The 288,358-nt window shown below is 40.8% G+C and overlaps 1 long non-coding RNA gene across 6 annotated transcripts; it reads left to right on the forward strand.

Moving 5' to 3' along the window:
- The first annotated feature begins 32,879 nt into the window (after nt 1-32,879).
- Nucleotides 32,880-180,708, forward strand: LOC144382845 (uncharacterized). 6 transcript variants are annotated; one of them, XR_013450276.1, is made up of 3 exons: nt 32,880-32,955; nt 176,443-176,631; nt 179,594-180,708. It is a non-coding gene; the product is annotated as an uncharacterized LOC144382845 (long non-coding RNA). The 6 variants fall into 6 exon arrangements; XR_013450273.1 differs by lacking the exon at nt 32,880-32,955 and adding an exon at nt 45,454-45,493; XR_013450277.1 differs by lacking the exon at nt 32,880-32,955 and adding an exon at nt 45,536-45,697.
- The last annotated feature ends 107,650 nt before the right edge of the window (nt 180,709-288,358 follow it).

Consider the following 288,358-nt stretch of genomic DNA (forward strand, 5'->3'; position numbering starts at 1 on the left):
ATTTACACAGATAGAGCTAGAGTTCGGTTGAAGGCGATGGAGTTTTCATTTGTTCCTAAACCATCTTGCGTCTTAGTCTTTATTTTGACAAGAGGAAAGTTGGGGCCACTTGTGGAGGATTTAAGTGGGGATTTGAATTACCTGGTGGGGATACAGCCATCTTTATTATTACATCACATTAGTCCCCATGAAGAAATCAGAAATAGGCTGGCTGCGTATTGAAATCTTACAATGTGGTAAAGAGCAGCATTTTGTAATTGTACGATAGGGGCGATTTACTATCAAGTAATCTTATTTTTGCTCTTGCCCGATATAAAACCAAAGGATGTTTTAAAAAGAAAGAAAAAGTTAGTGAAAGGCAGTTCTGAAAGGCTGTTGTAACCCTATACACGCGGGATGACCCAGAGCCGACATCTTCATGTGTGACATTGAGGGTCACAGGGTCACCCCGAGGATTAAGTGTCCCCAGCTGCAAAAGTGCTGGCTGAAGGCAAAGTAGACGTGGAGGGGGCTCTGGCGTAGGGAAGCGATTGATGTGACCCACAGCGGAGACCTGCCACAGAGAAGAGAACTAAAGCTATTACCCAGAGTTTCCTTCCTTATTGTATCATGTCAGTGTTTTAACTTCCTTTTCAATCTCTTTCCACCAAGTTTACACATGCATTAATGTTGTCGGACTTTGTCACTGCTTGGTGGTTTGCAAAATAGCAGAACAAGCTTGCTAGAGAATGCAAACCAAAGGAAAGGGTGTCAGTCGGGGGTCTTGGGGCTGGAGCTTGGATAGAGTGGAGAGATTTTAATGGCTTGCTCTGGGTAGTAGGGTGATTTCGGCGGTACGAAGGCAGACTGTTTTTATGTGAGGCAGAAGACTTTTGCATCATATACGTTGTTTTGCTTTTGGTTTTGAAATGCAGGTTTGGGAATTGGCGAGGTGGGAAGTGGTAGACAAGTGTCTCTTGTTTTGGCTACTTTTGACTGTATGAGGCTTTTGGTTCATTTGTTTTATTTTGTTTTTGTAAGAGCCTTATTTTTTGAAAGAATGTCTGCCCTGGGTATCTGGTGGGACATCAAGTATGTCTCAGAAAGCGGAATAGTCAGGTGCTCTTAGAAGTCATGGCGGGGGGAGAGTGGGCAGATAATGGAGGGTTAGCTAAGAAGACACTTGGCACCGGGCTTTTGAATCTTGGGAGGACAGTTGGGGATTTCAGAGCTTTGAGGTGACAGTAGAGGAGACCAGATGACACCTGTGTCCTTGGTACGTGTCTAGTACCAGTGATGGGGCCTAACCCAAGCTCATGCTGTGCTTGGAGCTCACCTGTCTTTTTTAGGCCCAGTCTCCCTTGGTTCAGCCCTCTTGCCGAGTCTGGTTATCTGGCCTTCGCATGCATTTTGGGAGTTGCCCCAAAGCCTTCCAAATGAATTCCTTTCTACTTGAGCTAGCAAAGTTCTTTTGCTGTGGCTTGTGGCCATACATTCCAGCAAATAACCTTTCTTTCTACACTCATCCTTCCACCGTTCCCGCCTCGATTTCCAAACTTGATTCTCTCGTCTGAGCCTGGAAATCTTTCCCTTCCTGCCTTTTCAGGAATTTTCTCACTTTGGATGTCCTCCTTCCCATACGTTTCTGGCAGCAAAGATACACTAACCAACACCAACCCACCAGCCCCTTCCTCTGACTTCTGCTGCAGGGCGCTCTTTTGTCTCACCCTTGGCCCCTTTGGCTTCATGTCTCTGTCTTGGTTACTTCCTCCTCCTTGTTTACACCCCTGCCAGGGCCTCTTCTTCCTCGTTCATAAGCTTTCTTATTCATCACACTCTGTAACACCTAAGACACCTGCTGCAAGTGTGAGGATTTTGGCTTAACTGCCGCTGTGCCCCGAGGATCGGTCCAGGCCTTGCTGCTCTTGTCTCTCTTCAAACACTATGTAGAAGTACCCATGCAGTCTCCCCAGGATGCCTCTTCATCCCAGGACCCAACCTGTCTCCTGTGTGTTTCGACATAGGCACCTTCCTTTCTACAAACTTTGCTTGTTTCATTGTTACCCCCATCCCTCCAGACTGAAACCTTAGAAAATCCTCTGATCCTTTGCTGTCTAATACCCACCAAGTTCCATCCTCAACCTGTCGTAATTCTGCTCCTTCCTTTCCATCCCTCTAGTACTTCCTGCATTCAGATGATCTTCACCTGATATCAGGGTCATTTCAGAGATAGTTTTCTTTCTTCTAATGACCTTTGCTCTCATCTTTCTCATACCCATCCAGTAAAGATTAGTGATCAAAAATATAATGAGCATAATATGAATATTTAAAATTTGGTCCTCCTTCGGCTTGAGGTAAACATTGTCCTTTTTCAAGTTATTATCGTGTTGTTTTCAGCATGAATTACTTTTTTTTTTTTTTTTGGTTTTTTTTTTTTTAATTTTTTTTATTTTTATGTTAATCCCCATACATTACCTCATTAGTTTTAGATATAGTGTTCCATGATTCATTGTTTGTGCATAACACCCAGTGCTCCATGCAGAACGTGCCCTCCTCTGTACCCATCACCAGGCTAACCCATCCTCCCAACCCCCTCCCCTCTAGAACCCTCAGTTTGTTGTTCAGAGTCCATTGTCTCTCACGGTTCTTCTCCCCCTCTGATTTCCCCCCCTTCATTCTTCCCCTCCTGCTACATTCTTCTTCTTCTTTTTTTCTTTCTTAACATATATTGCATTATTTGTTTCAGAGGTGCAGATCTGAGATTCAACAGTCTTGCACAATTCACAGCTCAGCATGAATTACTTTAGTTGAGATGCTGATCACTGAGCATCCAATGTGAATTGATTGTCTGTCTGATACGACTGACAAGGTGTAGTGGAGGGATTTTTTGGAAGATAAGGAGGTCAACATTTTGTACTACAAAGGTCTTTGTCTTAGAGTCAATGGCTAAGATATTCTCTTTATAATTATAAAGCAATTAGATTTTAGAACTGGGTAGAACCTTTAAAAATTATTTAGATCAACTCCTTCAACCGAAATGTAGAGAGGTGAAGTCATTGGTCGGAGACAGAGCTCAAGTCTAATTCCCCACCACTCAAATCCCAAAACTCACATTTCCTTTTCTTTTTTTTTTTCAAATTGTGGTAAAAAACACATGACATGAAATCTACCCTTTTAATTCCTTTTAAGTTTGGTAGTTTTGTATTATTAACTAAATTCACATAGTTGAGCAAGAGATTGCTAGAAATTTTAATCTTGCAAATCTGAAACTCTATACCCAGGCAATAACCACCCATTCCTTTCACTCCTCAGCCCGTGGCAGCCACGGGTCCACTTTCTGTTTGTAGGAGTTGGACTGCTTTATTTTTTATTTTATTTTTTCACCAACTTTAGAGATCTCATATAAGAGGCATCAGACAATATCTGGTGTGTGTGTGTGTGTGTGTGTGTGTGTGTGTGTGTGTGTAAGACTGGCCTATTTTACATAGGATACTATCCTTAAGGTTCATCCATATTGTAGCGTGTGACCGAATTTCCTTCTCTTTTAAGAATAATGTTACGTTTTCTTTACTCATTCATACCATATTCTCTGAGCCCATCCATCCATCCGTTGGTGGACATTTGGATGGCGTTCTCTCGTGGGCTACTAATAGTGCTCTATGAAACTAGAAGTGCAGGTACCCCTTTCAGATCCTGATTTCAGTTTTGGGCGATACATATTCAGAAGTGGGATTACCGGATCATATGGTATCTCTCTTTTTAATTTTTGGAGGAGCCTCCACACTGTTTTCCACAGCAGCTATGCTGTTTCACATTCCCACCCAACAGCGCCTCAATTTCTTCACATCCCTCCACAGCGCTGCCCGATACAGCGAAGTCTTTTGTGACAAGAAGGGTCAGCTGAGGCGGCAACCTTCGTAGTTGTCTTCTTTGAAGAAATTGCCACAGCTTTCTATCAACCACCACCCTGATCAGTCAGCAAATACTGAAGCAAGACCCTTCCATCAGCTAAAAGATTACAACGTGCTCAAAGCTCAGACGACGGTTAGCATTTATTAGCAAGAAAATATTTTTTAATTCAACATGGTTTAATTTTTATTTTTTTAGAGATAATGCTATTGTACACTTACTAGATGACAGTGTAGTGTAATAAACATAACTTTTGTGTGCACTGGGAAACCAGAAAAAAAATGACTTCCAGAAAAATATTAATTATTGAATTATTTGCTTTATGGTGGCATTTGCATTATTGTGGTGGCCTGGAACTAAATCTGCACGATCTCTGAGATCTGCCTGTACTAAATAAACGGATATGAATTTATGCAGTAACACACACACACACACACTTTAGATTGTATAGACCCAAGTGTGCTGGTCCTTCTCCAAGTTATTGCCGTGCACTTCCCTGGCCTGCGCTCCCCCGCCCTCTGGTGGCTGTCATGTGTACCTGCAGCAAATCTTTGTCTTCCTTGAGGACAGCCACCCACTTGCACCCCCCTTCTCCCTCCAGGCAGTCCCAGGGCTGGGAAGAGCTTCCCCTGTTGTTAGCATCTGGGAGTCTCCCCCTGCTTTTTCCTCACTTTCTGGACAACTCTCCTTTTGTGTGTATATGAGTTAGGTATATTATACAAATTGTGTGAGCATGGTTTCTTTCTTTCTTTAAATTTTTTTTTAAATTTTGCAGCTTTGTTTACTGTTATATTATCCTCTGTTCCTGACATACAGACTCAGGGTGCCTTGTAATCGGCATGGTGGGCTGTGTGTGTGTGTGTTTTCTTGCCATCAAGGGAAAACCTTCATTTTCACTGCATAAAATTTAGAAACGTCTAAAGAGCAAACAATATCTTAAACAAAAGAAAAACGTTTACAAAAGTTAACAAGGGGAGAAAAAATTGTAAACTTTAAACTACGATAAGTTAATTTATGAATTTAAAGCTAGTCTAATCAAAATATTATGAAGTTGGAATAGGGGATTTTTTTTCCCAATTTTTTTAAAGCAAAATTTATTCAGATATTTATTAAATTACTTGTACAGACTTCTAATACATGCTCGTGAGTATCAAAATGGCATAGAAAAATGCTCATGCCATAGAAAAATGTTATTTTAAATGTTTGTATCCCTGCCAAATTTCAATAGTTGTTAAAGTAATTGTGGATCTTTAATTTAAATCAAAATACAATACTTAATATTATCTAATTCTAGAGGGTCTGATGATGTGAAAACAATATATTGGTAAGAATTATAGGAAATGACACTTTACTGGAGAAATACTATCTGAAAAGTATAATGCTAAATCTACTTGAATAAAAGCAATTGTAATATCAATTAAATAGCACTATCTAAACCAAAAAGAGATAAGTGAAAACTACTTCAAAGACAGAAAACACATGCAGATGTTATGCCGTGGTTGTGGGAGTTCAAGACCGGGTTGCGGTGAGCTCAGTCAAACCTGCGGGTGTCCCTGGATGCGTGAGCCCTCGCGGCCTGGCTCTTCTCCTTCCTGGGGGTGCTGAGGATCCAGGGGGTCCCCTGACACTTCTGGGCCTCCGTGGGCTGCCTGTGGGGGAGCAGGAGCAAAACGGCCACTTGGGAAAGGCGGGAAGTTGAACTCCGCTTTGGCCAACATTTGCCTGATGTGATCATTTTCTTTCCTTAGCTCCTTGACTTTTCGCTCGGTGAGCACAGCTGCCATCCAGCTCTCCTGGACTTTATTCGCATAGAAGAGGATGTCCTTTAGATAGTGCGAGGTGCTCTCCTCCAGTTCTCTGCGGGTGTCTTCGGCCATCTTCTTGTAGAAGTTGCGAATCTGAGTTGCGGACTCGATGTTTCCACACGTGTAGGAAAGACTCTTCTCAATGTCTGAGCACTGCGCTTCCTTCTCCAATGATTTTCTCTCAAGTTCCCTGGTGTATTCTTGATATAATTGAGGCAGAAGTTGAAGCTTCCGTTTCAACTGCTGAATCTCACTTTGAAGCTGTGAATTTTCCGTCTGCAAAGAGGCTTCCTTGGCTCGAAGATCTGTTATTTGTCCCATAAGCTCATCATTGATTCGCTTTTCTTCCCACAGTTGTCTGGCTAGTTCCTCATTTTTCTCTTCAGCACTTTGAAGGAACACATTGGAATCAGCATCGTCAGTGACACCCTTCAGATCACCCTCTGACCGATGGATGGGGTGATTGTCCTTTTCTGCTTCCCTCTTTTGCTTGACTTCCCAGTTGACGTGACCCAAGAGATCTCCAAGGAGACCAGGCCAGGGGATGGCCTTCAGAAGGTTTTCACCCAGTGGTATTAACTGGCTGACTTTATCTTTCAGAGCCCGCTGCATTCCTGCGTTCGACTGCTCTAGCCTTTCTTTCTCCTGCTCCGTTTCCTGGAGTCTCTGCTTCCATCTCGCGATTTCTTGGGCGAGCAGTTCTGGACTCTCTAGAACGTCAGTGTTTCCATTCAAATCGTCCATTATTTTCTTCCAAAGTTGTTTTCCATTCTTCTCTGACATTCTTAAGATGGGTCTATCACCAGTCACTTGGGAAAGTTTAGGAGGCTGGGTCTTCTGCGCCATTTTCAGAAAGTCGATGGTGTTCTGAAGTGCCAGCCTACAGCGGTTAGTACTTACTGCTGAGAAGCATAAGGTTTGTAATGTGGGAAGACTGGCCTCCACCCCGGGCAGCCCTAGGGCATCATCAGCTTGTGTCATTGGTCCCATATTCCCACTACCTTTTCCACAGACTTTAGCGTGGGCCAAACACCTTTTGCCTAGCACCTTCACACTTCTCCAAATGTGTCGTTTCTTCGCTGTCAAAACCAGTATTACAATATATGCCAGCATGTCCCAGGGAAACTCATGGAGAACTGAAACATGTCTCCAGCTTTCAGAAATCACTAGCAGGGCACCCCACAGGGGCTCTAGGACCAACTGGAAAGTGGATCTGATGGCAGGCAGCAGGCCCTCCATGGCTGTGTAGGGCTCCACAGCTCTGCCTCCAAGGGCCAGTGTTCTATGGGTCTCAACTGAGGCTCAGAACCCGGGGGGGGGGGGTGCTCTGTCTCTAAGGTAAACATGTGCCTGGCAACAGAGCAGATCAGTTGGGGTGGGGAAGGGGGAGGCCAGCCAGCTTCTAGAAGACAGTTTCCCCCTAACTTTGCCCTCAAATAGAAAGTGATCTCACTTCACTGAGTTCCCCCCCAACCTTTATTGAGATACAATTCACATATCATACAAATCATCCATTTTAAGTGTACAAGTCCACGAATTTTTAGCATATATAAAGAATTATATAACCATCACAATAAGCTTATTTTAGAACAGTTCCATTACTGTAAAAAAAAGACCTTGCCAAACCTGTCATTTCTATCCTCTTTGCCCCCTTAGGCTGTCAGTAGGAAATCTAAAAATTTCTGGGCTTGACAAGTACCCTTAGGGCAAACCTTTCTTCCCAGTTGATGTACCTATCCACGTAAGCAGTTTCTCTGTCATATTGGCTTAGCAATTCCTCCCTGTCTTGGTCAGCTCTCTCATGTTTTAAAGACTTAAAAAAAGATTACTTTTTCAGGTTCTTTCACGTGTTTGCAAGTGGAGCGTGTCTCTGAGTGCTCAGGTGCACAGAAAGTCTCCCCTGGGTGCCTTATTTGCCCCACAGCTTGGATTTGAGATTTAGGATTAGTCTCCCAGATGAATAAGCATCACTGAGCAGGGCTGGGTCCTGGAACAGGCCTGGCGGTTTGCCATGAGCTTGTGGTACTCAGTTCTGCTGCTTTTGTATGTGAAGCCACCTTCACTGGAAATGCCTTCCAGTTTGCTGACGGTATCAGATTTTTATGGCCCACGGAAGTCACGGAAATTTCTCCTCTGACTGGTATAATTGCTGAAGACGCTGGCTGGCCATTCCCCAGAGAAAGAGGTCTGATGATTGAGGTGTCCTGTTTTAGAAATGGAATGTTGGGTTTGCATCTTCTGATAGGCTGACTCTTCCAAACTTGGGAATATTTACTCTATTTCCCAAAATAAACACCATCCATACCGGTTCCCCAAAAAACTAAAATAGAGAAGCATAGTTTCAAAGATCTTTCTGTTCAAAAGACCTCTTCAGACGTACACACAAGACACTATAGAATTGAACTCATAGAGGTCCTCTTCTTATCTTATTGCCCTGGATAAGACAGTCATAACATCTAGACTTAGTGTCTTCATTGGTTAGTTTTATATATACGGTTCTTCTTGAAGGTGAGCAAGTGGGGTTTGTCTGTCTTTCTCACTGCTGGTCCCCCACAGAGCCTAGCACAGAGCCTGTACAACTGTACTAAGGTTCACGATTCAAAAAGGAACCATGTGAATAATGAATCCAAGAATTCAGACCACAGATTTGGAACAAAGCGTATGAGTTTCAGAGAAGTAGACATTTTAGAAGAAAACTGTCCTTTTAACCCTAGATGCATTGTGAAACCATGTTTCTTTCCAAGGTCTTAGAGAAAAAGAAAGCCCTGAGTGTATTCCACTGCAAATGAGCAGGAAACAGCGTGAGTACTTAATGTGCTCAAAGTGACCACCTCTGTTTGAGAGCTAGCCAGGGATTCTTGAGAGTAGCCGATTTTCCTCATGAAAACTATGGGATTGGGGCACCTGGGTGGCTCAGATGGTTAAGCGTCTGTCTTCGGCTCGGGTCGTGATCCCAGAGTCCTGGGATCGAGCCCCGCATCGGGCTCCCTGCTCGGCGGAGAGCCTGCTTCTCCCTCTCCCTCTGCCTGCTTCTTCCCCTGCTTGTACACTCTCTCTCTCTGTCAAAAATAAATAAAATCTTTAAAAAAAAAAAAGAAAGAAAACTATGGGATTATGGGCAAAATAACAAAATGGGGGTCATCAGAATCCTGAGAACGACCGGATGGTAGGACAGATCTGCGTTCACATCTCTGCTGTGTCCCTGTGGACTCATCCTATTTTTTCCAGCCTTTCTTTCCGCCTCTGTGGGATGGATGTCTTAGATTTATTGTAAGATGATGGGGCACTTCAGCACCATGCCTGGCATATGGGACAAGTTCCATGTATGTTGGGTTTTGTTCATTTCTGTTCCAGGATTTGAAAAAATAGCCATGAGAATACTTCTCTGGCTTTTTAAGGATTGAAAAAAAAAAAAAAAACACACATAAAATAGGTAAGCTATTTTACCATAAGTTGATGTTGATCGTAAGACAAAACTAGATTGGAAAAAAAAAATCTTCAACTAAAAGGGGCTTGTTGTTTGTCTGCAAGCACAGCCATATGCAAGAAATAGGGGCCAGAATCAAATTAGAAGAAAAAAGTGGGAGGGATTCATTCACACACAGTCTCTATAACTTATTTAAAGTAAACCTCTAAGACAGTGCTTCTCAAACTTGACTTTGTATCATGGGAGGCCTTGTTAAAACACAGATTCTTGTCAACTCCCTCCATCCCCCCAGCCCTGCCATTTCTGATTCTACAGTATAGGGTGGGTCCTAGGAATTTTCATTTCAAATAAGAGGATAGTAATATTCTAATGCTGGTCCTGGGACCACACTTTGAGAACCATTGCCATGGAGGTGATTCTCAACCTTGGTTGTACCTTGAGATCACCTGGGGAGCTTTACAAAATACCCATGCCTGGGCTCAACCCAAACATCAGTTGAGAAGTTCTGATTTCACTGCTTCTGGGTGGAGTCTGGATGTCAGGAGTTTTAAAAGCTTTTAATGTGCAAAAGTTAAAAATAATTTCCCTGTCCGTTCTGGTATATTTTAGAAAAGAATCATTCAATTATTCATTCATTCAATAAATATCAGTCGAGTATCTACTATAACCTGGGCTCTGTTCGAGGTGCTAGGGATATGGATAGAAATCGGACGGACAGAGGAAGACTGCCACATTGATAACTCATGAGGTGACTGGCATACCAATGAACATATTTACAGAGAGCTGTTAAGAGCTGTAAGTGGGGGCACCTGGGTGGCTCAGTTGGTTAAGCAACTGCCTTCGGCTCCCATCATGATCCCGGGGCCTTGGGATCAAGCCCCATGTTGGGGCTTCTCCCTCTGCCTGTGTTCTTTCTCTCTCTGGCAAATAAATAAATAAAATTAAAAAAAAAAAAAAAAGCTATAGGTGGAGGGCAATGAGGTTTTAAGTGAGCAAAGACTTCATTAAGGAACTCTGAACTTAGTTTTGAAGAATGAGCCTTTTTTATGGGCAGAGACTGAGGGGAAGAAGATTTTGGGGAGAGGTCTGGGACTGGGAGTGGACACAGGATGTGTTCCCAGGTTCTCAGGGAGCTGGAGCCTGGTTAGGTGGTATGCAAGGAGGTGGGAGAAGTTGTCTAGACTCAGGGGAAGTGTTTCAAGATTCTGGGAGGAGAGTGATACAAGTGGGTTTGATCACTAGCTACATTGAGAGATAGAAGACCTACCTGAGAAATGTTCTTTAGATAGAATAATCTCTATCATTTTTTAAAGATTTTATTTATTTATTTATTTATTTATTTATTTATTTATTTATTTTAGATTGAGAGAGAGAGCACGTGGGGGAGGAGGAGGGACAGGGACAAGCTCAGATGCAGGGCTCGATCCCAGACTGAGATCATGATCTGAGCCGAAACCAAGAGTCGGATGCTGAACCCACTGAGCCACCCAGGCGCCCCTGGAATAATCTCTATCTTGAGGTTATATCTAGGATATGCTCCACACATATACAATCAAGACACCCAAACATCACAGAATAACAGGAAACTAAGACACCAGCTTCCTTCTCGTTAGGTAACTCCCACATTTCTGATGATTTTGCGGGGGGAAAAGAAGGATGCATTCGTTTTCATTGCAAGCCTACCTCTTTTGGACTTTGGAAATATGGGTAGAAAAAGAGTTAATGCGGAGAAAGAAGAGACCAGACAGGAGAAAAAGGGAACGGAAAAGACTCCGAGGTTTGGAACAGCACAGAAGGGTGAATAAAAATGGAAGCTGTGGAAACATGTTTCTCACCTGCCCCCTTCTGCTCCTCCCCTGAAACCCCGCCTAGGAGGCCAAAGGCCATATCCGGTGGCCTGCACTGCCTCCTGCAGGTAAAGTCCTGAATCACCGCCGGTATTTCATGCTGAGCTTTGGAGAAAGCAAGATGTCACCAGAATACCCCTGGGCTACCATCAGGCTGCCCAAAAGCTGGGCCAGCAGGTAACTATTCTGTTCCTTACATTTCAGACTGGCTGACTTTTAAAGGATCATTCTTCATGAATATTAAAAGGTACTTTTTTCTTCTCTGTTTTTACATCTCTGAAGTCCAAGCATGTCTTGGAATTAATCGTCAGTTTAATCCACAGACTGTTTTCCCCACTGTGATACACAAAGGAGCATCTTACAATTGATATCATCTTATACTTGGAGAAATATGGCAATATTTATTTTGCGTACATCAGACGTACGGCCTGATGGACAAGGCATGACTTTTGGAACGTGAAAGATCTACTGTCACCTTGAATCTCTAATACCACTTCTTTCTTATATTCTGGATCTCCATTATTTACTAGTTACTTGATTTTTGGCAAGTGAATTATCTGAGTCTCGATTTCTTCATCCTGTGTATCTTCATCCTATGTATCTTCTATGGTTTTGTCAGAGTTAAGTGATACTCTATATAAAGTCCTTGAATGGCTCCCACCTAGCCTATTAAAGCACTCAGTAATTAAGTCTTAAGCAGAAACCACTATCTTTGCCCACTGTAATTCAAAACCTCCCGTCACCAAACTGTGTTTTCCTTTGTGCCCTTAAAACTAGGCAGCTCGGCTTCTGCTTTATTTTGATGAACCTGGAAGTGCAGAGCCCAGCCTTCTAAGTAAAGCTTTTCCAGTGCTTAAGGCAGTCGAACCTAAATGAAACCGAAAAATGACAAGGAAAACAGGTAATGCTATCTATTGCTGCCCGCTGGATTCCATTTGTAGCTCTCCCTAGCAATCACAGGATAAAAGAAAGCCCCGTGTTGAAGGGCAGGGCATAAGCAGCTGGGTCTTGAAGCCTCAGTTAGCTCTGCAGGGAGGCAGCTCTGAGGAGCACCCCGATGGGCATAGAGCTTATAAAGATGTCTTGGAGCAGGCTTTCATGTTTGCCAAGTGGCTAACCCTTCAGCCCCCTAATATCCCTTCTTTCTTAAATGATATGAAATTGTACAGTCCAAGTTCTTAGCACAAGTCCCAAGGAGAGGGAAGCAGCAAGAAAAGGGGAAGAAATCAAAGCTTTTCATGGTGCCCGCCCTGTGCTCTCTCTTCTTGGTAAAACCATTGCATTTCTGGGGGTTGCGTTGGGAGGAGGAGCTGAAGGGGGAGAAATGGAGATTTTTTTTAAAGGTTGATTTGTTTGTTTTAGAGAGACAGAGAGAGAGAGTGCAAGAGAGAACAAGCAGGGAGAGAGGCAGAGGGAGAGAACCTCAAGTAGACTCCCTGCTGAGCTCAGAGCCTGACATGGGGCTTGATTCCAGGGTCATGAGCTGAAACCAAGAGCCAAACACTTAACTGACTGAACCACCCAGGAACCCCTAGATGGGAATCTTGAAATACTCCTCCTGCCTGGGTCCCCCTCCCGCTGTCCCTCTGTCCCTATTCCTAGCCATTGTTCAATTTTATCTTCACAGCTCTCCTACATAGGTTGTAAGCTCAGTTGATACCTTGGGGTCCCTGATGGATTAAGAATCTTGCAGGTATGTGATAAAGTTTGAATGCAGGTTGATGTGACATCCACCTGTGGGTTTTGTTTTGTTTTTTCCTGGAGAGCGCCCTGCCTCACCACATTCCCTACCCCAAGTAGAAACCACACCTGCATCCATACCCACCTTCCCAGTAGGCATTTTTGCAGAGAGAGTGTTTATATTACTCATATATTAAGTCTGTTAACATCTGCTCATTTGTTTATGCCCCAGAACAGCTTATAGAGAGAAAACCATTGGGCCCATTTAAAAATGAGAAACTAGACCCCAAAGAAGGGAAGTCACTGGTCCCAGGTTAGAGACAGACTCTACACAGGGAAGCTCACATCCGAGCCCAGATTTGACAATGACAAGCCACATGTGTTGCCAATAAGGCACAAAATCCTAATTTTTATACTTAAAAAAGATGAAAACGTATATTTTCTAGGAATAGCCTATTTTGGTGACCAAAATGGCCCATGTTTCGAGGCTTCCTTAAGTTCCATAATAAACAAGGATGGTGTGGTGAGTGGGGACAGATGGTGACAAGTATGTATTGAACGTTAGAGTCTCTTTTCACCTACTTTCATGTATGTTAGCGATTTAATTACATCTCTCCAAAAGTTTCCTTCACCTGTATAAAAAGTTATAAAAACTTTAATTAAGCACTCGGTGAGCATTCGAGGGGACATCTGATAGCTCTCTGTGGTCTTGTGTAACTCTATTGTCCCACCTGCTATGATAATGAAATCGTAGGAACAGCAGGAAATGTATGCAATATACTACCCTGGCCAGGCTGCCATGTCATCAGAAGAGGGAAGGGAGGCAGGTCAGGGCAGTGTGGCTGGAGGTGTTTATGACGGGGGCAAGTCACATGCTCACACTGCCGAAAATGCGGACATGTGCAGAGTGAGATTGCATAGATGACCTCCTACTACCACGTGCTTCAGGGGAGAGGCGCACAGTGCCATGGAGGGGCTGGAAGGAGACTTAGCGGTCAGAGACCTGACATGGAACTCCAGGGCTGCCTCTCACTGGGATCAGGACGTTGGATATGCCGCCTTCTGTGCCTCTTTCCGCTCGTGGGTGAAACCAGGCTCATGGTTCCAACCTTGCAGGTCGGTCCTGAGGGTGAAGTGAGTTAATACTGGAGCAAGCTAGAGCAGATATTCTTCAGCACAATCCCAAGTGTCATCCCTACTACGGAGAAGAAGAAATAGAGGCCCAGAGAGAAGGAGAGGTCCCTGCAGGAGGCCACACAACCTCTGACGATTGGAGCCAAAATTCGAACCTGGATGTGGATGACCTAATGTTCATATGCTTTCCCCGTTCCATTCCTGTTTGACATACCCCAGCAATCATTTGATGTTCTTTCCTCTCCTGGAACATTCTTTTTTTTTTCTAAGGTTGCATTCATTCATTCATTCAGTCGTTTAAAGAGCATGCATGCCAGCGAGCAGGAGGGGGAGAGGCAGAGGGAGAGAGAGAATCCCAAGCAAACTCCACACTGAGCATGAAGCCCGAGGCTGGGCTCGATCTCACGACCCTGAGATCCTGATATGAGCTGAAATCAAGAGTCGGATGCTTAACCGACTGAGCCACCCAGGTCCCTCTTTCCTGGAACATTCTGACTCACAACGAGGTTTTCTGAGCAGACTTCTCCCTTGGGATGTGGCAAGTGGCCTTTAATGGTCACATCCCCAGGTATAATGTCCATTGCAAGTGAGTATGTTGGCTTTTGAGTTTACATTTTCAGCCTCTCTTGAGAACGGCCAAGTGTGAAAGACATCTCCAGCCTCTGCGTCTCCAGTAAGGCTTATAGTCTCCTATGCTTGAACCAAAACACGGAAGGCTCTTCTGAGGGGACCCACACCCTGTACGTTTCAGGTGTCAGAAATGACAACAGCACTTCGTGCATCCACAGTTATCCCACCGGCATTTAACAGACAGAAATGAGTTAGAGACGACGGCAGGAGATGGCTGTTTCTTTTTGTTTGAGAAATATCCTTTTGTTTGCATTACAATAGATGAATCTTCAGGACATGTGGGTGGCTCAGTCGGTTAAGCGTCTGCCTTCAGCTCAGGACATGATCCCAGGGTCCTGGGATCGAGCCCCGCATCGGCCTCCTTGCTCAGCGGGGAGCCTCCTTCTCCCTCTCCCTCTGCCTGCCACTCCCCCTGCTTGTGCTCTATCTCCCTCTTTCTCTCTCTGTCAAATAAATAAATAAAATCCTTTAAAAAAAGAATAGATGAATCTTCTTAAGTCTGAGCTAAAATTAAGGCAAGCTATGCAAATTCTTTGTTGAAGAAGGCAGGGTAATATACATAAATAATGTAAATATATTTAGGTAATGATTTCTGTTGTCCAGCATCATGTCATTTATTGATCCAATGATGGGTACACATGTATTTTATATATGTTTGTATGGTATCATAATGTTTTATATACAGTTAACCATTGAACAACACAGGTTTGAATTGTGAGGGTCCACTTCCATGTGGATCTTTTTCGATAACTATAGGACTGTAAATATACTACAAATATATTTTCCCTTCCTTATAAGTTTGAAATAACATTCTCTTTAGCTAATTTCATTGTAAGAATACAGTATATAATATCTGCAATATTATATATTGCATATATACAATATGCTTGAATCGACTGTTTATACTATTGGTAAGTCTTCTGATCAACAGTAGTGTATTTGCAGTTAAGTTTCTGGGGAGTCAAACGTTATTCATGGATTTTCTTTAAAATGTATTTATTTATTTGAAAGAGAGAGAGACGTACTGTGAGGTGGGGGAGGGGCAGAGGGAGATGGAAAAATCCCAAGCAGACTCTGCGCTGACCGTGGATCCCATCGTGGGGCTCAATCCCAGGACCATGAGCTCATGATCTGAGCCAAACCAAGAGTCCATTGCTCGACCAACTCTACCCTTCCCCCCAAGGCGCCCCTGTACGGGGATTTTTGTGCAGGTGTCAGCACCCCTAAATCCTGTGTTACTCAAGGGCCAACTGTATATGTACACATACGTATAGAAGTCTGTGGACACACATACACACACGCGCCCAGGGCAAAAGGCCACAGTTAGGCACAGCTGAGGCTTTTTACCGGACTTACAGCAGAAAATCAGACCCAAACCAAATTGCTCTGAGCCTTCTTTTTTCACGGACTCTGTAAGATCCTGGAAAGGAGCCTCAGAGATTTCTGTAGTAAAGATGAGCAGAGTGGCAGATCTTTGGAATAAGACGTGCTGAGATCTGGGGCCGCTTGCGCAGCATGGGTGGGGGACCGGAGGGGCTGTGCTCCTGGATATGGAGATGCCTGATGCTCCCGGATACGGAGATGCCCAGTGCTCCCAGATACGGAGATCCCCGGTGCTCCCTGATATGGAGATGCCCGATGCTCCCAGATACGGAGATGCCCGGTGCTCCCAGATATGGAGATGCCCAGTGCTCCCTGATACGGAGATGCCCGATGCTCCCAGATACGGAGATGCCCGGTGCTCCCTGATATGGAGATGCCCGATGATCCCGGATACGGAGATGCCTGATGCTCCCAGATACGGAGATGCCCGGTGCTCCCAGATGTGGAGATGCCCGGTGCTTCCTGATATGGAGATGCCTGGTGCTACCAGATATGGAGATGCCTGGTGCTCCCAGATATGTAGATGCTCAATGCTCCCAGATACAGAGATGCCCGGTGGTCCCTGATATGGAGACGCCTGGCACTCCCACATATGGAGATGCTCGATGCTCCCAGATACGGAGATGCTTAGTGCTCCCAGATACGGAGATGCCCGGTGCTCCCCGATATGGAGATGCCCAGTACTCCCCGATATGGAGATGCCCGGTGCTCCCAGATATGGAGATGCTCAATGCTTCCAGATACGGAGATGCCCGGTGCTCCCTGATATGGAGATGCACGAGGCTCCCCGATATGGAGATGCCCGGCCGTGCTGAGTGGGGCAGTGGCTCTGTGCTTCCAAGGCTGGAACTTCCAGGAGCAGAGGCATAGCTCACTCCGGGAGCCCCAGCGGGAGGTGGACACCGCTCCGCTTCTACTCTCCTAGCCCCAGGGGGAGACTGCGTCATCCCCTCTTTGACAAATGGGGACTCCAAAAGTGGTACCTGAGTCACAGAACGTTGGCATAGAAACATAACAAAGCACTCGAGGAGCACTATGGCCAGAGGGAGGAAGACTAGGGAAAACGTCAAGAACGCAAGTAGACAATGAATTTCAGATAAAGACTTAAATTAAAGATAGATTCAGGACTTAAATGATCTACTCAGCAAATTTACGGGAAAGCTACCAGAACTTCATCTCTAGCCCCTGACTTGAACTAAAGCCTCTCACTGGCATGGGTCGCTTCTGATGCCCCAGGAAGTGCCGAGCCCCGTGTCCGTGGGCTCAAAGTTCTCAAAAATTTGCAAAACAAAGTTAATTTATTTAATTTATTTATTTTTAAGATTTCACTTACTTATCTGACAGAGACAGAGAAAGAGTAGCAGGCAGAAGGAGAGGGAGAAGCAGACTCCCCACTGAGCAGAGAGCCGGAGGTGGGGCTCGATCCCAGGACCCTGGGATCATGACTTGAGCGAAGGCAGATGACCAAAGGACTGAGCCACCCAGGTGCCCCAAAACAAAATTATTTTAAGCACCAACAGGTAAGACCGCTGTCTCTTCTCCCCTAGAGCAATAGGCTTTCCTTGTGGGCCCAGGACTGAGAGATCCCGGGACATGGGACTTTCAGTGCTAAAATCGGCCAAGTCCCGGGCAAACTGGGATGAGTCGGTTATCCCACTTTCCATTCTTCCTTTCCTACATCTCTGTCATCAGATGGCACTGGAAAAAATACAGAGTCTATGAGATCTGGCAGAGGGGAGATTGAATAAGGGATGCATTTAGTTTTGGCCTGGTGGGGTAGATGCCTGTGGTTGGCGATCATTCTGCGTTAAGTTATGGATAAGTGTTGCAGTGTAAGATCAGCGTCCAGGGTGCTAGCACTGACCCACTCAGCATTCTCTGACCCATCACAGCGCCCCACTCAGCATTCTCTCACCAAGACACAGAACCTCAGCTCACGCCACATTATGACCATGTCCTACTGCGCCCGGCACCTGGAGAACAGGTGTAGTGGGGGAGAACAAGGTTTGGAGAGTACAGGGCCAGAAATCAATGTGTGGAAAGCCTTCCAATGATCGAATATATACAATTGATGATAGAAGATGGAATTCTCATTGGTATTTAGTCAAAATGGAAGTTCTCCCCTCTCAAGAATCAACTCGAGAATGCAGTGTTATACCAATACAAAGGCATCATGGATTTTTTCTTTTTGGGAATTGAGTGAAGTGTTGTTTTTCAGATTTCCTATTTGAAAGGTTTTAAAATGAATGTGTTGGTGTCTGAATTCGTATGTGTGATACATCCCAATTATCAAGAACAAAACAATTTTTGATCAACTCTACTAAAGGAAAGGATAACTTTTCTTGTTATTTTCTCTATGGAAAATATACAATTGCAATTATGTAGTGAGGTGATCAAAGAATATGAAGCCAAAAAATGTAGGAAAATAAAAACACTACTACAGACATGTATTAAGCGGTCATTTCATAAAAAATATTATGCCATCTTTCTGGATTAGGGGGATAGTTGAGATATTTGTCAACATATTAAATTTTTTTTCTGTTGTGATTTCTTTTCACACTTTGGACAAATACTCACTTTTGTACCAAATTTTGTGTTTATGTTTGCATTTTTCATAAAAGGTCTTTTAATAAATAAAATTACATGAATTTATTCCTCAGCCCTGGATCTTTCTCTGAAAGAAATGTATAAAAATCCTACAAGAACAGATAGGAGTCTATATGCATTTAAAGTGATGGGGTCCTTAGGCAATGTGGAATCCTATAAAGCATTAAAAAAAAGATAAGCAAATTTCACTGTATAAATAGCATGGTAAAAGATGACTTCAGTAAAGTCAATAGAAAATTATAAATTTTGAAAAATATGTTTGCAACCGGGATAGCACAGAGTGTTAACATCGAAACTGTATAAGGAGATCTTAAAACCAATAAGAAGAGAATGCACAAACCATTTGAGAAAAAATAACATAAGATGTGAAGAGGCAGCATTTATTTTAAGCACATGTATTAGGCCAGAAAGCACATTGTAGCAGTTAATTTAGCTTTAATATTACACAGACCCAGAAGTCTGATAACAATTAAGTCAGAGAATGGGAGCATAATAACCAGAAGAACCCATTCACATGGGAACATGAAACACATCTAAATAACTCATGGGCCAAAGAATCCATCATGGAAATTAAGCAATTCTTGAGAATTGGACAATAGTAAGAATACCTCATATCAAAATTTGTGGGCGGGGCGGGGGGGCTCCTGGGTGGTTCAGTTGGTTAACCCTCTGACTCTTGGTTTTGGCTCGGGTCATGATCTCAGGATCCTGGGAAAAGTTGTGGGAATGTCCCTAAAGCTAGAGCCTTAAATCTTTATGTTGGGAAAGAAGGTTAAATGAGCTAAGTGTCCACCTCCAAGAAAATTCTTAATAAGGATACGGTACCCGAAGAGGTCAGAAGGAAGAAAAAATACAGAAGCACAAGTTAATAAAATAGAACACAAAGAAAATCACTCAAAAAAAAAAAGGAAAATGCTTCCTTTGCTTTAATTAATAAAATGGAAAATTCTGATGTGGTTGAGCAAGAAAAGAAAGAAAAGGCTTTAATAAATATTAGGAAATAAAAGGATCACGATTGGAGATACAGTGTAGATAATGGTAAAAGAAAATCATGAATGAATTTACACCAACTAATTAAAAACTGAGATATATGGATCATTTTCTAGAAATTATTTAGTTCTGATTATATTTATCTAATTTTCTAATTGCACAAGTAACTTAACAAAAATTGTATTTCAAGAAGAACCAGAAACCAGAATTGATGTTTAACCATTACAATATTTTTTAAAATCAGTAAATGACAGTCTATTTCCTGAATTGACTCTGGGTCAGATGTTTTAGGAGCTAATTTTTGCAAAAATGAAGAAATACATTATCTGCATTTATACATAATATTTCAGAAAGTAGAAGAAATGAAGTGAGCCTCCTTAACTCCCTTTCTGAAGTTAATAATGACTTTGACACCAGACTGAAAAAGAACAGCACAAAATGTATTATGCAATCTCTCTCATGAAAGTAAACTCAAAAATCCTGAATAAATAGTAGCAAACAGAAGTTACCACTTGATTATTTTTAAAACCATTATGATCAAGGTTGATTTATCATGAGACTTCCTGGATGATTTAAGACGAGAAAAAACCATAAATGCAATTCATCACACAAACTAATTTAAAGGATAAGAACTTTCTAAAGTGCCCAAATGGACATAAAACAAGAATTTATTAAAATCCAGTATCCATCTAAGATTTGCATATACACATATGCACACACAAAGCATAGAAAGCTAAACCTTAACTTATAAATATTATCTCATTCAACACTACAAACTACTTTATGTTTAATAGTGAAATGTAGAGCCATTATTTTGCAAGTCAGGAACAATCAAAGATGAGTCCAGTGCAGTAGGAAAAGGTAGAAACAGCTCTAAAAAAGGATGAGCTAGCTTCTATGGAGGGAAAACAGATTTTATTGAATGATGCAGAGTAAAGAAATTAAGCAAGCTCTTGGATTGGAAGACATGCTTTCATAAAGATGCCAATTATTTTCAAATTAGTATATAAATTTCATGCAATTCTAATCAAAATCCAATGGGTTTTTGGTAGAACTAAAATGCTCATTCTACAATCTATATGGGAAACATAAGGCAAAAAAAAAAACCCTGGAAACAAACAAACAAAAAAACCCCACATAATTCTGAATTAGAACAAGGTAAAGAGACTCACCCTACCAGATATTCATATTTATTATAAAGTAATACCAATTAAGAGAGTGTGTATCAGTGCATGGTAGAAAAAAAGCAAGTTCAGGAAAGATAATGTACCTGACACTATTTATGTCAAGCGTCAAACATACAAAAATAATATGATTTATGCACATGGAAGAAAATGTGCAATGAAAACATAAAAATATTAATAAAAGTGTAAGTTATCAGAGGCACCTGGGTGGCTCAGTCAGTTAAGCTTCTGACTTCAGTTCAAATAATGATCTCAGGATCCTGGGATCAATGGAGCCCTGTGTTGGGCTCCCTGCTCAGCGGCGAGTCTGCTTCTCTCTCTCCCTCTGCCTCTCCCCCCGCTTGTGTGTGCTCGCACTCTCTCTCTCTCTCAAATGGATAAATAAAATCTTTTTAAAAAAAGAAAGTGTCAATTTTCAAATTTCAGATTTGTAGTTCCTTTAAATGGGAAGAGAGAGGTACAAACCCACAGAGGCTATAGGTACAATTGTAATGTTTTATTTAAAAAAAAAAATTTCTAAAGCAGAGATTCCCAATTTTCTTGGTTCATAGCACCTTTATTATCTCCATTCTTTTGTGATGCTACCCAAGCTGAAAGAAACATCTAAAGGTTCCCTTTATTAAGTATTTAGAGTCCAAAAATTTTGATAGTAATGGTTGTGAGGTGTCCAATGTCCCCATGTGTCCCTTGAAAACTAAAAACATACGATGGCATTCCTACGAGTTCCCTGTGGCACACAGTTTGGGAACCACAGATTTTTAAAACAGATCTTGAAAATAATCTAAATTCAACCAAGCTAGTTGATAGATCCATGAAAGTTTGTTGTATTTTCTCTCTACTTTGATGAATTGGGCTGAGTGCTTTGCACAAGTCATTCCATTTTGTCCTCACAAAGGATCCTGTGTTCTCTTCCTGTGTGAGAAGAAACAGAGGTATAATAAGTTGGAGAGAATTCGCTGTCACACACTTGTAAGTGCTGAGGCCTAGACTGAAGCCAGTCCTCTCTGATTGAAGGCCACCGAGTCATGCGTTAATGGGACAGACCACTACTGAACATATGTTTCAGGTACTAAACCCTGTCAGCCAAGGGAGAGTGGACATAGCCATTGTCCTTGCACATGTGGTGGGAGACAAACAGGGAAGGAGTGTAAGCACCGGGGAAAACGTGTGCTCAACCCAGTAGTGAGCAGTCAGAAGTCAGGAGGGGCTTGTGGTTGAGTTTGTGCTGAGGCTTGCAAGATAAATACACATTTGTTTATGGGGATCCACCAAAGTACAAAGACAGAGAGATAAGGAACCCTGTGGTCATTTTAAAAAGCAATGGGTTATGCCCCAATGGCCAGGGCAAATATTAAATTATTTGTAAGGACTGCACCGTGATCTTACCCCCCTCCCTTGGCCCCCAAATTGTTAGTGACTTTGACTACTCAGAGTCCAATTCCATTTTATTTCTATCACATCTTCCCATTCCTCCCAAACAACATAAAAGCTTTACACTAAAGATACATCTTTTACATGTCGAGTGTCAGCTTACTCATTTCTGTATTTCCTAAGACCTCAGCCTATGTCCTGAATATGTTCTAAAGGAAATAGCAATTTTGAATATTTTTTGAAATCTGGATTGTTTGGGCTCACAAGTATTAAGCTGAAGGAAAAAGGAAAGGCTCAGTGGGTTTTCATATATGCTCTAGCTGTCCTATGAATCCCCTGGGTCTTAGGAATTTACAGAAAGTTACAAGAGTCCCTGCCATCTTGATGTCAACTTCTAATGTTCCAATTGCAAAAGCAAGTGAATGTTCTGAGCAGTCCTGGCTTCAGAGGTCCCTGGGAAATAGAATTCCATTTACACAGCAAGGCTCTGGGTCAAAAATCTGCCTGGGTTAAGTGGTGACTTTCTCTCCTTTGAAATTCATTTGAGTTCTGTTTCCTGCCTGTGTACTCCTCCCCTTCTTGTGATGACAAACCTTGGCTTACCTTTAGTCTGGGTTTTCTAGGTCTCAACACCAAACTTTAAACTGCTTGTTTTGGGGTGCCTGGGTGACTCAGTCGTTAAGCGTCTGCCTTCTGCTCAGGTCATGATCCCAGGGTCCTGGGATCGAGCCCCGCATCGGGCTCCCTGCTCGGCGGGAAGCCTGCTTCTCCCTCTCCCTCTCCCCCTCCTTGTGTTCCCTCCCTCGCTGTGTCTCTCTCTGTCAAATAAATAAAATCTTTAAAAAAAAAATAAAATAAACTGCTTGTTTCTCCTTTTGCTCATGCGGACCATACCACATATTCATTTCCCATTGCTCCTCATACTTGCCTTGTTCCATAACTCAACCTAATTTTTGACCTCCAGCCCTTTGACCAAAGATCTAGTTGACCTTTGACATCTCCATTCTCTGCAAGATACAGTCTGTTTTTCACCTCCTTGTTCCGTGTTCCAATCTGCGTATCATCTGCCCTATGCATCTCCAGGTGGTCTCCTAGAAAATAAATGGAGAACAGAACATGATGAACCTATGAAATCAAATAATCCAGAGACCATACTCTGCTCCCAGGAGATCAGATATGCCCACACTTTGTGGTCTTGGAAAAGGTCATCGCAACTCAATTTCTCTGGTGGGATCCTTTAGAAGGTCCCTGGAACAGACATGACTACTGTCCAGATAGCAGAACAGAGGAGCTCCAAGAACAATTTTAGCCACTGCAAAATTTAGAGTGCAGGGCATCGAAATACTCCAAGTGACTCAGTGGAGAGAACCCCAAAATAGGAGTTGTGGGCTCTGGTGAGACAGTGTAAGGGTGTACCTCTGAAGAGTGCAACTCAGGAACCCCCAGCCCAGTAGCTCTATCTTAGAGTCCCCCAGTGTGGCTGCACACCAGCCTCCTGTAAGAGGCTAGGACACACGGTGCACTCTGGGCACAGGATGAACTCTTCTGGATACCTCTGCCATGGGGAATGTCCCCAGTGAGTTTACCCAGGTTTCACACTGGGCCTGGCCCTCTTTAGCATAAGGGAATTTACCTGCTGCATTCTGTGTTCAGCCTTATTAGGAATGTTGGCTTATGTCTCTGCTTTTCCTCTACAGCCTCCCCATAGAGCAAGAGTCAAGGACCATACCATGCACTTCTAACAGGGCGGGCCCTGTGACTTCCATTCTCCTTAACTTGAACTCATGGGGCATCCTACAAAAATGACTCCTCCTTGCCTCTCTTCTGACCCTCACTGAAAACCCTTCTGCCAAGATCACCCCGTGATTGGCAAGTCAAAATATTCTTTTCCGTTTATACCATACTTGCTTTTGTTTAGTTTGATTTCACTTCTTCAATTTTTAAAATTATGTACTCTACTATATTTAGCAATGATATACTTATTGTTATATATTTATTATCTATGGAGGCACAGATCAGCATTTCTCAGTGGATACATGACAATTCCAACACCCCAAAGAATACCCCTGTTCTGCCTCTTTGTGTTCAGACTCTCCCCACCTTTAACCCTTGGCAACCACTGATCAGGTCTCTGTTCTTATATTTTTCACTTTTCCAGAATGTCATATAAATGGAATCATACAATATGTAATCTTTTAAGACTACATTCTTTCACTCAGTCAAAAGGGTGAACATGATTCTCAATCAGGACATTCAGCCATGTCTGCAGACATTTTTAATTGTTATGAGTTGGAAAGGGAAAATGTTACTGCCTCCTATGTATAGGGGTGGGATTGCCAGCAATGTGCTTGAAAAGCCTACAACACACCAGATAGGCCCATAGCAAATCATCCAGCCTCCAGAAAAGTCAAGAGCCATGATTTTGAGAAAACTTGACTTAGTACAGTTCCCTTAAGATTTATTTATATGGTCACATGTATCGAGAGTTCGTTCTTATTGAGTCCTGAGTTGTAGTCCATTGTGTGGATGTAACACAGATTGCTTATCCTTTCATCCTCTGAAAGACATGGGGGTTGTTTCCAGGGATGGGCAACAATGACTAATACTGCTACAAATATTCATGGAGAGGTTTTATTTTTTGGTTTTTATTTAAATTCCAGTTAGTTAACATACATGGATAGTTTTTGATTTAACATAAGTTTCATTTTTCTGGGATGCATATCCAGAAGTGGGTTGTCTGGGTCACCTGGTAAGTGTATGGTAACATTTTAGAAACTAACAAAGGTTTCAGGAATGGCTAAACCAATTTGCATTTCCATCAGCAATGCTTGTGCTTTCCTGCTGTTCTGCCTTCTCAATAACACTTTAACCATACTTTGCTTTATGCCAGCATTTGACACTGTAAATTAAGAAATAGAACATTACCCGGGCAGCTTTGACTTTGGCTCAAGTCATGATCTCAGGGCCGTGAGATCAGGGTCTTGAGATCAAGTCCCGTTTCAGGCTCTGTGCTCAGCAGGGAGTCTGCTGGAGATTCTCTCTCGCCCTCTCCCTCTGCCCCTCTCCCCACTCTAAAATAAATCTTTAAAAAAAAAGAAATAGAACATTGCCAACAACCCAGATCCTCCTTGGGCTCCCTTCCTATTACCACCCACTGCTCAAAGGTTAACACCATTCTAACATCCAACAGCAGAGATTCAGTTTCAATGTTTTGAACTTTATATCACTGAAATCATTGAACACACACTCTTCAATGTCTGGCTTTTATCTCTCAATATTTTGTGTATGGGACTTATCCCTATTGTTACGTGTAGTTGTGATTGTTTATACTCTTGATTACATAATGCCCTCTTGTGTGATTTATATTCTATTCCAGATGAATGTTTGCTTTTCTTTTTACTGAGGTTTAATTTGTAGTCAATAAAATGTACCGATTTTAAGTGTGCAGTTCAACAATTTATGAAAATACATATACTCATGTGAACATCAACTTCATCTAAATACAGGACATTTCATCACACCAAAAATATTTTCTCGTTCCCCTTTGCCCACATTCCCCTGTGGTACCCCCGTGCCCAGCGGCACATCGATCCACTTCTGTCACATTGCTGGGTCTTGTCTAGAGTTTCATGTAAATGGAAATATAGAGTATGCCATCTTTTTTTGTCTGACTTCTCCAGCTCAGCATAACATTTTTGAAGTCCATCTATGTTGTTGTATGTTATTATATGGTGTTGTATGTATGGTGTTGTACGTATATTGTATGTATGTTGTTGTATGTATGTATCAGTACTCTGTGTTATTTTATGGTCAAAGGACACTCCAATCCATATACCACAATTTTTTATCTCTTCACTTCCTGTTGGACATCTTTGCTATTCCAGCTTTGGGTTATTTTGAATAAGGCTGTTATGAAAAACCATATACAAGTCTTTATGTGGACACCCATTTTTATTTTCTTGGGTAAAAAAATAGGTGTGAGACTCCTGTGTCCTTGGTTATATCTACATTTAACTTTATAAAAATAACATGTCAAAGTGAATTCCAGATGGATTGTGCCATGTTGCATTCCCAGCAGCAGTAAATAAGAGTTTTAACCGCTTCAACATCCTCACCAACAACTTTTGGCAAGACTTTGCTTTGTTTCATTTTTAATTTTGCCATTCTAGTTGGTGCGTAGTTGTATCTCATTGTGGTTATAGCTCATACTGGAGTGTTCTGTCAGGTTATTCAAGTCTTCCTTCTCTTCACTGATTTTGTCTCCTTATTCTATACATTACTGGGAAAGGAGCTAAAATCTCTAACTATAGTTTTACACAATGCCTGTTTCTCCTTTCAGTTGTATAAGGCTTTATTTCATGTATTTTGAGGCTCTCTATTAGGTACTTACACATTTAAGATTATTATGTCCTCTTGATATCTTGGCTTCTTTATCATTATATAATGTTTTTCTTTATTCCTGGTCATTATCTCTTCCTGAAGTTTTCATCCGAATTTATATAGTCACTTCAACTTTTTTTTTATCCCATTCGCATTCATTTTACTTTATTCTTTTTTTAAAATTTTTTATTGTTATGTTAATCGCCATACATTACATCATTAGTTTTTGATGGAGTGTTCCATGATTCATTGTTTGTGCATAACACCCAGTGCTCCATGCAGAAAGTGCCCTCTTTAATACCCATCACCAGGCTAACCCATCCGCCCACCCCCTTTCCCTCTAGAACCCTCAGTCACATTCGTTTTACTTTAATTCAGCATGGATTTAACAAATACTAGTTGATTGTCTGTGCATCAGACACTATTGTAGGCATGGGGATAACATTAGTGAACAAAACAAAGACTTTTGGCCTTACAGGGCTTATGCCCTGTGGGGAGAGACAAACAATAAACAATCATCATAATAAATGAGCAAATAGTATGTTAGATGGTGATCAGCCCTATAGAAAATAACAATAGAGTAGGGTAAATGAATTGAGAATATAACTGTGGAGAGGGGGAGATGGTGGTTAGGTTTCCACTTTTTAACAAAGGGGTGTCCAGAGTTGTCTTCACTGAGATGATATTTGGGAGAAGATTTCAAAGGAGTGAGATGGTTGGCCATGGGGATTTTCATGATGAGACTTCTAGGCAGGGGACACAATGAGTGTAAAGGCCCTATGGCAGGAACGTGCAACTTTCTTTTGATTAGTGTTTGCGTGCTGTATGTCTTACTGCGTTCCTTGATTTCTAACATATGTCTATCTTTACCTGTAAAGCGTATTTATTTTAAAGAGTACATAGTTAAATCATGCTTATTAATTCAGTCTGACAATATCTACCTTTTATTTGAGGTATTTAAGACATCTCCATTTAATGCAGTTATTAAGTGTTTGGGTTCAATCTGCCATCTTGTTACCTGTTTTATATTTCTTACAGCTGTTCTTTGTTCCCTTTCTATTTTCTCATGCATTCCTTTGAGTTAATTTACTATTTGTCATGTCTCCTTTTTACCTTCATTATTGGTTTATTAGTAATTCCTCTTTGTTTTATAGTTTAGTGATTAAAGTTTAAAATGTGCATCTTTATCTTATACTCTATCTTCTCATAATAGTATATAACATCTCTTATGATGTAAGAACTTACATGAAGATATTTCCATTTCCTCTCATCCTTTGTGCTATTGTTGTCAGGCATTTTACTTTTGCATATATTAAAAATGAAAGACACTTTATTATTTTAGTTTTAGACAATCAATCATTTATTAGAGATATGCTGTTGCCCCAGCACCATTTATTGACAAGATCATCCTTACCACCCCGGGAAATGCATAGGTACGGTGCTGCAGGAGTAGGCACAAAGCATGAGGATCTGTGTATCACAGATTCAGGTCCACCAGAGAACATCCACTTGCAGGAGAAACACTAAATGGCTTGGTTGACAGGATGATTTATTCGATAGCTATAAACCAGCCTCTATCCTCAGCTGTTCTAATGTATGCATAATGGGGCCATGAATTGAGTAGTCATAATGATAGACTATGCATGAGCCCAGAGGTATGGGTTTCATCTTACCAAGACTGATCTAGCTATTGAATGTTTGGCCTGGTGGCCGCAGCAATAAACATTTAGCCCTTAATGTAACTCCATCCCTTAAAGAGACCACCCATCTTCTTAGCGGCAAGATGATTACACCAGTCTATCTACATCCTGAAAATAAGAATTTTCTTGATTAGAACTGTCTTGTACATTGGGTATGGGTTCACTTTTCTTGTCCAGAGGCTCACAGACTATTTATTTAACCACCGCCATGGGATCATGCAATGACATTGTCCCAGACCAAGTGGCCCACTTTATAGCACAGAGAACTACAATGGACATATAACCACAGGATCCACTGGTCATATTATATAACACATCATCTCGAAGCTGTTAGCCTGAATATTGACAGATAATGTGTAACAAGTTTATGGTACTATCCATCACCAACAACTTAAACCAATGACTGTTGTATGGTAATTATTTTTCCTCCCCAACAATTTTAGGTTCTACAGATCTAGAAGGCTTGTATCCCAGAGAAGGAATGATTTAACGGTAAGAATTCCATTAATACAGAGCTATAACTGCTGCATGGTCATATTGGGATTCTCACACCGGTAGACTAGGCAAAGAAATAAATTACTCTACTGGTGGGGTAATATCCTCATCATCATGAAAAATGGGATTGCTCTACATAATATAGGAAGAGAGGAATGCATTTGGAGCCCAAGAGATCTTGGGGCCTCCATATCCAGGTTTGACTACAAAAAAGCAATTAGCCTAACTGCACTCTGATAAAAGCACAGACCCAGGGTCTAAAGCCCCTCAAGGATAAAGGGATCATCTCAACAAACAAACCATCTAGACCAGCAGAAGTGGTAATAGTGAGTAGAATCTAGAAGAGTTAGTAGAAGACTGTAAATTATGATGTTCTGATCAACTACAGCAGTGGGAGCTATGGCTCATCCTACAAACTCCTCTATTTTAATGTTTTCCTTTTTCTCTTCCCAACACCTTTAAAAAGCTATAATAGGATAGAGTGAAATTAATGTGATGTAAGTGGATCAGACTAGTGTAAGGAATGGACTCTATGGACATGTCCATACTCCACCCAGATCCCCATAATTCTCCTTTATTATTTATGGGTCCCCCTCCCTGGTTTTGTTACTCTTTTGTTTCTAAGAACCCGTTCTTGCAATTCTCTTGAGAAGACTACCTTCAGACTTCTGGATCCCCTTTGTCCCATAAGTAGAGAGCCAAAAGTGCCTGGGAGTTTATATCCCCAAAGGAGCCCTTAGCTAAAAACTGATTCATGTGGGACTTTGGAAGCCCAGTTCCCTTTCCACAACCTGTAAGAAACCCCATGGCATAATTTCCACTCCTGAGCATCCCTGCAAAGTTAAGCTGAAGCTGGAACTTTGTCTGAAAGATGCCCCTGCTTGATTTCTTTCCCTTCTGCTTTCTTTACATTTTTATTCCTGGGAACACTAAATCAGGGGTGTCCTTAAGCCAGTTCATACCAGAAAACAGCAAGTCACATAAGCCAATTGTTAAATTTTCAGGAATTTTGTAGGTGTGTTTGGAAACACAAACATAATAAAAAATCTAGAAGGCTACATATATGTCCAGAGCTGGACACGTGCTCAGAAAAGAATGAGAAGACTCCAAGCTTTCAACTCTGGCTGACTGTCAGGTTCCATCAAGCAGGAAGTAAAGGCTGAGGTAGAATTGTAAATGGCCTGGCTTAGCATTGTGAAGAAGTGCCCTAATACAAAGATAATCTGCAAAGACCAAAATAGTAATGTTTTTCCTTATTTATTTGGCCCAGGGGTGGGTGGTGGTGGCTCCATGTTTTTAAGAAAATCTCTAAAAATCACTAGTTCACCATTAAGAGACTTGAGTGACCACACATAGCAAATAATCCAGTCTCAAAAAATAGTTTAGAAAAGCCACTAAGCAATTACAACTCACAAGAAGCAGCAACAATAAAACCTGGGGGAGCGGGGAGGATCTGGTTTCCAGAATTACTGTATTATGACTCTCAAAATGTTCAGTCTTTAACAAAAAGGTACTATGCATGCAAAGAAATAAAGTGTGGCCCATTTACAAGGAAAAATATTCATAGAACTCTCCCTGACAAAAGCTGGATATTGGACTTACTAGATCAGACCTAAGGAGATAAGGGGCACCATAAAGTGTTACAACATACACTTAAAGGGAGTCCCAGAAGAGGAGAGAAAGAAATATAAAGTATATTTGAAGAAATAATGGCCCCAAATTTCTCCAGTAGGATGAATGACATGAATCTACACATCCAGGAATCTCAATAACCTCTAAGCAAGATAAACTGAAAGAGATCCACACTGAGACACATTATAATCAAACTGTCAGAAATCAAAGACAGAGAGAATCTTCAAAGAAGTAAAATAGATAAAATTCACCATGTGCAAGGGATCTTCAATACAATTAACAGTCAATTTCTCATCAAAAACCATGGAAGTCAGAAGGCAGTGCAATGACATATTAAAGTGATGGAAGAAAGAATGAAAAAACACCTTTCAGTGAATAATTGTATATACAGCAAAACCATTCTTCCAAAATGAGGAAGATATTAATAAATTTTCAGATAAACTAAAGCTGAAGGAGTTCATCACTTTTATAGTCCTGCCCTACAAGAAATGCTAAAGGGAATTCTTTAAGCGAAAATGAAAGGACCCTAGACAGTAACTTGAAGCCATATGAAAAAATAAGAAAATAAAAAACACAGGTAAACGTAACTACATAGGTAAATGTAACACCTAGCATTATATTTGACGTGTTACTCATTTTTATGCCTATATTATTCAAACTGAACATGCATGAAACAATTATAAATCTATGTTAATGGGCACACAATATATAGCAATGTAATTTGTAAAAAATAACAATATAAGGGGGGGCAGAGTTGTATAGGTGTAGAGTTTTTGCATATCATTTAAGTTGGTATTCATTCAAACTAGATTGTTATAAATTTAAGATGTTAATTGTAATACCCAGGGTAAACACTAAGAAATAACTGAAATATATACAGAATAGGAAATGAGAAAGGAATAAAAAGATATAATAGGAAAAAATCAATCAAACACAAAAGGTGGTAACAGTGAAAATGAGGGAAAAAAAGATAAAATAATATAATTCGTATAATGAGAGAAGTCAGTTCTTTCTTATCGGTAACTACTTTAAATGTACACATATGGAACTCACCAATCAAAAATTGGCAGAAAGAATTTTGAAAAAACACATAAACTAACTGTTGTCTATAAGAGATGCAAATAAGTTTAAAGTGAAATTGTTTTAAAATATATTCCATGCAGGGGTGCCTGGGTAGCTCAGTCAGTTAAGTGTCAGCCTTCAGGCTCAGATCATGATCTCAGGGTCCTGGGATCCAGCCCCACATTGGGGTCCCAGTTCAGTGGGAAGTCTGCTTCTCCCTCTCCCTCTACCCCTCTGCCCTGCTCATGCACTCTCTCTCTCTCTCAAATAAATAAATAAAATCTTTGAAATATATATGTATATTCCATGCAAAGAGTAAATGAGAGCTGGGGTAGCTATATTAATATCAGACAAAATAGACTTTGTAAAAAGTTATTACAAGAAACAAAGGATATGGGGCTCCTGGGTGGTTCTGTCAGTTAAGCATCCCACTCTTGATTTTGGCTCAGGTTATAATCTCAGGGTCGTGAGATCTAGCCCCATGTGGGGTTCCTCACTGAGCAGCTTAAGACTCTCTCTCTCCCTCTCCTTCTTCCCCTCCTGCCCCACTTGCACATGCAGACACTCTCTCTCTAAAAAAATAAAAAAAATAAAAATAAATAAAGTATCTAAAAAAAAAAACAGAAACAAAGGACATTATTGACAAAAGGGTTATTCCATCAAGAATATATAATGATTATAAACATATATGTATCTTTCTACAGAGCCTCAAAATATATAAAGGAATATTGAGTCTTCCAATTCATGAATATAAAATATCTCTCCATTTGATTAGATATTGATTTATTTCATCAGAGCTTTGTAGTTTTCCACATGTAGATCCTGTTTAGATTCATATAAGTATTCCATTTTTTGATGCTACTTTCAATAATATTTTTTTTAATTTTAAATTCCAATTGTTCATTACTGGCATACAGGAAAGCAATTGACTTTAGTATATTAGCCTTGTTTCACGTGCCATACTTGCTTACTATTGCCAAGAGTTATTTTGTAGATTCCTTGGGATTTTCTACATGAACTACTAGGTCATCTATGAATAAAGATTCTATTTCTTCCTTTTCAATCTACACACCTGTTTTTTTTTTGTTTTGTTTTTTTTTTTTTTGTCTTATTGCACTAGTTGAGACCACTACTACAATGTATAATAGGAATGGTGAGAAAAGACCATCCTTGCATTGATTCCAAACTCAGGGGGAAAGCATCCATTTTTTCTCCATTTAATATAATGTTAGCTGCAGGGTTTTCATAGACAATCTTCATCAGGTTGATAAAGTTTCCCTCTACTTCTAGTTTGCTTAGAGTTATTATCAAAAATGGTTGTTGGATTTTGTCAAATACTCTTTCTACATCCGTTGACATGATCATATGATTTCTCTTCGTTAGGCTGTTGATATGATGGATTACATTGATTGGTTTTTTATTGTGAAATCAGCCTTTCATAACTGCAATAAACCCTACTTGTTTGTGGTGTATAAATATTTTTACCCATTGTTGGATTTGATTTGCTAATGATTAGTTTAGAATTTTGCATCCGTGCTCATGAGAGTTATCAGTCTGTATTTTCCCTTTCTTGTAATATCTATCTGGTTTTATTATTAAAGTTCTTCCTTTTTTTTCTTTCTCCCTCTCTCCCTTCTTTGCATCCTTCCCTAAGGGCTCCTTCTCAGAGACGTCTGCATCTGGCTGCTAGCTCAACTGTACTGCACTGTTATACTGAAGCTCTGTCAGTGTGGTAGCAACGTATGGGCAAGGGAAAGCATTTTATAATCTTATGGGTTATTTTCAGCCTTTTAGTGGACCTGTTTATCTGGGCTATGGATGTTCACAAGTGTTTCTTCAGAGGTATAATTCCCCCTTCCCCTTCCACGTGGCTTTGGCGAAACAGAAAGGCAAGTGGGAGTTGAAATGGGAAAAATTATTTTCTCCATCTGAGATAAGGCAAGATGGATATAGTTTTTCTGCTCCTTGGAAGGCAGTGCTATGTTATAGAGCCCTCTTGGGGAATATGTCACAATAAAGAATCTTCCCCTTCCCCTTCCAAAGTCACAAAAGGGACTTTGTGACTGTGAGAATCTGATGGAGTTCCTAGAGGTAAACCTTAGGGTTTCTGCAAGACTGAAGCAGCCAGGAGTTTTCCCTCTCACACCAGTCCACACTCAGCTTCCAGCAATTCATCAAAATTACCATGATGTGTTCCTACCAGGTTATGACTCCAGCAGGTCTGCTCCAGGTGTGTATACCTCAGCTGTGACTCCCTGCATTGGCTTTTCTCCCCAGTTTTGGAATGGCAGCTTGTCCTTTGATCTCTGTTCTCTGAGGAGCCCAAGAAGAGTCATTGCTTTTGGTTTTGTTCAGTTTTTTCTGTTGTAAAGATGAGAGTGACATCTTCCAAGCTGTTTACATGTCAGAACTGAAACCAGAATTTATGTTTTTATTTTCATTCAGTTCAAAAGACTTTCTAAAATCCCTTTAATTTTTCTTTGTTCTGTGGTTTATAAAGAAGTGTGCCATTTCATTTCCAAATATTTGGGGTTCTTTTAGTTTTTTTTTTCCTGTAAGCTAATTAAATTCTATTGTGATCAAAAAACATACTTTGCACATCTTGAACCATTTCAAATATATTGAGACTTATTTTATGGCACAGAGTATGGTATATGTTGGTACATTGTGCATATGCAGTTGAAAACAATGTGAATTCGGCTGTTTTTGGGTTGCAATATTTTATAAATTAGGTCAATTAGATCAGAATGGTTGATAATATTATTCAAGTCATCTGTAGCCTTATTGATTTTCTGCCTACTTGTCCAGTCAATTAGAGAGAGACTAATTATGGAATTGTCTGTTTCTCCTTGCAGTTCTATCAGTTTTTGCTTTATGTATTTTAAAGCTTCATTAGTAAGTGTGTAAGTATTTTGGGTTGTTATACCTTCTTGATGAATTGGCTTCCTTATTATTACAGAAAAACTTTTATTTCTGGTAATATTTTTGCTTTGAAATTTAGTTTGTCTTATATTAATATAACCACTTCAGCATTATCTGTAAAAAAAAAAGATTTTATTTATTTATTTGAGAGACAGAGAGAGAGGGAGCACAAGCAGGGGGGAGGGGTAGAGGGAGAGGGAGAAGCAGACTCCCCGCTGAGCAGGGAACCTGACACAGGGCTCAATCTCAGGACATTGGGATCATGACCTGAACTGAAGGCAGACACCTAACTGACTGAGCCACCCAGGTGCCCCAACAGCATTATCTTGATTAAGCTTAGCATGAAATGTCTTTTTCCAACATTTTAACCTATTTGTGTCTTTATACTACTCTACATACTTTAAAGTAAGTTTCTGATGAGAAGCATATTTGGGTCTTGCTTTATTTATCCAATCTGACAATTTCTGATCTGTAATTGAGGTATTTACACATTTCACCTGTAATATAATTATTAATATGGTGGGCAGAAATCTACCACCTTGCTATTTGTTTTTTAATTGTCTTGGCTATGATTCATTTCCTTTTTCCTCTTTTCCTGCTTTCTTTTGGATTAAATGAATATTTTTTATGATTCCATTTTCTCTCCTTTTTTGGCTTTATTAGCTATAACCCTTTGTTATTTTAGTGGTTGCTTTATGATTTAGAGTATATCTATAGTATTTTTAATAAGTTTATTTTTTAAAATAATCTCTACCCCCAACATGGGGCTCACACTTATGACCCAGAGATCAAGAGTTGCATGCTCTACAGATGAGCCAGCCAAGGACCCCTATCGTATACATTTTTATTTAATCACAGTCTCATGTCAAGTGATGTTATATGCATTCATGTGTAGTGTAAGAAACTAACAACAATATACTTCCATTTCCCCACCCTTAGCCTTTTTGGTTTGTTTATATGCATTGTAAATCTACATATGTTATCAACTTCCCTACTACATTGTTTAAGCAGTCTACTACCTTATAGAAAATGAAATATTTTTTAAAATCCTATGTATTTACACTTATACCTTAGTCAATTTAGGCTGATAGAACCAACTACCATAGACTGGGTGACTTACAAACAATAGAAATGTATTTCTCAGTCTGGAGGCTGGAAGTCTGAGATCAGGGTGCCAGCATGGTTGGGTTTTGGTAAGAACATTCTTCTGGGTTGCAGATAGCTGAATTCTCCTTTCTCTTCACATGGCAGAAAAAGAGCAAGCTATTTTCCTGGCCTATTCTTATAAGGGCACTAATCCCATTGATAAGGGTTTCATTCTCCTGACTTAATCACCACCAAAGGGTCCCACCTCCAAATATCATCACATTGGGATTTGATATCAATAAATGAATTTTAGGGGGTACATATTCAATCCATATCATTCAGACAACATTTCTGATTTTTTATTTTTATAGATTGATATTTCTTTGATATTTTTTCCCCTCTGCCTGAAGAATGTCCTTTAACATTCCCTATAGTGCAGGTATTCTTGTGAGGAAATTTTTCAGATTTTGTATTTCTGGAAAAATCTTTTTTTACATTTGATGCCTCCATTATATTTCTATTGGATAGTGCTGTGTTCGATATATGTCCCATATCTTTTTTTTTCCCTTGTTTTTCACCTTTTTTTTTTCTTTTGGTCTCTCAATCTTGATATTTTTTACTGATCTGTTTTTCCATCTATTAATCATCTGTTCTGCTTTGTCTAATCTTCTATTAAACCAATAAGTTAAATTTTACTGTCAGATATAACATTTTTGTCAGTTTTAGAAATTTACTTTAGATTCCTATTCTCTGATGAAATTTTCCATCTTTTCTTCATTTTAAAGAGCACTTTAATCATAAGTTATTTAAAATCAATTATCTGGGCGTGCCTGGGTGGCTCAGTCAGTTAAGTGTCTGACCCTTGATAGGCTCAGGTCATGATCTCAAGGTTCTGAGATCCAGCCCCACGTTGGGCTCTGTGTTCAGCATGGAGTCTGCTTAAGATTTCCATCATCTCCCTCTGCCCCTCCCCCTCTGCTCACATACACTCGACATCTCTTAAAAACAAAAAAATCAATGATCTGGAACTCCTTGGTTGTGTTTCTATGTTCTTTATAAAAAATATGATTTTGTATGTCTTTTGGTCATTTAGTCCTGTTTTAATTGTCCTAGTAATTTTTAATGGATACATGACACTGTAGATGACACAATACAGAGGCTCTTGATGATGTCATTTTCCTCCACAGCAAGAGAGAGATTTTCTTCCAGGGACCATATAGGGACAGTGGATCACCATAATCTAGTTGCTGTTTAATTTTAGAGTTTTGGGGTTGGTGTATTTCAGTTTTGAGATTATTCCTAAGCCATGGTTAATCTTCTAGAGTGTGGTCTTTCTTCCAAGTCTGTGCTTTTATTCCTAGTTCATGGTCCTTTGGGAATCTCAACTGGAAGTCTAGGCTATATTCTAAAGCTCCTCCAACTTGTTAGGAATTGAAATCCAACCATAGTCTCCCCAGCAACAAGCAGCTGCTAAGATTTCTGCTATACTATTTGGCTTCCGAGATGTTGTAGTTGGCTGGACTTTTGGACTCTTGCCCTGACACATTTAGCATAGGAATTAACCAAGGATTTCGATGGGAATTAGAGATTTGGGGGACTCCTCTGTATTTCCCTATTCTCTGGGATTTTGTCCCTCAAATCCCAACCAATGTGGCAGTGTGGCATTCTGCCAACTGTATCTTTACTCCAATAAGTGAACCACTTTCTGCTTGGCCTCTATTTCCTCTACAGAAAATAGGAAAATGTCTTCATGGGAAAAGCCAGGATAAATGCGGAGCCTTCTGTGTGCTTCTCTCTTCTAAAGGATCACAGTCATCCAAGTCTCATCTCGGTTAGTTATTCTTCAATGAGTTGCAAGAGTCATCTCATACGTAGTTGTCAGTGGGAGGTTTAGTTTTATTCAGTCTAATCCACGTGTCCCAGAACCAGATATCTGCAATGCTCATTATGTTTTACCTGGTAATTTGAAGTGTCTTATATTGGAAACTGTTTCTCTGAAATTCTAGTTTGCCATATTGCCTCCAAAAGACTTACATCTGTAATAAACCATGGTACCTTAAGAGATCCATTTATAAAAATTAATGTGCAATCCATCTTTTCCTCTTAAATTTCTAAACTATATTTAATCTCCACTGCCAGGTACTTGATCTATTTAGTTGAATTTGAGTCACACATGTTTTCCTTTAATAGCCTATAATTTTTAGGAAATCAGAACAAGGACAAAAGAGTGTCATGTGGCACAGTGAAACCTGAGATTAGAGTCAAACCGGACTGATGATGTGGCCATTTGCACTTTTTTAGCTAAAATTTCCTCATTTGTGGGGTGCTTGTTTGGCTTAGTTGGTAGAACGTGTGACTCTTGATCTCAGGGTCCTGAGTTCAAGTCCCACATTGAGGATAGAGCTTACTGAAAAAAATAAAATAAGGGGCACCTGGGTGGCCTCAGTCCATTAAGCATCCAACTCTTGGTTTCAGCCCAGGCACGATCTCATGGTCCTGAGATCGAGCCCCATGTTGGGCTCTGTGCTCAGCATGGAGTGTGCTTGTCTTTCTCCCTCTGCTCCTCCCCCCACTCATGCTCTCTCTCTGTTTCTCTTTCCCTCTCTCTTAAATAAATAAACAAAGAAAGAAATAAAATCTTTTAAAAAGAATAACAAATAAAATTTCCTCATTTGTCAAACTTTTATTTACCTTTCCTTAATTATAGTTTCCTCATTTGTAAAATGAAAATAACACTTAATCTCTTTATGTGTTCTTGTCATGGACAGGCACTAAGATGTTTACAATAGCATTGTCCATTGGGGCACAAATGTTTAAAACACAGTAAAGGCAAATTTTTTCATTTAAAAATTGTAAAACCCTTTCAGTAGGGTTCTGGCTGAATAAATTATGGTGTATCCACACCATGAACTAGTGTGCAGTCATTAAAAAGAGTAGCGAGGCCACTTGACTTCAGAGACTTATTCTGAGATATTAAATGAGAAAAGAAAGATGCAGACACATGAATATAATTTTGAACTATGTAATTGTGTGTACACATATCTACACATATCTATATATTCCATTGAAGAAAACCACTGAAATGCATATATTATGTTAACATGGGCTTCTGGATAAGGGAAGGTGGGAAGGGGAATAGGGTTGACACAGAAGAAAGAGAAAAAGAGAAGAAAAGGAAAAATGGGCAAATAAAAGTTTATTTCAAGAAATGCATGTATGCCATGATCACTTTTATATATTTTTTAAAATTTTATTTCTATTTGTTTATAGGAATAAGTTAATTTTTAAGTGCTGACTTTTCAACTTTAAAGTGTAAATTTAGTATCATGAATATAAGTTCTTTAATAAAACACTTAAGTCATGAAAGGCAGTTAGAGTTGAAGGGGTAGATCCTTAGCTTGAAGATCTTCCAAGTGCAAATTATCACATTTACTAACAAAACAATCTTGATGCCTGTGCCAAGATCTCCTGCTAGGCCTAGTAGACATCCTAGCTTGACAGCATCTGGCTTTTATTTCTGGTATTTGTTATATTCATTTTAATGCTAAGGTCCTCCATATGCATTTTCATAATACAAAGGCTGATAATTCATGCCATGTATCTCTTTATGAAATAAATTGAATGAATAATTGAAATTTATTCCTTGGTTCCAAATAAAAGGTTAGCAACAAAAATAAACTTTCCGAGAGTGAATGTTCAGTGTGTGGACGTAAGTATAAATTTAGTTGAATCACTAAATTGCACTTCCATGAAATTGTACTAACATGCCCTTACTTGCCTAGCTATTCCTAGTTCTTTTCTCACCCTCACAATGTTTTGCAAGTTTCAAATCGTCGTTCAGATGAATAATATTCACAAAAGGACATATCTGCCACTGAACTTTTGGAATTTCTAGATTGCCTAGTCAGTCGACGGTTTTGTGTAAAAGACCAGGTGTGAGCGGGGAATGATGTTCATGCCCTAGAGGTCAGGCTATCAGCCCTACCCTGCCAGCCTTGAGGGAAGATACCACACAACTTACACACCTAACCTATATTACATTTATTTGTGCTATTTATAAATGTCAGTAGGGACCTAAGTCCATGCTGGAATTTGCTAAATGGCATTTGACCTCTTGATCCAAAGTGAATGACTAAAGATTTGGTATTATGTGCCAAAAGGCTAAAGATGTATGACGGAATAATATGTGAGCTATTAAGGGAACTGATTAATCACAATTGTTAATAATTACCAAACACTTATTATGCATTAGTTGCTCTTGGTGAAAAGCCCTGTGTATAAGAATGGACTTAATCCTCAAAGCCCTCCTAGGAAGTAGGAAGCATTATCCTTCTTCTTTTACAGGTGGGGAAACCGAGGCACTGGGAAATTAGGTAAATTCCCACTGATAGAATGCAGAACTAAGATGGAACAGAGTTATTTGAGATCCACATGACATCCTCTCAACCCCTATCTTATATCTGTTTAAACCCGGAGTGCCCAGAATGTGTGCTCTTCTCTTCTGTGCAGAAATTAGGCCCCTGTTTCCTTGTGCAGTGACCAGCACATGGAGAGTCTCGGCTTCTGTGGTAACAGGTCAAGAATTCAAGGATGAGACACAGATTTGAAGGTCCACGTTATGATAGAACTGGGTTGTCATTACCTGGCTTTCATTCCTTCTTTATGTAAAGAGAGTTTGGGGTCGGGGGTGGGCACGTGGTGAAGGGGGACAAAGGATAGGATGGAAGAGGGATGTAGGGAGAGTGAGCTGTACACCGAAATTTGCTCTCAGCGCCTGGCAGCTCAGGGGCAAGAGAGAAATAAAGAAGATCCTCTGGGAACTTACATGTGTTAACAGTGAGACAGACAGACACACTGCGTCCCAGATGGAGTAGGAAAACAGAAGTCTCTGAGACACTAGGAGGACCCCTGGGAATGTGGACAGCAACTGAAGTGGCAGGTGGGGCATAACATACAGGCAGTAACATGGATCCTAGAAGGCCCACCCTCAACACCTGATAGATCTCATTTGGATCTCTTGGCTCAGAATGTATTCCAAGAATATCTTCCCATGAAACTTCCAGAGTGGCAGCAAGGAGCTAGCCTGCTAGTGGGACATGCTGGCAACAAGAACAAAGTGTTCCTCTTTTCCCTGCCCTGCCACTGTGACTCCAATCAAGAGTCAGCAGGAGAACAGAGGCAAAGCTTCCGATGAAATTTTGAGCCCGACTGTGAGTGATTGATAATCCTGAATTAACCCCAAATTGCTACCTGTAATAGAGAATATTTGGAAGGTGACGAAAGAAGCAGTCCAACTCACCACAGCGACTCCAAGTAACCCTATTCACAGTATCCCTCCTACAGTTTTAATATCTCCAGCCTCGCCCTCACTTTCGTACAGTAAGGCTCCTTAAGTAGAGCTCCTATGTTCTTTTAACTCTTTGAAACAAATTGGTGAGCTCAGATAATTTCAGCTGTATTTACTACCGAATTAGGAAAGAATTCAGTAAGGTCCCTTTCCAGCGCTACATTCTTGGATTCTGAGAGATTTTTTAAAAGCGCATGCATGCGTGTTTGTATGTGTATGTGGGAGTTGGGGGGGGTAATCATAAAATCTATTGCTTTGACAACTTTCCTCCGACTATATGAATTATATGAAATATTTTTCAGCCTCAAAGCTAGGAAAAAAATACTATCTAGAAACCGATAAACTTTCTCCTAATAGTCAATAGTTTACGTGAAATATTTGACATTAAATAATAAGAGGTCCTCAATCAAGAAAAATGGGGGGGAGTGTTCTAGAACTGCTGCACACTACCTCTCTTAGAGAATGTCTGTAACATATAATTACATTCTCCAAGGTGCTGATAGTGGTTTGATTTGGATAGTTGATGGCTTAGGAAGGAGTCCACCAAACAATGCCACAGACTATAAACCACAGCTCCTAAAAACATCAGTTGTACTAAGGAGAGCTAATAAACTGTTTTGCTCAATGATCCATCCCGTTTCATGCCAACTCGTTGATCTTTGTAATCAAATACCATTCAGGTTAGTCTGGCCTCAGCTGGAAGCTTAGGAGTAAATTAATATGTCATGGACTGAGTTCTTAACAGTGATGGACTTACGAATACAGACTTCAGCTAGTATCTATTTTCTAAACAGTTTAGAGAGTGATGATGAAATATATAGCAGCTTCCCCCAAAGGGAGGTGTTCTGATAATTCTGGAAACTATGTTAAGAACAACATGGAAGGGGATGAAGATGAAACTATTGGGGATTGGTGGGAAAAATATATACCCCCTAACAATTTAAAGGTTGATGCTTATAGGGTGCAGAAGGGTCTGTTATAGATACTGTGTAGGGAGATTTTTAAAAATAAAGAGTAGACCAGAAACATGTATGCAAGTGAAAAGCACTATATCTAGGAAACTGTGCGGGGAGTGGGGAGAAGGTCGTTATGGACATAGTCCGTTTCAAACCTTTTCCACTATGGACATTGGGTTCAAGAAGGTCAAGCATATAATAGTTCGTCTCTTTCTATTTCCCTTAAAACAAAAAGTCAAGCAGGATCTCAAATCATCTACAATGTCATCTATGTGGTTTATTGGTGTTATTGGAACAACATAAACTGGAACATTGCACGTAGGAGGGATATATTATCAACAACATATCCATAACACCTAGGACTGCCTAAAACCATGAATGCATATTTCCCATTGTCTTTTCTCTTGTCTTGAAACTTCCTTGTTAGAAGTTCACTGAGACTGAGTGCATGCTTTTTCTGAGGCAAGAGGTTATTAAAATGTGCAAAGTAAAAAGATAAGCACTAATCACTCCAACTAAGAAGAAGATGGGGAGCATCCTGAGAACAATTGGAAATGAGTTTGAAAAAGGAAAATATATCATGGTAGATGCCTTTTCCCCCCAGATAACACCTATTTATTTAATTATTTATTTTCAAATATTTTATTTATTTATTTGTCAAAGAGAGAGAGAGCACCAGCAGGGAGAGTGGCAGGCAGAGGAAGAAGTAGGGAGAGGGAGAAGCAGGCTCTCGACTGAACAAGGAGCCTGATGCGGGACTAGATCCCAGGGTCCTGAGATCACCACCGAGCTGGTGGCTTAACTGATTGAGCCACCCAGGTGCTCCAAATTACACCTCTTGATTCAATCCAGTGCTTGGTAGAATGACGGACAATTTTGAACAACTGCAGTGAAGCCTCTGTCTTTAAAAAAAAAAAAACCCTGTGTCATGTAGCTTGTCTTTAATGTGGAACAGGGCAAAATCGCTTCCTAGTCTAATTGCCCAATTACAATTTAGTGTAAAGCCCCAAATCTGACAAAGATCACCATTTTGCAGTATCATAGGTTTTGTTAACAGATGAGAAAAATGTCTTTCTCTGGAAAGGGAGGAGTGGTATATTCTCATTTCGTAACATATATTTCCTCATAGAATTTAAGGACTATACTCAACTTATGTATTAAATTCAGTTGGTAAAAATTCATTGATAGTCCATTACTATTGGTGAACTGCAGTGTAGGGACTTCAGGAAATCCTCCCAAACCCCTGCTTGCTGGATACTTCTCTCCCCTCCCTCTTTTCAACTTCATCAAAAGTGATTCATTATAAGCAGACATATTTCTCTTCCAGCTAATCCCAAATGGTTGGAGTAAAGAGCTTGACACCAATTTTAAGCTTTTCTTTTTTTCCTCCCCTAATCATTTATTGTGGAAGAAAAATAGCCCTAAAAAGATGGATTTTTTACTGCATCCTCAATAAATCCTACATGTATTTCTCTTATTCTCTGTCCACTGCAAACATGCCTCTATCAAGATTAATACTAAATTCAGCCCAAGGCTGAGCACTGGATTTGAGCAATGACAAATTCGTCACATTTCCCCACAGATCTTTTACTTTGTCTGCTAAGTTGTGAATTTCAGGCTTGCCCTCAAAATAGACACAGTGGAAAAGCATTCCTATCACTGACTGTAAGTCATTATTTTTGAACCCTGACACATTGATACATCTCAGCTTTTTGATGTGTTATTTGATGTTTCATCCAGCTACTTTTTGAACTTTCTACAAATTTAGATCATTCATAGTTGAAGTCCAATCTTGTGTCTTGAGAGGAGAATAGAGAAGGATATAAGTGTTTTAGGTCAGTTGTCCCCAGATTTTGCATTGTTATCAGTAAAATATATTTTTTAAAAATTAGAAGATGAAAATGAGATGCAAACTCAAATGTGTCAAGTACAGACGTGCACTCACATAAAAAAAAAAAAAAAATCTCTGCCAGCTACTGTTTCTTCAATTTCAGGATAAAAATCTCAGGATGAAAAACAGTTTTTTAAAATGAATAGTTTGCTTTATGTGAATTTTCTTATTTTGTTGGAGATTTATCATGTATGTACCACTGTCTGCAGCTTTGCTTTTGGGACAATGGCATCAGGCAAAAAAAAAAAAAAAAGAAAAAGAAACTTCTGTCCACACAGTTCTAAAATGGGGATCAGCTGACCCGGCCTGTGGTCTCAGCAATTTTTTTGATAAATAAATAACAATTCTATGGGATTGTCATTTGGGTCAGGAGAATCATTTTCCTTTCAGAAGCTCATGAGTTCATTTATATTGAAAGATCATCATAGAGATCAAATGAGACTGTGAGGCATGTAACTGATTAAAGGGACAGACTTACTAATAAGTATATACCGCTTGACTACGAGCCAGAAATTGGAGATGAAAACGGTTTTCAACTAAATTCTGATCATTGCCATCCAGGGTGCATAGAATTATTCTGGACATTTTAATTTATACATATTTTACTAAGTTAATCATGAACCCAAAACACTGAATCACAGAGAAGCCCATTATAAGAAACGTTCTGCCTCATTCCAGGTACAAAAATCACATTCACCTTTTGGGATTCACACTTTGCTTTTGAAAAGATAATTTTCTTCATTCTTAGAATCCTCACTATGACCTTGATTTTTTTTAAGATTTTATTTATTTGAAAGGGAGAGCATGAGCAGCGGCAAGGAGCAGAGGTAGAGGGAGAGGGAGAAGCAGACTCCTCACTTAGTAGGGAGCCCCAATGTGGGGCTCGATGCCAGGACCCTGAGATCATGACATGAGTTGAAAGCAGATGCTTAACCGACTTAGCCACCCAAGCACCGCATGACCTTGATTTAGAAGGCTATTTTTAGGTGCCGAAGATTTCTTGGAGACTCTCTGTACTATTCTGTACTTGGACTATTTGAGTGAGGCCAAAGGCTGCCCTAAGAAAGTAACCATAACGTGTTGATCACATTTTATTCAAATTAAATGAATTCTGTAAACAGGTCCTAAACGTGAATCAGTGTGGGGGACACCTTCCCTCGTTTTTCATTCTATCTGTTCTGTTTGGAGAGAACAGCTTCCCTTGTTCTATGCCCTTTTATTTGAGAAATTGTCTCAAATTCTTCTCCACTCAGGGATTTGAGTTTTCTTTTTGGGTTTCATTACCTGTGTCTCCGTCACGCCTCAGCATAAAGCCATGTGTGGTCCACTGAGTGGTCAGGCTAGCCCTGGGACACTCTCCCTGATTGTGCTAGTCTAGAAAGACTACAACCCCTCAGGTGCATAACTGGGCATCTACGAAGTCAGAATTTAATCTCCGAGTTTTTTAGAACTAATTTTAATTAATTAGTTAGAATGCATGGGCCTCGTTGGACCTTCTAAACAATGACCAGATATTGTCCATGGTAATTTATGGTGGGGATGGAGAGGGATACCTCGAGTGACTCCAGATACTGGAAGGTTATGCAAGTGCATTAAGTGGTGGAAATGCCATGTAATACCATTGGAGGATGGGGGGGTCAGGGCGTATGCATGCCCGTTCCATTTCTAAATGGAATGTTTTAAATATTCCAACTGCTAATTTTTGATCCTGGTTAATTGTGATCTACCCCCCATACACACAGAGAGTCCCTAAATCCCCCCTTTTCCCATTGCACTTAACATTTTGTAATACACTCTATGGTGTCTCTATTTTAGCTGTTTCTTTCTTGAGTCTCCCCTCACCCCTTAGCCATATAATTAAACTACATGAGGGAAGGGATTTTTGCTTGTTTTATTCACTTCTGAATCCCCATTGCCTATGTAAGTGCCAGACATGCAGCATGCATTCAAATATTTACGAATGGAGAGCTTAATTCTCTCCCCCATCACTATACAGATAATCAGCTTTTAACGTGAGATTTCATGTTTGTGTTTTCAGCTTGCAGGGCACTTAGGATCTCATTGGAAAATGTTCAGGTGAGGATCAAGACAGATATGGCCCATATCTGGAAGAGGATTTCCATCTAGCAATGCTGTGATGCAAACAATCATTGTGTTCTTCCCAACTGAGATCTGTTCTCTTCACTGCATGTCAGGCAGACCATATGAACACCAATTAGAGTTTGCAATAGAAAGGAACACTTTTGTCATTCCTGAGCTCAGGCCACTTCAGTATTCCATGTAAGTATACTATATTGCTGTATAACATATTTTAAATTAAGATATTTGGCATTCTCGATGTAACCCACGGCGACCATAGTGGCCAATTCCCCAAAATGCTTGAGACTCACAAGGGTGTCCTATTGACAAAAGATGGAAAACAGATGGAAAAACAGACTTGCAGAAACGGTAAAGTATTTCTCACCAATAGACTCGGTAAGCAGCCTTTGCTGGCTCAGGCACCAGCATCTAGAATATAATGATAAGTCGGCTCCACACACAGCAGGTCCCACAAACTAGGGGTCTTTGGATTCACCTGTACACATATATGTTAATTTGGCCAAAAAAATGTTGGCCTCATTACACTCACGTCGACATGTCAAAAATCTACTGAATTCAAGTCAAAATCTGGGTTACTGGCAGCTCTTGGACAATTAGGAGGCCTGGCAATATTGGGCAGGCATTCCCACAATTCCATTAGTGATAAATCTTGTGCAATTCATCCTGGCCGCGCCACTACTGAATCTTTTTTTTTTTTTTTTTTTTCCATTTTGTTCTCACAACGATATCGCCTGCTGCCTGGTCTATATTTTTAGAGTGTGATGTTGACTCTATTCTTAATTTCTGCTGAAGTTCCAATTACATGCTTATTAAATTACTTCGGTAGAGCGTGCAACTCTTGATCTCAGGGTTGTGAGTTCGAGCCCCACGCTGGGTGTAGAGATCACTTCAAAATAAAATCTTTAAAAAAAAAATGAACACATATTTAAGGGGTGCCTGGGTGGCTCAGACGGTTAAGCATCTGCCTTCGGCTCAGGTCATGATCCCAGGGTCCTGGGATCGAGCCCCCCGCGTGGGGCTCCTTGCTCAGTTGGGAGCGTGCTTCTCCTTCTCCCTCTGCCCCGCTCCCCTGTTTGTGCGCGTGCTCTCTCTCTCTCAAATAAATAAATCTTTTTTTTTTTTAAAAGAGTAAATCAGGATGTGGTAAGGACAGAATGGTTGAACAAACTATTAATTTACAGCAGCAGGATCCAGGCACCAATTCTACGGACCGGACGGTAGGGTCCCAGAGCCATGTACCTCCTTCACTGAGAAGTTGCCACCACCCCTCTGTGGGAAGGAGGGTATCTCAGCTTGGAATCTGTCGCTCTCCTTCTTTCACTGTTTTGCTCTGATGATTCCTAACTTGGGCCCCACATATTCCACGTCCCGTACCGCCGTCTTTGGAGTGCTCCTGCACTTAATCGGGACCGTTGACACTAAACTGTGGCAGAAAGAGAGGGGTCTCTACAAATGCAACAGAAGTTGTATATATTGGTACAGAGATCGCTGCACTCCATTTCCACAGCTCTCGCTGTCTGCGCTGAACTGCCCCTCCTGCAGGAGCTTCTGTCTTCTAGAGTAAAACTTGCAGGATGTGTGATGCAGGTACTTGTCACTCTGGAAAAGCATCTTTTTGCTTTGTGTTCTCCTGGCCTTGGATCTCTTTCTGTGCCACTCTGTGCTGCACCAAGTCAGGGAAAAAGCAGTTTCCGGGCTGATGGCAACCCCCCCCGAAATACAAAAATCAAAGATTTTGATAATTTTTATCTCACAAGTAAATTTTTGTCTCCTTCATCCAGATCCCAGAAGATTTTTTGTGTTTTGTTTTTTTGTTTTTTGTTTTTGTTTCAGATCCCATAAGGCTTGGCTGTTCACCCGTATCGGTCTGCTGTGTGTAGGCTGCGCTTAGTGATCCTAAAGAACATAGTGCCATGAGCCCGTTTTTCTATGATCCACGTGGATGTATGAACACGGGCATCCCCAATGCGGTGGTGTGACCCACACATGCCTCGTCTTTCAGAGACCTTCTGAACTCACAAGGGAAATAGATGATTGCTGGGTGGGATGGAACCAGTATGAGCAAAAGGAGAAACAAGCAGTTTATTTTATTTTTTTTTAAAGATTTTATTTATTTGACGGAGAGAGACACAGCGAGAGAGGGAACACCAGGAGGGGGAGAGGGAGAGGGAGAAGCAGGCTTCCCGCCGAGCAGGGAGTCCGATGCGGGGCTCAATCCCAGGACCCTGGGATCATGACCTGAGCCGAAGGCAGACGCTTAACGACTGAGTCACCCAGGCACCCCAAAACAAGCAGTTTAAAGTTTGGTATTGAGACCTAGAAAACCCAGACTAAAGGTAAGCCAAGGTTTGTCATCACAAGAAGGGGAGAACTACACAGGCAGGAAACAGAACTCAAATGAATTTCAAAGGAGAGAAAGTCACCACTTAACCCAGGCAGATTTTTGACCCAGAGCCTTGCTGTGTAAATGGAATTCTATTTCCCAGGGACCTCTGAAGCCAGGACTGCTCAGAACATTCACTTGCTTTTGCAATTGGAACATTAGAAGTTTACATCAAGATGGCAGGGACTCTTGTACCTTTCTGTAAATTCCTAAGACCCAGGGGATTCATAGGACAGCTAAAGCATATATGAAAACCCACTGAGCCTTTCCTTTTTCCTTCAGCTTAATACTTGTGAGCCCAAACAATCCAGATTTCAAAAACATATTCAAAATTACTATTTCCTTTAGAACATATTCAGGACATAGGCTGAGGTCTTAGGAAATACAGAAATGAGTAAGCTGTCACTCGACATGTAAAAGATGTATCTTTAGTGTAAAGCTTTTATTGTTGGTTTGGGAGGAATGGGAAGATATGATAGAAATAAAATGGAATTGGACTCTGAGTAGTCAAAGTCACTAACACTTTGGGTGCCAAGGGAGGGGGGTAAGAGCACGGTGCAGTCCTTACAAATAATTTAATATTTGCCCTGGCCATTGGGGCATAACCCATTGCTTTTTAAGAGGACCACAGGGTTCCTTATCTCTCTGTCTTTGTACTTTGGTGGATCCCCATAAACAAATGTGTATTTATCTTGCAAGCCTCAGCACAAACTCAACCCCAAACCCCTCCTGACGTCTGACTGCTCACTACTGGGTTGAGCACACGTTTTCCCTGGTGCTTAACACTCCTTCCCTGTTCGTCTCCCACCACATGTGCAAGGACAATGGCTACGTCCACTCTCCCTTGGCTGACAGGGTTTAGTACCTGAAACACATGTTCAGTAGTGGTCTGTCCCATTAACGCATGACCCGGTGGCCTTCAATCAGAGAGGACTGGCTTCAGTCTAGGCCTCAGCACTTACAAGTGTGTGACAGCGAATTTTCTCCAACTTATTAAACCTCTGTTTCCTCTCACACAGAAAGAGAACACAGGATCCTTTGTGAGGACAAAATGGAATGACTTGGGCAAAGCACTCAGCCCAATTCATCAAAGTAGAGAGAAAATACAACAAACTTTCTTGGATCTATCAACTAGCTTGGTTGAATTTAGATTATTTTCAAGATCTGTTTTAAAAATCTGTGGTTCCCAAACTGTGTGCCACAGGGAACTCATAGGAATGCCATCGTATGTTTTTAGTTTTCAAGGGACACATGGGGACATTGGACACCTCACAACCATTACTATCAAAATTTTTGGACTCTAAATACTTAATAAAGGGAACCTTTAGACATTTCTTTCAGCTTGGGTAGCATCACAAAAGAATGGAGATAATAAAGGTGCTATGAACCAAGAAAATTGGGAATCTCTGCTTTAGAAATTTTTTTTTTAAATAAAACATTACAATTGTAGCTATAGCCTCTGTGGGTTTGTACCTCTCTCTTCCCATTTAAAGGAACTACAAATCTGAAATTTGAAAATTGACACTTTCTTTTTTTAAAAAGATTTTATTTATCCATTTGAGAGAGAGAGAGAGAGTGCGAGCACACACAAGCGGGGGGAGAGGCAGAGGGAGAGAGAGAAGCAGACTCGCCGCTGAGCAGGGAGCCCAACACAGGGCTCCATTGATCCCAGGATCCTGAGATCATTATTTGAACTGAAGGCAGAAGCTTAACTGACTGAGCCACGATAACTGACACTTTTATTAATATTTTTATGTTTTCATTGTACATTTTCTTCCATGTGCATAAATCATATTATTTTTGTATGTTTGGCGCTTGACATAAATAGTGTCAGGTACATTATCTTTCCTGAACTTGCTTTTTTTCTACCATGCACTGATACACACTCTCTTAATTGGTATTACTTTATAATAAATATGAATATCTGGTAGGGTGAGTCTCTCTACCTTGTTCTAATTCAGAATTATGTGGGGTTTTTTTTGTTTGTTTGTTTTCAGGGGTTCTTTTTTGCCTTATGCTTCCCATATACATTGTAGAATGAGCATTTTGAGTTCTACCAAAAACCGATTGGATTTTGATTAGAATTGCATGAAATTTATATACTAATTTGAAAATAATTGGCATCTTTATGAAAGCATGTCTTCCAATCCAAGAGCTTGCTTAATCCTTTACTCTGCATCATTCAATAAAATCTGTTTTTCCTCCATAGAAACTAGCTCATCATTTTTTAGAGCTGTTTCTACCTTTTCCTACTGCACTGGACTCATCTTTGCCTTGTTCCTGACTTGCAAAATAATGGCTGTACATTTCACTATTAAACATAAAGTAGTTTGTAGTGTTGAATGAGATAATATTTATAAGTTAAGGTTTAGCTTTCTATGCTTTGTGTGTGCATATGTGTATATGCAAATCTTAGATGGATACTGGATTTTAATAAATTCTTGTTTTATGTCCATTTGGGTACTTTAGAAAGTTCTTATCCTTTAAATTAGTTTGTGTGATGAATTGCATTTATCGTTTTTTCTCGTCTTAAATCATCCAGGAAGTCTCATGATAAATCAACCTTGTTCATAATGGTTTTAAAAATAATCAAGTGGTAACTTCTGTTTGCTAATATTTATTCAGGATTTTTGAGTTTACTTTCATGAGAGAGATTGCATAATACATTTTGTGCTCTTCTTTTTCAGTCTGGTGTCAAAGTCATTATTAACTTCAGAAAGGGAGTTAAGGAGGCTCACTTCATTTCTTCTACTTTCTGAAATATGATGTATAAATGCGGATAATGTATTTCTTCATTTTTGCAAAAATTAGCTCCTAAGACATCTGACCCGAGTCAATTCAGGAAATAGACTGTCATTTACTGATTCTAAAAAAATATTGTAATGGTTAAACATCAATTCTGGTTTCTGGTTCTTCTTGAAATACAATTTCTGTTAAGTTACTTGTGCAATTAGAAAATTAGATAAATATAATCAGAACTAAATAATTTCTAGAAAATGATCCATATATCTCTGTTTTTAATTAGTTGGTGTAAATTCATTCATGATTTCCTCTTACCATTATCTACACTGTATCTCTAATCGTGACCCTTTTAGTTCCTAATATTTATTAATGCCTTTTCTTTCTTTTCTTGCTCAACCACATCAGAATTTTCCATTTTATTAATTAAAGCAAAGGAAGCATTTTCCTTTTTTTTGAGTGATTTTCTTTGTGTTCTATTTTATTAACTTGTGCTTATGTATTTTTTCTTCCTTCTGACCTCTTCGGGTACCGTATCCTTATTAAGAATTTTCTTGGAGATGGACACTTAGTTCATTTAACCTTCTTTCCCAATATAAAGATTTAAGGCTCTAGCTTTAGGGACATTCCCACAACTTTTCCCAGGATCCTGAGATCATGACCCGAGCCAAAACCAAGAGTCAGAGGGTTAACCAACTGAACCACCCAGGAGCCCCCCTGCCCCGCCCACAAATTTTGATATGAGGTATTCTTACTATTGTCCAATTCTCAAGAATTGCTTAATTTCCATGATGGATTCTTTGGCCCATGAGTTATTTAGATGTGTTTCATGTTCCCATGGGAATGGGTTCTTCTGTTATTATGCTCCCATTCTCTAACTTAATTGTTATCAGACCTCTGGGTCTGTATAATATTAAAGCTAAATTAACTGCTACAATGTGCTTTCTGGCCTAATACATGTGCTTAAAAGAAATGCTGCCTCTTCACATCTTAGGTTATTTTTTCTCAAATGGTTTGTGCATTCTCGTCTTGTTGGTTTTAAGATCTCCTTATACAGTTTAGATGATAAGACTCTGTGCTATCTGGGTTGCAAACATATTTTTTAAAATTTATAATTTTCTATTGACTTTACTGAAGTCATCTTTTACCATGCTATTTATAGAGTGAAATTTGCTTATCTTTTTTTTAATGCTTTGTAGGATTCCACATTGCCTGAGGACCCCACCACTTTAAATGCATATAGACTCCTATCTGTTCTTGTAGGATTTTTATACATTTCTTTCAGAGAAAGATCCAGGGCTGAGGAATAAATTCATGTAAGTTTATTTATTAAAAGACCTTTTATGAAAAATGCAAACATAAACACAAAATTTGATACAAAAGTGAGTATTTGTCCAAAGTGTGAAAAGAAATCACAACAGAAAAAAAATTTAATATGTTGACAAATATCTCAACTATGCCCCTAATCCAGAAAGATGGCATAATATTTTTTATGAAATGACCGCTTAATACATGTCTGTAGTAGTGTTTTTATTTTCCTACATTTTTTGGCTTCATATTCTTTGATCACCTCACTATATAATTGCAATTGTATATTTTCCATAGAGAAATTAACAAGAAAAGTTACCCTTTCCTTTAGTAGACTTGATCAAAAATTGTTTTGTTCTTGATAATTGGGATGTATCACACATATGAATTCAGACACCAACACATTCATTATAAAACCTTTCAAATAGGAAATCTGAAAAACAACACTTCACTCAATTCCCAAAAAGAAAAAATCCATGATGCCTTTGTTTTGGTATAACACTGCATTCTGGAGTTGATTCTTGAGAGGGGAGAACTTCCATTTTGACTAAATACCAATGAGAATTCCATCTTCTATCATCAATTGTATATATTTGATCATTGGAAGGCTTTCCACACATTGATTTCTGGCCCTGTACTCTCCAAACCTTGTTCTCCCCCACTACACCTGTTCTCCAGGTGCCGGGCGCAGTAGGACATGGTCATAATGTGGCGTGAGCTGAGGTTCTGTGTCTTGGTGAGAGAATGCTGAGTGGGGCGCTGTGATGGGTCAGAGAATGCTGAGTGGGTCAGTGCTAGCACCCTGGACGCTGATCTACACTGCAACACTTATCCATAACTTAACGCAAAATGATCGCCAACCACAGGCATCTACCCCACCAGGCCAAAACTAAATGCATCCCTTATTCAATCTCCCCTCTGCCAGATCCCATAGGCTCTGTATTTTTTCCAGTGCCATCTGATGACAGAGATGTAGGAAGGGAAGAATGGAAAGTGGGATAACTGACTCATCCCAGTTTGCCCTGGAGTTGGCCAATATTAGCACTGAAAGTCCCATGTCCCGGGATCTCTCAGTCCTGGGCCCACAAGGAAAACCTATTGCTCTAGGGGAGAAGAGACAGCGGTCTTAGCTGTTGGTGCTTAAAATAATTTTGTTTTGGGGCACCTGGGTGGCTCAGTCCTTTGGGCGTCTGCCTTCGTTCAGGTCATGATCCCAGGGTCCTGGGATTGAGGCCCACCTCCGGCTCTCTGCTCAGTGGGGAGTCTGCTTCTCCCTCTCCTTCTGCCTGCTACTCTTTCTCTGTCTCTGTCAGATAAGTAAATGAAATCTTAAAAATAAATAAGTTAAATAAAGTAACTTTGTTTTCCAAATTTTTGAGAACTTTGAGCCCATGGACACGGGCCTCTGCACTTCCTGGGGCATCAGAAGCGACCCAGGCCAGTGAGAGGCTTTAGTTCAAGTCAGGGGCTAGAGATGAAGTTCTGGTAGCTTTCCAGTAAATTTGCTGAGTAGATCATTTAAGTCCTGAATCTATCTTTAATTTAAGTCTTTATCTGAAATTCATTGTTTACTTGCGTTCTTGACGTTTTCCCTAGTCTTCCTCCCTCTGGCCATAGTGCTCCTTGAGTGCTTTGTTATGTTTCTATGCCAACGTTCTGTGACTCAGGTACCACTTTTGGAGTCCCCATTTGTCAGAGGGGATGACGCAGTCTCCCGCTGGGGCTAGGAGAGTAGAAGCGGAGCGGTGTCCACCTCCCGCTGGGGCTCCCGGAGTGAGCTATGCCTCTGCTCCTGGAAGTCCCAAGCTTTGAAGCACAGAGCCACTGCCCCACTCAGCACGGCCGGGCATCTCCATATCGGGGAGCCGCGTGCATCTCCATATCAGGGAGCACCGGGCATCTCCGTATCTGGGAGCATCGAACATCTCCGTATTTGGGAGCACCAGGCATCTCCATATCTGGGAGCAGCAGACACCTCCGTATCTGGGAGCACCGAACATCTCCATATCTGGGAGCACCGGGCATCTCCATATTGGGGATGACCGAGCATCTCCATATCGGGGAGTACCGGGCATCTCCGTATCTGGGAGCACTAAGCATCTCAGTATCTGGGAGCATCGAGCATCTCCATATCTGTGAGCACCAGGCATCTCCATATCTGGAAGCATTGAGCATCTCCATATCTGGGAGTACCGGGCATCTCCTTATCTGGGAGCACTGGGCATCTCCATATCGGGGAGCACCGGGCATCTCCATATCTGGGAGCACTAAGCATCTCAGTATCTGGGAGCATCGAGCATTTCCATATCTGGGAGCAGCAGGCATCTCCATACCGGGAGCACCGGGCATCTCCGTATCTGGGAGCACCGGGCATCTCCGTATCTGGGAGCACCAAGCATCTCCGTGTCTGGGAGCATTGAGCATCTCCATATCTGGGAGCACCAGGCATCTCCATATCTGGGAGCACCAGGCATCTCCATTTGGGGAGCACCGGGCATCTCCATATCGGGGAGCACCGGGCATCTCCGTACCTGGGAGCACCAGGCATCTCTGTACCTGGGAGCACCAGGCATCTCTGTACCTGGGAGCATCGGGCATCTCCGTATCTGGGAGCACCGGGCATCTCCGTATCTGGGAACACCGAGCATCTCCGTATCTGGGAACACCGAGCATCTCCATATCTGGGAGCACTGGGCATCTCCATATCGGAGAGCACGGGGCATCTCTATATCTGGGAGCATCGAGCATCTCCATATCTGGGAGCACCAGGCATCTCCATATCAGGGAGCACCGGGCATCTCCATATCTCGGAGCACCGGGCATCTCCGTATCTGGGAGCATCAGGCATCTCCATATCCGGGAGCATCAGGCATCTCCCTATCAGGGAGCACCAGGCATGTCCATATCTGCGAGCACCGGGCATCTCCGTATCTGGGAGCATTGAGCATCTCCGTATCTGGGAGCATTGAGCATCTCCGTATCTGGGAGCATTGAGCATTTCCATATCTGGGAGCACCGGGCATCTCTGTATCTGAGAGCATCGGGCATCTCCGTATCCGGGAGCATCAGGCATCTCCATATCCAGGAGCACAGCCCCTCCGGTCCCCCACCCATGCTGCGCAAGCGGCCCCAGATCTCAGCACATCTTATTCCAAAGATCTGCCACTCTGCTCATCTTTACTACAGAAATCTCTGAGGCTATTTTCCAGGATCTTACAGAGTCCGTGAAAAAAGAAGGCTCAGAGCAATTTGGTTTGGGTCTGATTTTCTGCTGTAAGTCTGGTAAAAAGCCTCAGCTGTGCCTAACTGTGGCCTTTTGCCCTGGGCGCGTGTGTGTATGTGTGTCCACAGACTTCTATACGTACGTGTGTACATATACAGTTGGCCCTTGAATAACACAGGATTTAGGGGTGCTGACACCTGCACAAAAATCCCCGTACAGGGGCGCCTTGGGGGGAAGGGTAGAGTTGGTCGAGCAATGGGCTCTTGGTTTGGCTCAGATCATGAGCTCATGGTCCTGGGGGTGGTTTTCTACTTGGGGTCGGGAATGTGGTGAGGCGGGGCGCTCTCCAGGAAAAAACAAAACAAAACCCACAGGTGGATGTCACATCAACCTGGATTCAAACTTTATCACATACCTGCAAGATTCTTAATCCATCAGGGACCCCAAGGTATCAACTGAGCTTACAAGCTATGCAGGAGAGCTGTGAAGATAAAAGTGAACAATGGCTAGGAATAGGGACAGAGGGACAGCGGGAGGGGGACCCAGGCAGGAGGAGTATTTCAAGATTCCCATCTAGGGGTTCCTGGGTGGTTCAGTCAGTTAAGTGTTTGGCTCTTGGTTTCAGCTCATGACCCTGGAATCAAGCCCCATGTCAGGCTCTGAGCTCAGCAGGGAGTCTACTTGAGGTTCTCTCCCTCTGCCTCTCTCCCTGCTTGTTCTCTCTTGCACTCTCTCGCTCTGTCTCTCTAAAACAAACAAATCAACCTTTAAAAAAAATCTCCATTTCTCCCCCTTCAGCTCCTCCTCCCAACGCAACCCCCAGAAATGCAATGGTTTTACCAAGAAGAGAGAGTACAGGGCGGGCACCATGAAAAGCTTTGATTTCTTCCCCTTTTCTTGCTGCTTCCCTCTCCTTGGGACTTGTGCTAAGAACCTGGACTGTACAATTTCATATCATTTAAGAAAGAAGGGATATTAGGGGGCTGAAGGGGCAGCCGCTTGGCAAACATGAAAGCCTGCTCCAAGACATCTTTATAAGCTCTATGCCCATCGGGGTGCTCCTCAGAGCTGCCTCCCTGCAGAGCTAACTGAGGCTTCAAGACCCAGCTGCTTACGCCCTGCCCTTCAACACGGGGCTTTCTTTTATCCTGTGATTGCTAGGGAGAGCTACAAACGGAATCCAGCGGGCAGCGATAGATAGCATTACCTGTTTTCCTTGTCATTTTTCGGTTTCATTTAGGTTCGACTGCCTTAAGCACTGGAAAAGCTTTACTTAGAAGGCTGGGCTCTGCACTTCCAGGTTCATCAAAATAAAGCAGAAGCCGAGCTGCCTAGTTTTAAGGGCACAAAGGAAAACACAGTTTGGTGATGGGAGGTTTTGAATTACAATGGGCAAAGATAGTGGCTTCTGCTTAAGACTTAATTACTGAGTGCTTTAATAGGCTAGGTGGGAGCCATTCAAGGACTTTATATAGAGTATCACTTAACTCTGACAAAACCATACAAGATACATAGGATGAAGATACACAGCATGAAGAAATTGAGACTCAGATAATTAACTTGCCAAAAATCAAGTAACTAGTAAATAATGGAGATCCAGAATATAAGAAAGAAGGGGTATTAGAGATTCAAGGTGACAGTAGATCTTTCACGTTCCAAAAGTCATGCCTTATCCATCAGGCCGCGCCTCTGATGTACGCAAAATAAATATTGCCATATTTCTCCAAGTATAAGATGATATAGTATAAGATGATATCAATTGTAAGATGCTCCTTTGTGTATCACAGTGGGGAAAACAGTCTGTGGATTAAACTGACGATTAATTCCAAGACATGCTTGGACTTCAGAGATGTAAAAACAGAGAAGAAAAAAGTACCTTTTAATATTCATGAAGAATGATCCTTGAAAAGTCAGCCAGTCTGAAATGTAAGGAACAGAATAGTTACCTGCTGGCCCAGCTTGAGGGCAGCCTGATGGCAGCCCAGGGGTATTCTGGTGACATCTTGCTTTCTCCAAAGCTCAGCATAAAATTCCGGCGGTGATTCAGGACTTTACCTGCAGGTGGCAGTGCAGGCCACCGGATATGGCCTTTGGCCTCCTAGGGCGGGGTTTCAGGGGAGGAGCAGAAGGGGGCAGGTGAAAAACCTGTTTCCACAGCTTCCATTTTTATTCACCCTTCTGTGCTGTTCCAAACCTCGGAGTCTTTTCTGTTCCCTTTTTCTCCTGTCTGGTCTCTTCTTTCTCCGCATTAACTCTTTTTCTACCCATATTTCCAAAGTCCAAAGAGGTAGGCTTGCAATGAAAATGAATGTATCCTTCTTTTCCCCCCGCAAAATCAGATCAGAAATGTGGGAGTTAGCTAACGAGAAGGAAGCTGGTGTCTTAGTTTCCTGTTATTCTGTGATGTTTGGGTGTCTTGATTGTATATGCCTGGAGCATATCCTAGATATAACCTCAAGATAGAGATTATTCCAGGGGCGCCTGGGTGGCTCGGTGGGTTCAGCATCCGACTCTTGGTTTCAGCTCAGATCATGATCTCAGTCTGGGATCGAGCCCTGCATCTGAGCTTGTCCCTCTCCCTCCTCCTCCCCACGTGCTCTCTCTCTCAATCTAAAATAAATAAATAAATAAATAAATAAATAAAATCTTTAAAAAATGGTAGAGATTTTTCTATCTAAAGAACATTTCTCAGGTAGGTCTCCCTTCTCTCGATGTAGCCAGTGATCAAACCCAGTTGTATCACTCTTCTCCCAGAATCTTGAAACACTTCCCTGATTCTAGACAACTTCTCCCAGCTCCTTGCATACCACCTAAGCAGGCTCCAGCTCCCTGAGAACACCTGTGAACACATCCTGTGTCCACTCCCAGTCCCAGACCTCTCCCCAAAATCTTCTTCCCCTCAGTCTCTGCCCATAAAAAAAGCTCATTCTTCAAAACTAAGTTCAGAGTTCCTTAATGAAGTCTTTGCTCACTTAAACCTCATTGCCCTCCACCTATAGCTTTTTTTTTTTTTTAAGACTTTATTTATTTATTTGACAGAGAGAGAGAACAAAGGCAGAGGGAGAAGCCCCAACATGGGGCTTGATCCCAGGACCCCGGATCATGATGGGAGCCGAAGGCAGTTGCTTAACCAACTGAGCCACCCAGGTGCCCCCACTTACAGCTCTTAACAGCTCTCTGTAAATATGTTCATTGTATGCCAGTCACCTCATGAGTTATCAATGTGGCAGTCTTCCTCTGTCCGTCCGATTTATATCCATATCCCTAGCACCTCGCACAGAGCTCAGGTTATAGTAGATACTCGACTGATATTTATTGAATGAATGAATAATTGAATGATTCTTTTCTAAAATATACCAGAACGGACAGGGAAATTATTTTTAACATTTTGCACATTAAAAGCTTTTAAAACTCCTGACATCCAGACTCCACCCAGAACCAGTGAAATCAGAACTTCTCAACTGATGTTTGGGTTGAGCCCAGGCATCGGTATTTTGTAAAGCTCCCCAGGTGATCTCAAGGTACAACCAAGGTTGAGAATCACCTCCATGGCAATGGTTCTCAAAGTGTGGTCCCAGGACCAGCATTAGAATATTACTCTCATCTTATTTGAAATGAAAATTCCTAGGACCCACCCTATACTGTAGAGTCAGAAATGGCAGGGCTGGGGGGATGGAGGGAGTTGACAACAATCCGTGTTTTAACAAGGCCTCCCATGATACAAAGTCAAGTTTGAGAAGCACTGTCTTAGAAGTTTACTTTAAATAAGTTATAGAGACTGTGTGTGAATGAATCCCTCCCACCATTTTCTTCTAATTTGATTCTGGCCCCTATTTCTTGCATATGGCTGTGCTTGCAGAAAAACAACAAGCCCTTTTTAGTTGAAGATTTTTTTTTTTTTTAATCTAGTTGGTCTTACGATCAACATCAACTTATGGTAAAATAGCTTACCTATTTTATGTGGTTTTTTTTTTTTTTTTTTTTTCCAATCCTTAAAAAAACCAGAGAAGTATTCTCGTGGTTTTTTTTCAAATCATGGAAGAGAAATGAACAAAACCCAACATACATGGAACTTGTCCCATATGCCAGGCATGGTGCTGAAGTGCCCCATCATCTTACAATAAATCTAAGACATCCATCCCACAGAGGAGGAAAGAAAGGCTGGAAAAAATAGGATGAGTCCACAGGGACACAGCAGAGATGTGAACCCAGATCTGTGCTACCATCCGGTCGTTCTCAGGATTCTCATGACCCCCATTTTGTTATTTTGCCCATAATCCCATAGTTTTCATGAGGAAAATCGGCTGCTCTCAAGAATCCCTGGCTAGCTCTCGAACAGAGGTGGTCACTTTGAGCACATTAAGTACTCACGCTGTTTCCTGCTCATTTGCAGTGGAATACACTCAGGGCTTTCTTTTTCTCTAAGACCTTGGAAAGAAACATGGTTTCACAATGCATCTAGGGTTAAAAGCACAGTTTTCTTCTAAAATGTCTACTTCTCTGAAACTCATACGCTTTGTTCCAAATCTGTGGTCTGAATTCTTGGATTCATTATTCACATGCTTCCTTTTTGAATCGTGAACCTTAGTAAAGTTGTACAGGCTCTGTGCTAGGCTCTGTGGGGGACCAGCAGTGAAAAAGACAGACAAACCCCACTTGCTCACCTTCAAGAAGAACGGTATATATAAAACTAACCAATGAAGACACTAAGTCTAGATGTTATGACTGTATTATCCAGGGCAATAAGATAAGAGGACCTCTATGAGTTCAATTCTATAGTGTCTTGTGTGTACGTCTTAAGAGGTCTTTTGAACAGAAAGATCTTTGAACCTATGCTTCTCTATTTTAGTTTTTTGGGGAACCGGTATGGATGGTGTTTATTTTGGGAAATAGAGTAAATATTCCCAAGTTTGGAAGAGTCAGCCTATCAGAAGATGCAAACCCAACATTCCATTTCTAAAACAGGACACCTCAATCATCAGACCTCTTTCTCTGGGGAATGGCCAGCCAGCGTCTTCAGCAATTATACCAGTCAGAGGAGAAATTTCCGTGACTTCCGTGGGCCATAAAAATCTGATACCATCAGCAAACTGGAAGGCATTTCCAGTGAAGGTGGCTTCACATACAAAAGCAGCAGAACTGAGTACCACAAGCTCATGGCAAACCGCCAGGCCTGTTCCAGGACCCAGCCCTGCTCAGTGATGCCTATTCATCTGGGAGATGAATCCTAAATCTCAAATCCAAGCTGTGGGGCAAATAAGGCACCCAGGGGAGACTTTCTGTGCACCTGAGCACTCAGAGACACGCTCCACTTGCAAACACGTGAAAGAACCTGAAAAAGTAATCTTTTTTTAAGTCTTTAAAACATGAGAGAGCTTATCAAGACAGGGAGGAATTGCTAAGCCAATATGACAGAGAAACTGCTTACGTGGATAGGTCCATCAACTAGGAAGAAAGGTTTGCCCTAAGGGTACTTGTCAAGCCCAGAAATTTTTAGATTTCCTTCTGACAGCCTAAGGGGGCAAAGGGGATAGAAATGACAGGTTTGGCAAGGTCTTTTTTTTACAGTAATGGGACTTTTCTAAAATAAGCTTATTGTGATGGTTATATAATTCTTTATATATGCTAAAAATTCGTGGACTTGTACACTTAATAAGGATGAATTGTATGGTATGTGAATTGTATCTCAATAAAGGTTGTGGGGGGAACTCAGTGAAGTGAGATCACTTTCTATTTGAGGGCAAAGTTAGGGGGAAACTGTCTTCTAGAAGCTGGCTGGCCTCCCCCTTCCCCACCCCAACTGATCTGCTCTGGTTGCCAGGCACATGTTTACCTTAGAGACAGAGCACCCCCCCCCCCCCAGGGTTCTGAGCCTTCAGTTGAGACCCATAGAACACTGGCCCTTGGAGGCAGAGCTGTGGAGCCCTACACAGCCATGGAGGGTCTGCTGCCTGCCATCAGATCCACTTTCCAGTTGGTCCTAGAGCCCCTGTGGGGTGCCCTGCTTGTGATTTCTGAAAGCTGGAGACATATTTCAGTTCTCCATGAGTTTCCCTGGGAGATCCTGGCATATATTGTAATACTGGTTTTGACAGCGAAGAAACGACACATTTGGAGAAGTGTGAAGGTGCTCGGCAAAAGGTGTTTGGCCCACGCTAAAGTCTGTGGAAAAGGTAGTGGGAATATGGGACCAATGACACAAGCTGATGATGCCCTAGGGCTGCCCGGGGTGGAGGCCAGTCTTCCCACATTACAAACCTTATGCTTCTCAGCAGTAAGTACTAACCGCTGTAGGCTGGCACTTCAGAACACCATCGACTTTCTGAAAATGGCGCAGAAGACCCAGCCTCCTAAACTTTCCCAAGTGACTGGTGATAGACCCATCTTAAGAACGTCAGAGAAGAATGGAAAACAACTTTGGAAGAAAATAATGGAGGATTTGAATGGAAACACTGACATTCTAGAGAGTCCAGAACTGCTAGCCCAAGAAATCGCGAGATGGAAGCAGAGACTCCAGGAAACGGAGCAGGAGAAAGAAAGGCTAGAGCAGTCGAACACAGGACTGCAGCGGGCTCTGAAAGATAAAGTCAGCCAGTTAATACCACTGGGTGAAAACCTTCTGAAGGCCATCCCCTGGCCTTGTTTCCTTGGAGATCTCTTGGGTCACGTCAACTGGGAAGTCAAGCAAAAGAGGGAAGCAGAAAATGACAATCAGCCCATCCATCGGTCAGAGGGTGATCTGAAGGGTGTCACTGACGATGCTGATTCCAATGTGTCCCTTCAAAGTGCTGAAGAGAAAAATGAGGAACTAGCCAGACAACTGTGGGAAGAAAAGCGAATCAATGAAGAGCTTATGGGACAAATCACAGATCTTCGAGCCAAGGAAGCCTCTTTGCAGACGGAAAATTCACAGCTTCAAAGTGAGATTCAGCAGTTGAAACGGAAACTTCAAATTCTGCCTCAATTATATCAAGAATACACCAGGGAACTTGAGAGAAAATCATTGGAGAAGGAAGTGCAGTGCTCAGACATCGAGAAGAGTCTTTCCTACACGTGTGGAAACATCGAGTCCGCAACTCAGATTCGCAACTTATACAAGAAGATGGCCGAAGACACCCGCAGAGAACTGGAGGAGAACACCTCGCACTGTCTAAAGGACATCCTCTTCTATGCGAATAAAGTCCAGGAGAGCTGGATGGCAGCTGTGCTCACCGAGCGAAAAGTCAAGGAGCTAAGGAAAGAAAATAATCACATCAGGCAAATGTTGGCCAAAGCGGAGTTCAACTTCCCGCCTTTCCCAAGTGGCCGTTTTGCTCCTGCTCCCCCACAGGCAGCCCACGGAGGCCCAGACGTGTCAGGGGGCCCCCTGGATCCTCAGCACCCCCAGGAAGGAGAAGAGCCAGGCCGCGAGGGCCCACGCATCCAGGGACACCCGCATGTTTGACTGAGCTCACCGAAACGCGGTCCTGAACGCCCACAACCACGGCATAACACCTGCATGTGTTTTCTGTCTTTAAAGTAGTTTTCACTTATCTCTTTTTGGTTTAGATACTGCTATTTAATTGATATTACAATTGCTTTTATTCAAGTAGATTTAGCATTATAGTTTTCAGATACTATTTCTCCAGTCAAGTGTCATTTCCTATAATTCTTACCAATATATTGTTTTCACATCACCAGACCCTCTAGAATTAGATAATATTAAGTATTGTATTTTGATTTAAATTAAAGATCCACAATTACTTTAACAACTATTGAAATTTGGCATGGGTACAAACATTTAAAATAACATTTTTCTATGGCATGAGCATTTTTGTATGCCATTTTGATACTCACGAGCATGTATTAGAAGTCTGTACGAGTAATTTAATATATATCTGAATAAATTTTGATTTAAAAAAATTGGAAAAAAAATCCCCTATTCCAACTTCATAATATTTTGATTAGACTAGCTTTAAATTCATAAATTAACTTATCGTAGTTTAAGGTTTACAATTTTTTTCTCCTCTTGTTAACTTTTTTAAACGTTTTTCTTTTGTTTAAGATATTGTTTGCTCTTTAGACGTTTCTAAATTTTATGCAGTGAAAACGAAGGTTTTCCCTTGATGGCAAGCAAACACACACACACACACCCCACCATGCCGATTACAAGGCACGCTGAGTCGGTATGTCAGGAACAGAGGATAATATAACAGTAAAGAAAGCTGCAAAATTTTAAAAAAATTTTAAAGAAAGAAAGAAAGAAACCATGCTCCCACAATTTGTATAATATACCTAACTCATATACACACAAAAGGAGAGTTGCCCAGAAAGTGAGGAAAAAGCAGGGGGAGACTCCCAGATGCTAACAACAGGGGAAGCTCTTCCCAGCCCTGGGACTGCCTGGAGGGAGAAGGGGGGTGCAAGTGGGGGGCTGTCTTCAAGGAAGACAAAGATTTGCTGCAGGTACACATGACAGCCACCAGAGGGCGGGGGAGCGCAGGCCAGGGGAGTGCAGGGCAATAACTTGAAGAAGGACCGGCGCACTTGGGTCTATACTATCTAAAGTGTGTGTGTGTGTGTGTGTTACTGCATTAATTCATATCCCTTTATTTAGTACAGGCAGATCTCAGAGATCGTGCAGATTTAGTTCCAGGCCACCACAATAATGCAAATGCCACCATAAAGCAAATAATTCAATAATTAATATTTTTCTGGAAGTCATTTTTTTTCTGGTTTCCCAGTGCACACAAAAGTTATGTTTGTTACACTACACTGTCATCTAGTAAGTGTACAATAGCATTATCTCTAAAAAAATAAAAATTAAACCATGTTGAATTAAAAAATATTTTCTTGCTAATAAATGCTAACCGTCGTCTGAGCTTTTAGCACGTTGTAATCTTTCAGCTGATGGGAGGGTCTTGCTTCAGTATTTGCTGACTGATCAGGGTGGTGGTTGATAGAAAGCTGTGGCAATTTCTTCAAAGAAGACAACTACGAAGGTTGCCGCCTCAGCTGACCCTTCTTGTCACAAAAGACTTCGCTGTATCGGGCAGCGCTGTGGAGGGATGTGAAGAAATTGAGGCGCTGTTGGGTGGGAATGTGAAACAGCATAGCTGCTGTGGAAAACAGTTTGGAGGCTCCTCCAAAAATTAAAAAGAGAGATACCATATGATCCGGTAATCCCACTTCTGAATATGTATCGCCCAAAACTGAAATCAGGATCTGAAAGGGGTACCTGCACTTCGAGTTTCATAGAGCACTATTCTTAGTAGCCCACGAGAGAAAGCCATCCAAATGTCCACCAACGGATGGATGGATGGGCTCAGAGAATATGGTATGAATGAGTAAAGAAAATGTAACATTATTCTTAAAAGAGAAGGAAATTCGGTCACACGCTACAATATGGATGAACCTTAAGGATAGTATCCTATGTAAAATAAGCCAGTCATACACACACACACACACACACACACACCAGATATTGTCTGATGCCTCTTATATGAGATCTCTAAAGTTGGTGAAAAATAAAATAAAAAATAAAGCAGTCCAACTCCTACAAACAGAAAGTGGACCCGTGGCTGCCACGGGCTGAGGAGTAAAAGGAATGGGTGGTTATTGCCTGGGTGTAGAGTTTCAGATTTGCAAGATTAAAATTTCTAGCAATCTCTTGCTCAACTATGTGAATTTAGTTAATAATACAAAACTACCAAACTTAAAAAGAATTAAAAGGGTAGATTTCATGTCATGTGTTTTTTACCACAATTTGAAAAAAAAAAAAGAAAAGGAAATGTGAGATTTGGGATTTGAGTGGTGGGGAATTAGACTTGATCTCTGTCTCTGACCAATGACTTCACCTGTCTACGTTTCGGTTGAAGGAGTTGATCTAAATAATTTTTAAAGGTTCTACCCAGTTCTAAAATCTAATTGCTTTATAATTATAAAGAGAATATCTTAGTCATTGACTCTAAGACAAAGTCCTTTATAGTACAAAATGTTGACCTCCTTATCTTCCAAAAAATCCCTCTACTACACCTTGTCAATCGTATCAGACAGACAATCAATTCACATTGGATGCTCAGTGGTCAGCATCTCACTAAAGTAATTCATGCTGAAAACAACATGATAAGAACTTGAAAAAGGACAATGTTTACCTCAAGCCGAAGGAGGACCAAATTTTAAATATTCATATTATGCTCATTATATTTTTGATCACTAATCTTTACTGGATGTGTATGAGAAAGATGAGAGCAAAGGTCATTAGAAGAAAGAAAACTATCTCTGAAATGACCCTGATATCAGGTGAAGATCATCTGAATGCAGGAAGTACTAGAGGGATGGAAAGGAAGGAGCAGAATTACGACAGGTTGAGGATGGAACTTGGTGGGTATTAGACAGCAAAGGATCAGAGGATTTTCTAAGGTTTCAGTCTGGAGGGATGGGGGTAACAATGAAACAAGCAATGTTTGTAGAAAGGAAGGTACCTATGTCGAAACACACAGGAGAGAGATTGGGTCCTGGGATGAAGAGGCATCCTGGGGAGACTGCATGGGTACTTTTACATAGTGTTTGAAGAGAGACAAGAGCAGCAAGGCCTGGACCGATCCTTGGGGCACAGCGGCAGTTAAGCCAAAATCCTCACACTTGCAGCAGGTGTCTTAGGTGTTACAGAGATTAATGAATAAGAAAGCTTATGAACGAGGAAGAAGAGGCCCTGGCAGGGGTGTAAACAGGGAGGAGGAAGTAACCAAGACAGAGAAATGAAGCCAAAGGGGCCAAGGGTGAGACAAAAGAGCGCCCTGCAGCAGAAGTCAGAGGAAGGGCCTGGTGGGGAGGTGTTGGTTAGTGTATCTTTGCTGCCAGAAAGGTATGGGAAGGAGGACATCCAAAGTGAGAAAATTCCTGAAAAGGCAGGAAGGGAAAGATTTCCAGGCTCAGATGAGAGAATCAAGTTTGGAAATCGAGGCGGGAACGGTGGAAGGATGAGTGTAGAAAGAAAGGTTATTTGCTGGAATGTATGGCCACAAGCCACAGCAAAAGAACTTTGCTAGCTCAAGTAGAAAGGAATTCATTTGGAAGGCTTTGGGGCAACTCCCAAACTGCATACGAAGGCCAGACAACCAGACTCGGCAGGGCTGAACCAAGGGAGACTGGGCGTAAAAAAGACAGGTGAGCTCCAAGCACAGCATGAGCTTGGGTTAGGCCCCATCACTGGTACTAGACACGTACCAAGGACACAGGTGTCATCTGGTCTCCTCTACTGTCACCTCAAAGCTCTGAAATCCCCAACTGTCCTCCCAAGATTCAAAAGTCCGGGCCAAGTGTCTTCTTAGCTAACCCTCCATTATCTGCCCACTCTCCCCCCGCCATGAATTCTAAGAGCACCTCACTATCCCGCTTTCTGAGACATACTTGATGTCCCACCAGATACCCAGGGCAGACATTCTTTCCAAAAATAAGGCTCTTACAAAAACAAAATTAAACAAATGAACCAAAAGCCTCATACAGTCAAAAGCAGCCAAAACAAGAGACACTTGTCTACCACTTCCCACCTCGCCAATTCCCAGACCTGCATTTCAAATCCAAAAGCAAAACAACATATATGATGCAAAAGTCTTCTGCCTCACATAAAAACAGTCTGCCTTCGTACTGCCGAAAACACTCTACTTCCCAGAGCAAGCCATTAAAATCTCTCCACTCTATCCAAGCTCCAGCCCCAAGACCCCCGACTGACACCCTTTCCTTTGGTTTGCATTCTCTAGCAAGCTTGTTCTGGTATTTTGCAAACCACAAAGCAGTGACAAAGTCAGACAACACTAATGCATGTGTAAACTTGGTGGAACGAGTTTTAAAAGGATGTTAAAACACTGACATGATACAATAAGGCAGGAAACTCTGGGTAATGGCTTTAGTTCTCTTCTCTGTGGCAGGTCTCCGCTGTGGGTAACATCAACGGCTTCCCTACGCCAGAGCCCCCTCCACGTCTACTTTGCCTTCAGCCAGCACTTTTGCAGCTGGGGACACTTAATCCTTGGGGTGAGCCTGTGACCCTCAATGTCACACATGGAGATGTCGGCTCTGGGTCATCCTGCGTGTATAGGGTTACAACAGCCTTTCAGAACTGCCTTTCACTAACTTTTTCTTTCTTTTTAAAACATCCTTTGGTTTTATATCGGGCAAGAGCAAAAATAAGATTACTTGATAGTAAATCGCCCCTACCGTACAATTACAAAATGCTGCTCTTTACCACATTGTAAGATTTCAATACGCAGCCAGCCTATTTCTGATTTCTTCATGGGGACTAATGCGATATAATAACAAAGATGGCTGTATCCCCACCAGGTAATTCAAATCCCCACTTAAATCCTCCACAAGTGGCCCCAACTTTTCTCTTGTCCAAATAAAGACTAAGACGCAAGATGGTTTAAGAACAAATGAAAACTCCATCGCCTTCAACCGAACTCTAGCTCTATCTGTGTAAATAGTAAGCAGTATTTCCCTCTGATTAAACCATCTTTCATTTAAAGAACTATTTCACACTTGAAATTCTCACGCCATATGCAACTGTTATGGGATAAACTGCGTTCCTCCAAAATTTATGTTGATGTGCTAACCCCAGGTAACTCAGAATGTGAATGTATTTGAAGATAGGGCCTTTTAAAGAGTGATTAAGCTAAAAGGAGACAATTAGGGTGAGCCTAATCCAATCTGACTGATGTCCCAATACGAAAAGGAAATTTGGACCACAAAGGGACACCAGGGACATATACACAGAGAAAGAAGGCAGCCATTTGTACGCCAAGGAGCAAAGCCCCAGAAGAAACCAAAGCTACCTCTACCTTGATCTTGGATTTCCAGGCTCCAGAACTGTAGGAAAATACATTTCTGTTGTTTAGCCCCCAGTCTGTGGTACTTTGTTATGGCAGTCCTAGCAAACTCATACAGCAACCCGTTCAAAGAGACCAACTGGATTATTAGTAAAGAAAACAATGTATGAATTGCCATCTACTTTCATCGGTGTTTTAAATACTTTTCCCATGTCATGAGGGGATGGATTTTGTAATTCCCAGTAGGAAAACATACTTGAAAATCTCCGCTCTTCTCGGTCTTGCCTTCTTAATCCACATGAACATCAAAATGTGTAGCCTCTGAAGAAACAACTCTGTTGTGAATATGATCTTCGAGGTGGGGATTTCTCACTGCCCACATTTAGATTAGAGTCCTACCAGATACAATCGCTCTTAGATGCTGGACAGCATATGCTGGGTTGCAGGGCGATGTAATAATTTCACCGGTTCTTTTCCATGTTGAATGGCGTATTTCAGAAGCACTGCGGTGGAGGTATGTTAGCAATGTCGCTGTGTCTGTCTGAACGAGCAAGAGTAATTTAAATAGGACAAGTTCAGTGGCTACAGTCACCTGGGATCTCGGCCCATGGAGTTAAAGGAGTTTTCGCTGTCTGTAAATGCAGAGGATCAAAAGCTCCAACTCTTCTCTGCTCCTAGGGAATCACAACAGGACTCCTTGTGCCCTCCCTCCAGAGCTGGTCACGTGGTCAGTCCAGTCCAGCTCTGTTTGGAGGACTCAAAGCTCATCCTGGGGGTACGAACCCCTTGAATGCCCAAGGAAAAGTTTGTGAGATCTGCTAACGGTGACATAAAAACTTGACAATGAGCATCCCTCACATTTTCCTTCATTGGTGCTTCTTTTAATTTCTGGGCCAAAAAAAAAAACTGAAGTGGGAAAACAATTGAGATGTAAATATATAGATCTAGACCTTCCAGGAGGTGAAATCCACATCATGGTTAAGGTAAAATTTAATCCACCATCCAAGTGGCCGATGTTTAGTGTGTGCCATAAGGAAGCATATGCACTTTGCTGCATGGCCTTGAGAAAATGGCATTCCTTTTACTGTTCGTGCAAATCATCTTTGTTATTAATTTGCTCAGTTCGGTTTCTTCCTATCATATAATTGTCATGATAGTTTACAGAAAACATATCCCCTTTTTATAGTGGCTTGTGTAGAGAGACCACACTTAGTGACCTACTCCTAGCCCTGCCACTTAACTAACTACATGTTTTCCTGCAGTTGGTAAGAAAAGAAAAAAAAACAAAGAAAAAAAAGACAGTGGTTGGTGGGGTTTCAGTTCCTTGAACAAGGGAGTGGCCCCAACAGAAAAGGAGTCTACATTCTAATAGCTCAGAAGGAAGACCTATTATAAAATCTTTCTTTGGAAACCAAAACCAACATTTAACTGTCTTATTAATAATAAGCCTATGTAACATTATTTCAAATACCCACACATGTATTTAACACAAGCTAATTAGCTGGATATGTTCCCAGGTAGTAAGTTGCTCAAAGTTACATTTTCATAAATATTATAGTTTTCAAGGGTGAGAATTTTTATGGACAAAATGAACATCTGGTAAGAGTTGCTTTTAAAAAGTTAAAATTGTTGGAGAAATGGTAGGGTAAATCTTAGAGCCTCAGTCCCCCATTTATCAGTTAATTAAAGCAGACCCAAATTTACTTTTTTAGGTGAAGCTTTACCTTTCTCAAGAATACTTCGTCATCATCGGTATTTTGATGTCTGCTGATGTGAATTCCATCCAATGAGCTTGTTGCTTAAGCTTTCCCCCCAGATTAAACCAGACCAAGAGAGCATTCCATACGGTACAGCACTGCCGTGGCCCCACACGGAATCACTTTGTTGGATTGTTCTCTTGCGTGCTGCCATTGGCCCTAGTTTGGAGCATCTTGGAATCAGTCTTGAGAAATGTGTTGTTGAAATTGCACTTGGAATGTTGGCCAGGGTTATTGTTCTTAAAATCCTGGGGCTTGTTTTAAGATGATCCAAGGTAGAAGTTGTCGGTCATGACGGGTATGCAAACCTAGGCTTTTCCACATGATTGGTTTGTTGGCATCCCCTGAATTCTGTAGAGAGCACAAGTGAACTGGTTTTCCTAATTTGACTACTAGAATGCTCAGAGAGGTCTACCTCTGCAGTGCTTTTTTGTACATTGTATAACAAAGTTATATTTTTCTACCTTTACTGTTGTAAATCTGAGATGACACTGAAAGAATTTTCAGGACTGGAATATTGGAATAATAATTTTCTGTGCAATTAGACGGGCATTCATTGACACATTCACCCACATAACTACAACATATATTGAGTAGCTACGATGAGGGCCACAGACTAGCATGCCTATAGGGGCCAGGCTGGTAAAATAAATGTGTGACTGGCCACAAACAAAGAAACAGAGACTCCCACAAACTGCCCACCTAAAGGAATTCATTTATTAACTCTGTGCTGGCCGGATAAGGCAGGTGGCTAGAAGTCAGGTGGCTATTCCTACCCCCTGGCCAACAATGTGTCAAGCCCTAAAGTATACACTATGGCTATACATAAATAAGATATGAGGCTCCTGCCCCCCAGGGGCTTCACAGTTTGTTGAAGGGGGAAAACATGGAAACAAATGAGCACAATAGCATGTCAGAAGTAGTAGGAGCACCTGCAGGGTCCAGCAAGTAAAGTACAGAGTCAGGTGCAGGATTCCAGGTAGAAAATATACAAGGGAATTAGCAAACACAATGACTCCGTGCAACCCCAACTGCTGAGAGAGGAGATCCTCAGGATTGAGTCTTAGCGCACACCACTGCAAGGAACACACACTCAACCGGCAGGAGATCAATTCAGAAAATGAAGCCAGACCCGTCTAGCAATATTTCCGTGATTGTTTACTCGAGTAATCAGAAAATTAAAATATAGATACATGGAAAGAAATAACACTTACTCGAGGACATTAACCAGTTTTGGACTTGACGTCTCCAGCCTATATTTGTGAGTGCTGGGACATATAATTTGAATAAGTTTTCACTCATCGAGCCTCCAATTACTGGCTGGAATGATGACCTACAAAGAAAATACAGAATCACTACTTAATGGATTGAAAAGTAGTCAGGAAATACATGGGGCTTTATTAAGTGCATAATAATATTTTCAAGCTGACTTGGTAAATGATGACCTGCATTACTGATTTTTTAGTTTCATATTTATAATGACTATTGTTGTATCTTCCTGAGAGACTCTGGGCCCAAAATAGAGAAAAAAATAGTAAGAAATCTGGGATGCCTGGGTGGCTCAGTCGGTTGAGCGTCTGCCTTTGGCTCAGGTCATGACCCTGGGGACCTGAGATCAAGTTCCACATTGGGCTCCTTGCTCAGTGGGGAGTCTGCTTCTCCCTCTGCCTGCCACTCCCCCTGCTTGTGCTCTTATCTCTGTGGAAATAAATAAATAAAATCTTTTTAAAGAATAATAATAAATTTCACATTAATACTAAATGAATTCCTTAATTTCCAGTATAAATGTGCTCTTTTTTTTTCTATGTTTAAAATTTTATACATTCTGTTAAGGGCTTATTCTTTAAAAAAATAAGTTGGCTTGGTAGTTTGAACTTCCTATTAGGCTTATTTTAAAATGAAGAATGGGAAGGATAAAAACCAATTCAGTGAAATGCAAAATGTATTTTAGATCATAAAGGAAAGAGAGTTTCACAGCTGATTCTCTCAATGTCAGACAAATTTGGTTGTAGTTTTGAACTTTTATAATGACCTTTGCACCCACCCTCCAAATGAGTTTGTGACCTATCTCCTTATTCTTGATGGATTTTGGTGAAACTGGACCCGACTTGATGAATTTGCAAAATGGAATTTCGCTTTAGTAACTCTCATTTGAAAATCCCAGCCTTAGATATCGAACTGAGTATGCTTTACCACACACATTCAGGGGTAAAATATGTTCAGGAATTCCGTAAAACTAAGGCAGGAATCCAAGCTATATGCCCACACAGTAGATTAAAACATTCTGGGCCTTGGTTAAGTTTTGTGTCCATAATGTCTCATTTCTTACAGGCTCTTTCTTCCCCAGCAATAAAAACTAATCACTTCTCTTAAGAACCAAGCAAAGCCTAACATCATGTTATTTCACCTGAAGAAACTGTATTTTAGTATATGGCATAAATGTCAATTTTGTTAAATGAAAGAGAATTGCAAATTGAGTCAGAAGGAGTAGGCTCAGAGGACCAGCATTTAAAATGCGGGGCCTGGGTGGCTGGGTGGGTTAAGCATCTGACTCTTGGTTTTGGCTCAGGTCATGATCTCAGGATTGGGAGATCGAGCCCAAGTCGGGGTCCCTGCTCAACGCAGTCTGCTTGAGATTCTCTCTCTCCCTCGCCCTCTGCGCCTCCCCCCCACTTGTGTGCACGCTCTCTCTCTCAAGTAAAATAAATAAATAAAATCTTTAAAATGCATGTAGGGTCATTGTGCTGTTTCCTGCTCATGTTTTGTACAGCTCTGAAGTGCACATTTGAGCAAGGTGTGCTCAAGGAGGCTTGTGTCCCCAACAAGCTGGAAACTTCCACGGTCACTTAATGATGAAACATGGCAGCGGAAAAAAGGACGGAATTAGCAGCACCATGAAAAGTGTTATTAGACTCTAAAGGGCGGAAATTAAAATTGAGAAAGCGAGTGATCAATGAACAGTATGGAGAAGCAAGCTAGAATTTAAACTGGCAAGGAAAAACTACTAGAAACCATCAGGGAAAGAAAATCAAAGTGTGAAGATAAATAATATAGACAATAAGTCAAAGGGGCGCAATATAATCAAAGTTCATACTACGTGTAGGTGTAATGTAAGTCAGATGAGAAAATGGATTTTTCTTCTTTGTGATCACACCTCTCTCGAGGTGTACCTGTCATTGCAGCTTTTTGAAATACAGAAGTACTCTGCCTAATGAAGAGTCTACCATTGCGCTCTATCTGACTATTATTCTCTGAGAATAAGAAAGCTAATTATCTCATGCCTTTAAATTTAACGCAGGTAGATACCACATGCTCAATGTGACTAAGGAAATTATAATGAAAAAAGAGTTATTTGCAAGAACTAATGTTTTGTGTTAATATGCAGTATCTCTATAACATGAGTCCAAAACAGAAGTTATGGTGATCTGCCTAGAAGAGTAGTATTTATTCCATCATTATCTTTTCTCTTGTTTTCTCATGCTACATTCTGCTCACGGTTTCCTATACGTGCCCTTTAGTTTCCCATCAGTCTTCTGACTAATTCTTTCACTCCAAGTGCCTAGATTCATTGTCAGCAAAATGTAGTCAAATTCTATCCCTTCAAGGCCCAAAATACTGTCTCCTCCTGAAAGAAGCCCCTCTTTTCTCAACCAGAAACAATGCCTCCTCCCAAGAACTCTCATAGCAATATCCTTGCCAATCTTATAAAGCTTTAATGAAGAACAATTGCTTTCATCTTTATGGTAACAGTTATTTGGGGTACCTGTCTTATCTTTCATACATTCATTTGTTTTGCAAATGTTTCTGGAAAACCTTCTCCATTCAAGGATAGACTCTAGAATGTAAGATTTTTGATTTTAGATTCATGCATACTCAACATGTTAATTACCTATTGATAGGTGACAAATTACTTAAAAACTGAATGGCTCAAAGCAACAAGCATTTACGATCTCAGAGATTCTATGGGGCAGGAATCCTGGTGTGGCTAGGATGGATGTTTCTGGCTTAACATCTCTCATGACGTTGCAGTCATCTCAAGGCTCAAATGGGGCTGGAGAATCTGCTTCAAAACTCACTCAAACAGTTGTTGGCAGACCATCATTCCTCACCATATGGGCTATTCCATAGGTGGCCTATGGGTCCCCATGTCATGGCCACTGGTGATCAAAGAGAGAAAGAAAGAGACCAAGATGGAGCCACCATATTTTTGTGACTTCATCTTGGCAATGACATCTGATCACTTCTGCCATATTCTCTTTTATTAGATGCAAACCAATAAATTCATCACATATGCAGGGAGAGGGTATGACACAAGAACATGAACACCAGGAGGCCAGGATTATAAACTTAGAGACCTCTTACCATGCCTAATTACCACACACAATAAGTGTGTGATGAATAATCTGTTTAGGATTCTTGAACCTGTGAGTTTATGGTTTTCATTGAATTTGGTTATGATAAAAAAAAATTTCAAACATCCTTTCTTCAAATATTTTATGACCCCATTTTTTTCATTTTGAAAACTGTATGTATATACACTTAATATACTCATATATAATACACGTATATAATAATACACACACATATATATGTGAGGCCACTTAATGTTGTCCCAGAGCTCACAAATGCTCTGCTCATTTTTTCTCCATCTTTAGGCTTCCATTTTCTGTGTGTTTCATTCTATATGGCTAGGTTAATTAATTTTTCCCTGCAATATCTTACCTGCTCTTAATCCTATCCAATGTGTTTTTCAACAGACATTTTATTTTTCATTTTGAAAATTTTGATTTTGGTTCTTTGTATATCTTTTATTTTTCCTATCTGCTCATTCTCTCTTCCACTTTGTTAAAAGTAGAGAGTATATTGATAATACTGTTTATCTTTCTTGTCTACTAATTCTTATCATTTGTTTTGCTTCCGGGTTTTTTTCTATTTATGAATTTTTTCTACTTGCCGTGGGTCTTTTTTCCTGTTTCCCTGCCTGCCTTGTCAATCTCGATTAAATGCCATGCAGTGTGAATTTTATGTTGCTTAGTGCTGAATTTTTTAAATGAATATTCCTTTAAGTATCTGGGGGCTTTTTTTTTTTTTTTCTGGAATGCGGATTAAGTTTGCTTGGAAATAGTTTGATTCTCTTGAGGGTTGTTTTTAAGCTTTGTTGGGTGGATATGGAACAATCTCTCATCTGGGGTTAAATATCGAGGTATAGGTGACCTTTAATAACATTTACATATTAAATTATGCAATTTAATAATTTTTGACATATTTGTACAATGTTCTTATTTAATTGTTGACCTATAATAAAATGTACGTGTTAACGTATACCGTTATTAAAGTTTTGAATTCTTTATACATCCACGAAACCATCACCACAATCAAGACAGTGAACATATCCATCTTCCAAAGTTTCCATGTGCCCCTTGGCAATCCCTTCCTTGCTTTCTATGACTGTAGATTAACTCACATTTTCTAGAGTTTATATAAATGAAGTCTACAGAAGATATTCTATGTTTATCTGGCTTCTTTCACTCAGGATAATTAGTTCTCAATTCATACGCTATGTTGTAGTGTATACCAACAGCTCATTCAGTTATATTGCTGAGTTGTTTCCATTGTGTGGATATACCATAATGTGTCTCTATATTCACTTGGTGATGAACAATTGGATTCTTTCCAATTTATAGCAATTATAAATAAGGCTGCTGTGAATATTTGTATACAAGTATTTGAAAGAACATAGGCTTTCTTTTCTCTTGAGTAAATAGCTAGGAGTAGAATGGATCATATGGTACATGGATGTTTAATTTTTAAAGTCACTTCCAATGATTTTCCAAAGTGGATGTACCATTTTACATTTCCAATAGCAGTATAGGAGGGTTCCAATTTCTCCACCCACTTGCCAGTACTTTGTATGGTTTTTAATTTTAGCCATTCTAAAAGGTATGTAGTGATATCTCCTTGTGGTTTTAATTGGCATTTTTAAATGACTTGTCAAAATCTAGCATGTTTGTATGTACTAATTTGCCATCAATATATCTGCTATGGTAAAATATTTGATCAGACTTTCTGCTCATTTTTAAAATTGTGCTGTTTCTTGTTGAGTTTTGAGTATTCTTTACCTATCCTAGATTCCAATCCTTTATCGGAGCTAAACTTTGCAAATATTCTCCTAGTCTATGGATTATATTTTTATCCACCCAACAGTGTTGTTTGAAGAGCAGACATTTAAAAAGTGTTGAAGTATATTTTAAAAAAATATTTGATTATAACTATGCTTTGAAGTTGGATCTAAAACAATTTTTTTTTTGCCTAATTCAAAGTTTACATTGTTAAATCTATTGACATGAAGTTATTTAGAAAATTACCTTGGGGGTGCCTCAATTGGTCAGTCTGTTAAGAGATGGATGTTGATTTTGGCTCGGGTCATGATATCAGGGTCACGAGATTGAGCCCCACGTCAGGCTCCGTGCTCAGTGCGGAGTTTGCTTGGGATTTTCTCTCGCCCTCTGCCCCTCCCCCCACTCTCTCTCTTTCTCTCTCTTTCAAATAAATCAAATCTAAAAAAAAGAAAAAGAAAAAAGTCCACAAAATTCCCTTGAGGTTCACTAATAGCTATAGAATCAGCTTTAATGTAATCTGTCCCATTAGCAATTTGGGTCTTCTTTTCTTTCCTTCACATCAAGCCTGGCTAGTTTGTCAATATTACATATTATCAGTCTTCTCAAATAATTTTAGTTTCATTTATTATCTCTAGTAATATTTTTTTTTGGTTTTCTGTTTCATTGATTTCCATTTCTATTTGCTTTCTTCTTCTTTGGATCAAATGTGCCTTTCCTTTTATTTTCTAGATTCTTAAGGTAGAAACATAGGCCATTAACGTAAGACATGTGTTCTGTTTAATAGAATTGTTTCGTGGTACAAGTATCAACCTGGTGTTATTTTACAGTATTCAACCAATTTTAACATGCTGTGTTTTTATTTTCTTTTTCCATTCAACATATTTCCTAATTCTCCTTTTTGATTGCTTCTTTGATAAATGGATTGCCTAAATATATGTTACTTAGTTTCTGTACTTCATAAGTTTTCAAGCAATCTTTCTGGTTTTGAATTGTAATTAAATTCTAACTTTATCCTAGAACATATTTTGCATGAATTGAATCTTTCAAAATTTATTGAGATTTGTTTTCTGGTCCAAATTATAACTTTATAAAAATGTTCCATGTGTGGTTGAGAAGAACGTGTAGTCTGATGTTTTGGAGTGGATTGTTCTATATATGTAACATAAGTCAGGTTTGTTGATAATTTTGTTCAATTTTTCTATATCCTGCCTGAATTTTATGTCTGCTCACTCTATCAATTATTGAGGGAGGGGGATACAAATCTCTGATTCTCTTTGTGAATTTGTTTGTTTTTGCACTTTCAGTGGATTTTAGCTTTGTGAATTTTAAAACTCTCTTAGGTCATGAACATTTTTGGTTGTTTTGTCTTCTTAAAGGACATTTTTACCACCATAAAATTACCTTATTTATCTCTTCTAATATTCTTGGAAATTTACTTTGTGGGATACTGATATACCCACTCTGCTTGGTTTTTCTGTTTTTTTGTTTTGTTTTGTGTTTTAGTGTTAACATAGCATATTTTTTCATCCTTATTTTTAATCTATTTGCATTGTTATAGAGATCATTTCTGCTAGGCAACAAGAATATCGGTATTGCTTTTTTATCCAATCTGACATTTTGCTTCTTAATTGGAATGTTTGGGCTCTTTACTTTTAATGTAATCAATGATATCATTAGGTTTAACTCTGTTTTCTTGTTGTTTGTTCCCTATTTGTCTCATTTGTTTTTTGTTCCCTTTTTCTGTTGTTCTATCTTGTTTGGAATTAATTAAATATAATTTTGGGATTCCATTTTATCTCCTTTTTGGCTCATTAGCTGAACCACTTGTTTGGTTATTTTAGTCATTGCTTTAGGGTTTGCCCTACATTTATCACAATCTCCCTTCAAGGGACATCATACCACCATGTAGGGTATAAAGCCTGTAATGGTATGAAACGCTTGCATTTCTCACCTCCTGACTTTTGTGCAACTGTCTACATTTTCCTTAATAATTAGATTGAGCAAAGGCAAAGTTAAGAAGAAAGAAAGAGAGAGAGAGAGAGAAAGGGAGAAGAGAAGGGAATAAAGGAAAAACGGAAGGAAGAAAGAAAAGGCAGAAAGAGAGAGAGAGAACAAAACAGCTTTAATCTCTTCATGGCAATTCCAAAACCCAAGAAGTTCTGAAAACCAGAGGCTTTCATGACATGTTTTACAGCAATACCTGACCTAATCTGAATTGATTTGGTGGCAAAGCCTGACCCAAAGTGGCATGAGGCTGCTTGGAGTCTTCATGACTCTTCGTGTAATTATTCACAGATTTTGCTACAGAAAGCTGCGTGGGAAGAGTGAGCGCAGCAGGCCTGAGACTGCTCCACCTTAAAAAGGCCTCTGCATGATTGGCTCCTGACTGGCATCTGGAAACTTGCATTTTGGGAGGGTTGCCACCATCCCTGACTCATAAGAGCGGCTTACTATGCTCAGCTGTTCATAGAAACAATGTGGCTTATGTTGAAAACCTATTTCTCCTTATGGGAGTCTTGAATTTTGGTCTGTGCAAGGTGAAGGGTGTTTATGTGTCGAGTCCCCAATAAAAACCCTGGGCGCTGAATGTCCAATGAGCTTCCGTGGTAGATGCCATGTCACATGTGTTGTCACATATGTAGCTGGAGAGATCAAGTGTATCCTGTGTGATCCCCCTGGGAGAAGGCTCTGGAAGCTTATGCCTGGTTTCCTCTGGACTTTGTCCCTTGAGCTTTTTATCTTTGCTGATTCTGCTTTGTGTCCTTTTGTTATAATAACTCATAGCTATGAGCATGACTATATACTGACTTCTGCGAGTCCTTCTAGCAAATCACCAGGTCTGGGGATGGTCTTGGGAACCCCTGACAATGAAGTGAATGTGACTGATTGTAGGGCACTACTCAGGAATTCACTGGGATTGTTACATAGCATACGCTATGTGTCCTGTATAACTTATCTAATATTTCCAAAGTTCTGATTTCTTTTTTTTTTCTCTAAAGTGTGTATGACCTGTGATTTTGGATAAAAGATTGTGTAACTGTATCCACAAACACACATATGGTAAAATATAAATAGTTTGCATGTATAACTCGTCGGGAAGTTCTTATGAACTACTGATCTTTGCCAGATAAGATCAATCATGATGCCTTAGACTAAGATGATAATGACGGAAGGTGCTAGTAATAATAATAATAATAATAATAATAATAATAATAGCTAACAGTCTTGAGTTCTCATGCCTAGTATCAGACACTATTTGCAACCTGTACAATAACTCAGCAAAATACGTATTATTAGTATTCCCCTTTTTGTTGTTGTTGAAAATAAACTATGTCTCAAAGAGGTTGTGCCATGTGACCAACAACGTAAAGTTCACAAGGGTGGGAGACAGGGACTTCAGCCCAAGTGTATGTGGATGGATGCCTGCGCCCCAATCACAATGCCACAGGGAGTGACTCTGCTCAGCACAGAGCTCATTTCTCTATTTTCTTTCATTAGGGCTTTTCCCCTCACTCACAGATTCACTTCTGGGATTTTCAAGAGTCTGTGCCTCAGGCTTGTTGACAGAATTACAGGCAGACTATTTGCTTCCCTCAGTGAGTGCTGCTAGTTGGCAGCAGAAAATGTGCTTTTGTGTTCCCTCGCTGGGCTTTTGTTCCTTTACCACGTAATCACTACCATATGTTGACTCTCATTCACACAAGTGACCTTGTATTTTATTAAGTAATATCCTGAGTGCAGACAAAAGCAAACTTTATCAATCCTACTAAAATCCAAAAAAAAAAAAAAATGCACAGAGGAGAGGAGGAAAAATAGGGAGTCCGAATGGAAGCTAGAACCCAGGTCACAAACAAGGCTAAGACCAGGCAGGCCAGAGAGAAAGGTTTAAGATTTGGCTGACTTCCACATGGCATATCCTTAACGCTCCAGGCTCATGGCTCTCCGAGAAAGCTACACTTGGGAGGACATTTGTAGCTGGTAGAAAAATGTAACAAGGGATCTACAGGGAAAGGCTCACAGCTGAAGAGACCCTGAACTAAGAATCAAGAGATCTAGGTCCTATCAGTGGTGCTTCTCCTTCCTTGGGGTGTGACGTTGGGCATGTCACTCAGCTTTCCTGAGCCTCAGTTGTCGCTGGCCACAAAATGCATTGTTCAGCGTCACCCCTGAAGTCCCCTTCAACGTAAAAATTCACTGATCATCATCACCAAATAAACATTCTGGGTCAAAATAGGTTTCACAAGAGGTATCTGAAGAAAGAAAAAAAAAAAAAGTCTATGTTGTCAGTTAAACATTCTCCTTAAAGGACTATTATGCTTAAAGTCAATATCTGTAGTGGAGTTTCAAGAGGCCTTCCTATCCTCATTCTCTGACCCGTATGCTTAATCTCAAAATGTCCTCTAATCTCTCTGAGGTTTCAGAAGGTCTGAGAGAACAATGCCAGAGACTTAATGTTCTTTTTTTTTTTTTTAAGATTTTATTTATTTATTTTTTTGAGAGAGAGAGAGAGAGCCAGCACACAAGTGGGGGGAGGGGCACAGGTAGAGGGACAAGCCGACTCCACGCTGAGGGAAGACTCCCCATGCAGGGGCTCAATCTCATGACCCTGAGATCATGACCTGAAAATCAAGAGTCGGATGCTTGATCGCCTGAACCATCCAGGCTTAATGTTCTAGGATGCAGCAAGTTCAACCTGAATACATTGAATTTCAACTTTCTTCCTTCAGGAATAGATTCTTTTGTCCCTACTAAGGAGGTTTTGAGCAACATTTCAATGTTTAAGACTGCCCACTGCTTTTTGTTTAACGGTGGCGCTAGGGATTATCTCAAAAGACACAGGAGACAATAAAAAAAAGCGCTGGACTTGGAGGAAAAGGACAGGCCTTGGGATCTAGATCACTGCTCCCTAACTGTGTGACATGGACGTGCTCAGTTGAGGTCAGGAGAAGGGACGGTTCTGCTTCTCACTGAGCTGTAGAGATGAAGGAAATGGCATGCCTCAAGGGGCCCATGTGTACATGCAGCCCGCAGAGTGGGTCCCGAGACGTTCAACACAAATGTCTCTGAGCAAGTGCTACTCGGGAAGATCTGTGCGAGAAGGTATTACCACTGTGTTCAGTTGTTTGTCCAGAAGGGGATGTGTTCTAGTTTGGACGCTGTGATGGTTAAGTTTATGAGTGACCTTGACGGGCCACAGGATTCAACATTATTTCTGGGTGTGTTTGATGTTTGATTAAACATTATTTCTGGGTGTGCCTGTGAAGATGTTTCCAGAAGAGATTAACATTTGAAAAGGTGAACTGACTAAAGCAAATGGCCCTGTGCAGTGTGGGTAGGCATCATTCAACCCAAACTCTTAAATGTCTGAATCTCTCTGTCTGACAGTTGAAGCTGAGATATCTTCCTGCCCTCAGTGCTCCTGGTTCTCAGACCTTCACACCTGACCCAGAATCTATACCACCAACACTCAGGCCTTTGAACTATTCCATGAGCCAATTCCTTACAATAAATCATTATCTATCTATCTATCTATCTATCTATCTATCTATCTATCTATCTATCTTTCTATCTATCTATCTATCTCCTATTGGTTTTGTTTCTCTGGAGAACCTTGACTAATACAGGCACCAAGAAGGAAGTTAAAGTTTATAACTTCAGAATAATAGACCAAGTAATGATTTAAGGAGTTGTTAATAATGGTGATATTAATAAACAGTAGGTTAAATGTATTGAATGCTTAGAGTGTATACTTTGGTGCTTAGTACTCTGGCTACATTAATTCTTGGAACATACCATAATAGTATTTGTACTAAGCAGATGAGAAAATTGAGGTCCCAAGGAGTTGAACCTACTCAAGACCACTCACCAGTGAGTGGCTAAGCTATACTTTGAACCAGAGTCCAATTCTAGAGTCCATTTTTTTTTAAAGATTTTATTTATTTATGTATTAGAGAGCGAGAGAGAGAGAAACACCATGAGAGGGGAGAAGGTCAGAGGGAGAAGCAGGCTCGCCGCTGAGCTGGGAGCCCGATGTGGGACTCCATCCCAGGACTCCAGGATCATGACCTGAGCTGAAGGCAGTCGCTTAACCAACTGAGCCACCCAGGTGCCCTCTAGAGTCCATTTTTATATACAAAGCAAGCAGTCAACATCATAGCAGGAATAGCTTTGGGAGACAATCATCTATAGAAATTTATACATTAAAAACTTGATATTTAGGGCGCCTGGGTGGCTCAGTTGGTTGGGCGACTGCCTTCGGCTCAGGTCATGATCCTGGAGTCCCTGGATCGAGTCCTGCATCAGGCTCCCTGCTCGGCGGGGAATCTGCTTCTCCCTCTCACCCTCCCCCCTCTCATGTGCTCTCTCTCATTCTCTCTCTCTCAAATAAAAAAATAAAATCTTTAAAAAAAAAAAAAAACTTGATATTTAGAACTTTGGGGCACCTGGTTTGCTCAGTTGTTTAAGCATCTGATTTGATCTCAGCTCAGGTCTTGATCTCATGAGTTGGAGCCGCACATTGAGCTCCAGGCTGGGCGTGGAGACTACTTAAAAAAAAAATCCTAAAATTTTGAGCATTGAGAAATTAAAAACACAAGAAACAACAAATGTTGACAAGGATGTAGAGAAAAAGGAACTCTCGTGCTCTGTTGGTGGGAATGAAAACTGGTGTAGCCACTGTAAAAAGCAGTATGAAATTTACTCAAAAATTTAAAACTCTAACTATCCTATGATCCAGTGATGACACTACTGGGTATTTACCCCAAAAATACAAAAACACTAATTCGAAAGGATAGATGCACCCCTGTGTTTATTGCAGCATTATCTACAATAGCCCAATTGCCTATCAAGAGATGAATGGATAAAGCAGATGTGGTATACATATACAATGGAAAATTATTCAGCCATAAAAAGATTGAAATCTTGGGATGCCTGGGTGGCTCAGTCGATTAAGCATCTGCCTTGGGCTCAGGTCATGATCCCTGGGTCCTGGGATCGAGTCCCCCATTGGGCTCCTTGCTCAGTGGGGAGCCTGCTTCTCCCTCTGCCTGCCACACCCCCGCTTGTGCTCTCTCTCACTGACAAATAAATAAATAAAATCTTTAAAAAAATGAAATCTTGCCATTTGCAATGACACGGATGAAGCTGAAGGGTATTATGCTATGCGAAATAAAGACAAATACCATATGATTTCACTCATACGTGGAATTTAAGGAAAAAAATGAACAAAGAAAAAAGAGAGAGAGAGAGAGACAAACCAAGAAACAGCCTCTTAACTATAGAGAACAAACTGATGGTTACCAGAGGGGAGGTGGGTGGGGGTTGGGAGATACAGGTGATGGGGATTAAGGAGTGCACTTATCATGTTGAGCTCTGAGCAATGTATAGAATATTTGAAGCATTGTATTGTACACCTAAACTAATAAACACTGTATGATGATTTTACTGGAATTAAAATTTAAAAACTTAATAAAATTAAGGAAAAAAACCCCAACTTTGAGCATTGAGAGATTTATAGATCTACAAACTAACCTGAACAGCAGGAAGCTAAATCCCAGGAAAAAGAGAACCTAGACAAAAAAGAACATTTTAGATAAAATAGCAACTGTTCTCTTGGTCTTTCTGGTGAAAGGTTAGCATTCCCTCTTATTAAGGAGTAATTGGATGTCTGTATCAGAACTTCACTATATAAAGCCATTTTATGGTGGTTGATCATAAAGTGAAAGAATGTGGGTTTGGTTATCTCTGATGAATACTTTAGACATCTTTTTTTTTTTAAGATTGATTGAGTGATTGATTGAGTGATTGATTTATCTGAGAGAGAGAGAACACACAAGTGGGGGAAGTGGCAGAGAGAGAGGGAGAAGGAGAGAAGCAGACTCCCCACTGACCGTGGAGTCTGACCCGGGGCTTGATCTCACCACCCTAAGATCATGACCTGAGCCGAAATCAAGAGTAGGACCCTTAACTGACTGAGCCACCCAGGTGCCCCAAAATCTTTAGACATCATTGCATACATCGTCTTCAAGATCTTTTCTAAGTGAAATATAGATCAGGATGTGACAAACTTTTTCTGTGCAGTGCTAGGTAGTAAGTATGCTCAGCGCTGTGGCCCATATGGTCTCCCTCTAAACACCTATTGGGCTCTGCTAGCATAGTGGGACATCACCCATAGACCATTCATAAGTAGATGGGCATGGCTGTATCCCAATAAAACTTCATTTACAAAAATAGGTGGCAGGTCATTTGCCAAACCTTGGTACGTAGCTGGTATCTGTGTTAGGTAAAGCAACCAGCGCATCTTATTTTGCTCTGCACTGTCCCAGCTTTATCACCGGAAGTCCTACATCCCATGAAACCCTTCATTCCAAGTTGATTGCCATGAATAAGTTGACTTACAGTCAAATTCTGAGACATAGAGCACTCCAGATATAACAGTCATCCCTCTCCCCACCCTAAAATTGCCTTTGCCGAGCTTATATCTGTCAGCATAGAGTTATAAATTACAAGTGCATTCTGTTAACCCCCACATATTACACATGCAGAAGGGACAGGAACCAGATACCAATTTTCTTTTACAACATTTGCTTCCATAAGGGGACTTCCCAGTTCCTCCCACAGTTGGTCCCATCTTCAGACAAAAATACAGACTGAGTGTTGGCAAGGTGTCTGGGCATCTCCGGAGATAAAAGTGAAAGTATAATAGAATTGTCGTTTTGGACTAATTATGATGATTCCATGTTAGAGCAAGCCCCAGGGGGTCTGCTGAACTTCAGTGGATAAACAAAGGAAGGAGTCTTCAAGGAGTGCAGTAATACAGAGGAAAAGGAACCCCAAACAGAGCACTAATTGGCTGTTTTCTTGGCAGCTTCAGCCAGCTCCAGCCTGGGCTTTTAAGGATGATGTGTTAGGAATTACGGAAACCATGATCTCTCTACTGTCGGGAAGGCTGGGACACACCAGGGATGCAAATAATAGGTTGATGTTCATGGTATTTGGAGAGAAAATTGGCACCTCCCATTGCTACCTATGTAGACTTGGCCTTGGAGAAGTCCCTAAGTCCTTAGGCATCAGAGTCCCCATCTTTCACGCAGTAATAAAACCAAGCACCCCATAGAGTTCTGTTGAGAACTGAAGGTGACATTCCTCATGAATTTGCCTAATTTAGGAATGTGTCTTTATACATATGGTCTGACTTGCCATGAGGCTGCATCCTCTGTGGGGTTCTGTATTTGGGGAACACACCCTGTATTGGTGAGTCAGGGATGGTATCCCAGAAGTTATTACTTTTATGTTAAAAGCTAAAGGATGATGAGTATTTATTTAATTAAAGTAAAAGGAAGGAGATGGGCGGAGCAAGATGGCGGAGGAGTAGGAGACCTGCATTTCGTCTCCTCTCAGGAATTCAGCTGGATAGGGATCAAACCATTCTGAACACCTACAAACTCAACAGGAGATCGAAGAAAAGAATAGCAACAACTCTCTGAACAGAAAAGCGACCACTTTCTGGAAGGTAGGACGTGCGGAGAAGTGAATCCGAGGCGTTATTCGGGAGGATAGACGGTGGGGGAGGGGCCTCTGTCGGCCGCTTCTGGCAAGTGATAGAGCCACGGAGCACAAAATCGGAACTTTTAGAAGTCTGCTCCGCTGAGGGACGTCACTCTGGTGGTGAAGTGGGGGGTGGAACCCTCGCGGGACAGTGTGGTCTCAGGACCCTCGGGGTCACAGAAAGACCGGGGGTGCCTGAGTGCGGCAGAGCTCCCAGGTATCGGAGCAGGGAAGCCGGCTGCAGAGACAGAGCCCAGGCGCGGGCTCTCAGCTCAGGGTTGCTATAAACCGTGATCCGCGGCACAGTCGGGCCACTGCTCCTCCAGCAGGGACCCAACAAGCGGCAGATCCGGGGAGACTCACCTTCTTCCCCCGGGAGGAGAGGTGCGGGAGCGCACCGCGGGGATCTGCTGGGTTTGGAGACTCCACGCCGGGTCGGGTGCCAGATAGAAAGGCGCGGTCACAGGCCGGGTGAGCGTGGAGTGTGGCCGGAGATCGGGGAGACGGGAGTAACTGACTGCTTTTCTCTGGGGGCTCGCTGAGAAGCGGGGCCCCGAGTTCTCCGCTACTCCGGGGCGGAGACTGGGAGGCCGCCATTTTCACTCTCCGCCTCCAAAGCTGTACGGAAAGCTTGCAGGGAACAAAAGCTCCGAGAGCAAACCCGAGCAGATTACTTAGCCCGGACCGGCAAGGGCGGGGCAATTTTGCCTCCGGCAAAGACATTTGGGAACCACGGCAACAGGCCCCCCCCCCCCCCAGAAGATCAGCGAGAACAGCCAGCCAAGACCAAGTTTACCGATCAATGAGAACGGCAGAACTCCAGCGCTAGGGGAATACTGCACATAGAATTCATGGCTTTTTTACCATGATTCTTCAGTCTTTCAAAGTTAATTATTTTTTTTAACTGTCTTTTTTTCTTTTTTCTTTTTTTCTTTTTTTTTTTGAATTTTTCTTTTTCCCTTTTTCAACCAACATCTTATCAATCCCTTTTTTTAAAAAAAAAAAACATTTTTATTTTTCATTTTTAAAGTCATATTCTATCCCTTCATAGTAGTTACCTGTATTTTTGGCATATATATATAAGTTGTTCTCTCTTTAAAATCTTGAGATAGTTTCTTCTAACAGATCAAAATATACTCTAAATCTCTAGTGTATGGTTTTTTTCTACTCCCTTGGCTGATCACATTCTCTCCCTTTTTTCTTTCTTTCTTTTTTTTTTTTTTTTTAATCCTCTTCTTTCTTTTTTCAAACAACTTATCAAATCCTTTTTTAAAATTTTTTATAATTTCCATCTTACAGTCATATTCCATCCCTTCATCATATCAACCCTTATTATTGTACATATATAAGTTTTTCTTTCTTTAAAATTTTGGGAGGCACTTTCTTTTAACAGACCAAAATACACCCAAATTCTAGTGTGTGGCACTGATCTATAAACCAGCCTGATCATATTTGATCACATTCTGTTTTTGTTTTGTTTTGTTTTGTTCTGCTTTTGTTTGTTTTTATCTTTATCTTTTTCTTTTTTCTTTTTTTCTTTCTTTTTCTTTTTTCTCTCTTTCCCTTTCTTTTCCCACTACTTCAGGTCTTTTCTGAGTTGTTTAGAGTATATTTTCTGGGGACGTTGATACCCTGCTAGCATTTTGTTCTCTCATTAATCTATTCTCCTCTGCACAAAATGACAAGACGGAAAAAATCACCTCAACAAAAAGAACAAGAGGTAGTACCGACTGCCAGGGACCTACTCAATACGGACATTAGTACGATGTCAGATCTAGAGTTCAGAACCATCACTTTAAAGATACTAGCTGGGCTTGAAAAAAGCATGGAAGTTATTAGACAAACCCTTTCTGGAGAAGTAAAAGAACTAAAATCGAACCAAGTAGAAATCAAAAAGGCTATTAATGAGGTGCAATCAAATATGGGGGCACTAACTGCTAGGATAAATGAGGCAGAAGAAAGAATCAGTGAGATAGAAGACCAAATGATGGAAAATAAAGAAGCTGAGAAAAAGAGAGATAAACAACTACTGGATCACGAGGGCAGAATTCGAGAGATAAACGATACCATAAGACGAAACAACATTAGAATAATTGGGATCCCAGAAGAAGAAGAAAGAGAGAGAAGGGCAGAAGGTATAATAGAGCAAATTATAGCAGAGAACTTCCCTAATTTGGGGAAGGAAACAGGCATCAAAATCCAGGGAGCACAGAGAACCCCTCTCAAAATCACTAAAAATAGGTCAACACCCTGACATCTAATAGTAAAACTTACAAGTCTCAGAGACAAAGAGAAAATCCTGAAAGCAGCTCGGGAGAAGAGATATGTAACCTACAATGGTAGAAACATTAGATTGGCAACAGACTTATCCACAGAGACCTGGCAGGCCAGAAAGGACTGGCAGGACATATTCAGAGCACTAAATGAGAAAAATATGCAGCCAAGAATACTATATCCAGCTAGGCTGTCATTGAAAATTGAAGGAGAGATAAAAAGCTTCCAGGACAAACAAAAACTAAAGGAATTTGCAAATAAAAAACCAGCCCTACAAGAAATATTGAAAGGGGTCCTCTAAGCAAAGAGAGAGCCTAGAAGCAACATAGACCAGAAAGGAACACAAACAATATACAGTAACAGTCACTTTACAGGCAATACAATGGCACTAAATTCCTATCTTTCAATAGTTACCCTGAATGTAAATGGGCTAAATGCCCCAATCAAAAGACACAGGCTATCAGATTGGATTAAAAAACAAGACCCATCGATATGCTGTCTGCAAGAGACTCATTTTAGACCCAAAGACACCCCCAGATTGAAAGTGAGGGGGTGGAAAACCATTTACCATGCTAATGGACACCAAAAGAAAGCTGGGGTGGCAATCCTTATATCAGACAAATTAGATTTTAAACCAAAGACTGTAATAAGAGATGAGGAAGGACACTATATCCTACTTAAAGGGTCTATCCAACAAGAAGATCTACAATTGTAAATATCTATGCCCCTAACATGGGAGCAGCCAATTATATAAGGCAATTAATAACAAAAGCAAAGAAACACATCGACAACAATACAATAATAGTGGGGGACCTTAACACCCCCCTCACTGAAATGGACAGATCGTCTAAGCAAAAGCTCAACAAGGAAATAAAGACTTTAAATGACACACTGGACCAAATGGACTTCACAGACATATTCAGAACATTCCATCCCAAAGCAACGGAATACACATTCTTCTCTAGTGCCCATGGAACATTCTCCAGAATAGATCACATCCTAGGTCATAAATCAGGTCTCAACCGGTACCAGAAGATTGGGATCATCCCCTGCATATTTTCAGACCACAATGCTTTGAAACTAGAACTCAATCACAAGAGGAAAGTCGGAAAGAACTCAAATACATGGACGCTAAAGAGCATCCTACTGAAGAATGAACGGGTCAACCAGGAAATTAAAGAAGAATTAAAAAAGTTCATGGAAACCAATGAAAATGAAAACACAACTATTCAAAATCTTTGGGATACAGCAAAGGCAGTCCTAAGAGGAAAGTATATAGCAATACAAGCCTTTCTCAAGAAACAAGAAAGGTCTCAAGTACACAACCTAACCCTACACCTAAAGGAGCTGGAGAAAGAACAGCAAATAAAGCCTAAACCCAGCAGGAGAAGAGAAATAATCAAGATCAGAGCAGAAATCAATGAAATAGAAACCAAAAGAACAGTAGAACAGATCAACGAAACTAGGAGCTGGTTCTTTGAAAGAGTTAACAAGACTGATAAGCCCCTGGCCAGACTTATCAAAAAGAAAAGAGAAAGGACCCAAATCAACAAAATCATGAATGAAAGAGGAGAAATCACAACCAACACCAAAGAAATACAAACAATTATAAGAACATATTATGAGCAACTCTATGCCAGCAAATTAGATAACCTGGAAGTAATGGATGCATTCCTAGAGATGTATCAACTACCAAAACTGAACCAGGAAGAAATAGAAAACCTGAACAGACCTATAACCACTAAGGAAATAGAAGCAGTCATCAAAAATCTCCCAAAACACAAAAGCCCAGGGCCAGATGGCTTCCCAGGGGAATTCTACCAAACATTTCAAGAAGAATTAATACCTATCCTTCTGAAACTGTACCAAAAAATAGAAATGGAAGGAAAACTTCCAAACTCATTTTATGAGGCCAGCATTACCTTGATCCCAAAACCAGACAAAGACCCCATCAAAAAGGAGAATTACAGACCAATATCCCTGATGAACATGGATGCAAAAATTCTCACCAAAATACTAGCCAATAGGATCCAACAGTACATTAAAAGGATTATTCACCACGACCAAGTGGGATTTATCCCTGGGTTGCAAGGTTGGTTCAACATCCGCAAATCAATCAACGTGATACAATACATTAACAAAAGAAACAACAAGAATCATATGATCCTCTCAATAGATGCAGAAAAAGCATTTGACAAAGTACAGCATCCTTTCTGGATCAAAACTCTTCAGAGTATAGGCATAGAGGGTACATACCTCTATATCATAAAAGCCATCTATGAAAAACCTACAGCGAATATCATTCTCAATGGGGAAAAACTGAGAGCTTTCCCCCTAAGGTCAGGAACGCGGCAGGGATGTCCACTATCACCACTGCTATTCAACATAGTATTGGAAGTCCTAGCCACAGCAATCAGACAACAAAAAGAAATCAAAGGCATCCAAATTGGCAAAGAAGTCAAACTCTCACTCTTTGCAGATGATATGATACTTTATGTGGAAAATCCCAAAGACTCCACCCCAAAACTGCTAGAACTCATACAGGAATTCAGTCAAGTGGCAGGATATAAAATCAATGCACAGAAGTCAGTGGCATTCCTATACACCAACAACAAGTCAGAAGAAAGAGAAATTAAGGAGTCGATCCCATTTACAATTGCACCCAAAACCATAAGATACCTAGGAATAAATCTAACCAAAGAGACAAAGGATCTGTACTCAGAAAACTATAAAATACTCATGAAAGAAATTGAGGAAGACACAAAGAAATGGAAAAACGTTCCATGCTCATGGATTGGAAGAACAAATATTGTGAAGATGTCAATCCTACCTAAAGCAATCTACACATTCAATGCAATCCCCATCAAAATACCATCCACTTTTTTCACAGAAATGGAACAAATAATCCTAAAATTTGTATGGAACCAGAAAAGACCCCGCATAGCCAGAGGAATGTTGAAAAAGAAAAGCAAAGCTGGCGGCATCACAATTCCGGACTTCCAGCTCTACTACAAAGCTGTCATCATCAAGACAGTATGGTACTGGCACAAAAACAGACACATAGATCAATGGAACAGAATAGAGAGCCCAGAAATGGACCCTCAACTCTATGGTCAACTCATCTTTGACAAAGCAGGAAAGAATGTCCAATGGAAAAAAGACAGTCTCTTCAACAAATGGTGTTGGGAAAATTGGACAACCACATGCAGAAGAGTGAAACTGGACCATTTCCTTACACCACACACAAAAATAGACTCCAAATGGTTGAAAGACCTCAAAGTGAGACAGGAGTTCATCAAAATCCTAAAGGAGAACACAGGCAGCAACCTGTTCGACTTCAGCCGCAGCAACTTCTTCCTAGAAACATTGCCAAAGGCAAGGGAAGCAAGGGCAAAAATGAACTATTGGGACTTCATCAAGATAAAAAGCTTTTGCAAAGCAAAGGAAACAGTCAACAAAACCAAAAGACAACTGACAGAATGGGAGAAGATATTTGCAAATGACATATCAGATAAAGGGCTCGTATCCAAAATCTATAAAGAACTCATCAAACTCAACACCAAAAGAACAAAGAATCCAATCAAGAAATGGGCAGAAGATATGAACAGACATTTTTCCAAAGAAGACATCCAAATGGCCAACAGACACATGAAAAGGTGCTTAACATCACTCGGCATCAGGGAAATCCAAATCAAAACCTCAATGAGATACCACCTCACACCAGTCAGAATGGCTAAAATTAACAAGTCAGGAAATGACAGATGTTGGCGGGGATGCGGAGAAAGGGGAACCCTCCTACACTGTTGGTGGGAATGCAAGCTGGTGCAGCCACTCTGGAAAACAGTATGGAGGTTCCTCAAAAAGTTGAAAATAGAGCTACCATATGATCCAGCAATTGCACTCCTGGGTATTTACCCCAAAGATACAAAAGTAGGGACCCGAAAGGGTACGTGCACCCCGATGTTTATAGCAGCAATGTCCACAATAGCCAAACTGTGGAAAGAGCCAAGATGTCCATCAACAGATGAATGGATAAAGAAGAGGTGGTATATATATACAATGGAATATTATGCAGCCATCAAAAGGAATGAGATCTTGCCATTTGCAACGATGTGGATGGAACTGGAGGGTATTATGCTGAGCGAAATAAGTCAAACAGAGAAAGACATGTATCATATGACCTCACTGATATGAGGAATTCTTAATCTCAGGAAACAAACTGAGGCTTGCTGGAGTGGGGGGTGGGATGGGAGGGATGGGGTGACTGGGAGATGGACACTGGGGAGGGTATGTGTTCTGGTAAGCGCTGTGAATTGTGCAAGACTGTTGAATCTCAGATCTGTACCTCTGAAACAAATAATGCAATATATGTTACGAAAGAAAAAAAGAAGAAGAAGAATGTAGCAGGAGGGGAAGAATGAAGGGGGGGAAATCGGAGTGGGAGAAGAACCATGAGAGACGATGGACTCTGAAAAACAAACTGAGGGTTCTAGAGGAGAGGGGGGTGGGAGGATGGGTTAGCCGGGTGATGGGTATTGAGGAGGGCACGTTCTGCATGGAGCACTGGGTGTTATGCACAAACAATGAATCATGGAACACTATATCTAAAACTAATGAGGTAATGTATGGGGATTAACATAACAATAAAAAAATTTAAAAAAAATAAAGTAAAAGGAAGGAGATGTAAATGGATTTAGGAGAGGGAAAATACTTTGTGAAACTATGGAGATCAGAGAGTCAAGACAAGGAGGGAGAGAGACAGACAGAGAGAGAGAGAGATCCAAAGAAGTGAAAGAAATCCCCCACAACTGGGGAGGGAGGGCCCGTGGGGCAGAGCGGAGAGAGGTGTTTGAGGAGGGGTAACCTGGACCAGACCATGCAGGCTTTGCCAACCACACTGAGGGGCAGCATTGTCCTGAGGGCTAGGGGTCTTCATAGCAGGTGCAACATTTAGGTTTTTACAAATTATTTTTAAAAGATTCTTGCTCTGACTACAGAACGGAAAATGTCTGTTGATAGAAGGCAGCAGCAGTGAGGGGTAGAGTGTCGGGTGTAAGGGTGAGGGAAAAAACAGGATTCAGAGAACCGGACCCACAAGGAGGCAGTTACGATCGTCTGGATGAGAGGCAATGGGCTGTGGCTGGGGTGATGTTCCATGAGAGAGTCCAGTGGAATCTCTGCCTGGGTCAGAGCCCGGGATCACTAGCGCAGCAGAGAAAGGCACGGGGCTAATGGAGGCAAGCAGTGAAATTTAAATTGGAAGGAAACCAAACTGACCCACAGTGGACCCAGAAGAGCAACAAAGTGGGAGCCAAAAACACCTGTCCAATTTTAAAGCATATTTAAAGTCACGCGTGCAGTTGGCGTTTGCTATTTCCTGGCCACCCGATATCCATTTATCCAAAGTCTGAGGGCGATCTCTAATTTCTTTCTGGAGGACCACTCCTAGATCTTCATTCAATGGCCCTGTGCTTCCTATGGTGTTGATTTCACTCCTGGCTATAAGGAAGGACAAGAAGCTGACCCTCTGCTCAGCACTGCCCCCAGATCTGTGCAAGTAGGACCCTATCTTGGGTCCTGCTTCAGCCTTCCTGCATCATATTCTTCTGCACTGTGGAGAATACAATGAGCCCAGTTGATATGCCCAACAGGACCCCCCACTTCCCATTTTTGTCCATGTTCAAGATCTAAGTAACCAGGATCCCAGAATGACCTGCCTAAACATCTCTACCTGCTTCCAAGTCACATGGTGGCCTCTTCCCTCTCCTGAGAGCAGACAAGGCAGCTGGTATGTGCTCACCTGGGTGGTTAATAGCTAGCTGTTTGTGGCATTGTGGACCAAGTATGGATGTGCATGCCAGAGTGACCACATGTGTACATATGGCTACAGGCTAGAGCCAAGAAAAGAAAGATAATTCATCAGGCCATAGGCCAGAGGCAAGAAAGGAAAGAGAATTCATCAGGCTTTGGGCTACCCTTTTCCATGATGCCCATATTCCAGAGCAGGCCTCTAAGGAGTCTAAGAATTCTAAATGCAGACCTTCCTCCCAGGTTATTGTTAAAGTATATTGTTAAGAGGGTAGAATATATTTTATTTAACATGTCATTTGATTTATAATTTTAAAATAATTTGACATATATTATAGGGGCCTCTACTTATAATCTTGCTCTAGACCCCTCCAAAAGTTAGGAATTGGACCAGCCTGGCCAATCAATGCAGAACATCATATTGACTGTGGTGACAGGTTAGGGTTTAGGGAATGTGTTCGGGGCTAACATAGTGAGAAACACTGAGGGTTTGCTGAACTCAAATGAAAGAGACCCTTGAGACCCTTCTTCTTATTATTACTTGGCTTAAAGCTGAGAGGACCAGGACCCCAGGGAAGCAGCAGGTTTCTTGTCACCATGTGGAGTAGAAGACTGAGTCTGAGGCGTAGGTGAGGGGATGGATTCTGAGAAGCAGACAAAAACCAAGGTCTGGACCGTTGAACTCTGGATTAATTATCAATTAAAGTGAGATCTACTCCTGGTCTTTTCAGTAAGGTAATACAGTAAATTTCACCATAAAATTTGGCCTGGGCATTCCATCCCTTCTGCCAATCAATGGGTAGAGGCAAATAAAGAATTTAATAATAGATTATTTTTAATCCACCTTCTTTAGCCCATCAATTTCATCTCCTCTATCCACCCATCATTTACCTCCACACTTCGAATTTACCGAGATCTTAAAGGCCATCCTTGGGAAACAAGACAGCATAAACAAGTAAATGCAGTTGTGAATCCTGACTTGGTGGCATGGGGGCCAGATGGATGTTCTTGTCTGGGACGTTTATTCCTAAATGAGTGGTCGTGTCCTGTAGAGAGAGTTGGAACATTATTCGCGGGTGGGGGGGCGCTATGGAAGCATCAGGAGTCCTGCAATGATGATGTTGAGGTCTAGTGATAGTGTCGCTGGTGGAGATGTCCTAAAAGGATAGTTCTGTGGAAGAAGATGCTTATACTCACTGTTGTCTGGTCTCTCCTCATCCCAGCTGAGTTTCAAAGCCTGGTTACCCAGCTTCCCATCAGTTCTGGAAGTTACCAAGTCTCCATAGGCAGAGTTGGGCTCCACTGTATGAAACCAAGTGTCCTTACACCCAGTGATCTACAGTGTGGGATCCAGGAGTGTCTTGAAGGCAGTATAATCTAAGGGGATAGAATAGCAGTGGCTATCTGGGGTTGTCTATCTGGCTGAGGTGTGGCTGAAGGTAATAAAATTTCTTTTCTCTTAAGAAACAGGATTCTGAAAGCCACATTTAAATATTTAAATAACTGATGTAATTATTGCATGTGGTAATATGGAAAAAAGTGCCCACTGAGAGTCAGTATTGGGGCCATGGTGTCTCTATCATTAGAAGGCTCACTGGGCATGGAATCTTCCAGAAAGATAGAATGAGACAGCTGCCCTCATACCCCAGAGAGCTGAAAAGAAGGAATGAGGGGTTTACATAATTTCATGCAGGTTAATTTTTTTTTTTTTCCCCCTTGAGACATCCTCTTTGATCCATGTATTATTTAGAAGTGTGTTTTTAGTTTCTCAGTGTTTGAAGATTTTCCTGTTTTCTTTCCATGAGTGATGTCTAGTTTCATGCTGCTGTGGTCAGACAACACACTCTGTATCACTGCAGTTCTTCTAAACTTGTTGAGGTTTGTTTTATGGCCCAGAACATGGTCTATCTTGGTATGTGTCTCACAGGCAATTAAATAATGTGTGTTCTGCAGTTGCTGGGTGGAATATTGTATAAATGTCATTTAGATCCTATTGGTTGAGGGTATCTTGTATTCTCTATACTTGCAGATTTTCTGTTGAGTTGTTTCATCAAGTGTTGACAGGGGTGTTGAAGTCTCCAACTGTATTTGTGGATTTTTCTGTTTCTCCTTTAAATAGAGAAGACATCCAGGATTTTTAGTTGTACTTAGTAAGAGGAACAGAGAAAAATACTGAGAAGAGTCCACATTGAAAAATATTGGGAAGAGTCCATCTTCTCCAAAGTGGAAATCCCCTTTCTCGTGGTTCTTATAATTGAAAATTAGCTCCTGGTCTGGAGAGAATAGAATTTGGATCAAAATGTCATACCTCACTGCCTGATTCTCAAACTGAGTACCTTTGAGGTTTTGAAAAAAAAAAGTCAGAAATACACAGATTAAATCTTTTATTTAACTTCCCTTCAGCTATGTAGCAGGTTTTTTTGTTTTTCCCCCTAAAGAGAATGAGCTACTCAAATCTTCCGAGGGTCACTGGACACTGGCTATATGTAACATCAGTTCTTGGGATCTCAGTGTACCATTGCTTTGCACTGGTCATAATAGAGTCTTACAAGGGTCAAGAAACAAATGGAGTTTTGATTCACAAATGCTTCTCATACTTTTAGTAGATCACAAACCCTTTTATCTGATACAAAATCAATTATCTGGTTGGTGAGCATGTAGTTGCTATGTATACCCTCTATCCTGGAAGAACTGACTTTCCAGATTTTGATACAAGAGCTATTAAGGTAAGAAGAGCCAAGTTGAAGCCTATGGAGCTCCCTTTAGCTATCAAACTAATAAAGCAAAGATACTACAATTTCTATGGAGAAATGTCTAAATTTAATGCTACCCCCCAAAAATTTTTTCCTGGGAAAATATGAGGATGATGTTTTTTTTTAATTTTTATTTAAATTCAATTAGCCAACATATATAGTACATCATTAGTTTCAGACATAGTGTTCAATAATTTATCGGTTGTGTGTAAGACCCAGTGCTCATCACATTGGGTGATGGGCATTAAGTAAGGCTCAAGATGTGAGGATGGTGATTTCTATTTTGTTTTTACTTAACTCTCAGGTTTGGCCAGGTCAACTGATCTTGGATTGGTCTTGGAGAATGAAAATGAATTGTTAAAGCTTAGCAGGTGGCAACTCCAATTGCATTTATTATTTGGAGGTGATCTCTTTCGAGGAGCAAAGCAATAAAAGTGCTCCTGTTGATCCACTGGGATAGTTTATTTTACGTAGGTAGATATCTAACAGCATGTCATAACCATCTTACCTCAGAATTATTTCAACTGTTCGGCTCCATGCCACAATTTAGTCTACAGAGGCATGACTGTCTCACTCATTCATAACATATTACATGGGCCAAATATACTGGTGACATGAGCTGCTAGAATATGAATACAAGAAAATTCTTTGGCCTTAGTAAAACTTATGTATGTCATGGAAAGGGACATAAATTCTGTGAAAACCCTACTACCTCATAGTCTTAGAGATGTTGGGGTATTTTTTTCCAAAGTAAAAGACAGGTTTCCTTTGTTTCCTCCACCTTGTATTGTGGGCTAGTAAGAATATATGTTAGATTTGGATGGATATTTAAAGCTAATAACTGAGTAATCAGAAAAAATTCTATGGTGGGTTGAAATATATGTCCACGTCCTAAATCCCAAGACCCGTAAATGTTATCTTATTTGGAAAAGGAGTCTTTGCAGACATAATTAAGTCAAGGATCTTAGAGGAAACCATCCTAGATTTAGATCACCCTTATAAACACATGTACCCTAAATCCAATGATAAATATCTTTATAAGAAAAGGGAAAGATACAAACAGACCCAGAGGGGAGGCCAATGGGAAGACAGAGGCAGAGATTGGAGTGATTCATCTAGAAGCCAAGAACGCCAAAGATTGCCACAGGCACCAACATCTAGGAGAGGAGCATGGAGCAGATTCTCGTCAGAGCCTCTAGCAGAAACCAACCTTGCCAACTCTTTGATGCTTAACTTTTGGCCTCCAGAACAGTGCGAGAATAAATTCCTGCTGTTTGAAGCCACTGAGTTTGTGGTAATTTGTTACAACAGAACAGCCCTAGAAAATTAATACAGTGTCCCAATTGGAATGGGATCCAGAACAATTTTCCCTAGACGGTCCAGATTGCAGTCTAAGCAGATCCAATAAATGGCACTTAAAGTTTTGGAAGTATATCAAGATACTGGAGGAGACAATGACAAACCCCAAGAGGAGAATCTCAGACCACTGAGGATTTAGTCAAGTTACTTTTTAGCAGGAATTTCTTCTCTTCTACAGAAAGAGCTTTGGGGTTGATATTGGGCCTTGATAAAAACTGAACTCCTGGTTATGGAAAACCAGGTGACCCTAGGCCCTGAGTTACTCATTATGACCTGTGTATCTATTCCATTCAGCAAAGCGTCACCCTATCCAAGCACTATGTAAAGATTAGGCCTGAGCAGGCTCCACAGGCACAGAGAAATTGTATCAGCATATGACTCACATTTCTCTTATGCCTACTTTTGCTGTATCCTATTAAGCCAAATTCTCAATTAGTCAATATAAAGGCCAAGAAATCAAGGGACTTTTCAGACTGCAAAACGTGTATGCTCCCACTGGAGGCCATGACAGAGACCTGAATGTAAGTCCTAATTCAACCCAGCCCGGGGTGGCGGGAGAAAGCACGCAGTCTTCTAAGACCCTGCGGAAAGTCAGCCCATGATACTGTTCTTGTTTGTCAACCAGATTACAATAAGGATGCCAGCACAGTGCTGAAAGAAATCCAACCAAGAGTCCAGAAAAATGTAGAACATCAGAGAGTAGGAGTGAAGGATGTGATGAGAGAGAGAGAGAGAGACCCTCAGAAAGAGGATGGGCCGGGTGAAGAAGGTTTGAGAAGAAGGTGGGGCGCGGGGCAGAGGAAGAGGGAACACAGAGACTCTAGAGCTCAGGTAGCTCATTTCAGCTGGTTTCCCTGAGGAAGGAATGCCTGGAATAGGAGGCGGGGCATGGTAGAAATGATAGGAATATCTGGACCTAATAAAAATCTGAGTGATGCTGAAGTTCTTAAAGCAATGCAGACCCCAAAAGTCTAGGTGACTTTCCAGAATATGACCCATAATCTTCCAGATGAGCTGAAGAAAAAGAATGATTCAGTGTTTACTGTGATGTATAATGCTGGTATTCCCACCAGACGTCCTCAAGTCCCTTTTATTTTACTTTTGGGGCCCCAGGACTTTGAGGCACTTTTGGTCCCAATAGACAGCCTCTGAAGCTCTTTTTTTTCCCCCCAAAGGATTGGCCTGGTAGAGTCTGGCAATTTCCTCTCCCCTAAGCCAGTGACTGATGGATTTGGGAGTTGGAAAGTTCCATGGCTGTTGCCTTGGGTCAGGACAGGGCTGAGGTGCAAATTACACTCTCATGATCCAGTGATCCTCATCGTGGGATAAACCTGAAGTGATTATCTGTAAAACTTTGCTTGAAGACATGTCCTTATTTGGCTTCCTCCTTTTTATTTTCCTGATCTTCTGACTTAATTTGCCTTTGGGATTACTTCATTCATAAGTCACCTGTACAACACTCCCTGTCTGAGAGTCTGAGGTGGGGGCAGTGGACCTAGGACACTTATGAATCTTATCTGAAAATGGTCACTTGAATTTGGAAGTCAAGACTCATGTCTTTTAAACAAATAAAGCCTTTGCTGAAAGAAAAACAACACAGATCACTTAACGAGGGACACAGTCATGCAAGCAGCCAGCATGTATCTGGCCTTCTAATAAAGTAAGTCGGGGGACTTCGAAGACAGTCCTTACTGCCTGCCCCGACACAGCAAAAACATTTTACAACTGATTTGCCATTAGGCTTTTCAGGTATGTTTTCCTACTGGGAATTACAAAATCCATCCACTCATGACATGGGAAAAATATTTAAAACACCAATGAAAGTAGATGGTAATTCATACATTGTTTTCTTTACTAATAATTCAGTTGGTCTCTTTGTACGGGTTGCTGTATGAGTTTCCTAGGACTGCCATAACAAAGTACCACAGACTGGGGGCTAAACAACAGAAATGTATTTTCCTACAGTCTGGAGCCTGGAAATCCAAGATCAAGGTAGAGGTAGCTTTGGTTTCTTCTGGGGCTTTGCTCCTTGGCTTACAAATGGCTGCCTTCTTTCTCTGTGTATATGTCCCTGGTGTCCCTTTGTGTGTCCAAATTTCCTTTTCGTATTGGGACATCAGTCAGATTGGATTAGGCTCACCCTAATTGTCTCCTTTTAGCTTAATCACTCTTTAAAAGGCCCTATCTTCAAATACATTCACATTCTGAGTTACCTGGGGTTAGGACATCAACATCAATTTTGGAGGAACGCAGTTTATCCCATAACAGTTGCATATGGCGTGAGAATTTCAAGTGTGAAATAGTTCTTTAAATGAAAGATGGTTTAATCAGAGGGAAATACTGCTTACTATTTGCACAGATAGAGCTAGAGTTCGGTTGAAGGCGATGGAGTTTTCATTTGTTCCTAAACCATCTTGCGTCTTAGTCTTTATTTTGACAAGAGAAAAGTTGGGGCCACTTGTGGAGGATTTAAGTGGGGATTTGAATTACCTGGTGAGGATACAGCCATCTTTGTTATTATATCACATTAGTCCCCATGAAGAAATCAGAAATAGGCTGGCTGCGTATTGAAATCTTACAATGTGGTAAAGAGCAGCATTTTGTAATTGTACGGTAGGGGCGATTTACTATCAAGTAATCTTATTTTTGCTCTTGCCCAATATAAAACCAAAGGATGTTTTAAAAAGAAAGAAAAAGTTAGTGAAAGGCAGTTCTGAAAGGCTGTTGTAATCCTATACACGCAGGATGACCCAGAGCCGACATCTTCCTGTGTGACATTGAGGGTCACAGGCTCACCCCGAGGATTAAGTGTCCCCAGCTGCAAAAGTGCTGGCTGAAGGCAAAGTAGACGTGGAGGGGGCTCTGGCGTAGGGAAGCCGTTGATGTTACCCACAGCGGAGACCTGCCACAGAGAAGAGAACTAAAGCCATTACCCAGAGTTTCGTGCCTTATTGTATCATCTCAGTGTTTTAACTTCCTTTTCAATCTCTTTCCACCAAGTTTACACATGCATTAGTGTTGTCTGACTTTGTCACTGCTTTGTGGTTTGCAAAATACCAGAACAAGCTTGCTAGAGAATGCAAACCAAAGGAAAGGGTGTCAGTCGGGGGTCTTGGGGCTGGAGCTTGGATAGAGTGGAGAGATTTTAATGGCTTGCTCTGGGAAGTAGAGTGTTTTCGGCGGTACGAAGGCAGACTGTTTTTATGTGAGGCAGAAGACTTTTGCATCATATACGTTGTTTTGCTTTTGGTTTTGAAATGCAGGTCTGGGAATTGGCGAGGTGGGAAGTGGTAGACAAGTGTCTCTTGTTTTGACTACTTTTGACTCTTTGAGGCTTTTGGTTCATTTGTTTTATTTTGTTTTTGTAAGAGCCTTATTTTTGTAAAGAATGTCTGCCCTGGGTATCTGGTGGGACATCAAGTATGTCTCAGAAAGCGGAATAGTCAGGTGCTCTTAGAAGTCATGGCGGGGGGAGAGTGGGTAGATAATGGAGGGTTAGCTAAGAAGACACTTGGCACCGGGCTTTTGAATCTTGGGAGGACAGTTGGGGATTTCAGAGCTTTGAGGTGACCGTAGAGGAGACCAGATGACACCTGTGTTCTTGGTATGTGTCTAGTACCAGTGATGGGGCCTAACCCAAGCTCATGCTGTGCTTTGAGCTCACCTGTCTTTTTTAGGCCCAGTCTCCCTTGGTTCAGCCCTCTTGCCGAGTCTGGTTATCTGGTCTTCGCATGCATTTTGGGAGTTGCCCCAAAGCCTTCCAAATAAATTCCTTTCTACTTGAGCTAGCAAAGTTCTTTTGCTGTGGCTTGTGGCCATACATTCCAACAAATAACCTTTCTTTCTACACGCATCCTTCCACCGTTCCCTCCTCGATTTCCAAACTTGATTCTCTTGTCTGAGCCTGGAAATCTTTCCCTTCCTGCCTTTTCAGGAATTTTCTCACTTTGGATGTCCTCCTTCCCATACCTTTCTGGCAGCAAAGATACACTAACCAACACCTCCCCACCAGCCCCTTCCTCTGACTTCTGCTGCAGGGCGCTCTTTTGTCTCACCCTTGGCCCCTTTGGCTTCATTTCTCTGTCTGAATAGTGGATTTTTTTTTCCAATTTTTTTAAATCAAAATTTATTCAGATATATATTAAATTACTTGTACAGACTTCTAATTCATGCTCGTGAGTTTCAAAATGGCCTACAAAAATGCTCATGCCATAGAAAAATGTTATTTTAAATGTTTGTATCCATGCCAAATTTCAATAGTTGTTAAAGTAATTGTGGATCTTTAATTTAAATCAAAATACAATACTTAATATTATCTAATTCTAGAGGGTCTGATGATGTGAAAACAATATATTTGTAAGAATTATAGGAAATGACACTTTACTGGAGAAATACTATCTGAAAACTATAATGCTAAATCTACTTAAATAAAAGCAATTGTAATATCAATTAAATAGCAGTATCTAAACCAAAAAGAGATAAGTGAAAACTACTTCAAAGACAGAAAACACATGCAGATGTTATGCCGTGGTTGTGGGCGTTCAGGACCGGGTTGCAGTGAGCTCAGTCAAACCTGCGGGTGTCCCTGGATGCGTGGGCCCTCGCGGCATGGCTCTTCTCCTTCCTGGGGGTGCTGAGGATCCAGGGGGTCCCCTGACACTTCTGGGCCTCCGTGGCCTGCCTGTGGGGGAGCAGGAGCAAAACGGCCACTTGGGAAAGGCGGGAAGTTGAACTCCGCTTTGGCCAACATTTGCCTGATGTGATCATTTTCTTTCCTTAGCTCCTTGACTTTTCGCTCGGTGAGCACAGCTGCCATCCAGCTCTCCTGGACTTTATTCGCATAGAAGAGGATGTCCTTTAGACAGTGCGAGGTGTTCTCCTCCAGTTCTCTGCGGGTGTCTTCGGCCATCTTCTTGTAGAAGTTGTGAATCTGAGTTGCGGACTCGATGTTTCCACACGTGTAGGAAAGACTCTTCTCAATGTCTGAGCACTGCGCTTCCTTCTCCAATGATTTTCTCTCAAGTTCCCTGGTGTATTCTTGATATAATTGAGGCAGAAGTTGAAGCTTCCGTTTCAACTGCTGAATCTCACTTTGAAGCTGTGAATTTTCCGTCTGCAAAGAGGCTTCCTTGGCTCGAAGATCTGTTATTTGTCCCATAAGCTCATCATTGATTCGCTTTTCTTCCCACAGTTGTCTGGCTAGTTCCTCATTTTTCTCTTCAGCACTTTGAAGGGACACATTGGAATCAGCATCGTCAGTGACACCCTTCAGATCACCCTCTGACCGATGGATCGGCTGATTGTCATTTTCTGCTTCCCTCTTCTGCTTGACTTCCCAGTTGACGTGACCCAAGAGATCTCCAAGGAGACAAGGCCAGGGGATGGCCTTCAGAAGGTTTTCACCCAGTGGTATTAACTGGCTGACTTTCTCTTTCAGAGCCCGCTGCATTCCTGCGTTCGACTGCTCTAGCCTTTCTTTCTCCTGCTCCGTTTCCTGGAGTCTCTGCTTCCATCTCGCGATTTCTTGGGCGAGCAGTTCTGGACTCTCTAGAACGTCAGTGTTTCCATTCAAATCGTCCATTATTTTCTTCCAAAGTTGTTTTCCATTCTTCTCTGACATTCTTAAGATGGGTCTATCACCAGTCACTTGGGAAAGTTTAGGAGGCTGGGTCTTCTGCGCCATTTTCAGAAAGTCAATGGTGTTCTGAAGTGCCAGCCTACAGCGGTTAGTACTTACTGCTGAGAAGCATAAGGTTTGTAATGTGGGAAGACTGGCCTTCACCCCGGGCAGCCCTAGGGCATCATCAGCTTGTGTCATTGGTCCCATATTCCCACTACCTTTTCCACAGACTTTAGCGTGGGCCAAACACCTTTTGCCTAGCACCTTCACACTTCTCCAAATGTGTCGTTTCTTCGCTGTCAAAACCAGTATTACAATATATGCCAGCATGTCCCAGGGAAACTCATGGAGAACTGCAACATGTCTCCAGCTTTCAGAAATCACCAGCAGGGCACCCCACAGGGGCTCTAGGACCAACTGGAAAGTGGATCTGATGGCAGGCAGCAGGCCCTCCATGGCTGTGTAGGGCTCCACAGCTCTGCCTCCAAGGGCCAGTGTTCTATGGGTCTCAACTGAGGCTCAGAACCCTTGGGGGGGGGTGCTCTGTCTCTAAGGTAAACATGTGCCTGGCAACAGAGCAGATCAGTTGGGGTGGGGAAGGGGGAGGCCAGCCAGCTTCTAGAAGACAGTTTCCCCCTAACTTTGCCCTCAAATAGAAAGTGATCTCACTTCACTGAGTTCCCCCCCCAACCTTTATTGAGATACAATTCACATATCATACAATTCATCCATTTTAAGTGTACAAGTCCACGAATTTTTAGCATATATAAAGAATTATATAACCATCACAATAAGCTTATTTTAGAACAGTTCCATTACTGTAAAAAAAAGACCTTGCCAAACCTGTCATTTCTATCCTCTTTGCCCCCTTAGGCTGTCAGTAGGAAATCTAAAAATTTCTGGGCTTGACAAGTACCCTTAGGGCAAACCTTTCTTCCAAGTTGATGTACCTATCCACGTAAGCAGTTTCTCTGTCATATTGGCTTAGCAATTCCTCCCTGTCTTGGTCAGCTCTCTCATGTTTTAAAGACTTAAAAAAAGATTACTTTTTCAGGTTCTTTCACGTGTTTGCAAGTGGAGCGTGTCTCTGAGTGCTCAGGTGCACAGAAAGTCTCCCCTGGGTGCCTTATTTGCCCCACAGCTTGGATTTGAGATTTAGGATTCGTCTCCCAGATGAATAAGCATCACTGAGCAGGGCTGGGTCCTGGAACAGGCCTGGCGGTTTGCCATGAGCTTGTGGTACTCAGTTCTGCTGCTTTTGTATATGAAGCCACCTTCACTGGAAATGCCTTCCAGTTTGCTGACGGTATCAGATTTTTATGGCCCACGGAAGTCACGGAAATTTCTCCTCTGACTGGTGTAATTGCTGAAGACGCTGGCTGGCCATTCCCCAGAGAAAGAGGTCTGATGATTGAGGTGTCCTGTTTTAGAAATGGAATGTTGGGTTTGCATCTTCTGATAGGCTGACTCTTCCAAACTTGGGAATATTTACTCTATTTCCCAAAATAAACACCATCCATACCGGTTCCCCAAAAAACTAAAATAGAGAAGCATAGTTTCAAAGATCTTTCTGTTCAAAAGACCTCTTAAGACGTACACACAAGACACTATAGAATTGAACTCATAGAGGTCCTCTTCTTATCTTATTGCCCTGGATAAGACAGTCATAACATCTAGACTTAGTGTCTTCATTGGTTAGTTTTATATATACGGTTCTTCTTGAAGGTGAGCAAGTGGGGTTTGTCTGTCTTTTTCACTGCTGGTCCCCCACAGAGCCTAGCACAGAGCCTGTACAACTTTACTAAGGTTCATGATTCAAAAAGGAACCATGTGAATAATGAATCCAAGAATTCAGACCACAGATTTGGAACAAAGCGTATGAGTTTCAGAGAAGTAGACATTTTAGAAGAAAACTGTCCTTTTAACCCTAGATGCATTGTGAAACCATGTTTCTGTCCAAGGTCTTAGAGAAAAAGAAAGCCCTGAGTGTATTCCACTGCAAATGAGCAGGAAACAGCGTGAGTACTTAATGTGCTCAAAGTGACCACCTCTGTTTGAGAGCTAGCCAGGGATTCTTGAGAGCAGCCGATTTTCCTCATGAAAAGTATGGGATTGGGGCACCTGGGTGGCTCAGATGGTTAAGCGTCTGTCTTCGGCTCGGGTCGTGATCCCAGAGTCCTGGGATCGAGCCCCGCATCGGGCTCCCTGCTCGGCGGAGAGCCTGCTTCTCCCTCTCCCTCTGCCTGCTTCTTCCCCTGCTTGTACACTCTCTCTCTCTGTCAAAAATAAATAAAATCTTTAAAAAAAAAAAGAAAGAAAACTATGGGATTATGGGCAAAATAACAAAATGGGGGTCATCAGAAACCTGAGAACGACCGGATGGTAGGACAGATCTGCGTTCACATCTCTGCTGTGTCCCTGTGGACTCATCCTATTTTTTCCAGCCTTTCTTTCCGCCTCTGTGGGATGGATGTCTTAGATTTATTGTAAGATGATGGGGCACCTCAGCACCATGCCTGGCATATGGGACAAGTTCCATGTATGTTGGGTTTTGTTCATTTCTGTTCCAGGATTTGAAAAAATAGCCATGAGAATACTTCTCTGGCTTTTTAAGGATTGAAAAAAAAAAAAAAAAAAAAAAACCACATAAAATAGGTAAGCTATTTTACCATAAGTTGATGTTGATCGTAAGACCAACTAGATTGGAAAAAAAAAAATCTTCAACTAAAAGGGGCTTGTTGTTTTTCTGCAAGCACAGCCATATGCAAGAAATAGGGGCCAGAATCAAATTAGAAGAAAATGGTGGGAGGGATTCATTCACACACAGTCTCTATAACTTATTTAAAGTAAACCTCTAAGACAGTGCTTCTCAAACTTGACTTTGTATCATGGGAGGCCTTGTTAAAACACAGATTCTTGTCAACTCCCTCCATCCCCCCAGCCCTGCCATTTCTGATTGTACAGTATAGGGTGGGTCCTAGGAATTTTCATTTCCAATAAGAGGATAGTAATATTCTAATGCTGGTCCTGGGACCACACTTTGAGAACCATTGCCATGGAGGTGATTCTCAACCTTGGTTGTACCTTGAGATCACCTGGGGAGCTTTACAAAATACCCATGCCTGGGCTCAACCCAAACATCAGTTGAGAAGTTCTGATTTCACTGCTTCTGGGTGGAGTCTGGATGTCAGGAGTTTTAAAAGCTTTTAATGTGCAAAAGTTAAAAATAATTTCCCTGTCCGTTCTGGTATATTTTAGAAAAGAATCATTCAATTATTCATTCATTCAATAAATATCAGTCGAGTATCTACTATAACCTGGGCTCTGTTCGAGGTGCTAGGGATATGGATAGAAATCGGACGGACAGAGGAAGACTGCCACATTGATAACTCATGAAGTGACTGGCATACCAATGAACATATTTACAGAGAGCTGTTAAGAGCTGTAAGTGGGGGCACCTGGGTGGCTCAGTTGGTTAAGCAACTGCCTGTGGCTCCCATCATGATCCCGGGGTCTTGGGGTCAAGCCCCATGTTGGGGCTTCTCCCTCTGCCTGTGTTCTTTCTCTCTCTGGCAAATAAATAAATAAAATCTTAAAAAAAAAAAAGAAAGCTATAGGTGGAGGGCAATGAGGTTTAAGTGAGCAAAGACTTCATTAAGGAACTCTGAACTTAGTTTTGAAGAATGAGCCTTTTTTATGGGCAGAGACTGAGGGGAAGAAGATTTTGGGGAGAGGTCTGGGACTGGGAGTGGACACAGGATGTGTTCCCAGGTTCTCAGGGAGCTGGAGCCTGGTTAGGTGGTATGCAAGGAGGTGGGAGAAGTTGTCTAGAATCAGGGGAAGTGTTTCAAGATTCTGGGAGGAGAGTGATACAACTGGGTTTGATCACTAGCTACATCGAGAGATAGAAGACCTACCTGAGAAATGTTCTTTAGATAGAATAATCTCTATCATTTTTTAAAGATTTTATTTATTTATTTATTTATTTATTTATTTATTTATTTATTTTAGATTGAGAGAGAGAGCACGTGGGGGAGGAGGAGGGACAGGGACAAGCTCAGATGCAGGGCTCGATCCCAGACTGAGATCATGATCTGAGCCGAAACCAAGAGTCGGATGCTGAACCCACTGAGCCACCCAGGCGCCCCTGGAATAATCTCTATCTTGAGGTTATATCTAGGATATGCTCCAGACATATACAATCAAGACACCCAAACATCACAGAATAACAGGAAACTAAGACACCAGCTTCCTTCTCGTTAGCTAACTCCCACATTTCTGATGATTTTGCGGGGGGAAAAGAAGGATGCATTCGTTTTCATTGCAAGCCTACCTCTTTTGGACTTTGGAAATATGGGTAGAAAAAGAGTTAATGCGGAGAAAGAAGAGACCAGACAGGAGAAAAAGGGAACGGAAAAGACTCCGAGGTTTGGAACAGCACAGAAGGGTGAATAAAAATGGAAGCTGTGGAAACATGTTTCTCACCTGCCCCCTTCTGCTCCTCCCCTGAAACCCCTCCCTAGGAGGCCAAAGGCCATATCCGGTGGCCTGCACTGCCACCTGCAGGTAAAGTCCTGAATCACCGCCGGTATTTCATGCTGAGCTTTGGAGAAAGCAAGATGTCACCAGAATACCCCTGGGCTACCATCAGGCTGCCCAAAAGCTGGGCCAGCAGGTAACTATTCTGTTCCTTACATTTCAGACTGGCTGACTTTTCAAGGATCATTCTTCATGAATATTAAAAGGTACTTTTTTCTTCTCTGTTTTTACATCTCTGAAGTCCAAGCATGTCTTGGAATTAATCGTCAGTTTAATCCACAGACTGTTTTCCCCACTGTGATACACAAAGGAGCATCTTACAATTGATATCATCTTATACTTGGAGAAATATGGCAATATTTATTTTGCGTACATCAGACGTACGGCCTGATGGACAAGGCATGACTTTTGGAACGTGAAAGATCTACTGTCACCTTGAATCTCTATTACCGCTTCTTTCTTATATTCTGGATCTCCATTATTTACTAGTTACTTGATTTTTGGCAAGTGAATTATCTGAGTCTCGATTTCTTCATCCTGTGTATCTTCATCCTATGTATCTTCTATGGTTTTGTCAGAGTTAAGTGATACTCTATATAAAGTTCTTGAATGGCTCCCACCTAGCCTATTAAAGCACTCAGTAATTAAGTCTTAAGCAGAAGCCACTATCTTTGCCCACTGTAATTCAAAACCTCCCGTCACCAAACTGTGTTTTCCTTTGTGCCCTTAAAACTAGGCAGCTCGGCTTCTGCTTTATTTTGATCAACCTGGAAGTGCAGAGCCCAGCCTTCTAAGTAAAGCTTTTCCAGTGCTTAAGGCAGTCGAACCTAAATGAAACCGAAAAATGACAAGGAAAACAGATAATGCTATCTATCGCTGCCCGCTGGATTCCATTTGTAGCTCTCCCTAGCAATCACAGGATAAAAGAAAGCCCCGTGTTGAAGGGCAGGGCGTAAGCAGCTGGGTCTTGAAGCCTCAGTTAGCTCTGCAGGGAGGCAGCTCTGAGGAGCACCCCGATGGGCATAGAGCTTATAAAGATGTCTTGGAGCAGGCTTTCATGTTTGCCAAGCGGCTGCCCCTTCAGCCCCCTAATATCCCTTCTTTCTTAAATGATATGAAATTGTACAGTCCAAGTTCTTAGCACAAGTCCCAAGGAGAGGGAAGCAGCAAGAAAAGGGGAAGAAATGAAAGCTTTCCATGGTGCCCGCCCTGTGCTCTCTCTTCTTGGTAAAACCATTGCACCCAACGCAACGTTGGGAGGAGGAGCTGAAGGGGGAGAAATGGAGATTTTTTTTAAAGGTTGATTTGTTTGTTTTAGAGAGACAGAGCGAGAGAGTGCAAGAGAGAACAAGCAGGGAGAGAGGCAGAGGGAGAGAACCTCAAGTAGACTTCCTGCTGAGCTCAGAGCCTGACATGGGGCTTGATTCCAGGGTCATGAGCTGAAACCAAGAGCCAAACACTTAACTGACTGAACCACCCAGGAACCCCTAGATGGGAATCTTGAAATACTCCTCCTGCCTGGGTCCCCCTCCCGCTGTCCCTCTGTCCCTATTCCTAGCCATTGTTCACTTTTATCTTCAAAGCTCTCCTACATAGCTTGTAAGCTCAGTTGATACCTTGGGGTCCCTGATGGATTAAGAATCTTGCAGGTATGTGATAAAGTTTGAATCCAGGTTGATGTGACATCCACCTGTGGGTTTTGTTTTGTTTTTTCCTGGAGAGCGCCCCGCCTCACCACATTCCCTACCCCAAGTAGAAACCACACCTGCATCCATACCCACCTTCCCAGTAGGCATTTTTGCAGAGAGAGTGTTTATATTACTCATATATTAAGTCTGTTAACATCTGCTCATTTGTTTATGCCCCAGAACAGCTTATAGAGAGAAAACCATTGGGCCCATTTAAAAATGAGAAACTAGACCCCAAAGAAGGGAAGTCACTGGTCCCAGGTTAGAGACAGACTCTACACAGGGAAGCTCACATCCGAGCCCAGATTTGACAATGACAAGCCACATGTGTTGCCAATAAGGCACAAAATCCTAATTTTTATACTTAAAAAAGATGAAAACGTATATTTTCTAGGAATAGCCTATTTTGGTGACCAAAATGGCCCATGTTTCGAGGCTTCCTTAAGTTCCATAATAAACAAGGATGGTGTGGTGAGTGGGGACAGATGGTGACAAGTATGTATTGAACGTTAGAGTCTCTTTTCACCTACTTTCATGTATGTTAGTGATTTAATTACATCTCTCCAAAAGTTTCCTTCACCTGTATAAAAAGTTATAAAAACTTTAATTAAGCACTCGGTGAGCTTTCGAGGGGACATCTGATAGCTCTCTGTGGTCTTGTGTAACTCTATTGTCCCACCTGCTATGATAATGAAATCGTAGGAACAGCAGGAAATGTATGCAATATACTACCCTGGCCAGGCTGCCATGTCATCAGAAGAGGGAAGGGAGGCAGGTCAGGGCAGTGTGGCTGGAGGTGTTTATGACGGGGGCAAGTCACATGCTCACACTGCCGAAAATGCAGACATGTGCAGAGTGAGATTGCATAGATGACCTCCTACTACCACGTGCTTCAGGGGAGAGACCCACAGTGCCATGGAGGGGCTGGAAGGAGACTTAGCGGTCAGAGACCTGACATGGAACTCCAGGGCTGCCTCTCACCGGGATCAGGACGTTGGATATGCCGCCTTCTGTGCCTCTTTCCGCTCGTGGGTGAAACCAGGCTCATGGTTCCAACCTTGCAGGTCGGTCCTGAGGGTGAAGTGAGTTAATACTGGAGCAAGCTAGAGCAGATATTCTTCAGCACAATCCCAAGTGTCATCCCCACTACGGAGAAGAAGAAATAGAGGCCCAGAGAGAAGGAGAGGTCCCTGCAGGAGGCCACACAACCTCTGACGATTGGAGCCAAAATTCGAACCTGGATGTGGATGACCTAATGTTCATATGCTTTCCCCGTTCCATTCCTGTTTGACATACCCCAGCAATCATTTGATGTTCTTTCCTCTCCTGGAACATTCTTTTTTTTTTTCTAAGGTTGCATTCATTCATTCATTCAGTCGTTTAAAGAGCATGCATGCCAGCGAGCAGGAGGGGGAGAGGCAGAGGGAGAGAGAGAATCCCAAGCAAACTCCACACTGAGCATGAAGCCCGAGGCTGGGCTCGATCTCACGACCCTGAGATCCTGATATGAGCTGAAATCAAGAGTCGGATGCTTAACCGACTGAGCCACCCAGGTCCCTCTTTCCTGGAACATTCTGACTCACAACGAGGTTTTCTGAGCAGACTTCTCCCTTGGGATGTGGCAAGTGGCCTTTAATGGTCACATCCCCAGGTATAATGTCCACTGCAAGTGAGTATGTCGGCTTTTGAGTTTACATTTTCAGCCTCTCTTGAGAACGGCCAAGTGTGAAAGACATCTCCAGCCTCTGTGTCTCCAGTAAGGCTTATAGTCTCCTATGCTTGAACCAAAACACGGAAGGCTCTTCTGAGGGGACCCACACCCTGTACGTTTCAGGTGTCAGAAATGACAACAGCACTTCGTGCATCCACAGTTATCCCACCGGCATTTAACAGACAGAAATGAGTTAGAGACGATGGCAGGAGATGGCTGTTTCTTTTTGTTTGAGAAATATCCTTTTGTTTGCATTACAATAGATGAATCTTCAGGACATGTGGGTGGCTCAGTCGGTTAAGCGTCTGCCTTCAGCTCAGGACATGATCCCAGGGTCCTGGGATCGAGCCCCGCATCGGCCTCCTTGCTCAGCGGGGAGCCTCCTTCTCCCTCTCCCTCTGCCTGCCACTCCCCCTGCTTGTGCTCTATCTCCCTCTTTCTCTCTCTGTCAAATAAATAAATAAAATCCTTTAAAAAAAGAATAGATGAATCTTCTTAAGTCTGAGCTAAAATTAAGGCAAGCTATGCAAATTCTTTGTTGAAGAAGGCAGGGTAATATACATAAATAATGTAAATATATTTAGGTAATGATTTCTGTTGTCCAGCATCATGTCATTTATTGATCCAATGATGGGTACACATGTATTTTATATATGTTTGTATAGTATCATAATGTTTTATATACAGTTAACCATTGAACAACACAGGTTTGAATTGTGAGGGTCCACTTCCATGTGGATCTTTTTCGATAACTATAGGACTGTAAATATACTACAAATATATTTTCCCTTCCTTATAAGTTTGAAATAACATTCTCTTTAGCTAATTTCATTGTAAGAATACAGTATATAATATCTGCAATATTATATACTGCATATATACAATATGCTTGAATCGACTGTTTATACTATTGGTAAGTCTTCTGATCAACAGTAGTGTATTTGCAGTTAAGTTTCTGGGGAGTCAAACGTTATTCACGGATTTTCTTTAAAATGTATTTATTTATTTGAAAGAGAGAGAGACGTAGTGTGAGGTGGGGGAGGGCCAGAGGGAGATGGAAAAATCCCAAGCAGACTCTTCGCTGACCGTGGATCCCATTGTGGGGCTCAATCCCAGGACCATGAGCTCATGATCTGAGCCAAACCAAGAGTCCATTGCTCGACCAACTCTACCCTTCCCCCCAAGGCGCCCCTGTACGGGGATTTTTGTGCAGGTGTCAGCACCCCTAAATCCTGTGTTACTCAAGGGCCAACTGTATATGTACACATACGTATAGAAGTCTGTGGACACACATACACACACGCGCCCAGGGCAAAAGGCCACAGTTAGGCACAGCTGAGGCTTTTTACCGGACTTACAGCAGAAAATCAGACCCAAACCAAATTGCTCTGAGCCTTCTTTTTTCACGGACTCTGTAAGATCCTGGAAAGGAGCCTCAGAGATTTCTGTAGTAAAGATGAGCAGAGTGGCAGATCTTTGGAATAAGATGTGCTGAGATCTGGGGCCGCTTGCGCAGCATGGGTGGGGGACCGGAGGGGCTGTGCTCCTGGGCATGGAGATGCCTGATGCTCCCGGATACGGAGATGCCCAGTGCTCCCAGATACGGAGATCCCCGGTGCTCCCTGATATGGAGATGCCCGATGCTCCCAGATACGGAGATGCCCGGTGCTCCCAGATATGGAGATGCCCAGTGCTCCCTGATACGGAGATGCCCGATGCTCCCAGATACGGAGATGCCCGGTGCTCCCTGATATGGAGATGCCCGATGATCCCGGATACGGAGATGCCTGATGCTCCCAGATACGGAGATGCCCGGTGCTCCCAGATATGGAGATGCCCGGTGCTTCCTGATATGGAGATGCCTGGTGCTACCAGATATTGAGATGCCTGGTGCTCCCAGATATGTAGATGCTCAATGCTCCCAGATACAGAGATGCCCGGTGGTCCCTGATATGGAGATGCCTGGCACTCCCACATATGGAGATGCTCGATGCTCCCAGATACGGAGATGCTTAGTGCTCCCAGATACGGAGATGCCCGGTGCTCCCCGATATGGAGATGCCCGGTACTCTCCGACATGGAGATGCCCGGTGCTCCCAGATATGGAGATGCTCAATGCTTCCAGATACGGAGATGCCCGGTGCTCCCTGATATGGAGATGCACGAGGCTCCCCGATATGGAGATGCCCGGCCGTGCTGAGTGGGGCAGTGGCTCTGTGCTTCCAAGGCTGGAACTTCCAGGAGCAGAGGCATAGCTCACTCCGGGAGCCCCAGCGGGAGGTGGACACCGCTCCGCTTCTACTCTCCTAGCCCCAGGGGGAGACTGCGTCATCCCCTCTTTGACAAATGGGGACTCCAAAAGTGGTACCTGAGTCACAGAACGTTGGCATAGAAACATAACAAAGCACTCGAGGAGCACTATGGCCAGAGGGAGGAAGACTAGGGAAAACGTCAAGAACGCAAGTAGACAATGAATTTCAGATAAAGACTTAAATTAAAGATAGATTCAGGACTTAGATGATCTACTCAGCAAATTTACTGGAAAGCTACCAGAACTTCATCTCTAGCCCCTGACTTGAACTAAAGCCTCTCACTGGCATGGGTTGCTTCTGATGCCCCAGGAAGTGCCGAGCCCCGTGTCCGTGGGCTCAAAGTTCTCAAAAATTTGCAAAACAAAGTTAATTTATTTAATTTATTTATTTTTAAGATTTCACTTACTTATCTGACAGAGACAGAGAAAGAGTAGCAGGCAGAAGGAGAGGGAGAAGCAGACTCCCCACTGAGCAGAGAGCCGGAGGTGGGGCTCGATCCCAGGACCCTGGGATCATGACTTGAGCGAAGGCAGATGACCAAAGGACTGAGCCACCCAGGTGCCCCAAAACAAAATTATTTTAAGCAGCAACAGCTAAGACCGCTGTCTCTTCTCCCCTAGAGCAATAGGCTTTCCTTGTGGGCCCAGGACTGAGAGATCCCGGGACATGGGACTTTCAGTGCTAAAATCGGCCAAGTCCCGGGCAGACTGGGATGAGTCGGTTATCCCACTTTCCATTCTTCCCTTCCTACATCTCTGTCATCAGATGGCACTGGAAAAAATACAGAGTCTATGAGATCTGGCAGAGGGGAGATTGAATAAGGGATGCATTTAGTTTTGGCCTGGTGGGGTAGATGCCTGTGGTTGGCGATCATTCTGCGTTAAGTTATGGATAAGTGTTGCAGTGTAAGATCAGCGTCCAGGGTGCTAGCACTGACCCACTCAGCATTCTCTGACCCATCACAGCGCCCCACTCAGCATTCTCTCACCAAGACACAGAACCTCAGCTCACGCCACATTATGACCATGTCCTACTGCGCCCGGCACCTGGAGAACAGGTGTAGTGGGGGAGAACAAGGTTTGGAGAGTACAGGGCCAGAAATCAATGTGTGGAAAGCCTTCCAATGATCGAATATATACAATTGATGATAGAAGATGGAATTCTCAGTGGTATTTAGTCAAAATGGAAGTTCTCCCCTCTCAAGAATCAACTCGAGAATGCAGTGTTATACCAATACAAAGGCATCATGGATTTTTTCTTTTTGGGAATTGAGTGAAGTGTTGTTTTTCAGATTTCCTATTTGAAAGGTTTTAAAATGAATGTGTTGGTGTCTGAATTCGTATGTGTGATACATCCCAATTATCAAGAACAAAACAATTTTTGATCAAGTCTACTAAAGGAAAGGCTAACTTTTCTTGTTATTTTCTCTATGGAAAATATACAATTGCAATTATGTAGTGAGGTGATCAAAGAATATGAAGCCAAAAAATGTAGGAAAATAAAAACACTACTACAGACATGTATTAAGCGGTCATTTCATAAAAAATATTATGCCATCTTTCTGGATTAGGGGGATAGTTGAGATATTTGTCAACATATTAAATTTTTTTTCTGTTGTGATTTCTTTTCACACTTTGGACAAATACTCACTTTTGTACCAAATTTTGTGTTTATGTTTGCATTTTTCATAAAAGGTCTTTTAATAAATAAAATTACATGAATTTATTCCTCAGCCCTGGATCTTTCTCTGAAAGAAATGTATAAAAATCCTACAAGAACAGATAGGAGTCTATATGCATTTAAAGTGGTGGGGTCCTTAGGCAATGTGGAATCCTATAAAGCATTAAAAAAAAGATAAGCAAATTTCACTGTATAAATAGCATGGTAAAAGATGACTTCAGTAAAGTCAATAGAAAATTATAAATTTTGAAAAATATGTTTGCAACCGGGATTGCACAGAGTGTTAATATCGAAACTGTATAAGGAGATCTTAAAACCAATAAGAAGAGAATGCACAAACCATTTGAGAAAAAATAACATAAGATATGAAGAGGCAGCATTTCTTTTAAGCACATGTATTAGGCCAAAAAGCACATTGTAGCAGTTAATTTAGGTTTAATATTACACAGACCCAGAAGTCTGATAACAATTAAGTCAGAGAATGGGAGCATAATAACCAGAAGAACCCATTCACATGGGAACATGAAACACATCTAAATAACTCATGGGCCAAAGAATCCATCATGGAAATTAAGCAATTCTTGAGAATTGGACAATAGTAAGAATACCTCATATCAAAATTTGTGGGCGGGGCGGGGGGGCTCCTGGGTGGTTCAGTTGGTTAACCCTCTGACTCTTGGTTTTGGCTCGGGTCATGATCTCAGGATCCTGGGAAACGTTGTGGGAATGTCCCTAAAGCTAGAGCCTTAAATCTTTATTTTGGGAAAGAAGGTTAAATGAGCTAAGTGTCCACCTCCAAGAAAATTCTTAATAAGGATACGGTACCCGAAGAGGTCAGAAGGAAGAAAAAATACATAAGCACAAGTTAATAAAATAGAACACAAAGAAAATCACTCAAAAAAAAAGGAAAATGCTTCCTTTGCTTTAATTAATAAAATGGAAAATTCTGATGTGGTTGAGCAAGAAAAGAAAGAAAAGGCTTTAATAAATATTAGGAAATAAAAGGATCACGATTGGAGATACAATGTAGATAATGGTAAAAGAAAATCATGAATGAATTTACACCAACTAATTAAAAACTGAGATATATGGATCATTTTCTAGAAATTATTTAGTTCTGATTATATTTATCTAATTTTCTAATTGCACAAGTAACTTAACAAAAATTGTATTTCAAGAAGAACCAGAAACCAGAATTGATGTTTAACCATTACAATATTTTTTAAAATCAGTAAATGACAGTCTATTTCCTGAATTGACTCTGGGTCAGATGTTTTAGGAGCTAATTTTTGCAAAAATGAAGAAATACATTATCCGCATTTATACATAATATTTCAGAAAGTAGAAGAAATGAAGTGAGCCTCCTTAACTCCCTTTCTGAAGTTAATAATGACTTTGACACCAGACTGAAAAAGAACAGCACAAAATGTATTATGCAATCTCTCTCATGAAAGTAAACTCAAAAATCCTGAATAAATAGTAGCAAACAGAAGTTACCACTTGATTATTTTTAAAACCATTATGATCAAGGTTGATTTATCATGAGACTTCCTGGATGATTTAAGACGAGAAAAAACCATAAATGCAATTCATCACACAAACTAATTTAAAGGATAAGAACTTTCTAAAGTACCCAAATGTACATAAAACAAGAATTTATTAAAATCCAGTATCCATCTAAGATTTGCATATACACATATGCACACACAAAGCATAGAAAGCTAAACCTTAACTTATAAATATTATCTCATTCAACACTACAAACTACTTTATGTTTAATAGTGAAATGTAGAGCCATTATTTTGCAAGTCAGGAACAATCAAAGATGAGTCCAGTGCAGTAGGAAAAGGTAGAAACAGCTCTAAAAAAGGATGAGCTAGCTTCTATGGAGGGAAAACAGATTTTATTGAATGATGCAGAGTAAAGAAATTAAGCAAGCTCTTGGATTGGAAGACATGCTTTCATAAAGATGCCAATTATTTTCAAATTAGTATATAAATTTCATGCAATTCTAATCAAAATCCAATGGGTTTTTGGTAGAACTAAAATGCTCATTCTACAATCTAGATGGGAAACATAAGGCAAAAAAAAAAACCCTGGAAACAAACAAACAAAAAAACCCCACATAATTCTGAATTAGAACAAGGTAAAGAGACTCACCCTACCAGATATTCATATTTATTATAAACTAATACCAATTAAGAGAGTGTGTATCAGTGCATGGTAGAAAAAAAGCAAGTTCAGGAAAGATAATGTACCTGACACTATTTATGTCAAGCGTCAAACATACAAAAATAATATGATTTATGCACATGGAAGAAAATGTGCAATGAAAACATAAAAATATTAATAAAAGTGTAAGTTATCAGAGGCACCTGGGTGGCTCAGTCAGTTAAGCTTCTGCCTTCAGTTCAAATAATGATCTCAGGATCCTCGGATCAATGGAGCCCTGTGTTGGGCTCCCTGCTCAGCGGCGAGTCTGCTTCTCTCTCTCCCTCTGCCTCTCCCCCCGCTTGTGTGTGCTCGCACTCTCTCTCTCTCTCAAATGGATAAATAAAATCTTTTTAAAAAAAGAAAGTGTCAATTTTCAAATTTCAGATTTGTAGTTCCTTTAAATGGGAAGAGAGAGGTACAAACCCACAGAGGCTATAGGTACAATTGTAATGTTTTATTTAAAAAAAAAATTTCTAAAGCAGAGATTCCCAATTTTCTTGGTTCATAGCACCTTTATTATCTCCATTCTTTTGTGATGCTACCCAAGCTGAAAGAAACATCTAAAGGTTCCCTTTATTAAGTATTTAGAGTCCAAAAATTTTGATAGTAATGGTTGTGAGGTGTCCAATGTCCCCATGTGTCCCTTGAAAACTAAAAACATACGATGGCATTCCTACGAGTTCCCTGTGGCACACAGTTTGGGAACCACAGATTTTTAAAACAGATCTTGAAAATAATCTAAATTCAACCAAGCTAGTTGATAGATCCATGAAAGTTTGTTGTATTTTCTCTCTACTTTGATGAATTGGGCTGAGTGCTTTGCACAAGTCATTCCATTTTGTCCTCACAAAGGATCCTGTGTTCTCTTCCTGTGTGAGAAGAAACAGAGGTTTAATAAGTTGGAGGGAATTCGCTGTCACACACTTGTAAGTGCTGAGGCCTAGACTGAAGCCAGTCCTCTCTGATTGAAGGCCACCGGGTCATGCGTTAATGGGACAGACCACTACTGAACATATGTTTCAGGTACTAAACCCTGTCAGCCAAGGGAGAGTGGACATAGCCATTGTCCTTGCACATGTGGTGGGAGACAAACAGGGAAGGAGTATAAGCACCGGGGAAAACGTGTGCTCAACCCAGTAGTGAGCATTCAGAAGTCAGGAGGGGCTTGGGGTTGAGTTTGTGCTGAGGCTTGCAAGATAAATACACATTTGTTTATGGGGATCCACCAAAGTACAAAGACAGAGAGATAAGGAACCCTGTGGTCATTTTAAAATGCAATGGGTTATGCCCCAATGGCCAGGGCAAATATTAAATTATTTGTAAGGACTGCACCGTGCTCTTGCCCCCCTCCCTTGGCCCCCAAATTGTTAGTGACTTTGACTACTCAGAGTCCAATTCCATTTTATTTCTATCACATCTTCCCATTCCTCCCAAACAACATAAAAGCTTTACACTAAAGATACATCTTTTACATGTCGAGTGTCAGCTTACTCATTTCTGTATTTCCTAAGACCTCAGCCTATGTCCTGAATATGTTCTAAAGGAAATAGCAATTTTGAATATTTTTTGAAATCTGGATTGTTTGGGCTCACAAGTATTAAGCTGAAGGAAAAAGGAAAGGCTCAGTGGGTTTTCATATATGCTCTAGCTGTCCTATGAATCCCCTGGGTCTTAGGAATTTACAGAAAGGTACAAGAGTCCCTGCCATCTTGATGTAAACTTCTAATGTTCCAATTGCAAAAGCAAGTGAATGTTCTGAGCAGTCCTGGCTTCAGAGGTCCCTGGGAAATAGAATTCCATTTACACAGCAAGGCTCTGGGTCAAAAATCTGCCTGGGTTAAGTGGTGACTTTCTCTCCTTTGAAATTCATTTGAGTTCTGTTTCCTGCCTGTGTACTCCTCCCCTTCTTGTGATGACAAACCTTGGCTTACCTTTAGTCTGGGTTTTCTAGGTCTCAACACCAAACTTTAAACTGCTTGTTTTGGGGTGCCTGGGTGACTCAGTCGTTAAGCGTCTGCCTTCTGCTCAGGTCATGATCCCAGGGTCCTGGGATCGAGCCCCGCATCGGGCTCCCTGCTCGGCGGGAAGCCTGCTTCTCCCTCTCCCTCTCCCCCTCCTTGTGTTCCCTCCCTCGCTGTGTCTCTCTCTGTCAAATAAATAAATAAAATCTTTAAAAAATGATAGAGATTATTCCATCTAAAGAACATTTCTCAGGTAGGTCTTCTATCTCTCGATGTAGCTAGTGATCAAACCCAGTTGTATCACTCTCCTCCCAGAATCTTGAAACACTTCCCCTGATTCTAGACAACTTCTCCCACCTCCTTGCATACCACCTAACCAGGCTCCAGCTCCCTGAGAACACCTGTGAACACATCCTGTGTCCACTCCCAGTCCCAGACCTCTCGCCAAAATCTTCTTCCCCTCAGTCTCTGCCCATAAAAAAGGCTCATTCTTCAAAACTAAATTCAGATTTCCTTAATGAAGTCTTTGCTCACTTAAACCTCATTGCCCTCCACCTATAGCTTTTTTTTTTTTTTTTAAGATTTTATTTATTTATTTGACAGAGAGAGAAAGAACACAGGCAGAGGGAGAAGCCCCAATATGGGGCTTGATCCCAAGACCCCGGGATCATGATGGGAGCCGCAGGCAGTTGCTTAACCAACTGAGCCACCCAGGTGCCCCCACTTACAGCTCTTAACAGCTCTCTGTAAATATGTTCATTGGTATGCCAGTCACCTCATGAGTTATCAATGTGGCAGTCTTCCTCTGTCCGTCCGATTTCTATCCATATCCCTAGCACCTCGAACAGAGCCCAGGTTATAGTAGATACTCGACTGATATTTATTGAATGAATGAATAATTGAATGATTCTTTTCTAAAATATACCAGAACGGACAGGGAAATTATTTTTAACTTTTGCACATTAAAAGCTTTTAAAACTCCTGACGTCCAGACTCCACCCAGAACCAGTGAAATCAGAACTTCTCAACTGATGTTTGGGTTGAGCCCAGGCATGGGTATTTTGTAAAGCTCCCCAGGTGATCTCAAGGTACAACCAAGGTTGAGAATCACCTCCATGGCAATGGTTCTCAAAGTGTGGTCCCAGGACCAGCATTAGAATATTACTATCCTCTTATTGGAAATGAAAATTCCTAGGACCCACCCTATACTGTAGAATCAGAAATGGCAGGGCTGGGGGGATGGAGGGAGTTGACAACAATCTGTGTTTTAACAAGGACTCCCATGATACAAAGTCAAGTTTGAGAAGGACTGTCTTAGTGGTTTACTTTAAATAAGTTATAGAGACTGTGTGTGAAGGAATCCCTCCCACCTTTTTCTTCTAATTTGATTCTGGCCCCTATTTCTTGCATATGGCTGTGCTTGCAGACAAACAACAAGCCCCTTTTAGTTGAAGATTTTTTTTTTCCAATCTAGTTTTGTCTTACGATCAACATCAACTTATGGTAAAATAGCTTACCTATTTTATGTGGTTTTTTTTTTTTTTTTTCAATCCTTAAAAAAACCAGAGAAGTATTCTCATGGCTATTTTTTCAAATCCTGGAACAGAAATGAACAAAACCCAACATACATGGAACTTGTCCCATATGCCAGGCATGGTGCTGAAGTGCCCCATCATCTTACAATAAATCTAAGACATCCATCCCACAGAGGAGGAAAGAAAGGCTGGAAAAAATAGGATGAGTCCACAGGGACACAGCAGAGATGTGAACGCAGATCTGTCCTACCATCCAGTCGTTCTCAGGATTCTGATGACCCCCATTTTGTTATTTTGCCCATAATCCCATAGTTTTCTTTCTTTTTTTTTTTTTTAAAGATTTTATTTATTTTTGACAGAGAGAGAGAGTGTACAAGCAGGGGAAGAAGCAGGCAGAGGGAGAGGGAGAAGCAGGCTCTCCGCCGAGCAGGGAGCCCGATGCGGGGTTCGATCCCAGGACTCTGGGATCACGACCCGAGCCGAAGACAGACGCTTAACCATCTGAGCCACCCAGGTGCCCCAATCCCATAGTTTTCATGAGGAAAATCGGCTGCTCTCAAGAATCCCTGGCTAGCTCTCAAACAGAGGTGGTCACTTTGAGCACATTAAGTACTCACGCTGTTTCCTGCTCATTTGCAGTGGAATACACTCAGGGCTTTCTTTTTCTCTAAGACCTTGGAAAGAAACATGGTTTCACAATGCATCTAGGGTTAAAAGGACAGTTTTCTTCTAAAATGTCTACTTCTCTGAAACTCATACGCTTTGTTCCAAATCTGTGGTCTGAATTCTTGGATTCATTATTCACATGGTTCCTTTTTGAATCGTGAACCTTAGTACAGTTGTACAGGCTCTGTGCTAGGCTCTGTGGGGGACCAGCAGTGAGAAAGACAGACAAACCCCACTTGCTCACCTTCAAGAAGAACCGCATACATAAAACTAACCAATGAAGACACTAAGTCTAGATGTTATGACTGTCTTATGCAGGGCAATAAGATAAGAAGAGGACCTCTATGAGTTCAATTCTATAGTGTCTTGTGTGTACGTCTGAAGAGGTCTTTTGAACAGAAAGATCTTTGAACCTATGCTTCTCTATTTTAGTTTTTTGGGGAACCGGTATGGATGGTGTTTATTTTGGGAAATAGAGTAAATATTCCCAAGTTTGGAAGAGTCAGCCTATCAGAAGATGCAAACCCAACATTCCATTTCTAAAACAGGACACCTCAATCATCAGACCTCTTTCTCTGGGGAATGGCCAGCCAGCGTCTTCAGCAATTACACCAGTCAGAGGAGAAATTTCCGTGACTTCCGTGGGCCATAAAAATCTGATACCGTCAGCAAACTGGAAGGCATTTCCAGTGAAGGTGGCTTCATATACAAAAGTAGCAGAACTGAGTACCACAAGCTCATGGCAAACCGCCAGGCCTGTTCCAGGACCCAGCCCTGCTCAGTGATGCTTATTCATCTGGGAGACTAATCCTAAATCTCAAATCCAAGCTGTGGGGCAAATAAGGCACCCAGGGGAGACTTTCTGTGCACCTGAGCACTCAGAGACACGCTCCACTTGCAAACACGTGAAAGAACCTGAAAAAGTAATCTTTTTTTAAGTCTTTAAAACATGAGAGAGCTGACCAAGGCAGGGAGGAATTGCTAAGCCAATATGACAGAGAAACTGCTTACGTGGATAGGTACATCAACTGGGAAGAAAGGTTTGCCCTAAGGGTACTTGTCAAGCCCAGAAATTTTTAGATTTCCTACTGACAGCCTAAGGGGGCAAAGAGGATAGAAATGACAGGTTTGGCAAGGTCTTTTTTTTACAGTAATGGAACTGTTCTAAAATAAGCTTATTGTGATGGTTATATAATTCTTTATATATGCTAAAAATTCGTGGACTTGTACACTTAAAATGGATGAATTGTATGATATGTGAATTGTATCTCAATAAAGGTTGGGGGGGGAACTCAGTGAAGTGAGATCACTTTCTATTTGAGGGCAAAGTTAGGGGGAAACTGTCTTCTAGAAGCTGGCTGGCCTCCCCCTTCCCCACCCCAACTGATCTGCTCTGTTGCCAGGCACATGTTTACCTTAGAGACAGAGCACCCCCCCCCCCAAGGGTTCTGAGCCTCAGTTGAGACCCATAGAACACTGGCCCTTGGAGGCAGAGCTGTGGAGCCCTACACAGCCATGGAGGGCCTGCTGCCTGCCATCAGATCCACTTTCCAGTTGGTCCTAGAGCCCCTGTGGGGTGCCCTGCTGGTGATTTCTGAAAGCTGGAGACATGTTTCAGTTCTCCATGAGTTTCCCTGGGAAATCCTGGCATATATTGTAATACTGGTTTTGACAGCAAAGAAACGACACATTTGGAGAAATGTGAAGGTGCTAGGCAAAAGGTGTTTGGCCCACGCTAAAGTCTGTGGAAAAGGTAGTGGGAATATGGGACCAATGACACAAGCTGATGATACCCTAGGGCTGCTCGGGGTGGAGGCCAGTCTTCCCACATTACAAACCTTATGCTTCTCAGCAGTAAGTACTAACCGCTGTAGGCTGGCACTTCAGAACACCATCGACTTTCTGAAAATGGCGCAGAAGACCCAGCCTCCTAAACTTTCCCAAGTGACTGGTGATAGACCCATCTTAAGAATGTCAGAGAAGAATGGAAAACAACTTTGGAAGAAAATAATGGACGATTTGAATGGAAACACTGACGTTCTAGAGAGTCCAGAACTGCTCGCCCAAGAAATTGCGAGATGGAAGCAGAGACTCCAGGAAACGGAGCAGGAGAAAGAAAGGCTAGAGCAGTCGAACGCAGGAATGCAGCGGGCTCTGAAAGAGAAAGTCAGCCAGTTAATACCACTGGGTGAAAACCTTCTGAAGGCCATCCCCTGGCCTTGTCTCCTTGGAGATCTCTTGGGTCACGTCAACTGGGAAGTCAAGCAAAAGAGGGAAGCAGAAAAGGACAATCAGCCCATCCATCGGTCAGAGGGTGATCTGAAGGGTGTCACTGACGATGCTGATTCCAATGTGTCCCTTCAAAGTGCTGAAGAGAAAAATGAGGAACTAGCCAGACAACTGTGGGAAGAAAAGCGAATCAATGATGAGCTTATGGGACAAATCACAGATCTTCGAGCCAAGGAAGCCTCTTTGCAGACGGAAAATTCACAGCTTCAAAGTGAGATTCAGCAGTTGAAACGGAAACTTCAACTTCTGCCTCAATTATATCAAGAATACACCAGGGAACTTGAGAGAAAATCATTGGAGAAGGAAGCGCAGTGCTCAGACATTGAGAAGAGTCTTTCCTACACGTGTGGAAACATCGAGTCCTCAACTCAGATTCGCAACTTCTACAAGAAGATGGCCGAAGACACCCGCAGAGAACTGGAGGAGAGCACCTTGCACTATCTAAAGGACATCCTCTTCTATGCGAATAAAGTCCAGGAGAGCTGGATGGCAGCTGTGCTCACCGAGCGAAAAGTCAAGGAGCTGAGGAAAGAAAATGATCACATCAGGCAAATGTTGGCCAAAGCGGAGTTCAACTTCCCACCTTTCCCAAGTGGCCGTTTTGCTCCTGCTCCCCCACAGGCAGCCCACGGAGGCCCAGAAGTGGTAGGGGACCCCCTGGATCCTCAGCACCCCCAGGAAGGAGAAGAGCCAGGCCGCGAGGGCTCACGCATCCAGGGACACCCGCAGGTTTGACTGAGCTCACCGCAACCCGGTCCTGAACGCCCACAACCCCGGCATAACATCTGCATGTGTTTTCTGTCTTTGAAGTAGTTTTCACTTATCTCTTTTTGGTTTAGATACTGCTATTTAATTGATATTACAATTGCTTTTATTTAAGTAGATTTAGCATTATAGTTTTCAGATAGTATTTCTCCAGTAAAGTGTCATTTCCTATAATTCTTACCAATATATTGTTTTCACATCATCAGACCCTCTAGAATTAGATAATATTAAGTATTGTATTTTGATTTAAATTAAAGATCCACAATTACTTTAACAACTATTGAAATTTGGCATGGATACAAACATTTAAAATAACATTTTTCTATGGCATGAGCATTTTTGTATGCCATTTTGATACTCACGAGCATGTATTAGAAGTCTGTACGAGTAATTTAATATATATCTGAATAAATTTTGATTTAAAAAAATTGGAAAAAAAAATCCACTATTCCAACTTCATAATATTTTGATTAGACTAGCTTTAAATTCATAAATTAACTTATCGTAGTTTAAGGTTTACAATTTTTTTCTCCTCTTCTTAACTTTTTTAAACGTTTTTCTTTTGTTTAAGATATTGTTTGCTCTTTAGACGTTTCTAAATTTTATGCAGTGAAAATGAAGGTTTTCCCTTGATGGCAAGCAAACACACACACACACAGCCCACCATGCCGATTCCAAGGCACCCTGAGTCGGTATGTCAGGAACAGAGGATAATATAACAGTAAAGAAAGCTGCAAAATTGTAAAAAAAATTTAAAGAAAGAAAGAAAGAAACCATGCTCACACAATTTGTATAATATACCTAACTCATATACACACAAAAGGAGAGTTGCCCAGAAAGTGAGGAAAAAGCAGGGGGAGACTCCCAGATGCTAACAACAGGGGAAGCTCTTCCCAGCCCTGGGGCTGCCTGGAGGGAGAAGGGGGGTGCAAGTGGGGGGCTGTCCTCAAGGAAGACAAAGATTTGCTGCAGGTACACATGACAGCCACCAGAGGGCGAGGGAGCGCAGGCCAGGGGAGTGCACGGCAATAACTTGGAGAAGGACCAGCACACTTGGGTCTATACAATCTAAAGTGTGTGTGTGTGTGTGTTACTGCATTAATTCATATCCGTTTATTTAGTACAGGCAGATCTCAGAGATCGTGCAGATTTAGTTCCAGGCCACCACAATAATGCAAATGCCACCATAAAGCAAACAATTCAATAATTAATATTTTTCTGGAAGTCATTTTTTTTCTGGTTTCCCAGTGCACACAAAAGTTATGTTTATTACACTACACTGTCATCTAGTAAGTGTACAATAGCATTATCTCTAAAAAAAATAAAAATTAAACCATGTTGAATTAAAAAATATTTTCTTGCTAATAAATGCTAACCGTCGTCTGAGCTTTTAGCACGTTGTAATCTTTTAGCTGATGGAAGGGTCTTGCTTCAGTATTTGCTGACTGATCAGGGTGGTGGTTGATAGAAAGCTGTGGCAATTTCTTCAAAGAAGACAACTACGAAGGTTGCCGCCTCAGCTGACCCTTCTCGTCACAAAAGACTTGGCTGTATCGGGCAGCGCTGTGGAGGGATGTGAAGAAATTGGAGCGCTGTTGGGTGGGAATGTGAAACACCATAGCTGCTGTGGAAAACAGAGTGGAGGCTCCTCCAAAAATTAAAAAGAGAGATACCATATGATCCGGTAATCCCACTTCTGAATATGTGTTGCCCAAAACTGAAATCAGGATCTGAAGCGGGTACCTGCACTTCTAGTTTCATAGAGCACTATTCTTAGTAGCCCACGAGAGAAAGCCATCCAAATGTCCACCAACGGATGGATGGATGGGCTCAGAGAATATGGTATGAATGAGTAAAGAAAACGTAACATTATTATTAAAAGAGAAGGAAATTCGGTCACACGCTACAATATGGATGAACCTTAAGGATAGTATCCTATGTAAAATAAGCCAGTCATACACACACACACACACACACACACACACACACACACACCAGATATTGTCTGATACCTCTTATATGAGATCTCTAAAGTTGGTGAAAAATAAAATAAAAAATAAAGCAGTCCAACTCCTACAAAGAGAAAGTGGACCTGTGGCTGCCACGGGCTGAGGGGTGAAAGGAATGGGTGGTTATTGCCTGGGTATAGAGTTTCAGATTTGCAAGATTAAAATTTCTAGCAATCTCCTGCTCAACTTTGTGAATTTAGTTAATAATACAAAACTACCAAACTTAAAAAGAATTAAAAGGGTAGATTTCATGTCATGTGTTTTTTACCACAATTTGAAAAAAAAAAAAAGAAAAGGAAATGTGAGATTTGGGATTTGAGTGGTGGGGAATTAGACTTGAGCTCTGTCTCCGACCAATGACTTCACCTGTCTACGTTTCGGTTGAAGGAGTTGATCTAAATAATTTTTAAAGGTTCTACCCAGTTCTAAAATCTAATTCCTTTATAATTATAAAGAGAATATCTTAGCCATTGACTCTAAGACAAAGTCCTCTATAGTACAAAATGTTGACCTCCTTATCTTCCAAAAAATCCCTCCACTACACCTTGTCAGTCGTATCAGACAGACAATCAATTCACATTGGATGCTCAGTGATCAGCATCTCACTAAAGTAATTCATGCTGAAAACAACATGATGATAACTTGAAAAAGGACAATGTTTACCTCAAGCCGAAGGAGGACCAAATTTTAAATATTCATATTATGCTCATTTTATTTTTGATCACTAATCTTTACTGGATGTGTATGAGAAAGATGAGAGCAAAGGTCATTAAAAGAAAGAAAACTATCTCTGAAATGACCCTGATATCAGGTGAAGATCATCTGAATGCAGGAAGTACTAGAGGGATGGAAAGGAAGGAGCAGAATTACGACAGGTTGAGGATGGAACTTGGTGGGTATTAGACAGCAAAGGATCAGAGGATTTTCTAAGGTTTCAGTCTGGAGGGATGGGGGTAACAATGAAACAAGCAATGTTTGTAGAAAGGAAGGTGCCTATGTCGAAACACACAGGAGAGAGATTGGGTCCTGGGATGAAGAGGCATCCTGGAGAGACTGCATGGGTACTTCTACATAGTGTTTGAAGAGAGACAAGAGCAGCAAGGCCTGGACCGATCCTTGGGGCACAGCGGCAGTTAAGCCAAAATCCTCACACTTGCAGCAGGTGTCTTCGGTGTTACAGAGTGTAATGAATAAGAAAGCTTATGAACGAGGAAGAAGAGGCCCTGGCAGGGGTGTAAACAGGGAGGAGGAAGTAACCAAGACAGAGAAATGAAGCCAAAGGGGCCAAGGGTGAGACAAAAGAGCACCCTGCAGCAGAAGTCAGAGGAAGGGGCTGGTGGGGAGGTGTTGGTTAGTGTATCTTTGCTGCCAGAAACGTATGGGAAGGAGGACATCCAAAGTGAGAAAATTCCTGAAAAGGCAGGAAGGGAAAGATTTCCAGGCTCAGACAAGAGAATCAAGTTTGGAAATCGAGGAGGGAACGGTGGAAGGATGAGTGTAGAAAGAAAGGTTATTTGTTGGAATGTATGGCCACAAGCCACAGCAAAAGAACTTTGCTAGCTCAAGTAGAAAGGAATTTATTTGGAAGGCTTTGGGGCAACTCCCAAAATGCATACGAAGGCCAGATAACCAGACTCGGCAAGAGGGCTGAACCAAGGGAGACTGGGCGTAAAAAAGACAGGTGAGCTCCAAGCACAGCATGAGCTTGGGTTAGGCCCCATCACTGGTACTAGACACGTACCAAGAACACAGGTGTCATCTGGTCTCCTCTACGGTCACCTCAAAGCTCTGAAATCCCCAACTGTCCTCCCTAGATTCAAAAGCCCGGTGCCAAGTGTCTTCTTAGCTAACCCTCCATTATCTGCCCACTCTCCCCCCGCCATGACTTCTAAGAGCACCTGACTATTCCGCTTTCTGAGACATACTTGATGTCCCACCAGATACCCAGGGCAGACATTTTTTACAAAAATAAGGCTCTTACAAAAACAAAATAAAACAAATGAACCAAAAGCCTCAAAGAGTCAAAAGTAGTCAAAACAAGAGACACTTGTCTACCACTTCCCACCTCGCCAATTCCCAGACCTGCATTTCAAAACCAAAAGCAAAACAACGTATATGATGCAAAAGTCTTCTGCCTCACATAAAAACAGTCTGCCTTCGTACCGCTGAAAATACTCTACTTCCCAGAGCAAGCCATTAAAATCTCTCCACTCTATCCAAGCTCCAGCCCCAAGACCCCCGACTGACACCCTTTCCTTTGGTTTTCATTCTCTAGCAAGCTTGTTCTGGTATTTTGCAAACCACAAAGCAGTGACAAAGTCAGACAACACTAATGCATGTGTAAACTTGGTGGAAAGAGATTGAAAAGGAAGTTAAAACACTGAGATGATACAATAAGGCACGAAACTCTGGGTAATGGCTTTAGTTCTCTTCTCTGTGGCAGGTCTCCGCTGTGGGTAACATCAACGGCTTCCCTACGCCAGAGCCCCCTCCACGTCTACCTTGCCTTCAGCCAGCACTTTTGCAGCTGGGGACACTTAATCCTCGGGGTGAGCCTCTGACCCTCAATGTCACACAGGAAGATGTCGGCTCTGGGTCATCCTGCGTGTATAGGGTTACAACAGCCTTTCAGAACTGCCTTTCACTAACTTTTTCTTTCTTTTTAAAACATCCTTTGGTTTTATATTGGGCAAGAGCAAAAATAAGATTACTTGATAGTAAATCGCCCCTACCGTACAATTCCAAAATGCTGCTCTTTACCACATTGTAAGATTTCAATACGCAGCCAGCCTATTTCTGATTTCTTCATGGGGACTAATGTGATATAATAACAAAGATGGCTGTATCCCCACCAGGTAATTCAAATCCCCACTTAAATCCTCCACAAGGGGCCCCAACTTTTCTCTTGTCCAAATAAAGACTAAGACGCAAGATGGTTTAGGAACAAATGAAAACTCCATCGCCTTCAACCGAACTCTAGCTCTATCTGTGCAAATAGTAAGCAGTATTTCCCTCTGATTAAACCATCTTTCATTTAAAGAACTATTTCACACTTGAAATTCCCATGCCATATGCAACTGTTATGGGATAAACTGCGTTCCTCCAAAATTTATGTTGATATCCTAACCCCAGGTAACTCAGAATGTGAATGTATTTGAAGATAGGGCCTTTTAAAGAGTGATTAAGCTAAAAGGAGACAATTAGGGTGAGCCTAATCCAATCTGACTGATGTCCCAATACGAAAAGGAAATTTGGACACACAAAGGGACACCAGGGACATATACACAGAGAAAGAAGGCAGCCATTTGTAAGCCAAGGAGCAAAGCCCCAGAAGAAACCAAAGCTACCTCTACCTTGATCTTGGATTTCCAGGATCCAGAACTGTAGGAAAATACATTTCTGTTGTTTAGCCCCCAGTCTGTGGTACTTTGTTATGGCAGTCCTAGCAAACTCATACAGCAACCCGTTCAAAGAGACCAACTGAATTATTAGTAAAGAAAACAATGTATGAACTGCCATCTACTTTCATCGGTGTTTTAAATATTTTTCCATGTCATGAGTGGATGGATTTTGTAATTCCCAGTAGGAAAACATACTTGAAAAGCCTAATGGCAAATCAGTTGTAAAACGTTTTTGCTGTGTCGGGGCAGGCAGTAAGGACTGTCTTCGAAGTCCCCCGACTTACTTTATTAGAAGGCCAGATACATGCTGGCTGCTTGCATGACTGTGTCCCTTGTTAAGTGATCTGTGTTGTTTTTCTTTCAGCAAAGGCTGTATTTGTTTAAAAGACATGAGTCTTGACTTCCAAATTCAAGTGACCATTTTCAGATAAGATTCATAAGTGTCCTAGGTCCACTGCCCCCACCTCAGACTCTAAGACAGGGAGTGTTGTACAGGTGACTTATGAATGAAGTAATCCCAAAGGCAAATTAAGTCAGAAGTTCAGGAAAATAAAAAGGAGGAAGCCAAATAAGGACATGTCTTCAAGCAACGTTTTACAGATAATCACTTCAGGTTTATCCCACGATGAGGATCACTGGATCATGAGAGTGTAATTTGCACCTCAGCCCTGTCCTGACCCAAGGCAACAGCCATGGAACTTTCAAACTCCCAAATCCATCAGTCACTGGCTTACGGGAGAGGAAATTGCCAGACTCTACCAGGCCAATCCTTTGGGGGGAAAAAAAAGAGCTTCAGAGGCTGTCTATTGGGAGCAAAAGTGCCTCAAAGTCCTGGGGCCCCAAAAATAAAATAAAAGGGACTTGAGGAGGTCTGGTGGGAATACCAGCATTACACATCACAGTAAACACTGAATCATTCTGTTTCTTCAGCTCATCTGGAAGATTATGGGTCGTATTCTGGAAGGTCACCTAGACTTTTGGGGTCTGCATTGCTTTAAGAACTTCAGCATCACTCAGATTTTTATTAGGCCCAGGTATTCCTATCATTTCTACCATGCCCCGCCTCCTATTCCAGGCATTCCTTCCTCAGGGAAACCAGCTGAAATGAGCTACCTGAGCTATAGAGTCTCTGTGTTCCCTCTTCCTCTGCCCCGCGCCCCACCTTCTTCTCAAACCTTCTTCACCCGGCCCATCCTCTTTCTGAGGGTCTCTCTCTCTCTCTCTCTCATCACATCCTTCACTCCTACTCTCTGATGTTCTACATTTTTCTGGACTCTTGGTTGGATTTCTTTCAGCACTGTGCTGGCATCCTTATTGTAATCTGCTTGACAAACAAGAACAGTATCATGGGCTGACTTTCCGCAGGGTCTTAGAAGACTGCGTGCTTTCTCCCGCCACCCCGGGCTGGGTTGAATTAGGACTTACATTCAGGTCTCTGTCATGGCCTCCAGTGGGAGCATACACGTTTTGCAGTCTGAAAAGTCCCTTGATTTCTTGGCCTTTATATTGACTAATTGAGAATTTGGCTTAATAGGATACAGCAAAAGTAGGCATAAGAGAAATGTGAGTCATATGCTGATACAATTTCTCTGTGCCTGTGGGGCCTGCTCAGGCCTAATCTTTACATACTGCTTGGATACGGTGATGCTTTGCTGAATGGAATAGATACACAGGTCATAATGAGTAACTCAGGGCCTAGGGTCACCTGGTTTTCCATAACCAAGAGTTCAGTTTTTATCAAGGCCCAATATCAACCCCAAAGCTCTTTCTGTAGAAGAGAAGAAATTCCTGCTAAAAAGTAACTTGACTAAATCCTCAGTGGTCTGAGATTCTCCTCTTGGGGTTTGTCATTGTCTCCTCCAGTATCTTGATATACTTCCAAAACTTTAAGTGCCATTTATTGGATCTGCTTAGACTGCAATCTGGACCATCTAGGGAAAATTGTTGTGGATCCCATTCCAATTGGGACACTGTATTAATTTTCTAGGGCTGTTCTGTTGTAACAAATTACCACAAACTCAGTGGCTTCAAACAGCAGGAATTTATTCTCGCACTGTTCTGGAGGCCAAAAGTTAAGCATCAAAGAGTTGGCAAGGTTGGTTTCTGCTAGAGGCTCTGACGAGAATCTGCTCCATGCTCCTCTCCTAGATGTTGGTGCCTGTGGCAATCTTTGGCGTTCTTGGCTTCTAGATGGATCACTCCAATCTCTGCCTCTGTCTTCCCATTGGCCTCCCCTCTGGGTCTGTTTGTATCTTTCCCTTTTCTTATAAAGATATTTATCATTGGATTTAGGGTACATGTTTCTATAAGGATGATCTAAATCTAGGATGGTTTCCTCTAAGATCCTTGACTTAATTATGTCTGCAAAAACTCCTTTTCCAAATAAGATAACATTTACGGGTCTTGGGATTTAGGACGTGGACATATATTTCAACCCACCAGAGAATTATTTCTGATTACTCAGTTATTAGCTTTAAATATCCATCCAAATCGAACATATATTCTTACTAGTACACAATACAAGGTGGAGGAAACAAAGGAAACCTGTCTTTTACTTTGGAATAAAATACCCCAACATCTCTAAGACTATGATGTAGTAGGGTTTTCACAGAATTTATGTCCCTTTCCATGACATACATAAGTTTTACTAAGGCCAAAGAATTTTCTTGTATTCATATTCTAGCAGCTCATGTCACCAGTATATTTGGCCCATGTAATATGTTATGAATGAGTGAGACAGTCATGCCTCTGTAGACTAAATTGTGGCATGGAGCCGAACAGTTGAAATAATTCTGAGGTAAGATGGTTATGACATGCTGTTAGATATCTACCTACGTAAAATAAACTATCCCAGTGGATCAACAGGAGCACTTTTGTTGCTTTGCTCCTCGAAAGAGATCACCTCCAAATAATAAATGCAATTGGAGTTGCCACCTGCTAAGCTTTAACAATTCATTTTCATTCTCCAAGACCAATCCAAGATCAGTTGACCTGGCCAAACCTGAGAGTTAAGTAAAAACAAAATAGAAATCACCATCCTCACATCTTGAGCCCTACTTAATGCCCATCACCCAGTGTGATGAGCACTGCGTCTTACACACAACTGATAAATTACTGAACACTATGTCTGAAACTAATGATGTACTATATATGTTGGCTAATTGAATTTAAATAAAAATTAAAAAAAAACATCATCCTCATATTTTCCCAGGAAAAAATTTTTTGGGGGTAGCATTAAATTTAGAGATTTCTCCATAGAAATTGTAGTATCTTTGCATTATTAGTTTGATAGCTAAAGGGAGCTCCATAGGCTTCAACTTGGCTCTTCTTACCTTAATAGCTCTTGTATCAAAATCTGGAAAGCCAGTTTTTCCAGGATAGAGGGTATACATAGCAACTACATGCTCACCAACCAGATAATTGATTTTGTATCAGATAAAAGGGTTTGTGATCTACTAAAACTATGAGAAGCATTTGTGAATTAAAACTCCATTTGTTTCTTGACCCTTGTAAGACTCTGTTATGACCAGTGCAAAGCAATGGTACACTGAGATCCCAAGAACTGATGTTACATATAGCCAGTGTCCAGTGACCCTCGGAAGATTTGAGTAGCTCATTCTCTTTAGGGGGAAAAACAAAAAAACCTGCTACATAGCTGAAGGGAAGTTAAATAAAAGATTTAATCTGTGTATTTCTGACTTTTTTTTTCAAAACCTCAAAGGTACTCAGTCTGAGAATCAGGCAGTGAGGTATGACATTTTGATCCAAATTCTATTCTCTCCCGACCAGGAGCTACTTTTCAATTATAAGAACCACGGGAAAGGGGATTTCCACTTTGGAGAAGATGGACTCTTCCCAATATTTTTCAATATGGACACTTCTCAATATTTTTCTCTGTTCCTCTTACTAAGTACAACTAAAAATCCTGGATGTCTTCTCTATTTAAAGGAGAAACAGAAAAATCCACAAATACAGTTGGAGACTTCAACACCCCTGTTAACACTTGATGAAACAACTCAACAGAAAATCAGCCAGTATAGAGAATAAAAGATACCCTCAACCAATAGGATCTAATTGACATTTATAGAATACTCCACCCAGCAACTGCAGAACATACATTTTTTTAATTGCCTGTGAGACACATACCAAGATAGACCATGTTCTGGGCCATAAAACAAACCTCAACAAGTTTAGAAGAACTGCAGTGATACAGAGTGTGTTGTCTGACCACAGCAGCATGAAACTAGACATCACTCATGGAAAGAAACCAGGAAAATCTTCAAACACTGAGAAACTAAAAACACACTTCTAAATAATACATGGATCAAAGAGGATGTCTCAAGGGGAAAAAAAAAAATTAACCTGCATGAAATTATGTAAACACCTCATTCCTTCTTTTCAGCTCTCTGGGGTATGAGGGCAGCTGTCTCATTCTATCTTTCTGGAAGATTCCATGCCCCATGAGCCTTCTAATGGTAGAGACACCATGGCCCCAATACTGACTCTCAGTGGGCACTTTTTTCCATATTACCACATGCAATAATTACATCAGTTATTTAAATATTTAAATGTGGCTTTCAGAATCCTGTTTCTTAAGAGAAAAGAAATTTTATTATCTTCAGCCACACCTCAGCCAGATAGACAACCCCAGATAGCCACTGCTATTCTATCCCCTTAGATTATACTGCCTTCAAGACACTCCTGGATCCCACACTGTAGATCACTGGGTGTAAGGACACTTGGTTTCATACAGTGGAGTCCAACTCTGCCTATGGAGACTTGGTAACTTCCAGAACTGATGGGAAGCTGGGTAACCAGGCTTTGAAACTCAGCTGGGACGAGGAGAGACCAGACAACAGTGAGTATAAGCATATTCTTCCACAGAACTATCCTTTTAGGACATCTCCACCAGCAACACTATCACTAGACCTCAACATCATCATTGTAGGACTCTGGATGCTTCCATAGCGCCCCCCCACCCCCGAATAATGTTCCAACTCTCTCTACAGGACACGACCACTCATTTAGGAATAAACGTCCCAGACAAGAACATCCATCTGGCCCCCATGCCACCAAGTCAGGATTCACAACTGCATTTACTTGCTTTCACCCTAATAATTATGCTGTCTTGTTTCCCAAGGATGGCCTTTAAGATCTCGGTAAATTAGAAGTGTGGAGGTAAATGATGGGTGGATAGAGGAGATGAAATTGATGGGCTAAAGAAGGTGGATTAAAAATAATCTATTATTAAATTCTTTATTTGCCTCTACCCATTGATTGGCAGAAGGGATGGAATGCCCAGGCCAAATTTTATGGTGAAATTTACTGTATTACCTTACTGAAAAGACCAGGAGTAGATCTGACTTTAATTGATAATTAATCCAGAGTTCAACGGTCCAGACCTTGGTTTTTGTCTGCTTCTCAGAATCCATCCCCTCACCTACGCCTCAGACTCAGTCTTCTACTCCACATGATGACAAGAAACCTGCTGCTTCCCTGGGGTCCTGGTCCTCTCAGCTTTAAGCCAAGTAATAATAAGAAGAAGGGTCTCAAGGGTCTCTTTCATTTGAGTTCAGCAAACCCTCAGTGTTTCTCACTATGTTAGCCCCGGACACATTCCCTAAACCCTAACCTGTCACTACAGTCAATATGATGTTCTGCATTGATTGGCCAGGCTGGTCCAATTCTTAACTTTTGGAGGGGTCTAGAGCAAGATTATAAGTAGAGGCCCCTATAATATATGTCAAATTATTTTAAAATTATAAATCAAGTGACATGTTAAATAAAATATATTCTACCCTCTTAACAATATACTTTAACAATAACCTGGGAGGAAGGTCTGCATTTAGAATTCTCAGACTCCTTAGAGGCCTGCTCTGGAATATGGGCATCATGGAAAAGGGTAGCCCAAAGCCTGATGAATTCTCTTTCCTTTCTTGCCTCTGGCCTATGGTCTGATGAATTATCTTTCTTTTCTTGGCTCTAGCCTGTAGCCATATGTACACATGTGGTCACTCTGGCATGCACATCCATACTTGGTCCACAATGCCACAAACAGCTAGCTATTAACCACCCAGGTGAGCACATACCAGCTGCCTTGTCTGCTCTCAGGAGAGGGAAGAGGCCACCATGTGACTTGGAAGCAGGTAGAGATGTTTAGGCAGGTCATTCTGGGATCCTGGATACTTAGATCTAGATCATGGACAAAAATGGGAAGTGGGGGGTCCTGTTGGATATATCAACTGGGCTCAGTGTATTCTCCACAGTGCAGATGAATATGATGCAGGAAGGCTGAAGCAGGACCCAAGATAGGGTCCTACTTGCACAGATCTGGGGGCAGTGCTGAGCAGAGGGTCAGCTTCTTGTCCTTCCCTATAGCCAGGAGTGAAATCAACACCAAAGGAAGCACAGGGCCATTGAATGAAGATCTAGGAGTGGTCGTCCAGAAAGAAATTAGAGATCGCCCTCAGACTTTGGATAAATGGATATCGGGTGGCCAGGAAATAGCAAACGCCAACTGCACGCGTGACTTTAAATATGCTTTAAAATTGGACAGGTGTTTTTGGCTCCCACTTTGTTGCTCTTCTGGGTCCACTGTGGGTCAGTTTGGTTTCCTTCCAATTTAAATTTCACTGCTTGCCTCCATTAGCCCCGTGCCTTTCTCTGCTGCGCTAGTGATCCCGGGCTCTGACCCAGGCAGAGATTCCACTGGACTCTCTCATGGAACATCACCCCAGCCACAGCCCATTGCCTCTCATCCAGACGATCGTAACTGCCTCCTTGTGGGTCCGGTTCTCTGAATCCTGTTTTTTCCCTCACCCTTACACCCGACACTCTACCCCTCACTGCTGCTGCCTTCTATCAACAGACATTTTCCGTTCTGTAGTCAGAGCAAGAATCTTTTAAAAATAATTTTTATTTTTTTATTTTTTTTTTTTTTAATTTATTTGAGAGAGAGAGAATGAGAGACAGAGAGCATGAGAGGGAGGAGGGTCAGAGGGAGAAGCAGACTCCCTGCCGGGCAGGGAGCCTGATGCGGGACTCGATCCCGGGACTCCAGGATCATGACCTGAGCCGAAGGCAGTCGCTTAACCAACTGAGCCACCCAGGCGTCCCTAAAAATAATTTTTAAAAACCTAAATGTTGCACCTGCTATGAAGGCCCCTAGCCCTCAGGACAACGCTGCCCCTCAGTGTGGTTGGCAAAGCCTGTATGGTCTGGTCCAGGTTACCCCTCCTCAAACACCTCTCTCCGCTCTGCCCCACGGGCCCTCCCTCCCCAGTTGTGGGGGATTTCTTTCACTTCTTTGGATCTCTCTCTCTCTCTGTCTGTCTCTCTCCCTCCTTGTCTTCACTCTCTTATCTCCATAGTTTCACAAAGTATTTTCCCTCTCCTAAATCCATTTACATCTCCTTCCTTTTACTTTATTTTTTTTAATTTTTTTATTGTTATGTTAATCCCCATACATTACCTCATTAGTTTTAGATATAGTGTTCCATGATTCATTGTTTGTGCATAACACCCAGTGCTCCATGCAGAACGTGCCCTCCTCAATACCCATCACCAGGCTAACCCATCCTCCCACCCCCCTCCCCTCTAGAACCCTCAGTTTGTTTTTCAGAGTCCATCGTCTCTCATGGTTCTTCTCCCCCTCCGATTTCCCCCCCTTCATTCTTCCCCTCCTGCTACATTCTTCTTCTTCTTTTTTTCTTTCGTAACATATATTGCATTATTTGTTTCAGAGGTACAGATCTGAGATTCAACAGTCTTGCACATTTCACAGCGCTTACCAGAACACATACCCTCCCCAGTGTCCATCTCCCAGTCACCCCATCCCTCCCATCCCACCCCCCACTCCAGCAAGCCTCAGTTTGTTTCCTGAGATTAAGAATTCCTCATATCAGTGAGGTCATATGATACATGTCTTTCTCTGTTTGACTTATTTCGCTCAGCATAATACCCTCCAGTTCCATCCACATCGTTGCAAATGGCAAGATCTCATTCCTTTTGATGGCTGCATAATATTCCATTGTATATATATACCACCTCTTCTTTATCCATTCATCTGTTGATGGACATCTTGGCTCTTTCCACAGTTTGGCTATTGTGGACATTGCTGCTATAAACATCGGGGTGCACGTACCCTTTCGGGTCCCTACTTTTGTATCTTTGGGGTAAATACCCAGGAGTGCAATTGCTGGATCATATGGTAGCTCTATTTTCAACTTTTTGAGGAACCGCCATACTGTTTTCCAGAGTGGCTGCACCAGCTTGCATTCCCAGCAACAGTGTAGGAGGGTTCCCCTTTCTCCGCATCCCCGCCAACATCTGTCATTTCCTGACTTGTTAATTTTAGCCATTCTGACTGGTGTGAGGTGGTATCTCATTGAGGTTTTGATTTGGATTTCCCTGATGCCGAGTGATGTTAAGCACCTTTTCATGTGTCTGTTGGCCATTTGGATGTCTTCTTTGGAAAAATGTCTGTTCATATCTTCTGCCCATTTCTTGATTGGATTCTTTGTTCTTTTGGTGTTGAGTTTGATGAGTTCTTTATAGATTTTGGATACTAGCCCTTTATCTGATATGTCATTTGCAAATATCTTCTCCCATTCTGTCAGTTGTCTTTTGGTTTTGTTGACTGTTTCCTTTGCTTTGCAAAAGCTTTTTATCTTGATGAAGTCCCAATAGTTCATTTTTGCCCTTGCTTCCCTTGCCTTTGGCGATGTTTCTAGGAAGAAGTTGCTGCGGCTGAGGTCGAAGAGGTTGCTGCCTGTGTTCTCCTTTAGGATTTTGATGAACTCCTGTCTCACATTGAGGTCTTTCAACCATTTGGAGTCTATTTTTGTGTGTGGTGTAAGGAAATGGTCCAGTTTCATTCTTCTGCATGTGGTTGTCCAATTTTCCCAACACCATTTGTTGAAGAGACTGTCTTTTTTGCATTGGACATTCTTTCCTGCTTTGTCAAAGATGAGTTGACCATAGAGTTGAGGGTCCATTTCTGGGCTCTCTATTCTGTTCCATTGATCTATGTGTCTGTTTTTGTGCCAGTACCATACTGTCTTGATGATGATAGCTTTGTAGTAGAGCTGGAAGTCCGGAATTCTGATGCCGCCAGCTTTGCTTTTCTTTTTCAACATTCCTCTGGCTATGCGGGGTCTTTTCTGGTTCCATACAAATTTTAGGATTATTTGTTCCATTTCTGTGAAAAAAGTGGATGGTATTTTGATGGGGATTGCATTGAATGTGTAGATTGCTCTAGGTAGGATTGACATCTTCACAATATTTGTTCTTCCAATCCATGAGCATGGAACGTTTTTCCATTTCTTTGTGTCTTCCTCAATTTCTTTCATGAGTATTTTATAGTTTTCTGAGTACAGATCCTTTGCCTCTTTGGTTAGATTTATTCCTAGGTATCTTATGGTTTTGGGTGCAATTGTAAATGGGATCGACTCCTTAATTTCTCTTTCTTCTGACTTGTTGTTGGTGTATAGGAATGCCACTGACTTCTGTGCATTGATTTTATATCCTGCCACTTGACTGAATTCCTGTATGAGTTCTAGCAGTTTTGGGGTGGAGTCTTTGGGATTTTCCACATAAAGTATCATATCATCTGCAAAGAGTGAGAGTTTGACTTCTTCTTTGCCAATTTGGATGCCTTTGATTTCTTTTTGTTGTCTGATTGCTGTGGCTAGGACTTCCAATACTATGTTGAATAGCAGTGGTGATAGTGGACATCCCTGCCACGTTCCTGACCTTAGGGGGAAAGCTCTCAGTTTTTCCCCATTGAGAATGATATTCGCTGTAGGTTTTTCATAGATGGCTTTTATGATATTGAGGTATGTACCCTCTATCCCTATACTCTGAAGAGTTTTGATCAAGAAAGGATGCTGTACTTTGTCAAATGCTTTTTCTGCATCTATTGAGAGGATCATATGGTTCTTGTTGTTTCTTTTGTTAATGTGTTGTATCACGTTGATTGATTTGCGGATGTTGAACCAACCTTGCAGCCCAGGGATAAATCCGACTTGGTCATGGTGAATAATCCTTTTAATGTACTGTTGGATCCTATTGGCTAGTATTTTGGTGAGAATTTTTGCATCCATGTTCATCAGGGATATTGGTCTGTAATTCTCCTTTTTGATGGGGTCTTTGTCTGGTTTGGGGATCAAGGTAATGCTGGCCTCATAAAATGAGTTTGGAAGTTTTCCTTCCATTTCTATTTTTTGGTACAGTTTCAGAAGGATAGGTATTAATTCTTCTTGAAATGTTTGGTTGAATTCCCCTGGGAAGCCATCTGGCCCTGGGCTTTTGTGTTTTGGGAGATTTTTGATGACTGCTTCTATTTCCTTAGTGGTTATAGGTCTGTTCAGGTTTTCTATTTCTTCCTGGTTCAGTTTTGGTAGTTGATACATCTCTAGGAATGCATCCATTACTTCCAGGTTAACTAATTTGCTGGCATAGAGTTGCTCATAATATGTTCTTATAATTGTTTGTATTTCTTTGGTGTTGGTTGTGATTTCTCCTCTTTCATTCATGATTTTGTTGATTTGGGTCCTTTCTCTTTTCTTTCTGATAAGTCTGGCCAGGGGCTTATCAATCTTGTTAATTCTTTCAAAGAACCAGCTCCTAGTTTCGTTGATCTGTTCTACTGTTCTTTTGGTTTCTATTTCATTGATTTCTGCTCTGATCTTTATTATTTCCCTTCTTCTGCTGGGTTTAGGCTTTATTTGCTGTTCTTTCTCCAGCTCCTTTAGGTGTAGGGTTAGGTTGTGTACTTGAGACCTTTCTTGTTTCTTGAGAAAGGCTTGTATTGCTATATACTTTCCTCTTAGGACTGCCTTTGCTGTATCCCAAAGATTTTGAATAGTTGTGTTTTCATTTTCATTGGTTTCCATGAATTTTTTAAATTCTTCTTTAATTTCCTGGTTGACCCGTTCATTCTTCAGTAGGATGCCCTTTAGCGTCCATGTATTTGAGTTCTTTCCGACTTTCCTCTTGTGATTGAGTTCTAGTTTCAAAGCATTGTGGTCTGAAAATATGCAGGGGATGATCCCAATCTTCTGGTACCGGTTGAGACCTGATTAATGACCTAGGATGTGATCTATTCTGGAGAATGTTCCATGGGCACTAGAGAAGAATGTGTATTCCGTTGCTTTGGGATGGAATGTTCTGAATATGTCTGTGAAGTCCATTTGGTCCAGTGTGTCATTTAAAGTCTTTATTTCCTTGTTGAGCTTTTGCTTAGACGATCCGTCCATTTCAGTGAGGGGGGTGTTAAAATCCCCCACTATTATTGTATTGTTGTCAATGTGTTTCTTTGCTTTTGTTATTAATTGCCTTATATAATTGGCTGCTCCCATGTTAGGGGCATAGATATTTACAATTGTTAGATCTTCTTGTTGGATAGACCCTTTAAGTAGGATATAGTGTCCTTCCTCATCTCTTATTACAGTCTTTGGTTTAAAATCTAATTTGTCTGATATAAGGATTGCCACCCCAGCTTTCTTTTGGTGTCCATTAGCATGGTAAATGGTTTTCCACCCCCTCACTTTCAATCTGGGGGTGTCTTTGGGTCTAAAATGAGTCTCTTGCAGACAGCATATCGATGGGTCTTGTTTTTTAATCCAATCTGATAGCCTGTGTCTTTTGATTGGGGCATTTAGCCCATTTACATTCAGGGTAACTATTGAAAGATAGGAATTTAGTGCCATTGTATTGCCTGTAAAGTGACTGTTACTGTATATTGTTTGTGTTCCTTTCTGGTCTATGTTGCTTTTAGGCTCTCTCTTTGCTTAGAGGACCCCTTTCAATATTTCTTGTAGGGCTGGTTTCGTATTTGCGAATTCCTTTAGTTTTTGTTTGTCCTGGAAGCTTTTTATCTCTCCTTCAATTTTCAATGACAGCCTAGCTGGATATAGTATTCTTGGCTGCATATTTTTCTCATTTAGTGCTCTGAATATGTCCTGCCAGTCCTTTCTGGCCTGCCAGGTCTCTGTGGATAAGTCTGTTGCCAATCTAATGTTTCTACCATTGTAGGTTACATATCTCTTCTCCCGAGCTGCTTTCAGGATTTTCTCTTTGTCTCCGAGACTCGTAAGTTTTACTATTAGATGTCAGGGTGTTGACCTATTTTTAGTGATTTTGAGAGGGGTTCTCTGTGCTTCCTGGATTTTGATGCCTGTTTCCTTCCCCAAATTAGGGAAATTCTCTGCTATAATTTGCTCTATTATACCTTCTGCCTCTCTCTCTCTTTCTTCTTCTTCTGGGATCCCAATTATTCTAACGTTGTTTCGTCTTATGGTATCGTTTATCTCTCGAATTCTGCCCTCGTGATCCAGTAGTTGTTTATCTCTCTTTTTCTCAGCTTCTTTATTTTCCATCATTTGGTCTTCTATCTCACTGATTCTTTCTTCTGCCTCATTTATCCTAGCAGTTAGTGCCCCCATATTTGATTGCACCTCATTAATAGCCTTTTTGATTTCTACTTGGTTCGATTTTAGTTCTTTTACTTCTCCAGAAAGGGTTTGTCTAATAACTTCCATGCTTTTTTCAAGCCCAGCTAGTATCTTTAAAGTGATGGTTCTGAACTCTAGATCTGACATCGTACTAATGTCCATATTGAGTAGGTCCCTGGCAGTCGGTACTACCTCCTGTTCTTTTTGTTGAGGTGATTTTTTCCGTCTTGTCATTTTGTGCAGAGAATAGATTAATGCGAGAACAAAATGCTAGCAGGGTAACAACGTCCCCAGAAAATATACTCTAAACAACTCAGAAAAGACCTGAAGTAGTGGGAAAAGAAAGGGAAAGAGAGAAAAAAGAAAAAGAAAGAAAAAAAGAAAAAAGAAAAAGATAAAGATAATAACAAACAAAAGCAGAACAAAACAAAACAAAACAAAAACAGAATGTGATCAAATATGATCAAGCTGGTTTATGGATCAGTGCCACACACTAGATTTTGGGTGTATTTTGGTCTGTTAAAAGAAAGTGCCTCCCAAAATTTTAAAGAAATAAAAACTTATATATGTACAATAATAAGGGTTGATATGATGAAGGGATGGAATATGACTGTAAAGATGGAAATTATAAAAAATTTTAAAAAAGGATTTGATAAGTTGTTTGAAAAAAGAAAGAAGGGGATTAAAAAAAAAAAAAAGAAAGAGAGAAAAAAGGGAGAGAATGTGATCAGGCAGGGGAGTAGAAAAAAACCATACACTAGAGATTTAGAGTATATTTTCATCTGTTAGAAGAAACTATCTCAAGATTTTAAAGAGAGAACAACTTATATATATATGCCAAAAATACGGGTAACTATTATGAAGGGATAGAATATGACTTTAAAAATGAAAAATAAAAATGTTTTTTTTTTTTAAAGAAGGGATTGATAAGATGTTGGTTGAAAAAGGGAAAAAGAAAAATTCAAAAAAAAAAAGAAAAAAAGAAAAAAGAGAAAAGGACAGATAAAAAAAATAATTAACTTGGAAAGACTAAAGAATCATGGTAAAAAAGCCATGAATTCTATGTGCAGTATTCCCCTAGCGCTGGAGTTCTGCCGTTCTCATTGATCGGTAAACTTGGTCTTGGCTGGCTGTTCTCGCTGATCTTCTGGGGGAGGGGCCTGTTGCCGTGGTTCCCAAATGTCTTTGCCGGAGGCAAAATTGCCCCGCCCTTGCAGGTCCGGGCCAAGTAATCTGCTGGGGTTTGCTCTCCGGAGCTTTTGTTCCCTGCAAGCTTTCCGTACAGCTTTGGAGGCGGAGAGTGAAAATGGCGGCCTCCCAGTCTCCGCCCCGGAGGAGCCGAGAACTCGGGGTCCCGCTCCTCAGCGAGCCCCCAGAGAAAAGCAGTCAGTCACTCCCGTCTCCCCGATCTCCGGCCACACTCCGCGCTCACCCGGCCTGTGACCGCGCCTTTCTATCCGGCACCCGACCCGGCGTGGAGTCTCCAAACCCAGCAGATCCCTGCGGTGCGCTCCCGCACCTCTCCTCCCGGGGGAAGAAGGTGAGTCTCCCTGGATCTGCCGCTTGTTGGGTCCCTGCTGGAGGAGCAGTGGCCCGACTGTGCCGCGGATCACGGTTTATAGCAACCCCGAGCTGAGAGCCCGCGCCTGGGCTCCGTCTCTGCAGCCGGCTTCCCTGCTCCGATACCTGGGAGCTCTGCCGCACTCAGGCGCCCCAGGTCTTTCTGTGACCCCGAGGGTCCTGAGACCACACTGTCCCGCGAGGGTTCCACCCCCAACTTCGCCACCAGAGTGACGTCCCTCAGCGGAGCAGACTTCTAAAAGTTCCGATTTTGTGCTCCCTGGCTCTATCACTTGCCAGAAGGGGCCGACGGAGGCCCCTCCCCCACCGTCTATCCTCCCTAATAACGCCTCGGATTCACTTCTCCGCACGTCCTACCTTCCAGAAAGTGGTCGCTTTTCTGTTCAGAGAGTTGTTGCTATTCTTTTCTTCGATCTCCTGTTGAGTTTGTAGGTGTTCAGAATGGTTTGATCCCTATCCAGCTGAATTCCTGAGAGGAGACGAAATGCAGGTCTCCTACTCCTCCGCCATCTTGCTCCGCCCATCTCCTTCCTTTTACTTTAATTAAATAAATACTCATCATCCTTTAGCTTTTAACATAAAAGTAATAACTTCTGGGATACCATCCCTGACTCACCAATACAGGGTGTGTTCCCCAAATACAGAACCCCACAGAGGATGCAGCCTCATGGCAAGTCAGACCATATGTATAAAGACACATTCCTAAATTAGGCAAATTCATGAGGAATGTCACCTTCAGTTCTCAACAGAACTCTATGGGGTGCTTGGTTTTATTACTGCGTGAAAGATGGGGACTCTGAAGCCTAAGGACTTAGGGACTTCTCCAAGGCCAAGGCTACATAGGTAGCAAAGGGAGGTACCAATTTTCTCTCCAAATACCATGAACATCAGCCTATTATTTGCATCCCTGGTGTGTCCCAGCCTTCCCGACAGTAGAGAGATCATGGTTTCCGTAATTCCTAACACATCCTCCTTAAAAGCCCAGGCTGGAGCTGGCTGAAGCTGCCAAGAAAACAGCCAATTAGTGCTCTGTTTGGGGTTCCTTTGCCTCTGTATTACTGCACTCCTTGAAGACTCCTTCCTTTGTTTATCCACTGAAGTTCAGCAGACCCCCTGGGGCTTGCTCTAACATGGAATCATAATAATTAGTCCAAAATGACAATTCTATTATACTTTCACTTTTATCTCCGGAGATGCCCAGACACCTTGCCAACACTCAGTCTGTACTTTTGTCTGAAGATGGGACCAACTGTGGGAGGAAGTGGGAAGTCCCCTTATGGAAGCAAATGTTGTAAAAGAAAATTGGTATCTGGTTCCTGTCCCTTGTGCATGTGTAATATTTGGGGGTTAACAGAATGCACTTGTAATTTATAACTCTATGATGACAGATATAAGCTTGGCAAAGGCAATTTTAGGGTGGGGAGAGGGATGAATGTTACATCTGGAGTGCTCTATGTCTCAGAATTTGACTGTAAGTCAACTTATTCATGGCAATCAACTTGGAATGAAGGGTTTCATGGGATGTAGGACTTCCGGTGATAAAGCCGGGACAGTCCAGAGCAAAATAAGATGCGCTGGTTGCTTTACCTAACACAGATACCAGCTACGTACCAAGGTTTGGCAAATGACCTGCCACCTACTTTTGTAAATGAAGTTTTATTGGGATACAGCCATGCCCATCTAATTCTGAATGGTCTATGGGTGATGTCCCACTATGCTAGCTGAGCCCTATAGCTGTTTAGAGGGAGACCATATGGGCCACAGCGCTGAGCATACTTACTACCTAGCACTGCACAGAAAAAGTTTGTCACATCCTGATCTATATTTCACTTAGAAAAGATCTTGAAGACGATGTATGCAATGATGTCTAAGGATTTTGGGGCACCTGGGTGGCTCAGTCAGTTAAGGGTCCTACTCTTGATTTCGGCTCACGTCATGATCTTAGGGTGGTGAGATCAAGCCCCGGGTCAGATTCCACGGTCAGTGGGGAGTCTGCTTCTCTCCTTCTCCCTCTCTCTCTGCCCCTTCCCCCACTTGTGTGTTCTCTCTCTCTCAGATAAATCAATCACTCAATCAATCACTCAATCAATCTTAAAAAAAAAAAAAAAGATGTCTAAAGTATTCATCAGAGATAACCAAACCCACATTCTTTCACTTTATGATCAACCACCATAAAATGGCTTTATATAGTGAAGTTCTGATACAGACATCCAATTACTCCTTAGTAAGAGAGGATGCTAACCTTTCACCAGAAAGACCAAGAGAACAGTTGCTATTTTATCTAAAATGTTCTTTTCTGTCTAGGTTCTCTTTGTCCTGGGATTTAGCTTCCTGCTGTTCAGGTTAGTTTGTAGATCTATAAATCTCTCAATGCTCAAAGTTGGGTTTTTTTTCCTTAATTTTATTAAATTTTTAAATTTTAATTCCAGTAAAATCATCATACAGTGTTTATTAGTTTCAGGTGTACAATACAATGCTTCAAATATTCTATACATTACTCAGAGCTCAACATGATAAGTGCACTCCTTAATCCCCATCACCTGTATCTCCCAACCCCCACCAACCTCCCCTCTGGTAACCATCAGTTTGTTCTCTATAGTTAAGAGTCTGTTTCTTGGTTTGTCTCTCTCTCTCTCTCTTTTTTTCTTTGTTCATTTTTTTCCTTAAATTCCACGTATGAGTGAAATCATATGGTATTTGTCTTTATTTCGCATAGCATAATACCCTTCAGCTTCATCCGTGTCATTGCAAATGGCAAGATTTCATTTTTTTTAAAGATTTTATTTATTTATTTGTCAGTGAGAGAGAGCACAAGTGGGGGGAGTGGCAGGCAGAGGGAGAAGCAGGCTCCCCACTGAGCAAGGAGCCCAATGGGGGACTCGATCCCAGGACCCAGGGATCATGACCTGAGCCAAAGGCAGATGCTTAATCGACTGAGCCACCCAGGCATCCCAAGATTTCAATCTTTTTATGGCTGAATAATTTTCCATTGTATATGTATACCACATCTGCTTTATCCATTCATCTCTTGATAGGCAATTGGGCTATTGTAGATAATGCTTCAATAAACACAGGGGTGCAGCTATCCTTTCGAATTAGTGTTTTTGTATTTTTGGGGTAAATAACCAGTAGTGTCATCACTGGATCATAGGATAGTTAGAGTTTTAAATTTTTGAGTAAATTTCATACTGCTTTTTACAGTGGCTACACCAGTTTTCATTCCCACCAACAGAGCACGAGAGTTCCTTTTTCTCTACATCCTTGTCAACATTTGTTGTTTCTTGTGTTTTTAATTTCTCAATGCTCAAAATTTTAGGATTTTTTTTTTAAGTAGTCTCCACGCCCAGCCTGGAGCTCAATGTGGGGCTCCAACTCATGAGATCAAGACCCGAGCTGAGATCAAATCAGATGCTTAAACAACTGAGCAACCCAGGTGCCCCAAAGTTCTAAATATCAAGTTTTTTTTTTTTTTAAATATTTTATTTTTTTATTTGAGAGAGAGAGAATGAGAGAGAGCACATGAGAGGGGGGAGGGTCAGAGGGAGAAGCAGACTCCCCGCCGAGCAGGGAGCCTGATGCGGGACTCGATCCAGGGACTCCAGGATCATGACCTGAGCCGAAGGTAGTCGCCCAACCAACTGAGCCACCCAGGTGCCCTAAATATCAAGTTTTTAATGTATAAATTTCTATAGATGATTGTCTCCCAAAGCTATTCCTGCTATGATGTTGACTGCTTGCTTTGTATATAAAAATGGACTCTAGAGGGCACCTGGGTGGCTCAGTTGGTTAAGCGACTGCCTTCAGCTCAGGTCATGATCCTGGAGTCCTGGGATGGAGTCCCACATCGGGCTCCCAGCTCAGCGGCGAGCCTGCTTCTCCCTCTGACCTTCTCCCCTCTCATGGTGTTTCTCTCTCTCTCGCTCTCTAATACATAAATAAATAAAATCTTTAAAACAAAATGGACTCTAGAATTGGACTCTGGTTCAAAATATAGCTTAGCCACTCACTGGTGAGTGGTCTTGAGTAGGTTCAACTCCTTGGGACCTCAGTTTTCTCATCTGCTTAGTACAAATACTATTATGGTATGTTCAAAGAATTAATGTAGCCAGAGTACTAAGCACCAAAGTATACACTCTAAGCATTCAATACATTTAAGCTACTGTTTATTAATATCACCATTATTAACAACTCCTTAAATCATTACTTGGTCTATTATTCTGAAGTTATAAACTTTTACTTCCTTCTTGGTGCCTGTATTAGTCAAGGTTCTCCAGAGAAACAGAACCAATAGGAGATGATAGATAGATAGATAGATAGATAGATAGATAGATAGTTAGATAGATAGATAGATAGATAGATAGATAGATAATGATTTATTATAAGGAATTGGCTCATGGAATAGTTCAAATGCCTGAGTGTTGGTGGTATAGATTCTGGGTCAGGTGTGAAGGTCTGAGAACCAGGAGCACTGAGGGCAGGAAGATATCTCAGCTTCAACTGTCAGACAGAGAGAGATTCAGACATTTAAGAGTTTGGGTTGAATGATGCCTACCCACACTGCACAGGGCCATTTGCTTTAGTCAGTTCACCTTTTCAAATGTTAATCTCTTCTGGAAACATCTTCACAGGCACACCCAGAAATAATGTTGAATCCTGTGGCCCGTCAAGGTCACTCATAAACTTAACCATCACAGCGTCCAAACTAGAACACATCCCCTTCTGGACAAACAACTGAACACAGTGGTAATACCTTCTCGCACAGATCTTCCCGAGTAGCACTTGCTCAGAGACATTTGTGTTGAACGTCTCGGGACCCACTCTGCGGGCTGCATGTACACATGGGCCCCTTGAGGCATCCCATTTCCTTCATCTCTACAGCTCAGTGAGAAGCAGAGCTGTCCCTTCTCCTGACCTCAACTGAGCACGTCCATGTCACACAGTTAGGGAGCAGTGATCTAGATCCCAAGGCCTCTCCTTTTCCTCCAAGTCCAGCGCTTTTTTTTATTGTCTTCTGTGTCTTTTGAGATAATCCCTAGCGCCACCGTTAAACAAAAAGCAGTAGGCAGTCTTAAACATTGAAATGTTGCTCAAAACCTCCTTAGTAGGGACAAAATAATCTATTCCTGAAGGAAGAAAGTTGAAATTCAATGTATTCAGGTTGAACTTGCTGCATCCTAGAACATTAAGCCTCGATGGTTCAGGCTATTAAGCATCCGACTCTTGATTTTCAGGTCATGATTTCAGGGTCATGAGATTGAGCCCCTGCATGGGGAGTCTTCCCTCAGCGTGGAGTCGGCTTGTCCCTCTACCTGTGCCCCTCCCCCCACTTGTGTGCTGGCTCTCTCTCTCTCTCTCAAAAAAATAAATAAATAAAATCTTAAAAAAAAAAAAAGAACATTAAGTCTCTGGCATTGTTCTCTCAGACCTTCTGAAACCTCACAGAGATTAGAGGACATTTTGAGATTAAGCATACTGTTCAGAGAATGAGGATAGGAAGGCCTCTTGAAACTCCACTACAGATATTGACTTTAAGCATAATAGTCCTTTAAGGAGAATGTTTAACTGACAACATAGACTTTTTTTTTTTTCTTTCTTCAGATACCTCTTGTGAAACCTATTTTGACTGAGAATGTTTATTTGGTGATGATGATCAGTGAATTTTTACGTTGAAGGGGACTTCAGGGGTGATGCTGAACAATGCCATTTTGTGGCCAGCGACAACTGAGGCTCAGGAAAGCTGAGTGACATGCCCAACGTCACACCCCAAAGAAGGAGAAGCACCACTGATAGGACCTAGATCTCTTGATTCTTAGTTAAGGGTCTCTTCAGCTGTGAGCCTTTCCCTGTAGATCCCTTGTTACATTTTTCTACCAGCTACAAATGTCCTCCCAAGTGTAGCTTTCTCGGAGAGCCATGAGCCTGGAGCGTTAAGGATATGCCATGTGGAAGTCAGCCAAATCTTAAACCTTTCTCTCTGGCCAGCCTGGTCTTAGCCTTGTTTGTGACCTGGGTTCTAGCTTCCATTCGGACTCCCTATTTTTCCTCCTCTGCTCTGTGCATTGTTTTTTTTTTTTTTTTTTGGATTTTAGTAGGATTGATAAAGTTTGCTTTTGTCTGCACTCAGGATATTACTTAATAAAATACAAGGTCACTTGTGTGAATGAGAGGCAACATATGGTAGCGATTACATGGCAAAGGAACAAAAGCCCAGCGAGGGAACACAAAAGCACATTTTCTGCTGCCAACTAGCAGCACTCACTGAGGGAAGCAAATAGTCTGCCTGTAATTCTGTCAACAAGCCTGAGGCACAGACTCTTGAAAATCCCAGAAGTGAATCTGTGAGTGAGGGGAAAAGCCCTAATGAAAGAAAATAGAGAAATGAGCTCTGTGCTGAGCAGAGTCACTCCCTGTGGCATTGTGATTGGGGCGCAGGCATCCATCCACATACACTTGGGCTGAAGTCCCTGTCTCCCACCCTTGTGAACTTTATGTTGTTGGTCACATGGCGCAACCTCTTTGAGACATAGTTTATTTTCAACAACAACAAAGAGGGGAATACTAATAATACCTACTTTGCTGAGTTATTGTACAGGTTGCAAATAGTGTCTGATACTAGGCATGAGAACTCAAGACTGTTAGCTATGATTATTATTATTATTATTATTATTATTATTATTATTATTATTATTCCTAGCACCTTCCATCATTATCATCTTAGTCTAAGGCATCATGATTGATCTTATCTGGCAAAGATGAGTAGTTCATAAGAACTTCCCGACAAGTTATACATACAAACTATTTATATTTAACATATGTGTGTTTGTGGATACAGTTACACAATCTTTTATCCAAAATCACAGGTCATACACACTTTAGAGAAAAAAAAAAGAAATCAGAACTTTGGAAATATTAGATAAGTTATACAGGGCACATAGCATATGCTATGTAACAATCCCAGTGAATTGCTGAGTAGTGCCCTACAATCAGTCACATTCACTTCATTGTCAGGGGTTCCCAAGACCATCCCCAGACCTGGTGATTTGCTAGAAGGACTCGCAGAAGTCAGCATATAGTCATGCTCATAGCTATGATTTATTATAACAAAAGGACACAAAGCAGAATCAGCAAAGATAAAAAGCTCAAGGGACAAAGTCCAGAGGAAACCAGGCATAAGCTTCCAGAGCCTTCTCCCAGGGGGGTCACACAGGATGCACTTGATCTCTCCAGCTACATATGTGACAACACATGCGAAATGGCATCTACCATGGAAGCTCATTGGACATTCAGCGCCCAGGGTTTTTATTGGGGACTCGACACATAAACACCCTCCACCTTGCACAGACCAAAATTCAAGACTCCCAGAAGGAGAAAGAGGTTTTCAGCATAAGCCACATTGTTTCTATGAACAGCTTAGCATAGTAAGCCGCTCTTATGAGTCAGGGATGGTGGCAACCCTCCCAAAATGCAAGTTTCCAGATGCCAGTCAGGAGCCAATCATGCAGAGGCCTTTTTAAGGGGGAGCAGTCTCAGGCCTGCTGCGCTCACTCTTTCCACGCAGCTCTCTGTAGCAAAATCTGTGAATAATTACACGAAGAGTCATGAAGACTCCAAGCAGCCTCATGCCACTTTGGGTCAGGCTTTGCCACCAAATCAATTCAGATTAGGTCAGGTATTGCTGTAAAACATGTCATGAAAGCCTCTGGTTTTCAGAACTTCTTGGGTTTTGGAATTGCCATGAAGAGATTAAAGCTGTTTTGTTCTCTCTCTCTCTCTCTCTCTCTTTCTGCTTTTTCTTTCTTCCTTCCGTTTTTCCTTTATTCCCTTCTCTTCTCCCTTTCTCTCTCTCTCTCTCTTTCTTTCTTCTTAACTTTACCTTTGCTCAATCTAATTATTAAGGAAAATGTATACAGTTGCACAAAAGTCAGGAGGTGAGAAATGCAAGCGTTTCATACCATTACAGGCTTTATACCCTACATGGTGGTATGATGTCCCTTGAAGGGAGATTGTGATAAATGTAGGGCAAACCCTAAAGCAATGACTAAAATAACCAAACAAGTGGTTCAGCTAATGAGCCAAAAAGGAGATAAAATGGAATCCCAAAATTATATTTAATTAATTCCAAACAAGTTAGAACAACAGAAAAAGGGAACAAAAAACAAATGAGACAAATAGGGAACAAACAACAAGCAAACAGAGTTAAACCTAATGATATCATTGATTACATTAAAAGTAAAGAGCCCAAACATTCCAATTAAGAAGCAAAATGTCAGATTGGATAAAAAAGCAATACCCACATTCGTGTTGCCTAGCAGAAATGATCTCTACAACAATGCAAATAGATTAAAAATAAGGATGAAAAAATATGCTATGTTAACACTAAAAAACAAAACAAAACAAAAAAAACAGAAAAACCAAGCAGAGTGGGTATATCAGTATCCCACAAAGTAAATTTCCAAGAATATTAGAAGAGATAAATAAGGTAATTTTATGGTGGTAAAAATGTCCTTTAAGAAGACAAAACAACCAGGGGCGCCTGAGTGGCTCAGTCGTTAAGCGTCTGCCTTCGGCTCAGGTCATGATCCCAGGGTCCTGGGATCGAGCCCCGCATCGGGCTCCCTGCTCGGCGGGAAGCCTGCTTCTCCCTCTCCCTCTCCCCCTCCTTGTGTTCCCTCCCTCGCTGTCTCTCTCTCTGTCAAATAAATAAAATCTTTAAAAAAAAAAATAAATAAACTGCTTGTTTCTCCTTTTGCTCATGCTGGTTCAATCCCACCCAGCAATCATCTATTTCGCTTGTGAGTTCAGAAGGTCTCTGAAGGACGAGGCATGTGTGGGTCACACCACCGCATTGGGGATGCCCATGTTCCTACATCCACGTGGATCATAGAAAAACGGGCTCATGGCACTATGTTCTTTAGGATCACTAAGCGCAGCCTACACACAGCAGACCGATACGGGTGAACAAAAGACGGAAAACAGATGGAAAAACAGACTTGCAGAAACGGTAAAGTATTTCTCACCCATAGACTCGGTAAGCAGCCTTTGCTGGCTCAGGCACCAGCATCTAGAATATAATGATAAGTCGGCTCCACACACAGCAGGTCCCACAAACTATGGGTCTTTGGATTCACCTGTACACATACATGTTAATTTGGCCAAAAAAATGTTGGCCTCATTACACTCACGTCAACATGTCAAAAATCTACTGAATTCAAGTCAAAATCTGGGTTACTGGCAGCTCTTGGACAATTAGGAGGCCTGGCAATATTGGGCAGGCATTCCCACAATTCCATTAGTGATAAATCTTGTGCAATTCATCCTGGCCGCGCCACTACTGAATCTTTTTTTTTTTTTTCCATTTTGTTCTCGCAACGATATCGCCTGCTGCCTGGTCTATATTTTTAGAGTGTGATGTTGACTCTATTCTTAATTTCTGCTGAAGTTCCAATTACATGCTTATTAAATTACTTCGGTAGAGCGCGCGACTCTTGATCTCAGGGTTGTGAGTTCGAGCCCCACACTGGGTGTAGAGATCACTTCAAAATAAAATCTTAAAAAAAAAAAATGAACACATATTTAAGGGGCGCCTGGGTGGCTCAGACGGTTAAGCATCTGCCTTCGGCTCAGGTCATGATCCCAGGGTCCTGGGATCGAGCCCCCCGCGTGGGGCTCCCTGCTCAGTGGGGAGCCTACTTCTCCTTCTCCCTCTGCCCCGCCCCCCTGTTTGTGCGCGTGCTCTCTCTCTCGCAAATAAATAAATCTTTTTTTTAAAAAAAGAGTAAATCAGGATGTGGTAAGGACAGAATGGTTGAACAAACTATTAATTTACAGCAGCAGCATCCAGGCACCAATTCTATGGACCGGACAGTAGGGTCCCAGAGCCATGTACCTCCTTCACTGAGAAGTTGCCACGATACCTCTGTGGGAAGGAGGGTATCTCAGCTTGGAATCTGTCGCTCTCCTTCTTTCACTGTTTTGCTCTGATGATTCCTAACTTGGGCCCCACATATTCCACGTCCCATGCTGCCGTCTTTGGAGTGCTCCTGCACTTAATCGGGACCGTTGACACTAACCTGTGGCAGAAAGAGAGGGGTCTCTACAAATGCAACAGAAGTTGTATATATTGGTACAGAGATCGCTGCACCCCATTTCCACAGCTCTCGCTGTCTGCGCTGAACTGCCCCTCCTGCAGGAGCTTGTCTTCTAGAGTAAAACTTGCAGGATGTGTGATGCAGGTACTTGTCACTCTGGAAAAGCATCTTTTTGCTTTGTGTTCTCCTGGCCTTGGATCTCTTTCTGTGCCACTCTGTGCTGCACAAAGTCATGGAAAAAGCAGTTTCCGGGCTGATGGCAACCCCCCCCCAAAATTCAAAAATCAAAAGATTTTGATAATTTTTATCTCACAAGTAAATTTTTGTCTCCTTCATCCAGATCGCAGAAGATTTTTTTTGTTTTGCTTTTTGGTTTTTGTTTTTGTTTCAGATCCCATAAGATTTGGCTGTTCACCCGTATCGGTCTGCTGTGTGTAGGCTGCGCTTAGTGATCCTAAAGAACATAGTGCCATGAGCCCGTTTTTCTATGATCCACGTGGATGTAGGAACATGGGCATCCCCAATGCGGTGGTGTGACCCACACATGCCTCGTCCTTCAGAGACCTTCTGAACTCACAAGCGAAATAGATGATTGCTGGGTGGGATTGAACCAGCATGAGCAAAAGGAGAAACAAGCAGTTTATTTATTTTTTTTTTTAAAGATTTTATTTATTTGACAGAGAGAGAGACAGCGAGGGAGGGAACACAAGGAGGGGGAGAGGGAGAGGGAGAAGCAGGCTTCCCGCCGAGCAGGGAGCCCGATGCGGGGCTCGATGCGGGGCTCGATCCCAGGACCCTGGGATCATGACCTGAGCCGAAGGCAGACGCTTAACGACTGAGCCACTCAGGCGCCCCTCGTTGTTTTGTCTTCTTAAAGGACATTTTTACCACCATAAAATTACCTTATTTATCTCTTCTAATATTCTTGGAAATTTACTTTGTGGGATACTGATATACCCACTCTGCTTGGTTTTTCTGTTTTTTTGTTTTGTTTTGTGTTTTAGTGTTAACATAGCATATTTTTTCATCCTTATTTTTAATCTATTTGCATTGTTATAGAGATCATTTCTGCTAGGCAACACAAATGTGGGTCTTGCTTTTTTATCCAATCTGACATTTTGCTTCTTAAATGGAATGTTTGGGCTCTTTACTTTTAATGTAATCATTGATATCATTAGGTTTAACTCTGTTTTCTTGTTGTTTGTTCCCTATTTGTCCCGTTTGTTTTTTGTTCCCTTTCTCTGTTGTTCTATCTTGTTTGGAATTAATTAAATATAATTTTGGGATTCCATTTTATCTCCTTTTTGGCTCATTAGCTGAACCACTTGTTTGGTTATTTTAGTCATTGCTTTAGGGTTTGCCCTACATTTATCACAATCTCCCTTCAAGGGACATCATACCACCATGTATGCTATAAAGCCTGTAATGGTATGAAACGCTTGCATTTCTCACCTCCTGATTTTTGTGCAACTGTCTACATTTTCCTTAATAATTAGATTGAGCAAAGGTAAAGTTAAGAAGAAAGAAAGAAAGAGAGAGAGAGAAAGAAAGGGAGAAGAGAAGGGAATAAAGGAAAAACGGAAGGAAGAAAGAAAAAGCAGAAAGAGAGAGAGAGAGAACAAAACAGCTTTAATCTCTTCATGGCAATTCCAAAACCCAAGAAGTTCTGAAAACCAGAGGCTTTCATGACATGTTTTACAGCAATACCTGACCTAATCTGAATTGATTTGGTGGCAAAGCCTGACCCAAAGTGGCATGAGGCTGCTTGGAGTCTTCATGACTCTTCGTGTAATTATTCACAGATTTTGCTACAGAAAGCTGCGTGGAAAGAGTGAGCGCAGCAGGCCTGAGACTGCTCCCCCTTAAAAAGGCCTCTGCATGATTGGCTCCTGACTGGCATCTGGAAACTTGCATTTTGGGAGGGTTGCCACCATCCCTGACTCATAAGAGTGGCTTACTATGCTAAGCTGTTCATAGAAACAATGTGGCTTATGCTGCAAACCTGTTTCTCCTTCTGGGAGTCTTGAATTTTGGTCTGTGCAAGGTGGAGGGTGTTTATGTGTCGAGTCCCCAATAAAAACCCTGGGCGCTGAATCTCCAATGAGCGTCCGTGGTAGACGCCATGTCACATGTGTTGTCACAATATGTAGCTGGAGAGATCAAGTGCATCCTGTGTGACCCCCCTGGGAGAAGGCTCTGGAAGCTTATGCCTGGTTTCCTCTGGACTTTGTCCCTTGAGCTTTTTATCTTTGCTGATTCTGCTTTGTGTCCTTTTGTTATAATAAATCATAGCTATGAGCATGACTATATACTGACTTCTGCGAGTCCTTCTAGCAAATCACCAGGTCTGGGGATGGTCTTGGGAACCCCTGACAATGAAATGAATGTGACTGATTGTAGGGCACTACTCCAGAATTCACTGGGATTGTTACATAGCATACGCTATGTGCCCTGTATAACTTATCTAATATTTCCAAAGTTCTGATTTCTTTTTTTTTCTCTAAAGTGTGTATGACCTGTGATTTTGGATAAAAGATTGTGTAACTGTATCCACAAACACACATATGGTAAAATATAAATAGTTTGCATGTATAACTCGTTGGGAAGTTCTTATGAACTACTGATCTTTGGCAGGTAGGATCAATCATGATGCCTTAGACTAACATGATAATGATGGAAGGTGCTAGTAATAATAATAATAATAATAATCATAGCTAACAGTCTTGAGTTCTCATGCCTAGTATCAGACACTATTTGCAACCTGTACAATAACTCAGCAAAGTAGGTATTATTAGTATTCCCCTCTTTGTTGTTGTTGAAAATAAACTATGTCTCAAAGAGGTTGCGCCATGTGACCAACAACATAAAGTTCACAAGGGTGGGAGACAGGGACTTCAGCCCAAGTGTATGTGGATGGATGCCTGCGCCCCAATCACAATGCCACAGGGAGTGACTCTGCTCAGCACAGAGCTCATTTCTCTATTTTCTTTCATTAGGGCTTTTCCCCTCACTCACAGATTCACTTCTGGGATTTTCAAGAGTCTGTGCCTCAGGCTTGTTGACAGAATTACAGGCAGACTATTTGCTTCCCTCAGTGAGTGCTGCTAGTTGGCAGCAGAAAATGTGCTTTTGTGTTCCCTCGCTGGGCTTCTGTTCCTTTACCATGTAATCACTATCATATGTTGACTCCCATTCACACAAGTGACCTTGTATTTTATTAAGTAATATCCTGAGTGCAGACAAAAGCAAACTTTATCAATCCTACTAAAATCCAAAAAAAAAAAAAAAAAAAAAGCACAGAGCAGAGGAGGAAAAATAGGGAGTCCGAATGGAAGCTAGAACCCAGGTCACAAACAAGGCTAAGACCAGGCAGGCCAGAGAGAAAGGTTTAAGATTTGGCTGACTTCCACATGGCAAATCCTTAACGCTCCAGGCTCATGGCTCTCCGAGAAAGCTACACTTGGGAGGACATTTGTAGCTGGTAGAAAAATGTAACAAGGGACCTACAGGGAAAGGCTCACAGCTGAAGAGACCCTTAACTAAGAATCAAGAGATCTAGGTCCTATCAGTGGTGCTTCTCCTTTCTTGGGGTGTGACGTTGGGCATGTCACTCAGCTTTTCTGAGCCTCAGTTGTTGCTGGCCACAAAATGGCGTTGTTCAGCATCACCCCTGAAGTCCCCTTCAATGTAAAAATTCACTGATCATCCAAAATAAACATTCTGGGTCAAAATAGGTTTCACAAGAGGTATCTGAAGAAAGAAAAAAAAAAAGACTACGTTGTCAGTTAAACATTCTCCTTAAAGGACTATTATGCTTAAAGTCAATATCTGTAGTGGAGTTTCAAGAGGCCTTCCTATCCTCATTCTCTGACCCGTATGCTTAATCTCAAAATGTCCTCTAATCTCTGTGAGGTTTCAGAAGGTCTGAGAGAACAATGCCAGAGACTTAATGTTCTTTTTTTTTTTTTAAGATTTTATTTATTTATTTTTTTGAGAGAGAGAGAGAGAGCCAGCACACAAGTGGGGGGAGGGGCACAGGTAGAGGGACAAGCCGACTCCACGCCGAGCGAAGATCCCCCATACAGGGGCTCAATCTCACAACCCTGAGATCATGACCTGAAAATCAAGAGTCGGATGCTTAATCGCCTGAACCATCCAGGCTTAATGTTCTAGGATGCAGCAAGTTCAACCTGAATACATTGAATTTCAACTTTCTTCCTTCAGGAATAGATTATTTTGTCCCTACTAAGGAGGTTTTGAGCAACATTTCAATGTTTAAGACTGCCTACTGCTTTTTGTTTAACGGTGGCGCTAGGGATTATCTCAAAAGACACAGGAGACAATAAATACAGGTAAGAAAGCGCTGGACTTGGAGGAAAAGGAGAGGCCTTGGGATCTAGATCACTGCTCCCTAACTGTGTGACATGGACGTGCTCAGTTGAGGTCAGGAGAAGGGACAGCTCTGCTTCTCACTGAGCTGTAGAGATGAAGGAAATGGGATGCCTCAAGGGGCCCATGTGTACGTGCAGTCCACAGAGTGGGTCCCGATACGTTCAACACAAATGTCTCTGAGAAAGTGCTACTCGGGAAGATCTGTGCGAGAAGGTATTACCACTGTGTTCAGTTGTTTGTCCAGAAGGGGATGTGTTCTAGTTTGGACGCTATGATGGTTAAGTTTATGAGTGACCTTGACGGGCCACAGGATTCAACATTATTTCTGGGTGTGTTTGATGTTTGATTAAACATTATTTCTGGGTGTGCCTGTGAAGATGTTTCCAGAAGAGATTAACATTTGAAAAGGTGAACTGACTAAAGCAAATGGCCCTGTGCAGTGTGGGTAGGCATCATTCAACCCAAACTCTTAAATGTCTGAATCTCTCTCTGTCTGACAGTTGAAGCTGAGATATCTTCCTGCCCTCAGTGCTCCTGGTTCTCAGACCTTCACACCTGACCCAGAATCTATACCACCAACACTCAGGCATTTGAACTATTCCATGAGCCAATTCCTTATAATAAATCATTATCTATCTATCTATCTATCTATCTAACTATCTATCTATCTATCTATCTATCTATCATCTCCTATTGGTTCTGTTTCTCTGGAGAACCTTGACTAATACAGGCACCAAGAAGGAAGTAAAAGTTTATAACTTCAGAATAATAGACCAAGTAATGATTTAAGGAGTTGTTAATAATGGTGATATTAATAAACAGTAGGTTAAATGTATTGAATGCTTAGAGTGTATACTTTGGTGCTTAGTACTCTGGCTACATTAATTCTTTGAACATACCATAATAGTATTTGTACTAAGCAGATGAGAAAATTGAGGTCCCAAGGAGTTGAACCTACTCAAGACCACTCACCAGTGAGTGGCTAAGCTATATTTTGAACCAGAGTCCAATTCTAGAGTCCATTTTTATATACAAAGCAAGCAGTCAACGTCATAGCAGGAATAGCTTTCGGAGACAATCATCTATGGAAATTTATACATTAAAAACTTGATATTTAGAACTTTGGGGCACCTGGGTTGCTCAGTTGTTTAAGCATCTGATTTGATCTCAGCTCAGCTCTTGATCTCATGAGTTGGAGCCCCACATTGAGCTCCAGGCTGGGCGTGGAGACTACTTCAAAAAAAATCCTAAAATTTTGAGCATTGAGAAATCAAAAACACAAGAAACAACAAATGTTGACAAGGATGTAGAGAAAAAGGAACTCTCGTGCTCCTTTGGTGGGAATGAAAACTGGTGTAGCCACTGTAAAAAGCAGTATGAAATTTACTCAAAAATTTAAAACTCTAACTATCCTATGATCCAGTGATGACACTACTGGTTATTTACCCCCAAAATACAAAAACACTAATTCGAAAGGATAGATGCACCCCTGTGTTTATTGCAGCATTATCTACAATAGCCCAATTGCTTATCAATAGATGAATGGATAAAGCAGATGTGGTATACATATACAATGGAAAATTATTCAGCCATAAAAAGATTGAAATCTTGGGATGCCTGGGTGGCTCAGTCGATTAAGCATCTGCCTTTGGCTCAGGTCATGATCCCTGGGTCCTGGGATTGAGTCCCCCACTGGGCTCCTTGCTCAGTGGGGAGCCTGCTTCTCCCTCTGCCTGTCACTCCCCCCGCTTGTGCTCTCTCTCACTGACAAATAAATAAATAAAATCTTTAAAAAAATGAATTCTTGCCATTTGCAATGACACGGATGAAGCTAAAGGGTATTATGCTAAGTGAAATAAAGACAAATACCATATGATTTCACTCATACGTGGAATTTAAGAAAAAAAAATGAACAAAGAAAAAAAGAGAGAGAGAGAGAGAGAGACAAACCAAGAAACAGACTCTTAACTATAGAGAACAAACTGATGGTTACCAGAGGGGAGGTGGGTGGGGGTTGGGAGATACAGGTGATGGGGATTAAGGAGTGCACTTACCATGTTGAGCACTGAGTAATGTATTGAATATTTGAAGCATTATATTGTACACCTGAAACTAATAAACACTGTATGATGATTTTACTGGAATTAAAATTTAAAAACTTAATAAAATTACGGAAAAAAACCCCAACTTTGAGCATTGAGAGATTCTATAGATCTACAAACTATCCTGAACAGCAGGAAGCTAAATCCCAGGACAAAGAGAACCTAGACAGAAAAGAACATTTTAGATAAAATAGCAACTGTTCTCTTGTTCTTTCTGGTGAAAGGTTAGCATTCCCTCTTATTAAGGAGTAATTGGATGTCTGTATCAGAACTTCACTATATAAAGCCATTTTATGGTGGTTGATCATAAAGTGAAAGAATGTGGGTTTTGTTATCTCTGATGAATACTTTAGACATCTTTTTTTTTTTTTAAGATTGATTGATTGAGTGATTGATTGAGTGATTGATTTATCTGAGAGAGAGAGAGCACACAAGTGGGGGAAGGGGCAGAGAGAGAGGGAGAAGGAGAGAAGCAGACTCCCCATTGACTGTGGAGTCTGACCCGGGGCTTGATCTCACCACCCTAAGATCATGACCTGAGCCGAAATCAAGAGTAAGACCCTTAACTGACTGAGCCACCCAGGTGCCCCAAAATCTTTAGACATCTTTGCATACATCGTCTTCAAGATCTTTTCTTTTTTTTTTTTTTTTTAAAGATTTTATTTATTTATTTGACACAGAGAGAGAGAGAGAGGAATCACAAGCAAGCAGAGTGGCAGGGAGCGGCAGAGGGAGAAGCAGGCCTCCCGCAGAGAGGGAGCCCGATGTGGGACTCGATCCCAGCACCCTGGGATTGTGACCTGAGCCGAAGGCAGACGCTTAACGACTGAGCCACCCAGGCGCCCCTTCAAGATCTTTTCTAAGTGAAATATAGATCAGGATGTGACAAAATTTTCTGTGCAGTGCTAGGTCCAAGTATGCTCAGCGCTATGGCCCATATGGTCTCCCTCTAAACAGCGATTGGGCTCTGCTAGCCTAGTGGGACATCACTCATAGACCATTCATAATTAGATGGGCATGGCTGTATCCCAATAAAACTTCATAGGTGGCAGGTCATTTGCCAAACCTTGGTACGTAGCTGGTATCTGTGTTAGGTAAAGCAACCAGCGCATCTTATTTTGCTCTGGACTGTCCCAGCTTTATCACCGGAAGTCCTACATCCCATGAAACCCTTCATTCCAAGTTGATTGCCATGAATAAGTTGACTTACAATCAAATTCTGAGACCTAGAGCACTCCAGATACAACAAATATCCCTCTCCCCGTCCTAAAATTGCCTTTGCCAAGCTTTTATCTGTCAGCATAGAGTTATAAATTACAAGTGCATTCAGTTAACCCCCACATATTATGCATGCACAAGGGGCAGGAACCAGATACCAATTTTCTTTTACAACATTTGCTTCCATAAAGGGACTTCCCACTTCCTCCCACAGTTGGTCCCATCTTCAGACAAAAGTACAGACTGAGTGTTGGCAAGGTGTCTGGGCATCTCCGGAGATAAAAGTGAAAGTATAATAGAATTGTCATTTTGGACTAATTATTATGATTCCATGTTGGAGCAAGCCCCAGGGGGTCTGCTGAACTTCAGTGGATAAACAAAGGAAGGAGTCTTCAAGGAGTGCAGTAATACAGAGGCAAAGGAACCCCAAACAGAGCACTAATTGGCTGTTTTCTTGGCAGCTTCAGCCAGCTCCAGCCTGGGCTTTTAAGGAGGATGTGTTAGGAATTACGGAAACCATGATCTCTCTACTGTCGGGAAGGCTGGGACACACCAGGGATGCAAATAATAGGCTGATGTTCATGGTATTTGGAGAGAAAATTGGCACCTCCCATTGCTACCTATGTAGTCTTGGCCTTGGAGAAGTCCCTGAGTCCTTAGGCTTCAGAGTCCCCATCTTCCAAGCAGGAATAAAAGCAAGCACCCCATAGAGTTCTGTTGAGAACTGAAGATGACATTCCTCATGAATTTGCCTAATTTAGGAATGTGTCATTATACACATGATCTGACTTGCCATGAGGCTGCATCCTCTGTGGGGTTCTGCATTTGGGGAACACACCCTGTATTGGTGAGTCAGGGATGGTATCCCAGAGGTTATTACTTTTATGTTAAAAGCTAAAGTATGATGAGTATTTATTTAATTAAAGTAAAAGGAATGAGATGTAAATGGATTTGGGAGAGGGAAAATACTTTGTGAAACTATGGAGATAAGATAGTCAAGACAAGGAGGGAGAGAGACAGACAGAGAGAGAGAGAGATCCAAAGAAGTGAAAGAAATCCCCCACAACTGGGGAGGGAGGGCCCGTGGGGCAGAGCGGAGAGAGGTGTTTGAGGAGGGGTTAACCTGGACCAGACCATGCAGGCTTTGCCAAACACACTGAGGGGCAGCGCTGTCCTGAGGGCTAGGGGTCTTCATAGCAGGTGCAACATTTAGGTTTTTAAAAATTATTTTTAAAAGATTCTTGCTCTGACTACAGAACGGAAAATGTCTGTTGATAGAAGGCAGCAGCAGTGAGGGGTAGAGTGTCGGGTGTACGGGTGAGGGAAGAAACAGGATTCAGAGAACCGGACCCATAAGGAGGCAGTTACGATCGTTCGGATGAGAGGTAATGGGCTGTGGCTGGGGTGATGTTCCATGAGAGAGTCCAGTGGAATCTCTGCCTGGGTCAGAGCCCGGGATCACTAGCGCAGCAGAGAAAGGCACGGGGCTAATGGAGGCAAGCAGTGAAATTTAAATTGGAAGGAAACCAAACTGACCCACAGTGGACCCAGAAGAGCGACAAAGTGGGAGCCAAAAACACCTGTCCAATTTTAAAGCATATTTAAAGTCATGTGTGCAGTTGGCGTTTGCTATTTCCTGGCCACCCGATATCCATTTATCCAAAGTCTGAGGGCGATCTCTAATTTCTTTCTGGACGACCACTCCTAGATCTTCATTCAATGGCCCTGTGCTTCCTGTGGTGTTGATTTCACTCCTGGCTATAAGGAAGGACAAGAAGCTGACCCTCTACTCAGCACTGCCCCCAGATCTGTGCAAGTAGGACCCTATCTTGGGTCCTGCTTCAGCCTTCCTGCATCATATTCATCTGCACTGTGGAGAATACACTGAGCCCAGCTGATATGCCCAACAGGACCCCCCACTTCCCGTTTTTGTCCATGTTCTAGATCTAAGTATCCAGGATCCCAAATGACCTGCCTAAACATCTCTACCTGCTTCCAAGTCACATGGTGGCCTCTTCCCTCTCCTGAGAGCAGACAAGGCAGCTGGTATGTGCTCACCTGGGTGGTTAATAGCTAGCTGTTTGTGGCATTGTGGACCAAGTATGGATGTGCATGCCAGAGTGACCACATGTGTACATATGGCTACAGGCTAGAGCCAAGAAAAGAAAGATAATTCATCAGGCCGTAGGCCAGAGGCAAGAAAGGAAAGAGAATTCATCAGGCTTTGGGCTACCCTTTTCCATGATGCCCATATTCCAGAGCAGGCCTCTAAGGAGTCTGAGAATTCTAAATGCAGACCTTCCTCCCAGGTTATTGTTAAAGTATATTGTTAAGAGGGTAGAATATATTTTATTTAACATGTCACTTGATTTATAATTTTAAAATAATTTGACATATATTATAGGGGCCTCTACTTATAATCTTGCTCTAGACCCCTCCAAAAGTTAGGAATTGGTCCAGCCTGGCCAATCAATGCAGAACATCATATTGACTGTGGTGACAGGTTAGGGTTTAGGGAATGTGTCCGGGGCTAACATAGTGAGAAACACTGAGGGTTTGCTGAACTCAAATGAAAGAGACCCTTGAGACCCTTCTTCTTATTATTACTTGGCTTAAAGCTGAGAGGACCAGGACCCCAGGGAAGCAGCAGGTTTCTTGTCACCATGTGGAGTAGAAGACTGAGTCTGAGGCGTAGGTGAGAGGATGTATTCTGAGAAGCAGACAAAAACCAAGGTCTGGACCGTTGAACTCTTGAATAATTATCAATTAAAGTCAGATCTACTCCTGGTCTTTTCAGTAAGGTAATACAGTAAATTTCACCATAAAATTTGGCCTGGGCATTCCATCCCTTCTGCCAATCAATGGGTAGAGGCAAATAAAGAATTTAATAATAGATTATTTTTAATCCACCTTCTTTAGCCCATCAATTTCATCTCCTCTATCCACCCATCATTTACCTCCACACTTCGAATTTACCGAGATCTTAAAGGCCGTCCTTGGGAAACAAGACAGCATAATTATTAGGGTGAAAGCAAGTAAATGCAGTTGTGAATCCTGACTTGGTGGCATGGGGGCCAGATGGATGTTCTTGTCTGGGACGTTTATTCCTAAATGAGTGGTCATGTCCTGTAGAGAGAGTTGGAACATTATTCGGGGGTGGGGGGGTGCTATGGCAGCATCCAGAGTCCTGCAATGATGATGTTGAGGTCTAGTGATAGTGTTGCTGGCGGAGATGTCCTAAAAGGATAGTTATGTGGAAGGAGATGCTTATACTTATTGTTGTCTGGTCTCTCCTCGTCCTAGCTGAGTTTCAAAGCTTGGTTACCCAGCTTCCCATCAGTTCTGGAAGTTACCAAGTCTCCATAGGCAGAGTTGGACTCCACTGTATGAAACCAAGCGTCCTTACACCCAGTGATCTACAGTGTGGGATCCAGGAGTGTCTTGAAGGCAGTATAATCTAAGGGGATAGAATAGCAGTGGCTATCTGGGGTTGTCTATCTGGCTGAGGTGTGGCTGAAGATAATAAAATTTCTTTTCTCTTAAGAAACAGGATTCTGAAAGCCACATTTAAATATTTAAATAACTGATGTAATTATTGCACGTGGTAATATGGAAAAAAGTGCCCACTGACTGTCAGTATTGGGGCCATGGTGTCTCTACCATTAGAAGGCTCATTGGGCAAGGAATCTTCCAGAAAGATAGAATGAGACAGCTGCCCTCATACCCCAGAGAGCTGAAAAGAAGGAATGAGGGGTTTACATAATTTCATACAGGTTAATGTTTTGTTTTTTTTCCCCCTTGAGACATCCTCTTTGATCCATGTATTATCTATAAGTGTGTTTTTAGTTTCTAAGTGTTGGAAGACTTTCCTGTTTTCTTTCCATGAGTGATGTCTAGTTTAATGCTGCTGTGGTCAGACAGCACACTCTGTATCACTGCAGTTCTTCTAAACTTGTTGAGGTTTGTTTTATGGCCCAGAACATGGTCTATCTTGGTATGTGTCTCACAGGCAATTAAAAAAATGTGTGTTCTGCAGTTGCTGGGTGGAGTATTCTATAAATGTCAATTAGATCCTCTTGGTTGAGGGTATCTTGTATTCTCTATACTGGCTGATTTTCTATTGAGTTGTTTCATCAAGTGTTGACAGGGGTGTTGAAGTCTCCAACTGTATTTGTGGATTTTTCTGTTTCCCCTTTAAATAGAGAAGACATCCAGGATTTTTAGTTGTACTTAGTAAGAGGAACAGAGAAAAATATTGAGAAGAGTCCATATTGAAAAATATTGGGAAGAGTCCATCTTCTCCAAAGTGGAAATCCCCTTTCCCGTGGTTCTTATAATTGAAAAGTAGCTCCTGGTCGGGAGAAAATAGAATTTGGATCAAAATGTCATACCTCACTGCCTGATTCTCGGACTGAATACCTTTGAGGTTTTGAAAAAAAAAGTCAGAAATACACAGATTAAATCTTTTATTTAACTTCCCTTCAGCTATGTAGCAGGTTTTTTGGTTTTTCCCCCTAAAGAGAATGAGCTACTCAAATCTTCCGAGGGTCACTGGACACTCGCTATATGTAACATCAATTCTTGGGATCTCAGTGTACCATTGCTTTGTACTGGTCATAATAGAGTCTTACAAGGGTCAAGAAACAAATGGAGTTTTAATTCACAAATGCTTCTCATAGTTTTAGTAGATCACAAACCCTTTTATCTGATACAAAATCAATTATCTGGTTGGTGAGCATGTAGTTGCTATGTATACCCTCTATCCTGGAAGAATTGGCCTTCCAGATTTTGATACAAGAGCTATTAAGGTAAGAAGAGCCAAGTTGAAGCCTATGGAGCTCCCTTTAGCTATCAAACTAATAATGCAAAGATATTACAATTTCTATGGAGAAATGTCTAAATTTAATGCTACCCCCCCAAATTTTTTTTCTGGGAAAATATGAGGATGATGTTTTTTTTTTTTTAATTTTTATGTAAATTCAATTAGCCAACATATATAGTACATCATTAGTTTCAGACATAGTGTTCAATAATTTATCGGTTGTGTGTAATACCCAGTGCTCATCACATTGGGTGATGGGCATTAAGTAGGGCTCAAGATGTGAGGATGGTGATTTCTATTTTGTTTTTACTTAACTCTCAGGTTTGGCCAGGTCAACTGATCTTGGATTGGTCTTGGAGAATGAAAATGAATTGTTAAAGCTTAGCAGGTGGCAACTCCAATTGCATTTATTATTTGGAGGTGATCTCTTTCGAGGAGCAAAGCAATAAAAGTCCTCCTGTTGATCCACTGGGATAGTTTATTTTACGTAGGTAGATATCTAACAGCATGTCATAACCATCTTACCTCAGAATTATTTCAGCTGTTCGGCTCCATGCCACAATTTAGTCTACAGAGGCATGACTGTCTCACTCATTCATAACATATAACATGGGCCAAATATACTGGTGACATGAGCTGCTAGAATATGAATACAAGAAAATTCTTTGGCCTTAGTAAAACATATGTATGTCATGGAAAGGGACATAAATTCTGTGAAATCCCTACTACCTCATAGTCTTAGAGATGTTGGGGTATTTTTTTCCAAAGTAAAAGACAGGTTTCCTTTGTTTCCTCCACCTTGTATTGTGTACTAGTAAGAATATATGTTCTATTTGGATGGATATTTAAAGCTAATAACTGAGTAATCAGAAATAATTCTCTGGTGGGTTGAAATATATGTCCACATCCTAAATCCCAAGACCCGTAAATGTTATCTTATTTGGAAAAGGAGTCTTTGCAGACATAATTAAGTCAAGGATCTTAGAGGAAACCATCCTAGATTTAGATCATCCTTATAGAAACATGTACCCTAAATCCAATGATAAATATCTTTATAAGAAAAGGGAAAGATACAAACAGACCCAGAGGGGAGGCCAATGGGAAGACAGAGGCAGAGATTGGAGTGATTCATCTACAAGCCAAGAACGCCAAAGATTGCCACAGGCACCAACATCTAGGAGAGGAGCATGGAGCAGATTCTTGTCAGAGCCTCTAGCAGAAACCAACCTTGCCAACTCTTCCAACTCTTTGATTTTTAACTTTTGGCCTCCAGAACGGTACGAGAATAAATTCCTGCTGTTCGAAGCCACTGAGTTTGTGGTAATTTGTTACAACAGAACAGCCCTAGAAAATTAATACAGTGTCCCAATTGGAATGGGATCCACAACAATTTTCCCTAGATGGTCCAGATTGCAGTCTAAGCAGATCCAATAAATGGCACTTAAAGTTTTGGAAGTATATCAAGATACTGGAGGAGACAATGACAAAGCCCAAGAGGAGAATCTCAGACCACTGAGGATTTAGTCAAGTTACTTTTTAGCAGGAATTTCTTCTCTTCTACAGAAAGAGCTTTGGGGTTGATATTGGGCCTTGATAAAAACTGAACTCTTGGTTATGGAAAACCAGGTGACCCTAGGCCCTGAGTTACTCATTATGACCTGTGTATCTATTCCATTCAGCAAAGCATCACCGTATCCAAGCAGTATGTAAAGATTAGGCCTGAGCAGGCCCCACAGGCACAGAGAAATTGTATCAGCATATGACTCACATTTCTCTTATGCCTACTTTTGCTGTATCCTATTAAGCCAAATTCTTAATTAGTCAATATAAAGGCCAAGAAATCAAGGGACCTTTCAGACTGCAAAACCGTGAATGCTCCCACTGGAGGCCATGACAGAGACAGGAATGTAAGTCCTAATTCAACCCAGCCCGAGGTGGGAGGAGAAAGCACGCATTCTTCTGAGACCCTGGGGAAAATCAGCCCATGATACTGTTCTTGTTTGTCAACCAGATTACAATAAGGATGCCAGCACAGTGCTGAAAGAAATCCAACCAAGAGTCCAGAAAAATGTAGAACATCAGAGAGTAGGAGTGAAGGATGTGATGAGAGAGAGAGAGAGAGAGACCCTCAGAAAGAGGATGGGCCGGGTGAAGAAGGTTTGAGAAGAAGGTGGGGGGCGGGGCAGAGGAAGAGGGAACACAGAGACTCTAGAGCTCAGGTAGCTCATTTCAGCTGGTTTCCCTGAGGAAGGAATGCCTGGAATAGGAGGCGGGGCATGGTAGCAATGATAGGATTATCTGGGCCTAATAAAAATCTGAGTGATGCTGAAGTTCTTAAAGCAATGCAGACTCCAAAAGTGTAGGTGACCTTCCAGAATACGACCCATAATCTTACAGATGAGTTGAAGAAACAGAATGATTCAGTGTTTACTGTGATGTATAATGCTGGTATCCCCACCAGACCTCCTCAAGTCCCTTTTATTTTATTTTTGGGGCCCCAGGACTTTGAGGCGCTTTTGCTCCCAATAGACAGCCTCTGAAGCTCTTTTTTTCCCCCCAAAGGATTGGCCTGGTACAGTCTGGCAATTTCCTATCCCCTAAGCCAGTGACTGATGGATTTGGGAGTTTGAAAGTTCCATGGCTGTTGCCTTGGGTCAGGACAGGGCTGAGGTGCAAATTATACTCTCATGATCCAGTGATCCTCATCGTGGGATAAACCTGAAGTGATTATCTGTAAAACTTTGCTTGAAGACATGTCCTTATTTGGCTTCCTCCTTTTTATTTTCCTGATCTTCTGACTTAATTTGCCTTTGGGATTGCTTCATTCATAAGTCACCTGTACAACACTCCCTGTCTTAGAGTCTGAGGTGGGGGCAGTGGACCTAGGACACTTATGAATCTTATCTGCAAATGGTCACTTGAATTTGGAAGTCAAGACTCATGTCTTTTAAACAAATAAAGCCTTTGCTGAAAGAAAAACAACACAGATCACTTAACGAGGGACACAGTCATGCAAGCAGCCAGCATGTATCTGGCCTTCTAATAAAGTAAGTCGGGGGACTTGGAAGATAGTCCTTACTGCCTGCCCCGACACAGCAAAAACATTTTACAACTGATTTGCCATTAGGCTTTTCAAGTATGTTTTCCTACTGGGAATTACAAAATCCATCCACTCATGACATGGGAAAAATATTTAAAACACCGATGAAAGTAGATGGCAATTCATACACTGTTTTCTTTACTAATAATTCAGTTGGTCTCTTTGAACGGGTTGCTGTATGAGTTTGCTAGGACTGCCATAACAAAGTACCACAGACTGGGGCTAAACAACAGAAATGTATTTTCCTACAGTTCTGGAGCCTGGAAATCCAAGATCAAGGTAGAGGTAGCTTTGGTTTCTTCTGGGGCTTTGCTCCTTGGCTTACAAATGGCTGCCTTCTTTCTCTGTGTATATGTCCCTGGTGTCCCTTTGTGTGTCCAAATTTCCTTTTCGTATTGGGACATCAGTCAGATTGGATTAGGCTCACCCTAATTGTCTCCTTTTAGCTAAATCACTCTTTAAAAGGCCCTATCTTCAAATACATTCACATTTGAGTTACCTGGGGTTAGGACATCAACATCAATTTTGGAGGAACGCAGTTTATCCCATAACACTTCATATGGTGTAAGAATTTCAAGTGTGAAATAGTTCTTTAAATGAAAGATGGTTGAATCAGAGGGAAATACTGCTTACTATTTACACAGATAGAGCTAGAGTTTGGTTGAAGGCGATGGAGTTTTCATTTGTTCCTAAACCATCTTGCGTCTTAGTCTTTATTTTGACAAGAGGAAAGTTGGGGCCCCTTGTGGAGGATTTAAGTGGGGATTTGAATTACCTGGTGGGGATACAGCCATCTTTATTATTATATCACATTAGTCCCCATGAAGAAATCAGAAATAGGCTGGCTGCGTATTGAAATCTTACAATGTGGTAAAGAGCAGCATTTTGTAATTGTACGGTAGGGGCGATTTACTATCAAGTAATCTTATTTTTGCTCTTGCCCGATATAAAACCAAAGGATGTTTTAAAAAGAAAGAAAAAGTTAGTGAAAGGCAGTTCTGAAAGGCTGTTGTAACCCTATACACGCGGGATAACCCAGAACCGACATCTTCATGTGTGACATTGAGGGTCACAGGCTCACCCCGAGGATTAAATGTCCCCAGCTGCAAAAGTGCTGGCTGAAGGCAAAGTAGACATGGAGGGGGCTCTGGCGTAGGGAAGCCGTTGATGTTACCCACAGCGGAGACCTGCCACAGAGAAGAGAACTAAAGCCATTACAGAGCGTTTCCTTCCTTATTGTATCATGTCAGTGTTTTAACTTCCTTTTCAATCTCTTTCCACCAAGTTTACACATGCATTAGTGTTGTCTGACTTTGTCACTGCTTTGTGGTTTGCAAAATACCAGAACAAGCTTGCTAGAGAATGCAAACCAAAGGAAAGGGTGTCAGTCGGGGGTCTTGGGGCTGGAGCTTAGATAGAGTGGAGAGATTTTAATGGCTTGCTCTGGGAAGTAGAGTGTTTTCGGCGGTACGAAGGCAGACTGTTTTTATGTGAGGCAGAAGACTTTTGCATCATATACGTTGTTTTGCTTTTGGTTTTGAAATGCAGGTCTGGGAATTGGCGACGTGGGAAGTGGTAGACAAGTGTCTCTTGTTTTGGCTACTTTTGACTGTATGAGGCTTTTGGTTCATTTGTTTTATTTTCTTTTTGTAAGAGCCTTATTTTTTGAAAGAATGTCTGCCCTGGGTATCTGGTGGGACATCAAGTATGTCTCAGAAAACGGAATAGTCAGGTGCTCTTAGAAGTCATGGCGGGGGGAGAGTGGGCAGATAATGGAGGGTTAGCTAAGAAGACACTTGGCACCGGGCTTTTGAATCTTGGGAGGACAGTTGGGGATTTCAGAGCTTTGAGGTGACAGTAGAGGAGACCAGATGACACCTGTGTCCTTGGTACGTGTCTAGTACCAGTGATGGGGCCTAACCCAAGCTCATGCTGTGCTTTGAGCTCACCTGTCTTTTTTAGGCCCAGTCTCCCTTGGTTCAGCCCTCTTGCCGAGTCTGGTTATCTGGTCTTCGTATGCATTTTGGGAGTTGCCCCAAACCCTTCCAAATAAATTCCTTTCTACTTGAGCTAGCAAAGTTTTTTTGCTGTGGCTTGTGGCCATTCATTCCAACAAATAACCTTTCTTTCTACACTCATCCTTCCACCGTTCCCTCCTCGATTTCCAAACTTGATTCTCTCGTCTGAGCCTGGAAATCTTTCCCTTCCTGCCTTTTCAGGAATTTTCTCACTTTGGATGTCCTCCTTCCCATACCTTTCTGGCAGCAAAGATACACTAACCAACACCTCCCCACCAGCCCCTTCCTCTGACTTCTGCTGCAGGGCGCTCTTTTGTCTCACCCTTGGCCCCTTTGGCTTCATTTCTCTGTCTTGGTTACTTCCTCCTCCTTGTTTACACCCCTGCCAGGGCCTCTTCTTCCTCGTTCATAAGCTTTCTTATTCATTACACTCTGTAACACCGAAGACACCTGCTGCAAGTGTGAGGATTTTGGCTTAACTGCCGCTGTGCCCCAAGGATCGGTCCAGGCCTTGCTGCTCTTGTCTCTCTTCAAACACTATGTAAAAGGACCCATGCAGTCTCCCCAGGATGCCTCTTCATCCCAGGACCCAATCTCTCTCCTGTGTGTTTCGACATAGGCACCTTCCTTTCTACAAACATTGCTTGTTTCATTGTTACCCCCATCCCTCCAGACTGAAACCTTAGAAAATCCTCTGATCCTTTGCTGTCTAATACCCACCAAGTTCCATCCTCAACCTGTCGTAATTCTGCTCCTTCCTTTCCATCCCTCTAGTACTTCCTGCATTCAGATGATCTTCACCTGATATCAGGATCATTTCAGAGATAGTTTTCTTTCTTCTAATGACCTTTGCTCTCATCTTTCTCATACACATCCAGTAAAGATTAGTGATCAAAAATAAAATGAGCATAATATGAATATTTAAAATTTGGTCCTCCTTCGGCTTGAGGTCAATATTGTCCTTTTTCAAGTTATCATCATGTTGTTTTCAGCATGAATTACTTTAGTGAGATGCTGATCACTGAGCATCCAATGTGAATTGATTGTCTGTCTGATACGATTGACAAGGTGGAGTGGAGGGATTTTTTGGAAGATAAGGAGGTCAACATTTTGTACTATAAAGGTCTTTGTCTTAGAGTCAATGGCTAAGATATTCTCTTTATAATTATAAAGCAATTAGATTTTAGAACTGGGTAGAACCTTTAAAAATTATTTAGATCAACTCCTTCAACCGAAATGTAGAGAGGTGAAGTCATTGGTCGGAGACAGAGCTCAAGTCTAATTCCCCCCCACTCAAATCCCAAAACTCACATTTCCTTTTCTTTCTTTTTTTCAAATTGTGGTAAAAAACACATGACATGAAATCTACCCTTTTAATTCTTTTTAAGTTTGGTAGTTTTGTATTATTAACTAAATTCACATAGTTGAGCAAGAGATTGCTAGAAATTTTAATCTTGCAAATCTGAAACTCTATACCCAGGCAATAACCACCCATTCCTTTCACTCCTCAGCCCGTGGCAGCCACGGGTCCACTTTCTGTTTGTAGGAGTTGGACTGCTTTAATTTTTATTTTATTTTTCACCAACTTTAGAGATCTCATATAAGAGGCATCAGACAATATCTGGTGTGTGTGTGTGTGTGTGTGTGTGTGTGTGTGTATGACTGGCTTATTTTACATAGGATACTATCCTTAAGGTTCATCCATATTGTAGCGTGTGACCGAATTTCTTTCTCTTTTAAGAATAATGTTACGTTTTCTTTACTCATTCATACCATATTCTCTGAGCCCACCCATCCATCCGTTGGTGGACATTTGGATGGCTTTCTCTCGTGGGCTACTAAGAATAGTGCTCTATGAAACTCGAAGTGCAGGTACCCCTTTCAGATCCTGATTTCAGTTTTGGGCGATACATATGCAGAAGTGGGATTACCGGATCATATGGTATCTCTCTTTTTAATTTTTGGAGGAGCCTCCACACCGTTTTCCACAGCAGCTATGCTGTTTCACATTCCCACCCAACAGCGCTCCAATTTCTTCACATCCCTCCACAGCGCTGCCCGATACAGAGAAGTCTTTTGTGACGAGAAGGGTCAGCTGAGGCGGCAACCTTCGTAGTTGTCTTCTTTGAAGAAATTGCCACAGCTTTCTATCAACCACCACCCTGATCAGTCAGCAAATACTGAAGCAAGACCCTTCCATCAGCTAAAAGATTACAACGTGCTAAAAGCTCAGACGACGGTTAGCATTTATTAGCAAGAACATATTTTTTAATTCAACATGGTTTAATTTTTATTTTTTTAGAGATAATGCTATTGTACACTTACTAGATGACAGTGTAGTGTAATAAACATAACTTTTGTGTGCACTGGGAAACCAGAAAAAAATGACTTCCAGAAAAATATTAATTATTGAATTGTTTGCTTTATGGTGGCATTTGCATTATTGTGGTGGCCTGGAACTAAATCTGCACGATCTCTGAGATCTGCCTGTACTAAATAAATAAACGGATATGAATTAATGCAGTAACACACACACACACACTTTAGATTGTATAGACCCAAGTGTGCTGGTCCTTCTCCAAGTTAGTGCCCTGCACTTCCCTGGCCTGCGCTCCCTCGTCCTCTGGTGGCTGTCATGTGTACCTGCAGCAAATCTTTGTCTTCCTTGAGGACAGCCCCCCACTTGCACCCCCCTTCTCCCTCCAGGCAGTCCCAGGGGTGGGAAGAGCTTCCCCTGTTGTTAGCATCTGGGAGTCTCCCCCTGCTTTTTCCTCACTTTCTGGGCAACTCTCCTTTTGTGTGTTTATGAGTTAGGTATATTATACAAATTGTGGGAGCATGGTTTCTTTCTTTCTTTAAAATTTTTTTAAAATTTTGCAGCTTTCTTTCCTGTTATATTATCCTCTGTTCCTGACATACCGACTCAGGGTGCCTTGGAATCGGCATGGTGGGCTGTGTGTGTGTGTGTTTGCTTGCCATCAAGGGAAAACCTTCATTTATTATGTTACGTTAATCAGCATACATTACATCATTAGTTTTTGATGTAGTGTTCCATGATTCATTGTTTGCATATAACACCCAGTGCTCCATTCAATACATGCCCTCTTTAATACCCATTACCAGGCTAACCCATCCCCCCACCCCCCTGCCTTCTAGAACCCTCAGTTTGTTTCTCAGAGTCCATAGTCTGTCGTGGTTCGTCTTCCCCTCCTTAAATATTTTTAAGTGAATAAAGTCATTCTGTTATTAAATGTAACTGCTTTATTTCCTCACATATTCACAGGAGATGCCATAGATCTTATTTGGAGTTTTAATAAATTTTTAAAAATCACCATCAAGGAATAAGGTTCTGATTACTCAAGCAACCACACTAACCAAAAGCGGAGCCACTTTTTTTTTTTTTTTTTTTTTTTTTTACCTTTTCCTTTGAGAGATGTTCATCTCAGGTCCTAATTTGCCCAATAAGTCTGAGGCAGTGATTAGCAAACTAAAGGCCAAATCTGGCCAGCAGCCTTTTTCTGTAGACAAATTTTTATTGGAACATAGCCATGACGATCTATTTAAGTACTGTCTATGACTGTTTTTGTATTACAACTGAGCACAGTTGAGCAGTTGCAACAGAGAACACATGACCTGCAGTGCTGAAAACATTTATTATCTGACAGAAAAAGTTTGCTGACCTTGGTCTAAGATAATGTTTCTGAATATTCTTTGACTATCAATTATGCTAGGAGCTCCCTGAAAGCAGAGACCAAATACGATTTCTCTTTGTATCTTTAGTGCCTATCACACTGTCCTGTTGGAAAGAAGTGCTCAAGTCCAGAATGAATGAAAGTAACCTAAAGCAGCTGCACAAATAATCATGCTCCCCCCACCCCAACCTTAAAAACTATGGGAAAGAGCCACTGAAAACCAGGCGTAGTGTGATTTTCTACTAGGACAGTTTTGGTTTGACTTTCAGGAAGATCTGTATCAATTACTCTGACCTTGGTGTGCTGAACAGGGTTGCTCCTGTTCTCATTTCAGCAGTTCAGGGGTGGGAAGGCAGGGATGTGGGGGAGGGACCAATGCAACTTCTGCTGCCGCAAGAGAACTGGGGCAAAGGCATTTATGAGGAGGTCCCAGTGTCCAGGTGCTGGGCAGCATGGTCAAGGAAGTGCTAAACTGACATCTTGGGTTGTTTGTATTCCCAAAAGCACTCGCCCCAGCAGGCATATTCTGTCTTAACATTTGGTACTCTGTGGAAAAGGAGATGTTTGGGAGGCAAATGTAGCCTGTTCTCTGTACTCCTTCCTTTGTTTCAATGCTCTTGTTGACTTTCTCTACATATGTAAATGTAGATTAGTTTTTGTAAAAAAAATTTATAGATCTAATACCTTGTTTGGATAGGCAATTGGAAAGGGCCCAGGAAAATACTCTTGGCCAGTTTCCTTTAATAACCAAGCCAGAGGTGGCAGTTACGTAGGAAGTTTATTACCACCCTGGCCCTTCTACTGTCAGACATCACTAATAGATCCCCGCATGCTTTCTGACAGACACAGCCTCTGAATCCTTCCTAAAACGTTCCAAGTAACTGCCACCAATTGGTCAGAATTGGCACACGAGATGAAACCTTCCTTGCCAAAGCTGGTTTTGCATATGTCTAGGTGCGAGGATCTCATTCCGCCTTTTATTTCTTCCTCAGCTCCTCATGTGGAAATGTATCCAGGCCCCAAAGGCAGGAACAGGGAAGGACTGGCAGGCAAAGCGAGGCATTCTCGGCAGAATGCGGAGCACAGATAAAGATGTGAGGTGACCAGCTGGAGTAACGCGGAGTACACACTGGGAAGTCACATGAAATGAACATGGAATCAGAAGGAAGAGCTAGATTGAGGTAAGCATGGGCATCTAGGCCAAGACATTTGAATGCGATTTGGAAAGTCGGTGCTCCCGAAGGCTGGTAAGGGTATTAGGGTTCTCCAGAGAAACAGAACCAATAGGATAGGAGATGCACACACACACACACACACACACACAAAGGGGTAAGGGTGGGCATTTTTTTAAGGAGTCGGCTCTTGTGAGTGAGGAAGTTGGCAAGTTCAAAATTTGCGGGGCAGGTGATCGGGCTGGAAATTATAGCAGGAGCTGATGTTGCAATCTTGAATCCTACGGCAGTCCGGAGGCAGAATTCCTTCTTTGGAGGACCTCAGTCTTTTCTCTCAAGTCCTTCACCAGATTGGGTGAGGCTCACCCACATTGTGGAGGGTCGGATCATTTGCTTTGCTCAAGGTTTACTGATTTAAATTTTAACATCTAACAATGATGTCACAGAAATTATTGGCTAGAACAAAGTTCATTTAAGTGAAACAGAGTTGATTTAAAGAAAATTATTAAATAAATATTGTGTGCAGATGGTATAGGGATATGTCAAGTATATATGTACTAAAATGGCTGAGGTCAGAGAATGGTAAGCGACAGAATTGCTGTACTCTTGTTACAAGGAAATGTCATAAGGAAATTTTTTTTTTTTTTTAATAAAGATTTTATTTATTTGTTTGACAGAGAGAGAGAGAGGGAACAAGCAGGAGGAGCGGCAGAGGGAGAGGGAGAAGCAGGCTCCCCGCTGAGCAGGGAGCCCAATGCGGGACTCGATCCCAGGACCCTGGGATCCAGTGACCTGAGCCGAAGGCAGATGCTTAACAGACTGAGCCACCCAGGCGCCCCAGGAAATGGCATTTTAAGGAGATTAATTCTGCTGCCTTGAACAAAGGCTATGGACAGAAAATCTTCACCAACAAATAATAAATATGAAAATGTTCTCTCCTGTTATAGTAGTAAAATCATGCCTTTTCTAAAGATGCTAACTTTTTGCCAGATTTCCCGAATGTAATCTTCCCAGTGTGCTTTTTAAAAAGTAGTTGTTTAGGGGCGCCTGGGTGGCTCAGTCAGTTAAGCGGCTGCTTTCGGCTCAGGTTATGATCCCAGGGTCCTGGGATCGAGCCCCATGTCAGGCTCCCTGCTCGGTGGGAAGCCTGCTTCTCCCTCTCCCACTCCCCCTGCTTGTGTTCCCTCTCTCACTGTTTCTCTCTGTCAAATAAATAAAATCTTTAAAAAAATAAAAAAATAAAAAATAAAAAGTAGTTGTTTGTGCTTTTTCTCCCCCCTAACAAATAGAAGTTTTAAATTTTATGTAATCTTAGTAGTTGGGTCTTTTGCTTTATGATTTCTTAAAAGGATTTTAAGCTTAGAAAGTCATCCTGGTTTGGTTTTTGTTTTGTTTTGTTTGAGATATTGATTGATTGATTGATTGATTCATCTGAAAGAGAGAGAGCAGAGGGAGAGGGAGAAGCAGGCTCCCCGCTGAGCAGGGAGCCCGATGCGGGGCTCAATCCCAGGACCCTGGGATCATGACCTGAGCTGAAGGCAAGATGCTCATGACCCCGGGATTGTGACCTGAGCCACCCTGGCACCCCTCATCCTGGGTCTTAAATTCACAGGTCTAACACCTTGCTTGGGCATTTGGAAAGATATTTTTAAATATTTAACTTTTTGGTGTATCTGGGGCTTATTTTGTTGTACACTATGAGGGATGCATCTAGACTAATTTTATTTTCCTTAAATTCCTACTCAGTTACTCCTGTACAAGTTCCTTTTTGGTGATGTCATTTTTATTTTCTAGCAAATTCTTACGTGGATCCAGATCAATTTCCGGACTAACTCTGGTCTGTGTTCTGTGTCTATACATTGTTTCTTTCAGTAGTAAATTACTTTAATGATACGATACGGCCTTATATCTAAATATGTAGTGTGGCTAGTCCCATCTCATATGCTTTCTTCAAGACTTTCAGTGATAAACTTATTTTTCTTCCTGAGAACATCAGAATCTAGTCAGATTCTCCAGAAGTTTCATAGAATGTTAATTGGATTTTGTGTAAATCATTGTGAGGGTTATAATGAATTCATGTATAATTCATTCTGTATGAAATTATGCACATTTTCAATCAACTTTTGATGTTTGTGACTATAGAGCACAGATCAGATTGGAGTCAATGAATTAATCTAAAATAATAATGAAGACATTTTATCTCCATTGCCCCCTTTACTTGAGCAATTTAGATGTATAAATAGCCAAATTGAATTTAATTCCCTTCATTTTTGCACCTAAATGTCTGGTCTAGGTGTAATCCAACAATCAGGGATCCAAAGGCTGGCCTCAGGGAGCAGAATAAAAGAAACGATGATAAACATTGTCGGTGAAAGAATTTAGAAGCTCTTGAAGGGTAATTCACATTTCAACTTTTAACTTTCATTTTAATTCCCCAGGACTTCAAATGGAAACCCATGATCCCTTCTGCAAGGATCTTCACCTGGGGTGTTTTAAAATTTCTTTTTCTCATTTCCTTTGCCCTTCTCATGCTGGTAGTATCTGAACAGCCTGTTCTCCTGGCTCTGGTTAATTGTTGCTACTCTTGAATCTCTCCTGGCAGCAGAAAGCAGTGATCAGACAGGTTGAATGATTCATTGGAAATGTAATCTGATCTCATCTTAGCCATAGGTAAGAAGCAACCTGCTGGGGACCAGAATTGTAATGCTGGGAATTATCTGATTCCTGCAGCCCTCTCTTCTTTCTCTGCCCTGGTGAATGATGGCTGAGATTTGAAATTTAAGGCATGTAAAACATGGTAAACATCGATTTGTTGACTTGCCCATTGAACCGGACATCTTGCCTTCTCGCAGGTAAAACTAAAGGTTACAAGTTCTAGATTTTATTTATAAGGGCAAAGCATTGAAGTGTATCCACTTAAGTTGCTTCTCGATTCAGGGATGTCTTCTTTTCCTTTAAACTATTCTTCCAGCTTTGGGGCCGGGTGCAAAAGCAAAGCAAAACAGCAACCAAAAAGCAAAGGACTCTCCGACGATACAACACCTGAGCTGCAAAGATGGACGACCTGTAGAACAGAGTTGACATGATGTGATCAGTCAGTTCCCGGATGTGAAGGAAAGGAATCCTCTGCAGCGGACTAAGGAAGGCCAGTTACAATGCAGGGAAACCGAGAACTGGTAGGAAAAAGTGGAGAAACTTACAGGAGAAGAGAGAAAAACTGGACATAAGAGTATAAGGAACAGAAAACACAGGAAACTTTAGTGTTGGTGGTGACCCGTTACACTGCTGTCCCCCAGTGATCACATCTCCCTGTATTTGCCCTTGTGTAGTCCTCGCTCTTTGAACTGGAATAGGGCCCGTGACTCATTCTGACTGACTAGAAATGGTGGAGTGATGCTGTACGCCTTCTTGTGTCTGTATGGGAAGACTTAAGAAGTTCTGCTTCTGGGCTCTGAGCCCCGATCTGCCTTATAAGGATTCTGTTACTCTGCTGGCACTTTGTGGAGAGGCCATGGGAGAAAAGCCCAGCTATTCAGTGCCCAGCCAAGCCCAGGCCCCTGCTGACTGACAGCTGGATGAATCCATAGAGTGACCATTGGCAAGGTCAACAGAAGAGTCACCTGGCTGAGCCCAGCCCAGATTACAGAATTGTGAGCAAATAAAATGGCCATTGTTTTAAGTCAGGAAGTTTTAGGCTGGTTTGTTCTATCACAGAACATAACCGTTGGGATGATAACGGAGAAGCATCAAGGACCAAGGCCCAGGGACTCTGTTGTCTCGGACAGCATGGTGTGGAGGGAAGATGCAGGCCTGGAACCACAGCAAGCTTGGGTCATAGCCTCACTTTTTAGCTTTTTGCTCTGTGGACCGGGGCAAGTTATTTAGTCTTTCGGGGCCTCAGTTCTGTTATCTGTAAAATGAGAAAAATATTTCTTCCCTCACAGGATAGTTAAGAAATGAAATGAGTGAAAGTTTGGGGCACATATTAAGTACCCGCCAGACCTGAGTTCTGTTCCATTTCCTCCTTACGGTTCCCTCCCTCACCCCCCGCCCCCCAGGGCTGACCTAAACTGCATTAACCCTTAAGGGTAGTCCTGTGCCCTGCTAAAGGTCATTCTGTCATAGGTCGGTTTTGCACTGTGTATGTAGTTGATAAACAACCACTACATTTATATGAAAAAGAAGTAATCCACTAAATTCTAAGTGATGGATTTTTTTTTTTTTTTTTTTAAATGATGGTAGCTTCTGGGGCCAGTGTGCCTCTGTGTCTATATCCTGGAATACACCTGCTCCTCTGGACTACCACAACTTTTTATTAGACTAAGCTTGGGTCATGAAGGAACATTACATTCAGTTTATTTTATTGCAGATGGTAGGAAGGCATGCACTAGATTTCCATTAGGTTTTCACCAAAAAACTTCCTAATGTTTGTAAAGTTCACTTAGGCAAGAATTGCACATTTTGAGGCAGCACAGGATAAAATTTGGTTCTTACTGAACCCCCCACCTTCATACTAGAAGGTGAGTTAGGACCCTGGAAAGATAGAAGTCCCATATTGAGTGTCTGAATTATGTTAACACTGTGCAGACTCCAAGTTTCCAAGCCTTCTGAGAGAAAATACACATACATCCATACACTCACATACACACATGCACACACACGAATGAAAGAGAGGACTAAGGAGAGAAGAAGTAAACCTGCCATGACCTCAGTTTCCAATTTGTAAAATGAGAAAGCCAGACTAGAAGGTTCTCCAAAGCCATTTCCTGCTCTAAGTGTAGCAGACATCTCAAATGCTGGACCTGTATTAGCCCTTTGTGGACAGGGAGATGAAGAACACGGCTTGCTCTCCAGCAAAACTTTAATTGCAGAGCTTTAATTAGAGAAAGAATCAAAATTCTCTTTCAGATTATGTTTTTTTAATTTTATTTTTAATTGTGTTTTTATTGTTTCCATTTTATTTTAAAAGAGAAATGAAAGCTGCAATTTGCCAAATTGCTGCACACTTTTTCTTGCCATACAACTGCCCTAGCAAGTTAACCTAAAACAGTTTTCTAAAATGTATTTTTAATGGGAAACTGAGATCGCTGAAATTTGTCTTGAACATTTTTTTTTTCCTTTAGACCTCTTATAGGGCTCTGGAGTTTCCATACCTCCGTGCCAAGAGCATGGCAAAGGAATTCGGCTCAGCTTAGTAATTACCTTGTGCTAGTCTTGCTCAAAGTTGTTTTTCTCTTAATGGGTTAGGAGAGCCATTCAAATGCTTTGATTCTAGTCATCAAAGTTCCAATGGGGAGGGTAGGTGAATGTGTATGTAATGTTTAGCCTATAAAAATGGCCATATCCAGAGCTTATGCAGAGTAAATTCTTACTAGGGACTCTGAATGAGGGCAGGTCAATGTGGAAGAAAGCATGAGAAAATGAAAGAGCTGAAGTAAGTCTGGCAGTATCCTTCCTTCTCCTTCTCCAAATTAAGTCTCACGATTATAGTGGACATTTATTTTTGCCCCCTCTCATGGCACGAGGGAAAGATCTTCCCAAAGTCTCCCAGTGTGCTTCCAGAACGCTGACTCACTCCCAGACTCCACAGTGGAGCATGTACATTAGTTTCTCAGACTTTCTGTGGTGAAGGACCAGTTTGCTTCCTCTCCCACTCCCCCATCCACCGTGGGCCGATACTTGCACAAAACGCAGTGCAAATGAATCACTGAAAAAAATGACACAAAAAACAAAGACAAACAAAATACAAGCCTCGGTTTTAATTATTAGACTCAATTACTCTGTCAGATTGTAATAGAAGTGTCTATCATCCTCAATGTCTACCCTTGTTGCAGGTGGTAACAAGCATGTGGAAACAAGTGCTGGTCCATGGACCACACTTTGAGTAGCACTGGCTAAGACCAGGCCAATAGTATTCTCCAGTTCCCAGTAATTATCTCAGGAGTGTTCTTATGACCTGAGCTGGTGCCATTCACCTGAATATTGGGACTTTAGTTGAGAACACTGGGGCAACAATTCTCTGTTTTTTCCTGGCTGGATGCCATCATGGGACCACAAGAGAAGCGGCTTGGGAATGTGTCAACACTGAGAAAGCAGAACCAAGGGATAGTGAGTCAGAACCCAGATCTACTCCTATATTGCAGAGAAATATAAGCCAATAAATTAAAATTAAGCAAGCCAGAATTCATCTGGTTTGCTCTCATCTGCAGGGGGGTCTTATGTGATACAGTGATTAACTGGCATATTTCTTCATGAACTCTCAACTAGTTTCTCTTTTGCCAGTCATCTTTCTGAAACAGAGTATGCCATTCTCCTGGTTATGAAGCTTCCCACTGCCCTCAGTACAAAGTTCAAGTTTCCTTAAACTGTCACTCAAAGGCTTCCACCGTTGATTCCCCTTCTACTTTTTCAGCCCAATTTTTTGCTACTCTCATCCTCAGGCACCTACCGTGCTTTAGCGTGACCAGACGTGTATTTTTATATATGTTCTAGGTTCGCTCGTGTTCCCTCTGGCTGGATCGCACTTACTCTTCCCACACCCTTTTCTGACTTTCTAAGAATAGAACCTTGAGAACATAAGGTGTTCATTATTCTGAAACATTACGCATCACCATCATTCCTGCTGATTCAAGGGCTAATTTTGCAAGTGTTGGCAGGAGGGCAAATTGATGCACCCAGACATTTGATAAAAGTTGCATTGAGACCCCAGAGATCTCATTTCGTAGGGAATCTAATACGGTTTTACTAAGCAAATCTCAGAAAGCAACATGCTTAGACAAAGTATGACTTTAGTTACTATAAAAATGAATAAGCAAGAGATGAAAACATACATCCACACCAAAGCATGTACAGAAATAGCAGATTTATTCATAAAAGCCAAAGAGTAGAAACAACCCAAATATTCAACTGATCAATGTATAAATACAACATGGTGTATCTATATAAGGGAATATGAGTTGCCATAAAAACAAGGAAGTATCGATACATGTTACAACATGGACGAACCCTGAAACAGTATGCTAAGTGAAGGAAGGCAGATACAAAAGGCCATATATTGTATGATTCCACTCATATGAAACATCCAGAATTGACAAGTCAGTAGACAAAGTAGATTAGTGGTAACCTAGGGTGGGGGCAGGAGGAATGAGAGGACTGAAGGGTGAATGAAGCCTATGGGGAAGAGTTTCTTTTTAGAATAATGAAAATGTCCTAAAGTTGATTGTGGTGATGAATGCACAACACTGTGAATACACTAAAAGCCACTGAATTGTACACTTTTAATGGGTGAATTCTATGGTATGTGAATTAAGTCTCAATAAAGTGGTCTAAAAAAAAGAAAACGTATAGGAGCGTTATTCATAGTTGCCAAAACTGGGAAGCAGCCAAGATGTCCTTCAATAGGTGAATGGATAAATCAACTGTGGTACATCCAGACAATGGATATTATCCAGCGCTAAAAAGGAATGAGCCATTAAGTCATGAGAAGACATGGATGAGCCTTAAATGCATATCATGAAGTGAAAGAAGCAACTCTGAAAAAGGCCACACACTGTAGGATTCCAACTAGATGACATTCTGGAAAAAAACTCTGAAGACAGTAAAAGGATCAGTGGTTGCCAGGGATGATGGGGCAGGATGGGATAAACAGGCAGAGCATGGAGGATTTTCAGGGTAGTGAAACTACACTGTATGATACTATAATGGAGGATACATGTCATTATATGTTTGTTCAAACCCATAGAATTAAAACGCCAAGAGTGAACTCTAATGTAAACTATGACTATGAGTGAGAATGATGTGTGTCATTGTAGGTCCACAGACTGTAATAAATGCCCCATGCTGGTTCTGGATATTGAGAGTGGGAGAGGTTGTGTGTGTGGTAGGGAGGCAGAGGGACATATGGGAACTCTGTACTTTCTGCCTAGTTTTGCTGTGAATCTAAAACTACTCTAAAAAATAAAGTCTACAGAAAGAAGAAGAGGAGGAGGAGAAGGAAGGAGAAGAGGGAGAGGAAGAGGAAGGAGTCCTGAATACCTCACAAAGCTCATCTCAGTTGGCACCAGCTATAAATTTTTCCCTGACCCTTCTCTCTTCTGCTTCCTGGCAGAAGAATTAATTCCTCCTTAATCTGTGTTTTCATTGTGTTCTTGTTCCTACTTCCTTTACAGTTCATATCACTTTATTATAGTTGTTTGCAGGTCTCACTAAACTATGACCTGCTCAGGGGCTGAGGCAATACCTTGTTTTGTTATTTCTACTAGAAATACTACACAGTAGAGCTCAGTAAGTTTGGTGTGTGAATGAATGAGAGACATCTTACAGCTCGCTACTGTTTTCAATATAGTTTAAAAGGATTTTTGCCCCAGAATCTGTTCTTCAGGTCTTTTGTTATCCTGAAAATAGCTGTCCCCATGTGGCTTATCCCAGGGACAGTGATGAGGATGGGAATGAGAGAGCATTGAGGAATGTCCCTAGAAAATGGAGGACATAGGAGAATCTTAAACCAATGGCGTATCTAGACTTACCTATATGGAGTCTCTTCAAATAGAAGAGTATTATTCTACTAGAGCTTTTGGAAAATACTCCTCCTTGGAGACAGTACGACCAAGTGCAGTATAAAATCCAGGACCAGACTTAGGTGGTGACACAGGTCAGCTGGGGTTGTGAAAAGATCTCACTCCACCAAAAGCCATCTCTGCCTCCTCCGGATGGCTGCCTGAGTTGCTCATGTGAAAGCTTTATTATAAGGCTTAGGGGTTAGATGTATGTAGATTGTGTGAGATGTATTACTGAGAAGGATGGCATTTTAAACTTTTGTTATTCACTTACACCTTACTGAGAGTCATACGTAATATGGCTCTTGAAAGCAGGTTTTCAGAGGGCAGTAGAGAAAACCTGTAAAGACATTGGTGCCAAGCGTGAAAAGGAAAAGGTACCTAAAGGGGTGACAGAATAACAAAAAGAACTTAACTTTTCTTCACAAACTTGCCACCATTTAATGGACAAAGTGGGTATTTTTAGCCACACAGCTGCTTTAATTTTAGGACTAGGGTGACTTTTTAAGAAATCACTTATTGTTTAAAATAGAGGTGTTGAGAACATTGGGGATTTCATTGTCAGTGCTCTTCTACTTACAACTGAGTGATCTAGAGAAGTCACTTACCCTCTCCGAGCTTCAGTTTTGTTCTTTCATAATAGGGACACTATAATACCTGTCCTGCTCACATCATGGGGTGATTGTGAGGTTGCTCCCAGTAAACTTCTTTAAAAATTAGCAAATCATTTACACTTGATTTTAGTGTAGAGAAGATAAGTGCTGTGAACCAGTGGAGGTTATTTTTAGTGAGATTATATATATATACCTTTAATATCTTGTTCCTTTAAATTTTGAAGGAACTTCTACCAGGTTCTGAAAAAACTTTTAATTCAAGGCACATAAATGTGCCTAAGGATATCTAGTCAACATGTGCCCTTTTAAAAGAGAAAAGACGTTCTTTGACTATCTTCTCAAAGAATCATTAATTTGTATCAGAAAATTGGAGAGGTTGGACATGCAGAGTTGCCTTTTCTAAGGGGCATGATGTGTTTGAGCATTTGCGACCCATAGTACCTGTCACTTTGCTCCTGTGTTCCAGAGATCACCTGGCAATTCACAAATGCAGCAGGACACCTGTCCTGTGTACACGTGTAACTCTCGGCCTGCAGAGGGCTTTTCCCTAGAACAGCACCATGAGGCCCTTAAGGACAGAGACCAGGACTTACAGATGTTTGTGTCTCTTGGCTTCCAAAAGAAAATATTAAAGGAAAATGTGGCTGGGACTGCATGTCAGGATGAGGAGGAAGTGGTGCTCTTGGCAGATTTGATCTTCCGGGCAGGTTACCTGTTCCTGCATAATTGAAAGGAGACTCTGCTGGGCCAGGGTGAAGGCTGTCCTACCCTTTCACAGACGATGAGTTAACAGTGCTAGGCCAGGGGTGTCAAATAAAGGGCATCGCAGTTTAAGAAAGACATGAGGAGTTAGGAGGCCATTCAGAGGAGAGCTGTCATGAAGATAAAGAGTTTAGAAAAGAAGACGTAGGAAGAGTGGAGGGAAATATTGGGATTATTTAAACCTGACAAAAGGAGCCTGGAAAAATGTCACAGGTTGAAACATATGTGGGGATGATTATATAGGGTGGGGCTTCTCAACCCTTTTTCATGGCAAGGCACTCTCAGGGAAAGATATACAAGGCCCACAAGGGCAATCAGATGAGGCTCTTCAAGACTACCCTCGGCCACCAGAGGCCTGAGGGGATCATTGGCTTAGCGCACTGTAACCTATCCCGGCCTTTGGGGAGTTTATGAACTGTTTGTGCTCCTCCCCAAATTCATATGTTGAAATCCTAATCCCAGTGTGATGGTATGAGGAGATGGGGACTTTGGGAGGTGATTAGGTCATGAGGGTGGGGCTCTCATAAATGAGATTAGCACCCTTAGAAAAGAGAACCCAGAAACCTCTCACCCACTTTTTCTGCCACATGAGGTTGTAGGGACCTGCCTGTGAGCCAAGAAGTAGGGCTCAACAGACACTGAATCTCCTCTGTGCCTTGATCTTGGACTTCTTATCCTCCAGAACTATGAAAAAAATATGTGTTGTTTAAACCACCCAGTCTATGGTACTTCTGTTACAGTGCCGCAACTCCCTGAGAAGAGGTTTGTACACCTCGTAGGGAACTGATGTACAGAACACAGATAGTCTGTATTTTAGGTAGAGTAAGAACTGGGGTCAAAATTTTATGGAAGAGTGAAATAAAAGGAGAAAACACTTTATTCTTCAATTCAAAAAACACTGGATTGTTTTGTCAAAGGGTGTGTGTGTGTGTGTGTGTGTGTGTGTGTGTGTGTGTGTGTAGCATGCCCCCAAACTTTTTATGCAGTTTAGCTTCATTAACTTCAGGAAAGTAAGTGCTACAGACTTACCTCGAAGACCATTTGAAGGTTTAATTATTTACATTTATTTTTTACTGATTTTAGTTTTGGGAATATTGAATAATGCATTATTGATTTTGATTGAGTCAGCCTCTCTGACTGAAGATACTAAAGGCTGAATAAAACAAAAAGTGAAATGTGCTACGCAACATGGACAAAACTAAATAAGTGTGAAAGAACTTTAAGGTCTATATCTGGGCTCATGTGAGGCAAAAACATTTTTTAAAAAGATTTTATTTATTTGACAGAGAGAGCACAAGCAGGGGGGCTGCAGGCAGAGGGAGAGGGAGAAGCAGGCTCCCCGCTGAGCAGGGAGCCCGATGTGGGGCTCCATCCCTGGACCCTGGGATCATGACCTGAGCCGAAGGCAGACACTTAACCGACTGAGCCACCCAGGTGCCCCAGGCAAACACATTCTATAGGAAAGATGGATTTGAGGACATATGTGATCCTGAGTGTAAATGTCAGGGTACAAGCAAAAATTCCAGGTAGTTTTGCAAACTTTCAAGGCAGTGGAACTGGTAAGACCCAAGTCAAGGTCTCCAGACAGTAAAGGGGGACCCAGGTAATATACGCGCTATAGATGGAACAAGCAGAAAATTTCATTAAGGTAGCATATAGGAATATAGGTATAGGAAATAGGATGGCAGGGTAGGGCAGAGAGACCTGAAGGACCTAGGAGGGGTGGAGGGGTCTTCTGGGCTAGTGGGTGGGGGACGGGTTGTGGACACACCCTCTTCAATTCCCCCCCACGCCCCAAAACCCTTTGTGACCCTAAGTGTTCTGTGATGTAAGTTTGGGGAGGATATATATTCAGCGTCTGCACACTTAAGAGCTCAGTTGCCTACAGGCAGCTTGCGATTCAGACAATGGAGTTCAAAAACTGGAATGTTCTCTCAGTTCTGAATACCTATACTGAACCATGTCTGAGCTTCAGCTCAACATGGTTGGAGACGGACCCCAACTTCACCTTCCTGTGTGGGTTGGGATTGCTTCTTCTGTTCCTGTGCTACCTGATGCTTCCATTTCCAACTTGGAAAACCAAACCCACCCAAAAGGTAAGGAGCCCTCAACACAGATTATTATGGTTTCCATTTCTAATCCCAAATCTTATTTACTTTAAAGATTTTATTTATATATTTGATAAATAAGACAGAGCCCAAGATGGGAAGAAGGAGCAGAGGGAGAGGGAGAAGAAGGCTCCCTGTGGAGCACAGAGCCTGATGTGGGGCTTGATCCCCAGGACCCTGGAATCATGACCTGAGCTGACGGCAGATGCTTAACTTGACTGAGCTCCTAATCCCAAAATTTAAAATGAGTTTGGTAGGGTCAGAGAAACACCTAAAATGGGAAGTCTAAGAGAAGAGACATTTGCTTCTCTAGGACAAGAGGTCTGGAAGGGCTAAGGGTTAAGGAAGGACTAAGGTTTCTACTTCAAACTCACAGGCTGTCTGGATGTGGTGGCAGGTCTTGGGTAAAATCCCAAACACAGGGATTCTGTAGTCCTTATTTAGAGAGTATGGAATCTGTACGAGAACATTTCCCAGCATTTGATCGTAGGTCACATTCCCATGTCAGGCATCACTCGATCAAGCCTTCATGTTGGGCTGATCAGGAGAATGGTGCTGAGCCTCTGGGAAGAGACTGGGGTCTGAACTATGTCCTAGGATACAGGGTCCTACCTGAGGGAGCACAGATGTGACTGTTGGAGTTCATATTCTTTCTTTCTTTTTTTTCCTTTAAGATTTTATTTATTAGAGAGTGTGAGAGAGAGCACAAGCCAGGGGGAGGGGCTGAGGGAGAGGGAGAAGCAGACTCCCCGCTGAGCAGGGAGCCCAATGTGGGGTTCGATCCCAGGACCCTGGGAGCATGACCTGAGCCGAAGGCAGATGCTTAACCGACTGAGCCACCCAGGCGTCCCAAGAGAGAGCATAGGCAGGGGGAGAGGCAGTGGGAGAGGGACAAGCAGACTCGCTGAGCAGGGAGCCTGACATGGGACTCGATCCCAGGACCCTTGAGATCATGACCTGAGCCGAAGGCCGACGCCTAACTGACTGTGCTACCCAGGCGCGCCCAGACTTCATTTTCTATGTCCTCATTGAACAAAGGACTTCTGACTGAGACTCTCAAGTGTGGACCTCCCAGATAAAATCCTCCTTTAAATTTTTTGAAGAAATATTGAAAACATTTTATCACCTTTAAAAATCGATAAAAGCAAGGAACACAAAGTTCTATTAATTGAAATAAAGTCGTACTATTCTTGGATAAAGAATGTCTCCATTCTAAGAGTGAGGGATGAGTCCCAACCCCTCATTCTTTTATTTTTGTTCTAGCGTCAGGGCAGAGCCAAGAGGAGGAGGAAAGGTGGGACTCTGAAAGGTAAGGTTCTGCCTATTCTACCTGAGCTCTCCAAGGGTGACCCTTCCTGTCCCTTCCATGAGGGCTCAGGCCCATGATCTCTGAGGAGGTCAGCTGCTAGACACAATCCCTCTTAGAAAACAGAGGCCTCAGAGCAGTCAGAACCTGAGACCCTTAGATTCACTGCTCTGACTCTTCCTGAGCATGAAGCAGTGATGGATCTGGGCAGTGGGTGTCGCCCAGAAGGTGGCTGTGTGAGATGTCAAGAGTCAGAACTTCTGTCTCCTGAATTTGTGAAAGACTTGTGACATCATGGATACTCAGGACCCTTCCCTGAGGTAACCACTGATCTCTGTGCTTCACAGAGGTGGTCTGAGTATCCCATGAGATAATTTACATGAAAGTACTTTATCCATGAAGCAAGAATACTAACCAGGGGCTTTCAGAGTCTTAATATCCCATGGGTGTCCCAGAAGGGGACTCCTGTATTAATACCTATGTTTCTACTTTCACTACATATATCCCATTCTCCCGGTTTCCCAGACTACAGATGCTCCCAGAGAGAAGTGGAGGAAGCCCGGAAGCTGATCTCTGTTTTAAGAAGGTGACCAGTCTTTCCCCTTTTATCCTGATCCCTCTTAGAGTACGTTTTATGCAATTGTAGGATTCAGTGCAGCCTGCTATAGCCATGGGAGGGGATAGCCATAGGAACAGGTATTGGGGTGAAGGCTCCTGAGTACATTGTGAAGTCATAAAGGTGGGGCATTGGGAGGGGTCAGCAGGCTTCAGGTGGCCCCTCCCTCTTGCCAGGCCAGCATGTCCTCCTCCCCTTGTTCTGGTCCTGGCTGCAGCTTTGTACCTCCTGTCTCCTGCAGCCCCCTAGGCCGGCATCATGATACCACCTACTTTCGTCAACTGCTATGTCCAGACCCCTCCTGTGAGGTGTGTAATAGCACAACTGCTGAGATCAATCGGCTGCTGTTCCCGCAGGCCCTGGAAGATGCTACTCCCTTGGCTTCCACAGCCCCTGTGACTTCCTCATCGTTCACTCTCTCCCCTGACTCCTCAGCAGTCCCTCCAGGAGACCTAATATCAGCTTCTCTGCCTGAGCCTTCCCCACCACCTGCCTCCATCTTCTCACCTAACCCAGTGACCCCCTTGGCTGACTTTTTTCCACCCTCACCACCGGGTGATTCTTTGCCACCAGAGTCTTTTCCTCCCTTGGATTCCGAATTCCCAAAGGACAATTTCCCACCCCAGTCCCTTGCCTTTCCTCCAATCCCACCAAATGATGCTCAGACAGTGGATCCTGTTGTCCATCCAGAGGCCACTTTGTCTCTAAATACCATCTTCTCTCTGGACTCTACCCTTTCCCAAGATGTCAACCCCTTACCGGAGTTGTCCCAGATGGTGAATCCCATCTTTGCTTGTCATAATGCACCACCAACCCTGTCTGTTTCACCACCACCAGACTGCAGTTTAACTATGACTCAATCTAAATCGATTTCCATCTCAATGAAGCCTGTTCCAGAGATCTCATCTCCAGATAGCTCTGGCGGGTTGCCTACTTATGTCCCGACAATCACAGGCATTAATGCCTCCAGATTGTCAATTTTAGACTTCCCTTCATGGCAAACTCATGCCAAAGACTTCTTCCCTTCAACCTTGACTCCATATAATGTCCATCAAGAGTTGCTGGCCCTCCATTCTTCAGAGGCTTCTTCCAGGGGAGACCCTGCAGCCAAGCTTGTGGAGCCTGCTAACCTCTCACTTCTCAGCCCTGAGGTCCTGGCACTCCTTGAGAAACAAGTCCAAAAGAGGAGTGACTTCTGGATGTGGAAGGAAATGAAAAAGGGTTCTGTTCCAAAACAAACAATTGCTGATAAACATGACTTGGCAGTCTCCCTTCCTTTGTGGAGCAGCAAAGACCAATCAAAGGAGCTGCATGTGCATCGGCAGCCCCCATATCCTACAACCACCTTAAAGGAGGGCCATTTACAGCAAACCCCTATCCAGCTCTTCTGGGGTCTCCCAACTCTGCATAGTGAGTCCTTGTTCTCTGCTGCCTGTGTCTTGGATAATTGTTCCTCCATCTTTATTTTTAACAGAATCTCGAATGCCTCCACAGAGCAGGAATCCCCAGTAGTTCCCCATCCTCTTCCTCTGTGCTTGCCTGAGAACCAGCCCCAACCCCAGCCCCTACCTATCCCTCAGGCCCAGCCCCAGACCCACTTTCAGTCCCCACTCCCAATCCTGCCATCTGGTCCTCTAACCCAGATTAAGGTCTGTGGAGTGCGTTTTCACAGACCTGAGAAGGAATCAGAGTCTCTCCTGTCAACTGAAATGCAACATCTGGAATGGAACGTGTTGCAGAAGGAACAGGAAACTGTGTGGGGTTTACCCGCTGTTGTCCAAAGATCCCAGGAGGACTTCTGTCCTTCAGCTCCTAACCCTTCTCTTAATCACCGGGCCTCCCAGGCCCGTGTTGCAATCTCTATCCTTCCTGGGCAGTTTCCTCTCCCTGATGAGCTTCGAACAAAACTAGAGCGTCACCTTCGAAAGAGGCTCATCCAACACCGGTGGGGCCTGTCCCGCAGGATCTATAAGTCTCTATCACTGATGAGTCCAAGTACTTTTTCAGAGACACCTAACTTGCAGCACTATCGTGGACGCACAAGGATCTCTAAGAGTGAGAGTAAATTGAGCGAATCTGAAAGCTCTGAGGGGGACTCAGAAATGATTCAGCTGGAGGACGATGACCTGGAGAAGGACAACGGTGACCTGGAGAAGGATCAGGGACACAACCCAGAGAATGGCCCAAAAGATTATCTGCTGAGTGACCCAGAGAGCTCTTCAGGTAATGATATGGGGTATGATTTTGAAAAAGAACTTAGGAGCCCATCAGAGAAAAACTCAACAGTGTCTGTGGAGACTTTAGGTCAGAGACAACTTGAAAATGTCTTGAAAATACATTTGAGCAAAAAGTTTGAGGAAATCAATGAGGGTCAGCTCCCCGGGACTATGCATAATTCATGGCATAGTATGAAGCAGACATCGCTTCTTTCTGAGAACTCCCACACTGAAATAAAACAGAGAAGTTTGCCACCATCAGAGGTTCAGGACTACTCCCTGAATACCTTCCAGGAGCTTCCCTTTATTAAATCTAGTGCACAACAGATGCTGGAAGCCCATATTAAAAGGTTTCGTATGAGGATGATGTGGGGCCTTCCCCCCAGGGTCCTTGAATCCATAGAGCTCTTTAAACTGATAAAAGACACATCCCATTCTAGCTTTTCCTCCTCAACCAACCTGATTTCTGAGGTAAATTCCAAACCTGGGGGCTTCAACTCCCTTAGAGGCAGCTCTAAATCTCTCCATGGAGACAAAGTGGGAACAGCAAATTCAGCCCCCATCCTGGATCATCCTCTCCCTGCCGCCTCAATTGTGGGCAAGGAAGAACAGAGAATTCCGAGGCAATCACCCTCTGATATCAAACATGAGTTTGTAGACGATGTTCAGAAGATTAAGGATGGCACACAGACTCTTACACCTGTCAAACATGACACCAGAGGCAACAGATGGCCCCCAAAGCTGCCTGCAAGGCAAGCTGGGGCCAGACATGAGCCAAAGGATAAGAGTGCAAATTCTAGAGGTAGAGGAGGAACGCAACAGGGCAAAAAGAAGAATCTAGAACCTGTCGTCGTGCCCACAGTGTCCAGGGAGATATTCAGGGCCAAGCAACTTGATGCTCATCAATCACAATCTAATATCTTGACAGCCAGCAAGCCAGTAAGCTCCCAAATCATAAAGGTGAATGATAATAAAGTCAAAACTACCATCCCCATTAAAAGCCCCCCACCAAACCCATCAATTCCCCAAGATCCTAAATCCTCAAACCTTAAAGAACAACTGTTGTATGAGTTAAAGTTTAAACTGGAAAACAGAGAGCGTAGCCGGGCCCAAGCCCAACGCACTGGCCTGCCCCCCGCCTCAGATAGTTTGACTTCCAAGGCCTCACTGACTCATGCCCAGGGTGTCTCCAGTGGGGACATGGGAGCTTCTCAGGTGCTGCATGTCCATCCAGAGGACACAGGAATTAGTATGGAACAACAGCAGGAGCCTTGGGTCCCTAAGCATGTCTTAAGGAAGTGCCAGAAAAAGAATCTCCCACCAGCTGCGGTGACCATGAGCCCTCTGGGCTCCAAGGCACAAGAGCTTGGGGGAGGGGATGCAGGACTGGGGACATCCCAACTTAAAAGGAACAGTTTCCCTACTGAGGATGTGGCATTGAAGACGAGGTTCCCTACTCAGGACGTGCTATTGAAGGAAAAGCTGGGAAGCAAGCCTTCCCAGACCCTGTCACAGAAGGGTCAGCTGCCTCCTGAAAGCCTTTCCCAGAAGGGTCAGCCTCCTTCTGAAAGCCTTTTCAGAAAAAAAAAGAAGCATTTTTTGCAATGGCTTAATCCAGGGATAAAATGCAAGAGGCAAGAAGACTCCCAGGGGAAGGGCAGCCCTCTATCATCTGTGGAAAGCAGAGGCCTACTTAAAGGTAGAACTGCCTTTACTGGGACAACCAAAGCTCAGAAAATCAGGACAGACGTTGGGAAGTTCCTAGAGGAGAAACTGGGGCGTTGGCATGCAATAGATAGCACCTGCCCTCAACAGCCCATTCCCTTCCCAACCAAGTATGGGAAAACTCAGCAGGAAGCACAAGTGCAGGCCCAGGCACAGCCTGTCCAGGGGTATCCTTTCAACTACAGGGCTCCCTCCTGTAAGGTGAAAAATACCAAGTCCTGCCACCAACAAGCTGTCTTTGCTGGCCAAGGCCATACTGGAAGTATTAGACAGATCAGAGACAAGGACAGACAGCCCCAGAAAGCTGTGGCATTTAAGGAGCAGCGACTGCATAACAAGTATCCCCTATCCACGCCCCACAGGGAGCCTGCACCCCACCCACACGCCACTTGCAGGCATCAAGCTGGCCAGGGGCCTCCGGCCACTCTCACCACTGCTGAAGGCACTGTGTTCAGAGATCTGCCTCTACTATTTAGACAGCAAACCCTTCTCCAGAATTTCCAGGGGGGGATATTTCCCACCCCAAAATAATCCCTTGTGAAGCATATTGATTCTCTCCAATAAATATTTCTCTAATAATAGCAATGTGTGTTCTGTGTACTGTACTGGGGGCATGGGTTTCAGGTAACTCAGTTCAGCTGTTACTGATTGCTTCCTTTGGCTTCTAAAAGGTGACCAGTCTCCCAGAGCTCTTGAGAAATAGATATCATGTGCCCCCCAAGGCCCCCAAAGCCCATTTCCTGATGAAGTTTGAGGAGATGGGCTCTGTCTCCTGCCCTTTAGCTTAGCCTTACTGAAAATGTATAGTAGCTCACACCTTTGCCCTCATTGAATGTCTTATACCCTTTAGAGCAAGTGTTCTAGGATCAAACACAGGTATAGTTTTCAGAAAATAATGATTAAGCCACTGTTTTTACTTCACTGTTACTACACAGTAGCTTAATCATTATGTAGAAGTCAGTGATCAGAGGATCCCACAGGTGGGTGAACTCTGAATGGGAGTGTTTGGGGGAGGGTGTTGTCCCAGTTGATCTTGGGCTGGTTGGGGTAGGGTCGAAGAACAGCATAGATGCTGCTTAAGAATCTGTCATGTGAGTCACGTTAAACTTGACAGTGAGGTTTCCCACTGGAAGCGCTCCCCTTCCCTGGGCATTTCTTCAGGCTGCCCGACTGATGACGTTTTGTGCAGAACAAATGCAGAACAAAAGCATCACTTAGCTGTTAGTGGCAGGAACGTTGACCAGGCAGCTACCACCTTCCAGGGTAAGACACCTTTGAAGAAATGAAAAGTTGAAAGTGACCTTGCTGGTGGAACAAAGGCTTATGTCTACTCATCCCCTTATCTTGACCCTGTCCTGCTCCCCTCCTTCCTCAGTCTGATCCAGGCACCACCACTTTGAGGCCGATTGGAGCACGGCACAGCCTACTGATGCCTTATACCAAAAAGGCATGGGGCTGTTCCTTGAGTACTCAAACAATATCTGCAGGCTGTCGGGCATGGCATCCCCTTTGGCGATCTTGGTGCCTTCCTTCCATCCATGCTTGATGGCAATATGTAAGATATTGCTTTCAGTATGGATAGGATGGAGGTGCCACCTCTCATATGCATGGCCTTAGTGGAGCCATGGTAGATCTTCTCCAGAAGATGTGCAACTTATGAACCAGTGGTGAGTTCTCGACTGCGTACCAGGGTACAGATATTTGGGGGCTTATCATGGAACTCCATGGAATGCTTTTTTTCAGCCACGACTGCACACGTACGCACACTTACAATAGGGTTTTGGAGGGAAGGCAACTCCACTTGAGACTGGGACTCAAAAATGGGGTGAGTGTCCTAGAGAGCACCTGAGGTAGTCTTCTGGGCAGACTCATGACTGTTCAGTGCTAAAACAAAAAAACAGATGTCTACGACCTCTTTCACTACCACACTTGTACCTTCTCGTCCAGGGTTATCATTGACCATACAGTATCTGAACGTTAGGGTCACAGAAAGAATGCAGATTTTGATGCTGTGGAGGCCCTGAGAGGGACAACAGGTGGGATGGGGCCAACGGCAGGGAACCTGAAGAAGTGAGGAGGTACTGGAGGCTCTAACATCTATGTGGATAAACCAGCCAATAACACAGCCTGCCAGTTCCTACATCATCTCATTTTAGGGTCCTTTATGGCCAATCCAGTGCAGTTACCACTCCTCTGTAGAGCTTATTACTGGGAATATTTTTGACATCAGGAATAGTATAGTCTGACATTCTGTCCTTTTGCCTCATCCCCCCATCCTTCTAGTTTATATGTCCCCTGTTTATTTTTCAACTCCACGTCATTCATTTTCCACTTCTCGCCTATCTACCAAGGCCTTGTCTTCCTTTCCTCACTCTCCGGTAGAACTGATGGCTTATCAGGTAACCAACATGTAAAAAGCTCCAGTACAGCATAAGAAGTAGAGTCCATGGTATTGTAATAGTGTTATCTGGTGACAGATGGTAGCTGTAGTTGTGGTGAGCACAGCATAGTATCGAGTTGTATACCTGAAACTAATGATATTGCATCAACTATTCCATTAAAAAAAAAACAAAAACAGGCTCCAGTACAAGTGGGCCCCATCTAATCCCCTTCAATCCTTCCTGTCTGGCAAAATGTTGTCTCTCTGCCTTTTCTAGAAATGCCTTTCTGTAAGTAACTGATTACTGTTGGATTAAATCTCACGCCTCACAATTGAGTCTACTCACAATTGAGAGTACTGAGGCCACAAGAAATTCAGCCCCAGTACTACCTGGAAATCATTCACTGATTCCACAAATACTTATCCCAGGCTTACTAACATGAACAAAATAAATGGAGTTAGGTCACTATTTCCTTAGTACATTCTCTCCTGTTACTCAGATCTATTCTATTTTATGTAAAATTTTATTTGAGAGACAGCACAAGCACTAGCAGGGGAAGTGGCAGTGGGAGAGGGAGAAGAAGACTCCCCGCTGAGTAGGGAGCCCCACATGGGGCTCGATCCCAGGACCCTGGGATCATGACCTGAGCTGAAGGCAGCCGCTTAACTGACTGAGCCGCCCAGGTGCCCCTCAGATCTATTTTAAACTTCCTTCACTTTCCTCAAACTTAGGCCATCTTCACTTGCCCAGCAGATGTGTTGGACCACAGTTCATAGCCGTGACGTGGGAGCTTTTCACAAAACAAAAAACAAAACAAAACAAAACAAAAACCTTCCAAAAAGTATTTTCCTATTCCTCTTTTTCCTCTTCCTGTTACATGGAAAGAGGTTTCCTTCCCAATCTCAAAGGAAACATACTTTTTGAAGTATCTTCATTGAGAGATAGCTAAATTCTAGTCTCGATGGACTGATCTACCCTTTCCACGTCTCCTTCTGCCCCTCTTCCTGTCCTTCTGAGGCACCCAACATCTTTTTTTTTTTTAACGCTTTTTACTACAGAAATATTTGAACATGTACAAGAGCAGATCGAACAATATAACTTCCCACATATCCCTCACCCAACTTGCACTATTATCATTTGGCAGGTGTGTTACATCCATCCCATCTTTTACACTATGATTAAAGTGCAAAAGCCCATTTAAACATCTTGCCATCCCTCTCTGAGACATATGCTAGGTGCCCATGTCAAAGCTCTCACATTTCTTTGATATTTATCACCTGCGGAACATACTTATTCACAACAGATGTATGCAGCATTGGTGACGAAAAGCACTGAGCTTTAGAGGCTTTGGCAATCAGTTCTGCTCTGCCTTATAGTCAACCCCGAGGAGCCATTTGAGTGAATTCCTCAACTCCACACAAGAAGTAATCTTACAGAGCAAATTCAGGGCACAATTTCACTGTCCCTTAATCACACAGTAACTAACTTGCAAAAACCTAGGAGAACACTTTATGTTAATGAAGACTTGACACTGCTCTGTTTTCAAATATTTAGAAGAAAAATTTGTCCTGTCACTTTTCAAATGAACTATTGTGTTTCAAGTTAAATACAGTAGATCAAACACTCCCCTCTTTCCCAAAATGCCATTAAAAGTAAAAGATTAGATGAAAAAAATGCTCAATATCATTAGCCATCAGGGAAATGCAAATCTTAACCAGTATTTGCTAGCGCTTCACACCCACAAGGATGGCTAAAATCAAAAAGAGAATACAAGTGTTGGTGGGAATGTGGAGAAATTAGAACCCCCACACAATGTTGGTGGGAATGAAAAATGGTGCAGTCTTGGAAAACATGCTGGCAGCTGCTCAAAATGGTAAACACAGAGTTATCATATGACCCAGCAGTTCCACCTTTAGGTATATACTCAAGAGAAATGAAAACATAGGTCTACACAAAAACTTGTAGACAAATGTTCACAGCTATCTTATTCATAAGGTCAAAAGACAGAAACAATGCAAACATCCATCAACTCAGAAATGGGTAAATAAAATATGACAGATCCATATGATATATTTGAAAAATAAATTTGCTGTGCCATATTTATAACCCCTTCTCCCCTGGAAATTTTTTTGGGTGGAGCTTATCTTGCTCGGACTTTAAAGGATGTTTTTATAATTTTGAGTCCTAGGGGCCTTAGGGACAGTCAAGATCACACTTCCTATTTGAAAACAATTCCAGAGATGTAAAGCTATGTGGAGGGATTTTTCTTAACAGACATACCTCCTGCAGTCTAGGGAGGGTATGTGAAGTGGGATGGGTTTGAAGTGTACCTTCCTTTTGGGTAGAGACAATGGTGAAGCTGTGGATGCAGGAGAAGAGAGATAAAGAAAGGAGCTGTCATTACTGGTAAACCCTCCTCATATGGGAGGGAAAGGATTGGGTGTCTAGGGCCAAGACTGATTCATCAGAGAGGGAATATAGGCAAGTCAAGTAAGGAAATGATACAGGGCTTAATTTCAACAGTTTATCATCTAAATAATGAAGCTGTAAGGGTTCCAACAATTAAATGACTAGGTAGCATGGGGAGATGAAATAAATACACATAAACCATCAACAAAAATGACATTATTTTTAAAACCGGTAGAGATGACAATAGGTATTTTGGTGAAAAGTTTGAAGGTATATGGGAAAAATACTTTTCATGGAAAAGGTAAGCATAGGTGTCATTCAAAAAACGCCAAAAGGTATTGCTAAATATAATTACAATTGTGCTCATTAGACATTATGCTAGAGGAGCCCACTTCCTAAATCAAGATGAGTTTGGTCCTGTGGGCTGTGATCCAGCACATTTGCTCTGTAAAATAAAGGAATCTTCAAAAATGTTGGGGGAAGAAGGGGGATTTGACAGAGAGAAGGAAGGGAGCAGCAGGGTGAGACACTGTGTGGAAGAGAACCTGTAGGGCGTGAATAGCCTAAGAGGAATTTGGGGAAATAAAAGAATTACTAAAATTTTTAAATGGTGTGCCACAGGTCCATGGGTGTGTCATGCCCTTGTCTCCCTCTTTGTCATCCTTTCTGTTCCTTGGTACAGACTATTCTGCTTTCTCCTGCTCTTTAGTGAACTTGAACACTTTTGAGGAGATATGGGGGGTGGGGCTGCCGCTGAGTCTATTTCTGGTTTCACACAGGTAAAAATGCATGAGGGAGAGCTGTACCTGAAGGCAGAGTAGATCTTGGCGATGTAAATCCCTGGGTATAGCCAACTTTCAGAGATGATGTGAGGTCCAAAGTGAGATCACCACGTAGTAAAAAGGGTCTCAGGTAATATCAGGGTAACAGGTGGAACGAGAAAATTTCACTAAGGTAAATATATGATACGGTGAATAGGTGGAGGAGGAAGGTAGGTTGGAGGCATCTAACGGGCCATGGAAGGATGGACACATCTGCTGCGCTGGATGGTGGGGGAAGGGGCATGTGAGTTTCTCTCGCCTGTGTTTTCCCCTCCCCCACCCTCAAGAACCTTTGGTGTCTGTACTAAAGCTCTGTGATGTGGGCCTGGAACTCTAGTCTAGAACATGTATTCTCAACACCCAGCTGCCTGAGGCAGCAGTGCATTTCCAATGATGTGAATCATCTTTGTCTGAGAAGCCTTGCTGCACCATGGCTGAACTCCAATTAAACTTGCTAGGTCTTCCCATCCTTGCCTTCCTCTGTGGGGTGGGGCTCCTTCTTCTGGTGCTGTGCTACCTAAAGAGGAAACCTTGTTCACCAATATTTTGGAAACAGAGCGATGTCAATCAGGTAAGTAAAGTCCCTCAGAGATATTAAATTCTTCTTTTCAAATACATGAATTCAAAGCTAACAACTTCCAAATGATGCTTTTACTGAATCTTATAAATTTTACGTTGTATTTCCTTTTCTTTTCTGTTTTCTTTTCTTTTCTTTTCTTAAGTAAGCTCTACGCTCAGTGTGGAGCCCAACACAGGATTTGAACTCATGACCCTGAGATCAAGACCTGAGCTGAGACTAAGAGCCAAGTGCTTAACTGACTGAGCCACCTAGACGCCCCTTAAGTTGTATTTTAATTTGCATTTGGTTTAAAATATTTTTTTTTCTCTTGAGTCTTTTTCCTTGACCTGTGTATTAATAGTGTGTTATTTAATCTAATCTAAACATTTTGGGATTTCCAGCTATCTTCCTGTAGTTGATTTCTAGTTTAATTCTACTATGGTCTGAAAACATACTTTGTGTGATTTCTATTTTATATTTGTTAAGGTGTGTTTTGTGGCACCGAATGTGGTCCATCTTAGTGAATGTTCCATGTGAGCTTGAGAAGAATGTGTATTCTGTGGTTCGATGAGGTATTCTATAAATGTCAATTAGATCAAGTTGATTGATGGCGTCGTTTGGGTCAACTACATCTTTACTGGTTTTCTGCCTGCTGAATCTGCCCATTTCTGATAGAGGGCTGTTGAAATCTCCAACAATAACAGTGGATTCATCCATTTTTTCTTGCAATTCTACCAGTTTTTGCCTCACATACTTTGACACTATGTTGTTACACGTGTACATGTTAAGGCGTGTTGTGTCTTCTTGGAGAATTGACCTCTTTGTTGTTATGTAATGCTCCTCTTTACCCCTGATAATTTTCCTTGTGAAGTCTGCTTTGTCCAAAATAATACAGTTACTCCTCTGTTCTTTTGGTTAGTGTTAGAATGGTACATTTTTCTCTGTCCCTTTGCTTTTAATCTATCTGTATCTTTATATTTAAAGTGGGTATTTTATAGACAACATAAAATTGGGTCTTGTTTTTATCTACTCTGACAGTCTTCTCTTTTAATTGGTGAATTTAGACCACTTCCATTTAGTGGTTTTTAAATATACTTGGATTAATATCTCTACTGGTCCGTACTGTTTACTATTCATTATACCTATCCTTCCCCTCTTTTCCTTTTTCTGGTTTTAAACAAGCATTATATATAATTCCATTTTCTCATTTTTGTTAGCATACTAATTGTTCCCTGTTTAAAAATATTTTAGTGGTTGTCCTAGAGTTTGCAATATACATTTACAACTAATCTAAGTCCACTTTCATATAACGCTATACCAATTCATAGATAGCGCAGGAGTGTCCAATTCCTCCAGTCCCTTCTAACATTGATGCCATTCATTTCACTTATCCATGCACTAAAATCACCCAACACATTATCATTATTATTATTAGGTCAATTGAGAGTAAGATGAATGAAAGTTTTATTTTGTCTTCATTCATTCCTTCTCTTTCTTTCCTTTACGTAGATCTGAGTTATTTTCCTTCTCCCCAAAGAACTTCTTTTAATATCTTTTGCAAGGCAGGTCTGTTGCTGATGAGTTCCCTGTTTTTATCTGTCTGAGTTTTTATTTCTCTTTCACTTTTGCAGGATAATTTCACTAGATATAAAATTTTGGATTGGTGGTATTTTTCTTTCAACACTAAATATTTCACTCCAATCTCTTACTTGCATGGTTTATGATAATAGGTCATAATTCTTATGTTTTTTTCCTCTAGAGGTAGGGTTTTTATTTTCCTCTGGATTCTTTCAAAAATTTTCCTTTTGTTTTCCTACAGTTTGAATATGATACGTCCATGTATGAACTTCCACAATGTATGGTTAATGTGTCATTAATTTTGGAACATCCTTGGCCATTATTACTTAAAATATATTTTTTGTTCTTTCTTCTCCTTCTGGTATCCCAATTACCTATATGTTACACATTTTGGAACACAGTTCTTGGCTATTCTAGATTTTAGCATTAAAAAAATTCTTTTTCTCTTTCTATTTCAGTTTGGAAAGTTTCTACTGACTTTTATGCTAACTCACTTATTCTTTCCTAGACCATATGCAACCTACAGATGAGTCAATCAAAGGCATTCTTCATTTCTCATAGTGCTTTTGGTTTCTAACATTTTCTTTTGATTTTTTCTTAGAATTTCCCTCTCTCTGCTTATATTCCTCATCTATTTTCGTATGTTGTCTACCTTTTCCATTAGAGCCCTTAACATAATAATCATGGTTATTTTTGATACCATGTATGGGAATTCTGAAATCTGTCATATCTGAATGTACACCTGATGCTTGGTTTGTCTCTTCAGATTGCTTTTTCTTGCCTTTTAGCATGCCTTGCAATTTTTCTTTGAAAGCCAAACATGATGTATTGGGTAATAGGAACTGAAGTAAACAGACCTTTAATATGATGTCTTATGTTAATCTGCTTAGGTGTTGGGCTGTGTTTAATATTTACTGTAGCTACACATGTCAGAGGCTTCAGTTTCCTCTAGTGTCCTTGTTTTTGTCTCCCCTAGTGTCTTTAGGTTTCCCTAAATCTCCCTAAATAGAACCTATACCTTGCAGTTCTTCTTAGCTATGATCCTGTCACTACACCGGAGCCCAGTCAATACTTTGGTAAGGTGTCACGGGAGGGGATATGATTAAACATCTGTCTTTTAATGGGCTTATGTCCCTGGACTGTGATGTTCACAAGTGTTTTGAAGGTATTTTGCTTTGTTTTGTTCCACTCTATAGATGAGACAGGAAGGCTAAAGGGAGCTGCTGTAGCTGGGTTATTTACCTTCTCCCATGTGGCATAAGGCTCTGGTAGGCTTTTCACCTGCTGAGTAGGCTTCTGTTATGGAGAACACTCTGGGAATATTTTCAAATGGTTGCCTTTCTCTCCAACCCTACACTACCCTGCCAGAAACATGAGCATTTTTTTTTTTTTTTGTACCTCTTTACTGTGAGAACCAGGTGAGGTCCTGGTAAGAAAACCCATAAATAAGTGGGGGTCCCCCATTAGATTGTGACCCCAAGAGTTTCTCACTCTCATGCTAGCGCATATGCATCCTCCAGCAATTTGTCAAAGTGTCTCTTTAAGTGTTCCTACGAGGAGAGCAGTGCAGAGCCTCCAGTGGCTTCTGTTCCAGGTAAACTAATCTAAACTATGATTTTCTACATTGACACTCTCTGAAGATTTGGGGTAGTGGTTTGCCACTATGGTTCCAAGAAAAGTCATTTTTTAGTCTGTTCAGCTTTTTGCTTCTTTCACAGACTGAAGTGATGACTCCCAGGCTTTTTAAATGTTAGATCTGGAAACAGAAGTTGCCCTTCAGAGAATGATTTTTTATTTTCCTGTTCCTCTTCCCACATTTCTAAATGAGTTTGGTAGGGTCAGAGAACCACCTCAAATGGGAAGTCTACAAAAAGAATAGACATTCACTCCTCTAGGAAAAGAGATCTGGCAGGGGTGGGTTAAGGAAAGACTAAGGTTTCTACTTGAAACTCACAGTCTATATGGGTATGGTGGTGTGTCTTGGGTAAAATCCCAAACACAGGGATTCTGTAGTCCTGGATTCGGCTTTTTGGAGAGTAGTAAGAGAACAAAGTTTTCCAGCACTTGATCATGAGTCACAGTCCCATGTCAAGCATCACTTGATCAAGCCTTCCTTCGTGTTGGGGTGATCAGAAGAACAGTGCTGAGCCTCTGAGAAGAGACTGGGGTCTGAGGTATGTCCTAGGATACAGGATCCTACCTGAGGGAGTACAGGTGTGACTGTCAGGCTTCAGTTTTTATGTCCTCATTGAACAAAGGACTTCTGACTGAGAATATCAAGTGTGGACCTCTCAGACAAAATCCTCCTTTGAATTTTTCAAAGAAGTAAATATTGGTGGGGCATCTCGGTGGCTCAGTTGGTTAAACAGCTGCCTTCAGCTCAGGTCATGTCTCAGGGTCCTGGGATCGAGCCCCATATCAGGCTCCCTTCTCAGTGGGGAGTCTGCTTCTCCCTCTCCCTCTGGTCTCTCGCTCGCACTCTCTCTCTCAAATAAATGAATAAAATCTTAAAAAAAAGAAGTAAATATTGATAACATTTTATCACCTTAAAAATTGATAAAAGCAAGGAACACAAAGTTCTATTAATTAAAGTCCTACTATTCTTGGATAAAGAATGTCTCCATTTCTGAGAGAAGAGTGAGAGATGAGTCTCATCCCTTCATTCTTCTATTTTTGTTCTAGCGTCAGGGCAGAGCCAAGAGGAGGAGGAAAGGTGGGACTCTGAAAGGTAAGATTCTGCATATTCCACCTGAGCTCTCCAAGGGTGACCCTTCCTGTCCTTTCCATGATGGCTCAGGTCCATGATCTCTGAGGAGGTCAGCTGCTAGATACAGTCCCTCTTAGAAGACAGAGGCCTCAGAGGAGAGGCTAATGGAAACATAGTCAGAGTACCAAACCCTTCTCAAATTTCCTGCTCTGACCATCCCTGACCATGAAGCAGTGTTGGGATTGGGCAATGAGTGTTGCCCAATAGGTGGCCGTGTGAGATGTCAAGAGTCATAACTTCTGTCTCCTGACTTTGTGAAAGACTTGTGACATCATGGATACTCAACTTCCTCTTTGGGGTAGTTTAACCTATGTTCCTCATAGGGTGGTTTTCAGTATCACATGGGATAGATAATACATACAAAAACCCATTGTGAATGATAAAACAATATGTCTTGTTATTATTATCATTGATCATGTGACCTTAAATCCTAATTTTTGGAGCTCTCCAAGTCCAATCTACCAAGGGTATCACTTAAAGGACACTCTTCTCAGCTTCTTATAAGATCTCTTGCTTCTATTTTCATCATTCTCCAGGTTGGAGAACTTGCCAGAGTGAAGTAGAGGAGGCAAGAAAGGTGCTTTCTCTTCTGCAAAGGTGACTAAACATTACCTTCTTTCCTGAACCCCCCTTTTAAGCAGAGTCTATGAATTTCTAGAGCCTTAGGCAAGCTTGGAATTGACATGGGATGGAAAAATCATCAGAGTTAGAATGTGAAAGTCTTGGGGATGTGGTATGTGGGGGGACTACCTTTGACAGATCTGCCAGGGTCACATATGTTTGTTCTGGTCCTGGCTGCAGCTTTGTACCTCCTGTCTCCTGCAGCTCCCTAGACTGGCATCATGATACCATCCACTTTCGTCAACTGTTACGTCCAGACCGCTTCTGTGAGGTGTGTAACAGCACAACTGCTGAGGTCAATCGACTGCTGTTCCCAGAGTCCCTGGAAGATGCTACTCCCTCTGTGACCCCCTGGGCTTCCACAGATCCTGTGACTGACTCATCACTCACTTCATCCCCTGACTTCTCAGCAGTCTGTCCAGGAGACCTAATACCAGTGCCTTTGCCTGAGCCTTCCCCAGCACCCCCCACCATCTTCTCACCTAACCCAATGACCCTTTTAGCTGACTTTTTCTTACCCTCACCTCCTGGTCACTCTCTGCTCCTAGAGGCAAAAGCCTTGGATTCTGAAATCCCAGTGAGCCATTCCATACCCCAACCCCTTGCCTTTCCTGCTCTCCTACTACAAGACACTCAGAAAGGGGATCCTGTTGTCCAACGAGAGGCCACTTTCCCTCTGATTACCATCTCCACTCTTGACCCCACCATTTCACAAGATTTCAACCTCTTACCAAATCTGTCCCAGATAAGGAATCCCACTGATTCATTTGCTTGTATTAATGCACCACCAACCTGGTCTGTTTCACCACAGCCAGACTGCACTTTAACTGTGACTCAATCTAAATCGATTTCCATCTCAATGAAGCCTGATCCTGAGAAGTCATCTCCAGATAGCCCTGGTGGATTGTCCACTTATGTCCCAAGAATCAGAGGTAGTGACTGTTCAAGCCCGTCAATTTCAGAATTCTCCTGCTGGCAGGTCCATGCCAAGAACATGTGCCTCCCCACACTAGCACATTCTGATTCTCAACAAGAGCAAGTCTACCTCCATCTACCAGAAACCTATCTCTGGAGAGACTCTGCTACTAAGCACAAGGAGGCCAGTGGAATTTCTTTCCCTGGCCTTAACTTCCAGGCGCCCTTGGAGAGTCAAATGAAAAAGAGAATGGCTTTCCAGATTTTAGAGAAGAAAGTAAAAGAGGAGGGGCCATTTTCCAAACAAATGTGGTCAGAATACCAATGGACATCTGAAGGGAATTTGTTGCAGCCATTTGATGTACAGGTCACCACAGCCCCCAAAACTGGCTGGAATATTGAAGGCAAACCAGAGCAGCTGCGTATTTATCAGCAGCTCCTCAATGTCAAGTCTTTGGGGGAAAACTTGCATCAGAAATATAGCCAGTTATTCTGGGGTCTTCCGTCTTTGCACAGTGAGTCCTTAGTAGCCACTCTCCTGTTTTCTAATAGTACTTCCCCAGTAGAGTCTCACTTTGTCTTATTCAATGGAATTCATAATACCTCTGTAGTCAAAATGCAGGATCAAGCATTTCCACCACTTCCTCATTCCCATCACCTTCCTCTCCCCAGTGTACATCCCCAACCCTTGTCTCAAACCCTGTCCCAATCCCAGCCCCTACCTTTCACTCAGGTGAACACCCAGGCCCACTTTCAATCCCACCTCCCAATCATACCATCTTCTTCATCCCAGATTAGGGACTGTGGAATGTCTTTCCATAGATCCAAGAATGAGTCAGACTCTCATATCTTGACCAAAAATCAACACCTGGAATGGCACGTGTTGCAGAAGCAACAGGAAAGCTTGTGGGGTTTAGTCCCTGTGTTCCAGAAGTCTCAAGAAACCATTTGTCCTCGAGCTCCCAATCTTCCATTGGTTAGCCAGTCATCCCATGCCCATGTACCAGTCTCCATCCTTCCTGGCCATTTTCATATCACCTGTGAACCCCCGGAAGACATTGGAGTTACCTAGTCCAAGGAAGGTAATCCCACGCTGGTGCCTCCATGACTGTAGAAACCTAGAGTCCCTAATATTGATGGAGCCTCAGTGTAAATTAATAGAAATCTCTCACCGAAGAGGCAGACATGTTCACTCACAATTATCTGAGTTTCGGGGCCATAGTAGCAAGGATCTAGCAAAGACTGAACTGAATCTCCCAGGAAGTTTCCATGAGAGGGTCCCAACAAAGTTCCAGCTAAGGAAGGATATGAGGAGAAATCTTGGGTATATCCTAGAGAAGAGCCCAGAAGACAGCCCACAAAGGGTCTCAGAATGCTACCTAGTGAAGGGTCGGAGGGCTGCCTTGGAGACAACAAGTAACTGTGTGTGTCATTCAAGGAATCACTCAGAGAATGAATTATTAAATGTCTCAAGGAAGGAGACAGACCAGAATCAAATCAAAAGCATTCTTAGATTACATATGAGCAAGAAGTTTTGGCAGATCACAGCAGGTAGGATTCCTACAGGTGTATGTTATTCGTGGCTGGCTGATGACAATACATTGCCTTTTTCTAGGAGTTCCCAGACTACCTCAAAAAACACAAATTCAAAAAAAGACTATGGTGGGTAGGGTTAACTGCCAAGTCACCACTCTAGAGCTTTCTTTTCTTGATCCCAAAACACGACAGGTGCTAGAGGCACATATTATAAGATTTCGCATGAGTCAGAGGTGGGGTCTACCCCTCAGGGTTCTTGAATCCATAAAATTCTATATGTTGAGAGAAGCCAAAACATGGCCTCTTCCCCAAGTTGACTTTCCCTCCTCAGCCATGCATATTTCTGGGGTGAATTCCAAAGCTGAGTTTTTTTAACTCCTTGATGGAAGCTCTAAAACTTTTTTGGGAAACAGGGTGAGAACAGCAAATTCAGTCCCCACCCTGGATCATCCTCTCCCTACTATGTTATCTGTGGGGAATGCAGGACAGGGGGTCCTGAAAGCATCACACTCTCACAATGACCACAAGCCTGCAGAGTGTATCCAGATAGCTGAGTGTGGCAGCCAGACTTTTCAGGGCCTTACACACAGCATCAGAGCTCAAGTCAGACCCAGTGAGACTGTACCAGAAAACACATGTGGCCCAGAGGTGCCCACAAGGCAAGCTGCGGCTGGACAGGAGCCAAGGCATGAGAATGTGGATTCCAGCAACAGAGTAGAAATGGTACAGGGCAAAGTGATGGTGGAGAAGAATTTAGAACATTTTGCCATGTCCAGCCTGTCCACGGATATATTCGACACCGAGGAGCTCTGTACTCTTCAATCCCAATCTTGTGACACCTTGACAACCAGTGAATTGGGAAGTTCCAAAATGATAAATGTCAGGATGAGTAAGGTAGAAACTGCCCTGACCACTGAACATCCCTCACCAAAAATACTGGTTTCCCAAGATTCTAAGCTATCAGGGCTGAAAAGACAGCTTCTCAGTAAGTTAAAGTTTAAATTGGAGAGAGAGGAGCATAACCAGGCTCAAAGATGTCCCACTGACATGCCCCTTACTTCAGATAGCTTGACTTCCAAGGCTTCACTGACTCCATCCCAGAGTGTCTGCAGTGGGGACATGGAAGCATCCCAGGTGCTGCATGTCCAATTGGAGGACAGCAGAATTAGCACGGGGCAGCAGCAGGAGTCCTGGGACTCTAAGCTGGCCTTCTGTAAGTGCCGGACTAAGAATTTCCCACAAAGAAAAAGTGAAAGGAAAGTGAGACCTCAGGATTCCAAAGCAAGAAAATGTAGAAGTGAGGACTCAGGAGTAGGGACATCTGTAGGCAGAAAAGAGAGCTACCGTGTTGAGGACAGAAAATTAGAGAGGGCTTCCCCATCTCTGTCACAGAATGAACAGTTTCCTCCTGAAAGTTACTTCAGAAAAAAGATGAGGCACTTTTTTCAGTGGATCAATTCCAAGAAAAAAATCACAGGGCAGCAGGAAAGTCCCCAGCAAAAAGCCAAGTTCATGTCAACCTTAGTGCAGCACCAAGACCCAGTTCAGAGTGTGACTACTTTTGTGAGTGATGGGCCTCCTGAAGCTCACAAGCTCATGACTACCACTGGGAAGGTCCTAGAAGAGAAGCTGGCATGTAGGTATGGATCTGAGGCCTCAGCATTAAGCCAGCAGCAGGAGGAACTACAGGCCCAGGTAGGGCCTGACAAGAGATATTCCTCCAACTATTGGGCTCTCTCTGACCCACAACAAAAGAAACGGGCAGGTATCAAGTCCTGCAGCCAGGAAGTCGTCTGTGCTGACCAGAACCGTCTTAGAAGTGTCAGACAGAACAGACACAGGGTCAGACATCCCCGAAAAGTTGTGGCCTTCAAGGACCAGGTATTAAGCCAGAGTCAACCCCCTTCTTCTCTGCCCTCCGGGGAGCCTGTGCCTCATCCAAGCCCCACCTGTGTGCATCAAGTATGCCAGGTCCTTTCGGCCACCAGGGGTGACCCTGGTGAAAGTACTGTGTTTAGCGATTTGACTCTTCTACTCAAGCAGAAAATGCTTCTCCAGCACTTCCACAGAGAAAAATTTCCCTAAAGAAATCATTCCGTCCTTGTTAAGAAAGCCTCACAGTTTTCATGACAATATATCCTCTGATGAGAACAACCTTCAGCACAACCAAGAATATCAATCCTCCTCAATAAATGTTTCTTCTAATAGAGAGTGCTGTTCTCTGTGTGCTGCACTGGGACTGGGGCTGGGGCTTGTGCTTAGGGAAAGGAAGAATTGTGTTCAGCTCTTACTGGTTTCCTCTTTGGCTTCTGTAAGTGCACCAGTCCCTTGTAAGAAGCTGGACAGTGGCCTTCTCAGTTTTATCCTGGGGTCCTTTATTTGACCCTGCTCAGATGTCTTATATTAAAATATTTACATTTTTTTTTTTTCATAAAAAGTACAAAAAGCTTACTCTGAAAACCTTCGGGCCTTTACAAAGTGAGAAAAACCCTTAAAGTCTAGAACTTGGTTCAAACTCTCTTTTCATCTGCTCCCAAACTATCCGTTGGGTGGGATGAGTTACTATGTCACCTAGGCCTCACCTCCTGGAGGCTACTCAGGGCTTATTAGAACCCCATGATACCATTTCAGCATAAGAGTATATGGATAGTCTTTGAGCATGAAGACAGTACCTCCAGGGATGTTGCCAGGGACGTTGTCCTCCTATATGGTGCCTGCCTTCCCAAACATGCAACATTTTACACCAAGGTTACGGTAATTTAGGAGTACATTAATTATCTATTGCTGTGTAATGGATACTACAAAATTTAGTGGCTTAAAAAATACATACTTATTATCTCACAGTTTTTGTGGGTCAGAAATTCAGGCGAGGCCTACCTGGATTTTCTGCTTCAAGGCTGCAATTAAGCTGTCAGCTGAGGCTACGTTCTCCTCTGAAGGCTTGACTGGGGAAGGACCAACTCCTGTACTCATTCACACAGTTGTTGGCAGGATGCAGTTCCTCAAAGCCTGTTGGACTGGGATCCTCAGAACCTTGCTGGTTCTTGGCTAGAGCTGGCTGGTTCCTTGTCATGTGGGCTTCTCCAACATGGCAGCTTACATCATCAAAGCAAGGAGAGAGTTTGCAAACAAGACAGAAGTTACAATCTTTTGTAAACTAATAACGGAAATGACATCCCATTACCTTTCCTTTATTCTATTAGTCAGAGGCAAATCACTAAGTCATGCCTATGCTCAAGGGGAGGGGTAATTACACAAGGGTTGAACATCGGGAAGTGGGGATCATTGAAATCTTCTTAGAAGTCTTCCTAATGCACAATAAAAATAATTAAAAAAAAAAAAAAGAAGTCTTCCTAATGCAAGGGTTTCTTCTTGGACACCCTACTCAGTTTGCTGAAGCAAAAGTGGCCAAAGGTGCCAAGTGGATCTTTGTCCTCATTCATATGCAAGTCATCAAGGTCAAAACTGTTTAATGGCTAAATGGAGTGGCGGCTGGTAAGTAAACATCAAAGAGATTGGAGCATTCAAAGAAGGAAGGAAAGGTGGTATAGAGAGGTAAAGGTAATATGGGTTCTTCCTGAACGGTAAAGTAAAATGAGCCCTCAGGACCACCTGACTTACCAGTAGTCAGACTTAGAGGGGAGGAAAAAGTAGGTGTAATATGTCTCATCCCAGCTCTACCACAGTCTCTCCACTTTGCCCTAGCTCCCAGACCATAGGTCTAAAGAAGTAACCTTCAGCTTTTGTAGACCTAGTCAAGCTTATAGAGGAAGCAAACCCTTCAGGTTGCAAGGTTTAATTTCTGTTCTTATTAATTAATATATTTAATATAGCACATCCTTCATTTCAAATTTAACTCTCATAGCTTGAACATCAGAGAGAACTGGTCACCCAGTTGATGGAAAAGCCAGTACTAGGGATCTTGCAGCATGTAACTCCCATTTTGAGATATTTTTCACGTACCTATGGCTTGAGCACTTTTAACTAAGGGAGATGTGAAGGCTGAAAGGGGTTGAGTTAATAAGCTGGGGTCACATAACAAGTCATATCTAATGTCTATTGCTTCCCTTCAGAGAAATATTGAATGAGGCCATGAGACAGAATTTGGACACTTAGAACATCTAGGAAGCGATCTGTCCAAATGATTGGTAACACCATCTATGAGTGATCTCATACTTCTTTTCTGCTTCTAGGATTGTTTTCCTTTCTTCCAGATTCCTGTTCCTATGGGAAAGCATCACGATCATAAAAAACTAAGAAAGTGTATTAGCTGAAAAATGATTGGAGAGATGAAGATCAATTTCTCTAGAAAAAGATGTGCTTTGTGCCCACAGTAAGGGATCACAGTGTTACGAAATTTTAGGAGAGTGCCATTTACGTGATATAGTGTGGTGCCTGAAGAACTGTCTCTGATATATAATGCAATGGGAATGGGTTACCTGAAGTTTTACAACCTCAAGCTTAAACTCTAAACCTAACGTCAGGGTGGACAAAATGCATGAATTGATTGGTACCTTAATGTGGATTGGGCATGGGGACCCCAGTTCCCAGCTTCAGGCATTGTGAATTTCTCTGGTGCCAGGTGGTGCCTAAGGCGATCAGAGTCCTTGAGGCAGCCATCAGAAGGGGACTAACACAGAACTGTGCCCCAATCGGTGGTTGCAGTGAAAGGGCCCAGGCTATGAGAAGGGGCTCTTCTCTTGAGCTTTTTCCCCTAGAACTTCCATTGGTCCTGGATCAGAGCCTAAACTAGGCTATTTTCCTGGGGTCACAAGGGCACATTTGGTCTTCATTAGGAAGGCCAAGTGGCAGGTTCAGAGACTTGTAGAGGCTGCCTTCTTATTTCTCCCAGGAGACTCAAGATCTGCTCCTTCCTTCATTGGTGGGAGTGGGGAAGCAGGGAAAGAACTGATTCATATATAAGTGTAGCAGTGCTTCCCTGTGGGGAGGAGGTTGGGCTGGCAATGACAAGAGTGGGTAATTTTCCTCTGTAGGGATTCTCTCCCAGCTTAAGGCAGCCTTTATTTGAGGCAGGATATTTTACCAAGCTATTGATTGCTGCTTCTATTCCCTGCCAGAGGGGGACTCCAGAAGGAATAAAAGTTAACTTCCCCTTTTGTCATACAGGAAGTTCTGAGCTTCTGGTCTCAGGGGTTATTAATGGTTTTCATGTTTCCTGGCCCCCAAAGAGAAGTTGTGAGGCACCTGTTGTGTAGTCCTGTCCAGACTCTTACGGGTGAGGAAAATTTTCACCAGGTGTTCTCAGGAGAGAGGAGATAGGGGTTGATGTAGGTGCTGGGTTGAAAGGAGAGTTGCCTAAAGGTACCAGGGGCTCCAGCGACTTGATACTAAGGGTGTAAGGTGAGTTCCTGAGTGGATGGGTTCTGTGTGGAAGTCCTCTAGGAGACAGCACTATTTTTCTGAGGGATGAAATGATGTTTGCTGAGATGAATGATCATCAAGCCGCATTACCTTGGGAGCTGCAACAAAATACTGCATTGCCACCCTGGGCAAAGTGGCTATACAACCACTGGCCTGTTAATGGGCCAGCGGAGCTTGGCCAATGAACATCCCAGTGGCAACCATGATGGACTCAAGAGCAGAGTCTCTTTCTTACATATTTGCCTGATATTGTATATTTGCCTGACAGCAAAAGCCTCTCCCCTCCACCCCCCATCCCCGTTGCCAGTGATGACTAATATTGGATACCTTCCTTCAACATGGGGGCTCTGATCCAGCTTTAATTTAATTTAGAAAAATTAAGTACTGCTTGTTGTATTTCAATTTTGTAAAGCATGCTTTCATGTATATTATCCCATTTAATATTTACAATCCTTCAAGGTAGATTTATTTATTTTTTATTTTTTAAAATTCAATTAAAATATAATGTATTATTGGTTTCAGACGTAGAGTTCAGTGATTCATCAGTCTTATACAATACCCAGTGCTCATTACATCCCAAGGCCTCCTTAATGTCCATCACCTAGTTACCCCATCCTTCCACCTCTCTCCCCTCCAGTCACCTTCAGTTTGTTTCCTATGATTAAGAGTCCCTTACGGTTTGTCTCCCTCTCTGATTTTGTCTTGTTTTATTTTTTTCCTCTCTTCCCATATATCCTGTTTCGTTTCTAAAATTCCACATATGAGTGAAATCGTATGATAATTGTTTTTCTCTGATTGACCTATTTCACTTAGCATAATAACCTCTAGTTCGATCCACGTCATTGCAAATGGCAAGATTTCATTTTTTTGATAGCTGAGTAATGTTTCATTTTATATCTCTATATTATATATCTATATATCTATATGTCTATATATCTATATCTCACATCTTCTTTATCCATTCATCTGTGGATGGACATCTGGGCTCTTTCCATAGTTTGGCTATTGTGGACATTGCTGCTATAAACATTGGGGTGCCAGTGCCCTTTAGATCACTACATTTGTAGCTTTGGGGTAATACCCTGTAGTGCAATTGCTGGGTTGAAGGGAAGTTCTATTTTCAACTTTTCTAGGAATGTCCATACTGTTTTCCAGAGTGGCTGTACCAGCTTGCATTCCCATCAACAGTGTTTTCCACTTCGTCACCAACATATGTTGTTCCCCATCTTGTTAATTTTAGCCATTCTAACTGGTGTGAGGTGGTATCTCATTGAGGTTTTGATTTGTATTTCCCTGATGCCGAGCGATGTTGAGCATTTTTTCATGTGTCTATTGGCCATTTGTATGTCTTCTTTGGAGAAATGTCTGTTCATGTCTTCTGCCCATTTCTTGATTGGATCATTTGTTCTTTGGGTGTTGAGTTTGATAAGTTCTTTATAGATTTTGGATACTAGCCCTTTATCTGTCAATTGCAAATATCTTCTCTCATTTTGTCGGTTGTCTTTTGGTTTTGTCAACTGTTTCCTTTGCTGTGCAAATGCTTTTTATCTTGATGAAGTCCTAATAGTTCAGTTCATTTTTGCCTTTGTTTCCCTAGCCTTTGGAGACGTGTCTAGCAAGAAGCTGCCACGGCCAAGGTCACAGAGGTTGCTGGCTGTGTTCTCCTCTAGGATTTTGATGGATTCCTGTCTCACATTTACGGCTTTCATCCATTTGGAGTCTATTTTTGTGTACGGTGTAAGGAAATGGTCCAGTTCCATTCTTTTGCATGTGGCTGTCCAATTTTTCCAACACCATTTGAAGAGACTGTCATTTTTCCATTGGATATTCTTTCCTGCTTTATCAAAGATTAGTTGACCATAGAGTTGAGGGTCCATTTTTGGGTTCTCTATTCTGTTCCATTGATCTATGTGTCTGTTTTTGTGCCAGGACTATACTGTCTTGACAGTATAACAGCTTTGTAATAGAGCTTGAAATCTGGAATTGGCTATTCGGGGTCTTCTCTGGTTCCATACAAATTTTAGGATTATTTGTTCCAGCTCTGTGAAAAAAGTTGATGGTGTTTTGATAGGGATTGCCTTGAATGTATAGATTGCTCTAGGTAGCATGGACATGTTAACAATATTTGTTCTTCCAAACCTTGAGCATGGAATATTTTTCCATTTCTTTGTGTCTTCCTCAATTTCTCTCATGAGTTTTCTGAGTACAGATCCTTTGCCTCTTTGGTTAGGTTTATTCCTAGGTATCTTATGGCTTTGGGTGCAATTGTAAATGGGATTGATTCCTTACTTTATCTTTCTTCTGCCTCATTGTTAGTGTATAGAAATGCAACTGATTTCTGTGCATTGATTTTATATCCTGCCACTGTGCTGAATTCCCGTATGAGGTCTAGCAATTTTGGGGTGGAGTTTTTGGGTTTTCCATATACAGTATCATGTCATCTTCAAAGTGTGAGAGTTTGACTTCTGCTTTGCACATTCGGACGTCTTTTATTTCTTTTTGTTGTCTGATTGCTGTGGCTAGGACTTCTAGTACTGTGTTGAACAGCAGTGGTGATAGTGGACATCCCTGCTGTGCTCCTGACCGTAGGAGAAAAGCTCTCAGTTTTTCTCCATTGAGAATTATATTCACTGTGGGCTTTTCGTATATGCTTTTATGATATTGAGGTGTGTTCCCTCTATCCCTACCCTGTGAAGAGTTTTAATCAAAAAAGGAAGCTGTAGTTGTCAAATGCTATTTCTGCATTTACTGAGAGGATCACATGCTTCTTGTCCTTTCTTTTATTTATGTAGTGCATCACACTGATTGCTGTGTGGATGTTGAACTACCCTTGCAGCCCAGGAATAAATCCCACTTGGTCACAGTGAAAATAATCCTTTTAATGTTCTGTTGGATCCTGTTGTCTAGTATTTTGGTGAGAATTTTTACATCCATGTTCATCAGGGATTTGGTCTGTAATTCTCCTTTTTGGTGGGTTCTTTGCCTGGTTTGGGGATAAAGGTAATGCTGGCCTCATAGAAAGAGCTTGAAGTTTTCCTTGCATTTTTATTTTTTGAAACAGCTTCAGAAGAATAGGTATTAATTCTTTGTTTGGTAGAGTTCCCCTGGGAAGCCTCTGGCCCTGGGCTCTTGTTTGTTGGTAGATCTTTTATTACTGCCTCAATTTCCTTGCTGGTTAGGGATGTGCTCAGGTTTTCTATTTCTTTCTGTTTCAGTTTGGTAGTTTATATGTCTCTACAAATGCATCCACTTCTTCCAGACTGCCTAATTTGTTGGCATATATTTGCTCATAATTTGTTCTTAAAATTGTTTGTTTTTCTTTGGTGTTGGTTGTGATCACTCCTCTTTCAGTCATGGTTTTATTTATTTGGGTCCTTTCTCTTTTCTTTTTGATATGTCTGGCTGGGGGTTTATCAATCTTATTCTTTCAAAGAACCAGCTCCTGGTTTGGTTGATCTGTTCTACTGTTCTTTCGGTTTCTATTTCATTGATTTCTGCTCTAATCTTTATTATTTCTCTTCTCCTGCTGGGTTTAGCCTTATTTGCTTTTCTTTCTCCAGCTCCTTTAGGTGGAGCTGGAGGTTAGTTTGAGATTTTGAGGCCTTTCTTGTTTCTTGAGAAAGGCTTATATTGCTATAGATTTCCCTCTTAGGACTGCTTTTGCTGCATCCCAAAGGTTTTGAAAAGTTGTGTTTTCATTTTCATTTGTTTCCATGCATTTTTTTTTAGTTCTTCTTTAATTTCACGGCTGACCCATTCATTCTTTAGTAGGATGCTCTTTAGCCTCCGTGTATTTGAGTTATTTCCAAATTTCCTCTTGGGATTGAATTCCAGTTTCAAAGCATTGTGGTCCAAAAATATGTAGGGAATGACCCCAATCTTTTGGTACCATTTGAGACCTGATTTTGTGGCCCAGTATGTGATTTATTTTAGAGAATGTACCATGTGCACTCAAGAGGAATGTATATTCTGTTGCTTTATGATGGAATGTTCTGAATATATCTGTGAAGTTCATCTGGTCCAGTGTGTCATTCAAAGCCCTTGTTTCCTTGTTGATCTTCTGCTTAGATGATCTGTCCATTGCAGTCAGTGATGGTTGAAGTCCCCTACTATTAATGTATTATTATCACTGTGTTTCTTTAATTTTGTTATTGATTGGCCCATATAATTGGCTGCTCCCATGTTAGGGGCATAAACATTTACAATTGTTATATATTCTTGTTCGACAGACCTTTTAAATATGATATAGTGTCCTTCTTCATCTCTTATTATAGTCTTTGGTTTAAAAGTTACTTTGTCTGATATAAGGATTGCCACCCCAGCTTTCTTTTGATGTCCATTAGCATGATAAATGCTTTTCCACCCCCTCACTTTATTTATCTTTATTTTTAAATAAAGATTTGTTTTAATTATTTGCCAGACAGAGAGAGCGTGCAAGCACAAGCAGGGAAAGCTGCAGGCAGAGGGAGAAGCAGGCTCCCCACTGAGCCAAGGAGCCTGATCCCAGGACCCTGGGATCATGACCAGAGCCGAAGGCAGATGCTTACCTGACTGAGCCACCCAGCTGTCCCTCCACGCCCTCACTTTAAATCTGGAGGTCTCTTTGGGTCTAAAATGAGTCTTTTGCAGACAGCATATTGATGTGTCTTGCTTTTTTAGTCAGTTCAACCCTGTGTCTTTTGATTGTAGCCTTTAGCCCATTTACATTCAGAATAACTATTGAAAGATACGAATTTAGTGCCATCATATGACCTGTAAAGTCACTGTTTCTGTATATTGTCTCCGTTTCTTTCTGGTCTGTGTTACTTTTGGGTTCTCTCTTGGCTTAAAGGATCTCTTTTAATATTTCTTGTAGGGTTGCTTTGGTGATCACAAATTCTTTTAGTTTCTGTTTGTCCTGGAAGCTTTTTATCTGTCTATTTTGAATGCCATCCTAGCTGTATAAAGTATTCTTGGCTGTATATTTTTCTCATTTAGCACTTTGAATATATCATGCCAGTCCTTTCTTGTCTGCCAGGTCTCTGTGGATAGATCCGCTGCCAGTCTAACGTTTCTACCCTCGTAGGTTTCAGATCTCTTGTCCTGAGCGGCTTTCCGGATTTTCTCCTTGTCTCTATGATTAACATGTTTCACTATTATATGTCGGGGTGTTGATCTATTTTTACTGATTTTGAGGGGGGTTCTCTGTGCCTCCTGGACTTGGATGCCTGTTTCCTTCCCCAGGTTAGGGAAGTTCTCTGCTATAATTTACTCCAATATACCTTTTGCCCCTCTCTCTCTTTTTCCTCTTCTTCTGGGATCCCAATTATTCTAATCTTGTTTCACTTCATGTTATCACTTATCTCTCAAAATCTCTCCTCATGATCCAGTAGTTGTTTATCTCTTTTTCTCAGCTTCTTTCTTCTCTATTATTTTGTCTTCTGTATCACTAATTGCCTCTTCTGCCTCATTTATCCTAGCAGTTAGCATCCCCATTTTTTATTGCATCTCATTAATAGCCTTTTTGAGTTTGACTTGGTTAGATTTTAGTTCTTTTATTTTTCCAGAAAGGGATCTTCTAGTGTCTTCTATGCTTTTCTCAAGCCCAGCTATTATCTTTATAATCATTATTCTGAACTCTGTTCCGACATCTTAACATCTTACTTATGACCATATTGATTAGGTCCCTGGCAGTCAGTACTGCGTCTTGTTCTTTTTTTGAGGTGAGTTTTTCCATCTTGTCATTCTGTCCAGCGAAGAATAGACGAATGAGAGTACAAAATAGTAAAATGGCAACAACAACCACAGAGTATTATATACTAAACAAATCAGATGAAACCTGAAACCCAAAACAAAGAAAAAAGAAAAATTAAAAAATTACCCCCCCCCAAAAAAAAAACCCAAAGCAAATATAATCAGACAGGTGGACACAACAGAGCAATACACTGCATCCTGTGTGTATTTTGGTCTGTTTGTTAGAAAACTAGATCTCAATATTGTAAAGAATGAAAAACTTATATATGTACAAAAATAAAATTGAATATAATGAAAGGATAGATTGTAAGTGTAAAAATGAAAACTAAAAGAAAAAAAAAAGAGAGGTGGGGGGAAAAGAAGGAATCCACATACAGGTGAACAGAACAGAGCAATACACCATATCCTGAGGGTATTTTGGTTGGTCTGTTAGAAGAAACTATACCTTAACATTGTAAAGAAAGAAAAACTTACTATGTACAAAAATAAAATTAAATATGTTGAAAGTATAGAATGTATCTGTAAAGATGAAAGTTAAAAAAGACTAATAAAACAAAACAAAACAAAACCCAAAGTAAAACAAAAAAACTAAAGAAGAAGAAGGAGGAGGAGGAGGAGAAAAAGAGAATATGATCAGACAGGTGAAGGGAACAGAACCATACACTGGATTCTGCATTTATTTTGGTCTGTTAGAAGAAACTGTATCCCAAAATGGCAAGGAAAGAAAAACTTATGTATTTATAAAAACAAAGCTAAATATAGTGAAAGGATAGACTATAACTGTAAAAATGACAATTAAAAAAAGATTTAAAAAAAGAGTTGATAAAAGAGAAACTGGTTGAAAAAGGAAAGAGAAAAAAATCAAAATTGAAAGACTAAAGAATCGTGGGAAAAATCCATGAATTCTTTGTGCTGTATTCCCCTAGTGCTGGAGTTTTGCCATTCTCAAAGACTGGTAAACTTGGTCTTGGCTGGATGTTCTTGCTGATCTTCTGGGGGAGGGTCCTATTGCATTGATTCTCAAGTGTCTTTGCCCCAGGTGGAATTGCACCGCCCTCACAGGGGGACAGGCTAAGTAATCTGCTGGATTGCTGTATGTGCCTTTTGTTCCCTGAAGGCTTTCCTCGCAGCTTTAGAGATGAGAATGAAAATGGTGGCCTCCCAGTCTCTGGCCCGGAGCCAAGAGCTTGGGGCCCCATTCCTCAGTGTGCCCTCAGGGAAAAGCAGTCAATCACCCTTGTCTCCCTGCTCTCTGTCTGCTCTCTGTGCTGAACCAGCCTGTGACTGACCATTTACATCTCAGGCATGGAACCCTGTTTCGAGTCTCCAAACCCTGCAGGCTCCTGTGATGCACACCCACACAGCTCCTCCTGGGGATGGCGGGGGGGGGGGTGTCTTGCCGGTTCTGATGCTTGCTGGGCCCCTGCTCAGGGAGCGGTCACCTGACCCGGCCACGGTTTGTGGTTTATGGCAACTCCAAGCTGAGAGCCCACTCCTGGGCTTGCTGATTTACAGCGGGCTTCCTAGGCCTGATGCCCAGGAATCCTGCCACACTCAGGCACCCCCATTCTTTCTGTGACCCTGGGGATCCTGAGAACACACTGTCCCACCTAAGATTCTACCCCACTTCACCACCTGAGCACCTTTCAGGTGGGGATGTCCCTCACCAGAGCCGACTTCTAAAAGTTCTGATTTTGTGCTCTGCTGCTCTATACGGTAGCCGGCTGACGGAGGCTCCCGCCCCCCATGGTTTATCTTCCCATATAGCGCCTCAGATTCACTTCTCCGAACCTCCTACCTGGTAGAAAGTGGTCACTTTTCTATTTGTAGAGTTGCAGCTATTCTTTTCTTAGATCTCCTCTTGATTTCGCATGTGTTCAGAATGATTTAGCTGAATTCCTGGGAACAGACGAAACTAAGGTCTCTTACTCCTCCACCATCTTGGACTCCAATCTCAGTAGATTTCTTAATCCCCTCTTATAGAAGGGCAACCTGAAGGACAGAGAAGGTAATATATATTTTGTGGGCTAGCATGGAAGAGGGAGCCAGGGATGGAGAGCCCCTTTACACTGTGAGGAATTACTTGGATGTAAATGACAGCAAATACAATTTCACCGACTTAAAAAAGAGAATCTTTTGCCTTAGGTACCTGAAAAAGTCTGTGAATAAGGCTGGCCTAAGGCAGGAAGGTTCATGCTGGAGCTCAGTTGATGCCTTCAAGATTCACTTTCTATCCATTTCTTGGCCCTATATTGTGGACTGACTTTCTGTCTGACAATTTTGTAGCTTTAAGTGTATCTTTCAAGCTTCAAGTGTAGCTAAAAATGGGTTGTGTCTCTCAGTAGTCCCTGCAAAAATCCCATCGTGCCTTATTGGCTCCAGTTGGGTCACATGCCCATCCCTGACCAATCACTGCTGTCAAAAGCATACAATCATCTTTTGGCCAAGCCTGAGTTATAGATGCATTCTTAAAATAGGAGTGTCAGGGAAAGACAACTCCACCTGCACATAGACTGAGACTGAGAATGGGGTTAGTTCCCTGGAGGTCAATAAAGGGACTGTTTCCAGAAGGTGAGTGGATGGTAGGTATCAAAACAAAAACTGATGTCTACTCCAGCCCTCTTTTTCACTGCCCTATTTCTGCTTTCTTGTCCAGAGTTATGCCACGACTAAAGCTTGGAGTTGCAGTAAATGCCGATTCTGTGGAGACTTAGGGATAGGAAAGAGGTGGGATGGGGCCCAGGAGAGGAACTTGAAGTAGGAGGCATCAGTCAGAGTCCCCAGCATCCATGTGGGTAGATCATCCAATAATCTGTCTTCTTACCGTCTACCCCTTCTCATCCTTGAGCCCTTTACCTCCATTCCAGTTTAGTTATGGCCATATCCTAGAACTTATCACCAGGAACACTTCTGCCATCTGAAAAGACAGTCTGACATTCCACTTGATTTTATCCTTTCAGCTTATGCCCTCAATATGCCAATCCTTCAACCTGTTCAGGAACTACAAGATACTTTACACATCTCCCTGTCCACCTGACAATGTTTTGTCTTCATTCCCTCCCTCTCCAAGGAAAACTTCATGGTTCATCACTTAATTCCAAACCTAAATAGCTCTACTTTGAACAGCCTTTCATTCGCCTGTCATCTGCCATGCGTGGCAAAAGTCAGTTGTGTCTTTTTTAGACCCGTTTTCTAATAAGGGGCTGATTCCTCGAGGATAAAATCAACATAAGTAAGTATGTTGCTGCCACCATAAATGTTCTATAATAATGGTCAGCTTCCACACTGCCTGAAAACAATCCATTAGTTTGTTGTGTTGGTTACTGTGTACTGGCATCCTTCTAAGCGTTAGGGGCACACCGGGGAAGGAAACAAAGCTCCCTGTCTTGGTGGAGCTCATGATTGTTCCTTAGTCAATTCTCTTGCCTAAGTGCTCAAAACGATTTCACTTTCCTACAATTTCTCCACACTCCTCACCCGTTGAGCATGTGTGCTGGACCATGACAGGCGAATGAGAAGTCACCAGAACTTTATATCATTAAAAAAATTTCGAAAGAATAACAAAACCAAAATGTGAACACCCATTCCTTCTTTCCTCTTTCCTTTCTATTATACTGGAAGGTTTTCCTTGGGGATCTGTCCTTGCTTTCCAATTCACAACATCTTTTTGCACTGTTGGAATATTTGGCTTAATGATCTGCTTTTCTAGAAGACCGACACCATATTTACCTCAATACAGTCTGGCACGTCCAGCAGAGTTCAGAAACCTTTGGACGGAAGAGCAATCCGAGGGATTTGGAAGCTGAGGTTCCGACCAGCACGTTCTGGGGGCGGAGCCACTCCCAGGGCAAGCCACACCTAGGGGTAGGGCTACGTGCTGTGGAAGCCACATCCGGGGGCGGGTCACGTCCAGGCGGGACCACATCCAGGGTGAGCTGCATCCAGGGGTGGAACTACATCTAGGGGAAAGCCACACCCGGGGGCGGGACTAAGTCCAGGGCGAGCCACACCCAGGGCGGGGCCACGTCCAAGGCGAGCCACACCCGGGGGCGGGCCACGTCCAAGGCGAGCTTCACCTAGGGTGCGGCCGCGTCCAGAAAAAGCCAAACCCGGGGGCGGGACTACGTCCAGAGCGAGCACCCGGGGGTGGGCCACGTCCCGGGCGAGCTTCACCTAGGGTGGGGCCACGTCCAGGGTAAAGCACGCACACCTGGAGGCGGGCTGCGCCCAGGGCGAGCCACACCCAGTGGCCGGGCCTGAGAGGCTGTGGTGTTTGGCTTGCTGATGGTGGCCGTGCTGGGCTGTCTGACGGTTAAACCTCTCACCTCAGGCTTCTGCGTCCTGTCTCCATCACTTCTGGAAGCTGAGAGTTTTGATTTGCCTCAAAGTCAGATTTTGACGAAGGCTTCTGGATCCCAGTGACCTTCCCTCCTGCCCTGCCAGAAGGACTCTTCCCACCGTCTGCCTTTTCCATCCCGGCTGCTGGGCCTCGAGGCCTCCCAACGCCTAACGGCCTCAGAGAACGTGCTGAGGCTTGGGGGCGGGGCCGTGCCTGGGCCACGCGAGCCCCTTTTGCGCAGGTCACTGGATGGAACTTGTGGAGCTGATCGTAGTAGTAAATATAGCGGCGATATTGACTGCTGTTAAGACTTCACCTTGCACCAGCTGCCTGGTCTTGTACGAGAAACCTGTCTCAGAGCTCATCTATTATGTGCAGAGATAATAATATCTAACAGGCGTGGCCCTGAGACCTGGAATGAAGAAGTGAAGAGTTTTGAGTGGTGTTAAGAGTTGATGTTACTGAAGGGTTTGGGGGCGCTTGGGGTGACCTCATGGGCCTTCCAGCTCCTGGAGAGCCAAGTGCCTTGGAAGTGCCTGCCAGTGCACTCAGGACAGTGAGACGTCAGGGTGCGAGTTCATGCAATGAAGTAAGAGTCCTCATTCCTGATTCTCCGCAGAACTGGAAGGATACCCACAATTTGCTACTTGTTTTCAAAGGAGCCAAAAAGAGCTTTAATCGCTGGGACCTAGCGGTGAGTCCAGTAGGAACGGTTCGTGGAAACCTCAGGTATAGACCAATCGAGGCATTATGGACAGGATAGAGGCAGAACCATTTGTCACGCCTTGCATGATCCAGGATAGCAGGACGTGAACCTCTCCGGCAGGAAGGACTACGTGTTTTTAATTAGGCAGAAACTCTCAGGTAATTGCCTTAAATTGCAGGTATTGATATATTCACGCCTACTGTGTGTCCTGGTTCTGTGTTAGGAAGTGTTACCATGTTTATCATAGTAAGAGGTGGAAGACAATCCTATTTGTGACTGTTTCCACTATTAGAAAGTATTAAATGTGAATTTGAAAGATACAGAAAAGTAGAATAAACCTCATAGATTCCCACCTTCAGAACAATTACCATTAACTTTTTGATGCATCTTCTTAGAGATTTTGCTGTGGCTACTTTTAACATTGCTTAAATAATACATACTTTAACTGAAAAACTATCATAAACGTTTTTATGTTATTATAAACTTTCATAACATTTTATGATAACATTCTATTAAGTGGTAGAATATTAAACTCTACTTTTTGTTGACATTTGGTTAGTTTCTAACTTTTGAAATTTCAATATTTTGCTTGTGATGTTTGGTCATAATTGTACTTGTTTATAAACTGTCCTGTTCCAAACAGCATAAAGCTTTTCCTAAGTGTCTGATTAACCCAGGATTCTGCCCTAGGCCAAATGCTCTTCTCTTCCTCCAGCCTCCTTAGATGAGTCATGCGCTCATGTGGTTAGCTGATTCAGCACTAGACTCTCCTCTGATTATGAAGCCAATGAAACCAACTGCTTGCTAAACATCCTTTTTTTTTTTTTTTTAAGGATTTTATTTATTTATTTGACAGAGGGAGACACAGCGAGAGAGGGAACACAAGCAGGGGGAGTGGGAGAGGGAGAAGCAGGCTTCCCGCCGAGCGGGGAGCCCGATGTGAGGCTCAATCCCAGGACCCTGGGATCATGACCTGAGCCGAAGGCTGGCGCTTAATGACTGAGCCACCCAGGTGCCCCTTGCTAAACATCCTTAATGTAAGATCTTCCAAACTGAACCTGTTGTCTTCATCTCTAACCTTCCCTTCCCCATACAGCCCCAGTATCGGTAGCACCTGAAAATCCAAGCAAGAAACACAAGAGCCATTTTACATTCTTCCCTCTTCATTGTAGCTAGTCAGCTACTACATGGAGAAGCTAGAAAAATATGCTGTGCAGAGAAATCCTAGAACTCTCACAGTATACTACATTCCCCCAAATAGATTATAAGATCCTTCAGGGCATGAGCTATATTTTTGTAATTAATTTTAATTATATTAGTAATAATATGTTCGCATTCTCCCTAGTCAGAATTAAAACATTCTCGTTAAAGTTAAATACCCCATTCCAAAATAAAGCGTCTCTTTCCACATCAATTAATTAATTTGCTATTTATATCAATATAGACTATTGGTTTCCTACTTGATTCAATTGGTTTCCTACTTGATTCGATTCAGTCTGCTACTATCAGTATTTATTTTGGTGCCAAAATTGTCATATTAGCTAATTACTTCAGTCTGACTTCTGTGTTCTTTTGATTTAGCTCAATCATTTTTTACTTTCTGACACAAAAAGACGTTTCAAGCTCATTGTATACTTTTCCCTGCATAATCCCTCAGTTGCTGATTTCGTTAATGGAAAATGGTATTTAGAAGCCAGGGTCAGTTTGCTGGATGTGTTCATTATTATTAGGATGTTGCTGCTTGTGGACCCTCTCAATAGTTAGGGAATATGTGTATATATATGCACACACACACACACACACACACACACACATTTAAATATTAATTTATTTTCCTCTGTCTCTACATGTGTTGAAAGTTGTGAGTTCACACCAATACTTCTAGTTATAATCTACCACCACAGGGTTCATTCTAGTTTTCTCCCTTTCCAGTTTTGTAACTTCTTTCTCCAACAGTGAGAAATCTGGCTCCATTATTTTTTTTATATATGTACTTATTCAGTCAGTTCTCCTGTATGGAGGCAATTTCTCATCACCACCACTGTCTCCTCCATGTATGGATGTCCTCTTCTACCACTAGTGCTTAGATAACAATGTGTGTGGCAGCTGTGTTATGTAGACACCAATACCGCACCAGGCAACCCTTCTATACAAGCCCCTCTTCACCGTGCTGGGCTCTGACTCTCAGCTCTGGGTCACTGCTGACGCTTCTCTAACAGCCCTCCTCCATCCCCTTTTGGTGTGAATGCCCATTTTGCTTGGCTCACCTATTGGCTCTAAGACTGACTTATTCAGAAAGGGAAAAGGAAGTAAAATGCTGTATCTTTTTCCTTCTAGCTTTCTCAAGACATAATTGATGTGCAACAAGCTGCATGTATTTAAAAGTGTACAACTTGATGAGATTTGATAATGAAATTGTCATAATCAAGATAAACACATCCAACTCTTCCCATTCATTTTGAGTTTTTTAAAATTAAAATTTTTATTTTGAGATAAATGCAGATTCACATGCACTGTAAGAAATAGAGAGATCTCATGTATACTTTATTCAGTTTCCTCCAATCATACTATCTTAGGAAACTACAGTACAATATCACAACCAAGATACTGACATTGGTATAGTCAAGATATAGAACATTTCTATCACTGCAGGTATTCCTCCTGTTGCCATTTTATAGACACACTACCTCCTGCCCCTACTGTTCCATCATCTGTTTTCCATTTTTATAATTTTGCCATTTCAGTGGTATTTTATATATATGGAATCATATACAGTGTAACTTGATGGAATTTGCCTTTTTTACTCAGCTTAGTTCTCTGGGAGATTCACCTAGGCTGTTGTGTGTATCAGTAGTTCACTGTTTTTTATTGCTGAGTAATATTCCATGGCATGGATGTACTGTAGTTTTTGTTTTTGTTTTTGTTTTTTTAACCGTTGGTTGAACAACAGCTGGGTTATTTCCAGTTTGGGCTGTTATGAATAAAAATACTGTGAACATCTGTGTACAGGTTTTTGTGTGAACATAAGCCTTCATTTTTCTGTGATAAATGCCCAGCAGTATAATTGCTGAGTTGCATGTTTAGTTTTTTAAGAAGTGGAAACTGTGGCTGTACTGTTTTGTATTTTCATCAGCAACATGAGTGATCCAGTTTTTCTTTATCCTTGCCACCATTTGGTGTCACTATTTAAAAAAAATTTCTTTAGCCATTCTGATAAGTGTGTAGTGATATGTTATTGTGGTTTTAATTTGCACTTCCTGAATGACAAATATTAAACCTTTTTGGGGGGCTTTTTTGCCATCTGTCTTTTTGGTGAAATGTCTCTTCATGTCTTTTGTCCCTGTTCTAATGGGATTATTTTATTTTATTTTTTTTTACCATTGAGTTGCCAGAGTTCTTTATATATTGCTGATACTAGCCTTATGTTGCCTTTATGGTTTGCAAATATTTTTTCCCAGTCTATAGCTTGTCTTTTCATCCTCTTAACAGTCTTTTGCAGAGCAATAGTTTTAAAGTTTGATGAAGATTAGTTTATAAACTTTTCCTTTTATGGGTCATTTTTTGGTGTCACATTTAAGAACTCTGTGCTGAGATTTAAATCCTGAAGACTTCCTCTGATTTTTTTCTGAAAGTCTTATGCTTTTATGTTTTATAGTCAAGTCTGTGATCCATTTTGAGTTAATTTTTATATAAGGTGTGAGACTTAGGCGAAGTTCCTTTTTTTGGTGTGTGGATGTCCACTTGCTCCAGCAGTATTTGTTGAAAAGTTAGCTTTATTCCATTGAATTGCTTTTGTATTTTGTCAAAAGTTCATTGAACATTTTTGTGTGGTTCTATTTCTGGATTCTCTATTCAGTTTCATAGGTGTATGTATCTGTCTGTTAATTACCCACATGGACTTGCTTATTGTAGCTATAATAAGCTAAGTCTTAAAATAAGCTATGTCTAAGATTGACTCTTCCTGATTTATTCTTCTTTTACAAAATTGTGTTAGCTATTCCAGTTCATTTGTCTTTCCATATGAACTATAGAGAATCTTGTCTACAAAAAGTCTGCTGGGATTTTGATAGCAATTGTGTTAAATGTGTGTGTCAATTTGGAGAGAATTGACATCTTTAGTGTGTTGAATCTTCCAACCTATGAACATAGTATAGCTATCATTTTTGGTATCAGGGTCATACTTCATAAAATGAATTGGAAAGTGTTCCCTCTTCCTCTATATTCTGGAAGAGATTTTTTGGAAGACATTTTGTAGAATTGGTGTTAATTCTTCTTTAAACATTTGGTTGAGTTCTCCAGTGCAGCCATCTGACTCTGGAGATTTTCTTTTTGGGAGTTTTTAAGTTAAAAATTCATTCCTTTACAGTTGCAGAGCTATTCAAATTATCGGTTTCATATTAGTGGGTTGTGATAGTTTGTGTTTCTTAAGAACTTTATTTCACCCAAGTTTTCAGACTTACTGGCAGAAAATTGTTGAGAACATTCCCTTATTACTGTTTACATGTGTTTAGGATCTGCAGTGATGTTCCCCTTCTCATTCTTGATATTGGTAATTTGTGACTTCTTTAGATTTTACCTGATAAGTCTGGCTAGAGTTTTATTAAATTTTTTTTTTAATCTTTTCAGAGAACTAGTTTTTGGTTTCATTGATTTTTCTCTACTTTTTTTGGTATGTGTTTTCTATTTCATTGATTTCTAGTTTTTATTATTATTTTACTTTGTGTTTAATTTGCACTTGTTTTTTTTAGTTGCTTAAGGGAGAAACGAAGGTCACTGGTGTGAGACTTTTCTAATATAGGCATCTAGTGCTATGAATTTTTCTCTCAACACTGATTTAACTACATGTTGGAAATTTCAGTATGTTGTTTATTGTTTTCATTCTGTTCAAAATATTTTTAATTTCCCTTTTGATTTCTTCTTTGATCCATGGGTTATTTAGAAGTTTTTAAATTTCCAAATATTTGGGGGATTTTCACAGATTTTTCTGATACTGATTTTAAAAATTCCCTGTGGTAGAAGTACATACTTTGTCCAATTTGAATAGTTTTCATTTATTTGGTGGTGTGTGTGTGTGTGTGAGTGATTTATGTTTCAATACAGAATGTGTTCTGTCTTGGTAAATCTTGTACATTCTTCACTTGTGTGTAGTATTGTATAAATGTTAATTATGTCAAATTGATTGGCAGTGTGTTCAAATGTCCTATGTCCATATTGATTTTTTTTGTTTATCTGTTTAGTCACTTTCTGAGACAGGGCTATTGAAATCTTTGACTATAATTGTGGATTTATGTATTTCTCCTTGAAGTGTTGTTTTTTCTTCATGTTTTTTTTAGTTGCTTAAGGGAGAAACGAAGGTCACTGGTGTGAGACTTTTCTAATATAGGCATCTAGTGCTATGAATTTTTCTCTTAACACTGATTTAACTACATGTTGGAAATTTCAGTATGTTGTTTATTGTTTTCATTCTGTTCAAAATATTTTTAATTTCCCTTTTGATTTCTTCTTTGATCCATGGGTTATTTAGAAGTTTTTACATTTCCAAATATTTGGGGGATTTTCACAGATTTTTCTGATACTGATTTTAAAAATTCCCTGTGGTAGAAGTACATACTTTGTCCAATTTGAATAGTTTACATTTATTTGGTGGTGTGTGTGTGTGTGAGAGTGATTTATGTTTCAATACAGAATGTGTTATGTTTTGGTAAATCTTGTACATTCTTCTCTTGTTGAGTATTGTATAAATGTTAATTATGTCAAATTGATTGACAGTGTGTTCAAATGTTCTATGTCCATATTGATTTTTTTTTGTTTATCTGGTCATTTTCTGAGACAGGGCTATTGAAATCTTTGACTATAATTGTGGATTTATGTATTTCTCCATGAAGTGTTGTTTTTTCTTCATGTATTTTGAAACTTTGTTATTAGGTGTATCAATGTTAAGACTCTTCTTTGTTGTTTTGTGGTCTTTGAAGTCTCTGTTTTTTTAGCTTAGTGCTCAGCTAGTGGTTTGTTAGAGATTTTCTTAAATGACTGGGAAGAAAAGAAAAAGAAAAGAAAGGAAAGAAAAGACTTCAGGTCTTTGCAGATTGGCTGTGTGCTGGAGCACTCACTTCCTGTTTTTGTTGAGCCTAAAGATTAGCTACAGGTGAAAGGGTATTGTCTTTTCAGGTCTTTTCAGTACATATGTCCTGCTGTGTACATGTCTGTGGCTTCTAGATTCTCTGGTGTATCAGAGAACTTTTCAAAGCTTCCTGGAGTCCCCTAGTCTACCATTTTGCATCACTTTCCTCTGTCCAGCTTTGTTTTGATTAGGATGGTTTATCTTTTTCTGTTTTTTTTTTTTTTTTAATTTAGACTGTTTCTTTATATTTGTAGTGTGTTTCTTGTAGGCAGTGTGTAATTCGGTCTTGCTTTTTAATCCAATCTAACAATTCCTGTCTTGTCTTAATTTTGATTTTTTTTTTTTTAAGAGAGGAAGAGAGAGATGGGGTAAAGGGCAGATGGAGAGAGAGAGAGAGAGAGAATCTTAAGCAGGCTCCCAGCCCAGTGCGGAGTCTGATGCAGGGTTTGATCCCACAATCCTGAGATCATGACCCTAGTCGAAATTAAGAGTTGGACACGTAACTGACTGACCCACCCAGGCGCCCCAAGTTTCTTTCTTTTAGTGAATGTTTAGACAGGTGATAGGTGGAATAATGGCCCTCAAGAGATGTTCATGTCCTAATCCCTGGAACCTATGAATATGTTACTTTATATGGTGTAAGTCTTCAGATGGAATTAAGGTTGTTTATCAGCTGCCTTAAAATGGGGAGATCTTGGAATGCCATGTGGGTCCAGTGTGAGCCCTTAATATCTGAGAACTTTTCCTAGCAGAAATCAGATAGATTTGAAGACAGAAGGAGAGGCAGGAGAAATTCAAAATGTGAGGGAGTCTTTGATCCTCTGTTGCTGGCTTTGGAAATGGGGGAAGGCAACCATGAGCTAAGGCATTCAGGCAGTTACTAGAAGCTATAACAGCCCTCAGCTGACAGAAAGTAAATAGACTTCAGTTCTACAATTGGAAGGGTCTTAATTCTGCCAACAACTTGAAAGAGCAAGGAAGCAGATTCAGAGAGTCTCCAGGAAGGAATACATCTTGGCAGATCTTGGTTTTAGCCTGATGAGACTTGTACCAGACTTCTGTTGTTCAGAACTGTAAGGGAATTAATTTGTATTGTTTCAAGACACTAAATTTGTGGTAATTTGTTACGGCAGCAATAGAAAACTAAGGTAGACTGTTTATGTATAATGTGATTATTGATTTAGTTGGGTCTGAGTCTATTTTCTTGCTATTCATTTGCTCTTTATGTTATTTGTAATTCTTTCACATATTTCATCCCTCATTTGAATTGAATATTTTATATATCATTTATTATTGGGGCTTATTAGCTCTGTGTTTTTTTAGTGGTAACTTTGTGGTTCATACATATCTTTAATATATAACAGTCTATCTTAAATAATGTGCCACTTCATTTGTGTCTCTCTCTTTTTTAGTGTTTCTCTTTTACTTGTTTTATTCTATTGAAAATATCTGTTTAAATATGTCTCCCTATATTTGTCAGAATTATTTATAATGTGCCACTTCATATATTGTCTCTGTCTTTTTTAGTGTTTCTCTTTTACTTGTTTTATTCTATTGAAAATATCTGTTTAAATATGTCTCCCTATATTTGTCAGAACTATTTTGGTTACAAGGGGATAGAAATCTAACCCAAAGTAGCTTAATAAAAAATAACACTCATATGGAATATTTGCTAATTCCTGAACCCAAAATGTGGTCATAGGGATAGAGGTATTGATGGGCCAGACTAGGTTATGGGCCCACCTTTATGATCAGAATAGCACTGGGTTGATTGCTTCATGAGATAACATGAAGTGGGAGTACAGTTCCTGAAAGATCAGGTGAATTGGATGGAAAAGTATGCTTGACAGAAGAGAAACACTAGAGTTCTCATTTTTCACTACATTCCCAAAATACACTGCAACTACTTTATTTTATTTGTTTTTATTTTATTTTTATTATTTTTTTAAGATTTTGTTTTTTTATTATTTATTTGAGGGAGAGAGCATGAGAGAGCATGAGAGGGGAGAGGGTCAGAGGGAGAAGCAGACTCCCCGCTGAGGAGGGAGCCCGATGCAGGACTCGATCCTGGAATGCCAGGATCATGACCTGAGCTGAAGGCAGTCGCTTAACCAACTGAGCCACCCAGGCGTCCCACACTGCAACTACTTTAAGTCAGGTTTTTTTTTTTTTTAATTACTTCTTAAAATGTAAGTAATGTATGATTAAATTTTCTAAATTAAAAAATTAAAACAGTCTCCATAAGTTTAAATAGCCCCTCTGATCACCCCTTCTTAGGAGGTAAACTCTATCACTGTCATCAGTCTGGTATACATTCTGTGCTATACACTGACCTAGAATATGTATAGTTTATTTCACATAAAAAGGTATCATATTGTGCATATTGCTCTGCAGCATGTTTTCTTTTTTAATTCAACAGATATCTTGTCAATCTACCCATAATAGTGCATGTAGATATACCTTATTCCTTTTAACTGCTGCATAGTATTTCCCTAAATGGATATTCAGCAGCTTATTTTTTTTTAGATTGCTGCTCATTTGTTTCCTATTTTTCATTATTATAAATAATGCTGCTATGAACATCTTTGTATATGCTTCATTGTGCTTGTTTTCAAGTTATTCTCTAGAGTACATACCTTTGAAATGTAATTTCTGGGTCAAACTCCTTGCAGTTTTCTTTTCTTTCTTTCTTTTTTTTAAAGATTTTATTTATTAGAGAGAGAGTATGAGAGAGAGCACCAGCCAGGGGGAGGGGCTAAGGGAGAGAGAGAAGCAGACCTCCCCGCTGAGCAGGGAGCCCAATGTGGGGCTTGATCCCAGGACCCTGGGAGCATGACCTGAGCCGAAGGCAGACGCTTAATGACTGAGCCACCCAGGCACCCTTCTTTGCAGTTTTCAAATTGTGTTTGTTTGATTAAAATTTTTAATGAATAAACTTTTGAATAGGAAGTAAATGCACATGGTAAAAAAAAAATATTGAAAAGTTCTGTAATGAAAAGTAGTCTCTTTTAGTCTGGAAGAGTTCCTCTGCTGATGCTTGATGGTCATAAATGCTAAATATTACAAACCATTAATTTTATAGTATATCTTTCAGTTTGGATTCATCTGATGTTCCCTCATATTTAGTTTTAGGTTATATGTCTTTGGTAGGAATAGCACACAAGTGAGGCTGATTTCTTATTTTGTCCTATCAATTTATCAGTATTAATCCTACTACTGATAATGTTCAATTTAATCACTTGATTAAGGTGTTGTGTGCCAGACTTCTATACTTCTTTTCTTTGTAATTACTATTTTGTGGGGAGGTACTTTGAGACCATGTATATATCTTTTTACTCATCAAACTTTTCATTCTTCATTTATTCATTTCTATTCAGATGGGCTCATGGTTTCTATCTTATTTAGATAATTAGAGTCTTATTATCAATATTTATATTGATGTTCATATTGTCACAGGTTTGGACAGTGGGAGCCCCTTCAAACTAACTTCTGGGTACTTTTGACATATCTCTATCATTCTTTGGACATTTTCTTACTTTCTTATGTAGCACCAAAAATCAAGACCATTGGTATTTTCCCTGTGCCAGTCCTGGAACCAGCCATTTCTCTAAAATATCCTAGTTCTGTTTGCTGGAATATGGTATTTAGAAGCCAATATACGGGTGCTAAGAGTGCTAAGTGTGTTCATTGTTACTGGAGTATTATTGTCCCCATGCCATCTCAGCGTATACACACACACACAGACATATAATATACATCTATATTTATTCTATACTTATATACATTAAAAACTAAGAGTTTACACTAATACCTCCAATTCCAGTCAAACATCCAACACCTCAGGGTTAATTTTAGTTTTTTCCCTTTTCATATCTGTAATCCCCTTCTCCAATAGTGAGAAATCTGGCTCCCATTATTATTATTTTTAATTAAGATATAATTGACATTTAACAGGCTCCTACTATTCTTAAAACAGGGAACACGAGTGATATTTGGTAGACTAATATTAATTTTTCCTGTTTCTGACTTGGGTTGTACTAGGGGCAATAATCATACAACATGAAAGCATATATGATTGAGTTTTATTTGATAATTTAATCTGCATGTATCCTCTTAGAAAATGTCAAATGGAGTAGAAGCTCAGATTTCATATTTGTAGGTATTTATACTGTGTTATCACTGTCGAGAGAAGCAAAATCTTAATTTGACATCACAGGAGGTAATCATAGTTATACTTCAGTAGAGGGAAATGAATTATTTGATATGAAACTGTCTTTATAAAAAATCTTACTGGCTTTACATCTTTAATGGCAATAAAAGCAACTGATTCCAAGTTGCAACTATGAGCAACCCTGTATGAATTTATTTTAAACACTTATTTAAAATTTTTTCTCTTTAGTTGGAAAATCTTTTTGATAATTTTCTAAGATGCCAGCTACCCTTTTACTTTCCAAGATTTATAGTTAACATTAGAATCAGATATAAAATGTTAGACTTTTTCATACTTTAAGCATTTATTTCAGATTTTTTTCTCTTTAGTTGGAAAATCTCTTTGGTAATTTTCTAAGCTGCCAGCTACTATTTTACTTTCCAAGAATTATGGTTAACATTGGAATTAGATATAAAATGTTAGACTTTTTCACACTTACATGTTTTAAAATTAAGGAATCTTTAGTTAAAGGTGATATTTGATTTATTAATGATAACATATTTCTTCCAAATAATTTAAAGTATCTTAAATACTATCAACTATTCTTTTTCAGGTGTTTGGCCTGACATCACTTCTCCACCCATGCATTTCCCTGTTTATGTCTTTAAATATGATGTATGTGCTGACCAGGCTGGACTTCTCTGAACTCCAGTGTTGAATATTGAACAGGTTACTTCTATATTTATTTTAGATAACAAAGAGAAAGCTTAAATTTAACATATACAAAATAAAACCCTTGTTTTTGTTTCTTTTTTTCTCCAAGATTTTTATTTATTTGTCAGAGAGAGGGAGAGAGCACAAGCAGGGGGAACGGCAGACAGAGGGAGAAGCAGGCTTCCCACTGAACAAGGAGCCTGATGATCATGGGATCATGACCTGAGTTGAAGGCAGATGCTTAACCGACTGAGCCACCCAGGCATCCCTGTTTGTTTCTATTTATTCATTCATTCATTCATTCATTCATTCATTCATTTATTTATAAGATTTTACTTATTTATTTGACAGAGAGAGACACAGTGAGAGAGGGAACAGAAGCAGGGGGAGTGGGAGAGGGAGAAGCAGGCTTCCCGCCGAGCAACGAGCCTGATGTGGGGCTCGATCCCAGGACCCTGGGATCATGACCTGAGCCGAAGGCAGATGCTTAATGACTGAGCCACTCAGGTACCCCCTGTTTGTTTCTTTTTAATCAAACCTTATCTTCTCACATTTTTTTTTTTTAATCTTCTCACATTTTTACCCTATCTCAGTGAATAGCAACATCCTTTTTCAGGTTTCTCAGGTCAAAGTTTAGAGTCAGCTTTGATTTCTTTCTCACTTTTATACCCCATAATTGGTCCATGATTAAATCCGTTATAGTATACCCAGAATCTGTCCAATTGTATTTCCTTCTCCTCTATCATAATGGTTCAAGCCATCATCATTTCTGATCTGAATTCTTATAGGTGCCTCCCAATTGTCTTCCTGCTTCCATGCTTACTTTACAGTCTATTCTCTACTGTGAAGCCAGGGTGATTTTTAAAAAAACATGTATCATTTTACATCTCTGCTCAAAACTTTCAAAAGCTTCTCTTTTTGACTCAGAAAAAAGCCCAGTGGCCTCTGAGTTCCTTCCATATGCTCTAACTTCCCTCTATTTCTGTGGGCTCATCTCCAACATTCTTTCCTTCCATCATTCTACTCTAGCCATGCTACTGGCCATCTTGCTGTTCTTATACCAAGCATTTGCCTACCTCAGGGCCTTTGCAATTATTAGTGTCTCAGGCTGGAATCCTCTTTACTCTGACATTTGCTTAGCTTAAATCCTTCAGCTTTTTTTTTTTTTCCATGTCTCTGCTCAAATATCACCTTATCAGAAAGAGCTTTCTTGACTGACCTAAGTAAAATAGCATCTACCTCTTCATGCTCCCTATCACCTTTATCCTGTTTAATTTTTTTCCATAGCACTTGTCAACTTGCAGCATATCCATGTCTACTTATAGCCCCTACTAGGCTATAAAGTCCATAGACTCAAAGACTTTGCTTTTCTTATGAAGTGTCCCCAGTGTTTGGAACAGTGCCTAGAATGTAACTGGTATTCAGTTGGTCTCAATGGAATAAATAAAAGCACCTTCTGAGAGAAAGAATCTATTTTGTTTAGATTCTAATAGTACTAGTCAAGTCAAGACATTTCCAGATGCTTCCTCCTCTTCTCTTTGCCTGACTCCATCCCTGATGAAAGCAGAGGCAAATTTGTATGTGCAGCTGGGTATGGGATGGGTAAGAAAATGGAAGGTGGGGAAATAGAGAAAAAGAAGACCATATCATTCTCTACTCTCCCAGCCTGAAAGTACTACCAGTTTGGCAGAGGGAACTTTTAACTTTAAATGAAGTTGGTGCTTACTAATCAATAATAAACTGAACTGGACATTTAATTACTGAGTTAGATTATTCTTGGCACTACAGAAGTGTGTTTAGGGAAATTATGGGACCTCTCTTCACCCAACTTTTCATTCAAAGGGCAAGAGAAAAATGAGTCTGTAGATTGGTTACAAAGAGCCTGTGAAGGGAACAGATGAAACCCCCGCCCCCCCACCCCCGTATTCTCTGGAGTTCTGCTTATTCAGCCCAATGGTTACCCTTCTATTGTGGTTTTTATCAAAATGCTTAATAGTCTCTTGTTTACATGTTTGTCTCCTTTACTAGACTATGAGCTCAGGGAGAGAGGGCCACTGTTTTATTAATCCTGTTTATCTAAGACCTGCCATGGTGCCTGATACATAGCAACCATTTAGTATTTGTTGAATAACCTCCCTGCCCCCATCTCAATTCAAGGATTACTTGAATACCAAAAGTACCTTGAGTATCAAAAATGGAGTATATGGTGATACACAGGAGCTTATTGCTTAGGTAGTTAAAAAGAGTATACTGTATTCTAAGATTTAGATCCATTTACCATGATGAAAATTCCCATTCTAAGGGAAAACACTTTATTTTTGAAATGTATCACAGGATTGGCTTTATTCTTTCCTTCTTGCCCAAGCTCATAACTGGGCAAGTTTAGAATCTAAATCTAATCTGTTTCCCCTGTTGCAGCAGGGCACGAATGTGGCTTTTATGGAGCCCAGTGTTTGGAATAAATGCTAAAATAATCCCCTTCTCTCCGCATCTGGTATGGCTGTGATTCCTCTTTAAGGGCAGAGCCTGAATCCTTATTATTTAAAAGTTTGAAAGTCAACATCTTGTGTATTCTTGTGGCAAATGCAAAAAAATTGACAATGTTCTGAAAGACTGTGGAGAGGGTCTGTGTTTCAGTATAAAAACTACAGCATTATTATCACTGCGATCCAGAGATGAAAAGTTATAAAACGTTTTGGCTCAAAGAGATGCCACATGAATTTAATAATTTTCGTGTGGATAATCATTTTCCAAACAAACTGTAGCCATGACTTAATCCCTCCTAGAAAGACAGGAGTGTATCTTCAAACAAACTGCCTAAGCTGTTTGTTCACAGTTTGCTTTTGGATTCAGCAAGATGGATTATGAGGGGTAACAACCAGAGCTGTGACAGCTTTGGCTAAATCCCACCTGGCGTTCAATCCCTTTCTCCTTTTAAAAAGCTCTCCAAGTTCATAATTCTACAAAAGGATTAATCAAAGTCATTGGAGGGGTGCCTTGGCTTGGAGGTAGGGGGAGGGAGGGATTTACTATGCCAATTAAAAAATCCATTGTTATAGAAATATTCTTGGGTTGTTTTATTTGTATAGTGAAAGCAACCCAAGTATGAATCTTATTTGAACAATGGTGCACTTGGGCTGACAACGAAGTGAACTAAAACCATTTGGGGCCTATCCCACTGCTTTTAGTGAATCTTCCCTTGTCAGTGACAACCCAGTGAACCTTCTTTGGACACAGTGAAGCTGCCAATTTCTTAGCCTCTAGACATCGTTTCATCCATAGCACTCATCCACGATCACATTATATATACAATACACATGTGAATGTGAAAACTCCTCCATCATATTCATCAGCTTATCTCCTTACTACTATGGTTACCTTCACCTTCATTCCCCTCCTCCTGAAAGACTATTACAATTTTTCTTTCCTTCCCTACTGACAGTTCTAGCCAGGAGGAGGGGAATGAGTCTTTTTCCCTCTTTAGATCTTTCATGCTTTTTTGTCTTTTGATTATTCAGTTTAATTATTGCCTTAATATTTTTCTGTGTTTTTGTGTTTTGCACATTTTGCACCATTATTTCAGGTCTCCTGGACCTGAGATTCAAGTACAAGTTGTTGAAATTGTTACATTTTTAACAATACCTTAGAAATATATTGGAATCGGGTATAATCTTACTTATTTTCTTTTTTTATGTTCATGTGTTTATTGATGTAAGTTAGGCATTGTGGTTTATACATTTTTCTATTTGTAACATGTATAAATGCATTTAGAAGTATACAAATTAAAAGTATTTATTTCTATTATATAAATGCATGTTAATTTTTTAGTCTGTACCTATATAACATTTCTTTTTTTTTATTATTAAGTTCAAGTAGCCAACATATAGTACATCATTAGTTTTTTTTTTAAGATTATAGTAAATATATTTTTTTATTGTTATGTTAATCCCTGTACATTACATCATTAGTTTTAGATGTAGTGTTCCATGATTCATTGTTTGTGCATAACACCCAGTGCTCCATGCAGAACGTGCCCTCTTCAATACCCATCACCAGGCTAACCCATCCTCCCACCCACTCCCCTCTAGAACCCTCAGTTTGTTTTTCAGAGTCCATCATCTCTCATGGTTCGTCTACCCTTCCGATATCCCCCCCCTTCATTCTTCCCCTCCTGCTATCTTCTTCTTTTTTTTTTTTTCTTAACATATATTGCATTATTTGTTTCAGAGGTACAGATCTGAGATTCAACAGTCTTGCACAATTCACAGCGCTTACCAGAGTACATGCCCTCCCCAGTGTCTATCACCCAGTCACCCCATCCCTCCCACCCCACCCCCCACTCCAGCAACCCTCAGTTTGTTTCCTGAGATTAAGAATTCCTCATATCAGTGAGGTCATATGATACATGTCTTTCTCTGTTTGACTTATTTCACTCAGCATAATACCCTCCAGTTCCATCCACGTTGTTGCAAATGGCAAGATCTCATTCCTTTTGATGGCTGCATAATATTCCATTGTATATATATACCACCTATTCTTTATCCATTCATCTGTCAATGGACATCTTGGCTCTTTCCACAGTTTGGCTATTGTGGACGTTGCTGCTATAAACATCGGGGTGCACGTACCCTTTCGGATCCCTACTTTTGTATCTTTGGGGTAAATACCCAGTAGTGCAATTGCTGGATCATATGGTAGCTCTATTTTCAACTTTTTGAGGAACCTCCATACTGTTTTCCAGAGTGGCTGCACCAGCTTGCATTCCCACCAACAGTATAGGAGGGTTCCCCTTTCTCCGCATCCCCACCAACATCTGTCATTTCCTGACTTGTTAATTTTAGCCATTCTGACTGGTGTGAGGTGGTATCTCATTGAGGTTTTGATTTGGATTTCCCTGATGCTGAGCGATATTGAGCTCTTTTTCATATGTCTGTTGGCCATTTGGATGTCTTCTTTGGAAAAATGTCTGTTCATGTCTTCTGCCCATTTCTTGATTGGATTCTTTGTTCTTTGGGTGTTGAGTTTGATGAGTTCTTTATAGATTTTGGATACTAGCCCTTTATCTGATATGTCATTTGCAAATATCTTCTCCCATTCTGTCAGTTGTCTTTGGGTTTTGTTGACTGTTTCCTTTGCTTTGCAAAAGTTTTTTATCTTGATGAAGTCCCAATAGTTCATTTTTGCCCTTGCTTCCCTTGCCTTTGGCGATGTTTCTAGGAAGAAGTTGCTGCGGCTGAGATCGAAGAGGTTGCTGCCTGTGTTCTCCTTTAGGATTTTGATGGACTCCTGTCTCAAATTGAGGTCTTTCAACGATTTGGAGTCTATTTTTGTGTCTGGTGTAAGGAAATGGTCCAGTTTCATTCTTCTGCATGTGGCTATCCAATTTTCCCAACACCATTTGTTGAAGAGACTGTCTTTTTGCCATTGGACATTCTTTCCTGCTTTGTCAAAGATTAGTTGACCATAGAGTTGAGGGTCCATTTCTGGGCTCTCTATTCTGTTCCATTGATCTATGTGTCTGTTTTTGTGCCAGTACCATACTGTCTTGATGATGACAGCTTTGTAATAGAGCTTGAAGTCCGGAATTGTGATGCCGCCAGCTTTGCTTTTCTTTTTCAACATTCCTCTGGCTATGCGGGGTCTTTTCTGGTTCCATACAAATTTTAGGATTATTTGTTCCATTTCTTTGAAAAAAGTGGATGGTATTTTGATAGGGATTGCATTGAATGTGTAGATTGCTCTAGGTAGCATTGACATCTTCACAATATTTTTCTTCCAATCCCTGAGCATGGAACGTTTTTCCATTTCTTTGTGTCTTCCTCAATTTCTTTCATGAGTATTTTATAGTTTTCTGAGTACAGATCCTTTGCCTCTTTGGTTAGATTTATGGCTCGGTGTCTTATGGTTTTGGAGGCAATTGTAAATGGGATCGACTCCTTAATTTCTCTTTCTTCTGTCTTATTGTTGGTGTATAGGAATGCCACTGACTTCTGTGCATTGATTTTATATCCTGCCACTTGACTGAATTCCTGTATGAGTTCTAGCAGTTTTGGGGTGGAGTCTTTGGGGTTTTCCACATAAAGTATCCTATCATCTGCAAAGAGTGAGAGTTTGACTTCTTCTTTGCCAATTTGGATGCCTTTTGTTTCTTTTTGTTGTCTGATTGCTGTGGCTAGGACTTCTAATACTATGTTGAATAGCATTGGTGATAGTGGACATCCCTGCCGCGTTCCTGACCTTAGGGGGAAAGCTCTCAGTTTTTCCCCATTGAGAATGATATTCGCTGTAGGTTTTTCATAGATGGCTTTTATGATATAGAGGTATGTACCCTCCATGCCTATACTCTGAAGAGTTTTGATCAAGAAAGGATGCTGTACTTTGTCAAATGCTTTTTCTGCATCTATTGAGAGGATCATATGATTCTTGTTCTTTCTTTTGTTAATGTATTGTATCACGTTGATTGATTTGTGGATGTTGAACCAACCTTGCAGCCCAGGGATAAATCCCACTTGGTCTTGGTGAATAATCCTTTTAATGTACTGTTGGATCCTATTGGCTAGTAGTTTGGGGAGAATTTTTGCATCCATGTTCATCAGGGATATTGGTCTGTAGTTCTCCTTTTTGATGGGGTCTTTGTCTGGTTTTGGGATCAAGGTAATGGTGGCCTCATAAAATGAGTTTGGAAGTTTTCCTTTCATTTCTATTTTTTGGAACAGTTTCAGAAGAATAGGTATTAATTCTTCTTTAAATGTTTGGTAGAATTCCCCTGGGAAGCCATCTGGCCCTGGGCTTTTGTGTTTTGGGAGATTTTTGATGACCGCTTCAATTTCCTTAGTGGTTATAAGTCTGTTCAGGTTTTCTATTTCTTCCTGGTTCAGTTTTGGTAGTTGATACATCTCTAGGAATGCATCCATTTCTTCCAGGTTATCTAATTTGCTGGCATAGAGTTGCTCATAATATGTTCTTATAATTGTTTGTATGTCTTTGGTGTTGGTTGTGATCTCTCCTCTTTCATTTATGATTTTGTAGATTTGGGTCATTTCTCTTTTCTTTTTGATAAGTCTGGCCAGGGGTTTATCAATCTTGTTAATTCTTTTAAAGAACCAGCTCCTAGTTTCGTTGATCTGTTCTACTGTTCTTTTGGTTTCTATTTCATTGATTTCTGCTCTGATCTTTCTTATTTCTCTTCTCCTGCTGGGTTTAGGCTTTATTTGCTATTCTTTCTCCAGCTCCTTTAGGTGTAGGGTTAGGTTGTGTACTTGAGACCTTTCTTGTTTCTTGAGAAAGGCTTGTATTGCTATATACTTTCCTCTTAGGACTGCCTTTGCTGCATCCCAAAGATTTTGAACAGTTGTGTTTTCATTTTCATTGGTTTCCATGAATTTTTTTAATTCTTCTTTAATTTCCTGGTTGACCCATTCATTCTTTAGTAGGATGCTCTTTAGCCTCCATGTATTTGAGTTCTTTCCGATTTTCCTCTTGTGATTGAGTTCTAGTTTCAAACCATTGTGGTCTGAAAATAGGCAGGGAATGATCCCAATCTTTTGGTACCAGTTGAGACCTGATTTATGACCTAGGATGTGATCGATTCTGGAGAATGTTCCATGGGCACTAGAGAAGAATGTGTATGCTGTTGCTTTGGGATGGAGTGTTCTGGATATGTCTGTGAAGTCCATTTGGTCCAGTGTGTCATTTAAAGTCTTTATTTCCTTGTTGAGCTTTTGCTTAGACGATCTGTCCATTTCAGTGAGGGGGGTGTTAAAGTCCCCCACTATTATTGTATTGTTGTCGATGTGTTTCTTTGCTTTTGTTATTAATTGCCTTATATAATTGGCTGCTCCCATGTTAGGGGCATAGATATTTACAATTGTTAGATCTTCTTGTTGGGTAGACCCTTTAAGTAGGATATAGTGTCCTTCCTCATCTCTTATTACAGTCTTTGGTTTAAAATCTAATTTGTCTGATATAAGGATTGCCACCCCAGCTTTCTTTTGGTGTCCATTAGCATGGTAAATGGTTTTCCACCCCCTCACTTTCAATCTGGGGGTGTCTTTGTGTCTAAAATGAGTCTCTTGCAGACAGCATATCGATGGGTCTTGTTTTTTAATCCAATCTGATAGCCTGTGTCTTTTGATTGGGGCATTTAGCCCATTTACATTCAGGGTGACTATTGAAAGATAGGAATTTAGTGCCATTGTATTGCCTGTAAGGTGACTCTTACTGTATATTGTCTGTGTTCCTTTCTGGTCTATGTTGCTTTTAGGCTCTCTCTTTGCTTAGAGGACCCCTTTCAAGATTTCTTGTAGGGCTGGTTTCATGTTTGCAAATTCCTTTAGTTTTTGTTTGTCCTGGAAGCTTTTTATCTCTCCTTCTATTTTCAGTGACAGCCTAGCTGGATATAGTATTCTTGGCTGCATATTTTTCTAATTTAGTGCTCTGAATATATCCTGCCAGTCCTTTCTGGCCTGCCAGGTCTCTGTGGATAGGTCTGTTGCCAGTCTAATGTTTCTACCATTGTAGGTTACATATCTCTTCTCCCGAGCTGCTTTCAGGATTTTCTCTTTGTCTCTGAGACTCATAAGTTTTACTATTAGATGTCGGGGTGTTGACCTATTTTTATTGATTTTGAGAGGGGTTCTCTGTGCTTCCTGGATTTTGATGCCTGTTTCCTTCCCCAAATGAGGGAAGTTCTCTGCTATAATTTGCTCCATTATACCTTCTGCCCCTCTCTCTCTTTCTTGTTCTTCTGGGATCCCAATTCTTCTAATGTTGTTTCGTCTTATGGTATCACTTATCTCTCGAATTCTGCCCTCGTGATCCAGTAGTTGTTTATCTCTCTTTTTCTCAGCTTCTTTATTTTCCATCATTTGGTCTTCTGTATCACTGATTCTCTCTTCTGCCTCATTTATCCTAGCAGTTAGTGCCCCCATTTTTGATTATACCTCATTAATAGCCTTTCTGATTTCTACTTGTTTAGATTTTAGTTCTTTTACTTCTCCAGAAAGGGTTTCTCTAATAACTTCCATGCTTTTTTCAAGCCCAGCTAGCATCTTTAAAGTGATGATTTTGAACTCTAGATCTGACATCGTACTAATGTCTGTATTGAGTAGGTCCCTGGCAGTCGGTACTACCTCTTGTTCTTTTTGTTGAGGTGATTTTTTCTGTCTTGTCATTTTGTCCAGAGGAGAATAGATGAATGAGAGAACAAAATGCTAACAGGGTAACAACGTTCCCAGAAAATGTACTCTAAACAAATCAGAAAAGACCTGAAGCAGTGGGAAAAGAAAGGGAAAGAGAGAAAAAAGAAAAAAAAAAGGAAAAGAAAAAGATAAAGATAAAAACAAACAAAAACAGAACAAAACAAAAAAAAAACAGAATGTGATCAAATATAATCAGGCTGGTATATAGATCAGTGCCACACACTAGATTTTGGGTGTATTTGGTCTGTTAGAGGAAAGTGCCTCCCAAAATTTTAAAGAAGGAAAAACTTATATATGTACAAAAATAAGGGTTGATATCATGAAGGGATGGAATATGACTGTAAAGATGGAAATTATAAAAAATTTTATAAAAGGGATTGATAAGTTGTTTGAAAAAAGAAAGAAGAGGATTTAAAAAAAAAAAGAAAAAAAAAGGGAGAGAATGTGATCAGGCAGGGGAGTAGAAAAAAACCATACAGTAGAGATTTAGGGTATATTTTGATCTGTTAGAAGAAACTATCTCAATTTTAAAGAGAGAACAACTTATATATATATATATGCCAAAAATATCGGTAACTACTATGAAGGGATAGAATATGACTCTTAAAATGAAAAATAAAATGAATAATAAAAATGTTTTTTTTAAAAAAAGGATTGAGGGACGCCTGGGTGGCTCAGATGGTTAAGCGTCTGCCTTCAACTCAGGTCATGATCCCAGGGTCCTGGGATCGAGCCTCACATCGGGCTCCTTGCTCAGCTGGGAGCTTGCTTCTCCCTCTCCCTCTGTCTCTCCCCCTGCTCATGCTCTCTCTCTCTCTCTCTCTCTATCTCTGTGTCTCAAATGAATAAAAAAAAAAAAATCTTTAAAAACAAAAGGGATTGATAAGATGTTGGTTGAAAAATGGAAAAAGAAAAATTCAAAAAAAAAAAAAAGACAGTTAAAAAAAAATTAACTTTGAAAGACTAAAGAATCATGGTAAAAAAGCCATGAATTCTATGTGCAGTATTCCCCTAGCGCTGGAGTTCTGCCATTCTCATTGATCGGTAAACTTGGTCTTGGCTGGCTGTTCTCACTGATCATCTGGGGGAGGGGCCTGTTGCCGTGGTTTCCAAAAGTCTTTGCCGGAGGCGGAATTGCCCCACCCTTGCCCGTCCGGACTAAGTAATCTGCTTGGGTTTGCTCTCTGGAGCTTCTGTTCCCTTCAAGCTTTCCGTACAGCTTTGGAGGCGGAGAGTGAAAATGGCGGCCTCCCAGTCTGCGCCCCGGAGGAGCCGAGAACTCAGGGCCGTTCCTCAGTGAGCCCCCAGAGAAAAGCAGTCAGTCACTCCCGTCTCCCCATCTCCGGCCGCACTCTGTGCTCACCCGGCCTGTGACCGCGCGTTTCTATCTCTGGCACCCGACCCCGTGTGGAGTCTCCAAACCCAGCAGATCCCTGTGGTGCGCTCCCGCACCTCTCCTCCCGGGGGAAGAAGGTGAGTCTCCCCGGATCTGCCACTTGTTGGGTCCCTGCTGGAGGAGCAGTGGCCCGACTGTGCCGCGGATCATGGTTTATGGCAACCCTGAGCTGAGAGCCCGCGTCTCGGCTCCGTCTCTGCAGCCGGCTTCCCTGCTCCGATACCTGGGAGCTCTGCCGCACTCAGGCACCCCCGGTCTTTCTGTGACCCCGAGGGTCCTGAGACCACACTGTCCCGCGGGGGTTCCACTCCCCGCTTAGCCACCGGAGCGACGTCCCTCAGCGGAGCAGACTTCTAAAAGTTCCGATTTTGTGCTCTGTGGTTCTATCACTTGCCAGAAGCGGCCGACGGAGGCCCCTCCCCCGCCGTCTATCCTCCCGAATATCGCCTCGGATTCACTTCTCCGCACGTCCTACCTTCCAGAAAGTGGTCGCTTTTCTGTTCAGAGAGTTGTTGCTCTTCTTTTCTTCAATCTCCTGTTGAGTTCGTAGGTGTTCAGATTGGTTTGATCCCTATCCAGCTGAATTCCTGAGAGGAGAGGAAATCCAGGTCTCCTACTCCTCCGCCATCTTCCTCTGCCCCCTACATCTTTAGTTTTGGTGTAGTGTTCAGTGATTCATTAGTTGCGTATAACACCCAGTGCTCATCAGATCACGTGCCCTCCTTAATGCCATAACATTTATTTTCAATGTATAGTCACAGATATTTTTCAGTGGCATTTGAAATTAAATTTTTTTTTTTTTTTAAAGATTTTATTTCTTTATTTGACAGAGAGAAAGAGCACAAGCAGGGGGAGTGGCAGGCAGAGGCAGAGAGAGAAGGAGGCTCCCCGCTGAGCAGGAAGCCCAATGTGGGACTCGATCCCAGAACCCTGGGATCATGACCTGAGCCGAAGGCAGTCGCTTAACCAACTGAGCCACCCAGGCGCCCTGAAATTAAATTTTAATTTTTCACTCTATTTTTCTTTGAAATTGATCAGTATACTTGATTAAGAAATCAGCTTTCATCTTTTTGTGCATGAAATGAATGATTTTTGCTTTTACCTTTTAGGTAACAAATATACTTTTAGGGCAGCTAAGGTTTGGGGATGGGAAAAGCAGCAGGGAGTTGCCAGGATGAAAGTGTTAAATCCCTGAAGAAGCAGAACGCTGAAGCCTATGTAGTGACAATTGTTTGGCACTAGCCTAGTACAAGCAGGTTTTAACATGCAAATCCTGTTTTGTTGCTCTTGTTTTCCTGGTACCCAAACAAAACCAAGATAATCGTTTTCACCCCACCCACAACTGCTCAAAATGGGCTCTTGTTCAATAAAGAAAATAAAGACAGTTTCCTTATTTGTTTTTGAGAGTCTGAGTTCTGTGGAAATACTCAGGCTAAACACAGGGAGGAAAACAAATATTTGTTAAGTGATGAGCATATGTCTAACATTATACTAAATTATATCAAATACAAGAGAAAATATTAACATTTCTATGAACAGAGAGCTACAGACAGGGCACACGTCGGAGGCAGTTAGTAAACGTGGCATGTTTTCTATAGGGTTGGCATTGTGCAACATTTGTGGTTATGGACCTCTTGAAAATCTATTAAAAGAATAATACATGGTCACACAAAATTTGTATGCAATTTCAGGGGGTGGGACCAAGAATCCCTGCAATAGAGAACAGGACAGTAGCCACTTCTTCATTATTTATGCCAAGAAGTCCTAGTTAAGGACATTTATTACTTTCTGTGTTCTCTCACAGCACCATTTATCTCACCTTAGATGTTCATGACTATAAATCAACATTTATTAGTTTGATTATTTGCTTAATATCTATATCCTTAACTTGACTTTAAGCTCCATGGGGACAGAAAAATCCATACTTACTGTTTCATTCCCCATGATGAGCACAGTTCCTGGGGCATAGTAATCACATAAATATCTGTTGAATAAGTCAACAAATGAATGTGGGTATGACATTAAATATAGAAGTTAGAGAATACAGCTAGGGTTATGTGTGCTAGAATTGTCAAAGCAAGTTTCATGGGGGAGGCAGCACCAGTTCAAACCACATTTATTGAGCAACTATCATGGGTAGGGCTTTGGGCTATGCATGGGATGGGAGTGATATCTAGAGTTTGTTTTTGAAAGTCAGGAAGTTTTGATAGTCCCAGAGGTCACTTGGGAAATAGCAGACTTAAAGAGTACTGTGGGTAAGTACAATTGATGAGAAAACTAGCACCGCTGGTACATGATGGATAATTGCAGAAAACATGGTGGGACCAAGTTATGAATTGTTTTAAGCAAGATGTCAGACAGGTTGGATTCTTCATAAGCAGACCTTGTGATGAGGTTTTGTGTGCAAGTGATTTCTTAAGGAAGTGCTCCCAGATGAAATAAGTAAGGGAGTAAAGGGAAGGGGAAAAAGCCAGTCAAGGGTGTGTGTGTTTTTAGGTAAAGTCTTTGTCTTAGTCTGGTCTGCCAGGGAGTTCTGAAGTGTAAATTACATCTCAGAATATGCCCAGATCCAGGCAAGGGAGCTAGGCATTCATACTCCCACATTACTTAGGCATTGACTTAGAGCTGCCCCAGGGGCTATAAATCCCCAGACCCTTTCTGTTTTCTCTGCTGGAGCAAGGATGCGATAGCACTAGTTACACAAGGGCAGTCATCAGAAGAGTAACAGGTATGGATGGCCATTAGAAACAAACCTGAATGAGCGCTGTGAATTGTGTAAGACTGTTGAATCACAGACCTGTACCTCTGAAACAAATAATACATTATATGTTAAAAAAAAAAGAAGATAGTAGGAAAGGAGAAATGAAGGGGGGAAAATCGGAGGGGGAGACAAACATGAGAGGCTATGGACTCTGAGAAACAAACTGAGTTTTCTAGAGGGGAGGGGGATGGGGGGATGGGTTAGCCTAGTGATGGGTATTAAAGAGGGCACGTTCTGCATGGAGCACTGGGTGTTATAAGCAAACAATGAATCATGGAACACTACATCAAAAACTAATGATGTAACGTATGGTGATTAACATAACAATTAAAAAAACCCAAACAAACCTGAAGCCGGGGATGGGTGCATAGAAAGGTCAAAGGGATGGGAGGGAGTCTCAGGAGAGCACCTGCAATGTCTGCTACAGGAGTCCTAGTTTGACTTAATAGGCACTAGAGATTCATCGAAGTGGTTCCCAAACCTGGCTATACATTAGAAACACCCGAGGAACCTTTAAAGAAAAATTAATGTCTGGGCTCCGTCCCAGATGAATTAAATCAGAACCTCTTCAGGTAGGACTTGGGCAACAGTGCTTTTTGAAAGCTCCTCCCCTGAGATCAAAGGATTTACTTGAGTATAGGCTCCTGAGCAAGCATGTGGCAGGATGTAAGCAGTATTTTAGGGAGATAAATGGGCAGGGATTTATAGGCTGGATTGAAGGGAGAAAAAACTGGAGACTAGAGTACTGGCAAAAGGTGGTGATGTGGACTATGATAGTGGCAGTGAAAATGGAGATAAAGGAACAAATTTGAGAGATATCTTAAGGAAATATCCAGGAAATTTAATAACATTGAAGGTGAGGGCTTGAAGGGACAGAGGAGTCAAAGGTGGCTTGAAGATTTCCCGGCTGGGAGTCTGGCTTTGAAGCAATGTTCATTGAAGTACTGTGATGCTCAGACTGTATGGAAAATTGTATCAGTTCAGTCATTTGACATTTTCAGCGGCAAAATGGAAGATGGTTATTATTAATGAGGAAGCTTGTCAGGGGACCTACATTATTCTTTGGTCACAACTTAGAAATTCTGCTAATTTAGGCTAAAAGTGATTGTTTAAATCATACGATCCTTAAGATAATAAAATTATATCTTAAGTGACCTGGGAAATTTGTTCCCATGGAACTTGGAGCTTGGGAATTCGGAAGATGGTGTTCATAATCCTCTATCATACTGTGCTAGTGTCAATATTCTGGTTGACAGGATTGGCATTGGTTAATTCTGCTATTGCTAAATATGTAAGTTTATAGCCATCTGTCTTCTTAGTCATAAATTCTAAACCTTGACATAACATGTATTGCTAGACATAACATTAATATTTTATGCTTTTTTAAAATGTGGTGAGGTGTCTCTTTGTGGAGTAATGTGAACAACTTTTCTCTCTTGACACAATAATTATGCAAGCAATTGAAGTTGACGTATTTTGCCTTAATTGTGTGATGCTTCCTTATATGTACACAGCAAAAAAACCAGTCATAATTACTAGTGCCACTCTTTTTATATAATACTTTCTCAACATATCACATGAAGAATCCAGTAAGATAGGAAAATAAGGACTGTTATCCCCACTTCACATCTGTAATAGCTGAGGCCAGTTCAGTGACTTGCCCATGGTTGCTTAGTACATAAAGTGGTGGGAAGGAAGCATGAAATCAGGACTTTTGTTTCCCAACTCAAATCTCTTTTCTTTATGCACTTCTCCCTCATTCTAAAGCACTGGGAAGTTCATACTACAGACAAATATTTTGAAACCGTACTCTTCAAATAGCTTTCTTATATGTATGCTTAATGTTTTACTTAGATTTTGATTTGATTAGTTTCTAATGATAGGTTATTTTTTTCTTTTTTTTTCTTTTTTTTTAAATTTTTTTATTGTTATGTTAATCCCATACATTACATCATTAGTTTTAGATATAGTGTTCCATGATTCATTGTTTGTGCATAACACCCAGTGCTCCATGCAGAACGTGCCCTCCTCAATACCCATCACCAGGCTAACCCATCCTCCCAACCCCCTCCCCTCTAGAACCCCTATCTCCCTTAAGACACCTATTTATTAGTTTTTAAAGTCTGAATATTTTTGGATACTGAAGTATGGTAATCCCCCCTTATCCACAGTGGATATGTTCTAAGACCCCCAGTGGATGCCTGAAACCACGGATAGTACCGAGCCTGATGTATACCTTGTTTTTTCCCAAACATACATACCTATGATAAAATTTAATTTTTTTGTTTTTATTTTAATTCTAGTTAGTTAACATACACTGTTGTATCAGTTTCAGGTATACAATATAGTGACTCCACCCTTCCTTACAACACCTGGTGCTTATCACAACAGGTGCCTGCCTTAATCCCCATCACCTATTTAACCCATTCCTTCACCCACCTCCCCTTTGGTAACCATCACTTTGTTCTCTATAGTTAAGAGTCTGTTTCTTGGTTTCTCTCTCTCTCTCTCTCCCCTTTTTCTCCCTTTGCTTGTTTGTTTTGTTTCTGAAATTTCACATATGAGTGAAATCATATGGTATTTGTTTCTTTGAGTGACTTATTTCACCTAGCATTATGCTCTCTAGCTCCATCCATATTATTGCAAATGGCAAGATTTCATTCTTTTTATGGTTGAATAATATTCCATTGTGTGTGTGTGTGTGTGTGTGTGTGTGTGTACACAAAGATATATCTATCACATCATCCAGACTTTACCCCTAGGCATTTTTTCCTTTGGCTGGCTCTAACATGTATCCTTTTGCTATTAAAAAAAAAAAAAAAAAAAACTATAATGATAAGTCTAATATTTTCCTGAGTCCTGTGGGTTGTTCTAGTGAGTTATTGAAACTGAAGGTGGACATGAGAACCCCTGAATTTGTAACTAGCTGGTCTGAAGTGAGCATAGTCCTTTGGGACCCCTGAACTTGTGGCTGGTGTCTAAAAAGCAGTCTTGTGGGGACTTTTCCTTCTGATTTTGCACTTTGGCTTAATCATTGCAGTTGGTATCAGAAGTCTCAGACAGATTTGGCAGTCTGGAGGACTGTGCCTTAAACCTTGAGTTTGACCAACTTTGGGTAAGGGGAAAGCAGAGAATTCCATAGGATATATAAATGGATGGAGAGTGAAATTCTATTACTGGAAATGTTAAGCTGAGAAGATATGGCCGGCTTGCTGGTGGTCATGGGGTCTACCATGTGATGATAGACACATGAAGAATGTAGATAGGTAGAGTAACAGAATCATGAAATGGGGAGAGAAAGAGAGCCCTGATAATATTGTTTGAACCCGTTGATTTTACTGTGCCAGACGTCATATGTATCCATGGCTTCCTGACTCAGTAAATCATTAAATGTTCCTTTTTGCAGAATCAAGTTTGAACTGACCTTCACCATTGCAGTCAAAAAGTTTGTCAAACATCTGTTCTTTGGACCCAATGTTTCTCCTGGAGAATCACAAAGCTCCACATGTATTACTGAATGAAATTTTGATCAAGAGTCTCCTTATTATTGTATAATCCTGATAATCAATTAGAACTTCATTTCACATGTACTTTAAATTTGTATTTATTAAGGAAGAAAGCTTACCTCTATGAAAACATTTCATTAATGTGGCCCAAATTTATCCCCCTGAATTATATTATTATCTTACCATATATTTTTTTTTGGTATAGAAATTGAGAATAAGGGGGAAAATGTAAAGTGAAAAAGATTCTGGAAATAGATATACTTCCTAAATATTCTTTTTTGAGCAAAGGAAATAACCAAATAAAAGTTTGATGTTCTGGGTATACATACTTGAGATTGGATGCAAGATTTTTGGATTAGAATTATATGATGCATAAATTCCTATATACAGAAATTTGCCCATTTATAAATTAGTGAATAGAATTTATTCAAGTACAGATTATAAATACATGCACACGGTTAAAAATAATGATTGAATTTGCCATAATAAAAAGTAATAAATACTTATTTTAGAAAATGGAGAAAATATTCATTTAAGATGTATTTCTTCAGCACTTAGTATTGTATGAGGCATTCTAAAAATATAACAGGGAACAAGACAGACACAGTTTTGCTCTCATGGAGATTAAATTTTAATGGTGTACCAAGAAAACAAAAATTAGCCATAATTGGGCGCCTGGGTGGCTCAGTTGGTTAAGCGACTGCCTTCGGCTCAGGTCGTGATCCTGGAGTCCTGGGATCGAGTCCCGCATCGGGCTCCCTGCTTGGCGGGGGGTCTGCCTCTCCCTCTGACCCTCTTCCCTCTCGTGCTCTCTGTCTCTCATTCTCTCTCTCTCAAATAAATAAATAAAATCTTTAAAAAAAAAAAAAATTAGCCATAATCTTACTCTCCGAAAGAAAACGGTTGATATTTTAGTGTATTTTCAACATACGTGCTTGAGTGGTATGTGTATAACACAACTGAAATTATGCTCTGCCTACAGTCTTGGATTCTGCTCTTTTCCTTTAGCTTTCTATCTTGAATCTTGCCTTAAGCTATTTAACATTCTTTTTTTAAAAAAAAGATTTATTTATTTATTTTAGAGCGAGAGGAAGAGAGAGAGAGAAAGGGAGAGCATGAGCCAGAGGGGCAGAGGGAGAAGGAGAGAGAGAATCTCAAGCAGACTCCATGCTGAGTGTGGAGCCTGATGCTGGGCTTGATCTCACAACCCTGAGATCATGACCTGAGCCGAAATCAAGAGTTAGATGCTTAACTGATTAAGCCACCCAGGCACCCCGCTATTTAACATTCTTCAAAAACATTACTGTATAATGACCACTAAAAATAAGGCATATTTATTTACCTTTCTAGAAATCTTTTTTTAAATTATAACACTGTGATGAGTAGTTTTGTTCATGTATATTTGTCTAGGCCCTGATTATTTCATTAAGATACAGTCTTAGAAATGAAATGAATGGTTAAAAACACAGGAGTACTTTATTTATTTTTATTTTATTTTATTTTTTTTTTAAGTAGGCTTCACACTGGGTGTGGAGCCCAACATGGGGCTTCAACTCATGACCCTGAGATCAACACCTGAGATCAAGTGTCAGTCACTTAACTGACTGAGCCACCCAACTGCCCCCGAAAAAGGAGTATTTTAAAGGTTCATATTAATATATATCAGTTTTTCCCTAGAAAGAGTATATTATGTTAGATTCCTACCAAAGAAGAGTAAGAAAATGCTTATCTCACCTTTGCTATCATTAAATATAGATGTACATTTTTTTCTAGCATTGTTTTATACTTTTTATTTAAGGATGCTGTTCTGCAATATATCTTCTAACTGCTTATTTCAGGCATTTAAGAAATCAATTGGTATTTTCTTGTGCAATGCCTATTTTGCAGCAGTGGTCTGGTTTTGGAGTAGCAACCAAACTCACAAGATACAATAGGCTTCATGAAGCTTTTTTTTTTTTTTTTTTTTTTTTTAAGATTTTATTTACTTATTTGGCAGAGAGCACAAGCAGGGGGGTTGGCAGGCAGAGCGAGAAGGAGAAGAAGGCTCCCCACTGAGCAGAGATCCTGACGTGGAGCTCAATCCCAGGACCCCAGGATCATGACCTGAGCTGAAGGCAGATGCTTAACTGACTGAGCCCCTCAGGCACCCTGGCTTCATGCAGCTTTAAGTCAATTTAACATTAGGAAAAATACAGATATACAATGAAACAGCATGCACAACAACAACATAGAAGGGGTTTTATGATTTTCCGGCACAGATTCCAATATCCCCAGTTACTTCATACTTATATTCATGGAGATTGGGAGATAAGGCTGTGTGGATTAACCATCTCAACTTAAGGAAACTATTAGTTCCAGGGTCCCTTCAACTTTTATACAGCTTATTAAGTAGCCTCTTTAGGGATACAGTAGTAGGGCCCATTCTCCAGTGCCCTTAGCAATATAGATTCTTTACTACTTGATAAATAATTTCAACAGTGAGTTGCATGTGCTTGGCCAGGACAAATCCTTAGCTGGAGATTATTATTTATCTAGGAACCACTGCAAATACACTCCTAACAGTTTCTTGAGTTAGTCATAGCCATCCTTGAGGCTAGAGGAAAGAAAGCAGTTGTTAACTCTTTTAATCTTGGATTGAATATTCTTTGTAATTCTGACTTTTAGAGTTTATGATCTTGTGTTTGTGGGTGTTAGAGGCAAATAGTTATTTCATGTGCAAATTATGAAAGAGGTATGTATATTAATGCTGTGGTCTCTGAAACCAGTCTCCCAACTCCTCCCCTTACTTTAATTCTCCATGCTTTACCTATAAAATGAAGATAACAATGGCATCTACATAATGGGATTGTTTTAATGTATGTAAGCCAATTAATTCTGGCACCTAATAACTGTATTAGATACCATTTTATATACTTGCTCAGTAGTTATAGCTCTTATTTCTACTCAATGTCTTATTGCAGTTGTTTCCAAAACAATTTAATATAGTGATCTTTGATAATAAGTGTACTTGCTCCTAATTCTTATGGAGAACTCTTTAGTGCTCATTGGTAAATAGGTTTATTTTTAAGTTTAAGACATTGTTATCACTGTTTCTTTTAACAATGTACATTTATTACATTTGTTTATTTGTTAGGTTGGTTTTGGCCACAAGTAACAGATACCAGCATACTGACTAAACTGTGTCACCATAAACCAAAACACTGCTTTCCTATCCCATACTATTTAGTCCATCTTAACTTATTTCCCCTCATGGTCTGATGGTGGATTCCAGTAATAACACTGTACATATTCACATTGAGCAAATGAGAGAAGTCAATTTCTTATAACTCTCTTAAGAGTAAGAAATCTACTTTCCTAATGAATTTAAGTTTACCTGTCCTTGAATTAATCATTGACTAGCAGGAAGAGAGTGTCCTAAATTAACCAGGACCTAAATTATTCAAGAAAGTAAGATGGAATCAGTGTTGGGAAGTCAACCATAATAGTCACTGCCAGGAGAATCCCCAGTATGCCTAGTTTAAAAAAAAATAAATTAAAAACTGTGTGTTTATTGATTTTGATCAAGTATGCTTCTGCTATCTAATGAAACTTAGTTAAAAAAATAAACTTGGTGAAAATTTTCACCTGTGTTAATCTAGTTCCTAGTATTAAACCATCCTTACTGTGTTGGGATAAATCCTACTTAGTCATAGTGGATAGTTCGTACATAATTCAGTTACATTTGTTATTTTAGTATTATTTTAATAGGATCTATATTGATAAATGAAATCTATCAACTTGTATGAATGATTGCTATTTATATTTTAAATAGCCTTTTGAGATATAAGTCACATACTATATAATCCAACTATTTAAAATGTACAGTTCTGTAGCTTTTATTAAATTCAGGGTTATGCATCCCTTACCACAATCAATTTTAGAACATTTTCTTCTTCTAAAAAGAAACTTCACCTTTAGCTGTCCCCTCCTTCCCCCCCCACTACACTATGTCCCTTCCCTCCCCCCAGTCCTGGGAAACCACTAATTTAGCATCTATCTTTAGAGATTTGCTTGTTCTGGACATTTCATATGAATGGAATTGTACAATATGTGGTCCTTTGTGACTTTTTTTTTACTTAGTATATTTTGAAGTGCTTGCTATTATTTAAAATTAGTATTTTGTATCGTTTTAATGGTAATTTTATAAGATTAATTGGGTCATTTGGCATCTTTAAAAATATTTGTATATAATTTCTATAACAAGGGTACCATTTGTTGCTTAGAAATTTCAAATAATCAACAGTAAAATCATCTGGCCTCGAAATAATTTTCTGTTAGCTTTTTTTTGTCTCTGCAATGTTTAGGAGGTCCCCAAGACACCTTCACTTCTGACACCAACTGCAAGTTTGGGTGTCTACAAGATTGCCCTCAGTTTCAAAAATTCAGTAGAATTTGCAGAATGCAGCAAAGCTGTTATATTCACAGTTACAGTTCCTTACAGTGAAAAGAAACAGATTAAAATCAACCAAGACAAGAGGTGCATGGGGCAGGATATAAGAGACACCAACTACAGAGTTTTCAATGGGGCTTGGTCATGTAGATATGGTTGACCACCTGTGTGACTGACCATAGTCTGTAGCCCTTCCAGAGGTCAGGGTACTCTCACGTGGCCCAAAGTACCCTCACCCCCAACCATAAATCATATTATTAGTGTAACTATTTGTCATGGGCCATGGTTCTGCTTATCTTTTTTTTTTTTTTTTTTTTTTTTAGTGGATTATATATACCCTTGGTGTTAAGTCTATGAATTCTTTGCCTAGCTTTAGATTTTCTTCTATGTTTTTATTTTTCTAAAATCTTTATAGTTTTATATTTTACATTTAAGTCTGTAATCCATTTTGAACACATTTTTAGATAAAGTGTGAGACTTAGGTTGAGAGTCTTTTTTTTTTTTTTTTTTTTTTTTTTTTTTTAGTTTATGGATGTTCATTTGCTCTAGCACCATTTATTGAAGGGCTTCTTTACTCTATCAAATTGTTTTTATACTTTGTCAAAATTGGCTGGACATATTTGCGTGGGCCTATTTCTGGGTTCTCTATTCTGTTCCATTGACCTATGTGTCTGTTTCTCCACTACTGCTACACAGTCTTGGATATTATATATATATTACTATAATCATTATATTTATATAATATACCTACATACATATAGACATGCATATATATAAATACACATAAATGAAAACATACATATAAATATATACTATAAAATAAATTTTGAAATCATGTAGACTGATTCCTACCAATTTGTTCTTCTTTTTCAAAATCATTTTAGCTATTCTAATTATTTTATCTTTCTATATACATTTTAGGATAATATGGTCTAAAGAAATCTTGCTGGGATTTTGATAGGAATATGTTATGTCAGTGTATCAAGTTGGAGAGAAATGATATCTTTACTATGATGAGCTTCAATCCATGAACATGTTATATCTTTTCTTTTACTCAGATATTCTTTGAACTTATTCATCAGTGTTTTGTAGTTTTCAGCATATAAATCCTACTTTTTTTGAGCAACTGTAAATGGATTTTTTTTTTTTTTTAATTTTGGGATTCACATGCTCATTGCTAATATGTAAAAAAAAAAAAAAAAAAATGTTTACTTTGTATCCTTGACCTTACTGAACTCACTTAGTTCTTAGACTTTCCTTTAGGTTCCTTGGGATTTTCTATGTACATAATTCTGTAACCTGCAAATATAGACAATTTATTTCTTCCTTTCTTATCTGCATTCATTAATTTTGCTTACTGCATTGATTAGAATTAATTTTAGTATTTGAATAAGAGTGATGAGTGTGGACCCTCTTTGTTCCCCATATTAGTTTTTCACCATAACTATCATGTAAGCAGTAGGTCTTTTTTTGTAGATGCTCTCTATCAAGTTGAGGAAGTTCCCTTCTCTGTTTTTCTGAGTTATTTTTTTAAAACATGAATAGATGTTGAATTTTGTCAAATGTTTTTTCTGCATTGATATTCTGTGATTGTCTTTAGCCTGTTAGATTATATTAACAGGTTGTGTATTGATACCTTGTATGTTAAGCCCTTGATAGTTTATTTTTTATTATTAATATTGAGCCCATCTTTCATCCCCAGAATAATTCCCACTTAGTCATGATGTATAATTCTTTTTATATATTGCTGAATTCTATTTGCCGATATTTTGTTAAGGATTTTGACACCCATACTCATGAGGGGTATTGGGATATAGTTTTGTATGTGTGTGTGACATGTCTGTCTGGTTTTGGTATCAGGGTAACACTAGCTTCATAAAGTGAACTGGGCAGCGCTCTTTTATATATTTTGGAAGAGATTGTGTAGAACTGGTGTTAATTCTTCTTTAAATGTTTTTTGAGTTCTTCCGTATAATCATCTGGGCTTGGAGATTGTTTTATGAGAGTTCTAAAATTATAATTCAAGTTTCTTATTAGTTATGGCTCTAATCATCTAATATTTCATATTATGTGACTTGCAATTTGTGATTTTTGAGCTGTTGGTCCATTTCATCTAAGTGTGTAGAATTGTTTATAGTTTTCCCTTATATTTTAAATATCTAGAGGATCTGTGCTTAATCCTTTGTTTCATTACTGTTGAAATTTGTGTCATCTTTCTTTTTTTGTCATTCCTGCTAGAGCATTGTCAGTGTTGTTGATTTTTTTTCTAAAAAACCAGCTCTTTGTTTCACTGATCTTGTTCTATTTTTCCCCTTTTTTTTATTTCATTGATTTCTGCTTATTTTTTATTGTTTTCTTCCTTATGGTTGCTTTGAGTTTATTTTGTTCTTCGTGTAGGTTCTTGAGTTGGGAACATAGATTATTGATTTAGATTTCTCCTTCCTGATGTATGCATTTTGTATTATTAATTTACCCCTTAGCACTGCTTTTCCTTTATCTCACAAATTTTGATATATTACATTTTTATTTTCCTCCATTCAATTAATATTTTATTATTCCTCTTGAGATTTTCTTTTAACCCACAGTTTATTCAGAAGTGTTTTGTTTAGATTCCAAGTGTTTGGAGATTTTCCTGTTATCTTTTATTGATTTCAAGTTTGATTCCATCGGGGTCAGAGAACACACCCTATGATTTCAATTATTTTAAATTTTTTACAATTTATCTTATTGTCTTGGATATAGTTTACCTTGGTATATGTTTTGTGAGCATTTGGAAAGAATGTATATTCTGCTTTGGTTGGGTGGAATGTTCTATAAATGTTGGTTAGGTCCTCTTGGTTGATGGTATGGTTGAGTTCCATTTCCTTGCTGCTTTTCAGTCTAGTTGTTCTATTAATTGTTGAGAGAGGAGTGTTGACATCTTCAACTATAATTGTACATTTTTATATTTCTTTTCAGTTCTAACAGTTTTTGCTTTACATATTTTGCAGCTGTGTGGTTTGGTACATATTTCAGATTGTTAATCTTCTTGGTGAATTGGTGCTTATATCATTATATAATGTCCCTCTTTGTTTCTGGTAATTTTCTTTTCTCTGTAGTTTATCAGCTTTAATGTAGCCACTTTGCTTTTTTTTTTTATTTTTACTTTATATCTTTTTATGTCCTTTTATTTTTAACCTGCCTATATTGTTATATTTGAAGTGAATTTCGTATAGGTAGCATATAGTTGGGTCATGCTTCTTCATCCACTGTCCTAATCTTTGTCTTTTAATTAGTGTATTTAGACTATGTATATTAATGCAATTTTGACATGTTAGGGCTTAAGTCTGCTGTTTTACTTTTTTCCTCTTTTTTTTCCCTTTCTTGTCTTTTTCTAGCTTCCTTGTGAATTACTTAAAAATTTTTGAGTACCTCGTTTTGATTTATTTATAGTGGTTTTGAGTATATCTATATGGCCTTTCAATGATTGCTGTAACTATTATATTATCCGTATGTAACTATCAGTCTGTTAGTGGTATTTTACTAGTTTGCATTGAAGTGCAGAAAACTTACCTCCTTTTCCCTTTTTTTGCCTTCCCCCATTTATACTAAAATTGTCCTAAATACTTCCTATATATACATTTAGAACCACATCAGATAGTGTTACACTTGTGTTTGAAGCATCAAACAAACTTTAGGAGACTCAAGAGGAGAAGGAAACTCAATCCTAATTATCAGTATTTTTGCTTACTGTCTTTCTTCATTCCTGATGTTGCATTATTCCTAATTTAATTATTTGATTTCATTTAGAGAATGTCCTTTTAACCATTTTTTTAAGGGTATGTTTGCTGGCAACATATTTTCTTAGTTTTCCTTCATTTGATAATATATTGATTTTGCCTCCATTTCTGAAGGATAATTTCATTGAATATAGATTTCTGATTTCAGAACTATTTCATTTTTTAAATTTTATTTATTTTTATTTTTTTATTATTATTTTATGTTAATCACCATACATTACATCATTAGTTTTTGATGTAGTGTTCCATGATTCATTGTTTGTGCATAACACCCAGTGCTCCATGCAGAACGTGCCCTCTTTAATACCCATCACCCAGCTAACCCATCCCCCCACCCCCCTCCCCTCTAGAACCCTCAGTTTGTTTCTCAGAGTCCATAGTCTCTCATGGTTCATCTCCCCCTCCGATTTCCCCTCCTTCATTCTTCTCCTCCTGCTTTCTTCTTCTTCTTCTTCTTTTTTTAACATATATTATTTGTTTCAGAGGTACAGGTCTGTGATTCAACAGTCTTACACCATTCACAGCGCTCACCATAGCACATACCCTCCCCAGTGTCTATCACCCAGCCACCCCATCCCTCCCAGCCCCCACCACTCCAGCAACCCTCAGTTTGTTTCCTGAGATTAAGAATTCCTCATATCAGTGAGGTCATATGATACATGTCTTTCTCTGATTGACTTATTTCACTTAGCATAATACCCTCCAGTTCCATTCACGTCGTTGCAAATGGCAAGATTTCATTCCTTTTGATGGCTGCATAATATTCCATTGTGTATATATACCCATCTTCTTTATCCATTCATCTGTCAGTGGACATCTTGGCTCTTTCCACAGTTTGGATATTGTGGACATTGCGGCTGTAAACATCGAGGTGCATGTACCCCTTTGGATCCCTACATTTGTATCTTTGGGGTAAATACCCAGTAGTGCAATTGCTGGGTTATAGGGTAGCTCTATTTTCAACTTTTTGAGGAACCTCCATACTGTTTTCCAGAGTGGCTGCACCAGCTTGCGTTCCCACCAACAGTGTAGGAGGGTTCCCCTTTCTCCGCATCCCCGCCAACATCTGTTGTTTCCTGACTTGTTAATTTTAGCCTTTCTGACTGGTGTGAGGTGGTATCTCATTGAGGTTTTGATTTGGATTTCCCTGATGCCCAGCGATGTTGAGCACTTTTTCATGTGTCTGTTGGCCATTTGGATGTCTTCTTTGGAAAAATGTCTCTTCATGTCTTCTGCCCATTTCTTGATTGGGTCATTTGTTCTTTGGGTGTTGAGTTTGATAAGTTCTTTATAGATTTTGGATACTAGCCCTTTATCTGATATGTCATTTGCAAATATCTTCTCCCATTCTTTCGGTTGTCTTTTGGTTTTGTGGACTGTTTCTTTTGCTGTGCAAAAGCTTTTTATCTTGATGAAGTCCCAATAGTTCATTTTTGCCCTTGCTTCCCTTGCCTTTGGTGATGTTTCTAGGAAGAAGTTGCTGCGGCTGAGGTCGAAGAGGTTGCTGCCTGTGTTCTCCTTTAGGATTTTGATGGACTCCTGTCTCACATTTAGGTTTTTCAACCATTTGGAGTCTATTTTTGTGTGTGGTGTAAGGAAATGGTCCAGTTTCATTCTTCTGCATGTGGCTATCCAATTTTCCCAACACCATTTGTTGAAGAGACTGTCTTTTTTCCATTGGACATTCTTTCCTGCTTTGTCGAAGATTAGTTGACCATAGAGTTGAGGGTCCATTTCTGGGCTCTCTATTCTGTTCCATTGATCTATGTGTCTGTTTTTGTGCCAGTACCATACTGTCTTGATGATGACAGCTTTGTAATAGAGCTTGAAGTCTGGAATTGTGATGCCGCCAGCTTTGCTTTTCTTTTTCAACATTCCTCTGGCATTCGGGGTCTTTTCTGGTTCCATAAATAACTGCCACATTGATGATTATAACAGCTTAGTCTAATTGCCTAAACTTGGAAGTAGCCAAGATGTCCTTCAGTAGGGGAATGGATAAATCAACAGTGGTACATCCATCCGATGGAATGTTTTTCAGCACTAAAACGAAATGAACTATCAAGTCATGAAGAGACATGGAAGAAACTTAAGTGCATATTACTAAATAAAATAAGCCAATCTGGAAAGGCTACATACTGTATGTTTCAAACTATATGACATTTTGGAAAAGGTAAAACTGTGGAAACAGTGAAAAGATTAGTGGTTGCCAGGGATTGGTGGGGGTAAGTGATGTATAGGTTGAGCACAGATAATTTTTAGAGCAGTTAAAATATTCCTTATGATACAATAATGATCGATACATGTCATTATACATTCATCCAAATCTATAGTATGATAGCTTTTAAAAATTTTTTATAAAATAATTCTTAGATATCTGTCATCGCAGTGTTGGAATGTATTGATTATTACTGTTATTTTTATTTAATCTGCATGCTTCCTAGCTTATGGCATATAGTGTTTGGCTGAAGTAAAGCTGTTACTGTCTTAAAGTTTTCTGTTATATAAGGATACCTTTTCTGGTCTTTTTGCTAGAAAGAGAGTAGGTTTCTGTTGGGCTTTTTTTTGGGGGGGTCTGTACCTTTTGGCATATTCTGGCTTTCAGTTTTTTCAGTGCCACATTTAGGATATTTGAGGCAATGAGAAAACCAAGGGAGCTCACCTTCACATTCTTCCTTCAACCCTGAGTTCCTTAGTCTGCCTTCTTTTCTCTACTTTTCAGAGTGCTTTTGTATTTGTTTTATATAAAAGACATTCAGTATTTTTTAGTTCTACTTAGCAGGAAAAATAGAGAGAAGCACATTTACTCCATAGTCCCAGAAATGGAAGCCCACTGTGTCTATTCTGATAATTCTTTTTTTTTTTTTTTAACTCTTTCTTGAAAGATAATATCTATCCTTAATCTAGTATCTGCCAACATGGTATATGTGAAGATAGGTTTCTTTTATTGTCTACTTGGGAGTTGACTGAACCCATTTCTAGCTGCAGGATGGGTAGATACACTGAGTCCCTAGTATAAATTCTAGTACCTAGATTATAGGCCTTTACCAAGTTGGTTGTTTTAGCTAAATTATGATAGAATCGCCTCTTAGCCCCAAATTTAATTTTCTGGTAATATGAGTTAATGGACTATATATAAGTCTCTCTCTCTTTTTTTTAAAGATTTTATTTATTTATTTGACAGAGAGAGACACAGTGAGAGAGGGAGAAGCAGGCTTCTCGCTGAGCAGGGAGCCCGATGCGGGGCTCGATCCCAGGACCCTGGGATTATGACCTGAGCCGAAGGCAGATGCTTAATGACTGAGCCACCCAGGCGCCCCTATATATAAGTCTCTTAAAAGAAACTTTTAAAGTCTCTTTCAGTCTCTTTTCCCTACCATATAGAACTATGAATCATACCACCAGGATGTTAATATGTGACTTCTAATCCCCGTGTGTGCTTTGCCTCCCCTTATTTTCTTGGGTGCTGCAGAAATAAAAAGATGTTGGGGAGTCTGAGAAGGGGAAGTGGAAAGTGTATTATGGCTATATCAGATCTCCTTTTACTCAGTTCAGAAATAATCTTTTTTTTTTTTTTTTTTTTCTGGTTGGATGTAGGCATGTTTTTCCAAGCCAGAGGGTCAGAGTGAGTGAGAAAGAACATTTTCTGCCCTCCAGGTGGGCCATCCTTGTTTTCAGAGTGATGCATGGAGCAGCCATTACTTGCTTTGCTCATTTCAGCTTTGTTGGTTTAATAGTTTAAGTAAATTCCCTCCAAATTTAGACAATAATTAGTCAGTTTTAAATGTTACTGTTTTTAATCTTTTTTTTTGATTCCTTATAGGTATTTTAGGAGAAGGGAGTGGCAGCCAGCCTGATGCCATTTAGAACTAAAATCTCCCAGATTAAGCTAGTCTTAAAGGAAATTTAAAAGTAAGTCTAAGTGAAAACGAGTTTTTAAAAATTGATTTGAATGATATAAGTTGTTAAAATAATTTCTTCATTAAAAAATTGTTGACATACAAAAATAATTTTATTGTTTGAGTTTTTAAACCTTTTCAAATCTGCAAATCAAGCTCCGCTTGGTATTTGAATAGGTGCCATCTGCTGATCTGTAACTGAGCCAATTTTTGCATTTGGGCCTAAATTTAATACTTAATTCCAATAGATGAAACATGCAGATCATTATAAGCAATGAAGCATTTGTAGATTTTTAATTTAATACTTTGCTAAAACTTATATTTACTTAGTAATTCACATAGAGTTTTTAAAGGTACTTGTTATTAATTACCTACACTATTGTGTCAGTTAAACAAGGAGGTCACTTGAGGAGGTATCAGTTATAGCTGCATTAAAAAATTTTAAAAAAAATCCCAAATTTAGAAGTTTAAAATAGCAGCCAGAGGTTAGAACAGCCTATAACTCAGCTGGGTGGTTTTTGCTGATTTGGACTGGGTTTGGTGAGGCTCCTTCATGTGTCTGTGGTCAGCTGTGAACGGGCTAGGTAACTTTGCTAATCTTGACCTGTTCTCTCATATGTCTGGCTCATTAGACTTATCTCTGTTTCATGTGTGTCATCTCCAGTAGGCTAGCTCCGGCATGTGCTTGTGGTAAAAGGGATGTGGAGAGCAAGCACAGAAAGTGTACTGTCTCTCGTGAGGCTTAGGTTTGGAACCTTCAAAGTGTCACTTCCTTTCATAAGTCACAAGGGTTGGTAAGAGAGACTCTAGCTATTGATGAACTGCAAAGTGATATTTGAAAGGTTGTAGATACAGGGAGGGGTATCTACAACTCAATCCACTATTTTCGAAAAGGATGGAATTGGACCAGGACCCTGTTTCATGCCTGTAGACCAGGTTTCTTTTTATTATACTAACTGTTCTTCCTACTTACCTGTACTATAAATCTGAGTGGTTATAGGGAGAAAAATGTTTGTGCCTTAGTGTATGTCTTGGTCCTCAAGACTGATCTAGAAAGCTGTGATGAATTCACTTTTTATCTTTTGAGTACTAGTACTTAACAAAATCAGTTTTAGAGTATCTGAAGAAAATAGATTTTATACAATTGTAAATGTCTGGTGTTTTCCAAATGTTATCAGTACAGTGAATCTTTGGAAGATTAAGAAGAATTTTTAACATTGCTTTACCCATTTATTTCTTTTGACTATAAATCTCAGGGAACTAGAATGAAATATCAGGATTGCATCATGGTCTTAAGTTCACTTTACATCCTATATCCTAAAAACATTATTACTATTTAGAAGTGATTCTTTTTGGAAAGCAAGTTACAGGGTCAGATATAAAACTTCAAGGTGTGTTTTACCTCATGTTGAAATTTTTATTAGAGCCTACTCACCCCTCATTGTTGCCCTTGCCTTTATGGACCTGGAGATATATGAAAAGACAAAATTGTCATGAATTTGTGGCAGCTTCAAGTTGTCCTGTTTGTTTGTCCCCAAATCTTTCTATGCCAGTTCCAAAATGCCCTCCTGCCAAAATTAGGCTTGGAAAAATAACATTTCATATATGACATATGTTTGAAATTAGCAGGAAATGCAGCCAAGATTTGGAAATTAACAAGGAAAAAGTTATTTCTGAAAACATTTGGGAGCCAAGGAGGAGTGTTTGGCTTAAAACATTAGGCCATTTCATTGTTTAGTAAATTATTTTTTAAAAGTCCCAGAAGGAACAACCTTAACATTTCTTTCTTTTAGTATATATGAACAATTCTTATTTAAAAACTCACTGTCACAAATTAAATGAGTAGTCTAAATGTACAATGTATAGGGTAACTGATATTCTGATAAGCTCTTAAATTTTATTTTGTATAAATTTTTTGGAAATTAAATCATATGCTTCAGTTTTTCCATATGTGAGAGGGATTTCTATTGATCTGCTACCTGCAAAAATAGACAGGGATTGCTAAAGGGATCCAGAACAAGAATCAAGCCATCCTTCTTTTTTTTTTTTTTTTTAAGATTTTATTTATTTATTAGAGCGCGCAATCAAGAGAGCATAAGCAGGGGTAGCGACAGAGGGAGAGGGAGAAGCAGACTCGCTGCTGAGCAGGGAGCCTGACACGGGGCTCGATCCCAGGACCCTGAGATCATGACCTGAGCCGAAGGCAGACGCTTAACCGGCTGAGTCACCCAGGTGCCCCCAAACCATCCCTCTTTAATAGCGCTTTTTAATGTAGAGCACTATTTAGACGTGACTTCTTGAGAAGTACATTGTAATGTCTATGCTAAATATGGAATTATCTTGTCAACTTATCTCTGTGAATTAATCTAAGGCAAGGAACATTCACTAGGCAATGTCTGTAGAAGATAGTGAGATGCTAAAGAGGAATAGAGAAGATTTGTAAACTGTGGTCCCTGGCCACAGGAAACTTAAAATCTAACTGAGAACAGAATTTTTTAAATGGGAGGTATAGGCATACCTTGAAGATATCGTGGGCTTGGTTCTAGACCACTGCAAAAAAGTGAATATTGCAATAAAGTGAGTCAAATGAATTTTCTGGTTTCCCAGTGAATATAAAAGTTATGTTTGTACTATACCATAGTCTATTAAGTGTGCAATAGCATTATGTCTAAAAGCAATGTACATACCTTAATTTAAAAAATGCCAGCTATCATCTGAGTTTTCAGCGAGTCATAATCTTTTTGTTGGTGGAGGGTCTTGCCTCGATGTTGATGGCTGCTGACTGATCAGGGTGGTGGTTGCTAAAGGTTGGGCTGGCTGTGACAGTTTCTTAAAATAAGGCAACAATGAAGCTTGCTGCATCAGTTGACTTCCTTTCATGAGTGACTTCTGTAGCAGGCAGTGCTGTTTGATAGCATTTTACCTACAGTAGAACTTCTTTCAAAATTGGAGTCAGTCTTCTCAAACCCTGCCACTGCTTTATCAACTAAATTTATGTAATATTCTAAATGTTTTGTTGTCATTTCAACAATCTTCCTAGCATCTTCACCAGGAGTAGATTCCATCTCAAGAAATGACTTTCTTTGCTCATACCTAAGAAGCAACTCCTCATCTGTTACAGTTTTATCATGAGATTGCAGCAATTTAGGCCCATATTCAGGCTCCACTTCTAATTCTAGTTCTCTTGCTCTTTCCACCACATCTGCAGTTACTTCCTCCACTGAAGTCATGAACCCTTCAAAGTCATCCATGAGGGTTGGAATCAACTTCTAAACACCTGTTAATGTTGATATTTTGACATCTTCCCATGAATCATGAATGATCTTAGTGGCCGCTAGAGTGGTGAATCCTTTCCAGAAGGTTTTCAGTTTACTTTGCCTGGATCCATCAGAGGAATCACTGTGGCAGCTGCAGCCTTATGAAATGTATTTCTTAAATAATAACACTTGAAAGTTGAAATTGCTCCTTGATCCATGGGCTACAGAATGATGTGCTGGCAGGCATGGGAACATTAATCTTGTTGTACGTATCCATCAGAGTGATGGATGACGAGGTACATTGGTTCTTGGGTGACCAGCTACATTGTCAATGAACAGTAATATTTTGAAAGGAATCTTTTTTTCCTTGAGCAGGTCTTAACAGTGGGCTTAAAATAATCAGTAAACCATCTTGTAAACAGGTGTCCTGTCATCTAGGCTTTGTTTTCCCCTTTATAGAGCACAGGCAGAGAAGATTTAGCATAATTCTTAAGGGCCCTAGGATTTTCAGAATGGTAAATGAGCACTGGCTTTAACTTAAAGTCTCTAGCTGCATTAGCCTCTAAAAGGAGAGTTAGCCTGTTCTTTGAGGCTCTGAAGCCAGGCATTGACTTTTCCTCTCTAGCTATGCAAATCCTAGATCACATCTTCTTCCAATAGAAGGCTGTTTCAACTACATTGCAAATCTGTTGTTTAGTGTAGCCACCTTCATTAATTATCGTAGCTAGATCTTGTGGATAACTTGTTGCAGTTTCTACGTCAGTACTTGCTGCTTTACCTTGCACTTTTATTTTCTGTGGGTGGTTTCTCTAAGTCTCATGAAGCAATCTCTGCTAGCTTCAGACTTCTCTTCTGCAGCTTCCTCACCCCCCACAGGCTTCATAGAATTGAAGAGTTAGGACCTTGCCCTGGATTAGGCTTTGGCTTGAGGGAATGTTGTAGCTGTTTTGTTTTTGTTTTTGTTTTTGTTTTGTTTTGTTTTACCATTTGTGTACTCACTGGAGTAGTACTTTTAATTTCTTCAAGAACTTTTCTTTCGCATTCACAAATTGGCTAACTGAAACAGGAGGCTGCGCCTTTCTAGGCTTTCAACATACTTTGCTCACTGGGCTTAATCATTTCTACCTTTTGATTTAAGGTGAGAGACATATGGCTCTTCCTTTCACTTGAACATTGAGAGGCCATTGTAGGGTTATTAATTGGTCTAATTTTAATATTGTTGTGTCAGAGAGTAGGAAGGCCTGAAGGGAGGGAGAGAGACAGGAGAATGACTGGTTGATGAAGTCAAAATACATACAACACTAAGTTTGCCATTTCCTATGGGTGCAGTTCATGGTGCCCCAAAACAATTACAATAGTAACATCAAAGGTCACTGATCACAGATCACCACAATAAATACAATAATAATGAAAAAGTTTGAAGTATTATGAGAATTACCAAAATGTGCCACAGAGACATGAAGTGAGGACATGCTGTTGGAGAATTAGCATTGATAGACTTGCTCCATGCAGGGTTGCCACAAACTTTCAATCTGTACAAAATGCAGTATCTACGAAATACAGTAAAGGGAAGTACAATAAAAAGCGGTTTGCCTGTGTTGTTTTTGTCAGGGTCCCATTTATAGGAACTTGGATTCCTTTGGAGTCTTAGAGCAATTTATAAGAAGACAAAGGCTTGGGCGCCTGGGTGGCTCAGTTGGTTAAGCGACTGCCTTCGGCTCAGGTCATGATCCTGGAGTCCCTGGATCGAGTCCCACATCGGGCTCCCTGCTCGGCGGGGAGCCTGCTTCTCCCTCTGACCCTGCCCCCTCTCATGTGCTCTCTCTCTCTCTCTCATTCTCTCTGTCTCAAATAAATAAATAAAATCTTTAAAAAAAAAAAAAAAAGACAAAGGCTGCTTCTGGGTTAAGAATCTCACAGTTGATTTGTTGATTTCCTTATTTCTGACTGGACCCATAGACATGAAGCCATATGTGTTTTCAACCTAACTCAAAATTACACATTTTGAATAGGCTTTTGTAAATTAAAGGGAAAATCTGTTCTGTCATTATGGTGTTTTGCATTGTCTTCCTAGTTGTCTCTTCCCATCATTGTAAGATGGGGTTATCAAGAAACTGTCAGGTCTTCTAGTATGATCTTTGTCCTTGAAATAGAGATGTTTTGTTTTTGGAGATTGCCTATCTCTTCTTTGTGAGTTTTCAGCATCCTGTGACTTTCAGATGGGATTCAACATCAACAGGCTAGATAAATCACTAGAATTATGTAGATATTAAATATCAACTAGAGGAAAGGTGAGCTGGGTTCAACCACTAAGAGTGCAGGATATCACTGGGTGGGTGGTTTGTTAATAGGTAAGGAAATCCAAGATGCTGAAGACTATAATATTGCCATGGCTTTGCCAATCACTCTAGTAAGATATCCTGTAGAACACCCCCAGTTTTTATTGACGACACCATCAGCAGAAAGCAGTGGATGGGATTTGCAAACTGGAACTAGTTACCATTGTATGACATTCATCAGGTCTCTTAACTTATTTAAGTTCCTTCATCTGTAAAATAGAGCTAATAAAAATACTTATCTCTTAGCATACTTTTGTGGACTTAAATGACAGATTACACTGAAAAATATCTTTAAATATAAAGCATTATAGATTTATTAGTTGTTCTTATAGTATAAGAAATACCTAGAAAAATTTGCAAAAAGTGAAATAGCCCAAAGGCTAAAATCTCAGCCAATGTTTCCTCTGGAATGACTATGGACAATGTATCAGTTGCTTATAAATACCCAGTTTTCAAAGAGTTTTCTATCTTATAGAAAAATTAATTGAATAATATCGATAGCTGGAACCTCCGATGGAAAGTCATAAATGACATGTGAAAATTATAAGCAAAGTTCTCAAGAGTTCAGAGAAGCAAGGATCACTCTTTGCCGACGCCATTGGGGAAGGTTTCTTTATGAAGCAGTACCAAGCAATTTAGAGTGGGTTTCTATGTACTGGGTGATTTCAACAGGTGAAGATGTCAAGAGGAGGTAAGAGGGCATTCCACACACAGGGATGTATGTGAATAGAGCTGAGTAGATGAAGGTGGTGAGTACAGACTCTTGTAAAACTCAAAAGAAAGAGAACAGTGGTTTGTGATGATAGCAGTCCTGAGATACCTTATTTGGGAATTTTAGGGGGTGGATTTGGGATAGAAAGAAGGAAAGAATTAAAGTACAAGAGGAGGGCAAATGTGGTAAGAAGTGAGAGGAGAGGGGGGACCATGGCTAAGGGGTGCCAAATAACAAAAAAAAATCAAAGGAACTTTATTTATTTTATTTTATTTTATTTTATTTTTTTAAAGTAATAGTAGCTACGGTTTATTGAGAACTTGCTAGATTCTAGGCACTGCCTTGGTACTTTAAGACATTATCTTATTTAGCTTTATAAGCATCCTTTTTTTTATTATTGTTAGGGTAATCAGCATACATTACATCATTAGTTTTTGATGTAGTGTTCCATGATTCATTGTTTGCATATAACACTCAGTGCTCCATGCAGAACGTGCCCTCTTTAATAGCCATCACCAGGCTCCCCTGGTTTGGCTATTGTGGACATTGCTGCTATAAACATAGGGGTGCGTGTGCCCCTTCGGATCCCTACATTTGTATCTTTGGGGTAAATACCCAGTAGTGCAATTGCTGGATCGTATGGTAGCTCTGTTTTCAACTTAAAAAATCAAAGGAACTTTAAAAAACAAAGCTGAATCTATTTGTCAGGCAGGGAAGAAATTCACTGAATGGACACAAAGGGGGATATGTGTTGTAAAGGGAATTTCACATAGTGAAGTTAAGGATTGAAAAATAGCACTCTGGATAGGATGGAATATTCTTTGGTCTGTACATAGTTGGTTAAAATAAGTCCTGTTATCCATTGGTGAGGAAAAAGTCTTTAAATAGGTCTAGAAGGGTCTGGCATCCTGGGGTAATTCAGAATTTATGGTCATTTGTCAGCTTCAGTTTGTTAGAACCAGTTGTGATAACACACAATATTCAATTTTGATATCTCCTAAGCAGATGTTGCTGAAGGCAGAAAATTTCCTTTTACATGGGTTAGCCAGAGGAAAGATGAGTGAGATAGTTTGGTATGGGAGAGGAACATGATTTTGGCTTGCTCTTAGCTCTCTCTTGCCTCATGGTATGTCTACTTTGATTCTAGGCCATTATCGCAGAATGACCACTGTTAAATTCTATGCTCCATGTATTCCTTTTTAAAAATAGCTTTAATGAGATATAATTCACATATAGTACCATTCACCCATTTAAAGTATACAGTTCAGTGGTTTTTAGTATATGTAAGACTGTCACCAATTTTAGAACATTTTCATCACCTTGAAAAGAAATCTCATACTCTTTAGCTATCACCCTATCTCACCATACCACCCCCCCCAGCCCACCACTCAGGCCTAAGCAACCACTAATCTGTTTTCTATCTCTATAAATCTCACTGTCCCCTAGACTTTTGTAAGAATGGAATCATGTAGTACTTGGTCTTTTGTGCCTCACTTTTTTTTTCTAATTTTTTTAAAATTTTTATTTTTTTAGAGAGAGAGAGATGGGGCAGGGAGGGGCAGAGGGAAAGGGAGACAGAGAATCTTAAGCAGGCTCCACACCCATCATGGAGCCCATCGCAGGACTCAGTCTCACCACCGTGAGATCATGACCTGAGCCAAAATCAAGAGTTGGATGCCCAACTGACTGAGCCACCCAGGCACCCTGTGACTCACTTCTTTCACTTGGCATAACATTTTCAAGTTTTATTCATGTTGTAGCTTGTATCAGTCCTTTATGTGGCCAAATAATACTCCACTGAATGGATGTACCACATTTGTATATCCATTTATCTGTTGATGGACATTTGGGTTGTTTCTACCTTTAGGCTATTAAGAATAATGCTGCTAAATGTCTGCAATAGCCAAACTATGGAGAGAGCCAAGATGTCCATCAACAGATGAATGGATAAAGAAGATGTGGTATATATATACAATGGAATATTATGCAGCCATCAAAAAACCCCCCGAAATCTTGCCATTTGCAACGATGTGGATGGAACTGGAGGGTATTATGCTAAGTGAAATAAGTCAATCAGAGAAAGACATGTATCATATGATCTCACTGATGTGAGGAATTCTTAATCTCAAGAAACAAACTGAGGGTTGCTGGAGTGGTGGGGGTGGAAGAGATGGGGTGACTGGGTGATAGACATTGGGGAGGGTATGGGCTGTGGTGAGCGCTGTGAATTGTGTAAGACTGTTGAATCACAGACCTGTACCTCTGAAACAAATAATACATTATATGTTTAAAAAAAAAAAAAAAGAAGCTAGTAGGAAGGGAAAAATGAAGGGGAGGGGAATCGGAGGGGAAGACGAACCATGAGAGACTATGGACTCTGAGAAACAAACTGAGGGTTCTAGAGGGGATGGGGGTGGTGGGGAGGGGTTAGCCTGGTGATGGGTATTAAAGAGGGCATGTACTGCATGGTGCACTGGGTGTTATACGCGAACAATGAATCATGGAACACTACATCAAAAACTAATGATGCAATGTATGGTGATTAACGTAACATAATTAAAAAAAAAAAAAAAAAAAAAAGAATAGTACTGCTATAGGGGCACCTGGGAGGCTCAGTCAGTTAAGCATCTGCCTTTGGCTCAGGTCATGATCCCAGGATCCAAGTATCGAGCCGTGCTGGGAGCTTCCTGCTCAGTGGGGAGCCTGCTTCTTCCTTCCCTTCTGCCTGCCACTCTCCCTGCTTGTGCTCTCTCTCTTTCTCTCTCTCAGTCTGTCAAGTAAATAAATAAAATCTGCTGCTATAAATGTTCATGTACAAGTTTATGTGGGAACATATGATTTCATTTCTCTTGGATATATATATATATGGGTGGAATTGCTGGGTCATAGGATAACTATGTCTAATCATTTGGTGAAGTGCCAGAGTATTTTCCAAAGTGGTTGCCCCATTTTACATTTCCACTAGCAGTTTATGAGGCTTCCAATTTCTTCTCATCCTTGCCACCACTTGCTATTATTTTTGATTCTAGCTATCCTAGTGGGTATGAAGTGATATCTTATTGTGGTTTTGATTTGCATTTCCCTGATGGCTAAAGATGTTGAGCAACATTTTTGTGTGCTTATTAGTCATTTGAATTTCTTACTTGTGGAAATGTCTATTCAAATCCTATGCCCATTTTCAACTGGGTTATTTGTGTGTGTGTTTTTTAAATTCTTGAGTTGTAAGAGTTCTTTATACAAGAACCTTATGAGATATATGATTTGCAAATACCCAGTCATTTCTCATTATTCATGGATTCCATATTTGCAAATTTGCCTACACACTGAAATTTATTTGTAGCCCCAAGTCAATACTTGTGGTACTTTCACATTCAAATGTGCAGAATGGCAAAAAATTTGAGTTGCCTGGTGTACAATTCCTAGATGAGATGACAATAAAGCAACCTTCTGCTTTTTTGTTTCAGCTCTCATACTGTAAAAAGGTTTCCTTTTTTTTTTTTTTTTTTTTGGTCGATTTAGTGTCAGAATTTTTTTTCTTTTTTTTTTTTTTTTATATTTTTGGGCTTTTTGTCGGTCACTTTGCTGTTTAAAATAACTTTCAAGTGTAATGCTGAAATGCTGTTTAGTGTTCGTAAGCACAAGAAAGCTGTGATGTGCCTTAAGGAGAAAATATATGTGTTAGATAAGCTTTATTCAGACATGCATTATATTGCTGTTGGCTATGTTCAATGTTAGGGAATCAACAGTATATATTTAAAATGTTGTCTTTAAATGGAAACACACACAAAAAGGGTTATGAATTGATTGGTTGATAAAAATGTTGTGACCAGAGGCTTGCAGGAAACTAATCCTGTATTTTCCTTAGGAGCAACAAGTCACTATTTGCTAATCAGTATTTGCAGTAACTTTATAGAACACAGTCACTATGAATAATGAGAATCAAATATATTTTCTCTCATTTTTTTGGGTTGCCTTTTTATTTTCTTGATGGTATGCTTCAAAACATAAATATTTTTAATTTTGATGAAGACCAATCTATTTTTTTCTTTTGTTGTTTGTACTTTTGGTGTCATGCCTAAGAGTCCTTTACCAAACCCAAGGTCATGAAGTTTTACTCCCATGTTTTCTTCTAAGAGTCTTCTATTTTTAGCTCTTACATTTAGGTCTTTGGCCTATCTTGAGTTAATTTTTGTATACGGTGTGAAGTTAGGGTCCAGTTTCATTCTTTTGCGTGTGGTTATTTAGTTGTCCCAGCACCCTTTGTTTGAAAATACTATTCTTTCCCTATTGCATGGTCTTGGCACTAATGTTGAAAATCAGTTGACCATAAATGTAAGGATTTATTTCTGGACTCTCAGTTCTTTTCCAACCATCTATATCTATTATGCAAGTTCCAAACTGTCTTATTTACTGTTGCTCTATATATTAGTAAGTTTTGAAGTAGGGAAGTGTGAGTCTTCCTACTTTGCTCTTCTTTTCTAAGATTGTTTTTGGTGTTCTGGTTCCTTTACAATTCCATATGAATTTTAGAAGAAACTTGTTAATTTCTATAAAGAAGTCAGCTGGAATTGTGACGAGGGTTGCACTGAATCTGTAGACCATTTTAGGGAATACTGCCATCAGAACAATGTTTAAGTCTTCCTGATCATGAACATGGGATAATTTTTTCCAATTAGGTAGATCTTCTTTATTCTTTCTGCAGAGTTTCGTAGTTTCCAGAGTATAAGTTTTACACTTTTCTTAAATTTATTCCCAAGTATTAAAAAAAAAATCAATTTCCCAATTGTTCACTGCAGCCCATCCATTCTTAATTGTTTATTATCTTTCAGTCGTGTTCTGTTCTTTCATGTCTCTGAACCCTTATAAATACTGTTCCCTCTGCCTGGAAAGTTTCCAACCCCAAGCCTCATTGTTGAATTCTTATGTATTATTTAAGACTCATTTCTTCCTCTATAAAGCATTCTGTGATTCTTTTCACTATATTTCTTCTTTTAAAAAAAGGACAAAGGAATTAGAAGTTGATTATATTTTCCTTTATAAAATTTAAGTATTAAGATAGTCTAACTCAGTAATTGAGAGTATGGATTTTTTGATCAGTGGGTCTAAATCCCACTTCTACCATTACCTTTAATTTTGGGCAAGTTACTTGACCTCTCTAAACCTCAGTTTTCTTATCTATAAAACAAGGTCAAAGTGTGTAACATTTTGCATCAATTTCCTTATTTCACAGGCCTGTTGAGAGATTTATATGTATTAATATGGGTAAAGCACTTAGAACAGTTCTTGGCCTATAGTAACTCTTTTTAATATCTACTCAATTCTGAAACCCATGCTGTTTTCACCAGTCTATGTTGTTCACATAACTGTGGTTGATAAATATTTGTTATTGGAAAAGCTATGGTAATGGGGATGGTAGGAGTTATGGTGGCAGCTGTTTTAGCTGGAACTCAGTTCTGAAGGAGAATATCAAATGCCTTTCTTTTCTAATGAAAGTATCAGGATAAGATCCAATTGCCTCATCATAAGCCAAATGTCAAGCTTTTCCAGCCTTCCTCTGAGAGCTGTCTTATTGGAAATGACTGCCCTTTCATTAAATATACTTTTATGCTACAATTTCTTGATTTTTTTTTTATTGTCAGCTATACTGAGAATTCAAATGGCTATTACAAGTGAGTAAAATCTGCAGACCATAAATGCTTTGAGGTCTAGTTCTGAGTATTATTCACTTTCCATGAATATCTTAGCACCTAGTAGTACCATGGACACAATGAGATTTAAGTAAAGAGCCCTAGATATAAAATTTGTAAGAATATTCTCAAGAGCATATCATATGAAAGTGTGGTAGAAAATATGCCTTTTCATAAAGAAATCAAATTTCTTTCATGGTCTTTATAATCGTCTCATTTTCTTAATAAACCTAAGACCTCAGAAAATGTTCTTTGTCCCTGTTCAAATGAGCAAGTTGCTGTAAAAATTATAACCAATTAAGCTCATTTATAAAATATATTTGATTTACACTGACTGTGTATGATTTATACCAAGATCTATCAAAACGACTTTGCCTCTCTTTTGGACGGCAAATCACAAGGATGTGCCAAAAGGGGTCTTATCATTATGTGCTACAAATGTTATGGAGAATGTATTTTAGAAATAACTTAAAACAACTTTGACTTTGGAATCAAATTTCAAAATAGCATGTCCAATGTATTCATGAATTTAGTAAATACATTTAGGTAAACATTTGTCCACTGTTTTTCTTATTTTTTTTTTTTTTTTTTAAACTAGGGCACTAGACTTATTTATACCTCTCTAGCTGGCTAGGGCTCCATGGATTATGGATTAGGGATTATGTTTACGTAAACCAGTTGAGCCTATATTTTCCTAGAGTATCATACCACTGGGAACTTGAATCTTGTGAGTGGTGTAACCAATATAAGTGGCTTTTATACCTCTGAGATACATTCACTCCTTCCTCGGGTACTCCTGCCCACTCATGTATACATTTCTCTACTTTCCGTGTTCTCAAGGTGTTCTGATTCACTGAAACATCATTTCCTATGGCATTTTTTTCTTTTCTAGTCCAAAGGTTAATTTACAATGATCAGGTTAAATCACTTCTCAAAAAGATGTTTGTATACCTAATGTCATATCTTAGTAGGTTGTTAACAGCAGTAAAGAACTAGAACATTAGGTTTTGCCTTACAGTTATTCTTGTAGCCCTGGAACAAACCCCAGAGATCGTTTGATGCAGATTTCTTGCATTCATTCATTCATTCATTCTCCCATCAAAAATAGTTATTGTTGCATGTCCTGTGCCAGGTGTTCTTCAGGGCTCTGAAGACACATTGATAAATGAGATATATATATATATAGAGAGAGAGAGAGAGAGAGAGCCTATTTTGTTTAGTTAGTTATTTACTTCTAGGGGCCTGTTTTCCCACTAGACTGTACATATTATGAAGGCAGAGACCATGTTTGTTTTGTTCCTCTTGTCATATCCTGCTCCTGATACTGTCACTTTTATTTATTTATTTATTTATTTATTTAGAGGCAGAGAGGGGGGAGAGAGAGTCTTTTTTTAATTTATTTTTTTTAATTTTCAATTAACTAACACATAGTGTATTACTAGTTTCAGAGATAGAGTTCAGGGATTCATCAGTCTTATATTGACCTGGGTGCTCATTACATCCCGTGCCCTCCTTAATGTCCAGCACCTAGTTACCTCATCCCCGCACCCCCATCCCTTCCAGCAACCCTCAGTCTGTTTCCTATGATTAAGAGTCTCTTATGCTTTGTTTCCCTCTCTGATTTTGTCTTATTTTATTTTTCCCTCCTTTCCTCTATGCTCCTCTGTTTTGTTTCCTAAGTTCCACATATGAGTGAAATCATATAATTGTTTTTCTCTGATTGATTTATTTCATTTAGCATAATACCCTCTAGTTCCATCCACATCATTGCAAATGGCAAGATTTCATTTTTTTGATGGCTGAGTAATATTCCATTGTATATATATACCATATCTTCTTTATCCATTCATTTGTTGATGGACATCTGGGCTCTTTCCATAGTTTGGCTATTGTGGACATTGCTGCTATAAACATCGGGGTGCCAGTGCCCCTTCGGATACATTTGTTTCTTTGGGGTAAATACCTAGTAGTGCAATTGCTGGGTCGTAGGGTAGCTGTATTTTCAACTTTTTGAGGAACCTCCATACTGTTTTCCAGAGTGGCTGTACCAGCTTGCATTCCCACCAACAGTGTGAGAGGGTTCCTCTTTCTCCGCATCCTTGCCAACATGTCATTTCCTGACTTGTTAATTTTAGCCATTCTGACTGGTGTGAGGTGGTATCTCATTGTGGTTTTGATTTGGATTTCCCTGATGCCGAGCATCTTTTCATGTGTCTGTTGGCCATTTGTATGTCTTCTTTGGAAAAATGTCTGTTCATGTCTTCTGCCCGTTTCTTGATTGGATTATTTATTCTTTGGGTGTTATGTTTGATAAGTTCTTTATAGATTTTGGATACTAGCCCTTTATCTGATAGATCATTTGCAAATATCTTCTCCCATTCTGTCCGTTGTCTTTTGGCTTTGTCAGCTGTTTCCTTTGCTGTGTGAAAGCTTTTTATCTTGATGAAGTCCCAATAGTTCATTTTTGCCTTTGTTTCCCTTGCTTTTGGCGATGTGTCTAGCAAGAAGTTGCTGCAGCCGAGGTTGAAGAGTTGCTGCCTGTGTTCTCCTCTAGGATTTTGATGGATTTCTGTCTCACATTTAGGTCTTTCATCCATTTGGAGTCTATTTTTTGTATGGTGTAAGGAAATGGTCCAGTTTCATTCTTTTGCATGTGGCTGTCCAATTTTCCAAGACCATTTGTTGAAGAGACTGTCATTTTTCCGTTGGATATTCTTTTCTGCTTTTTCAAAGATTAGTTGGCCTTAGAGTTGAGGGTACATTTCAGGGTTCTCTATTCTGTTTCATTGATCTATGTGTCTGTTTTTGTGCCAGTACCATACTGTCTTGATGATTACAGCTTTGTAATAGAACTTGATGTCCGGAATTGTGATGCCACAGTTTTTAGTTTTCTTTTTCAACATTCTTTTGGCTATTCAGGGTCTTTTCTGATTCCATGCAAATTTTAGGATTATTTGTTCCAGCTCTGTGAAAAATGTTGATGGTGTTTGGATAGGGATTGCCTTGAATGTATAGATTGCTCTAGGTAGCATAGACATTTTAACAATATTTTTTCTTCCAAACTGTGAGCATGGAATGTTTTTCCATTTTTTTGTGTCTTCCTCAGTTTCTTTCATGAGTATTCTATAGTTTTCTGAGTACAGATCCTATGCCTCTTTTGTTAGATTTATTCCTAGGTATCTTATGGTTTTGGGTGCCGTTGTTAATGGGATCGATTCCTTAATTTCTCTTTCTTCTGCCTCATTGTTAGTGTATAGAAATGCAGCTGATTTCTGTGCATTGATTTTATATTCTGCCACTTTGCTGAATTCCTGTATGAGGTCTAGCAATTTTGGGGTGGAGTCTTTTGGGTTTTCCATGTAGACTATTGTGTCATCTGCGAAGAGTGAGAGTTTGACTTCTTTGCTGATTCAGGTGCCTTTTATTTCTTTTTGTTGTCTGATTGCTGAGGCTAGGACTTCTAGTACTGTTTTGAACAGCAGTGGTGATAGTGGACATCCCTGCCGTGTTCCTGACCTTAGGGGGAAAGCTCTCTGTTTTTCCCTGTTGAGAATTACATTCATTGTGGGTTTTTCATAAATGGCTTTTATGATATTGAAGTATGTTCCCTCTATCCCTACACTGTGAAGAGTTTTAATACAGAAAGGATGCTGTACTTTGGGGAGAGAGAGAATCTTATGCAGGCTCCACACCCAGCATGGAGCCCAACATGGGGATCAATCTCACAACCCTGAGATCATGACTTAAGCTGGAATCAAGAGTTAGTCGCTTAACTGACTGAGCCACTCGGGCGCCCCAGTGATATTGTCACTTTTAAATAATTTGTTGATTGAATGACTTGGCAGTCCATGGAGAATTACTCAATTTCATATATTTAAAGAACTGAAAAAGGAAAACAATTATTCTGTAACTTATTAGGAAGAGGGCAAATTGGGCCTAAAATGGGAGCAGTGTTATCCATACTTATTTGTTAAACTCTTTAGCTATTTTTGGTGGAAAACTTGAAAAAAGAATATTAGAACTGGGAGTGCCTTAGTAATCAACTAGTAAAATCCCTCCCTCCCTTTCTGGTGAGGTTAGAAAAATTAAGCTCCCACACACGCAATGATTTGGGACTTTAACCTTGGTTTTTAAGGGCACCACTTTGATCATTTTACTACACTGTGACCCTGTGTGAGGATCACTTCAAAAGTGTGATTCTGTTTTGTTTTTTAGCCTTTAGACACCAAGGTGAAATTATATCTCCCTAGATAAAGATCTTAGCCCTGGAGAGATCCTTAAGCAAATCAGGATAATCAAATGTGGCAGATGTTAGTTGGCATCATATTTCAGGAAGAAATAACTTGAGTTGGCTGAGTCCTAGAGCTTATACTTGTCTCTTGCATGAAAATGTTGCATGAAAATGTGTTGGGGCTTTGACATGTGTGGCAACCAGTTCTCAAAAGAGTGAGTCACACCTCCTCCTACTCTGCAACTGTCAGTTCTGGCTTTTGGCAAAAGGTTGGAAACACTGCAGTCACGTGGCTTGGTTTGCTAAGAGAGAAGGGGCATGAGCAGGGGGTAGGCAGCACTAGAGGAAAGTCAGGAAGGATTTGGGACAAAATGAGGGTAATAATGGAACCCCAGAGAAGGGAGCTGACCATTGGACATAGATCCAAGAAGGAATGAGGCTAATCCACAGCATTTTCTAAGACCTTTCAGTTTTAATTCTTGCAGAGAGAAGAGAGAGGTATGGTTTTGAAAAATGTTGAGTATCTAAAGGTTTTTAGAGTGGGTTGCATTATCCAGGGAAATTGTATGCAGGCCAATAAGGAGAGAACAGGAATGGGGCAGGCAAATTGGTTCTAGACAGAAAAATGGGAAGCAAGGTAGACCCCCTTTCAGGGAATAGTGCTTCGGGTTGACCTTCACTGGATGGTATCTTAGGAGTGCTTGGCCATCCCTTTGTCCCCTGGAGCAATGAATTTATTCCACTCTTGCTGCTCATGGGGCACACTGTTAGGCTACGGCTACTTTCATCAGTTTCCTCATTGATTGGTTCTAGGGGAGGGTTATGGCAGGGGTACTCTGCCAAATAGCTAAGGTAGGGCTAGGGTGTTGTTAAGAGCTAACAATGTAGCTCAAACAATAATCCTGAAACATTTTGAACTGAGGCTTCTATGACTACTGATATATGAGGTCACCTGAGTTGGGATCTTGGGGGAAGGTATGAATTTTTGAAAACATAAAAGATAGATATGAACAAGGAAAGAAATTTGTATATGTACAGAAGCAAGTAGTAATGGCAACTTTTAGCTGCCATGGAGCAAGGTGGAGTGGGGAAACAGAAGAGGAGTGAACGACAAAAAGGCAATTTGTATTCATATTCAGAGTAAGGCTGAGTTCTGACTCAGGCAGGAACAGACATTTCTGAGTAGAACCAATACATATTACATGACTTTTGAAGAGGGAAAGGAACCACAATGATGAGACAGGACACATAACATAAAAGTAACAGTTCATCACACTTGTATGGACTTTCAGTGTTTATAGTTGCTTTCATTTACTTTCTCCATTTTTCCTTGTACAAAACATGGCATTATTTTGTTTTTATTTCATAGATGAGGACGTTGAGCCTCAGAGTCATATATATATATATATATTCATCCAAGGCTATGCAAATACTGAATCAGGAATTAAATTCAGGTCTTCTGATCCCAAATTCTGAGTTTTTCTTTCTAGATTATACAGCTTCACTCCAGTGAAGTCTGTGCATTGCTCTGGGTGATCTTGGCTAAGGTCATTGCTATGTCGATCAGTATTGTATCTGCAATCCCTAGTCTGATGCCTGGCATGTGGTAGGCACTTAGTCCATGTGTTTAAGGGAAGAATAAACAAATAAATGGGGTGAGAAATATAGATGATGTTTAGTGGTGATGTGAATTAGGCATCTGTCCCAGTAAACTCCACTCCTAGAGATACTTTGTGCTTTTTCATCCACCACCACTGTTGGCTACATGACTCTCTCCTTTTTAGTTACAAAGAGAAAGAAAACACAAGGAGGGGTATGGGCAACTAAGCCAGAGTTCAACTAGTATCTGCCTCAAATTTTGGTTAAATGTTAGCTCATATTAAACTACATCATGGATCAACATTATCTTTCCTACATTAAACATCACTGATCCAGAACATCTGCCAGATCATATAATATTTTTGGTTTTTTCCTTCTAACCTAGTGAAATAGAGTGATAGCTTTGTTCATTTTACTAATACCTTTGCCTTATTTTGTTTGCATTAAATATTCCTTAATGTTATTGTATAATAATACATATATTTTTGGCATTTTAATGTTGTTCTGTGTTGAAATCTCCTTGGGAAAAGGAAGCTTGTTTTCTGCTTCTTCTATTTTTCCCACAATTCTGAATACAATGCTGAAGCACTTAGTTGGCTTTTAGTAAGTCCCCGCTGATAAAGTAATTTTCTGAAGAGAAAGTGAATTATTCTCTTTAATTTTGTTCTTGTCTGTCATTGCATAATAAAAGTTGTACATGCCATAGAAGTATGACTTTGCCTATTATGGGGGGAACCTGGTTTTGATATCAGACACAACTAGGTTTTCATACCTGCCCATCACTTAAATACCTGTGGGAAATTTTACAATACTTGGGGTTTGTCATCTGTGAATGGGAATGATAGTTCCTATCTTATAGGGTAATTATGGTAATTACATGAGTGAATAGATGAGAAACCACCAGAATACTGTACAACATATAGTAGGCATTCCATCTTCCTTCTATTCTACTCTTAAATAGTATTTTGTGGGAACGACCAGTTTTAACCTTAAAGTCTGTAATTCTGGACAAGCAACTCAACTTCTTCAAATTCAGTTTTCTGTAAAATGAGACCAAGAAAGAGGATCAAACAGAATAGTTAATGAGAATGAATTTTGTAAACTGCAAATTCTTATACAAATGAAAGATATTTACTATCATCCATATTTTATTGACTATGATGAGGCACTAAGAAAGATTGTTTCCAGTTCTTTTTCTTCTTTGAGTAGAGGAAACTTGCCCAATGACTTAAAGTTTTCCAACCTAACTTAGTTTTAGAGAACCTGGCCTTGAAGTAGAGTATTTTCCTTTATCTCTTGGTCACAGAGTCTAATTATGGTGAAATCCCGATTGTTGTCATATACATTCTTTAGTAGGAATGTTAAAAATAGTATCTGCTGTTGTTTGCAGCAAATACCAGTCTTTTTTTTTTTTTTTTGCTACTAACTATACCTTTTAATCTATTGACATAATTCCAGAACCACTTTTTCTCTCCCTTTCACCATACCTTCTAAAAATGATTTTTGTAGTTGATCATAGTAACAAACACATAAAAACTAATAGATATCAGACATGTTGTAAAACATGCATTTGTAAGCTTTAATTTCAGGAATGGAATGGTCAAAACTCATAACAGTTATTAGTAAGAAACATGAAAAGAAGGTGGATACATAATGCACATTTTCTTAAGATGTTACAGAGAAGGCTTGTGCATGATGCAAATGCAAGGTTAGTATTAGGCTTAGCTCTCTTTCTGAACTCAAAAGGCAGTGTGAATATTTGGCTTCCATTCACTGAACTTCCAGAACCTCCTTAGCAAGATTTATCTTTTCACATGGGGGCATTAATCAAGGCAAATTCCATCACAACTGTTGCCACACATTGCTTGCCATGTGCTGTGTAGTTAGTTTACCCAGAGCCTATTTCAAAGGACTATAATTTCAGTATTTCATCACTTCAGTATTTCATCTGTCATTCTGGCAATATTTGATGCCTCTTTTATCCTTCAGGTTTTTTTTTTCTCCATATAAACTATTAATATATATGAAAATGCATGTGTCTCTCTTAGACTCTCATTACCATCTTGCCTGCACTGCTAGTTTTGCATGCAGCCTGCAGTAAATTCAGTGTGGATGGTCTTAGTAAGTTATGGAAAAGCCAAATGTGATTGGACAGATTCATAAAATGTAGTTAGGTTGTACACTACTGAATATATATTTCTTTCTCCTTCCTCTACACCCACACACAAGGCAGTGTGTTTGTATATATGCATACTCTATGGGAGAAGTCTTGGCCACCCATAAATAAGTTGATAAAGTCCAGGAGTCACATAGTACTTACCAGGCATTGAGTTGCAGCTCATGAATCAGCATGAGCTAACTATAAATAAATGGCCATGGGCTCATTACTGTGCTGGTTATGGGCCTTTTCCAGTGATTGGTTTTTAATCTAAAAATAGGGACCAGTGGGCTGTTTCAAATATTTCATGTCAAGGGAGTAAATGTCCATAATCAGCTGCCTCCTTTTTTTTCTTCTTGAATCAGGACTTACTGTTAATACATAATAGCTAGGAAAAATGGTTGGCTCCAGGATTTTTAAGTTATAATGTCACCTCAGATGCCAGAGCACAGATCCTTACATGACCTTGCATTAATTGATTTATCATCCCTGTGTTCCTCTTTACTAATGTTCTGAAATGAATTTGCAAGCATGTCATAATGTCATAAAATTAATCTCAGCTAGCTAGCTGATCGGTTTAGTTTACTTTTCCCATTACATTTTTCATGATTCGTAACTTCTGCTTTCTTGCACAGTGTATTTGTCAGAACCCTTTTGGTTGCAAGTGACAGAAATGCAATTTTAAGTGGTTTAAACAGAATTACTGATTGACTTCCTTCATCTGATGGTGTTACAACCAAGAAGAGGGTGTTGGAGAGCAGCCATGTGACCTCCCTTTCTTACAAAGGAGAATCTTACTTATCCCTTTTTAAAAATTTACCATTTCTCAATCTGCCACATCTTCTTTTGGGTTCTCCAGAGCTTTTATCCTAGAATAGCCCTTTGTATGAGAACTTTCATATAGAGGAAACAGATAGTGGTGAGATAAAGATTTTCCTTGCTTCCTTCTGTGGGAGGAAACAGATCATCTTTTCATATTCTAACAAAGGCCTGTTGGGTTTAAATCAGTTAAGCTTATTAGGCACAGTCTGTAAGGAACTAAAATGAGGCTTTCTCTTCCCCCACCCCTTTTAAGATGATGTAATCAAAATTCTAAAGGACATTCCAGTTCCACAAGACTATGTGGTTATACATAGTTCTTACGTCTATTGGAATTACGTTTACTACTTAGTTTCCAGAGCAGTTCTAAAAACAATTTGATGAAAACAGTAATTTTGTTGACTGATATTCTTTTGTACTCCCTGTTACATTCTTTCCCTTCCCATACCATTTTCAGGTTCTGTCATAATATTATTTGGTTTATGAAGACAGATCAGTAGATGGAGAACATATATATATATATATATATATATATACCACACGCTTTTCTTCCGTGGGCTTGGTATCCTTTGTCAATAAAGAAAAAGACCTCTACCTCCATCTTATAGCCTTGGTGTTAGTCCCTAACAGATGCCTTCTCATTGTCTCTTGGTCAGGAGTCACCATTTGTATCCCTAGCTAAGGAATCCTTCTAGTATGGATAACTCATTGTAGAGTTGTTTGATAATCACTCTTCAACTTACACCTGCTTCACATTTGGACTTTAATTCTTAGACTAGATGGTCTCACATGGGATTTTGCTTCATTTTGAGTTTCCTTGTGTAGCTGGGGCCTTTATATAAATCCAGGTAGGGATTCAGATATATCTAATGAACTGGTGGGACAGCCTGCCAGGAGACTATTTGGATGGGCCGGTTTGGATGAGATTTTCCTTTTCTCCTTTTCCTTTTGTTTTGTTGTTGTTGCTGGAAGATACTGAGGAAGTATATATTTGATATGGAAGCCTAGGGAATGAAAGAATAAGGATTATAGCACAAGGTCTGTTTTTTTGGGTTGATCCCTTGACCTGGTCCCATGGATGTTTGTCTAAGCATTTTGGAGGAAGGGAGGGAGGGAGAGAGACAGACAGACAGACACAGAATATAAATGAAAGCTAAGGAGCCCTTTTCTTGAGGTTCTCTGTGAGACAAACGGATGCATATTTCAGTTTAGTTCTCTTGTGGCAAACAATGTTGGAAAGTAGGGAAGAAGCACAGCCCCTCCACTTCTGTAGAAAGCACAGAAATGCTCTGTTTGAGAGCATTGAAGTTTCTGGGGGAAATTAGTATCATTTTCTTCTCAAGATTTTTCAGGCAGCTTTGTAAGCAATAGGAGGCAGCATCCTTCTACAAACATCAAATCTTCATAGTGAGCTGCTGCTCCATTGAATTTAGTAAACTACCCTCATGTTATTTTTCCAGCAGCAGACATCAGTGAAGGGGTTAGGATGGGAAGAACATGGTGGAGCCTAGTTGATCATATGGAGGACTGTTTGTGAACTCCTATAATACATGCTTGAGGGAATCCTAAGAATTACTGAGTGAGAACTGAGATCCTTTGTGAACAATCTGAGCCATTAGTTAGTGAAATAAGAGGTATTACTTTTAATTGGGCCACAGTTATACTCTATGAGGCCTGGGCAAACAGTTTACTCTTGCAAAAATCTTGACTTCATAGTCCTCTTCAAGAGATATTTAAGAATTGATGCCAAGATCTTGAGGGGAAAGCCTTTTTTAAATAAAGGCAGAGCTACTGTTGCCACATCTTTATTTCTCAAATAAATTTGTGATCCACTAAAGAATACACATATACATGTGTATCCACACATACACACAGAAAGAGAGAGAGAGAAAGAGAGAGCACAGAAGCAGTTGATGTTAAAGAATGATCGACCATAGAATGATGCCAAATTTGGACTATTTTAGTGTACTTTCATCTTTTTTTTTTTATTTCTTAGAGACACATGACTTATAAAATCACAGGTGTTTGGGAATATTACTTGCACTATTAGTAGACTTGGGCTATAGTCAATTTTTTATATTCTATACAGGAGATAAGCTATGTATGTTCTAAGGACTATTCTCTTAGTTCCTGGGAATGTCTGTTGAGGTGTAAACCACATATCTAAGATCTTCATATAACTGGGGTTGGGGAAGAAGAGGTTATTTTTGCTATTTTCCGAACTGACCTGAATCAGGGCCATTGTCTTTATCATCTATCTAAATTCCTTCCTTTTTTTGAACCATTAATAAAGAACTGATGGCTTCAGTACACTTTGTAGCTTCATTAACTTTATCCAATTTAGAGTACTATTTAATTCCACTCACTAAAAGTGCTTGACTTGTTTCACAAACAAATCTGTACTAACCCATCTCATAGCAGCTCCTTTCCAACACATTCCTGGGTTCTGATTTGGTCAGCCTATTAACTAAGTCACATTTGCAGCCTGACCACTGTTGTACAATCTTAGCAATGTCATCTTCATTATTTATTTACTATGGAAGCTCCAAGAGAACATGATATTTTTTCTGTGGTTGCCTGGAGTTTGTGTTTGGACATATTGAAATAGTTTCTCCTTCATTGGCTGTGACTTGCATTTATGTGAAATTTTTTTGGTCAGATATTCCAAAGATTTATATAAACACAGCCAAGACAAAGCCTTCCTTTCTTGAAGGGCATCCTCTAGGAATAGTAATATTTATGCTTTAGCTTATTCCCCTCTCTTCCTTGGTAGTATGCTGACAGCCATGAGAAATGTGTTTTCTTTAGAAGAATCAGATGTCATTCTTCTCAAGTCATTAGAGCCACCTTTTGCAGAACTTTGGCTAGTTTGCTTACTTTGAATTTCCCATTGATACATCATTTAACTCTAACTAGGTCAAGCAGAGCTGACTGGGTCTAGACAAGACTTCATTTTTTCCCTCTCTTGGCATGCCTACTTTAAAAGTTTTCATTAACTGTTATTTCTAAGCCTTCTCCTGTCTCTTCAAACCCAAGATCATATGTGTCCTTTAAGAGATATAAAAATAAATGGGAGGAATGAAAAAATACATTTAGTGAGGTTTAGAAGTCATTCAGACACAGAGAGCTTGACACAAGAAATCAAAACCAGTCTTCCTATATTCAGAGATTTTTTTCCTTATGATAAAATGTGGCTTCCTGTTTATAAGGCTAATTCAAGTGCACAAAGTGGTTATCAGAGGGCTTTTGCCATACTGTGTTTTGGGTGATGTAAGTTCGAGTGATTAAAAAATACAGACATTGAAAATCTTAGTAATATCAGAATTAATAATA

The sequence above is a fragment of the Halichoerus grypus genome, chromosome 8 (genome assembly GCF_964656455.1).
Source record: "Halichoerus grypus chromosome 8, mHalGry1.hap1.1, whole genome shotgun sequence".
In the NCBI taxonomy this organism is placed as follows: Eukaryota; Metazoa; Chordata; class Mammalia; order Carnivora; family Phocidae; genus Halichoerus; species Halichoerus grypus.